The 285,834-nt window shown below is 38.5% G+C and overlaps 6 protein-coding genes across 9 annotated transcripts; 2 read left to right on the forward strand and 4 right to left on the reverse strand.

Annotated features, from left to right (window-relative positions):
• Window positions 1-3,535: 3,535 nt before the first annotated feature.
• On the reverse strand, window positions 3,536-23,652 carry wapla (WAPL cohesin release factor a). The gene is made up of 20 exons (XM_079248650.1): window positions 23,405-23,652; window positions 21,887-22,300; window positions 19,827-20,535; window positions 18,388-18,695; window positions 18,176-18,306; window positions 16,847-16,942; window positions 15,838-15,999; window positions 15,139-15,275; window positions 14,421-14,532; window positions 13,431-13,661; window positions 10,956-11,067; window positions 10,768-10,865; window positions 10,388-10,464; window positions 9,787-9,962; window positions 9,417-9,532; window positions 9,106-9,321; window positions 8,326-8,527; window positions 6,736-6,824; window positions 6,552-6,647; window positions 3,536-5,714 (listed from the first exon to the last, which is right to left on the reverse strand). The coding sequence occupies exons 2-20, from the start codon at window positions 22,272-22,274 to the stop codon at window positions 5,649-5,651; spliced, it is 3,522 nt and encodes a 1,173-aa protein (XP_079104776.1). The 5' UTR covers window positions 22,275-22,300; window positions 23,405-23,652; the 3' UTR covers window positions 3,536-5,648.
• Window positions 23,653-27,372: 3,720 nt separating this feature from the next.
• LOC306762169 (serine protease HTRA1A-like) lies at window positions 27,373-61,464 on the reverse strand. The gene is made up of 9 exons (XM_079248582.1): window positions 60,876-61,464; window positions 50,807-50,906; window positions 50,067-50,271; window positions 33,035-33,229; window positions 32,922-32,954; window positions 32,713-32,827; window positions 30,932-30,989; window positions 30,688-30,783; window positions 27,373-27,872 (listed from the first exon to the last, which is right to left on the reverse strand). Exons 1-9 carry the CDS (start codon window positions 61,336-61,338, stop codon window positions 27,704-27,706), a joined length of 1,434 nt encoding a protein of 477 aa, XP_079104708.1. The 5' UTR covers window positions 61,339-61,464; the 3' UTR covers window positions 27,373-27,703.
• Window positions 61,465-64,287: 2,823 nt separating this feature from the next.
• Window positions 64,288-86,218, reverse strand: LOC306762027 (pleckstrin homology domain-containing family A member 1-like). Of its 3 annotated transcripts, none has more exons than XM_079248383.1 (13): window positions 86,106-86,218; window positions 80,440-80,667; window positions 79,379-79,435; window positions 79,233-79,278; window positions 75,571-75,668; window positions 75,009-75,140; window positions 72,839-72,979; window positions 70,485-70,553; window positions 69,876-69,940; window positions 69,713-69,776; window positions 69,451-69,540; window positions 68,543-68,583; window positions 65,582-65,946 (listed from the first exon to the last, which is right to left on the reverse strand). In XM_079248383.1, the coding sequence occupies exons 2-13, from the start codon at window positions 80,578-80,580 to the stop codon at window positions 65,715-65,717; spliced, it is 1,176 nt and encodes a 391-aa protein (XP_079104509.1). In that variant the 5' UTR covers window positions 80,581-80,667; window positions 86,106-86,218; the 3' UTR covers window positions 65,582-65,714. The 3 variants fall into 3 exon arrangements, with proteins under 3 accessions (XP_079104507.1, XP_079104509.1, XP_079104508.1); XM_079248382.1 differs by having other exon boundaries at window positions 68,510-68,583; XM_079248381.1 differs by lacking the exon at window positions 68,543-68,583 and having other exon boundaries at window positions 64,288-65,946.
• A 1,823-nt stretch (window positions 86,219-88,041) lies between these two features.
• On the forward strand, window positions 88,042-150,903 carry phactr2 (phosphatase and actin regulator 2; the record flags this gene model as incomplete). Of its 2 annotated transcripts, XM_079249030.1 has the most annotated exons (13): window positions 88,042-88,180; window positions 123,385-123,567; window positions 125,734-125,808; window positions 126,602-126,745; window positions 129,173-129,439; window positions 138,385-138,898; window positions 139,165-139,346; window positions 140,495-140,651; window positions 140,999-141,054; window positions 142,431-142,492; window positions 142,825-142,962; window positions 145,213-145,289; window positions 147,575-150,903. In XM_079249030.1, 13 exons carry the CDS (start codon window positions 88,042-88,044, stop codon window positions 147,588-147,590), a joined length of 2,010 nt encoding a protein of 669 aa, XP_079105156.1. In that variant the 3' UTR covers window positions 147,591-150,903. The 2 variants fall into 2 exon arrangements, with proteins under 2 accessions (XP_079105156.1, XP_079105157.1); XM_079249031.1 differs by lacking the exons at window positions 88,042-88,180; window positions 129,173-129,439 and adding an exon at window positions 113,741-113,948.
• Window positions 150,904-161,466: 10,563 nt separating this feature from the next.
• Window positions 161,467-163,872, forward strand: sf3b5 (splicing factor 3b, subunit 5). Its single transcript, XM_079249033.1, has 2 exons — window positions 161,467-161,590; window positions 163,326-163,872. The coding sequence occupies exon 2, from the start codon at window positions 163,353-163,355 to the stop codon at window positions 163,611-163,613; it is 261 nt and encodes an 86-aa protein (XP_079105159.1). The 5' UTR covers window positions 161,467-161,590; window positions 163,326-163,352; the 3' UTR covers window positions 163,614-163,872.
• A 25,039-nt stretch (window positions 163,873-188,911) lies between these two features.
• Window positions 188,912-221,797, reverse strand: oprm1 (opioid receptor, mu 1; the record flags this gene model as incomplete). Its single annotated transcript, XM_079248822.1, has 6 exons — window positions 221,610-221,797; window positions 194,402-194,748; window positions 193,236-193,411; window positions 190,416-190,594; window positions 189,928-190,111; window positions 188,912-188,917 (listed from the first exon to the last, which is right to left on the reverse strand). The coding sequence occupies exons 1-6, from the start codon at window positions 221,624-221,626 to the stop codon at window positions 188,912-188,914; spliced, it is 909 nt and encodes a 302-aa protein (XP_079104948.1). The 5' UTR covers window positions 221,627-221,797.
• Between the last annotated feature and the right edge of the window lie 64,037 nt (window positions 221,798-285,834).

The raw sequence follows: 285,834 nt of genomic DNA on the forward strand, positions 1-285,834 counted from the left end.
TTTTTACCGGCTTTCTTCAGCTATCAGTATATCTTCTTACAACTTCACCACATATTACAACTTATATTTGTTGATTTTATTTATTTATTTTTTTTTAATTAAAAAGTCGCCTCAAAAGAAATGTATTAAGACTGGTTTAGACGCAGAATGCTTGCTGCATCCCACAACGTCACGCCGCACATTACATTCACTCGCTTCTGTGTTTACATTGAAGTGGACGTGCTTTGAATGAGAGGAAAGGTGGAGCAAAAAAAACTATCGCAGCTGTAATGTTACAAACTGGAGCAGAGTTGAGTGATGACAGTAGTACTACTTAACAGTCATTTATTACATCAGACAATGAAGGTCAGATGCTGCAAACTAAGTGTATGGCTGGTCAGTATTTTGAATTTTTGAAGATTATTTCTAGATTAAAGATAATATTGCTAAGTGGTATGGACCAGGTCTAATGCTGGGAAAAACATATTTCACAGAGGAGAAGTGTAACAGTAATACATTGTTAAATTAGTCTGGTGATAAGCTAAGTAAGTCTAAATGTAGAACTTTTTTTGTTTTTAACCCTTTCATGTATAGCGGCCTTTTCGTGGACACCTATTTACAAGCTTTTTTTTTCTTGCATATTCATGAATGAGGAGGGTATTTTTGTAAATAAACGACTTCAGAGGGTTTTTTTGGGTTTGGTTTTTTTTTTTTTTTTTTTTTTTTTTACAAAAATGTTGCATTGTTTTTATTATTTATTCATGCATGAAAGGGTTAATGACCTACTAGTTTATTAATTTACTTTTCAGTGTTATTTTTAATGTCCATGCAATGAGGCTTGAAGTTCATAAAAGTGTCTCCATGGATCTTTGAATTTGGCAAATGTGGTTTTGATTTAGAACTTGCTGTGTTTGTTTTTTGTCATTTCTGTTCTTTAAAACTACTAATCTATTAATCAATTTATAGATCTGCCCTGTTTCAAACGTAACGCTAAATAAACTTCACTGTTAGCTTGAATTAACTTACCTGTCCTCTTATTTTCTCCTTGTTACCATTTCTTTTACCTTCCTTGGCTATTTTCATCATAATGCAAAACAGTAAGTTGGAAAAATTCACGTAGTCTTCGCTTGTTGATTCCTCTCATACCTCCTTTGACAACACAGCTCAAACAAAACGCTTCAGGATAACATGTTTGTCCCTTTTCGGCTGCCCTATTCCAGAAAGGCTTTGTAACATGGCAGCCTTTTGTTGGGTCCACCACCACCAATCTATTTTATTTATCTTTATTCCAGACTCATGGTCCAGAAATTAAAGAGCAGACAGGACACACATTTATGAACGAAACTTTTTCATCATACGTATTTATAAACAAGTTATTCTAATCTACATGAACATTTTCTATGGATGTGATTGACTCTACTTTGGTAAAATATGTATTTACGAAATCAATACTTGAAATTTGCTAGTAAAAAAAAAAAAACTAATTACACTGTACATATAAGTAACAGAATAATTGTGAAAATGAATAAAGTGAGAATTGTGACACACCAGCTCACTAGAGCACCAAACCTGCACTATGATAGCTCCAACTAATGTTTTATCATATCTGAGCAACATCTGCAAGCAATTTCAGTGCCAAGATTGAGAAAATTACATTTTATAATCACAGAACGGAGAACTTACTTTTAAATCTTTATCTCCTCTGGAAGCAAATGGGCTTGTGGCTCATGCCAAATTCATGTTGTATTGACCTTTAGCATTGATTTTAAAAAGGGAAACTGAAACTTCAGTAACAAGCTTGTAAGTTTAAAAATCAGTCAGCCAAAGTGGTTGTAACTAATGATAATTTTTAAAAGAAAAAGGCTATTTTTTAGTTATTGCTCATATTTTATTCTGGAAGAAAAAGCTAGTCCTCTTTCCCATCTATTTGACTAAAGAAAAATCAAAATAGACACATTGTCAAACTTATCTACAGATTACTATTTGATGACAACAGAACCTTTCCTTCTGCAGGAAAACTGAATGCAGAACCAGTTTGTCCTCAATTTATCAATTAATAAAGATGAGTGGACATGCACTGGTGAAGATTTTAATCAATTTCAACATATCCCAAAGTACTGTCATACAAATTCAACATAACTGGCATGAAAAGTACTCAGAGCCACGAAAAGTCTGCGCATGTCCGTTGTGCCAATACACAGTAGGCTATGTTTTCTTTGTGCAATGGCATGATTTAACTACATAACAGTACTAATGGTCAGCAAAGAAGCTATTGAGTCTCTTCATAAATGTTTCACTACACTTCAGGCCATGTGCAACTGTGCATGCATATGACTGCATCAATGAGACAACAGCATTTATCTCTTTGAAGACATCAGAGTGCTTACAGCTTGGGGGGAAAGCAGTAGGCAACACCGCTGATAAGAACATATATGTGTGTGTAATGAGCTATTACACAAGAATATGTTGGAAGTGTTCATCCATTGCGGTCAGAGGCTTGAGTACTCACACCACCTAGTGGCATTAAAGGCCTTGTATTTTACCCGGATGACAGCACTATCAATTCATTCTCACCACAAACGGTGAAAGTGTGACAAAACAGTCACTTCAGGTCAAAAAGGTCATTTTTGCAGAGGTAATTCCTTTGCAGTAAGAAACGCTGCGGAACAAAAGAAAATGGTTAATGAAAAAGTAGAGCTTGTGTACAGAGGAGGTAAGGCTGAAAAGACAAGTGCCGGGCCATAAGAAAAGAAAATGTAGCCGGAGACGAAGGGAGATCAAAGGATGAATGCTGGGAAGCTGCAGAAATCTGTTGTAGTTCTCTGCCTTAGGACATGCAGCTTCAATAAGAGACTTCTGATTGGCAGGTGGGAACCGTTAATCCCCCCCTGCTCCTCATCCTCTTCTCTGCTTTTCCCTCCCCTCACATTCTCCAGCAGTGGATGACATCCTACCAATCTTGTTAAACTATTGGAAATGCTGTGCTTTTTCTTTTGCATTTACTCATCCACTTCCTTGCCACATTGATTTTCTCTGCCTTTGACGTCCCACAACCGAAGAACTGCCACATATAATATATTGAAGGCAGATGAAAGGCAGAGGTGCCAGTCATCTAAATTCAGGACTCCTGCTCTTTTGAATTTAAATCTGCTCCACCACCAGTCTCATCATGTATTTGCATGTTGGGCAGTAAGACATAAAGGCATATTTACATGCCATTTGTGCTATGTTTACTACACTAATATTCTACAATCTTGTCCATTACTGATGTGTTGGGTTCAAAGATGCCTGCTACTGGCATCACAGCTAACCAAGCCATCACTTGTTACTTCTTTCTTGCCAGACATTCCCTTCACTCCTCAAGATATTTGTAAATTTGACCCTCAGCTCAGAACTGCAACAAGTCTTTTGTTTCCATTATGTATCAGTCTGACTGGCTGAGGGGTTGTGTCCATAAGCTGCCACAGTTGAGCGCTGCTAAACACACAGGCCACTATCTGGACTCTTACTCAATCGTAGGCAGGCACTTTGTCTGGGATGAGAAGGAAGTCAGCGTTGCAGATATTCGCTGTCGAATACAAGCCGCAGTACAAGGTTGAATACTTCATAGCTTCCGCTCAAATACCAAAAGAGAACTACATTTTAGTGCTCATTAGCATTCACTTCCTAAAGATGAAATACTTTAAAAATCAAAGTCCAGCTTTAAATGAAATAGAGGGAAAATCATCTGAAGAAAGAAAAAAAAAGAAAAAAAAATAACACACAGCGGGTGTACTGAAAGTAGCAATTTTTTCTTCTTTTTTTTTTTTTCCAACTTGAGATACAACTATTTACATGTAACCAGAGACAATTTCCTTGAAACGGGTACAAACATTTTTTTTTCATCTTCCTGCAACTTTTGCATTTTGAAACAAACTCAGAAATATTGTATAAAATAAAAATATCAGCTTCAAGGGGGGGAAAAGCAGTCTAAGTATCTTAAATGTCCATTAACTGCTATTTACAGGAGTATTTACATCCTAAAATTCCATTTAGACCAAAATTTTGCAAAGAAATCAACAGTAAACACAGTTGCAGTTATGTTCACTGCAGCCCTACAAACCAGATAAAACTGACGTTTATACAGGTATGGCTGTCATTCAGTTCAGTTCAGTGATCGTACATGTGAGCAGTCGGCGACGGAGGCTTTTTGGAGGTTTTAGGTGCATAACCACAAGTAAAATGACACCACAGCAGAATAAATAAAAGGGAGCTTAATGCAGTCAGTCCAATGTGCACGTCATGATACAATGAGTGCAACAGGAAGCTGCAGGTGGCTGAACAGTCCCAACATCAATTTAAAATATAAGCATAAAATCGCTTTTTATTTTATATATTTTGAAGACATGTGCATTTTGAAGCCAAAACTATCATTTACATGATAAACCAAGTCCAGCCACTGAGCTCTGTCCAATGGGGCTGATTACATCATAACATGATATAATCAGCCCGAGATGAAGTTAAGATTTTGCTTTTACACAACAGAGGGAGAAAGCATTAAATTAAATTTGTTTCATTAAAAATACTATTTCATTACAGAGTAAAATTGAAGCACAACCATCATCTTGAGTAACTCATTACATGTGCTATACCTGTGAATTTAAAATACATATAGTAATAATTAAAACACACGCACACTTGAATTAATTGAATTTAAATTGCTGAAAACTGGTGGAAAAGACTAAATGAACCACAAGGAAATAGATCTTTCATATTAGTATGTAATTTCCAAGTGCCATTTCAGTCAAATAAAAAGACATGCTTTTTGAATAGCCGATGTGTTGCCGAGTCCTCACTTCTTTAATAGGAATTCATCATTTTTAAGGGGAAATGCCCTTTCGGAACAGACATCTAAAAAAAATTAATAAACAAAACCTAATAAAGAAAACAAATGGGTAAAGTTAAAAACATAAAACTCCATGTGTCAAAATCCACTTTCCCTTAAACAGTCAGTCTCAATTCAAACATGTAATAAATGGATGTATGCATTCAAAATCATTCCACGCGGGTTTACATATAAACATCATTCTAACATCCATGAAAATTATTGACTTTCCTGCTGATCAATGATTTCACCCTTGGCTTGGACGTGGAAAAGCAGAGATTAAAATGTAATGATCCATAAAATCTTATTCAGAGGTTCATACTCTAGCTACGCTAACAGAAATCAAGACCTGACATCAGACAGGACTCTCCTCGGTGGCCTGTTGTTTTGGGACGATGAATGAAGGGGGGGGGGGTGTCTGCTTTGAGTCCATCTTGAAGCTTGCAGTATTATTTAGCCTGGCCTCTGCAGAGTCCTATCTGAAGATGAATCTTGCTTTGACTGGAAATGTGATGCTAGTTCAGTGAAACTAGGAATTAAAAAAAGAAAGGATGTCATTTAGCTAGCAGGGCTTTGGTTCAGGCTGTGCTCCAGAAAAGGAGTGAAACATCTGTGTTTGTGTCTTTACATACACACATATATGTGTATGCATTTATCTGAGTGATCCCATCGTTGTGCGATCAAGTGATGTCAAAGGGAGTGGCAACTTCTATGGCCCCTGGTGGTCCCTGGTGGGTGGCTGGGCATCAGAGTCTCCTGGAATACCTAAAAAGTGTGCAGAGAATTTGCCGTTGTTCGCCGTGTGTTAACAATGCTCCAGGTAGTCGATGACCCGTGAGATGGACTTCTGTCCGGTGGTGCCCATTGCACACTGTGTATGGAGACAAGAGGAGAAAAATCTGTGTGAGAGTACTGACATACAGTTGTCCTTGGGCCTTCAGGCACACACAGCGGAGATGGTGAGGACATTAGCTCTTTGATTCACAGGATATTTATGAACCAGATGGTTCCAGTCATAAGTTCTACTACTGTAAAACAAAGATCTGCGCCTGTGAAACTCTTCAATTATTTGAAATCCTTGAATAATTCAGTCGTGATGTTTCCCCAATTCATTTCACCACTTGAAATATGCTGCTTAGACACAGAAAATATACGGATACATAATTGATTAGAATTTATTGATCTTGTAATGGCACTGTATTTTATAAAAGCCAATAGAATCTATGAAAGTGCCCTTAAATCAGGTGATAACATACCTGGAGACTCTATCACTTATTTATTTCGAGCCATTTGCAATATTTTTCTATCCTCAATTCTTTCAATGATGTAATAAAAAGAAATGGCGGCTTTCCTTATTTTTACAAAGAGATGCAATCATGTGAAATGTGGAATCATAAAGAATTACTGCCTCACAAACATGTTTATTTGATGCAAACTGCATCACTTGTGTTTTCTATTCAGTTTGTCTCAGATCTGAGACTGGATCAGCCCTTCAAGCTGTTTAACTAAAATACACCTTTTTGCACTTTTGAGTACTTTACTACTTAAAAGTATGGTCTTATGCTATTTAAAGGAGGAAAATCAGATTTATTTGTTATTTTATCATTGTAACATCCAGTAAGCTTCTCCCCATCTCTAAAGCTAATCTCAATAGTTTCATCATACAGTAGACTGATTACACAGGGGGTGATTGTGCTATTATACTCACAGTGAGGTTCATGAAACTCAAGAACTTCTTCAGCATTTCAGTCATGATAGAGAAATCCCCTTTAGGAAGATGCTCTCTCACAGTAGTCACATTTATCTGAAGAGAGCAGAAAGGAGGTAAAAACATCAGAATGAGAAAATATTCTACAGTCGTACTGTCTGTTTGTGTGTAGTGATATTCTCACCTGACTGCCCTGGCAGAGGCAGCCCAGTAACAGAGCGGTGTAGGAGGCGACAATGCTGTCCTCCATATGCTTGCCTGCATGCTGCAAAGCTACACCAAACACAAGAGAAAGACAGAGATTTACAAATACCATAAATCACACATGACAACACGTTACCTACAAATATATATCAAATCAGGCTGACTTAAAAAGCACCTTAAAGAGGTTAGCAAAAGCTGGACACAAACATAAGCACTGGAATAACCCATAAAAGAAAAGAAAGAAACTTGATCAAATTCATGACAATATTTTGATGGAAAAAAAGTTTAGAAGCAAAAATAAATAAATAAATATTTACAAAAGCTAAAATAATTTGAAGGCTGTCGTAGCCAATTAATAAGTGTGGCTAATATAAGTGGAAAATCTCAGGTATTGACCACTTTTAGCTGAGAAACACTCGACATATTTTCTAAATACATATTTCTACAACTAAGAAACACCTTTTTAAATGACTGTGTACATTTTCACTGATCAGTTACATAAATGTCTCAACTGTGGCCAAAACCTTCTGGTCCTGTTGGATAGTAAGGACCTGGAAATCAAACCATCGTACAGTCTGACTGATAATTCATCAACATATAAAGGCATTGTGAAAATGAATGGTGGAATTGTTAAATGGACAAACATGCTGCTGAACCTTTACAGCAGTTTATGGTCACTAAATATAACTCATCATGCTCCTGCCTCATTAGCATTACAGAAGTTACATGTAATACAAGTAATTAACCTCTAAAACACAATCTGTGCTACTGCTGGTTGCATGAGAATCTTCTGGTGACTGCACAACATAAAACAACTAAATTGTAGCATTCTGTTTCAGTCTAAATAAACTATCCAAATACTTTTAGAAAGGAGCCGCTAGATGGCATACGTACGCATCAATGTAACACAATAGGGAGTTACTTTTAAAGTTTATGAGGGAATCAAGTTTGAAAGACAACACACAGAGCTGAAGAGAAGACATACAGATACTCAGTGATGCAGAGTAGATTACAGAGACAACACGCAACTTTTCGACACAAGTTTTTAGTGTTAAGTTAATGCTTTCTAAGCGATTAGTCTTCTTTGACTCTGCAGGGGAAGATTTCCCTCCTGGGAATCACAACTGGTCATCTTGCAACAGTGAAAGTGATATGTACATTTAAATAATAGTTCATCAAGAGAGTTAATGGATCTAATATGGATGCCAACCTGTGATGCCACAATGTGAAATTAGACAAGTAAATTTTACTCCCATCAGAAACTCTCGTATGTTTTAACAATACATAACATATTCTTTCACAAAACTGTGGCGGCTAAAGGGGTTAACTCAGATTAATTTGTCTGTCACTTTTACTCAATGTTTGGTCAATAAAATACGCGAAGTTAAAGCATGCAGGAACAAGTCTGCCCAGAAAAGATCTTTATAAACATCCACCAGTCGAACCAGAATTCCTTAGCAAGCAAAGAAAGCAGATAAGTAGCAGCTCCACGGTGCTCTAGAATCGAAAATCAATGACTTGATTATGACGAAATAATAAAAAAGAAAAAGCTCCCCAAGCAGATAACTACCTTTATTTAGGTCCAACTCTTCATCCTCCTCCTCTTTCTTTTCAGTTTGGCTGTCGGTGTTTTCAGAGGCTACCCACTGGATCTCTCCCGACGTCTCCTGCCACTCTCCGCTTTGGTCCAGCGCCGGCTTGGGGGCCTCGCTGATGAGGTCATCGGTCTTCGCCTCCGCCAGGATGGCAGCACGCTCCCTCTCAAGGAACAGCTATTTAGTGAGAAACAACAGACCTGTCCTCAGAACAGAAAAAAAAAAACTGCAGCTATGCTACAAAAAAGTGAAATTGTCAACAATTTTAGAAAAATAAAACAACAGAGAAAATGGTTACGCATTTTTCTTTTCTTTTTTTTTTTCTTAAGTTGTAATTATCAACCTACTTTTCTAACAGCACAACATCTTTAACTGAAGAGAAAGTAAAATCGCATTTTCATTTGAAAAAAGCATTCACAGATCTACACAATCCAGGATTCAAGTAGTCAAAAGTACATTCTTGTTAAATCTACCTCACTAATAATTCAACATTTTAGCTTTTGAAAACTGAGGGCAAAATTTAAATAATGAATTACCTCCCTACCAAAAAACAGCTTATAAGGTAATGCATCTCTTCTGTTCACAGAATCATTAAAGCCACATAAAAACAAGACTCAATTTTTTTTTTTTTTGCACCACTCAAAATTTTCCATTTCTGTTTAAACTCACAACAAGAAATTAAGTAGTTCCTGTTTATTAAAGACTAAATGTGCAAACGCTGTAAAGGTAGTGATACGTTGTGGCTCAACTCCTACCTTCACCAGAGCAGCCAAAGCTCCAGACGATTTGGGCTTGTCGGCCTCGCCTCCCAGAGTCTCAGCTGACTCAGGCGCAGCCTCCGTTTGTGTTGGGTCAGCAGGCTGCATCAGGCTGTCTTCCAAACAGCTCTCTTCTACATTGTATTCCATGTCAACCAGACAGTGGCGGTTTCTGGAGCTGTACTCCACAAGGTTAATTAGTAGACCCAAACCCTGACAGACACAACAGAGCAAACAAATATGACACAGAAAATACAAGCGGGTCCACTATTGTGTCAACAGTGGTGTTGTGTTGAAGAAAACCTCACCAATACTCGCACATCAAAGCGCTGCTCCTGTGGGATGTAGCGTGGGACTCTCAGGACACAATTTAGAGCCGTCACTATTAGCTGCTCCTGCTCACCCGTCTTAGTACTTCCCCACTCTGTTTTAAAAACATAAAGGTAACATTTATTAGCAACTGCTAAAACGAGGCAACACTGGTTGCAGTGGAACATGATGTTTTATGAAATCTAAAATTAAGCTATATTGCATTTTCTGCTGGGTTTTTTTCCCCCCAAAAGGACAGATTTTTGGCTTGATGAGCTGGCACAATAAAGACCGATACAAGCAGCAAACCAAACCAAGAGCCAAATAAAAAATTAAAAAAGCAAAAATGGAAGTGTTAAATGAGAGTACCGTTGTCATGGGTGAGGTTGAGCAGCACTCCTATAACAGCCCTCATACAATCCTCCACAGCCTTGCCCACGTTGCTGAAGCTACAGTGGGGCTGCGTCGCACCCGATGATGAGAGAGCACTGTTATTTAATGCCCTGCTGTAACGCTGGATCATGTCCTCACAGTATCGCAAAGCTCTGACAACAGTAAGGAAAATGTATTGATGAGTAATCATAAAAAGCACAGTGAAACTGCAGAGATAGAAGAGATTATAAAAGACAGAAGTGGAGGAGATAAACACACAAATGAAAAGCCAAAGAGATTGAAAAAGACACCTTAGAGGAGCTTCAGCTCACTGAGATTGTGTTACAACAAATACTAATTTAAAGCCAGTCTTTCTCCAGATACAGCTTGCAATAATGGTTAACAGGGGCCTTGTTATTTGTAGGTTTTTTTTTTCTTCTACAGCTTATTGAAAAATGCGGCTAAGTATCTAAAATGTCCCTGAGGACACGGCTCATAATATACGTAAGTAGAGGAATTCCCGTGTGCGCTTCTGGCCTTTATTTGATGGGCGCAAACATTACAGCAAACTGAATGAAGTGCAGTGACTGGCGCTTACCTGGCAGACGAGACAATGAGTTGAGACTCTTTGTAGGCGATGAGGTAACCTTGATTTTCTGGGTTTTGCACTGTCACCTGTTGACAGCAGATGAAAGAAAAATTACATCAATTGAGAAAAGCTCACACTGAAGAGTTCAAGAAGAAGTCAAAGACAAGAAAATGAAGGGAGACACTTGACTCATCTGATCGCTGATATTTTAACAGACGGCTGATAAGACACATTAAGGTTTTTTTTTTTAGCAACCCTGTCATCAGTTGACAAAGTTACCAGCCATCTCACTGGGCAAAACCCAACTCATCTTGTCCTTTACTGCCACTCATACAAACTGCAAACTCAAGTTTGAAAGGTAAAACCCAATTTCACAAGATAATACTTACACTTTCAAGCACTCTCAGACATCTCTCAGCTCCCCATAAAGATGCAACAAGGTTCTCCTTGTCATCCTCTTGGCTCAGGTTCTGCACACACTCTTTCACTGCAAAGACATAACACACAGGGATATTTCACACTCTTAAAGACAGATTTTAAAAAGAAAAAGAAAAAAGTCAATCTTGCATCAATATACCTTTGTCTACAATATGGTCCAGGCCTCCCAATTGTCGCAGCTCTTCTTTGAACCAATCCCCAGCCCTCTTTGAGGTGAGAGAGAGCAAGGTCTCCATGGCAAGGTGGCCCGTCTACAATAACACATGTAAGAGGTTTACTTACTAACAGTATTCACATGATTTTAACACTGTCATCAGAAAATAACTAAATCTAATCATTATAATAACTACTTAGTTTTCTGAATCAGAAAACATGCATCACAAATATGTGTGCAATCTCAGTCATCTACAGTGTGGATGAAGATTTGAAACATGTTAACATTGACTCCTTTACAATGACTCAGCATGTTCCAAAAACAAAGTGTTTTAGAATAATTTAATGTCATTAGCGAAAGACGGGTTAAAAAACCATCAAGGTGTACTGAAACCCAATTCAACATTTGATTAATACTTAACATTTCTATGCATTTATGATTGATTGATAAACATAACTACAAGCATCAGGAAGGAGGCCATATGTTTTAAGAAAGCAAGACTTGGGACAGATCTGATCCAATGTCTTTTTTTGTGTGTGTGTGTGTGTGTGTGTGTGTGTCTTGTCCAGCATTTAAGCATGCAGAATGATGGTCTGGATGCTGTGTTTTGCTAAGCAAATTTACTTTGCCAAGGGGAGCGTTACTGGTATGATGACCCCTTGATTTTCTGGATTCTTATTTGATATCTTTATTTATTTTGTATAATTGTAATACAGAGTTTCTACTACAGGACCAGACTGAAGAAGATAGAAGAGAGACATAAAGACAAAGGGAAATCCAATATCTGTACTGGACTCTGATGTGACTGATTGACTGAATATCGAGCTTAATTTACTGATCCACTCAACAAATCACACAGGGACCTCTCTGTTCCCATCTTCACAAATTAAAAGTGTTGTGCGGATTTAAGCGAAACAAAATATTATAATGCAGATTAATTTATGGAATAATTCCCTTAGAGCACATTTACATAAATAAAGGTATATTATTTAGTAGGGGTGGGAAAATCAAATAAAAAAAACGAATATCTGGATTTTTTTGTTTCATGATTTAAAAAAAAAAAAAAATTTGTTAAAAAAAATAAAATAACAAAAAATTCAAAATAAATAAAAATCCGTTATAATTTTTTTTGTCATTTTTATTTTTTATTGATCTTTTTACTTGTCTTCTTAGGCATTATAGCAGCAGAACAATGGTCTGGCTACTGTGTTGTTTTTTCCCTCACTGAAATTAAGAAAAATGATGAGCAAAAAAAAGTTTTGTACATTTTTCTTTTTTTTTAAAGTCAACAAAAATCAGGAATATTGAAAAATTGTGACAATTGCAATTTAAATCTAATCAGCACCCAAAAAAAATCACAATGGAATCAAATCGGGACAAAAGCATATCGTCACAGCTCTATTATTTAGGTTGTTCTTGTTTTGTTCCTTTTTTTATCTTTAAACAAATGAGTTTCTAGTTTATACACTGTGTGACCATACAGGCACCTACAAGTCTGCTGGAGACCCAGCTGCCTTTGCAATTTTATAATATCACTAATTTGAATGTATTTTAGTCTGGGAACAAATTAAACATCTTAAAATGTGTTTAACAAGGGTTCCAGGGTAAAAAGTTCAGCTTAGAAGGGAATACAGAATACTGTTGAGCAACTTGCTAAAGAGATCCAGCAGAGCAGTAAACACAAAAATTGAAGCATACAGAAAAGATGCTCCAATTCATCATACTGGTAAATTAGCCTCCATCTGTCAGTGATATCAGCCTGCGAGTTAAAAAGCTGCAATCCTGCATGACAATGTGACCCACAGGAAGACGGTGAAAGAAGACATGGGAAAATCCAGTTGAGGTTGTTTTGCAGATAGGCTGCAGCTTAAAACAGGGCCACTTTAAACATTCACAACTAAAAACCAGTCCCATTTGGAGGATCTTCAAGCTGAAATCAAGATTTTTACCAATTGGCTACTTGAAGACATGCCAGCCAAATTCAACAGTTTTATGATCAGAAGTCCTTTTCAGCAGAAAGATGCTTTATGTGCAGATCCAGCAAACCACAATCTGCCTGCAACACTGTCAGACTAGCATTCCCAGATTATTTACATACATCCTGGTTAACCTTCAGGGACTTCAAATACATATAAAAAAAAAAAAAATTGTTGTTACTGCTAAATTATAATTACATGTCTTAATTAAGATTGTCAAGCAACTACAGTTGGATTTGCTTTGAAAAACATTGCAATTGCATTCACTTTCTCTGCTGCTCTCTAAGTGACATGAATTACTACAGCTAATGAAACTTAACATAACAGCAGCAATAATGAAGATAATCACAAGAATGTTCATTGAAACTGATTTGTTTCTGGAAAATATCTGACATCAGAAGTTCAAAAAAGCAAACCAGTGCACCTCTAAACAAAGCTAGAAGCAGAAGAGAATCCCCTTCACATTAATTGGTCGACATCCTACCGTGATGTTTTCCAAATCGAGGTGCCTGTTGTGCACAGTCTCACAGAGCTTCCTGATCTTCTCCTTCACTTTTGCCACTTCCTTTGCAGTGAGCTGGTCCTGGTGGCCCGAATAGTCCTGGTCTAGTTCCAGTAGTTTGATCATTAGCTCCAGACATGCTCTATCCAGATCCATGTTAAGACGATCCCGACTCAGAATGTACATCAGGGCAGCAGTGCACAGAGCAAGGTTCTGAAAAAAAATGATAAGAAATCCATTTTTACAGAGGGTCCGGGAAGTGAAATATGTGTGCAATCCAATAACTCCATTTTCCTCTCACTACTCAGGATGTAATCAAGTAGTCAGCTGACACGCAGATTTTTTTCTAACAAGCTCTACCTAAATTTGGAGTAGAAGGCTATTATGAATATTGAGAGGAAGCATTTTGTAGAAGGGTTATGCACAGAAACTCGCTGCAGTGTCAACAGATTTAATGTTATGGGGTTTTTTTTGTTTGTTTTGTTTTTTTTTTGCTGGGTGCCGACTTGCTAACAAGGTCTAAAATATTTTTCATTGTAGTTTGCAGCAATATAACCCAACAATGTTCCTCCTGCACAAGATATATTCAGCATCTGTGTTCATGAAAAGGTGACAGCCTGATGTGTATTTTTGGGCGTCCTATTTGAGCATCAATATTGTGTGGGAAGCCCAGAAATGATGATGTCTGTATATAAATCGAACTCTGGAGTGCACTTGGAATCATTTTGAGGTCTCCCTGTACTGCAGTGACATTTGGGTTATTTGGTTGTAGAGCACAGAATGACATTCATGATTCAAGACAGAAATAAGGAGAAAAAAAAAACAGACGTGTTTTTTTTTTTTTTTTTTTTTTGATGTGTGTGTAGAAATGTAGACAGATATAGGTGTGTGCATGTACATCTACCTATTATATATATATACACACACACACACACACACACACACAAAGATAGAGAAAGTAGTTTTACTGACCGGGTGTTGTGGGGCATCACTGAGCATTTTAAACACCTGCGCCACTTTCCCTCTGGCCCGCAGATGCATCCTAAAACTGGGCATGGCACATCGTGTTGCCAGGCTTATTATACTGGAAAATGGAGGGGGGGGAAGTCAGAAGATTTCAGTAAAGTTATAGAAATACACATCAGTCTTGTGTTAAATCAAAGACAAATGACAAAATTATAATGTGGCTCAGTTTACAACCAAATGGTCTCCACTATTTGTGGTTTTCATCAGCAACATGTTCAGCTTTGTTCAACTTTCACCCCTCAAGCCACAAGTGTTTCTCTAAAGTAGATTTTTGTTTTAGATCAGAACTGTTGTGTGTTTTATTTTGACATATGATCTAAAAGACAATGGAAATAAAAGGAAAATTTAAAAAATGAGAGGGAAAAGAACAAGCAAAAGAGAAAAATAGGCATGAATAAAAAAAACATGTTCTGAATTAGAAGTTCGGGGTTATTGTGGATTAAATTAAAAACATTTCATCTTTCTTTAATATTGCAAAACAATAATAATTACCATTAGTTTTTAAAATAAACTTAAATTAACGGGTATATATTCACCACTAAGTCAATCTGGGACATAAATGTTATTCAGTACTTTTAAAGTAACATTGAAAAGAGGAGAGAAAAAAAAGTCTATGTCAGACATCGCGGCTCTCTTTAGAAGCAGCAGCATTCATTAAACTTACCTAAGGCATCTTGTGTTAAGCGGCTGACTGCTCTTCAGTCCTGTCTCCAGGTACTCAAAGTCATCTGTGAACTCTTGATTCTCTCCAAACTCTACCACATCATTGAAGTGTTTCACATGCTGCACCACTGTGTACAGCTGTTAAAAATGAAAATGGGGTTAATTACAGCTAATTTGGAAGAAAAGCATCGTCCTAGAAACACAATCAGTTCAGGCAAACACAATTACACAAACATCGATAGAGCCACTTTGATTGGTAAATTCCTCTGCTGGTTCCATTAGTAGCAACAGCTGACTGTGCTAATATATGTCATCAAAAACAACTCAGCATGTGGAGTTAGAGCCTGATCAGCAGTTGATTCTGTATGTTTACCACTATCAAAAGTCATGTTTTGAATGAGCTCAGCATGACGCGTGGAGATGCAGCTGGGTTTAAGACAGCATCAGTATGTGGTGACAGCTAATTGTTGCTGACGCCACTGTCCCTCAGGGGATCGGTGGTGAACAGTATGATGTGAGGCCAAAGGCCCATCTTTAAATGACACAATCTGCAGGGGAGTTTAAATTATCAACAGCAGTCCTCAGTGATAGCTTCAACTCACAGTGGGGTTCAAATAAACAACAATGACTGACATGAATCCAATGAATGCCATGGCCTTACAGCACAGAAGTGCAGAAGAAGCTTGGCTTTATGACCAACCTCTTTGTCTTCCTTTCTGCATTTGAGTGCTGTGACAATATCCTGGTTGAGTCGTGTGGGGATGGTCTCTGACTTAATGACTTTGGGTGGTGGTGGAGGGGCTTTGAACAAGCCATCATCTTTATGGGAGTTGCTGTCCTTGCTGCTGCTTGATAACATGGCCTAAAAAAGAAAAGAAGCAGAAAAATGGGGCACATACCGGAGTAAGAAAATCAGCTTGACGGCATATCTGTAAGATTTAGCACAGCTGAACTGCTTATTAAGCAAAAAAGTCCTGTTAACAGATGCAATATGACACATAGTAGAGTTTACCACAACTTTTAAATCTCAGGTACCAGACTCAATTGTCTCTGAACACTTATTTTAATGGCTGATTTTCAGCACAAAATAAAGGATACCAAGTTCAATGTAGTGTAGGAATGTGGTGCATGGGACTAATAAGTAAGAAAACACAGACCAGTCACGCAACAAATACTAGTCTGATTATTAAACTAAAGACATCAAGGAATTCTATGAACATATGGCTCTAGCTATACATTTTATTTACCCATAAAAAATGATCAGCTCTTTATATTCATCCCATTCACAAAATGTAAAAAAGAAAAAAAAAAAAAACCAAAACATTTTTTAGGGATATTTATAATTTATTACAAAGTAATAGTTAAAAATCTTTCATTGTGTGATCTTCTGCTTTCTGTTGTCTATTAAGGGGCAAAAGACAAAAATTAAAGTGTGTTTTCCAGGGATTTGAGCAAAGTTTGTACCATAAATTGGTGCTAAATGTCTCAAAAACTGAATGTACTGTCAATGTCACAATGGGTTCTTATGAGTTAAATGGCACCCTGGGATACTGTCTGCCCTACGTACAATAAGAAAGCTAATCATAAATAAATTGTAAAAAAGCCATAAAGTAAAAAGAATACACTCCCCTCTCATGCTGACAGACCTGACAAGGTGACTTCTGATCTGTATAATCAGAAATGCAATAAAACAAAGTAGAATATCCTACCGGAGCAGTATGAGACCGAGCCAGTGGAGGTACAGGTATCTCCTCAGGCTCAGGTTGGTTCCAGTGGCGAGCATTGTACACAGCTTTAGAAGGGGACTGAAACAAAGTAAAAATAGAAGAATTTGTTAGCTTAAAAGATATGTCATTACTCAATGTTACTAGCATTTCAAAGCAAAACTGAAATGCATCTAAACTGCATCCAAATCTAAATCAACATACAAAATATTCAATGTAGACATTCAAACAAAACTCCAGCACATCACAGTTTGTTACTAAGTTACAGTGTGTTCAGCTGAGCTTGTGTTGATAGACTACGACAACTGCAGTCTGATTATAGAGCTTACAAGTCCTCAAGGATTACAAAACAATTCTTGTAAGTGACACATTGTGTGACTTGAGTACATATTACACAGGGAATGTAGAGTAGTGTTAGTGATGTTGAAACACTAAAAACACAAATAACCCAAAGCCACAGCAACACAGAAAAAAGGATAGAAAATGTGGGCAGAAAACAGCACAATTCTCACAAATCAGATGTGAGTTACACGATAAATGCAGGCCTAACCAAGAGTTAATATTAAAGTCCCTTCACATAATACCAATATTTGTGCATACTAATGAGTACTCCTTCAGTCGGCTCAGAGACTGGGGTCACAAGTTAATCCTTCAACATCAATTTTCAGCTCTCATGTCCTCAAATGTTGTTTTAACTCATATTAAAGCTGAATTCCAGAATTTTATTAGAAAAAACAGTCCTGCAAATGTAGTTTTCAGTTTAGCTTTTCTATCATCCACATTTTCAATTTTGCCTCAGATGCTATTCTCTCTCACACATTAAATGGTTATTTGATCAAAAGATGAAATAAGCTTACTAGATTTTTTTTTTTTTTTTTTTTTTTTTTTTTTTTAAATCAATAGATTATTTTTCCATCCTGATTGCACAGCCTGACTCACACATGAAAATCCCAGGTCTTCCCTAGGCTGAAAGTGTGAAAGACATTCAAAGAGAATCAGACATCATTTTCACACATGGATTGTCAACCACAGAGTTCAGATATCAGCCCTGTTGAGAACCTCTGAAACTTGTTGGAGAAGACTTAATGAGGTGGTCTGGCTCCTCCACCAAGTCAAGATCTTGGTAAAGTTAAATTAAACTTTGGACAGAATGTTAACTTCATAAAATGAAGAGTAATCTTTTCTGGTAATGCCATGCAAACATCCATAAGCCATACAATGTCAGACCTACATTTTGCACACACTCAGACTGATATTAAAACTCCAAAAACTACAACATCAAATGACACAGGTAGAGAACAAACATTCTGATACCTTTTTGGGTCCACTGAAAATCTTTTTGAATCCACTGCTAATGTCCTTGGATTTGTCACCTTGCTTCCCAGATCGCCCTCTTTGCCCCTCTGCACCACCAGGGCTGAAGTCATCAGAGAACTCAAATGCATCTGTTGACAAAGTTAAACAGGTTTAAATGTGGGGTACCATCACCAAACCAGTTTTTGTCCTGAAATTTTGCATCTTCTCACCTGTATTGCTACTGGCCTGACTGTCCTGAGAGTCACTTGTGTGGGGACTGTCCACACTGGAGCTCAGGGCAGCTAAAGCTGCAGCTGCCTTCTTGGCCTTCTTCTCTTTGGCCTGCGAGCTCTCATCATCGCTGTCACTCTCACTTAGGTCATCAAAACCAAAGTATTTTATCTTGTAATTACTCTTGCCTGCCATCCCACCCTCTGGGCCCTCCTCGTCTTCCTCGCCTTCTTTATCCTCAAAGCCAAAGAACTCCAACTTGGTCTCAGTCTTAGTCTTCTTTGTCTTAGTCTGGGTGGGTCTAAACCTTAAAAGAAAAAAAAACATGGATAAAAATGTAAAGCTTAGTTATTTTTTTTCTATTTGTATTAAAGCTGTGTGTTCTACTGGAAACAATGTAGAAACTGAAGCAGCATTAAAAGAACCTTACAGTCAATTAGAAAAGAAAATTGGAAAAAGAAAAAGTGGCAATTCCCAACATTTAATCTAATTCAGTTATTATGAGACTTTTTACTTTTAAGGATGGTGAAAAGAGCAAAAACTGTCTTACTGCTTTAAACTAATTAAAATTCAGAACAGAATATGATGGATCAGCTCCACGTGTGTGTGTGTGTGTGTGTGTGTGTGTGTGTGTGTGTGTGTGTGTGTGTGTGTGTGTGTATATATATATATATATATATATATATATATATATATAAACAACCTAACATAACATAACTAGAAAAGGAAAAGCTTGACTCTCTGCTGCCATTTCCAATTAGTTGGTCACACTGAAGTACAATCAAACCACACATAGACACAGAAATACAATAAGAAATATGAGCAGATTACACACTTTCAAACAATTCGGTTCAACTAGTAGCTCAAAAGAAGTTTGAGGCCAGATTTTGGAAGGCATTGTCTTCATACAACAGACCTACAAGTCTGGATATTGTGGATATTATCCTGTTAGGTTATTAACAGTGAAGGATGGAAAGAACATTGTTTGCTTTCGCACCTGGGTTCATGATGGGTTTTATTCAGAATTCACCACCAGGGTTTCATTTAATATGCAAGCATAAAGACCATTACATGTGGCTAGCCTATTATATTGAGTATAAGTGGTATTAACACTAGAACACTAATGTAGGATGAGTAGCCATTCAAAATCAATGTGGCATGGGTGAAAATCACCCAACCTCGTTGTTCTGGGAGAAAATAGCTTCTCACTATTGCAAAATCCTAAATGCCTATCACAAGAGTCCAAAACTATCAAAATGACTGCCTTAGTCTAAGATATTTTTTTTTTAAAAATTGCAGTGCATGTCAGAAATGCTCAGATAATTACAACTACCAATGAGATGTCATCTTTTAGGATATGAAAATTGACATTTCAAAAATTTTACCAATAGCAACCCTCTTTACACTGTGGCCACTGATTAAAAAAAACATAACTTACCTAGTAGGTTTGGGTGGCTGTGCATCAGACTTTTTCTTCATCTGCCCTGCTTCTCCAACATCAGCAGGGGTAGCTGGGGTTACTATTTCATCAACGCTTCGCTCCATTGAGTCCTGGATAGTGACATTACACACCGAAAGACAGGAAGGATGCAGAACTGTATAGTCTCGCACCCTTCCACGGCTTGCAGGTTTGGCTGCTGTTTTAGCACTGGCAGCAGTACTACTTGCACTAGCAGAAAGGACACTATTGGATTTATCTTGGGCACTCGCTGTGTCTGTGGGCTTTTCGCCATAGTCTTCAGCAGGTTCACACTGCGCCTTGCTAAGCCGGCTGGGCCGCTGGTATTTCTTGCAGTTTGAGGCCCTGAGGGTAAATGGTGAAGGGGGAATGTTGTCTACTGGTTCCAATGGTGGTTCTGTGGAAAGCTCCTGCTCAGCATGCTTTATCTTCTCTGTCAAAAGTTCATCATAAGATGAAGGATTTTGGAGATCTCTGCTCACTCCATGTACATCAGCTGACAGAATAAGTGAGGTGTCTGAAGCAGGAGAAAAGGAAAAAGGCTTCTGGGAAATTGTAAAGTTCTGATCATCAGAAGGGATTGTGTTCACGAGAGAGGTCACACATGCAGGTTTTTGGTTGCCAACTGATGCACTTTTGTACCAGGGCTGGTTGTTTTTAACATCTTTCTCCTCTGACACTTGCTTACCTAAGTATGGACAAGAAAATGATGAATGGTTATCAAAAAGCTGAGACAGCAACTCAACATGTAGTGGACAGTGCAGACTAAAAACATTGAAATTAAATTACTGAATCAGGCAAATGCCATTCTAAGAGTATGTATTGACATAAGACAACCATGGCATTATGTCCAAGGTAGTGTAGGAGAGCTTGGAAAAACAGTTTGAGCAAGCTATATAATGAGAATACACAATTCAAAAGTCCAAATGCCTTTCTTCAGACTAACCCCAAAGCCATGTCTCCAAAGAACAGAAATGTTCAATACTTTATCCTAAAGGTTTATCATATTTTTATGTAGTACACTAATGTAGCCAGCCAAGCTCTGGCTTCAAATGCCTCAAGCCTCTGGGAGAGGCAAAAGGGACAAATGGCAGTTGAGTTTGATAGACATACGACCAGTCCATTCAATCTCTTTGCACAAGTCTATTAAAATGATTGAATGATGGGGTTTTTTTGGTCCTGTCCATTCCACAGGTGACAATATTTATTTGTGTTAGAGTAGGGCTGGGCAATATGACCAAAATTTCAAATCACGATATAGCTCATTTGATATCCCCATAATGATATAAAATTTTTTGTGTCATTTTGTGTCAGTCATCAGTTATGTGTCAGATGTGCTTGGCAACAGCAGCAGTGATCTCCTTCCATCTGGGGAAATTATGGTCGTATGATGTTTAATGTATGATGTTGCAGCGTTTGTGGCTGGGGTTTAATATGAGCGCTTTTGCCACCATTTGACACTGCTTTTGCTCATTGGCTCTATTCTTTATTCTGTATTTTTTATCGTGGTTCTTGCGCAGGTGATAAAATGAGTTAGTTGTATTGAAGTCCTTTGTTGGGACTGTGAGCTAGTCTGTTGTCGGTTCCACGACAGTCTTTTTATATCCAAACCGCATCAATGCAACAGAAATTTCCTCTTTTTTTATGAACAAGCTCATCAGTTTTGTTTGGTTAGTCATCTTTTAGTGAATTATCCTGCTCTAAAACACCTTTGCTACTGTCTTTCTCCATGTTTGTTTCTGTATTGCAGTGTGCATGCTGTAAAGCGCATCTTGACATAAAATACTGCTGTAAAACACCTTATTGCGGTGTAAACAACAGAGCCTCATATGAAATGATAAACATTTTCTATCGTTCAATGCATATATGCAGTATATCATCATATCGCCCAGCCCTGTTAGAGCATTAAATTATTGACTGCAATTGGGTGTGAACTGTATTTTAAGCAATATAACTAAGAAGAAAAAAAACTCTTAGAAAACATGTACTATGTTACCTTTAAAGGCTCAGAAGGGTTAGTTTATATCATGATTACTCACTTGTGAGCGTAGTTGTTACTCTTGCAGAGATCTGTGGAGAGGTTACAGCAGGAGCTGCAGATCTACTCTGTACTGCAAGCGTCGTAGTCACATCCCTCTCTGTGATTTTTGTCTCGGGCAAACTGTGAGAGCTCACAGTCTTGGACTCCTCATCACTGTCAAACCCAAATGGATCTTCCTCGCTGTCACTGTCTTCAAGCCTGGGTCTCTTGGAAGCCTCAGATACATCAGGTTTCAGTAAGGGCCTTTTGGCTCCCAACTGAGCTTTGTAGGTGGTCTCTCCCCATTTGGTTGTCAAAGTGGGCTTTTTATTGGAGAAAACTTCTTCAAATTTTGAATTTGCCTCCCCTCCCTTGCGGTTGTATGTTTTACCAAATCTGGATGTCATGTTGGTTGCTGTTAGTTACATATTCCCTGTGAATGCAAGCAATAAAGATTTAAAATTTCACCACAACCCTATAAAAATTGTCATTAGGGAACATAATTAACATATATATGTCTAACAATAAAATTTAAGTGATGCTAACCCATTTTTTTTTTCATGTTTTGTCAGAGACACAGAGAGCATTTACACTTAAAAAGAAGAAGGTTAAACAATACTTGTGTTTATGCCAAATAGAATTGCATATGTAATGACAACCTCTCATTTCTATATCTAAACATAAAACATTTAGTTTTTTTTGTTGTTGTTTCTTGTTTTGTTTTTTTTTTACAAATAAGTTTTAATGGTGGAGACAACTTTTTTTCTTTCAGCTGATTATCTAATAGTAAGGACACCGATTTATAGAGAGATTAAAAAAATAATTCAAATGCTCTAAAAATTAATTATAAATGTGGGCACAATTAATTTAAATTTTTTTGTTAATGTAAACGAACATTTCTAAATACATACAGCTGAAAACATTTAATGCAAGTTATCTTACTGGACAACTTTCATGGTGATAAACCATTAATAAATACGTCTAAACCACCACTAATGTCGACTTAAAAAGAATTTCAAGTTACGAAAAAAAAAAATCCTAAGGGGCATTGGGGGAAAAAGCAAGTTATTGCCATAGTAAACAAGAACTTGTCCAGGGTTAGTTGAATTAACTCTTAAGTTGTGTGATGGTTGGTAGCACTTCAAGGTAGCATGGCTAGCTCAAGCTTTTAAAAAAAATCGGTCATGTCTGGGTTCCACGATGAGCGGAAAAAACAAGTTTAAAAAACTTTAATAAAACTTTAAGATAAATACGGGACATTCTGTCATGAACTGACAGCACCAGTAACTTAACTACGTCTGTAAACTCTAGCTTGGTCTGTATATAAAGTTAATAACTGAAGTTAGCCATTAGCTTTTAGCTTCAACACTGCTAACTATGCTAACATAAGTCTCTTGTTTACATTTCTAACCTGCTGACATTTTGTGTCGAAAATTTGGCTTTTTAAACATTACCTAGAATAAAAATACATGCTTTTAATAGCGTATATTCTAACTAATATCACAGGAAGTTTAAGCCAAAAGCAACACACTGTTACCTTTCAACTCCAGCGAATATAGCCGTCTGCTTGTCTGCTAGCCAGCCGGCTAGGCCTGATCACCCACTCACGCACAAATCAAGCGGGTAAAGTCCGTTCAGTGCAGGAGAAACTGTACTATTGACATACATCTACCATAAATGTGTATCCTAAGAAATGTTTGTTTTAAAGAAACGCCCCGTCAAACGCTTAATAGGCTACCCACTCTAAATTTTAAGGATAATCCGGAGTTTTAGCATTTTGAAGTGCAACTGACGGCCATTAAAATATCCCCTCCCTCCTCGATGCTTGGCAAAACCCCCTTGTAATGCGCTGGTAAAACGGAAATGACCAATCAGCAACAAGGACGCTTTCCTGTGCTTTAAGACTGTGTCAACAAACGCTGCCCTTATTGGTTTAAAATTAGGATTAAAACATACGACAGGGGGCGCTGGAGGATCGCGTTGGTTGGTTTAAACTTGCGGACGTGCCAATCGAGACAGTCATGAGGATGCTTTTATACAACAATGGGATTTACAAAAATAAGCATAGAAATAGCCCAGTAGTTTACAAATCTCGATGTTTAAAAGTATTTTTTAAAATACTTTTAAACATGTTAATTAGTAACTCATTTTTGCAGCTCATAGGCCTTTAACAAAACAACTATCCTCTATGTTAAGGCATTTAAAGTGCTGAAATGCCACAATTATTCTTTGAATATGTCTTTGCTTTATAATGAACTTATAAATAGATGGCTTTCCTGGTGATAACTGAAAACCATTTAAAGGGTCAGTTTACTCTATTTTCTAAGCATGCCATCAGCCATTTTCATTGTAACTGTTTATCTCAAATTTGTTTCAATGAGGAATAATTCCACACAGTTAACACTCGTTTTTTTGCATTGCTGGTGTGCACATCAGCCAACTGAATACTCCACAACTACCCCCAAAATACAGTGGCTATGCAAAATGCAAAAATCCTAATCTAAAATCAATGTGTGGTTTATTCCTTGTAAGGCTACTTCAACAATGTGGTGGTGCAACTTGCTAAAAGGGGCCAAAAAGACAACCAATAGTATTTTCAGATGTTTCTCAGATAACAAAAAAATAATCATACTTAGTATCATTATGAAAATGATCAGAATATTGAAGGTTTTAAAATAGCATGGGGTTGAAATCTAATCCTTTTATATTAAAAAAAAACCCAAACCAAATAAAACTTAACTTATTTATTTATTGTCTCAATAAAGCTGAATTCTTTAGAAAACAGAATGTATATAGTTGTGGGGGTATTTAGTGGACTGATTGTTGAAATGCTTCAAACGTTAAGTGTAACCAAAAAACTAAATTGTAACCAGAAAACTATATTCCATCAGTACCACTTTTAGTTTGTGGGTGTGGATGGGATGAAATGAATGAAAAGAGATTTCTGACTGCACGGTAAATTGCTCCCAACTGTATCAACATTGAAGTAACCATTACTCATCACACACATACACCCGCGTCATCACACTCAAACCAGGTTGAGGGGAGGCACTAATTTACTTCCAGAATCATATTGAATACTCTTTAGGCAATTTTAAGTTGTATTTTCTCCATCTTGCTCAAAGAAAATGAAATAACTTCCTTGTAGAAGGTCATCTTGGTATGACATCAGAGTTGTCATCCTGGGCTGCATTGTCTGCAGTACAGTTGCAACATGTTTGAAGTTATTTCTTCATATTTCAGATGGGTAATATATTAAATGTAGCCAAAAGTTTTCTGGGTTAATCGATTTCCAACATCATCATGCAACATGTGCACATAGATAACACTGCATTCAGTGAGTGTTTAACATATAAATATCTGCCATTTGCATCTGGTTGGACCTGGACAAAAATTTTCTGTCCATATGAAAGTCTCAAGGGTGATGATGTAATATGGCCATGTATGACTCCATGTTTGGAGCATAGGTCTTAGCAATCTGGCAGTCATGACTTCATTAATAAGTAAACTTAACAGATGAGTGCAATGTTCTGTTTATTTACTGTCATTTTTATATGTTTTGCAGGAATGCAATGCATGAGTAGGGAGTCTGTGATGTTAACAAGGGGAGTAACAACAAAAAATGTCTGCTTTTAAGATTTTTTTTTTAATATTGGCAACATGGTTTGATGCGTAAATTCCAACCTGCAACACTGACTAAAACCAGGAGATGGCAGCAACACTTACTGCCGTTCTCTTGTTTATTTATTTGTTTTTTTAAGCTGTGCTTCTGTCTATCAATGCTTCATTACATAAATAAATAATAGAAAACATATTAATTAATTGTATATCATGCCTGTGGGCTTCTTGCTACCATCAGAAAGCTCTCCCCTGTAATAAAGCTCCCATGTGGAATATGCAAACAGAAAACACAGTAAGAATAATCATTCAGTGGCTTGTACAGACCATATGTGTAAGTCAGTTGTGAAAACTGGAAAGCCAAATGCAAAAAAACTAAAAAGGTTTCTGTATTTTAACATATAAGGAAATCTATTGAGTTTTTTTTTCTCTCTACCATAAACAAAATACAAATAAATAAATGAATATGAGCAATACTTGGGTTATGATATAAGAATGAAAGACACATGTAAAGCTTTACCTTTGTAAATTCAACATTTGTTTAAAAAAAGTGCTGAGCTAGTTTGTGTTGCTTTCATGAGGTCTACTTTATTATGTTCATCCAAAATGAAATGTGGTCAACAAAAATCTCTCTCAAAACATTAAGAGTATTCATGTGAGGCCCACACTGGCGACCGCTGCATCATGGGTCCGGTCTCATTTTGGCTCACATTTCTGTCTCTGAGGTCAACCTCCACAGCCCCTGGCTCTACAATCACACCAGACCTCCATCAAACCCATATGAAGGCAATAAAACCAAACTCAAACCAGATCCAGATTGGCTTTATGTTGCCCTTCAGTGTATGTATTAGCAAAGGCAAAGGTTACATGAACTGTGCAATTACACAAAGAAAACAGTGACAAATCCCTGAGTGCAGTTTGAAAGCAGTATGTGTTCTTGTTCCCACTTTAGGACCTTTTCTGATATAAATCAGTCTTTAAGGAAGTTAAAATTGTTCAAATGAGGCAGAACTTAATTTCTGGGGAAAAATAAAGTTAGAACATGGTTAGAGGAAAGCATGAACTGATTGTGAGGAGGCACTAGCTCCTGAAGTTTTTAGGCACCGCTTGTGCATGTTTACCAAGCATTCTGTTTATGTTTATACTTTCAGTAATGTCAATCATTCCTTTTCAAAATGTCTCAAAATGTCCCTTTTGACATAGCTTTTCTTCACTGGCAGGGCCTGCCTACATTCACTGCTACTGCAGAGTGTGCATGGGCGGGTCTTGTTCTTTATTGAATAATTGATTGGAAGTGATTGTTGGTATAACGATGAGCATTGGGAAGTGTCATAAATGTTGAACCTGTGTGAATTATTAGTTCATGTTCTGGATTATTGAATGTGAGATTTTTTTCAATATAATCATGTTTGTGAATAATTGGTTGATTGGGTTCTTTTCACAAATCTGTGGTGATTGGCTTATTGAACTGAGAGGGTGGCGCCTCATAATAGATATAGGAGGTGCTGCCTAGCAGACTGGTTGGTCTGCCAAGGGGAAACTTAGCAGTTGTGGAGGGTTCTGTGTAAAAAAAATAAATGGATAAGTGATTTTCTACTACCCCATGGTTGCAAAAATGGTCTTATTATTCCTTACGGATACGTCGTCTTGCCAAACTGATAACGGGTAGGATTAATGTTTAGATTAGCCTGTAGGCATGAAGAAAATGTCAGTGCAGTGCCAAAATGAAAATAGCTGTGCACTCTTGTGTGAATAGAACTGAAAGAAAAGGGGTCAACAAAGAAAAAGTCAGCATACCGAATGTGAAAACACATGAAGGTAAAAAGTTTATTTTCTTCTCAGTATACATCACATAATTAGTCAAAACATTCTACAGTACTTGGGAAAACAGAGCTTTAAAAAAAAAAAAAAATGAAACAAAAAAAAAAAGTAGATAAAACAATAAAATCATTATGTTTGTGACCAAACAGTAGTAGTATTGATCAAACCATGGAAGATTAAAAGTGGAAACACACAGGATAAAGTACAGAGTTACTTTTAAAGCATCTGCACAGTCGTTTGTTTCAAGGCAAAGCCAGAATAATTCTGGGTCTGTGGTGCCACTGGGCCTTTGGCCGCAGGGGGGGAGGGCATGTCAGTCGAAGTCCTCTCCAGTATAAAAGTCCGCTGGTGATAAGTTAAACCTCACTCCAGCTCCTGCAGTGTGATTTATGGAGGGTCAAGGGTCAATCTCCATGGGAACAACATTGAGTATGGCGTCCTCGTTACTACGTCGCACAACTATTTTCAACGTGTCGTCCCTCTTGATGGCAGCGCTGACGTCTGTTGCTGACGAAATCCTCTGGCCGTTGATGGAGATGATGACATCATGTTCTTTAAGTCCACCACTGAACGATAGAAGAAAAGGAGATGACTTATGAGGGCTGCATAAATTACAAACACATGCTGCCTGGATCACAGTAAAATCTTTTCCAGGCCAGATTGTCTTGTAGCTGTGATATGATGTTTTGCCAGAGTTTTAGCCTATGATGAAGTCAGCTGGATGGTAATGTTGTAAACGTGTAGGGCATCGTCCTGACAAAACCGTTCATTAACTTCGGCTGTTTTATACCATCTTCCATTGATCCCTCTTAGCTAATTTTCTGTTATTTTATATTAATAAATACAAATATATAAATCTATATCTACACAGTATGCACAGGTGTTTTCATACACTTTGTTTTCCACATTTTAATCAGAATAATAACATTGAAAAAAAAACTTATTACACTTTTACTTTAATTATCTTCTTCTTAAGACCAGAGCTTTCACTTTTTTTTAATATGTTTACATGTTTTTCTGGTCATTTGGGACAAGTGGAATCTAATATATACAAATCTCATTACTTTTGGACAGGAAGTAATTTTTCCATTCGCATGTGAAGACAATGGGTATATGTTACTATGTTACTGCTAGGACGCTGTATCTCTGGAGGTTTAAAGCCCCTTTTGGCATCAATGTTAGCCTCAAATCTTTATGGGAATGATCCATAAAGCTTGGGATACCGTTTCCTTTTCCCAGCAGAAACGTTCCAGCTTACATTCTTTATTAGATCAGACACTTTCACATAGAGTCCTTGAAACAACTCCTGCACCTTCTTCCAAATCGGTTGCAGGGCTGCCACGTCTCTGAATGACTATGAAGTTTAATATGGTGCAATATGAACTGGCCTCTCAGAATGAGTTTAAAAAAAAAAAAATCCCCATAGAAAGATGTCCCCACCGTGTTTGACTCTGAGGATTGTACAGATCTCAATTTCATTTACTGGGTCAAATGATGTTTGTTTATATAATCATAAGAGTAATTTAGGTGCGCTGTAATGGACTGATGACCTGTTCAGGGTGTACCTGCCTATCGCCCAGTGGTTGCTGGGATAAGCTCCAGCCTCCCAGTGACCCTTAATTGGACGAAGCAGTTAAGAAAACTAATGAAGGAACGAATGAATTTAGGTGCAATCTTCTTTTTTGTGATGAATGTCATCTGGTCGTCCTCCCAGATCTGGGTTTTGTCATATATCTTAGCTACACAGACACAGTCATTATGACTTTCATGGTTTGTATCAACTGCAAGACCTTCTTCCGTCTTTCCATCAGAAGCAGAGAACAAGATACACTTAATAGAATTTGAAATGTTTCTGTTCACTAACATTTTATCCACAATACTGCTGTTCATTCCCCTGCAAAAGCACTCCATAGCCCTATTTGGGAAGAATGTTTTTAAATCTGTACTGAAGACCCATTTGTTTAAGCTGGCTTTCCGCACAATAAGTTGACTTTTTTGATCTGATTTTATTTTGATTGTTTTAATTTGATTGCTTTTATTTCTTTTATTTGATTGTTTTCAGATGTCTGAAATTTTTTAAGTTGTCCTAATGTATGTTATTTATTCTGTTTCTTTTTAACCCCACCACAATGTGGCACTTTGGTCAACATTGTTGTTTTTTAAAGTGCCATTATAAATAAAGTTGTATTGTATTTTAAGAATTAGGGACATAACTTTTTCAAGGGAAATTAAAGCTTACAAAAATCAACATTTAAAATAGGAAATGATGATATGATAGGAAATTTAATGTGATAACATACAGATGTGATAAAGCGCTTTACATGAATACGATCTAAAAATCAATTAACTCATTTTAAAACTATTTTAATGATGGCGTAATAATGATCATGTGATTATGTTAACAGGTTTTAGTGCTGTACAGATAAAATATGCATATATACACTTTGGCCAAATGTGCACACATGATCAGAAAAACAACCGAGTAAATCGCAGTCCAACGTGGAAACCAGCAGCAATATCAAAGGCAAATCACAAAAGCAGCTGCTTAATCACAGCCACATGTAAACACAGATCACCCTACCTCCACTTGCAGCAGCACCCATTAACACATCTGAATTCCTGTATTTCTGTCATTACTCTCAGCTGCTCTAACAACCCCAAAAGCACAGGAATAGAAGGTTTCTCTACAACACGGCTCCAAAAGCCGTAAACCAACGCAACCCGGATCGAGATCAAAAGCTCAAACATGCAGCCTAGAAAATAACACGGAATAATAAAAGGAACCACAGAAATGTTGTTATGCAGAGACCTTGCCATCTAAGCAATGAGTAAACTATGACGAGGGCCACTCCAGAGTGGGCTGGGTGAGCAGGCGCAGGAAAACCACAGTACAGCCAGTAATGTCTCTGCATTAGGTTTAAAGGAAATGCTGACCTCAGCGTCTCCTACATCCCCACTCTACTGGAGATGCGGTGGTGGCTGATTTGAGTGGGCTGTGACTGTGGGATTATGGGAGGAGGGGGGAGTATTTTAGAGGGTCAGGAACTTCTGGCATGCTTTCGAGAGCCATGAATTTACATCCTCATAACACAATTGTGAAGGAAGTTCTGTGTCTCTTGACAGTTGCACTAAAGTAATGAAATTAGGAGTGAAAATGAAATATAGAGTTTATTTGCGTTACAAGCAGCAGCTGCAGGGAGAGTGACGAGATTCTTGTGCAAATCAAGTCCACATGTGAGACGTTAAAGGCCAAAGAAAACGTCCCCTACCTCAGAGACAGTCAAACCTAAGTCTGCACCTCAGTAAAATATCATAAATTTACAGTTTAGTCTCTAATGAGTCATTTTTGCCCAAGTTATGCGAGCACTGTGTCTTTCTTACGTTGCAGCCGGTGTCTTTGCAATGACCTCCATAACATAAGCTCCTGAGGTGATGTCAGGGAAGTCACGGAGTCGAGCTTTCAGGTCTTTGGCCAACCTTGGGGTAAAAACCAAAGAAAGAATTTTGTTACTACGTACCATTTCTGTCTTTAAAAAAAAAAAATGATGCAGTTTCTTTATGTTTAAACATAATAAACCTGAATTAGCAACACTGATGGCAGTTTGTAATAAAGTAAACAACTTACGCTGGAGTAAGAGTCATCATCCTCACACCAATGTACTTTTTCTTCGCATCTGTTCGTCCTGAAGATGGGCATCACAGAGGGAAAGTGTCAGGATACTTCAGAAAAGACTGTTTCATCATTATCACGTCTCATTGCATCGTCTTGCATCTCATGCAAGAATCTGCACAGCTGCACATCCAGTTCAGCATCACAACAAAACTGTTTAACAGAATGAATAATAATAATAATAATAATAATAATAATAATAATAATAATAATAATAATAATAATAATAATAATAATAATAATAATAATAATAATAATAATAATATTAACTGATCAAGTCCTGGCTCTCTGATGGGGACTGAACTGCTGCTCAGTCTGCTGAATTCCCTATACCTAACCGCCTATGTACACAACACAGTGAGGAAAGAACAGTCCGTTCAGCCAGAGGCATGTTCAAGAAGCCAGATAAAGAAGATAAAAAAAAGTCCTTCCTCTCAATGACCACAAACTTATATAATAATTACAGAATAATGGACAATTAATTATTATTAAAAAAAAAACAAAAACAATAAATAAATAAATCTCAAAATTTTATTAAATGTAATAAAATAAAATAAAATAATTTGACTCAGCTTTTTTTAAAAATTTTTTTATTTTTTTAAATTTTAGGGTTAGTTTTGTTTTCCGTCTTTTTACATTCATGTGGCACAGCATTGAACCAAAAACAGCTTATGCCAACAGCAGTGTGGAGTTTAATTTCCTGTTCAACGATATTTTGACATATAGAATGGAAACTATGGGACAGAACCAGTAGTGTTGTGATTAAAAGAGAAGCACAACACCACCAGAGCTACAGCTTCCCCCAGTCACTGTTTCTCTTTGTTTGGTCTCACTCTTCGCTTAGGTTTACACAGAACATCTATTTAGTTAGGTAATGGAAAAGATCACAGCTTGCATTTAAATAAATCAATTTTCACAGTTGAAAGTGGGTTCCCTTTATTTATTTATGAGAATCTCGACTTGCGTTACTTATAAAAGAAAAAGTAACCAACTGCTGTTGCATTTTGCAGTCATGCTTTTGGTCTTTTCTGCACATAAATCCTTTACATTTAAGCAAATGATCCATAAAGTCGAGGTGTTCTCAGTTTAAATTCAGGATGATGATAAGAAATCCTTCACTGAACATTTAGTTTCTTTATAAAAATCAGTTTTAAACAACATAGACATTTTTTTTAAAAGAAATTAGATTTAGCTTAATAAATAATGTTTTCAAATTTATTAAGTAATTGTGTAAATGGAGTAGTTTTTAGCTTAATGAATGCGAGTTTTGTTCTGTGAACTGACCAAAGTATCTTCTTGTGGTTTAATGTGAGGCTGGACTGGCACATCCAAATCCTCCATTTTGATGTGTTTCATCATTTATTTTGGGCAGTTTGTTATTGTGTTAAATCATCATTTGGATAAATCAATTCAAGGAGTTGGCAGCTACATGCAGAACACATGTGGAGTATCTACAGGCCTAAGATATACTGTGAGGTAAGGGCTGAAAAGCAGTTAAAGAAAGAAATTTATTTGCCGCGTTGAATCTTGATTAAAGCTCGAAAAGGAGCGAATAAATCTCAAAGACAGCACGAAGAGAGGAAAAACAAAAATGGCCAGAAAGGTACACTGAATTATGGCTTCTTTACTCTGTGTCCAAATGGGACCTCAGCCCAACTTTTTACCTCAAACACTTTGTCTCATTGATTGAAAGAAGCAATGAAAATGTCATAAATTGCGTCTCGGAGTGCTCATACCTCTGGACTGCCTGTCGTATGACTCAGCCAAAAACTGTCGAATCTTGTCTGAGGGAATGGCAAAAGAGATGCCAGCTGTCACTTTCAGAGTGTTGATCCCGATCACCTCACCATCCTAACACAGTAAAGCTCAGTTAACATTTGGTAACAAACTGAATCACTAGATTTTAACAGGTCAGCATGTCACCGATATGAAACAGAGGACTTACCAGATTCACCAGAGGCCCTCCAGAGTTGCCATACTGTAAACCAAAAACATATCTCCTCTTATCATCTGTGTTTATTTAAAGAAAAGTATACATTCATTTTATCTATTATTTACATTAATGATGGCATCAGTCTGAATGTAGTCCATGTCAGAGTTGCGAAGGCCCAGCTCTCTGCCTCCTCGCTGAGTGGTGCTGACGATTCCTGTAGTAACTGTATTTTGGAGGGAAAACGGGCTGCCGATAGCAACCACAAATTCCCCCGGTCTCAGGTCTGATGAGCGGCCCAGCAACAGCACGGGGAGCTTGGTCTGCAAGAGGAAAACAGAGAGGGACAACACGGTCACGATGAAGAGATCTTGAGACATTTGAGATGTTTTAGCCAGCAGGTCATTGTGCAGTTGGTCCACAACGGTTGATGCACACCTCAGTGTCCTCTTTAGATAAAATGCTTGTATTTTACCTGGTTTTTCAAGCTTGTACACCTAATTTGAGATCAAATATGCGATAAAAGAAAGAACATTCCTGTCAATGCCTGTTTCTGCCTTGTAGATGCAGAGAAGTAATGATTAAAATGAGATGCAGATCCAGAGATGGAAAGTAATGAAGTACATCTACTCACGTTACTGAGAAGTTTTTGTGAGTATTTTGTAATTCTTCAAGTAGCTTTTGAAATGGGGAATTTTACTTTTACTCAAGTACATTTTGACCCAATTATTTTACTTCAGTACATTGGAAACCCTCCCTGTTACTGAATAAAAAATAAAATACAGGGCAGAAACAACAGCCTGAACAGGCGTTATGCGGAGCGGAATGATTGTCCATCTCTGCTGCCAATCTACTACAATCACGTTCGATGCCCACTGTAATAAAAATGCATAGACGTGTGTGCGTTTGCGCTCTATAATAAACTGTTGTAAACTTATTAAAAACAATGTTGAAATGGATTTATGACTCGTCTTTTGTTTACTTAAAGTAACTAAGTGACTTTTACTTAAAGTACATTTTAAATTTAGTATTTTTACTTACTTTTATTTGAGTAGATTTTTAAGATTTAAGCAAAGAAGGCCCTGTGTCATGTCCCCACAGTCAGCACAATGAAAGTGTTGTTTCAATCTGCATTGCTGCAGACTTGCCGGCTTCACTGTAGCTTTATTTATTTTTAGCTCAATATAATAAATGTTTCTGGAAGTTTTGACATTGTTCATATAAAATATATATGTAAGAAAAAGTGAAGACGAGACATTCTAAATATCTGATGACTGAATGAACCAATAAGGGCAAAAACAGCATCACTGTCTTGGTAAATGTTTGTTTTGTTCTTTGATTATGTCCAACATGATGTTGTTTCTGCTGATTTCTGAGGGTGTTGCAAACAACCTCACATATCAGCCGCTTCTCAAACCCTATGATGACACAAAACAACAAAAAACGGGAAACGCATGAGCTAAATATACACATTCTTAACCAAACTGATGCCTGCTGATGTGAGATTAGGTTTATTGCTGAGAATTATTAAATATATATTTTATTTATGTGACCACATTAAGTCACATTGTAGATGTGCAAGAAATGAAAGATTTTGTGTCTGTATGTGTCTGTGACTGTTCTTTGTTTGTCCTGGTAGCTGTTCATGTTTTGGGGATCAAAACAGGTGAGTTTTCAAGTTTAAATTTGTTCTGGTGAGTGTTTTTTTTTTTTTTAGAAACACTCTGTTAGGGGCCGAAGTGATTCACTAATATGGCAAAGACTTGTTGCAAAGATGCTGCAGTTCATCAAGCCTGAGTTCCAGTGCTTACAGTCTTTGATATTTAAGCAATTGAAAGAGAGACAACTATTTCCTCCTGTTAGTATAACGCACTGGTGATGTCTTATTACAGCAGAAAACCTGCACTGCCTCACCCCTCAGCTCAGAAGCTGTTTAATCTTTCTGTTCCCACCCAAGTATGTTATTATTACCCTTCAGATTACATTCTGTAAGTCATCATTTGTACTCTGCCTTTTGCTCTTTGATGGCTGGGATACGGTCCAAATGGGGCCAAAATTTCCAGAAAATCAGCACATTTTCAACAATAGATGTTGTGGAAAAGGAAATTGTAAATTAGTTAGCCAATAAGTCAGCAAAGCAAGTAAATAAGAGAACGAGTTTTGCAACTAAAAAAAGGATGTAAAGTTCGGTCTTGCTCTAAACGCAGTCCCTCTGCTGAGCATCAGACTTTGCCAGATGATGTGTTTTATGAGTGGACAGTATGAAGATAATTACAGCTGAACTGCAAGTCTTCTAAACAGAACCCCACACAAAGAAAATGACTCCCTCGGCACCACAGAGATGAGAGAGAGCCAAAAATGTCAACTGAAAAAAAGAAAAAAAAGAGCAAAAGTTTATTTGGTGGACTTAAAGCACTGCAAACCACAGATGAAGGAAAACTGACAAATAAACAGTAAATAATGAGAACATTCAGCTCAGTTTGGGCTTGTTTCAGCGGGTAGTGGAAACTCTACAGACATATCCGTCTGCAGTGACAGTTTGATTCCCTGAATCATCTCTGTTGGGCCGGCTAAAGTCAGAGCTCATGCAGGGCCATTTCTAGACAAGTCCGTACACAGGACATGAAAAAGCAAAGACACATTCAAACCATTCCTCCAATGTCTTCGTTTATTTACTCCGGTAAGAAAAAGGAGTCAGAGGAGCCCAAAAGTGGGTGCACGAAGACAAAATGATCACTGTTCATTATGCTCTCATTCATAATTATGCATATATTTGCTATTTTTTCTCTAATCACAGACATCTACATATTTACAATCTAAACAGACAGAATATACCTAATTCATAACCTAGTGTATTTTCATTTTAAAACTCTTTAACTCTGTGTCAGTGTGTGAAACCAAGAAGTAAATGATCCCTGAAGGTGAAGTTATTATTAGATGATGACAAAGTTAGCAAATGGCTGTAACTGAGGAAAAGAACCTTTCCACCTCACAAGCAAGTACAAACATACATGACCAAAAGAATCCCTTCACTTGAACACCAAACAATGCGTACAAACACTAAACTGAGAAGAGAAATCGTGCTTTTTGGGCACCTAAAACAGGAGTACCAGTGTGTATAATCACTGCTCTCCTTCTCCTGTCACACTTCATTCGAGATAAGAGTATAACCAGATGGAGAGAGGGAGGAGTGAAACACACTCACATACAGTTGAGAGAAAGTGGCCGTCAGGTGGATGCCAGTCCCTGCCAGTCCCTGCCAAGACATTTAGGACTCTGCTTTCATAACGGTGATTGTTAATGATACTGGTTGTGTCATGGTGACTGTTGCTACTTTGACTTTTGGTGACTCCTAACAACATCCGTGCTTAACAAATGGAGGCTGTTTGCTGCTTACAGAGGTCTTTACCAAACAGACGCCCACGCAAACTCACACTGCATTCAGAAAAATCATGAATATAACGCGTAAAATGCAGCAGCTGGCTGCCAGGCCAGCCAGAACCTAGGTGAGAAGGCAGAACAAACATGGAACATGCAGACTCTGTAGCTTACATATCACTTACTAATTTTTACTAGTCAGCAATCTGGCTAGTGGAAAATCACCTCGCCATGTGAGTCTGCCTGTCCTGACCACCCAAGTGACTCACCGTGCTATTTCAGATGCAGCCTTACTACACTATAGCTGCGGTTAAAATAAAGAGGCAAGGTAGGAGAAGGAAACAACAAAAACCACAGGAAGAGAGTTAAAATAATGTGAGACAAGTCACACACGCAGCTCATGTCGGCAAAATCCAGCTCATAACTGAAAAAGTAGGGTTTTAAGACCATAAAAGGCCGAGTCAGATGCATACTTTTCTTTAGTTCTGAAAAATGGAATGAAATCAGTACATCTCTGCAACCACAAAGGAACACTTGTGAGATTTGTCCAGATGTGTAAACATCAGTATGTGTTGCAGGTGAAAAATAAGTAAAGATGAACAAATGCACAAAAGAAAACTTTCTGGATGGATGTGAACATCGCTTTGCAAGCCTGCAGCTGCAGTTTTCTCCATCAAATCATAGAACAAAAAGTAAAAATGAACTAAACAAACAAAGACTAGGATTTTACAGGGATCGTTGCACATTCTGTATCCGGAGTTTGAGTAGCTCACCTCAGGACGTGGACTCTGCCGTCCATCCAAATGCACCATCTCAGACCTCAGAAAGCCAAAGGTACTTCCATACAAGCATATTTAAAGTGTTTAAATGACTGTATTTCTCAAGTGACTTGTGTTTTTTATGACTTTTTTAAAGTTTTTTTTTCAATCTGACTGCAACTGTGTGACTTGTTTTGTATTTTATTTAAAGTGGAACTATTACGTGCATTTCAGGCTAATTTATTTTTATTTCTGAGACCAGAAGGGCTGGGATTGTTATTGTCACAAATCACTTTATTTACTTCAGACCGACCCTCTCTGTAAGCTGTCAGATCAGCCTGTGGGCAAAACGAGTGGATTGAGACTCTTCCACATTAAGCCCCGCCTCCTGCCACCGCGCTACATCGGGAGCGCGCGCCGCACCTGCTTTCGCCGTCATTGTAACATCTCATAAACAGAAGGATTAGGCTAATATGAACTCAATAAAAAAAAAATATATATATATATATAATGTCAACACATAGCATACAGCCCTACATGTTGGAACCTGAATCAGACCCTGAAAACAAAGTGGAAAACAGCAACCCACAGCAACGAATGCAGCAGGATGTCTCTCTTTGGTAAACTCACCAGCCATCGTTGGAAATAACTTTATCCCACGTTTTCCACCCGCCTGATGTATTTGTACATGCCCTTGTTAACCAGTAGAAGGTAACCAATCACCGAACCTTATCCCCCGGGACGTCACAAGGATTTCGAAGTCGAAAAAACTCTCTAAAACGACACATTTTTCGTCGCCATGGAAACCGAACGGAGAGCGTGCTGGAACTCAAACTCAAACTCAAACATGCGTTTAGGTGACAAAAAACAGTGTCGTTCACATGTCTGATGAGGATTCAACACTGTAACACTGTAGAAAGCTCAGAAAATACCACAATAGCACCCTTGCTGTCATGTCCTCTTCAGTTGCCCCATGAAGGCAAATAAAGTATTTTGAACTGAACTGAACTGAGGCAGTTCAGACGCGGTCTTCAAACTAGCCATGTTGGCACAGTTTGACATCATCTATTCCCCAAAATCCCCAATTTTGGTGTCTGAGGTTTTTAAAAAGGTTAAAAAAAATGTGTGAATGAAATAAATAAACAACATGCCTATCATGAGACGTTTCAATCCGTTCAGATCTGAAGTGGCGCATGTAGATAGCAAAGGTTTTTGCTCTGTTGGGTATGTCATTGATGACACAGAAGATTATACTTTCACATTACAAAAGAGGCAATGTGTTCCACATTCTTAGGAGTTTAGATAAGAAAGAGAAGTGATGTAACAGATTGAAAAAAGGAGGGGGGGCGAAACAACTCTGTTTGCTTTAGATAAAGATTCAAAACAGATCCAGAGACTCAGGTCAACCAGTCCAGACTAAACATGGAGAAGCAGCATTTAGCTGTTATGCTACAAACTAGTGGAACCAAAAGTACACTTTTAAATTCAGGTTAAAAACATCCCTTTTCTCATGCACCTATGCATGAAATCCACACGCTAACTTTAAACTGATCTTACTTCAATCTGGTTTTATTTAATTGATGATTTTATTGTGATTTTTGCTGTTTGTTGTTGTCTCTTCTGCTTCTGCTTTGTTGCTGTTGTATGTAAAGCCCTTTGAGTTGTCTTGCACATGAAAGGTGCTCTACAAATAAACTTGCCATGCCTAAAGCAGGATGAGGATCCTGAGCTGAGACCAATTCCAGTTTCTCCCCCTACATATCTCTTGATGACTTTATGTCTTGTGCGCGCAGACCAATTTTCCAACATCCTTACAAAGGTACTAGAAGACTGGCAGACGCACAGGCTGCTGAGAAAAGACATGCAGAGTTTCTATGGAGATTTATCATTGTTTAATGTTACAGCCTTGGTCTTTTGGAGCCTCATTTCAAAGCCATTACACTAAGTACCATTTTATGGCTCGACCAGGTGCAAACTTTAACTCCATTTACGCTTAGATGGACTGTGGCTTGATGGTTTTCTGTGGCCCATGTGAGCACACAAAGAGGAAGAGGGGGAGAAAAAGGTCGCCTGGGCACGAACCCTTGCAAACAGAAGTCTATAAATTAAGACCCACACACCTGGCACTGCTTAGATATACAGCCAAACCACTTTAAAATACACACATTCACACAGAGAAGCATTTGTCGGGTCAGGAACTGTATATAAGTTCAACTGCAGTCACTTAAACGTTCCAGTTTTATTTTTTTGTTTGTTTTAAATTGAATCCAAAGCAAAGAGCCTTTAAGAAAAGTAAGTACTTGAAGGTAAAGGATTTATACAGCTGGGGCCTGAACTTGTGCCCTTGAGGTTGTGCTAATGCAGATAAAAATGAGGCAGGATTCGGCACGCTCGTGCAGCACATAACATCAAGTCAAAAGATCAGAAGATCACTTATGTGCCTGCTTCCACAAGCTTGGCATGAATACAAAAAATACTGATATGCAAGTGAACGTTGTAACTGATTTGAGACAACAATTCAGTGGTAAGTGTTCATCAGATTCACAGTCAAAGCTAAAAGTCAGTCTTTGCTTTACTGAGTAGTTCCTTGCTCTGTAGGTGTCCAAGTCAGACTGGGTAGAAGAACCATATCCTTGCTGACACCAGTACGGAAACCACTATGGGTTCCATATGCTGTGCGGAAGGTTTTTCGTCTTTTTAAGAGGAAACATATGTCTGAAAGTTTTTTAGTGATGTAGCTTTGCGTGAAAGCCCAAGAGGACTGCAAGGCGTCTCATTTCTGGTCAGACACCACAAAACTTTGAACTCCTGAGAGGAGATGATTTCTAATGTGTTTGTTTTCTTCTGGGAAATCTCAGCCAGCATAAGCAGTTCGTTTCTCTTTTACCTGCTTTCATTCACACGCAAACTGCTGACCTCCTCGGGAGTGACCAGGTCCACTCTGTAGGACAATATACATTTGGCACTAAGGCGACTCAAGTTTTTTTTTTTAAAAAACAATTCTCATATTAAATTGACAAAACCCTGCCTTTCACAACTTACTGGACAAAATCATTTGGTTGAATCACAAAACTGTTGAGTTTCATTACTTGTCAACTCTATGGTTAAGTTTTGCTTAGGCTTGAACACAAGGATAATGTCTTGGGGTTATGAAACACACTTTAATGAGGTTAAAGGGCTGCTGTTGTCATGGTTACCAAACTCCAAAAACAAACCTATCGCAGTCACTGAGAAGAAACTGAGTCTGGGGTGTTGTCTACAGTGATGCAGGCGCTGCAGAGCGAAGCTGAAAGGAAAGGCTGTAGATTTACCAGTTGATGTTAGTTACAACCCTTTATACACTCCTACGAGCTGTGGGCAGCCCAGAAAGATGAGATTGTGATTAAAAATGGCTGAAAACAACATCCTGTGAAGGACGGCTGGGTTCATTCTTAGACTGAGGGTATCCTCCTATTTGAGCTCATCTAGCTCTGTTGTTGGCAGATTGTTCTCATAACTGCTTGCACGTAAGTGTAGCATGTAGAAATTAAAAAAAAAAAAAAAAAAAAGAGATTAACACTTGGTTGATATTAAGATCACATAAGAAAAAGGGAAAGCTGGTACATCATAAATGGTATTTCATTATAAGTTTTTCACCCCACACTGCCTCTATTGGTAATTTTTAATATTGCGCCATTCTAAAAAATGTGCAATAGACACCCCAACAGATGTTTAAAACATGAGGTAGCCATCACAAACACACTAACGTGGACTTACAAGTAAATTTCCAGTCGTAAGGATAGGATGAGTTCCGTCTTTGGGAAGAGTTCTCTGTTATAAAAGCTGCTTCATCAGGATGGCTTCTGACCCATGAGACGTGTTTTAGACATGTGCCAATACTAGAAAGCATCAGAGCAGACAGAACTTGCAGGCGTGATCACATCTCACTGTGCTGTTCTCCTGGAAGAGGTGGTTCTGGGGGAGAGACTTCTCAGGGAACCCTTCAGATGCTGTGGTCAGGCACCAGATAAGCAGCAGAAAACAGATAAATAACTAAAAACTGCGTAAAACACGGGGTGAAATTTCCGTCTAAGTTTTGAGTGTCCTGTGTTTTCCATCCAATCCGACTTCCTCTCTATTAAAGTCACTGCAGCCATTAGAAGGCTTCATGACTTCAGTATAACGACGTTATGAGCCAGTGCCTGAGACCATAAATTTTGCTGGCCTCAAACCTAATTGGAAATTAATGACTGCTTGGACTTTTCTGGCAAAGATAATGAAGGCATGAAGTATATCTATTTCTAATACACATTTGTTTAAATATTAAAGGCCTGTCTGGACAATTTTCTGAAGCCACAGTTGTGGAGAATAAAGTTAGCAGATTGAGAGTATATTTAAACAATACAAAAGCAACATTGTTTTAGATAGATGTTGAATATACCTGAGTCTTTATAGAGAAAACTTTGCATTTTGCTGTGCAGTGCTATCTAAATGAGATTTTTTTTCTCCAATTTAGGTCAACTAACCTTCAACACAAATGGCTTCAGGAGGTTTCAATGTCACTGCGCAGAAAGTAATTATAAAGAAACATCCAAAGAAACATACCAGTCTTGTTCCAAGCCAAAAATAAAAGCAACATGTAGCCAATACTGCATCAATGAACAGTTGATTATCAGCTATTTGACCAAAGCCGTGATTATTTTGAAACTTTACTTTCATGACTCACACACATCTGAAGTGACATCATTGGCTGGTAAGCCAAACACTCTGTCTGTCCTGCAGGCCTGGAAATCAGTTCTGGAAAAGCCAGAAAGTAGGCCAAGACAAAGTGCATAAAAATCCAACAGGGCAAATTGGTGTGTGGGTGCATGTGTGTGTGTGTCCATTTTCCTTGGCTTTTTTCCCAACCAACTGCGTCGTTGAGCATGGGAACCATTGTGATTACAGGAATGAAGGAGAATAGATGGTTCAGGAGGGGAGGAGGATGTGTTTAATTTCCCCTCCATTTCTGTAAAGGATGACACGCCATCTCTTTCCATTGCTGAGCTGTCAAATGCACTCTCACTCACACACACACACACGTACACACATACACACACACACACACACACACACACACACACACACATTCTGAATTTAAAAAATTGATTATAAATTTGCTTTTGTTTGTAAATATGGATAATCATGCAATCAGTGCAAGAGCGCATGGTTGCATGGAGGCCTTTTATTTCTCTTTCCTCTCTGCAAATAAACACAGACACACATATTCCAATAATAGCCCAGTCCAAACCAGCACCAGGCAAATTTCCCAGAAAGAATGGTTTGAGACTCTTAATAGTAGCTGATGGGTAAAACAAATAGTGCCATTGTTTCTGTGGACCAAATGGGTCACATCAGGGAAGTTTTGCTACTATAAAATAAAATAATTGAGGATGACGAGAAAGGCAATCACTCATCCATTGGTATGACAACAGTTGAATGAAATGACAGATTTAAAGCCAGATGCAGCCACTTTTAAAGAAATATGTCCTCAATTTCTGATGGAAGTAGACAAAAGCGACCTCTGAATTAGACTGTAAATATCAATTTGCAAACAGGATTTATGAGCCAATTAACTTCAGGCTTTCAGCTTCATGGCTCCATTTATTATGTTATATTAATACATGTCTGATGCTAAATTCAGCTTAACATTTGAATGAGCACAACATACTGTTGCATTGTAGTGCCACATCATCTATGGAAACCAACAAACCTCTCCTCTCCTTGTCCTGTTTAGCAGAACTAGCAGGATTTCACATTAACCGGTGTTTCAACCAGTTGCTAGTCTAATTATAAATAAACTTTTTGAAGAGTTAGCTCACTGCAAACTCATTGGACACATTTACATTTGGTTGGAAAAGTCCAGCAACAGGTTGCATTAAAACCTCCACTGCAGCGGTTGTATATGAATGCTATGAGCAGCTCATGGTCCATTGGAAGAAGACACAATTTTAGCCCTTTGATCGTGTTAAAAAAAACTAGTTTTCAAAATTTGTGTAATTTGCATGTTGGGATTAATATCACATCATTGTTTAGCGACCATTAATCATGATTGTGATTAAGGCTAAACTAAGGAAACCCGTTAGCTAGCTTGGTCTGTTGAAGATCAAAGCTACAGTTTATTTTTTTAATCTTTTAACTTTGATATTTTTTGCTAAGAAAAGGCTACAAGAAAAAAAAATACTGTCTACTTACTTGATGGGTTTCAAGGTCCTTTTTTTAAATTGGACGTTTGTTTTTTTCTAGTCATATCTTATTTGATAGTCATTCTCTTCAGTTCGAGTTATTTCCTGTCCTTTCACATCGGATTCTCGTCCCTCAGGAATTATCCACACATAATCAGCCACATCCTCATAAAAATCCAGAAATATAGAGTAATCACATGATTTTAATAAATTGGACATGCTCTGTATGATCTGCCACAAGCTGCAGCTGTCCTTCATTTATAAACCACAGCTGGCTTTCATCTGGGAAGCATCTGCCATTGTTCTTGGTATGATAAGTCTTCTGACACCCACTTCTGTCTTCATGATTTATTTTTGTCCTTTTCTAAACACATGTAAAAGAATAAATAAATTATATATACAGGTTTACATGTGTGTGTAGAATATTGGAGGGAAATCTTGGTTTGCAAATCTGATGTCTAATTATCATTTAACTGTCAAGGTAAAATCCTGATCCAAGTCTAACTGAAACAGTTACAACTTTCACACATATACACACTCCTACTTGACTTGTATGAACAGAGATGGAATAAATATAACACACGGAAAGTGATTTTTGGAAATTTCATCACATCAAGAACCTGATCATCCATTGCAGTGGCCATATCTTTAAAAAGTGAATTCAGATTTTGGTGAAGCTAACGTCATCTGGGAAAATCCCAAAACTGCAGGATGAACGAAGCCAAGCTGCTTTCATCTGCATTTCTAAGCATCCAAACACAGTGTTAATAATGGCACAAGTCATGCCACTGATGAGAAACGATGCAGAAAATTCCTTGCTCTGCCCTTTTTGACTGTTGCAAAGTCATTCCAAGACTTCACTGTGGTGAGGGTCACAGTCCGTCAGCATGAAGATCCTTCCATGTCAGCTGTTTTTCACATCAGTTCCACGTTCCAGGTAAACATGAACGCACCCAAACTAAAAAAACGAGAAGACTGAGCATAAATTTGCAATGCCTTCTATCTTTCCTGAGCTACTGCAACATCACACACTGCTCTTGTTAGCTTATTAGCTAATACAGAACTCCTCCAGACATATGGATCCACTTTCCAGGCATTGACCGCATCACCATCTCTTTCTCTGTCTGGCTTACTTTCTCTTGCCCCCATCCCCCTCTTTACTTTCAGCACAGGAACAAGTGAGTGCAGCGCTTTTCTCCCCCCTTCCCGTTCCCTCTGAAGTTCCAGCTGCTGTAGACAGACTAATGCATTCCCCAGAGTTGAGGGGTAAACCACAGCCCAGGGAACGGACTGGGCTTTGCTACCAATAAACTCCAATTTCATGTAGAAAAAGAAAACAAAAGAAAAGAGATGCAAGTCTTTCCAGTCAGGGAAACGTAACTTTAAACTTTCTCACTCGTAAACAATTGTGCCATTGTATAATTTTATTGATTGTCTTTGGCTTCTTCTTGAGTGCTGACGTTGACTGCAATCAATTTTTTTCTGAGAGAACAGAGTGGGGACCAGAGCGGGGACTGGAAAGCGACAGCAAATGGGAAATGGGATGGAGGGGGAGAACGCAAGATGAAAGAGTGCCAGATATTCAGTGCCAGATATGGTAATTTTGACAGAAAATGGTCCAAGTCATGCTTGTGGACACGGTTTCCGATTAAAACTAAAGCTCTAATATGAAAAGACAAAAACAGAAACATGAATTAGATCCATTTGTCTCAGCGAACGCAGCTTTTATGGATAAACAACTTTGCAACACTTTCCTGGTTTCCATGAATCCTCTGGCATCTAACATCAGAATATTTACAGCACTCATCACAATTTCACTGACCACCGATCAAAAATCATAGAAAATTATATTTATAACCATGAGAAGTTTTAACTAAGAATGTTTTAACTAAAAAAAATTTTTTTTTTCTTTTAACTTAGATGAATGGATGTAATTTACAGCTTTTTGTCAGCAGCCTGTAATGCTAACATTAAAAACAAGATGCATTTTAAGCCAATTCTTAATCTTTGTTACAAAACTTAAAGCTAATTGACTTGGGAAGCGTGATTCAGAGCAGAAAAACAACAGAACTGACACAACCTAAAGGGTTTGTTTATGGTGGCATCAACAAACATTTGAAGACAATAGTGGAGGCAGCAGCTACTTTGACTAAAAAACCAAGCAAGAGTATTTGACACTCTTGGAATAAGAACTCGTTGCGCACTTTGTCACTGTGTTAGATGATCTTCTCCAGCAAATTACAATAGCTCTGTTGTCATTAAAATATATAATATACTTGACTGTCCTGGGAAACGTTATCTCTTGATCCGAACATTTAAGCTAGAACTGATGAGTTAACGGTTGCAGAAAGTTGTCTTGTTTCAATGGTCCGAGTACTGGACACATGATGATAACTAGTGCTCACAGATTTCATCAGACGATGTCTAACTTGACTTGAACTTGCTCTTGAAGACTCCAGCTGTTATGTTGAAATTGTTCTGTTACCTGCAGCATCTGTGCTTAAAGCTGGGGTACTGCGAGCTTTATGGAGAGAAATTCGTTTCTTTATTATCCAATCAAATAAGTTAGATTTGAAACCAAAAAGGATTTTTTTTTAAAGCAAATTTAAAAAAAGTGAGAAGCAAATTTTTTTTGTAGAGATAGAAACAAATTAGGTTCCAATTAAAAAAAATTTATATATTTGAGAAAGCATACTTCTCCAACTTCAATCAAAACTAATGTTTGTAAGTCAAAAATTAAAACCGTTGTGCATAAAAATAAGTCCTTTTCTCTTTACAGTTAAAAACATTACAAGTTATAAAGTTTTGTTTGCAAATCAGTCCTCTTTGCTGGCAAGTTCTAAATTTTTGGTTGCGAATTTAACTTCATTTGATGGGTGGGGCCTGCGCTGGTGAATGAGAGCAGAGTTTCTATTGGTTGGTTTCACCTGGCTCCGGCGCCAGCTACGCCTTCTGCGTTTCACCCATTTTTTTCTTGCTGTCCTGCTTGCAGGTAAGTTGATAGCCTGTTGGTCTTGAAATCTATCCTAAAAGTCATCAATTGCACTACATATCGTTGGCCACAACCAGTCATACATTTACAATAATAACAAAAGTAATGAATTATAACGCCTTGCTTGCTGCTCCAAGCACACAGCCATGACTAGCAGACAACCATGTCCCTGCTCATCAGTGTTCTTTGAGCCTAATTTGTTTCTATCTCTACAAAAAAAATTTGATTCTCACTTCTTTTTTTTTTTTTTTTTTTGCTCTCAAAAATCATTTTTGGTTTCAAATCTAACTTATTTGATTGGATAATAAAGAAACAAATTTCTCTCCATACTTTTCTCGGCTGTTTAGTGGGAGGAGGCCAATAAACCGAGCCGGGTCCCGGAAATCCTTCCTGCATTTTATCAGCCATGTTTGCCTTCCAAGTTTCTTCTTCACTACTTTGTATTTCCATCCTAACATGTTGTTTATTTGCAGGGTGTGGCTATCAGGTATGTGCTGCTGGAGGGGGAGGAGGGGAGCCGGGAGAAGAAGTTTACAAAATATAAGAAATGAACAACTTCATTTTGGTCCAAATGTTTGATTTTTTTTTTTTTTTTTTTTTTTTTTACACAGATTTACAGTACACTGAGGGGTTTAACTATATTTCTTATTGTTCATGATTACAAAATGTACAGACTACTATCAGGCCGAGGAACCACTTCACCCAGAATAAAAAAAAACAATGTCTCTGAACAAGATTACCTACCCCAGCTTAAGGGAATGAATACTTTAAAGTTTAAATGAATCATTTTTATTTTCAGGTGGTGAAATGAAACACTGTGGAAGCAGGTTTGTATCACTATATTTACCCTTTAAACACAAATGAAAACCTTGCCCTGCTCCCCTTTCATTATAAATCACTCATCCTATAATTTCCCCACATATTAAATCTCGCTAGTTCCAATTATCACACACATGCTCAACCCCCCACCCCCCTTCACCAGTGTTTGAAAAAATGCCACTGCCAACTAAATCATGTGGATTTTCCACAGTGACCACAGGTCGTCTGGGACTTCATCACTGTCTGGGTGACCAACTCAGACTTCCTACTGCTATGAACTCTCTTTTCTAAAATAAGAAAAACGTATGATGATGATTATGAATGAACTTCCTGTCAGCTTCGCACCCAAAATACATCTGGCTGACACGTGAGGAAAGCTGCTTCAGCGCTACAACCACCTCTTGTTAACCATATAAACTATGACGTGCAGAGAAATGCTTCAGATTAGTTTGACAAGAAGTGAATTAAACAAGGACATCTTCACAATAAAGTATAGATAACAACTATCCATTAAAAAGCAGCTGCCATATGATAAAGCCTCCGCTGCTCCTGAATCTGCAGGGGCCGAACATAATGTGCGCATGTGTTGCAAACAACCCGGAAAGCCTCGAGAGCAACGAGCGGACCGGTCATCAACGGATGGAAAAGATTTTTTTATCAAAGGATGAGCAAACACAAAGCATCTGTCACTGCTCATTTCTGTAACTCTGCTGGTCGAACAAAACCTGAATAGGATGGTCCCTTTCAGAGGTGGAGATCTCTGTCATCATCTTGTGTTGCAGTCACGAACATCTTTTCAGCTGTGTCGTCCAGCCATGAGAGTGAGCTCCACAATGCACTCAGCGGTCAGCAGGCCCTGGCCTCCTGCCAGGCATTTCCTCACATGACTGGCTGTGATTAACATGCAACGTGGATCCCTCTTGTCCAGCAGAGAGACAAATGAAATCAGACCGATACATGCGAAGAACCGGAGAGAAAATGTGGCAAGCAGATGTTCTGTGAAGAAAAGTGTTTTCCCTTTAAATACAAACAATTTTCCCCTGTCAACAATAAGTGATTGTCTCTGTCAGTTTTCTCCCTGAGAGGAATCGTGTCAATCTGTCTGATGGCTTTGCAGCTTGCGTCTGAACGTTGACAGGATCTGGACTTTCTGTCAGCCAGCTGTCTTTTAAAAACCCATCTGGTTGCACCTGCATTCTCACTTTACGTCTCTGTTTCACTCTGTTAGGTTTACAGCAGTTTCATGCCAAACTTCAGTCCCCCTGATCTTTAATGTACTGTTAGCGGATGCATCATCAGAAAATGTGCTCATCTTTCTACTTGCTTGCTTGTGAGAAAATAACAAATGTGCACCAAAAGAATCATCTGTAAATGTTGTGATAAAGGCTTTTGCATATAAAATTGTAGAACCTAAATTTTTAAGCACATTTTGCTCATTCTCTGGAGTCACAGGAAGTTATTAGCTTCCATAAATTAACAGAAAATACGTTTATGCCCAGTTGTAGCTCATCTTCTCCACTGATTGGGATCACTGTCCTTGTCCCAATATACATACACAAGAGTCCAAAGTCTACAGTATCTGCAACCACGAAAACATCAATTATCTGACTGTGGGAGAACATCGTACGTATAAGTATAGTCAAATTTTACTGCACAGATGTTGTCTTTTACTGCAGTTTAAAAAGATCAGGATTTTTTCTAAAGATGATCAGGAAATGATTTATGTCTCGGGGAGCTGGCATGTTGCTTCAATGAGCTGCTTGTCAGTCACAAAAGTCATCTTACCAAAATTATACATAAATGATAACAGCTTTTTGGGAATTTGACTGTTAATATAAACTCAGATGTTACTGCATTTACAAAAAGATGGAGCTGTAGAGCATTGTTGCATAGGCCAGTTTAAGGTGAGTATATGTGCCAGGAGTCAGTCTCCTGTCCCTCCAACTGCATGATCTGAGTTAGTCTGGTTTTCAGATCTTCAGTTTTGTAATATGTTGTCTAAATGAATATGTTTACATTTCCGGTTTAACTATCAATGCAACCTTAGTGTCAGGTAAATGTGCTGGGTTATTTCATCAGTGTAGGTCAAGTTCTGTCGTAATGTTGCTTTAAATTGCTGTGGATTTGATGAATAAACAAACCAAAATGTGATTATTTGGGTCTGAAATCTGAAAGAAATTCAGAGGTGACTAAAAGATTGTAGCATTCAGCTACAAGACTTCCATAAAATAGTTGATATTACTGTTGCTTTAACATTGTAGGGATGAAGAGGTGAACAACTATTCTTTTTACAGTTTACCTCTTTTTTAAATTTATTAAATAGTAATGTTTCGTTCAATTCTGTCAGAGGATCAATCCCATTCTTATCTGGATGTTAAGCCAGACTGAATGACTATTTTAACTACTTGTAAGCAGTATTCAGGTCTTATTTACAGATTGTTCAGGAGCATTTATAGTAGAATTATTTCTTTAGCTGCCATCTACAGTCTGTTGTGCGAAGTTTTCAGCACAAAAACCAGCAAAACAAAAAGAAGCAAATCGTGTCTGCAGAGAAATGGACCTTCGTACACTTCTAATGGGTCAAAAAATTATAATTAAAAAACTGTTTTCCTTAGCATGAGTCAGCGCATTTTGCTTAGTTGTTTTTTGTTTTCAGTAGGTTTCAGTTTAATAAACCTTCACCCAGCAGGATGACACCATAGGCTTGCACACAAAAAGGGGGATAACAAAGGCCAAAAAGAAAAGCTTATTTTGTTTGATGTTTACAGAAACAAAAATGATAAACTTGAAAAGAATCTCTGCTGGTTAGCGCTTAGATTAAAACTTTCAAACTATACTACAGAATTAGCACAGTTTTCAGTATCTCAAATGATTGCGTAGGGGAGGTCTATGTAAGAAAAGCAACTACAAAAATAAAAACAACTGTGCAATTCATGGGTCTTCAAGCTTGTACATCGTTTCACTCTGAAGACACGAAGCAGTACTGTATCTGTGTCGCGTTTTGACTGACCGGTGCGTCAATCTTGATGAGCGCGATGTCTGACTTCTCATCCACATCTTTGATTTTGGCATCGTAGGAGGCGCCGCTCTTTAGCTCCACTTTCACTCTGTGTTTATTGGCCACAACGTGGGCATTGGTCACAATCTGGCCGTCCTCTGACACAACAAACCCAGAGCCACTGGCCACAGCCACCTCCCGCTTGGAATAAGTCATCCTGTGTAGAAAGAGGAGGACAGTAGGAGGATGAAAGAAAGAGGGAATTACAACTTTTTCCTTCACTTTTAACACGATTTCTCCAAGTTGCTGTAAAGTTTTCAAAGTAACTTGTAAAGTTTTTAAAGTATGTGCATGTCTGAAGATGTTTTATGAGCACAAAATAAATATATTAACAGTGAGAAGGTAGGAAATGAAAGGTGATGCTGGATAAAGGAGAAGGATCTGAGGGAAGCAGTGATTGAAGAAGAAGGCTGGAATTCAGAAAGCTGCAGACTTTTTAAACAAGCACTTTAGAGGCAACGTTGACAGAGCGGTGATGACACAGATGAGGGAAGCGAGGCGCCGCCGAACGACAAGAAGCAGAGAGGAGAAAGCACGAGAGCTGGCGAGGTGATTAAAGCCGAGTTTAAAGCCTCTGGTGCAAAAGAAAGTGCTCTACCAACTGCTGAAGTCTGGCTCAGCACGCAGGTGGGCTGTAAATCCTTCCCCTGCACACAGACACACGGACAAACAGGTGCACGGCTCACACGTACTTGCGGAAAAGTTCAATGTGAACCACAGAAGGAGCAATTTTCTCCACCACGTCGGCGATGAAGTTGTACTTGTGCCTCGGACTGTCTGGGTCGTCCTGAGCTGGAAATACACCCCACACACACACACACACACACACACACACACAGAGATGTAAGATGTCAGACAAGTAAAAATAAACAGAAGTCACTCTGAAACGCTGCATGATGTAGGAAGTGTGTGAGAATAGAAAGATGACAAATAGGATGTGTCTTTATTATAACACATGAGGGACAGACAGTCTAGCTCAGCTCTGACACACATGCTCGTTTCCAAGCTCTGGGCTTCAACATAACAACGAAGACCTAACACAGACAAAGTCCCTAACACCACTTACACACACACCCACGACAAGAATAAGGAGTTCCAAGTTAAACTCAGTCATGCACCCTGCTTGGAGGAAGTGTTCTACCTGATAATCAAATCCCACTCAGATGAAAGTTTAAACAAAGCTTTGAATTATAACTCCGACCCTTTCCTCTGTGCTTTTCATTACTCCAGCTCAGGACCCTGCTGCAGCCATGCATCTTTACTCATTACTTTCTCCTCAAAGACGAGATTTGTCAAGAAAAACACTAAGTCAAAAGGCACCTGAGACGTCTTTGATTGCAGGGTTGAAGAACGAGGAGACTTTCTGCTTGAGGTGCAGTTAAGCTAACACAAGCATGGAATGAGAACCATCTTGCCAGAAGGAGAACCACTAAATTATACAGTATGATAACATTTGTCAACCCGCAGGGGGAGATTTTGCCGTCATATGATCACCAGATTGCTCTCAACTGTCTGAGAGCAGATTTAATGACAATCCACCCAACAGTTGTCGAGAGATTTCACTCAGAGACACAAATGCGAACCTCAATGTGCCACAAAAGGAAAAGTCAAGAGATCATTAAAGTGATTAAAAGGGCATCATCTGAGTGCCATGAACATCTCTGGAAATTTTAAATCCGCTCCATTTCATATCTGTTGAGGTATTTTTGATCCTAAAAGAGAAGCTGCTCTTAAACAAACAGAGATGCTTCTTTCCAAACCTCCACACGTGTTTTCCTTTTTATTTTATATGTAAAATATTACGTCTGATCAATGCCATGCATCAAGCTCACCACCATATGAAAGAAAGAGAATGGAAATGCTGGGTTCATTTTCCCCAAGCTACTTTCACACCCGGTGGTTCGTGGTCGGCTATCATAGGATTACTGCTCCGGAAAGCAGCAGGCCCAGAGGCCAGATCGCTGTTGTTTCTGGATCAGTCATACAGCCTTCCAGTCAATTCCACTTCGGCATGTTATGATTCAATTCAATTCAATTCAACTTTATTTATATAGCGTCAAATCACGGCAATGCCATCTCAAGACGCTTTACAGACAGAGGGGAAAACATAATGAAGGCCAATTCATAACAGCCTATATAAGGAAACCAACAGATTGAGTTGAGTCCAACTCAATCTCCCATCCTGAGCAAGCACACTGGCAACAGTGGGAAGGAAAAAACTCCCTTTTAACAGGAAGGAAACCTCCGGCAGAACCCGGCTCAGGACAGGCAGCCATCTGCCTCTGCTGTGTGGGGGGAAGAGGACAGAAAGACAACAGACAACAGGAACTGCTACTCCCGGCCAGGGAGACCTGCTGAGACAGGAGACATACATGTTAATGATGCAACACTGTTATGGGGGGGGGGGGGGTAAAAGAAAGAGATAAAGAGAAAAAGAAAGAAGCTCAGTGTATCAGGAAATGTCCCTCAGCAGTCTAAACCTATAGCAGCATAACTAAGGGATGCTAACCATCCTTAGCTATAGGACTTATCAAAAAGATAAGTCTTCAGCCTAGTCTTAAAGGTGGGGAGGGTGTCTGCTTCCCTAACACTAACTGGGAGCTTATTCCATAAGAGAGGGGCCTGATAACCAAAGGCTCTGCCTCCTGCTCGGCTCTTTGAGACTCTAGGAACCACAAGTAAGCCTGCAGTGAGGTGAGTGAGATGAGTGAGGCCTCCTCACACACATGCTTAAATTTACCACCAGAGACACACTCCTGTACCAATGCAAAGGCTGTAAACCCAGTGATGACAATATGGTGAGGATGGGAAATCAGGAAGCAGAAGTTTTCCACACCAGAGTTGCAACAAAGGACATAAGGCCACTGTGTGTGTGTGTGTGTGTGTGTGTGTGTGTGTGTGTGTGTGTGTGTGTGTGTTTGTATGAATATTTGTTACTCCTTAGTTTACTTTTTTGTTGTAGGTTTGAGATAATTTATAAGCTAGAACGAAAAACTCCTGCCTGCTTAAATTCCAAAGGATTATTGATGCACCTGAACTCTAAATCCCTGATCAGCACTTAATAAAGAGAAAGACATGGAGTTGAAGTCTTTGGATTTGTGTCTCAGTATTCCTTTCTTAAATAATTCACTCCGCTGAATTACCACAATGACAACCTGTTGATTCTGTTTCTGTGGACATTTCCCTACAGAATGCATTGGTTATAACTGCATGTGTGATGTTTATAACAATGCAGGAGATTCCTCAGAGAGAAAAGATGAGAGTTTCTACAGAAATGTTGAAATCAAAGTGGATTATTTACTTACTTCTTGCCAGTTTGACAAAACAAATGTTCCAACTTCACATGCTAACTTCATGTTTCAGAAGCGTGAAGCTTTCAGCTGGAATCTCACTTTTCATGGGACAGAATGTAATCAGCGATACTGAGGACTACTTCAGTCACCAAGGCAAGTTGTGTAGTTATTTATGGTTTGGAAAAGGTTTATAATAACATCTACACTACCAGTCAAAGGTTTGGACACACATATGCATTCATTATTCCATTATCTTAACCACTTAGTCCAATTAAGGATCTCGGGGAAGCTGGAGCCCATCCCAGCAATCACTCACGAGAGGCGGGGTCACGTTGGACAGGTCACCAGTCCATCGCAGACACACCTACTATACTATCCTATACTGATAATACTCAACTATACTTATCAAAAATGTCAGATAAAACTGATCAGTTTGATTACAAACAAACAAAAAAAAGCTTGAGGGTTTAATTCCCCTTTTCATCACTTTATAGCTACATAATGTCTGAAACTCTACATCTACATCTGCAGATGTTAATGTCACTAAAGGCTTCTATTTGTTTGGGATTCGACCAAGAAAAGGAGTCTTCCATCCAACTGGGTACTGCGAGAAAAATAAAAGACATCCATGCGATAGGTTTGTCTTATTGAAGTTTAAATGAAACAACAGTAGAATAAGGAAAACAAAACTAACGACAGTCTGAACTTACGAGACAATAAAGGACAAACAGCTAAATCTGAAGGGGGGCGGGATTCAGACAGATAAATCTCATTATCAGTGTGAAAAAAAAAACTCCTTTCATCACAGTGTTACTGGTGAGAGGATTTTATATGGTGAGAAGATAAGGAAAGAGCCGAGAAGATGCCATTTGGGGTTTTCTGAAATGTGCTTACACTTGAGCTGGACGGATAAAAGTTTGAAAAGAAAAAGTTCTACATGTATTATGCAGAAGGTGCATGTAGACCAGGGCTGTGCAAAGTTGGTCCAGTAGGTTTTTAATGTATCCCTGCTCCAACATACCTGGCTCACATTTAACGGATCCAACAGCCAATAAAGTTCTGCACAATGACTGATTCATTTATGTCAGGTGTGTTGGAGCAGGGATACATGGAAAACCTGCAGGACTGTGGCTCCAAGGACCAGAGCTGGCCTTCCCTGATTTAGGTCAAAAGATATGTGGACAACCAGGAAGCTGAAATACTTCTCCTATGGGAGGCGATTTAAATCTTCAGTAACTTTCAGACTGTGACGTCAGTCCGCCAAACGGACGGACGGCGTTTGGCAGAGTTTGCTCCACTCGCATTCAAAGACAAATGATTTGCTTTTGGTTGTTTTGACCTGATAAAATACGAGATTTTCCGCATGTGGAGGACACATGGAGAAGTTTAGTGGCTCCTAATAAAAGACCCAAATGAAGTTAAACATCCGTTAACAACAATCAGATGTCTGAAGGATTGTTTCTGGAGTCGGTTCAAGTATCAGATCCATGAAAGTTGTTCAAACAGTTTCAAGAAATGTTCATATAACAACAGTTTTTCTTGCCATGTCTTTCTAATGTACACACACATACTAAAGTCTCACTATACCATTAACCCCTCCCAACTCTACATACTACCACAAACGCCCCAGCTCCACATCTCAGCTTGTTTTCCTCTGCAGTTTTCCCATACGTACTGCACGCTTTATTGGCGCCCGCAGACTGAAGCAGCGTTTTTCCTCCTTAAAAACATCCAGAAGATTTAAGTGATAGTTAAATACACTAAGCTACTTTAGCTTAAGAAAAGCATAACTAAAAAGGCAAAGGACAAATTTTCTAAAAATCTTTTTTTTTTTTTTTTTTTAAATTTTGTTGAAACATCACTGTTTGGAGAATTTTGTACTTTTGATGATTCTTGTAAATATTCATTAAAACTTTATTTGATGTCTCCCATAATAAAGTGAATAATGCAACCAGAAAAGCTAGTGATCCGTGTAAAGGGATGTTTCTGCAGCATAGACGCCACAATATGCAATGTGAGATGAATGTGCATGAATTATTTATGTACAGAAACGCCTTGCCTGCAGCAGAAGGTTGTGTTTTTGTTCCTTTTTGACTCATTTGTAGCTGTCATTTCCTATGTTGTTTTGAACATGCTGATTTAAGATATCTTCATTTCCTGTCTGTGTAATTACCCCCCCACCCCCTCCCTGCCAACCCCTCCCACCCTAACTGGCTCCACCTGTGCCCCGTTACCCTCCCTCCATTTATATACAGATTATCCAAAAACATGTCAGTTGAACCACACTTTTCCTTGACCTAAATGGAAATTGTAATGAGCCAATTTTAAAAATAAAAAACAAAATCCAACCATTATCCACCTGCTTTTCGATGAGGATGGTTGCTAAAGAGCTGAAGCCTCCTCCGGCAGGCAACAAAGTGAGAAGTAGGGTACCAAACCAGACAGACAACCACTTATCTTTATGGCAAATTTAGAAAGTAAGGAAAATGTAAGTCTTTAGATTGCAAACAACACTTTAGCACAAGCAGAACATGGTGACTACACACAGGGAGGCTCCAGCTCAGCAGCAGGTGCAACTCACTCCACCACCCCGAAGAGAAACATGACGGAAAGATCATTAGGCCTTTGGCAATGCAGCAGAGGTGCAAAGTGAAGGTCAGCATATTTAAACTAGCTGATGCAATGACAGATGTTGACGCACATGAAGCGCCAACATAGACGACCTAAAGCAAAATATGACTTGATTGTCACTCATTACAGAAGTGACATTAAAAAAAAAAAAAGCTGCTTATGCTGATTTTCCTGTGCAATTATGTCCAGAAATCACTAGTATTGCATAAAAGCTCTAGTTCTACTTCTGCAGGGTTATACCTATTTTAATCATGTTGTATTAATAGTACAATCCGGTTCTACATCTCTTTCCTGGAAAATTCCTATAATATCAACTCTGAGCTGATCATAAGTCCATGAAGCTTCACTTAGAAAGTGGAAAGGCTTCATCTAGTCCACTTCCATTAGAATGGTACAGTGTTTCCCAGACTGCAACTTACATTAGAGACATCTAGGTCATTTCACTCAGTCGGGAACCTTCCTGACCCAAAGAAGCTATTCTACACTCTCCGTGCTCTTCTCCTTGTGATTTCTTCATGCCAGCGACAGACCTATCCCTCTTTTCTGTGTATTTTGATTCTAAGGAGCCAGACTTTCTGAAGGTATTTTAAAGTTTTCCTTTAGATTTTACTGCTTTTTTCACTCATTTTCAGTCCAGCCTCTCCAGTTCAGGCTGTTCTATGTTTTTTTAAAGCCATTTAACATTGACATATGAATCTTTCAGGCATAAAAAAGGAGCCAAACTCAAGTTGTGTCCAAGAAACAGAAAATCTAGCAAAGGACAGGTTTTGAGTTGTATATTTAGACTATTCTCTACCATCAGCCTGACACAAACACAACTGTAATTGCACTTATGACAAAGCAATGATAACATGTCAGGTATTCTCACAGAGCTGTCAGATAAAAATTTAAAGGCAAGCTGAGGAAGCAGAATGAATGAAGGACAAAGTAAGCAATAACAAGTGGTGGACCAGAGAGATTAGCTGTTTTTCCATTTCAATTTTTTAAAACATAAAAGCAATATTAGCAAGTTTTGACAAACATCAACAGTAAACTTGATTTATAGGTCTTTCCATTTAATGGTGTTTAGCACAAAACCCTCAGTTCTCTTCAAATTTAGTCCGAATGATGAGATTTTATAGGAATTCTGGCTTATACACTGCAGCCACGCAGCATTATTTTGTTGCGAATTAGCAGAGGTGGCAATTCCTGGTCCAGAAAGTAAAAGTCCTGTCCAGCAGCTGTTCCGACCAGTCACCAAACCAGCTGAATTTAATGAGCAGGTAAACAAGCCTGTTAGTGAAAAAACCTGTTCTAAATGTACAGGTAGATCCAAAAACATGGCAGGACTTTACTTTCTGGACCAGGAATTGCCACCTCTGGGAATTAGTCACCGCTTTTCTAAGCTTTTCTCTTTTATTTTCTTTTCTAATTCCTTATAAAATCCTGACATTTGTTGTTGTTTGTTCCACACCGTGCCATCTTTACTGGAAATGAAGTGGTCACATGACCCCCTACGTCACGCCCGGGGACACGTAAATGCAAAAATAAAAGTGATTTCATTATACTTTTGAAAAACGTCTGAAAAAACCACTTCATGGGAGCGTAAACTTTTTTTTTAGCAATATTTAAGAGCTTTTCTATTTGCATTTTTATTGTGATATTTAGGTTTTGCACAATTCTAAGTGTAATGGAAATGCAGCTGTAGTTTTTCTCAGGTCCTGGAAGGGTGGGCTTTATGAAGACATACTTATGGAAGGGAAATCAAGAGAAAAAGCAGACCTATTTCAAATAACACAAGAGCTGAATTGAAAATGATGATCTCACATTGCTTTAGTAATGCAGGATCAGAGAAGGAAACAAGATGCAGCCAACATCCAAAGTGTTCTAGAAAGTCCTTCATGAAATCTGGAGAAGTATTCCTGAAGACTAGTTTAATAAGTTACAAGAAAACTTCAGGCTGTGTTGAAGAACAAAGGTGATCAGACAAAATACCGAGTGCCAAACTCATTAAAATGCCTGTTATTTTTGCATTCCTCAAATTTTGCACACGTTTATTAAACTACAGCATCAATTGTCTCAAGATTGTTTCTGGTGCTGTAGATCTTTTCAGCTTTTCATGACTCTTAGCCAGACTTTAACGCCTCTGCAAGGCTAACTGAGCGATCACCTGTTCACACAAGCTGGTCTGCAGCAGTCGCACCAGCACAGTGCTGAATCATGCACTTAGGTTCTCCATCTGTGCTGCCTATAGTTCATTTAACAACCTTAAAACTGTCTCTAAAGCCACTAAGGCTCAAGTTCTCTCACACACAAGCAACATTTAGAGAGATTTATGGTGGCTAAGCAGGGACTATAATCAGAGGGGGAAAGGGACAGAGAGAACAAATAAATAATGTAGTCTTTGGAAGTAGCATCCCCTTTGAAAGAGGACATGAAAATATTATGTTTTCATATAACAAAGAGAAATCAAGGAGTTTAAGAGAACTGGGCTGCGTAGATAAGAATCTGTGACAAATGCAGTTTGAGGAGAGAGAGGAATGAAAAGAGCAGAAGAATTGCAGACATTGTGAACAGGAAAGCAAGCAGATGAGGAAAACAGACAAACAGACTGATGCAGGGAGGAAAAAAAAAAGGCAGACACATGCACGAGAAATGATGCTTTAATATTATGTGCGGCCGAGACAAGTTCAGGAAGAATGTGCACATTCAGCAAATCTCGGGAGTCAGAGTCACGGAGTGCATTCTGCAACATCAGCTCGTAATGAAACGTAAAGCGGTGCAGGCCCTGAGCAGCCCCAGTTTTTGCTCAGCAGCTCTCACGTGCAGCTCCGACATTAAACCAGAAGCAGTGTTAGTAGAATTCATCATAAACAAGACCCTTGATTCAGTTCTATGAATGTCAAAGACTCAAAACACATTAAAAAAAAAAAAAACCTGCTTCTTAAAAACTGGGTCACCTTTAGGAAATGAGACCTGAATGTCACAGAAATGCTGTTACCTAGTTTTATTGCCAAAATGAAACATTTTTCTAATTAATTTTGCAGTGCAGACATGAGATGAGATCATGCAACTGTAGGCGCATATGTTTTCTTTACATGGGGCCAGGTTGCAGGGTAACTGTGTGTCCTCAGAGGGGGTCGAGTTTCTCTAACTGTGATTCTTTAAGTGTGGCTGTGATCACAACTCATGCTGGAGTTAAAGTAAATACATAAATTTAAAAATAAAAAAAAAGCATGCTGCTGCAGATAGAATTGTTCAGAAGCAGTTTGGATAGAAAAACGCCTCCAAGTTGAAATATGACTCGCTTATAGCAGCTCAGGAAATTTTCACCGGGTGCCTTGGAAAATCAGTAGCACTCACCGCAGTCTGCTTCAGACATGCTCTGCTGGGAATGACTTAACCATTTAAGCTGCGAACATGACAGAGACACAAATGTGGCCACGCAGACTGCCCTAACACTGCGCCAACGCGTTGTTGTGTGTGTGTGTGTGTGTTTGTTTTTTTAAAAGTAAACTTCACCCAAAAATATGGACGGCTAATGTTGTGTTTTCCTCTGCGTCTCCTGCCTGTTTTAAACAGTCTTTAAGTGGAGGATGAAATGCGGCTTTGAGTCCGTGCCAAAAATTCCTGCATCAGACTGTAAAGTGTGATTTATGAGTGACAAGAGAAACACAGAGACAGAGTGAAAAAGAAAGGAGAGGAAGCAGTTGGGAGGGGGGAGGGAAGGCTGTTGTGGGGAAATACAGTAAGTTTCCAAGCCTTGAGCAAAGTTAAAGGTCTTTGAGGCAACAGGTGTGGAGTTTTTTTTCATTCAGGCACGCATGTGGTGCCCACTACTAGTCAACTACAACTAATCAACATGTGTAAACGACATGCACACCAAACTTTTAGATACAATATCTTTCCAACCTGTTGCCTCACATGTCCAAAAGTTTGATCGTTTGACATTCCAGCGTGTTTCATATCATGACTTGAGATACAGTACGTACACATACCACGTTCATGATGATGAATGACTCACATGAAACTGTACAGTGTATTCTCAGCTCGGCTTTGCTGCTTAAAAGGCAGCAAAGTAAAGAATTGTGTCGTTTTATAACAGAGCTGCTCTGATTGGGACTAAATGCTATCAAATAACACTGACAGAGCACAGGTCCACATTCTGACACTTAAATATACAAATAGCTATAAATATCACATCAGTATCATTTAAAAACCTTTATTATCTTCTTATCTGGCTGTAAAAAAAACTTTCTGATTAGAAAATGTAAACTGCATTTGCAGACAATCAAACAGTTTACAGCCATGTGACTACCAGTTGTGAGTGCCAGAACTAATCCCTAAGCACACATTAAATTTTACACACACACACACACAAAGAAAGAAAATTTACACAAGGGGACTCATGACTCATTCAGTCAGGAAAAAGTTATAAAAATAAAAAAAAAAAGTCCTCAGATCAGGCTCATTGTAATGCAAGAACGAGTGGGAAGCCCTTTTGAATAGCGACTCTTGTTGTCCAAGACACATGAGGACTGTGTCCCACTGAATGCAGCTTCAAGCTGCAACATCTGTGTCAACTTCAGGCCACAAATGTCCTGTGAGGACTGAGCAGTCAGGCACAGGATCCAGTTGAGATGATGGCATGCAGGACTTTCAAGTTAAACTCCATTCATTCACTTGCAGAATGTACAGAAATGATGCAAAATACTGGAAAAACTCTTGAAATCAACCAGCACTGATCATATTTCAACGATAACTTAACTTCCAACTAATTCGGGGGAAAAAATGTTTCAGTTTGTTTTTTTGGGGGTTATTATTAATCATGTGTTGATCAGAAGAAGCTGATAGTTACCTTTCCCGCAGGCTCCTCGCTGGATGAAAAGAACAGGTGGCTGCTGCAGCTTCTGCGCCCGGCGGCTCACCCTCTTCAGCTCGCAGATGTTCCGGTAGGACACCCCGTCGCTCCCGCAAACCGGCTCGGTGGATTTGCACAAGCACACCCCGCTCTTGCTTCTCCTCCTCACCGTGACAGTGTACGCCACCCCGCTGGAGACGGAGCACTCCAGCCCCTCTCCGCACACCGGGTCACCGAGCTTCCCGCTGCCGCCGCACGCTTCCCCCTCGCCGGAGGCGCAAACCGTACAGCAGCGGCAGGCATCGAGGCTTTGTCCCACCTGACAGTCCGCTGGTAACCGGGGACACATCGACTTGTCGCAACGAGCGGGACATCCGACAACATACCGGCTGGAAGTTTGCGCATCTCCCGGTTTTGACGCAACGGCCACGATTACGCACAGCAGCGGCGACCAAAACATTATTTTAAAAAAATTATTTCAACAGGGTTTTTTAAGGACAAAATTATCATAAAGTTGAAAAGACTTAGAAAAGTTCGCTGTCAGCTTGCGGGGTTGTGGGATGGGAGAGCTCGGAGCAGAGAGGAGGGGGGGAGAGTCCTTTCAGCTGGAGAGGCATTTAACAGAAGCTCTGCGCAACCAATTACGCGACTCTACGTTTCTGCTGGCACAGCATCAAACAGGCAACTTTCTTCTTTCTGGACCTCCGGAACGAGCCTGGCGATTGGCATGGTGCGTTCACGTGACCGTCAACGGAAGCGCTTGTTCGGATTGATGCCTCTTCATAAGCGCGTGGAAGAAATGAAAAGCAGAGGGTGGGGAAGTAGAGGAAAGTTAGATTTAAAAAAAAAAAAAAAAAAACTGCCTATTTTATTTATTTCAGCGTGCACATTCATCCCTCACAGTTGAGGAGGGTGTCAGAATGTCTCTTGGACCTCTGGAGCTTGTAGACTTTGTTTTTGTTTGTTTTTTGAAAAAGCGCAACATTTTTTCTCTTTTCAGAGGTTTGTTGGCTGAAAAAATGGTATTAATCTAAACACTTGAACTAAAAAGAGACAGAAGATTTAAAAAAAATAGACACCAATGGAAGGTTTGAGTTGTAATGGAGCCCATATGTTTCTCATCCTGGACTGCAGGCCCATTTCCTCACACTTTGTTTTCTTGTTTTACTATTCCCCCATAAATTAGTCACTCCTGGCATGAATACAAGCATTATGGCTAATTAGGAAAATTAGGGGTGGAAAAAGGTTGTGGGATTTGTTGGAGTTGATGCTGCACATTGGTGCCAGATATTTATTTATATTTTTTAAGATAATAAGGGGACATTATTTATCTTTTCATCATGATCTTCTTGAATGTCATTCAGCATGTTTGAACAAATCAATAGCAATTTTTACCACATTAAATTAGTTTATTTAACAGCTTATTCTAAGAAACAGATTTATTTGTTTGTTTGTTTTTTGGATGCAGGGGACAAGCATTTCAAATGCAAACATGACTGCTGGGGGACAACAGAGCTCTGTTGGATTTAGACGTCTGTGGTGAAGCTGTGAGAGTCTAATAAACTGCACTGTAATAAATCAGCGCCATAAAACGCCTCAACACAACATGATTGATTGTGGGCACAGGGTTGTTTAAATGGCCCCTGATGGATGAATGCAGGAGAGGGCGTCTGAACTGCTGCTTGCAAATGGAGGAACTTTAGGGATGAAACGCCCCGTGGCGCGCCAGAGGTCGGGGTAACACAAGCCTCTCTATCTAAAAGGCAATTACTTAAGAGGAATATCAAGGTGGAAGGCGGCACTGGAAACAGTGGGAGTGGATCTAATGGTGAACCAGAATCTAGGTTAAGCTTATTTTCTTTATTATTATTAAATGAAAGGGTATTTATTTAAGAAAAAAAAAGGGGGAACACTATTATTTTACTGCACAACAACATGCATTGTTGGCTCATGTAAAATGAATGAGTATCAACAGGCCCTTTCTGTGGCACTGGCGAGGAATGGTGGGAAAATCTGCAGATGAAAACAACCTCATCCATAAGGAACACCCAATCTCCAACCGAGGGCAGTAACGCCGCTGAGGTCTGTGTGATCTCTCCTCTCCAGTCTGCTATGATGTCTCAGCTGCGAGTGAAGACCTTGATGGACCAAAGTGGGACTTCAGTGTCTGAAACCACAAAAAAAAAAAAAAAAAGGAAAAAAAAAGTGTCTCCCAGCCTCCCGTTCTGAACAGCACGATGAAGAACATCCAGCTGTGTGTGTTATTTTTCCATCTTTAAGTGCAGAACTTCACATGATCTCTATCATGCTGTAAAATTCACAGTAAAACTGGAGACTGAAGCCAGAATATGTCGCAGCTTGTTCAGTCTGAGTGAAGAAGCTGTGAACACAGTGTGGCTCCAGACAACCATCGCTATATCTGAGGGGAATCTCATTTCTAGAGGATGAAAAGCACTTGTGCTATGAAAGCAGACTACTTGGACTTCGCTTCAACACCACAGTTCAAATGCAAGTTTTATCCTGTTTTTTTATGCTTTCTAACAGCCTTAGCTGCAGATTAAGAGTTTACTCTTCAGCTTGAACTGGTGAAACACGATGCAACAAACTAAAACTGTGAAACGGAACAGAAATGTAACATAAATGCAGCCCTGTGATGGACTGGTGACCTGTCCAGGATGTAACCTGCTTCCCGTCCAGTGAATGCTGGGATAGACTCCAGCTTCCATGCAACCCTTAATTGGACAAAGCGGTTAAGAAAGTGGATGGATGGATAAATGAATGCATTGGTATAAATAATAGCTGGGCACTGCTTTTAAATTATTAAACCTTTATTTTATAGTAACAAGCCTTTGTCATTATTAATTTGCTTTTATTAAATTGCAGAACTACTGACACATGGTCTGCCTTTAGATTTTAATCTTTTTTTTTACTCATTTTGAGTGACGTGATGCATTACAGTGATGTATATTTTTATTTTAAGGACAAGCAGCAGGACTGCTTTAACCTTGCATCATGTTCAGTCATGTTGAAGCTTTTTTCTTCCCCACGATACATTCCATTTACCCCGCTTCTTGTCTAAGTGTCCAGTGTTTCATCCTGCACAGGCTGTGTAGCTTTCAATAAATTTGCTGATTTTTTTTTAACCACTTTCTTTCTCATGAGAAAAACTGGAATTTCCATTTTGGAAACTAAAATCGCTTTATCTGTCAATAAAGAATCTAAAACTAAAATGGTATGTTAGTAAAAGAGAATCTGGGGGAAGATTTCTCTCCACAAGAGGGCAGAGGAGGATTTGATCAGTGACTGCACAGTCAAATCAAGCTGAATTTCTTCCTTTGAACTCCTTGGAAAGCTCTGAGGTTCCACCACAGTCAGGATAAACAACACTACAAACCTCATTTTTCAGTATTTATTTGTTTCAAGTCATCCACATAATAAATAGAGACAATTCAAACCAATTACACCAGACCAAAAAAGGGACTGAAATTACTTGACTTTATCAAACTGAAACAAGACAGGCACTTAAAAAAAACAAACAAAACAGATTAGTGTGTATTGTTTAGCAGGTTTACAGTGGGACATTTTGAAATAAGAACACAAGGCAGCTGCACAGATACAAGAGAACAAGAAAACTCTAAAAAGCATAAAAAAAGAAATCTTGTTCCTAGTCCGCAAACTCACAACAACCAGAGCATCTTTAGACAAGCAAAGACCACCTGAAAAATCAATAAAATGTCAGCATGCAACAGAAGAGGCAAATCTGTGTCTTCAGTCTGGGGACTGAAACGTAATCCACCCTGCCTTTAATGTTTTTAAATCATGACTTACAGAATACAGAAGCGCACCCGTCGTCGTCTTCTCGTCCTCCTAAAATCTAATTGCCACTTTATCAGGAGCGCACTACAAGTGAAACACTGAAACATAGTTTGTAAAGAGGCTTGTTGGAGTGTGAAGCGACGCACAAACTGTGACGTATCTGTAAATGTCTTGCTGTGTAACCAGAAACGGAATAACTGTAAAAACTATTCATAGAAGATCAACACACGAGTGCCTGTTAAGTTTACCAAGTGAGATAAAAATGAACTGAGGACACAAATGACTGATATTAAGCCTCAAAGAAACGTAAAAAGCGGCAGCTTTAAAAAAAGAAAAAAAAGGGAATAAATGTAGCTGCAAAACATTTAGTCTGTACATGTTCCTATTGTTTCATCCAGTGTTACATTAAGGAGTAAATAAACGGGCCACACAGTCCTTGTACTGGTTGGGTTTTCAGGTATTAAAACAGAATCTTAAAAGCTCCCATTTTTCTTGGCACAAAGTGGCTTACAAAACTCGTTGTGCCATTACAGGTTAAAATAAAGCTCTGCTATTTATTTCGAATCGAAACAAGTTAAGTAAAATGTGTAGTTTTGCTTTGACAACATCCAACATTTTGTTTAGTAACTGTGCCATTTTTTTTTTACTGCGACAGCGGGCAGGAAGGGGGCAGAGCGGGAAGACCGGGTTGTCTTTGGCACATGAGTGCAGTTCAGAGGAGACCCAACTTGTTTGTCTTGCATCCAAATGAAGGAGATCCGAGAGATGAGTTTGCGATCCGGCTTTGTTTAGAAATGCAAAGCCAGGAACGCAGTTTCCTCTTTATCCATCCATCTCCGTCAACATCCTTCCAGAGAAGATCGCTTTCAAGTCCTTTTAAAGTGGGTCAAACCTCGCTCACTGGCAGATCGGCATCATCTAGGTCCAGCGGGATTTCGGGCATTTGGGGCTCAAAGCTGCTCCGCCGTCGCCACGGCGACTCTTCAGACTTAGCGATGGTGGTCGCTGGCGGTTGGCAGGTCACTTTGCCAGGTGCGTCTCCTGCAGGGACAGGCGTGCTGGCGCGTGGTTGTGACTGGGGCGTGGCAGCAGGCTCATGAAGTGCTCGCTGTCCCACGCCAGGCTGCGAGCGTGAGCTGCACGTGACAGCAGCGGCCCGCTCTGGGTAGCATGGTGGCATGGCAGATATGGGCGAGCGAGGGAGGGGGGGACCCGCGGGGCTGCGGTAGAAAGAGGAGCGGCTGCTGTGTTCCTGCAGCAGAGACAGCGGGAGGACATAAGAGAGAAGAAGAATGAGGGGACACGGGCTTTCGTTAATGACAGACGTCTCATCCGGATGTGTGTAGGTTATGTTGAAAAGTGAGTTACAGACTTGGAATCAGCACCAGCATGTGGAGCCTGATGCAGCTGGAAGGTTGAAGAAGCTGAAGAATGTAGCATTGCTAGAGAGTGGAGATGGTTGTAGTAGTAGTAGTAGTAGTAGTAGTAGTAGTAGCAGTAGCAGAGGTAGCAGGAACAGTGGTGTCAACAGGTTTTAGTTTTGGTAATCACAAAAGGTTGCAGTGGAAGATCAGAGTGCCTTTGCAAGCAGTGCTTGGTTGTTGCTCATTATTTCACGGCTTTTCATTGTCAGATTTCAATCTCTGGAAAAAAAAAAAAACACGACAAAACAGAAGCACAGAGAAGGGAAAAAAAAACATAGCAGAGACAGTGAAAGCAAAAAGAGGGGGAGCCTCTGAGCAACTGGTGAAAACTTAACTAGACAAACGTAACGGCTGTGAAGCAGCAGCAGACGCTGCCGTGCAGACGTCTGTCGCCACAAAAGCTTCTACATGTTTAACACTTCTCCATCATGGTGCTACTGCAGCAGTGACACCATGCAACTTCTGATCACTTAAGCCTCAAACAATTTAGGACTATGACTCGCCTAAAAATCTCAATATGAGCCACGAGTGTTACCAAGAGATGCGTCACGTTGAATCCAAACAATCAGCTCAAACAACTTTTTAGGAAACATGGGGAAGACTGTCGCAGAGCAGACTTGGAACATTTCCTGCAGCTCTAATGAACAGATATGAGCACATAATACAAATGATGTCTCATTGGTCCTTTGTGCAATAGATAAGATCTTGGAAACCTAGTTGCATTCATGCAAATCAACACGGCCCACCAAAAGCAGAGTTTTTTTCTGGCTGGATGTGTGGATTCAACGTGGCTGAGCTCGTCACAAAGCTGTCAAAATGTTTAACATTTAGTACACAAAAGTATCGGAAGGCAACATGGAATCTCATCATCGTGTTTATGAGAAAGAGGAAAGAAAACATACAGGCAGCGAACAGGAGGGAAGAGAAGAGACAAGCAGGATGTCACACATCTAAGACAGGTACACAGCTGCAGCAGACTGCAGAGAAAACAGGGCATGAAAAGGAAGAGAAACAGAAGGTGTGAAAGACAATAATAATGACAAAGATAGAAACAGTAAAGTTGTGGCATCTGAGCTGGTTGGATGCTTCATGCAGTCATTTTGTCGTGTTTGTATCCTACATCATCGCTAATGGTGAAGAGAAATGAAAGCAGTGGAAGGATTGCAAGCTGAAATGGTCAAATTCTAACTGTTTATAGTCATATAGAGGCACACCGTCAAAGACTGCAGGATCTTATTCATCAAAAATGAAAAACGACATGATTTCTTGGACCTAAGTATATATATTTTGAACGAACCAATCACACAAGAGTGATCGAAGTGATAATGAAGGGGAGTGCAGCTGCACTGAAAATAGGAAATATTTAAAAAGCTGAGGATATTTCTCTCTTATTACCTTTAGGAACTCAAACCACTTTATTCTGAGCCTTCGTATCACGCAGAAAACACAAAACCAGTAGAGTGTTGTGGTGACTTTCTTAATTTATACTAGCTAAGCACTCTAACACAATGTTTTTCTCACAGGACAGCAAACATTTTGATCAATTCAGTCCAAAAAAAGTTACTTTTTCTCTCAGCTTATTAGGAAAACTTCAACAAAATACTCCTGGATTGTTGTATGATGTGGGTGACATCACCCTCAGTGTGGCTCTAACATATTTTAATTTTAGTTTGTTGACCATATCTTCTTTTTGTGCATTTTTGTCCGGTTGTTCCTTTTTCTTTTCAATCATTTTGTTCAGACAGAAGAGTCTGTCATTATTTACTGGTAACAAACAATGAACTTCAAACAATTTTGAGGAAAAAAAAAAAAGAACTACTATAAAAGAACTTTTCTTGTGGATTAATGTAGGAAAACTGGATTATTTCAAAGTTTCCTTTAGCATATATTTGCATGTAGTGTGGAGTGCTGTTTCACAACGCATGTCCTCTAACATACAACTTTGCATGCGCCCATCAGATGTGCAGAAATGCTGAAATGGGGGCCCCCCCAGATGTGGGGAAATGAGATTTGTTCCTGTTGAGAAGGAAATCTGAATGCAAAAGACTGAAATTTAAAGCTGCGCTTCATGTGGCAGTAGAGTGAAAGAAAAGCAAAAGAAGATGCCAGTTAAGAGAAAAGCAGCGAGGATGAGGGCATGAAGGGAGGGGGGGGGGGGCCGGTTGGGTTATCACAGCCAGACTTGGGGGGGTGTGGTTGGTACTTTGCAAAAAAAAAAAAAAAAAAAAAAAAAGAAAAAAAAAAAAAAGAAAGAGCATCAGATGAGAAGTCGGATCTGAACTGCTCTCATAATGTTTATAACCAAAAAGGGCCAGCCAGTGAGGGGGGGGAGGAAGTACTGAAAAGGTGAACTTATAGTTTATAAGGGGGGATTTAGACAAGCTGACATACGTGCTGCTGCACTCCCCGATTCGGGACGTATACCTCTGTATACAAGGGTTCGACAGCCGTCTGGCCTGCCGCATCTGCAACAACACAGTGCAAAGCAGGATTAGAGCAGATGGGCTGTTTTCCATCCGGAGAGGAAGACGAGGAGAGAAGGTGACAAAGTAAGAAAATGAAATCCGAGGACAGAAACAGCGACAGAAACAACAAGCAAGAGAGAAAGGAAGAGAAAGGAAGACACTGGAAGACACGGGAGGTAAGAGAGGGAAAACATGGAGACAGATGCTGTGTAGGGAATGATCCCAGTCTAACCAGTAGGGACCTGTATTCCTCTGCTGCCAGGATTGTGGAAGTGGGCGCCAAATTCAGGTTATGTCATACTGAAAACAGGAGGTGTGACCGAGTCTAAAGTGAAGTTCCATGGTTGTATTACTTTCCCATCATCTTCATCTCTTACTTCCATCAATCAAACTGTCTAAAAAACATGTAAAACACTGGAAATATTCTCAGTAGGTACTGAGGAGCTCTTAAAGCTAAAAATGATGCTTCTTTTTATTTGCTTTGCAGACGGAGGGCACATGTCCCACAATCCAGTACCAGTCCACTCATCAGTTTCCCTTGTCCTTCTGGCTGTAAAACCACTGTCTATTGTTGTTAATATAAAGAAAAAAGATCGTTAAACCCACATTAATCCAGAACAGACTGCCAAACGTCTGCTTGTGCTACTAAAAAGCACCTGCAAGAACAACAAAAAAAATCATCCCAGATAACCTGAGCAAAACAACACAAATCAGTTCTCTGCATGATCATGAGTTGACTCTTCCTACCACTAGATGTCACCCTGGAAATCTCAAATTATGCTCGTGTTAATCCGCATGCATTATCTGCCACTTGTTCTAGTCGGACTTGCATCTAATTGGTGCTGTAATGTCATGCATGATACCTACTGTAGCAGCTGACCTCCCAGGCCCCCGCTGGGCCACAATGGCTCCTGAAACAGCTTTGATCCAGCTGTGCATCTCCTCAGGACTGTCCGCCTGCAGGAAGCACGGGTTTAAAAAAAGAGGAAGAAAAAAATACACAAAGGTGATGCTAACATAAAAATAAGATGGAAAACCTGTTGTGAATTAAGAAATTAAAACACAGAGGAAGAATGCAGCAAAGGAGATTAATAAATGATTTACATTCCTTTCATTGCTGAAAATGTACCTGTATATAAAATGTTCTTGATGTGGTGACAACTTCAAACAGATTATCTCTCATCATGATGTCACTACAAGAAAGAAAACAAGTTGAATCACATTCATCCCATCTGTAATTTCTCTAAAACATTTTGACGTACAATGGGAAAATGTCTGGACATGTTAAATACCTCTGTTTGCACTCCTGGACTTTGTGAACCTCCTTTAGCGGGATCATTCTCAGAGGCTCTTTGTCCTAAAGGCAGGAAGAACAGCACTCATAATTATAACAATAACGTGTACATCACAAGACAGCTAAACAAAACAGAAAACAAAACAAAGTAAGAGTGATTTTGTTTCCTGTATTGCATACAGGACAAAAAAAAAAAAATGCAGATGTTCCTAGAAGTCGTCTTGCTCCAGACCCTCAACTAAAAACCCTCACAGCTGAAACCTTTCATGACTCAGCAGACAGTGTGTCTGTGTCTTTGTGGCCTGTTGACAGACAAATACACAGATAAAGTTGTCAAATAGGGGCCGACCCTGACAAGGACAGGGTTTGGGATGTGTAGTGTTGTGCTAAGGACAGTGTGTAAGTGTGTGTGCTTGGGGGAGTAAGGCATGACGGGACATGTGAAGCGAAGGCAGTGAATTCCTCAGACTGTGGATAAAACAAGCTGGAACTTGGACTGTGAGGGTTGTTACTCCGCCTTAAACTCTGTGTGTGCGTGTTTGTGTTGGAAGGATCGGGGGGAGGTAAAGTAAAGTCGCAATATTTATGTCTCAATCAAGTTCATTACCAAATCTGACTTGAAGTAACTCATGGAGTTTTCTTCCAGAAGGAAGTATCGTCTTTTCCAGTTCCTCATCTGTAGAAGAAAAGAACAAGGGTGTTCAGGCCTTTTGTGCATCTTCCAGAGCAAATAAAAGATGTCAGAGTTGCAAGAATAAAAGAGACTATCTTTATATTTCTATGTTTTACACTGTCCTTTGCCTCGGGACAAGCTCATTGTTCTTTGTCGCCTTCAAAGTACACACTTGCACACAACAGAGAGGTTACATTTCTTTGAAAAACTTTCTTTTTAACCACAATTTTCAAACAACTCAAAAGACATTGAATTCTCCTGTGCTTGACAGCGCTTCTGTTTATGTCAGTGAATGTCACCTTAGACTACAACGGATTCTAGCTAGTGACGCTCAAGCAGCAACTTCTGTTGGACAAAAGTGGAGCCTATGTGGAAGTGGCAAAACTTGCAGTTTTTTTGCAGGCTCCAAAACAGAGCAAAAGCCCACAGAGTCCCACGTTAAAAAGGCCAACTTCTCAGCAGACAGGAACATGTTTACCAAATAAAACATTTTAGGTTTAATAGATCAGGTTTAACTTCATGACAACTTTTCTTATAACTCATCTGTTCAGTAGTCATTTAATCTTGATATTCAGTATAATTGGAGGCGCATCCTTTTGATTGACAAATATCCTGCTGCAAGAAGGCAGAGTGCAGCACAACTGTGGTTTTTAGACAGCTAACAGCGTGGCTTAGCTTTAGCTTGCCTAGCTGTTAGCTGGTTAGCTCCTGGTTAGCAGTTAGCTCTTAGCTACAGGCAAGTCCGAGCTTGATAGATGTCCATCATCCACCCCGACCCCCACATCCCCCCTCTCAGCCCTTTGTCTTTGCCCATTTTTGTAATATCTTGAAGCGACGGCACGTGTGACACTGCCGAGATGACGACGGTTGGAACCGCCCAGTGAGCTTCACCTAAACTTTTCAGAAAAGTACGAGTGATGTCACAGAGGCGCCGTCCATCTTTTAAAGTCTATGGCAGAGGTCTCCGACACCTCGAGAGCTACCATCGTGCAGGTTTTAGTGTTTCCCTGCTGCAACACACCTGACGCAAATCAATGATTCATTGACAGGCAGGACCAAACAAGCCTTTCATTGGAATCAAGTGTGTTGTTCCGGGGACACACTAAAACCTGCACGATGGTAGTTCTGGACAACCGGAGCTGGAGACCCTGGTTGATGGCGATGCTGCAAGTTCAAAGCAAAGCTGCCCTGAAGTAACCCTTCTCAGCACGGTAGCAGATGACTAAGGCCTTGTCCACAAGTAGCCGGCCTTTTTTAAAACTGAAAATCTCTCCTCCGGCCAGTTAAAAAACAAAGTCCACACAACCTCGTTTTTCAACAACAAATCCATCCACACATATCCACGTTGTTAAGCACATTCATAAGCATATCAAACATTTAGGCGGCAGTAGCGCCTCTACTCTTATCCAATAAGAATCACCTATCGCAAGACGTCACTTCCACCACAGATATGCCTCTAATGTGATATGGTTAGGTGGTGGAAAACAATTTGTTCTTACCTGTTATAAGGCAGCCACGGTAAAACTGGCTGCGTGGCCTGAGTTCAAGCTTGGTTCTGTATTATTCTTTTGTCATTAATGTTACATGTCTGTATGTCAAACCTTGGACAAGCTGGCTTAAACTCTGAATTTCCCCTCGGGGATGAATAAAGTATCTTTGATTTGATTGATTTGTTTTTAATGCTGTCCTTTGCTGTTGGTAGTTCATGTGTAGCGGTATTTGAGCTTGTAAAAACAAACAGCGCATGGACAACAAATAACGCCATGACTGTTTCGAGGACGTCCATGCTGGTGTAAATGTAAAAGAGGTAATGTGTTCAGTAAGCAGCGTGCCTATGGTTTTATTTTGAAAAGGCCAGACTGGAAGTCTGCGCTGTGTTGTTGGTGAATGTTTGATGGTGCTGACTAATAATAAAAGATGGTGGCTGTGCCAGTTCCACAGAACTTCATGTTCTTGTTTTATATATTATAAAGGTATCAGAGCATGAACAAGAGCCCCGGTTACATAAACAAGGGTCGCACATGTGACGTCATGGCATTTTCTGTCGCAGATGGTCACGCTTAAAAACCGAAAACACCCGGTTAGAAATCTCCACATGCAAACAGATTCACAAATCTTCACTTTGGTCGGAGGTTTTTAAAACCATTGTTGTTAGTGCAGAAATCTGCGATGTGGTGTTGATGACAGACCAAATCAGTGAAGAATATCTTTTTTGTGAGATACCCTGCTACGTGTGGACAAGGCCTAAATGTAATCCACGTAGCCCGACACAAACTAAGGCTTCTCACCACAGCTCCTTGCTTGACGCAGTAGCCTGACTTGATGACGGTGTGCTCCTGAGTCGGCCTGCCCAGAAAGTACGGCAGCTGGCTGTGGGAACGCTGGATTGGCTCACGCTCTGATCTGTCTGCGTTGTCACCACCTTCGTGCTGAAGGGGAAAATAAATATTAATATCAAAAGTCAATTCTGGAAAACAGAAAACACAGAAAAAGGTAAAGCAGTTTGGTAAAGGTATACCAATAGTCACTGCGATAAGTAAAGAAGAAAACAGATGACATCAGGATGTTTTCCTGTTTGCATAAAGCCTACAGTCATAACTACATATGCCAAGGAGAGCACACTTGGTAAACTTTGACTCTACGCTGCAATAAAAGCTGAGAGAGGAATGAAACTGTCGCCTTTTTCTGGCAGAAACTACCAAGGTGAGTTTTATGACAAACAGTTTGAACATGAGCGAAAGAGAAACTTTGCTACATGTTGGAATCTATGTTAAAACTGTGATAAAGTAGACCAGGGTCTGTTTATCTCTGCACTTAGATGGTTTTTATTCTGCTGTAAATGCATATTTTTTCCCCAATAGAAGTTGAATCTTACTAATCTTACTAATTTTACAAAATCTTAACTATAAAATTGCAGTTTCCTAATAACTCTTAAACTGTTATTTATGAGTAACCAACAGTCCAAAACTAATGCAGATTTTTTTAATCGGGATGTTCCGACACCATTTTCTTTCTGTCTGATACTGATTGTGATACCTGGGGTTTAGTTATCTGTCGATTCAGAGTACTGATCCATTACCTGTACTATTTTCTTAAGAGGTATTTTAAATATAATTACATTTATCATAGACTATAATTTCTATCAAAACAAATCTTGAAATTGGATTTACAGTGAACCTTTTGTACAACGGATAGCGGATGGTGATCCAAAACAATGAATTCTAAAACATTGTCTTATTATAGTGACTTTCTGGCTTTCTTTTGCAAATTCCTCACGTTTTGTAAAAAAAAAAAAAAAAAAAAAAAAAAAAATAGCCAGTGTATGTTGTTGCTGCAGTTTGTTGCATTTTTCCACAAACTCCTCACACTCTTTCACACAACGCCAGCCCAAACGCCAGGTTGTTGATGGTAAATTTGGCAGCATTTTTGACGCCTCTGGAAACTTCAGCCCTGCATATTAGGTATGTCGGTGTTTTGCTCGTGGAATTTTCTAATGAGAAATGACACCAAATTGCTAAAATAACGCTAATGCTAAATGTTAGCACAACAGTAACTCATGTGCAGCTGGTTGTTCACCTGCCAACTCAAAACTTTCATGCAACATAGCGTAATTTCCTGTGTCTGTGTGGTGGGTTTGTGCAGGGAAAAAAAAAAGAACCATGATTCAGTTTCCGCAGTATTAGAAGGTGTTTAGACAGAAATACACACCGATCCTGACTCCTTTACTCGTGGCGAGTATTTCCAACGCTAATATCGGTGACGGTCCACCTCCTAATTTTTTCCAAACATGTACGAGACCAGTTTCCTTTTGAATAGTTTTGTTGGATAAAAGGAAAAAACTCTTGCCTTAAGCCCTTAATGTTTTTTCTCCAATAAACGAAAATCTACATGAAAATATATAATCACTACAGATAAATTTATAACTTTGTACAACAACGGAAATCTATGTTGACTCAGTATTATGTGATCCTTCTTGCTTTGCACCACCAACACAACAGTAAGAGGCCCAGATATGACAACATTTTCATTCCATTGGTCACTATTCTCCATGTTTTAGTGTTGACCCTTATCTGGAAAACAAAATAAAAATACGGAAAACTTGATCTTTTTAGGGTGTAATTTAATTTTGCATCCTATGTCAAAATTCACAGAAGTATAAAATTTTTGCAAAGCAGGATAATGAATGGTAGACAGCGCCTGCTTAGGCCTGCGGAGCTGACCAATCAGAGCAGAGCAGGTTTTTCTGGTGGGCGACTCCTGTTTTTACAGGATACATATGCAGAAGCAAATAGAACAGAACTTAATTCTTTCCTGGAAGCATCAAATTTTAAAATATTACTTTATATCCATATTTTTTATTTAGTCCCTAATTTGTTTTAAAAGGCATTTAAATATGATGCATTATTAAACCCGTTACTAAAGACTGCAAACAAATACATGATGGTATTTATTACATACCTGCGTCTGAGTGACTATGGGAACGCCTCCAATTATTTCTGTTTTGTAGGAGACTTGTTTTTTGGGTCCTACGACATCTGGTAAAGCCTTCTGGTTTTCTGAGTTCTGCTGGTTGTCAGACAATTTTGGCACCTTAAGAAGAGAAAAGCAAACACACAATAGATAAGATATAAAGCATGCAAATTTACAGAAAGATGCTTTGTGGTAACCCGTAGCAAGACAGACAAATATCCATTTTCTCAATAGTTTAAGTAGCATATGCAAATTTACTTATCCAGAAGCTGTCTGCCATGTAACAGGTTTTATATCCATTTCCTTTCCGCATAGCTAAGGCTTCATAGAGAACAATGGAAACAGTCCTTTATCCCACAACTCAGCACAACAATACAGCATCCTGTTAGTCATACTCTGACTCACTTCTATATAATTCCTTGACAGTCCTTTCATTCATTTTAAACAGAAAGGGATGAGGAAAAAGTTCTTCAACTCATCAGGTATAAGTCAAAATGATTGAATTAGTTTGTGTCAACAGAGGGATGAAATGTGTGTGTGCTTGTCTCACAGTGATCTTGGTCGCTTTATTGAGAGCGATGACCCAGTCCACAAGGTCCTGCTGATCATTGGCCTGCAGGAAGAACTTCCTCATCCCAGCATTGATGACTAACAGGTCGTAAAAGCAGGAGTGGGAACAACAGAAAGAGTGAAATTAAAATTAGACCACCTCTGACACAATCTCACTGATACGATCTGATCTCTTTTGTGCACAATATGAACCACATTTAAATAAAAACATACATGAATAAAAGATTTTGGTCTTTCTTGCATATAAAATATGAGTGCCTGAATACAGATGCTGTGCATTTCTTGGGAAGTGAAAGCCAGGGGAGCCAGGGGATTCTCCCACACACCACCGGCATCATGACCTAGCTACATTCAGCTGCCATCACTTCCCCCTCCTTAACCATGACGGGAGAAAAAAAACCACAAAAAAAAACCAAAAAAAAAAAAAAAACCCTCACAGCTAGAAACAACCAAATATGCTCACAAATGTTCACACTTTTATGAACATGTCAAAAACACATTTCTAAATTCCACAGAAATTTTTGGGTCAAACGCTGATTAGCTGCGGATCATGATTTCAGATCTGAGAGAGCTCCCGTCTCTCTCTCCTCGTTTTCTCCACCATAAATCCTTCAGTTCTGCTGTTCAAACTGTCCTTGTGTCTCCTGCTTCCTTTCCACACCATGCCAATAAATTACATTGAGGCTGGACTGGTATAACTGTTGTGGGTGCGCTGTAAAAGGCAGAAGGCAAACTCTGGGGCACAATGGAAACCATTCATCCTGGTTCTGTGTTTATTCCAGTTTTCAGACACATGTTCTGTCCTTTCCTTCCACATTCTGGTAAATAGGGCTTTCTCTTCTCATTTTGACGACTTATAGAAATATGGAAATGTTAACTTTTTACAAATATGTCCACTTTACGGGGAAGAGGTTAACTGTGCAGTGGTCTCTTGAGCACTGAGATGGTAAATCTGGGAGTCAAGAATATCAGATCGGACTCATAGTTACACATTGCAGAGCAATGAAAGCTGTTGGGAAATCCAGTCAGGCATCAAAGTTCACACAAATGCTTTTGATCGCTCCCATCAAGCTTCTGCTCTGTGTGACGGCCAGATGCTAACCTCTGCTAATATTTCCTTATGTCTCATCTTGAGAGGGAGGGAGAGAGGGATTCATAGATGTCTGCAGAACACGTGGCGCACAAATGGCATTTTAAAAATAACCTCATGCATCTCGAAATCAGGTTCCGATTAGGATGCCGGCATCCTGTCAAAACCTCAACAAGGCAACTGGTGTACACACAGTCAGACAATATGTACGCACACACACAGCAACAGTAGTTGACTTCTTGTCACACACCACTGTTTCCTGTGATTGAATTGGACGGGAGAGAAGGAAAGTGGTTAGTAAACAAAAGTAGAGGTGGAAGTTTATTTCTTAGTAAACAGATTTGGATTTGGAACAATTTTATACTTCCGTCCTGCCGAGAGAGGATGTGAAGACAAGCGCAGACTGTCATGTCGCAGTTATGTTGTTCCTTGTCATTGCTGCAGCCAAATCTATCACATCTACTTGATCCAACAACTTGCTCCAGAGTGAGCCTGAATTGTGATCAACGTAGTGCTGCATCGTTGGTGTGAAAGGCAATTTTTCTGCAACTATCAATGCAAACCAAAATCCCAACTCTTATTAATGCAAATTAATTTGGAGTATTTAATTTGTATGAATCTTTTTTTTTTTTTTTTTTTTTTTTTTAAAGGCTATTTTATTTAATCTGTCCAAGACGACTTGTGCTCCTCCTCAAGCATCAATACATTACTTATTTACTTCATCAAGGTTGCATACAAATGACTTATTTCCAGAGTGTCACCAGATATGGAGCAGAAAAGAAATCCAGCAAGTCATGTCTTCAGTGGAGCATTTAGAGTAACTTTAGGTTTTACTGTTTAACGTGTTTCAATGAAAAAGTAAGTGAAAGTGTCTCATTTAATATGAAATGTTATTGTATAACTTGTGCAGTATTGCTAAAATTCAGTCTCATATCATCTACCTAACACGGCTACAGGTGAAAGAAGAGGAGGAAGATAAAAATCCACTCGAAAAAGACAAAAGCCACATTTGCAAAGTTAACAAAATCTCTAAATCATGACAAGTGCAGCTGTGTTAAAGTTTATTGTTCCAGAAAAGCTCCCCCTTATCTTCAAAAAGTTACCAAAGTTAAAAACTTACATTTACTAATTTTATTTATCAATAATAATTCGATATTATTATTTCGATAATAACTTTTAAATTCACATGTTTAGTTGAATTGCTTCAGTTTTTTTTTTCTTGCACAAAATATACTTGGTTCATTTTAAATTCCCAGAGAGACAAATAAGATGTAACAGACTTGCTTAAAAAAAATACCAGCATAAAAAGTGCTCAAAAGATGGTAAAGACCAGGTCAGACATGGTCACCCAGAACCAGATAACTGCTGCAGCCTCCTGCATCTGTATATGTTGACTAAACACACCATGGCGGACAAGGTTGCCCAGTCAGGTGTTCGGAAAACTGCAGTTAAAGAACAAAGACTGTAAAAATGCCTCTTTAATGTTACACTGGCTACGGTTACATGATGTTTTTTAATTTGGAATTAATCATTCAGAATTAACGTATTCTTCTAAGAGTTTACATTAAAATAATAATCCTGAATGAACGTTTATATGAAACACGTCCTCACTTACGTCCTCTTTAAAGCGGCGGGTTGGGAAGGGTTCTGATTGGACAGAGGGTGCATGTGATGTATGACGTATACCGGAAATAAACAAAGTTCGCTCCCTGCTTCTAGTCTCTTCAGTCATAACTTATAAAAACTACAATAAGTTTTGCCACTATTTTTATCATAAATCTGAAGTACCAGCTCAACACAAGCATACTACTTCACTTTTTGCTGCAACTGAGAAGAAGAAGAAAGACAGACCACCGAACACGGGAAGCAAAATAGCGTGCGTCATCGGGACAGGACAAGGTAACGAGCATGTGCAGAACGCAGGAATTAACTTAGAGCAGAATGAAGGTTTACATGACAGAGGAATTAAATAGTTGGGAATTAAAATGTGAATAAACCAGCCACTTACATCAGGATTAAGTTTAATTCCGATCAGAAATTCGCATCAGGAATTGTTTACATGGTCATTTTTCATCAGTTTAAAGCAGAATTAACTTTTATTCAGAATTAAACAGGAATTAAAACTCCCATGTAAACGTAGCAACTGTTTTAAAAAGTCAGCAGCTAGGTCTTAATGTGATCATGTAAAACAAGGGTGTCCTAAAGGTGTCAAGGGCCAATGTCCTTCAGGTTTTTGATGTATACAGTTCAAATAGACATAAATCGGATCCAACAGCCAATGAAATTACTTCTTAGTTTGAGTTAGATGTGCTGGAACAGGGAAACATGGTATACCTGCAGGACATCGGCACTCGTGGACAGACTTTAGACACCCCTGATATAATGCATCTTAGACGTTTAAGTGAGTTTATCTGACAATTTATGATTCCTATCTAATATCATTAATATTATAAAGCATGTCGCTCAAAATCCATCATAAAAAAAAAACATGCCAGCACTGGAAAACACACTTAAATGACAATAAATACCAAGATAAAGATGTGTTCACTCACCAAAGCAGAATTCCGCTTTAGGTCTCAGCTTAGTAGCGTCACTGACCTGGAGATGGGCAAAACCCACAACTGTTAGCTTCCCAGTTCAAATAAATAACTCGATTTGTTTCCAACACAGTCTTATCATCTTATCTCTTTCTGCTTACCTTAGAGATGTAGGTGAGCTTGAGGGAGCCAACATGGTCTGCACCAATAGGCAGGTTCTGTGAGAGGATGGTAAAAAAGGAAAATATATGCTCTGAAATGGTGTAATTACACAGCAGTGATGATGTTACGGCCGTATCCCAGCAGAGGAAGACAGAATCCAGTGGGAGATACAAGTGGAGTAAGCTTCTGCACAGCAAGTCAATAATATTAAGTACAGTAGACTTTGGCTGCACTCCATGATAGTTAATATCAGTTCCCTGCTGCGTTTCTGAAACTAGGAGATCCAGATTTACCATCATTAAAATTGAACCTTTTTCATTCTATAAAAAGAAAGCAGCTTACTCAATTATTTAAAATTTCTCCTGCACTACATCACTTATGAATACTTTATGTAACAGAGCACTTACAAATACAGTGACTTAAACGCAGCGTGATGCACAAACTGGAGCGAGAGTGACACTGAATAAACTGAGAGGTCACCAAGCAGACACTGGTAAGTGTGGTAAGTGCAAACACAGCTGCTGGCTTCATGGACTCATCCAGACAACAAAAAGACTAAAAAAAATGAATAAAAATCAACTCAGGTTTTGCCTAAAAAATATGAATTCCTTCTGTCCTCATTTTAAATGACTTACAGCGATGTCTGCCAACAGCTAAAACACAGACACGCTGCTTGCCCTGAGACACTCCTGCTCCTAAAATATGTGCTTCCAGTTTCTGTCAGCTGGAATGATATAATTACAAGTTCTCCCGTCCTCATGAGGCTGCTTGGCCAGGGAAGCATTTAGAGTCGACTTAATTTTGTGCTCATGATGAATGGAAAAAGCTTAGCTATACGTGGCCCGCAGTTGCATGAAAGCTGATCATCTTTACAGCTCAGAAACACACACCAGTTTGCGTGTAGTGGCCTGTAGATTGTTCAGGTTTTTTTTTCCCCCACTGAGAAGTGAAATATTTGCCTTTGCAGTTTCATGGAGAATAAAAAACAAAAACAAAACAACATTCTTTCATTTTCTACAACTGAAGCTACGAGCTAAGCTAACAGTGCTGTGTAATTTACCTGTGGGTTGTCCATGAACCACACCAAGCTCCCCTGCTGTGTGTCCAGTATGAAGTAACGGCGAAGGAACTTCCCGCTGCTCTCATTCTCCTCAATGTCCAGAAAACCACAGATGCGGTTCTGTCGGTCCACGTAAGGCATGTCGTCGCCGGGACATTCCCTGGCCTGCTGCGGCCGGGAGCGGAGAAAGAGGAGCGTAGGGGGCCAAGCGGGACTGGGAAGGAATTCCTTAAGGACACGGAGAAAGGAGTGGAAAGAGAAACGTGTGAGGCGGGAGGGAGGAAGGATGAGGAATTTCAGTTGTCTTTGTGGTGAGCCTTGCTCCCTCTTTCTCTCTGTATCTACTGTGTCTGTGGTCTCCCTGCCACCTGGAGCTCACCAGGCTACAGCCAGTGAGCAGATCATGTGACACAAAACCACAACCCCGCCTTCATCCTTTTATATCAGCCTCACCCACTCTCTCCCAGTCCTCTACCCCCCCCCCCTTTTTTCCCCTGTAACACATACTCCACTCACTGTCACTCTCGCCTCTACCTCCTCCTTTGCGTACAGGGGGACTTTGCGTACAGTCCCCCCCCCCCTTCTTCCTTTGCAGTCATCTCCTTTTTCACTTTCTGAGCATTCTCCTCTCAAATGCTCACTCATCTGATTTGGCAAGCCTCTGTCCGGCCCCCTCTATCCCCTCCTTCCATCTACAGCTGAACTAGATAAAAAAAACAAAAAAAACAAAGAAAGAAAGAAAAAGACACTATGGAGCTCAGCCATGTTCAGTGCAGCGACACAACAACCCCAAGCATCTGTGCCGGAGAAAATGTGCAATATTTAACAAGCTCAGCTCCGACACATCCCTGAAACCCAAATAATAGCCAAGAAAGAGGTAAAAAAAAGTACCTCTGGGTAGTCCTACGTGTGTGTGTGTGTGTGTGAACTTCAACACTTGCGAGCGTGGGCTCAGAGTTACTGAAGGCATATTGTCACATTAGCCTGTTTAAGCTGTTGTCTTTTTGGACCGAGTCTCAAATATGGCAGTGAGAGGAGTCTGTGGAAGGCAAAGATAAAGACGTTCTTTTTCTGCAACATTATGGGCGCTGTGTGGGTGGAACGGAGGGCAAAGAAGGGACAAAAGGCCTGCTTGTTGTGCGTAGACTCAGAGGCCGTGAGCATCTACAGTTAGCCCCTGCATCTACCAGTCGTCCTGTTTGACACACAGGCACGAGAAAAGAGCAGCACTCGAAGGCAACGATCTCAGCACTGTGCAAACACTGGTTGTCACAAGAGAGACATCTCGGCGGAGGCTAGTAAATGAGGTACAGCGCACAAGTTCACAAGCATGCATTTTAGTTACAATCTCAGAGATAATGACAGAAAATACAGAAAAAAAAACTTAACAAGGTGGAAGGGGAACAATTTAAGCAACACTAACTTTGGCAAACTGGAGGCCTTACTTAAAAATAAAGTTTAATTTTTCGCGTAAACATAAAGCAAATTAAATTTCCTTAATAATTATGCTAAAAAAAAAGGACGTTTAAAGCAACTGTAATAGATTTCTATCTGCATTCTCAGACAGCCAGGTCATGCTTATCCTATGTGCTTCATGAAAAGGCAACTGGGCTTCTTTTCTTAGCCTTCACAATGTTTCATCTCTCGAAGAGACTTCATTAGTTTCAGTGTCTTCAAGACAAGAGAAAAAAGGGGCAGCTGCCCTCCTTTTAAGCGCTTTGGATGACTATAATTTATCCTTTCATAATGAGAGAGAGTACAATAAATGAAGGGGGGGGGGGGTGCTTACAGATGAGTCCTTATAACTATCAACTCTGCAGGACTCCTGCTTTCACAGACTTTCACTGACACGATGTGAGCACAGTGTTTAGCATCCATCCCATAGTTTCACAATGCTGGGTTTTTTTTCCTCATAATGGAATTTTTGGCCAGAAAAACTTGTTTCTTCACAGAATCAAACAGCAGCTGGACACAGTCAGCAGCAACTTGGTGAAAGCAGAGGCCAGACGAATTCCCCAGAGGAGTAAAAACAGAGAGAATGAACGGTGAGAAAAGACTCCAAACGGGCCAAGATTTCGGCTTGACCAGCATGTATTTTAAATTTAAATGTTGATAGTTCATTACTAAGCTGTGCAACAATTTAAATGCGATTTTGACGGCAGCTATGCTCACACCACCTCCAGAATTCCCCAGGAAACAACACAAATAAAGAAGTTGCCTTTCAACACTGAACCAGAAAAACAGCTTTGGAAACTAGGAATGCAAATGTGAAAGCATAAAAAAAAAAAGAAAAAAAAAAAGAGATCAACCCCAAAAAAATACTACAACCAGCTGATATGTCAAGGCGTGGAAGGTGTCCTTTAGTATCAGGCACCAAGAGGTCCAAGTAGTTTTTCCCCCCTTCAGTCCTAAGTACTATAAGTTGAAAGATCAAACTTGGGTCAGGTTAAGTTACAATATCTTCATCTCTTTCTCATGTTTCTCAAGATATTTCTGAACACATTTCTTAAGGGTGTAATGCACATAAAGCAGTCAACCGCTGAAAGAGGTCTCAACAGGTGTTCTTCCTTTAACCACTTGCAGTGGGTACTACCTCCAAACGCTGCACACTGGATGCACTCTGCAACATCTGCAGTTTTACATGGAACCTGTCCCAGCTGCTGTGCTGATCTCAGGTTTTAGTGTATCACAGGTCACTGGACAGGACCCATTTTGTACAAATATAGTACAAATTAAACTGCTTTGTAAAATATTCCGCTTAAGTAAAGGAGCTACAGCAGCAGATGCTGCTGCTCTTGGTTGAAAACGGCTCCGCTAGACTGGTCAGACAACCTGAAATGCGAACAGACCACATCATTTCAATGAAAATGAAGTTGCAGCGCATTGTTTACATTGCAGAAACTGGAGAGCAGTGTTGTTTGTGTCCTCGCAACCTTTTTTCTCCAAGTGTTTACCCTGGAAATTCAGTCACAAGGTTAGCGAAAAGGTCCAACTTTAGAACATGTAGAAAAAATACTTGGTTTCTGACGATGTCGGTACTTGTGACTGTGCGGCTACTGACTGGATTTCATAATTATTTGTTGTATTAAATGCCGTGATTAATGAATCACAAAGATCCCTCCATACTGCCTCTTTCCATGGAGCATTTTATCTAAACCGTATCGTAATGAAACGGAATGAAACTAAAGTTACACAACATCCATGAAATATTGTGTTGCTTTGTCTTTGTTGCAAGTGGCTGAAGAGGTGTGTTAGAAAGCTAAAGTATGGAAGAGGAAGAGTTGAACGGTCCAAACAAATGTATAAAGCTACCCTCATTGGACTTCTTTGCTTTTAGAAAAGGGGACCAGAAAAGGCGTCATTGTGGAAGGGCAGACTGGAAAACAATAACAGAGTAATATGGTGTTATTATTTACCAAACATAAATTGAAATTAAATCAATTTAAAAGATTGTTATTTAAAAGATTATTTTCAATCTTTTCATATTGTGTTTGACTCAAGCTGGCTAACAGCAGAGCAGTTTAATCATCTATTAACATGCATGTTTTTTTTTTAAAAAACGTATCGTGGATCTCCGACGGGAGATGTGCTGCTGAGCAGTGCTGCACGATGTGTGTCATAATCATGTTCAGGAACCAGCAAAAGACAAAGCACTTTGCAGTCTTTTTTCCCACCATCAAAGCATGTAAATTGAGTTGCATGCAGGTGATGTTTGCTACGTGACGACTAGTTAATATATGGATTTAAGCTGGTTAATGACAATACTAACGTTACATCCTTTGCTAGTTTATTTAGACTAAGAGTAAACCAAATCTTCTTTCATTTCTGTGCTGAACTTGTTCTCACTATTGCTTTCCACATATTTGAAAGAAATGTGTTTTGCCACATTCTTCTGGGGGGTGGGTACAAATCCCTCCCCCACAGTTAAAACAAATCCAAGAGGAAACACGGAAATTTGTAATTATTGGGACGTCCCCATTCCTGACATGGTCTGTATTCCTGTCATTTGACAAGGGCCGGAATGAAAATATACTTAATATTCATCACTTTGTTTCATTGGTTTTGACCTTTCAGGTTTAAAGTCTGTATAAAAAACAAACTACAATAAAAATGAGAAACAATCTTAAAGCTTAAAACATATGGTTTTCATTTTAAATGACTGAATTCACCCATAAAACCTTATATTTCCAATTTTTTAAATATTTATTTTGCTTATGAGAAGCAAAATGTTGTCATATTTTAATGTGCGGTTAAGCAAGAGTTATCTTGGCTTTTTTAACGTTTTTTTAAAAATTATTTTTATTTGGAGACTGATTGCTGATTCTGTCCAGTCCTTGTACCTGACCTACCTTTTCAGAGAATTTTTTTTAATGTTTGTTGAGCCAGTTAACAATGACCTATGAGCCTTTCAATCATAAAAAGAGTGACTTAACTCCAGGGTGAGTCAACAGATAACCTACCAGGTGTTTATAAAACAAAGCATCTCATTTTGTAGAAGTATTCTTAGTAGCATGTTTAAGTTTTTGGATGCAGAAACTGAGATTTATGTTGTCAAACACATCAAAAAGTTTCCTGTGTGATTAATGTTGCTGTAAAATGACTGAAAAAAAAAGAGAGAAACTAAGTATGAATTCTGACGAAATGGAATAAAATAAAATCCAAGTGAAAGCCAGTGGACAATATAAAGACAGTCAAATTAAAATATTAAACTCTGAAGGTAACAACACGGTCACAGACAGCTTTTCTGTGACACTCCTCGCATAAACTGGTCATACAAGTAATAAGTCAACGCTTAGGAGCGGGGAAGTTAACAACTCACTTTAACAATCTCAAACCAGCAATGCATCATCAAAACTTACACAACTGCTATAAAATGCAGCTGTAAAGCAAAAAGCTTCTGCTGTGTGAACAGCTGCCAGGGCTCACCATATAACAACCTACACAGCAAATCTCTAATACAGATATCAAGGAGACTGCAGTGGGTTGTGCATTAGTTTTGAGGACAAATGATGAGTTTTAAATGTGTGTGGGGGGGGGGGGGGGGGGGGGGGACGACGACGACGACGACGACGACGACAATCTAAGGGAATTGCCTAAATCAGGGGAGATGAACTGCAGATGAGACAGGTGATTCAAGATGAAAAACAGGCATTTCTCCTCATAATCTGGCTCAGTAGGTTTGACAGGCCTTTCCTTTTAGAGTATAAGGAACAGTGAGTTATATTTCCGTGTGATAAAATGAGGATACACTAAATTCTCCTATCATAACTAGCAAATGATTTTTCTAGTCCGCGTATCTAGTCCTGAAAGACGAAGAAAAAGGAGGAGAAGAAGAAGAGTCAGCACAACACGTTGACAACATTTGTGTTAGCTGCACTTGGTTAGCTTAGCACACTGCAAACGTATTAAACAACCCCAAAACATCAGATATAAACCATCACCTCAAACATCCACTGTCGTAAAGCAGAAGTCTTAATAAACAACTTACAGATACCCCACCGTGTCTGAAAATAAGTTTGGTCATCCACGTTAAGGCAGCTAACGCTGGAGTCTGTTGTTAGCCAGCTCGGTGAAAAATATTAAGAGGTCACTTCAACTGTACGGGGGGGGGGGGGGGGGGGAGTTAGCAACGTTAGTCGTTTTGTTAAGTTTAGTGGTTATCTTACCCTCCTGTAACTGCTTCTGTCAGCGGTAGTCTCGGTGTTGTTCAGTCCGTCCTCAATGTCTCAGCCCATCTCCGCAGATCCAGGACACACAGCTGTCCTACTGCTAAGTGCGGACCACAGATTGTCTGACTCGAAGATGAGCACTCTGACATAAAAACCTATCTATCTATCTATCTATCTATCTATCTATCTATCTATCTATCTATCTATCTATCTATCTATCTATCTATCTATCTATCTATTGGGGGTGAGAAAATTTAATCAAAAAATAAAAAATCGGGATTGTTTTGCTTCACAATTTTAAAATCGATTTTTTTTTTTGTAAAAAAAAAAAAAAAAAAAAAAAAAAATCCTTGCTTTTTTTTCCAAGTAAATAAAAATAATCCATTATAAAAATTCAGTCATTTTTATTGTTTTTATTGATCTTTTAACTTGTCTTCTTAGGCATTATAGCAGCAAAATGATGATCTGGCAACTGTGTGTGTGCATCTTCCTTATTGAAATCAAGAAAAATGAGCAAAAAAAAGAAAAAAATGTTTTATACATTTCTTTGTTTTTAATCTACAAAAAAAAGCAATATCAAAGAATTGTGAGAATTGCAATTTAAATCAAATTGGCACCCAAAATATCGGAATTGAATTGAATCGAATCGGGACAAAAACATATCGCCACAGCCCTACTATCTATCTATCTATCTATCTATCTATCTATCTATCTATCTATCTATCTATCTATCTATCTATCTATCTATCTATCTATCTATCTATCTATCTCATTTATAAAAGCAGGTTTTAGTTATTTATCATTTATATTCAGTGTGAGAGAAACAAAGTACTTTTACTGCTAACATATCCCATAAGAAAAGCATGGCCCTAGAATGGCTCTTTAGAAAAAGTTGCAAGAAGAAATATTCCATCTGAACTGGTTGTGCATGACTTCTGTGTGCTTGGGTCATTTTAAGCAATTCTCAACACTTATCGAACATGACTGATGTGTCTTCGAGACACCATAGGATGGATTGCAAGTCCAGACAATGCCAGCACAGTTATGCACACTCAAACTTCAGTGGTAAGTTTAAGACAACCTATATACCATATATGCTTTTGGTCAATGAGAAGAAGCTGAAACAACCAAAGAGAAGTTGTGCATGGGGAGAACATGTAAACTCCACACAAAGTTTTCATCAGGAACTTTCTTGCTGTGAGATGACAGTGTTAACAACCATATGTCAAAACCAAATATATCTTGCAGCATAACCTTTAATTTATTACAAAACCTCATATTGAGGACAGTTTAGGGCCAGACTTCCTATATTAAAAGAAAGAGTAAATGGTTGTAAATGCATGTTTTATATGGAGTGTAACCTGATCGAGAAAAGCGTGTTGGCCAAATATTTATCGGGCTCTGAAAATGGTCCAGAGTGAGATATCTTCTTTGTAGTCACCTCTTGGTGTAAAAGTACGGGTGCCAACATGGGACCAGCGTGTTTAAATACCAGCGCGATAATTTAGCGACATCTAACGTTTAAAAGCTGCAGCAACTTAAATATGTCTATTTTCCGTGTTACTTTTACATCTTCCATTTTCATTACATCTAGACAATTTTTCTTTTTAAAAATCTCGTCACATGACGCAAATGTACGAACCTAGTTTTTAATCAAAACAGTGAACATCAAGCCAAATGAGGGACATTTTTAAGAAATTATGCAACAAATATTTTATTTTTTTTCCATTTGGTTATAGTTTTGTAGCAGATTTTGTATGCTGTGTGGTTTATATTAAATTGTGAGGAGAGCGCGCGCGAATGTGTTGCGGGGGAAGAGGAAGAGGAGGAAGATGAGGAAGAGGTGATGGGGCGGGCAGGCTGCTGCTGATGTTAGTGTGAACTTTCAGTCGGCTTCTCCTCTCCTCCTGGCGGGCTGACGGAGGAGGCGAGCATGGAAGAAGAGGAAGGGAACACTTTCGGGCAGAGGAGGCGCTTTCCCCAGCTCTGGTCTTTCCCCAGGCTCCGCTCTTACAGCGACACCTCCGGATTTCGCTCCAGAGTTCTGTTCAGGCTCAGAGGAGCCCGCTCAGGTACGAGAACCAACTTTCTGACCCGGAACTATCCTGCACTGGAAATAGAAAACACCAAAAATGCGATTAAACTATGTGATACCTGAGTGTCCATAGTGATACATTCCTTCAGTGTGTGTTTATGTTACTCAGCTCATCGTCATGTGATGTGTGTGTCGTTGGTTTTGTAGTTTAAATTACATTTAAGTTTCATGTTTCTGAACATGCCTAAATAATAAAGCAGAACTTCCTCTTCACTTTTGCTCGTCTTGGGCTACTTTTAAAAAGCAAACTTGCTTTTATAAGAGGACACACTCAACGTAGAAATTAGTCGCACACAATCATTTATATATTAATATTTAAACGTGGCTTTATGATGCATCCAGTTTATCACTGATGTGTTCACTAGTTTCTGCAAGACTTTGCAAGGACACTGTTTTAATTAAACTGGGACTGAAACAGCCAACATCAGAACCAAGTCAGGAAAAGGGAATGAAAACACTTTTACTCTGACGTTTTAACATGTGTGTGTGTGAGTGATTGTGTGCAAACTTCTCAAAGAATGCAGCCAACACTTATTGGTGGTATAACTGTTAAAAAAAAGAAAAGAAGAAAAAACATTAAGTGTGCACTGACTGTAAACCAAGCCCTAAACCAAGGTGTCAACCAACCACATCTCAGCATCTCTTTAAATGTCAGCGCGACAGTTTTCCTGCCTGAAGGCCATGCATGCTGAACACTGACATGCTTTTACTGCCTGAGTGGTTCTAACCACTTCCTATCAGCCATCTTCAGAGCTTGAGCCTCAGCCTGCAGCAGTGCTCGCTGTCCAATTCACACGCTTTCACTTAGAGCTGCCATGAGGTTTAATAATACGCTGCTTTTACTGTGAGAGCTGTCTTTTTCTGCAGCCTGAATAATATATCAAAACTTGAACTTGAAGTTGGAGTTATTCTGCTTGTCTTACACAGGAAGTATTGTGTGTTTATGGTGAGACTGTAATTACAGGAAGAGATTACAGAGCAGCTGGGAAACTAGACGTCCAGTGTGATTTATATCTTCTACCAGTTTGGATTTTGAGTCTTATGGTTTGTTAACGCTGGGAAGTTAAACGCTGGGACAAACTTTTGATCATTATACTAATGTTCCCTGATTCCAGAGGAAATCCTCACTTTTTATGCAATGAAAAAAAGATTATATTGCATAATTTGAGACTGATTTACTTGTTTAGTCACTTAAAAAGTTGAATTTCATGTAACACTGCTGTTATTAGAAGAGAAGTGGACTATAGGGCTAATAAACAGCAGGGGGCGCTATTCTACCATTTTACATGAAAATGAAAGGGCATGCATGATGTTAACCCTTTTCAGATCTGTCAGGCAGTATTTTCCATTCCTTTTATCTAAATGCCCATTTTAAGATTTGATATGAACACACAGCACACTGACAGTTTTCCTTCCCCAGCAAACTGTGGTCTGAATAACACATATTATCTATAGAGATGATGGGATTATGCAAAATTTGATTTTCTGATGGAAAAAAAAAAAACAAGAACAAAGAAAGAAACAAAAAACTTCCTTGTTGGGTGTTATCACCAGAATTAAAGGCGGAAGGGAAAGGTGTCTTTTTATGTAAATATTTATTTTTCATTCTTTTTAAAAAAAACAACACAGTATAAAAAAAGTGAAGCTCACAAACATAAAACATGTAAGTCAAGAGGAATAAACACAAAGTAAGTCCTCTTAGTTGGGCGTGAAATCTTAGATGAATAGAAACCCATTCCCTTTACAATAATCTATTATTTCTCTAGATTAATTTTTATCACATATATGTAGAACTCAAACTACTGAATCCACCAACCTGAAGCAGCGGTTTCTATATCTTTAATCTAAGTTTGGTTTTCATGTCAGTGCAGTTGAACATGGATAATCTGTGGGCAGATATTCCCATCTCTCTGCTCTGTCTAAATAACGTGTTGTCATCCAGATGGATGCTGTAACACTCCTGTAATTACAGGGGGTAAAACGAGAAAGGAAAGAAAAATAACCAAGTACAAGAAGTGCCGACAAGCAAGACGTTAAAGACAAGAGATAGAAGCAATGGACAAAACGAAGACATTTAAACAAGCCAAAGAGAAGAAAGTAAACAATACAGAAATGATGAGAACAAGAAGAGGAATCAAGAAAGTATGCAGTGATTAAGGAGGAGGAGAGGACCGAAGAAAGAAACCAGAACAAAAGGACCTGAGAGTTCTGCGCTTTTCATGTACCCTCCTAAAAATAACACTGATTACAGACCCTTTTAACTACATGTTAAAACTCTTTTGTACAGAGAGCAGCTATTCCCCTTTCACGGCCCACACAGTTTATCCTTAGCTACTATGTCTGCTTCTTCCACAGCCACAGGAATAAAATCTCAAACTGAAGGTTTAATTACTACAGAACAATGTGTCATTCATTTTTTTCTGATGATCCAGTTTGAGAAAATATCATCAATCCTATGCAAGTAGGACATTAGAAAGTAAAATCCAGGAGTAGGTGAGAAAAACCGTTGCTTGGTTTGAAACCGCCGTCGAGCGAAGTCGGAGCGACTGATCTGTCATCATTTTGCAGGAATCTGCTGGGTTAAGTGTAAATTTCTGTGGCATCTTGAAGTGTTTTAATCAGGAAAACTAGGTTTAATGACATGGCTAACCATCTCTGTTGACCTGAAATTATTTTAAATTCAGACAGATTCATTGAGCTCTAATAACTGGTTAGACAAAATATTAGAAGTGGGAAATCAAATAGAAAAAATTGAAAATCAGACAGTAATTTAATCTCGAAATTTGGCGCATTTTGAGGCTTGTCATTTTGATTGACAGGTACCCGATCTCCTGCTTCAAGTAAGATGAACATAGAACAACCATGGTTTTTAAGCCAGTTAACAACATGACTTAGCTTTAGTCCGCTCACCTCTGTTAGCTGGTTAGTTCCTGTTATCTCTGGGTTAGCTCGGTTAGCTCTTAGCTACAGGCAACTTGGAGTTCGCTCGATGTCAATCATCCATCATGACGCTCACAGCCCCCCTCTCAGCTGAACCTCTTTGCCCATATTTGTATTTTCCGAGCGAGACGACATGCATGCCCGTGCCAAGGTGGCGATGGTAGGAACTGCCCACAGTGCTTCAGTTCAGCTCTTCAGAAACTGGTCACGGAGGCTCCGTCCATCATTTTATATAGTCTTTGAACGGCACCCAAGAAATTCGAATAGAATTGAATTGGAACAAAAGCATCTTGTCACAGCCCTGCAAAATATGCACTTTTCTTTCAAGAGGACACCTGTAGAAGAGCTGTTCACATCCTATTAATGCCCTTAAGGAGTGCCCCAAGAGTCAGTGCTGGGACATCTTCATCTTCTCGCTATGATATACAGAAACCTGGTCATTATTGCTATGCAGGTGATGTTGTTCCCATCAGCTGACCTTAAAAGTCACTAACGCTTGTCCATTGTGACTTTAGGGTTTGCAACCAGTTATTGAAACAGTCACATGGATCAAACTTATGCTCCTAGTCAACTACTGCTTTCTTCTCGGCAATGGTGCCTGGTATTTCTGTCCTTATGCACAAAGCGGTCTCAGTTCACACACTTGTGCTTTCACAGGGGTGGAATGAGTTGTCTATTTTTATCAAAACAGTCGTATCTATCTGTATTTCCAAGAATCTCTCGAAGACTTGTGTTCTCTAAACCTCAAACACACTCAGGTCATATTTACTTACAAGACTTGTATCTGTCCGTTAAATGATTTAGATATAATGTAAAGCACACACCTGTTTTTGCACTGACATTTAAATGTTTTTTCTTACGTGAGTAATTAAATGGAAATTAAAATCAGAGCCGAGATAATAGCAGTTGGAAGGTGAAAACAAGTTAACAAATCTGATTTCAGGAAATAAGGGATCAACAATGAGCTTGTGAGCTAAGTTTAAAGTTCAAATTTACATGCTTTTGTTGAGTTTTCTTATAACTGAGATGGATAAAATGCTCCCAGTACATCATCTATGCTCCCAATACATCATCAACTACAAATATTCAGAAATATTCATCACTGTAAATCCCAACCAAAGGTTTTTGAACCTTATAAAAGCACTTTAACAAGTCATTGCCAGACTGATAAGCAAATTTACAATTTGTTTGAAACTGCAAACTGAGCTTTAAATAACGTTATTACTCAGTATATTATTACTGAGTAAATTATTACGGTACTCTGTAAAGAGACTTAATAAACCTTCTGTACAGTTTGATTGTGTCACAGCAACACCACGTGTAATGAAAAGCTGTGATTGACCTAATGCTGACATGGCTTGATAGAAATATATTTAAATAAGAGGGGGATAGAAATTTTGGCAGAAGAAAATGAAAGTGTTTTAATTAATTTAAAAAGTTCAACACACAGGAAACTACTTCTTCAGGGGTAAAAGTAATATCCTGCGGTGGAAATGTACAGCCAAAGGTTTTTAGCCCCTGAGGAAATCTTCTGTTGTTAGAGAAGTGTATTTCTACAGTAGCAAGAATACTTTTTTTATTGACTGAGCAATAGAAAACTTTTTACTGCACGATAGCTTTATATGACCTGTGCCAACTAATCATTATTGCTGGTTTCTTATAAAAAAATCAGTCATGATGACTGATGTTCATAGAACAAATGGCCAAAGACTTTAAGGTATATATAAGTAAAGGTAATTAATGTTTTCTAAAAGCTGTGACAAGTGATTAATGTTTAATGCTGTATATTCACAAAATACCCCCATCTGTTATTATATAAGCAGTTATAAATATTTTATTTCATTTTTTTTATTTGAAGGTTTTGTTGCTTTATTTCAAATCTAAAAAGCTGCAAAAATGATGTAAATTTGGTCAGCTCCAATGTTCGATATTAATCTTTTTCCGACATCTAATATACTGATTTTCTACAACTCTTCATTTCAAACAAACAAAAATATCTAAAACTATACATGAAATCTCTTATATGTTATCATTTGAGCTGAAGAATTTGATATATAGTATGTACATATTGTGTAAAAGTTATATCATGACAAAAGTAAAAACCAATATGATTTCCGATATTGCATTTTAATGTCGATATTGGCCAATAATATTGGTATGCCTATAAAATTAGAGCTCTTTAGTCGTTTGAACTTAGTAAATTGCGAAACATGTAAACCCCTATTTTATTTTAAAAATATTGAATTTGTTAATCTGCCAAATGTAAAAAAAAAAAAAAAAAAAAAGGGCGATAGTGCGTATTATGTATCATTTTATCAACATATTCTGAACATAGAAACAAAGATCCATTAGTCTTGGAAGATGGAAAATGAAGTGTGTTTCATCACACTGTTAAGGACTTCATGATAAGATTTTGGAATACTTCATATAGTTTAAGAGAGTGAATAATAACACAGATGATAATTAAATTATTAGTGGGAGACATCTCTTTTGCAAAGCCAGAATTGAGTGAATGTGATCTTTTTTGTAACTTTCCTTTTTGTTATCTAGTTTTTTTCATGAATTAGCTTGTAGGAACACATGTTATAAATTAAACTAATTTGAACTCGGACCTTACTCCGAGTTTCTGACCGAATTCTCTGATCTCTTGTCTGAGTTAGTGCTGACTACTGATAAGGTCATTGTACTAGGTGATTTTAATATTCATGCTGACGTTGAAAATGATAGTTTAAACATTTCCTTTAGCTCTATTCTAAACTCAATTGGGTTTTCACAAAATGTCAATGGAGCCACTCACTCTCATGGTCACACTCTTGATCTTGTTCTAACATATGGTATTGAGACTGATAAGCTCAAAGTATTTCCTCAAAACCCTGTCTTGTCCGATCACTTCTTGTTAACCTTTGAATTCACTTTATTTGATTACTCACTGACCAAAAATAAATTCTACTATAGTAGATGTTTATCAGACAATAATATTACAAAATTTAAACAATCAATTTTTTCACATCTACCATGTATTAGCATGACTGAGAGTCCCCCTTTAAGCCTTACTCCTGCTCAGATTGATCAACATGCTGATACTATAACAGCTTCAATGCGTACAACCTTGGATAATGTTGCTCCCCTAAAGAAGAAGAAATTAGGTAAGATTATGAAGGCTCCCTGGTTTAATTCCCAGCTTCGAGCTCTAAAACAGGCATCAAGGCGTTTGGAAAACAGATGGCGTTCATCAGGACTAGAGGAGTCTCACTTAACCTGGAAAGAAAGTTTAATTGTATACAAAAAAGCCTTACGTACGGCAAGAACAGCTTATTATTCATCATTGATAGAGGAAAACAAAAACAACCCTCGGTTTCTTTTCAGCACTGTAGCTAGGCTTACTAGGAGCCGGAGCGCTGTGGAGCCATGTATTCCTTTCTCACTTAGCTGTGATGATTTCATGTATTTTTTCAGGAATAAAATTGACACTATTAGAGATCAAATTCACAATACTCTTCCTTCTACCTATAATGTTGAGCCTGTTGTGGTCTCCGAAGCATCCTTAGAACCAGGATCTGACTTGTGTCTAAATAGTTTCTGTCCTGTCCAACCCTCTGAATTAACTAAAATAATAGCTTCATCTAAACCATCCACCTGTATCTTAGACCCTCTCCCAACGAGCCTCTTTAAGGACATTTTCCCTTTAATTAATACATCACTACTAAATCTTATCAATATGTCTTTAGTGACAGGATATGTACCACAATCATTTAAAACTGCTGTAATCAAGCCTTTACTTAAAAAGCAATCTCTGGATCCAGAGGTGATAGCAAATTATAGACCTATATCTAACCTCCCGTTTATGTCCAAAATTCTGGAGAAAATAGTTTCAGCTCAGCTACATGCCCACCTGAGCAGAAATAATTTATGCGAGGAGTTTCAGTCAGGATTTAGAGCTCATCATAGTACTGAGACAGCATTGGTGAAAGTTACTAATGACCTTCTTATGGCCTCAGACAAAGGACTTGTGTCCGTACTTATCTTGCTTGATCTTAGTGCTGCATTTGATACAGTCGATCATAACATTCTGTTACAAAGACTAGAACAGGTGATTGGAATTACAGGTACAGCGTTAAGCTGGTTTAAATCATATTTATCTGATAGACTTCAGTTTGTTCATGTAAATGACAAGTCCTCCTCCCAAACTACAGTAAGTCATGGAGTTCCTCAAGGTTCTGTACTTGGACCAATACTCGTCACGCTATATATGCTCCCTTTAGGCAAAATTATTAGACAGCATGGAATAAACTTTCATTGTTATGCAGATGATACTCAAATATACTTATCCTTTAAACCAGATGAAACAAATCAGCCCAATAGGCTACAAAATTGTCTCATAGACATAAAGACTTGGATGTCTAGAAATTTTCTCCTCTTAAACTCAGATAAGACTGAAGTAATTCTCGTTGGATCTGAAAAACTCAGAGCTAAATTTTCCGGTTTTGTAATGAACCTGGATGGCATTACTTTAGCTTCCAGTGCTACAGTGAGAAACCTTGGAGTAATATTTGACCCTGACCTGTCCTTTGGCCCACATATTAAGCAGGTTACTAAAACAGCCTTCTTTCATTTACGTAATATAGCCAAAATTAGGGACATTCTGTCTCGGAGTGATGCAGAAAAACTGGTTCATGTTTTTGTTACTTCGAGACTAGATTACTGTAACTCTCTATTACTGGGCTGTCCTAAATATGCCCTGAAAAGCCTTCAGCTGATCCAGAATTCTGCAGCCAGAGTCCTGACCAGAACCAGCATGAGAGATCATATTTCTCCAGTTTTAGCCTCTCTTCATTGGCTGCCTGTTGAATCTAGAATAGAATTTAAAATCCTTCTCCTTACATACAAAGCCCTCCACAACCAGGCACCACTATATATCAAAGACCTCATTGTTCCTTATATACCAAGCAGAGTACTTCGTTCGCAGACTGCAGGCTTACTTATGGTTCCTAGAGTCTCAAAGAGCCGAGCAGGAGGCAGAGCCTTTGGTTATCAGGCCCCTCTCTTATGGAATAAGCTCCCAGTTAGTGTTAGGGAAGCAGACACCCTCCCCACCTTTAAGACTAGGCTGAAGACTTATCTTTTTGATAAGTCCTATAGCTAGGGATGGTTAGCATCCCTTAGTTATGCTGCTATAGGTTTAGACTGCTGAGGGACATTTCCTGATACACTGAGCTTCTTTCTTTTTCTCTTTATCTCTTTCTTTCCCCCCCCCCCCCCCCCCCCCCCCATAACAGTGTTGCATCATTAACATGTATGTCTCCTGTCTCAGCAGGTCTCCCTGGCCGGGAGTTGTCTGTTGTCTTTCTGTCCTCTTCCCCCCACACAGCAGAGGCAGATGGCTGCCTGTCCTGAGCCGGGTTCTGCCGGAGGTTTCCTTCCTGTTAAAAGGGAGTTTTTTCCTTCCCACTGTTGCCAGTGTGCTTGCTCAGGATGGGAGATTGAGTTGGACTCAACTCAATCTGTTGGTTTCCTTATATAGGCTGCTATGAATTGGCCTTCATTATGTTTTCCCCTCTGTCTGTAAAGCGTCTTGAGATGGCATTGCCGTGATTTGACGCTATATAAATAAAGTTGAATTGAATTGAATTGAATTGAATTTGTTTTAAGTGGATTAAATTGCCTTTAATTGCTTATTTGCCTTGTGAGGACTTTGTAGTGAACTAGCACTATAAACATAAACGCTGAACTAAAGTGCATTAAAAACACTGAATATTGTTTAAAAATCACTAAAAGGGCTAATTTCAAGACAAAATATTACATACAAGTGACTTACGCCAAAAAATTATTATGTTTAAACTCTATAAGCAAGAGCTTGAGGTCCAATCATGATGTGTCGAGGAGGAAGGACCTGAGAGCCGAACTATAAGGGAGGCTGATGCAGGAACTTTGATTTATTAAAACGAAAGAAGAAGCACAACAATGGCAGGATTAAAAAAGAATGAGAACTTAAACTACAACATAAACTCCTAATAGACTGACTTAGAATGTAAAACGAGGAAGGCAAAATGGAAAAACAGGAAAATAAAAGCAAACGGTACCAATGCAGCAGCGCTAACAACTAAATTAGAGCCAGGTACATACGCGAACAGAAAGTAAAAATAACTGAATACTCAATCTAAACCCTACAGACAATCCAATATATAAAAGCTGAAGTAAAGACTTAGGAAATAACCCAACAAACTGAACTAAAGCTAAAAGTACCAAAACTCACAGACAAAAGCCAGAATCTGTTATAGGACAGGCGTGCATGTCGCGTGGTTAGCTACACATCAGTAAGGGTTTTGTCCATTGTGCACCTGAAGCCATGACTGGACTGATTATTCTTCACTTGGAAGGGATCTGGGTTTGATCCACAACTTCCCCAATCTAAAGTACCAGTTATAAATGTTCTCATCTTCCCTTTTATTTTGAATGACTAAAATTGTCCTGAGTAATGTCAAATGTTTTGACTCATTTATTTAGTATTAGTATGGAAACTTAGAGTTTTCCCCAGTGGGTTTCTCACTTGTAAGCCATTTTACACAGACTTAATGCAGACTTGAGATTTTTTAAAAATTTGTAATTACATATCTGTATACATATATATATATATATATATATATATATATATATATATATATATATATATATATATATATATATATATATATATATATATATATATATATATATATATATATATATATGTATATATATATATATATATATATATATATATATATATATATATATATATATATATGTATATATATATATATATATATATATATATATATATATATATATATATATATATAATTTTTTTTATTTATTTTTTTTTTTAATGTAATAAAGCTCCAAATTCCTTCCATTGGTGAAGCATTTGAATTACACATTTATTCATTAGAGATTATGTAATTACCATTTAATTTAAAAAAAAAAGAAGTATATATATATATATATATATATATATATATATATATATATATATATATATATATATATATATATATATATATATATATATATATATATATATATGTGTATATGTATAAACAAAAAAAGAAAAAACATTGGGTAAGCCTGGCCCTCAGGGGCCGCAGTCCTGTAAGTGTTAGCTGTTTCCCTGATGCAACGTACCTTACACAAATCAGACTTAATTAGCAGACTTGTGCAGACATTAATCTAAACGCACAAGTCTGCTATTTACCTGTTGGTTTTAATCAGCCATGTTGCAGCTGGAAACTCCTAACACTTATAGGACTTGATGACCGGAGTTACCCAGCTCTGCATTATAGGAAGCCCTAAACTCATGTTGACTTTTGCAATTTTTTATTAAACTGAGGGTTGAATTGATTTGCAAATTACTGCATTGTTTTTCCATTTGTAATGCATCTTTTGGAGAACTCACAAAAACATGACTGTAATCCTGTAATTACACTGATTGCATAATGACACACAGGTGTGTTTCTTGCCTTGGCAGTTACTGAAATGTTGTTGACTGGAGGATCTTCTTTTTGTCCTATTTCTTATGATATAATCCCTCTGTCTGTTTTCAGGTGGGCTGTAATTGTTACTCTCACATCTAATCGTGAGAAAAGAAGAATAATAGCTAGTTGACCTTGTGAGATACTAATGCTGTCGAGATTTTTGTCAATTCGTTTCTTTTGCATGTATATGTGGGGGTGGGTGTTGCTGGAGTTGATGAGCCAGTCTTGCTTGTTCTGAGTCGCTGATTTGGGCTGCTTGAAAAGTCAAAGTCTCCCTCTCTGTGTTTCTCTTCTCCTCCTGTCTATAAGTAACTCAGCGGTTATTTACTAAACCTTTAACTCTATTAATATTTGTTAAAATGCCTTAGCAAGATGTAAACAGGATGTTAACACTCCTCTGCACAGCCTCTAATAATACTGTGCTCATAGAGTGAATTGAAGTTTGTGTGTAGCTGGAATTTAGAAATGTAATAACCATCCATTGTAAGAAAAGAAATGAGAAAATTAACAGCTTTAAGATGTGAAGGTAATCAGGGAAGGGATTAAATGAGCAACGAAAGGAACTGAAAAGAGAAGAAAACAAATGAAACTGGAAAATTCAACATATAGTGTAATAGCTTCTGCTGCTATTGCGTGATCAATAACTTCATAGCTGTGCGGACATTTTCAGACTCCTGATTACTTGGAGTGTTCACACAAGCTCACACAAACACATACGCTATTTTCCATCCATCGTGAGAAAGTGTCCTTTTCCACCTTTGCTTTCTATAGGTTGAATCTCTGTATCAGACAATATGTTTGTAATACATCCAAAGCCCCAAACAGACCTCATACTGGAATAACACAGTGAGTGTATCTATATGGGACATGTCATGTCGGTCAAAAGTCATCAGGTGTGATACAGTGAGCTGTGACTTCCAGCATCAAATCTACACAGGCGTGCAAATGACGCATTTCCTGCTGAAACAGAAAGAAGAAAAAAACAAAACATCGGTCTGCTACTTAGACTTTCATGATTTCTTTGTCTGCCTTTTTTATTCCACTCTGTCTCCTTTCCAGCCTGTGTCTCTGTGTGTATTGATTTATTTGGCGTTGCAATTATTACTGAGGTCCTGTTTATGATTCGTTTGTTCAATATCTGCTTTGGTTGTTTTGTCACTACGCAGTCACAGCGGTGCCATGGTTGTTAGATTAGTTCTTACGTATTACCAAGCAACAATCAATGTTGATATAAAACATAAAAGAGATACTGTTTAGCGAGTAAACAGCAAGCTAATATACTCCATCAAGACAGTGACTGAACAACCCACCTCCCGTTATTAGACTCAGGTGGTGCCGAATACTTACTGGTTTAAGATTGATCAAATATGCAAAGTTGCTTTTTTTTTTAAAGATAAATTTATACAATGGTAATGTTACAGTTGAAATCGAGACACATTAGAACAAGCGGCATTTGTCCAATTTTCCATCTATTGTCGAATTTCAAGGTGTAGTCCATCTGCTCCAAGGTTGGAGAGATGGTGTTCTGCATCTCATGGCTGTTACCAGTGGTTATATGAGTAAACGTTATTGTTCTATCATCTCCAACCAGTCTGCCTTTTCTCCTTTTGGTCCAGACAACTGCTGCTCATGCAGTATTTTCTTTTTTGGACAATTCTCTGTGAAGTCAAGAGATGTGTAAAAATCCTAGCAGATCAGCAGTTTTTTTTAAATACTCAAACCAACCCATCCATACCCAACAGCAGTCTATGCTTTATAGTCACGTAAATCCCCTTTCTTCCTCCATTCTGCTGGGTTTAACTTCAGCAAGTCAACTTGACCATGCCTACATGGCAACTTGCATTGAGCTGCCGCCATGTGGTTGGGTGATTAACCATTTGAATTTTTTTCATGTTGAGCTGTTGGAGTTTATTCATCCAGGTCATGGCAAACCAGAGGGTTTGAGTGGAGTGTAACTGGACTTTTTCTTGGTTCTTCAAGGGGTTTCACCTCCAGTCCTAAAGGCACCTTCAGCTCTAAATGACTGGTGGAGATTTTATGTTTCATAAGATGAAATGTTCTCACTTCAAACTGACAGTTGCTGAGGTCACATGTGTCACTGACTCACCCACCCATCCCGTGTGTTTTTTATAACCAGTTATACTTTCAATCTTATGGTCAAAGTTTCTCATGTTGGTCACATAGGTAAGCCGCTGACAGAAAAGCTAAGCAAACCAACAAAATGCCCGAGTAGGTGTTACATCTGACGTCACAGAAAATGTTCCCACTATAAACCCAAAACATATACAAGTTTTTTTTTTTTTTTAGATTAGAAATAAAACATCTCCATAACAAGGAAGAGAAATAAAGTTGGGATTAATACGGTCTGTCATTGTTATAACATCTGTAGTCCCTTCATATGTACATAATGTTTGAATGCTCCGGCAGAACCCTGAGCCGGGTTCTACTGGAGGTTTCCTGCACTTCCTGAATAAGTGCAGTTGTACATGATCTGTCTTTCCTGTCCTCTCCACCCCAACCAGTCGAGGCAGATGGCTGCCCTCCCTGAACCAGGTTCTGCTGGAGGTTTTTCTTCCTGTTTAAGGGGAGTTTTTTCCATCCCACTGTCGCCGTGTGCATGCTCAGGATCGGGGATTGCACCGAAGTCATGACTCGATGCAATCAGTTGGTTTCTATTATGGGATAAATATGAATTGGCTCGAAATGATGTGTATGTTGATTCGTGTATGTAAAGTGCCCTGTGACAACATTGTTGTGAAGTGGCGCTATACAAATAAAGTTGAATTGAATTGAATGGAATGCTCAGAAATGAGAATAAAAACATCAATTTTGATTAACACAATAAGAAAAAAGACATTAAGCACAGAGTACACCCTCCTATTATATCTTTCAATGGCTTCATCCCTAAAAGTAAGTCTCCTTATTATTTAAGTCACAGTGGGTGGATGGGACTGGAGCCAGAGGAAGTAGGAAAAATCTTTGACAGGCGGGGGAGATGGAGACAAATGCAGGCTGAGACTGGAAGGGAGGATGAGGACCTGAGATGGAAACAAACATTAACTTTTAATGCTCTGTTTTTTGAGCAAGTGGATGCAGGAGGCAGGGAGGGAGGAGGAGCCAGCAGAGAGTGGGTGAGACGACGAAAAGGGCAGGGAGGGGAAGAGGGAGGGAGTTCAGTGATGAATGAGGGAAGTATAGAGAGATAGAGGGAAGGGAGGGGAGAGAGGTCATATGCTGGAAATAGGAAAGGATCAGCTCACTGAGCTGATCGCATTCCCCGGGTCACATCATGGAACATGACGGTGAGTTTCTTATTCACATGAAAAGATGTACTTCCCTCTCTAATCTTTGCCTTCCTGCCTCCGATTCTGTGCTCGTATCAAGCTTTGCTGCTGGCAGAAAGACCGTCTCTCCGCACCTTCTTCTCATTCTTTCCTCACTTGCTGAGCTTTGCTTGTCACCTGTTTGTCAGTGATTGCTCTGCGTGTTAAGAGAAGTATGCAGAGGCTGTAAATCCTAATTCCTGAGTGATGAAGCAGTCTGAGTACAGTGGCCATGGTTACTTTGAAGATAGCTGTGTAAAGGACTGTTCAGTTTTAAAGGGGGGTCATAATGCATTTCAATTTGCACATGACTCAATATTGGTGCCTTTAACTGCTTTGTTTGCTTTGTTTTATGAGCTGCTGTATTACTGTCTTTCCCATTGTTGCACGATTAACAGTCATCTGCTTAAAGCTTGTTTGTCCCGTCCTGCTTTGTCTCATACATTAGAATAAACACTTAACATCTTTCATTCATACAGCAAGTACAAGGCAACTGCTGAAAAGATAAAAAGCAGCTACACTTTGTGTAGCATTAATTAGGTAATGATGTAAGAAGATCACTTCATAACATTTAAGTTGTCTTAAACAGCCTTCTGCTGCGCTGTGAAGAGGTCCAGATTTTCAGATGACACTTTTATTAACAGATTCTTTGGCAAAGCTTATGAAGCAATGACGACTGTGTGCATCGCTTCAAATGGAACTATTGGGTTTGTGAGTCTGCCCACACTTACATTACAGCATTAGTTTCTCACATGACTCAGACAAACCACTTCTAATGGCAACTACTTCTCTTATCAATATTCCTACTGAGGAAAGAGAAGTTATTACGACTAATATTTCCTGAGGGAATTGGCTGATTGCTGTTGGGTGTGTTGGATCACGTGACGATGGTACGTCAGCGCATTGGTTGGGGTATTGCTCAGCCAGAGGAGGCAGGTGGACTATATCGGGCCCATGTTATCTCATGTAGTTTAATTATTGTTGGCAGAGGTTGTCATAACATATCAGCGTGTTTAATAGGCAAAGCTTCTGCTTTCTTGTTCAAATAATGAAAGCCAGTAATTTGAGGCTAAAATGATCTTTAGATTCTTTGCAAGATGTGTTACTATGTCTGTGTTCACTAAGATGTGGGCTGAGTCACCACATATCAAATGTCTACTGCTGCAAATTTGTATATTTGCGTTTTGCAAGGCAAAGTAGCCTCTGTGGGACAACATGCATGCATTTGTATTTGGCATGTGTGAGTTAGCCATGATCTAAAGCTGCTGAGTGTGTTTTCTCTCCCTGCTGTTGAATGTGTGCTTAATATGTCATTTATTTGGTACAGGGTGACAGCTAGAGATGAATCTGAACATGCCTTTGTAACTAAATTAAGTGAAGTTTTTCACCGCTCGCTACAGTTGACCGACACAATCATCTGATGGATTTGTAAGAAAGCTGCACTGACGACTTCATCTGTGCCACAAATGCTGCTATTTTGTCAGATGTGTCGTCTTATTTCTGTCTGGCATTCATTTTTAATTAAAAAATGTGACCTGCTTAAGTACAACATCATTTCCGCAGACTGAGCCTTACTTGTTTGACAAGTAGACTTTGCAGACTAAATCACATGTTATCCACTTTGACCTGTCTCAAAGTTATCATCCCAGGAGGGAACATGAAGGCTGCAGCTTTAAAGCAGTTAGTATTGCAACCCTGGAATTAATATGTTAATTCCATAATATTAATCAAAACCTTGATCCAGACCTTTCAAGCCAAAAAACACAAACCTCAGTGCATCAGTAATAGCCATCTGAACAATGGCTAAAGCAACCATCATCTACTACTGGCAAGTTTACTTTAAAACTAAGCATTTTGAGCCTCTAGAAGAAGCCAAAGGCCTAAAAGCCACACAACACCACAGAGTAAACATGGCTGACATGCTTCGGACAGCTGTTTTTACAATTGACAGTGCCTCTCTAGTAAATCTGTGCAGCTATGGCCTTATATAGTTAGAATTTAAAGGTGCAGGGATGAATGCTTGTTGTTGAATATTTTACTCTCCAGATATGGTATTCTCATAGGGCTTCATATCACACACTTCTGTGTTTTCTTTATGTGCTGGTGCTATTATTGTACATTTTCCAGCATCCACAGCCTCTTTTTTTTCTATGGCTGCTGTTACTGTACCCAACAGTGTCTTTCCTGCAGCTCTTTTTGTCCCCGGCTACACGTCCGCCTTCCTTACTTTCTGTATCTCTTTTGAGCTTCTCTTAAGCTCTCTGAATGGCTGTTTGGCAGGATGTCAGCTATTGATTTATACAGGCAACATTTTAGCAATGATGGCAGCTTATGGGTTGTGCCGAACAGAATACAACAAACAGGAGATCATGTTTCAGATGAGCTGACTGGCAGATGAGAAAAGGAAGAAGAATGGAAGTAGCCACTACTGTATTGCTATAAGAAGTTACGATTCATATTATCAGGTACAAATGTTTATAATTGTCTGTGAACCTGAGAACTGTGTTTTTCCTTTGCTGCATTGTAATTATCCAAACAATGAGTAATGATTTATTATCAGTAAGAGCCAAAGCAAAGCTATAGAAAAGCAGTTTATAGCCAGAATTACACACTGATGAGTAACTGATGTCAATACATTGATGTCTTATTTGGTATTGCAACACAGACAAAATAGCGACTATTTAAATAATGATTTAGGTTAAAACTGCTGACACTTAAAGTGTATAATCCAGGTGCCATAAAGTAAAAGTCCTGCAGCTCATTCCAACCAGTCACTAAACCAGCTGAATTTAATTAGCTCAGCTCCACTCCAAAGTAGACGAGCCTGTTCTTGAAAATGCCTGTTTTAAATGCACAGGTAGATCCAAAAACATGGCAAGACTTCTACTTTATTTTTACTTCTACTTCTAACTTTATGCACCTCTGCACTTAGCTGAGGTGGAAAGGTTAAAGTCTATTCAACCTGCCCTGCAACTTTTTCTTAAAGAGGCAGGTTTCCTTTGAGCTTTCACTTCTTTATAGAAGTGAGATTATTCATTCATTTATTTTCTATACCGCCAAGTCCAGTTCAGGGTAGTGGGAAAGCTGGAGCCTATCCCAGCAATCATCAGGCAAGAGGCAGGGTACACCCTGGACAGATTTCCAGTCCATCGCAGGACCAACACAAACAGACAAACAACCATTCGTGCTCATATTCATTCCTAGTGAGAATTTAGAGTGATCAATTAACATAATGTCTTTGGATTATAGGAGGAAGCCGGAGCACCAGGAGAGAACTAACACATACTGTTCGTGGAGAGATGCAGTCACATGTTCAAACCTCCCCGCAGCGGAGGTTCGAACCAGTGATCTTCATGCTGTGAGACAGTGCTAAGCGCTATGCCACCTTGCAGCCAGAAGTGATATTATTAAAAACATTATTACAGTTACTGCAATGTTGTAGTGAGACCCATCTGGACAATGCCACCTTAATGTTATGGTCTTTTGCAGATTTTCTTAAAATTCCATTAAAAAATTGCATAAAAATCTATGCAACTACTTCTAAATAATCCCAAATCAAAGTCTGCTGATGACAGTGAATAATTCTGGTTGCATAAAGCACATTTATGAACTTCTCCAGGTCACAAAATATCAAAAACAAATGTCCATTTTGCTATCCAATCTAACTGGACATGATGGGATTTCAGTGAAACCAGTTATCTGCAGCTCCTCTAAGCTCAGCTCGCTCACTTGTGCAATGGAGCCTGTTCCTTGCTAGATCACACTTAGCTGTTATGACAGTTTCCAGTTTGAATCACAGTCCGCGTATGGAGATGTCCGAGCCCCGACTCTTGAAAAGGTCAGTCTAGACTGTAACACAGAAGATTAATGCTACTTCTGATACCCAAACCATTTATGCATAAAGGGGAAGTGTGGAAGATCACATAACTGCAAAGGCCAGTGAATCTTAAATGCACTTATTTCATTTTTAGACAGTCAGTGTTTTAAAAATACAGTCATGTTTGGTTGTAGCAGTACTCTGTGGCTGTACCAGGGCAAACACCAGGTTTAATGAATAAGTCAAGGAGAGTGGAAAAAAAGGCTCAGAAAAGTAGCACTTAAACAATTATTATCCCTTGTTTTGCTGAGGCTACTACTTAATATTTGATGACTCTCTTCCTTTCTTTTGGCCCCTCTCCTCCTTACCTTCTCTTGTGTCTACTTTTGCTGTTCTGGTGATTGAAAGGTCAGGCTGCCTCACTTGATCCCTGTTATTTAGTGCCAGGACAAACCAGACCTGCTTCCTGAAAAAAGTTGTAGAAATGTGCATCTCTCTCTTCCTTTGAATACAGTATATTTCCAGAAGTACCCTTTCTTGTTGCTGCATTCTTGTACGCATGCTGAGTAAAAGCTCTGCATTGATCCAAGTTAATCCAAGCTGATCAGTAACTGAACCCAAGGCAGAAAGCAGCAGGAAAGGTTTTAAAACAGGAGTAGATGAGAAGGAAGTGATGCATGGTGCAGAAAATGGTGCAGTGAGTGAAAGATGCCCAGCAGTGCATATGAAAATCTTTTATTGTCTTAAATATGAGGAGCTGTTTTAATTCTGTCAAACAAATTTGACAAGTGACATCAATTAACCTTATTTAATTACAGGGTCACCCTGTATGTCAAACATGGTCCACTTTTTGTACTGTGACATGTGTGGCTACTGGTGAAACTAGTAGATGTCAATCTGACCAATGTGTGTTACATATGTTACCCAATTAAACATCAGAAAATCAGTGTGTTGTAGGGCAGGTGGAGAACTAACTGTAAAGTGCATCGGTGAACATCAGTCACAGCTCATCAGTCACAAAATGGACGAGGATTCTGTTCTGCAGCCACCAAAACACAAAAAAAATGTTGCAACTTAAATATAAATCATGATGAAAAACACAAAAACATGCATTGATTATATGCAGGTATGTCAAACTTTATAATCAGTGTTTAAAATATTGCTCATCAGTATCAGCATGCTGGTAAGTTGATGCACCATCAACTGTATTTTTGTCATTTAACACATTTAGCTTCCAGGAAATTCAGTAGCCTCTGAGTTGCTAATGCAGAGTATATATTAATATCTCCCAGCCTGTGCTAACACAGTGATTTTCTTGTGTAAACTGTCTAAATATCCTCCTGTTGTGTCTTCATCCTCCCTCTTCTTCACCGACTTTACTGCATGTCCAATTATCCTCTCCATCATATACAAATACTGGGTCATCCTGAATCTGTATTAAATGGCAATACTTTAAATCTAAAAACCAAAGTAGATTTAAAAAAAAAAAAAAAAAAGCAGTCATGTGAGACTGTATTAGTAGATAATTACTGATTAATAAGGTGAAGTATAAGAGATGAAGACTGAGGCTCCATGAACATTTTGATAATGTGTGCATGAACCAACCATACTGCAACCAGACCAGTTTCTCTGTTGACTCTCATAAATCTCTCATAAGAATGTACTTTCTTCTCTAACTGCACATATGCTATGGTTGTTTAGAGTTCTTTATTCTTTGATGGCTTCAGAGAGAAAAAGAAGAGAGGGCAGCAGTGAAATGGGGAAAAATTTTGCATTACAAATGACGTGATGTTGTGGACGTTGTGACGAGTCGTCCTCTTGACGTCATTTAGCATATGGTGACACAAGATGGCAGTGTTGGTCAAAATGAAAAATGATTTCACTTCCACATCTGGAAAGCCTGAATTGTGCACAGAATGTAGTGTTTGTGTACGTATGTGTGTCTGTTTACATGTTTACACAATCCCACTGTGGGAATTAATCTTACTGGATGGTGGGGGAGCAAAATATCCATAGCTTTAATCAAGGAAACATATGTTTCAAGCTTACATTTAAGATTTGGTAGGACGTAGTCAAGTTGGAATATATAAAAGAAATCAATGTGATGTCTTCTGGAGTCATTTAAAGACAACCGTTTGTTTATGTGTGTGTAATGATAGCTCATTTCTGTCAGGCCATGCGCTGCAAGACCTCAGTTGTCACTCTGCTTATGGCAAAAGCTTCTCTCCCACCCACAAGCTGACTCCCATGCTGAGACTGAAGCACAGCAGCAGTACTATTATATCTCACATTAAGCAGATATTACTTGGGTGCCCTCCTACCAGGCTGACAAGTCTCGACACATTTCATACACATCTTGGTGTCAGGTTCATTGTCATTTCCTTGACTCATGATGAGTTTCCTCCAGGGCAGCGCTGACTGCACTGACCCTTCTCTCACTGGCATTGCATATACTGGTAGTTTACATTTCTGGTTCAGTATTTTTGTGTAAAACACTCATAAAATTTGACAAATGCCATCACTAGCTCACATATCTAAGCTGTTTAAAATCATAAGAGAATAAACCACTACAGGATTACCACAATCTTTCCACACATCTCTGCTCCAACACAACTGACTCAAATAATGAGTCACTTTGCAGACCTTCATAGACTTTTAGCTACATGTTATTTGAATATGGTTTGTTAAAAAAAAAAAAAAAAAAAGAAAAGAAAAGAAAAATACTTAATTTATATATATATATTAATCCCCAAAGGGAAATTCAATCTTGTGGTATATAATTAATTTGAGGAGGTCTTGTTCTGCAGGCTGCTGGCTGCTGGCAGGAATGATCTTCTGTATCTTTCAGTCTTACATCGGACCTGAAGAAGCCTCTCACTGAACACACTTTGTTGTTTCTTCACTGTGTTGTGGAGAGGGTGTGAAGAATCCTCCATCATCTTCATCAGCTTGTGCAGCATTCTCCTTTGGACAATCAGCTCCGGCGGCTCTTCAAAAATTAAATAAATAATGATTTAATTTAATTTAATTTAATTTAATTTAATAATGATAATTATTAGGAATAAAGGAATAATTTTGTGCAGAGTTCATTTTACAGTATGTAAATAACCACAAGTAATTTTCATTTTATTTTATTTTTTTATGGTAATATTTTATTTTAGCACTAGTACTTTTAACGTTCTGTCAACGCTTTTATTTTGAAGGTACTTCTACCCATCAGTTGTGGCGGTGCGAGTGCACTTAACGGCAACAAAAAAGACAGTAAAAAATGTTACAGTTTTACTGAAGAACATATCGTCTTCTTTTCTTTTGATGAATAGCATCCCCCTTGTTAGAGGAACGAGGTATGTTTAATAAGTATGTAACGGGACTATTTGGGTGTTTATATTGCCACATAAATCAATTTTATGAGTTTACTGCCAGTTTTAAATTTATTGTAGAGGATGTAAGAGTCGGGTTGTTATTTAAATGTCTTTTCTGTGTATTTCCCAGCTCTTTCGGTGAATTTGCGGGTTTACTGCCATTAAACCTAAAAAATCATCAGTAAAGTCTCATCCTTGAGTCGGGGGGTCCGCTACACAGTAATTTACTAGTTTATTTAATCTAAACACCCGTCCCAGCAATGTAGCTATCATAGCTCTATTAGTGAGGGTAACTTTGCTATCTTCTGTTAAAGAGATTTAAATAAATGAGGAGTTTAACAAAACAGCTTTTCAACGAGGAAAGTTTCTTCCAGCTTTCCAAAGAACCATGTTTTTTTGTTTTTTTGTTTTTTTTATTTAACTCATTTGTCATACTGTGTATGTTTGCTGGCTGACCAAATGACCCAAATGGAAATGTCAGTGCTGTTAGCAAAATGTCTGCTCCAGGCATTTAATTTCCGTTAGTCAGACTGGAAACAAACTAGTAAAATTATTCATGTAGTTCTTTAACGGAAGCTGCAGGGAGCAGCTTTCCATGAAAGCAATCGTCCTGCTGATTCATTCATCACTTCCACTGAGTTTAGGCAATAACCCTGCATATGCACATCACTTTTCTTGCTAGTAGAAACACTGATAAGGAATATGATCATATCTAGTAGATCTCGAGTGACTTCAGTGTATCCACCAATCTGGACAACTATCATTCTGCCATCTATGCAGACCCTCAGCAGACAGACACAAAGCAGCCTGTCTGTCCTTGAAAACAATTATAAATGTGTATAGTAGCAAAAGAGGTAGTCAGATCTGCAAAAAAGAACAATCTTCTGCTACAAACCAGTTAGGTAACTTGTTTAAGTATTGTTGCTTAAGTAAGTTGTTGAAGTTTAAGCATATAATACCATGCAAGACTCTATTGACATGTTGTCACATTACTTTCATCATCAAAGTTAGGCTGGCAACTGACATCTGGTCCACTTCCGGCAACACTTGTCAGAGTCCCAAGTGCAAAAAGTAGCCTGGATTTGGCCAAAACATGTCAGGTATCTGTGTAACATGGATCATTTTATATGCATTAAAAGTTGAATCATATTACTGAGACACTGATTGAGATCAGCTTGTGTCTTTCACACCTACTTTTACTTCTCTGTTCTTATTCACACTGCAAAAATAAGCTTTTTTTAATAAGGAAGGAAAGAAATAATTAAAAATGGCAAGAGGAAGGGTGGGGGTTCAACTCCTACTGGTGGCATTTAAGCAGGAAATGGTGAGATTGCTCATTTTCTCAGTGCAGACATGTGTGTTCCCTTTATTTTTTAATTGAGCAATAATATGAGAAGTTGTCACTAAAACCTCCCTTTGACTTTAAGATTCTTTTCATTTCTCAAGCCCAAATTACGTTCCTACAGACATTAAAAGATCTCTTTCATGAGAACAAAGGGTGCAGATGACTTTAAAGCATATTGTAAGGTCACATTGTCAGCGGTGTTGGTCTGTCTATATGCCTGTATATATGTCTGTTAGAAATGGAATAAGGTGATTGCATGTTGAAGGTGATCTGGATCATCTTCTGAATCCTGGAATGTTTGAAAGAATTTTTCATTATTGGGAGAAATGCGTAGTTTTTGCATCAGAGCTCTAACTCAACATATAATGCTCCAAATTAATGGCAAAAAGAAAATGATGTGATGACATCATGGTAGGTGTTACACAAAAACCTAACCAGATTGCCACCATTAGAGTAAATGCTAATTTCCTCTATAACTTGCAGACTGTTCTAGCCATTTGCTTCATCTCGGGGTATTTTTCCAGGGTCGAGGATTCTAAATAAGATGTGGCATCTGGCTTAATTATGCAAATAGATAGGGATATTGACTTGAAGTATGCATATGGCATGGGATTTTATTGTTTTTTTGGGATTCATGTTAGCTGCCCATTTAGTAGCCGCTAGTCTTCCTGGGCTCCCTGGAAAAGTTAGCAATACCATGAAAACCCAAAGAGGACTATATATATAAACATACAATAATGAAACTTTACATAAATAATAAAATTGAAAAGAAAAATAGGAAATTATAATAAAATTTAGTCTCATTTTGAAGCTAGAAGTTTATCTGGTCATCTGCAGTAAATATAGAGTCAGGATTTTTTTCAATTTGTTTTACTTCAGCTGTACTTGTGGAAACTGGGTGCTGAATCCAATGACATATGACTTTGTAGTGCACTGTGGACCGAAGAGAATTCATCCTCGGATGAGGAACTATATGAACCTTAGACAAATTCTATAACTGACCGTAAGCCATGACAGGTGTGCATGCATTAAAGTCACACTGTCTTGCATGAGCAGTGAAGGACTGCCCTGGCGACCCTCTTCTGAGCTACACGAAGTCTGTGAAGCTCTCTGGGATGCAGACAACCATGTGATGGGACAATACTCTAGGTGGCACAGGACAAGAGATTGTACCACTTGCTTAGTGTACAAAAATACACTGTTAGACAGGTAGCTGCCCATTCATGACAGCGCTGAAACTGAAACCATAACATAGTCATTTCTGAAATAATAAATCATGATCAATCAGGTCACATGCAGTACTGAAATCTAACATTGCTGCACCTGCAAATCTGCCTGTTTCCATTTCTGACAAGTGGACCATTTGGGGATTTTCTCAGGTAGAGGACCAATTGCTTAGTGGGGGTATGTGCTCTTTTAGATAGTCTAGTCTATTTTTATTATATGTATAAGAATATAAAGTGGATATACTAACCTGTCCAATATTGGTGAAGGTACTCAGATTTTTATACCAGCAAGACTGCAGTGTAGAACACTAAAAGGAACAATTACAAACTCATTGGAACCATTTTCAGCAGGACATACTCAAAATGTATATCATTCATTCACTGAACCGCTTAATCCAATTCAGGGTCGCGGGGAAGCTGGAGCCTATCCCAGCTGGCTTTGAGCGACAGGCAGGGTACACCCTGGACAGCTCGCCAGTCCATCGCAGGGCCACACAGAGACGAACAACCACTCACGCTCACACAGTAACCAATTAACCTAACATGCATGTGTTTGGATGGTGGGAGGAAGCCGGAGTACCCAGAGAGAACCCACGCATACACGGGGAGAACATGCAAACTCCATACAGAAAGGCCGCTGACTGAACCCCTCCCCAGCCAAGGATTGAACCAGTGACCTTCTTGCTGTGAGGCCACAGTGCTAACCATGTATAATGGTAAATGTAAAATGTAAAATGTATATGGTTATTACCAAATTTTAACTGTTGGACAATACAAACCTCAGATGTTCAACAAAAACTACAACAGATAGAAATGTCGACAAAACTAAGCATAAAAGTAGTGTATAAAAAAAACAAAAAATTCACCCTTTCTGCTGTGAAAGGAATTCAGAGGCTAAGTAGTAATCAAAATGCTAATAACATTCAAAACAGTTGCCAATTTTCCAGGAGTGAATGTTCCGGCGAATTCACCCCAAGTTCTGACTGTGCAATGCTCAGAGAAGCTGCAGGGGGAAAAAGGGCTAGATATCAGTCTCTACAGGCCTGAGTTAGCATGTTAAATGTCTAAGGTCATGACATTAATATCAGAAAATGATTAAAGAAAGCCAGCTTAAAGTTTCTTCTCAGAAAAGAACTTGGCAGTACAATACAATATGAGCAATCTACAAGAACAGCAGGAACAATGTGCTTTAGATAGATAAGACCAAATTGAAGATGTGTGACTATATTACAAAGCAGAATCCAAACACAGCACATCAGCACACCTTATATTATCTATTAAGCATTGTGGTTGATAATTTTAGTTTGTTTTGCAAACACAGTCAACCATGAATTTATCTGTGCAGTACTGTAGAGTCAAACGTAAGTCTGTTCAGCAGTTAAGCCTGGCCAAATCTGGGTCACAGTCCTAAGCACACCAATAAATCTGCAACAGAATGGCCAGAAAAGAATCAAATCAATGTGTTGCAATGGCCCATTCAAAGTCCAGACATCAAACCAATTTAAATGTTTTTCCAGGACCTTTAGAGAGCTGTGCATGAACCGGAGCCTAGAATCTGCAATGAACTAAAGCTGCTTTTAAAGGACCAAACTTCCTCATAACATAAGAGACAGATAACATCATGCTGAAGACGATTACTTAAAGTTATTAAGAATAAAATGTGGTTTTACACGTTCCTGAAATGTTCCTAAAATGCAACAAACTTTTGCTGCATTTTAGCTTAGTTCTTGTCAAAAATGCACATGTACTGTTGAATGTATGTAACTTACAGAAACCCTGGTCTCACATTCAGTGAGATACTTGACTAAATGTATTTAATCAGAATGTATTCAGGTATATTTCTCGGTTAGTGAGCCAGTATCCTCATTTGCTTGTCTTTGCATAGTGAAAATAATGGTTGGAGGTGTCGGAGCCCTCCACCCTCTGACCCCAGCAGCGCCTCTAATCTGCATGGCGGAATGAGAGGCATTTTTCAGCTGCTCGCAGGAGGAGGAGGAGGAGGGGAAGTAACGACGTAGTAGCGACCCAGTCAGTCAGTGTGTCAACCAAGTTTCCAGCCATCACCGTTAAAACTTTTCTGCCTTGTGATGAACTCACTCGGCGGCCGCAGACCGGACTTATGCGGGACTAAAAGGCCGTGATAGCGGGTTCGGAGGGCGGGCTCCGGTCCGGCTGAATATGGGTCAGACTGCCGTGTCTGCCGTGTCTCAGACCGGGAGCGGTGAGTGTGAATGTGTGTGTATATTTGTGCAACGTGAAGCCTCTCTTCCTCCTTGTCTCTCTCTCACCGCTAATCCGTTATCTTTATCCAGGAAGTCTGCTCGTTTTGCTGCTTTGTTTCTGGAACTTTTCTGTCGGGTAACTTCGACACATTTCAACGCGGACGAAGCGCTAAGCTACATGTTTTTATGCTAATGGGATGTTAGCTCACTAGGTGTGTGTTAAATTAATTCTTGAATCATTAAACGCGGTGTGTGTGTGTGTGTGTGTGTGTGTGTGTGTGTGTGTGTGTGTGTGTGTGTGTTTCTAAATTTGTCGCTGGCTGTGCTCCCCAGCTGCTGTAAAACTATTCAATAAAAAAAAAATCTGGAGACTGTTTTATAACCAAGTATCTTTTAGGAGGCTGAATTGTTGCTGCTGGTGTGATGAAGATTTTTATGTGTTTAGCAGCCAGTTTGACATGAGTCCAGATGAGTTGAGCTGATTAGTTAGTTAAAACCAGGTTGTTTTCCTGCAAGGGGCCCAAACAATCTGAGCTCAAGTGCACTGACTTAAAATCCAGTCAACAGCTGTGCATTAAAGTTATTTGATAAATATAAATATGTAACCTTTATTATAATTGAATTATGTCGATACTTAATCAATAAGAGCATGACAGTGCTCTTTAACAGCCATAAGGGAAGTTTGACAGTTTCAAAAGTCATTTTTTTACTTTAACCAAGCAGTTATTTTTATTCTTTCAGCCAATCACTTCAAGCCACGTCTGTCAGCCTGGGGACCCCAAAGGGTCAAAAGATCACTTCAGAGTGGCCTCAAATTATCCCATGAAAAATATAGACACATCCAAGGTGAAATTATAAAATTTAAAATGTCGTATACATTACATTGCTTGTATTAATGATGTAACTCAGCCTTACAATATATTTTTTGAGTTTATGTGGGTGTGAAACAAGTCTAATGGGGCTTTTGCAAACTCTCAGGGCATTAAATATGAAAGGTAAGAACGCTAATTTAAAGGATTTTTTATTATTTTATGACGCTCCCACTGAAAAACACTCCAAAACAGATAATGCGACAAGAAGCATGCATATCAACTCATGCAATGGTGGAAGACCAAGCTAAAAAGGAGGCATTTTTGTGGACTGATGATGAGGAGAAGAATTTGCTGCAAAAGTCGTATCACACTCAGTAGCTTCTGCAGCAAAAGCAAGATAATGTGATCTGCTGTTGTAGCTGGTGGCGGGTTTACGCCTACAACTTAACAGAGAGGTGGAGCTATGTGCTCATCAGTTCAGGAAAGATTTATCGGGGTTGGTAAACTCAAAAATGAAACACTAATATTTCAGATTTATTCACTTTGGGGTGTAATAAAAAAACAAAACATTTTGGTGCTCTGAAAATTCCTGTTCGCATTATTATAGGATTATAGGTCCACACTATAATAAACAAACTTGAACTTGTCTCCATGCAGACATGGTATATACAGGTAATATGTATATTTAACTTGCAAATGAATTTTAGGCAAACTATTAAAATGTCACAAAAAACAAAATGGCAGTAAATCTTTTTAACCAGTTTGTACGTAGATCTCTCCTGTTTGTGGTGTGGATCTTGGTACATATCTCCTCAGTGTGGTTGTTGCCAACAGACAACCTCACAAAAGATTAAACCAACAAAACCAGACACATTGATCATTTAGGAGACAATATTGGAGAGAGGCCTTCAGGACTATTTGTTGTGGTTATTCTTTGACGTTAGCCAATATTTGTTATGTTTCTTCTTCAGGACCAGAAACCGCTGATGATTAATTTGAGATCGTATTTTGCAGCTAAAAAACTTTTGCAAACTTTTTATTGAGTAATGTCTGCTGATGTGCATCAAAAAACCTTTTTGGAAACTTTATTGACTCTTATAATTTGGAATATTTGTAAATGTGCAAATACTAACAAACAGTACTGCAAACCTTTATTCAATCATAGATTAAGCTTTTTGGTGTGTATGTGTTTGTGTGTGTGCAATAGTTTAAACATTTTTTCACTAGGCTATTTAGCCGCTCAGCTCATTTTGACGCTCTCAGCTGCGGTTTCATCTGACTGTCGAGTGTGAAACATCCAATCCTAACTTTTCTTACTCTGGTTAAAATAAATGTTCTCACCATTTGGAGTCCTTTGTCCGGTTTTATGAGCCAGTAAAGTGAGAACGTCACATTCATTCACAGATTTTATTGGAACACTTTGAGGCAGTGAGGTTCAGGAAGGGACACATGACTGAGGATGAAAACAAAACCTAACCTTTTTATGGCGCTGTCAGCATTTAAAGCAACACCCAGATTGTTTTGTAAGCTTACTTAAGCCAACATGTTTAGTAACCTGAAGCCATTATAATGATCTTTATACTCCATTATGGATTTCATAACAATATTGTGGTGTACTTTAATTGTAGAATCTATTGTACTAAGAGCAGGAAGGGAAGTGTTTCTGACAGGGTCTTACTGAAAGATCATTACCTTAAAGCTGATATCCCCTGAGCCACTCTTCTGAAGTAAAGACTATACGCTAAAACACAGTCAAGCCACAGTTTCCTGTTTAATTTCTTTTAGGTCTGTTATTTCTTTGTTCGGTCTGAGCTACTTGGCTCTGTAAGTACTGTGAGTTAAACGACTCTATCCTTCTCTGGCCTCCACTGGAGAAAGATTCGGAAGAAATTACCCAAGTGTTAAAACTGCAGCTCATGCCGAGTTGTGCCCCTCCCTCCTGCCCCGTTGTTGTTTCTGTCCAGCACCTCCTGTTGCCTTGTCTTCCTTCATCTTTTCTTTCAGTTTCTTTCTGTCACCCTTTGCCACCAACACTCTTAAACCACCTCAATATCCAGCTCTCCTCTTTTTTTCTCTGGTTTTACTTATTTTTCCTCATCAAATTATCCCCCCCACCCCCCATCCTTCCTTCTTTGTTCATGATGTGTGCTTCTTGCCTCCCTGGTGACTTACAGTGAAGGAAGGAAGCCTCTCCCTTTCCCCCTCCTCCTCCTCAACTCATGTTCCTGCTATAACTTCAGAGAAAAACTTGCAGTCTTTGACAAAACACATATATTGTTGCAGACAATAGATACCATATTATACATACAGAAATAATACCCTGACGGTTTTTGACTCGGCACAGCAGTTTAATGAGGGATTACTTCACTGAGATTTGGGCTGTGTCAGAAGTTATGTTTCTGATTACTCTACCCATTGCTACATCTGCTGTGTATCCAAATCCTGACTCACCCTCCCAGCATTAGTGTTCAAAGCCTCACAGTATGTAATCATGGAACCCAGTTAAAAGTTGTTATATATGATATTAAGTTTGCGTGGATTTATGCCATACTAGTCCATTTAGAAAGTTCTTACTCATGCCGCAGCTGAGTATTATTTGCTTTAACATAAAAACTACCTGTGCTTATTGGCATATTTATAAAGCGAAGCCCCAAACTCTACTCAGTTTATAGTTGTCATATTTCGGCATCCACGATTATAGTTTTAACATCTTACATGGGACTTATTGATCCAAGAAATATTGACTTGTACAGTAGCTTCTCTTTTCTCTTTGCTTTATGTGTGCATTTATCCACAAACTTATCAAAAAGTAAAAATTATAATAGTAATAGCCGAATTTGTCCATTTTTAAAAAAATCCCTGTCTCAGACGTGCATTACATGAGGTACCCTGCAGTTCATGCATGTAAATTGGATTGGTATAAAGAATCAAGTTGGAATTGATTGATGCTGCTTTTTTTTTTTTCTTTTCTTTTTTTTTTTTTTTTTTTGTCTCATCCATGTTGCATCATGTTTCAGGTAGTGGAAAAAGGTGAAGCAATGCTGGGCCATTCTCATGGTTTCTTGTTAATAAAGCACTGGTGTATGGGGTATAATTACTGCCTTTCCTCTGAAGAAAAAGGTCATTTCTGCTGTAAAAATGAAGCCAGGATAATAAACTGACTGTGTATGTAATTTAGCTCAGAAAACCTCTCCAGGATCAGATTGTTCAGTTTGCATTGCATGTATGGCACGGTTTAATACATTTTCTGTATTGCTACACGATACTTGTGAGTCTCGCATGTTCCCTTTTTTCATGATAATGTTGCATCCAATTAAATAAGAGGAAATGAGAATAACTTTTGACATAAAATGAGCATATAGTCTTTTATTTCTGTATCTCTTTCTATTTCTATTTCCCTTTTCTTTATACTTGGTAAGTTTTTGCTTAAAACAGTTTCTTTTTTATTACTCTTGTCTTAACAAGTCCATTGGCTCTGTTTGGTTCCCAGAAGAGGTCTGATAGTTGCCCTAATGGCGATAATTGTTGATGGGGATTTTCTCATCATTAAGTAGCACAAAGCAGCTGCTGAAGTGCAGCTATTGTTGTGATTTGATATCAGCACAGGAACAGGAAGTGAGTTTGTGTATGTGTGCGTCTAGAGACAGCATGTTTGTAGCTCTGTGCTGCACTTCTTTATGTTTTTCTTTTTTTAATTGCCGTGTTATGCATGTTTTCTGCAGTATCCTCAAGCAGAAATGGTCAGAAAGTGGGCAAAATCCCGTGGGGAGCAGTAATGCTTAAATAGTTGTTCTGTCATACGGTGACTTTTACTGTGGATTCTTTAACAACAAGAATGTGATTGGGTAATTATTTCCCCTAGTTGTGTTTTTTTCTTTTTTTTTGTTTGTTATTATTGGAACCCTAATTTTCCAGTCATGGCTAATAAGACATCTGTTTCTAGTCACAGTAAACCTACTTCACCCAGTTAGACTTTTCTGCAGACAAATGAATGCTTTAGTGTCTATGAAGCCTGGCCATTAAACTTTAGGTGTTTTTATACATTTAGAGATGTCTATGACAAAATTAGCAATAGTCAGCTTGTAGTAGGGCTGGGTAATTAATCGATTTAATCAATTAATTCGAATTTGCTCTTTATGAAGATTTATTTTAATGAAAATCAAGATATTCCTTTTTTGTCCCACCAGCACCTTTTATGCTTCCGTAGATCATAGTAACGTCAGTGCACTCCAGCTTGTTTCCCACAGAACTGCATGAACACAACATGGCAGCTAGCAAAGAAGGGCTTGTCCCCCAAAAAAGTAAAACTTTCATTTTTATTACCTCAGTCCCAAAGTGAGAAATTGTTTTGGTTATTTATTGTCAAAATACTCTAAAAAGAGTAACTATTTTTCTTCCAAGAGGAGGCACTTTGATTTATGATTAATTTATTGTTTTTTTTATGTTGGAATGAAGTTACACAAATAAAGTGAAGCTTATTTTTAAATGTATGCTCAGAACCTAAAAACTAGCTCACTGTGGAGAAGCACCAAGTGGAAACATGTGTTTTATATGTTAATTGTTTACAGTGGCAACCATCTTTTTTACAAGCTTGTTTAGTTGCACCTTAAATTCAGAGAAACTCCTAGGTTGAGTGCAATAAAAGCATTTTTGAAACAGAATAATTTTTTATGCTCGTAATTTATTTTTTATTCTTTAACAGTGAATCAGTGGCTTTAACAAGGAATTGATTAAAATCAGAAATCGGATTTGTTTTTAAAGCAGCCAGCATCTACGTCGGTAATTTGTCAAAACTTTCAGAGCTGAATGGAGACTCTGTCTGTAAAATTACCTGTGTGAATCAAGGTTTAATCATAAATAAATATATAAACAATCCAAAAGTTATTTTTTCTTTATTTTGAGCTACAAAACACTATATATATTTATGTCACCAGAAAAACTCAGGAGGAAGTATTTTATTTTAAAATTATGTTGCTTCAAGATCGACTGTGTATTTAATACCTATGTATCTGGCTAACTCAGCTGAGTGGCATACAGTTTAAAACTGAGTCAAATGTGGCTCATTTCACTGTTGACTACAGTATGTTCAGCATTTGCAATAGAAAAACACTGAACTGTTGCCTTTTCAGCTAAAACATGTTAGTCATTGAGTATTGAGTGTGTCATTTTGTTAATTTAAAAAAAAGTCAAATTTCAAGTTATTGCCACCCAATGGGAATGTCTTAAATCATGCATGTCTGGCTGCTTTTGATAATTCCATAACTTCAAAATTAATAATCATCGTGCTTCTTTTCCTGACTCGTGTTTGATAGGATGATTTTAAATTCTTTATTTAGAGGAGAAGCGAGGAGGCCAGTGTAGTCTCAGAGTTTCACTTTGTTAATTTAAAAAAAAGTTTACTTTAAAAAAGTTTTTTTTATCTAAAGGACCAGTGTGTTTAAGGTTTTTGCTCATATTAAAGTGAATCTCTTAAGCTTTTTAAAAATAAGAACATAAGCACAAGTGTTTGGTTAGATTAGTATGTAACACAGAACATACCAGCATTAAATAGTGGATCATTTTTCTGCACAAATAAGACAATGTAGTAAATGAAAAACACATGAAAATAAATAGTAAACTAAGCTTCATGAAACCTAACAAATCAAAAATATACAGTACAACGCTGAAGCAGCTAATATCAGTTTTAGAGTTGGAAAACAGTGACAATCTGAAGATGTGGACTTAAAAAGCTAACATGGCTTTCACCAATGATTCCTTAGATATATCTTAAGTTTATGGCTAGAAGTTTTGATTTTTACTCCATAATTTGACCTTTTTTTTCCATTAAAGTTACTTTAGAATAAAATGAAAATGAGAACTGATGTTTTATTTAGATGTTGTGACTGGTTTTCTTTTACTAGCAGTTAGGGCTGGGCGATATGGCCAAAAAATAAAATCTCAGATTTTTTTAAAACAAATTTTCCGATTTGAATCGATTTTTTTTTTCCCCTTACTGTAAAGAAAAAAAAATTTACAGATGTCAAAAATTATTCTTTTTCAAAAATGCTTTTATTGCAGTCAGCCTAAAAGTTTACCTAAATTTAAAGTGCAACTAAACAAGCTGTTAAACAAGATTGTAAAAAGAGATGGCAGGCACTGCCACTGTAAACATTATTAGAAACAACATGTTTGTACTTAGAGCGTTTCCACTGTGAGATAGTTTTTATGTTTTGATCATACATGTAAGAATAGGCCTCATTTCACTTGTGTAACTTTATTCTAAAATAAAAACTGATAAATAAATAAAATAGCCTCCTCTTGGAAGAAAAATAGTGATTCATTTTAGAGTATTTTGACATTGAATAACCAAAACAATTTCCCACATTAACAATGAGGTAATAAAAATGAACGTTTCTTTACACTTAACATGTGTTTAGAGAAAATTGACCTATTTGATACAAAATACTATTCTTTTTAAAAAATCCCTGAATGTTTATTAAAGCTATATTTCTAATACACATGTATTATTACATTCTTGCTGTTTTTTTTTTGTTTTATTTACTCATTTTTGGCAAGAAAGACGAGCCTGTCAGCTGCATCTGGCTTCAGACCCCTGTGGCATGTGACAATGCCCCCCTCCCACACTGAAAACCCTGCATTTCCATTACACCTAGAACTGCGCAAATACTAAATATCGCCATAAAAACTCGCTGCTATAAAAGTTTTACGATCTCAAGAGGTGGTTTTTCCAGACATTTCGACATAGAAATATATTGCAAAAATGTAATGGAAACACTTTTTTTGCGTTTACGTGTCCCCAGAAGTGACGTGGGGGTCGTGACCAGTTCATTCCCAGTAAAGATGGCGAGGTGTGGAATAAACAACAGCAAATTTCAGAGTTTTAGAAAAGAAAGTGAGGGAGAAAAGCTTTGAAAATCCAAAGCAAATTCTCTGCAACAAGTAGAAAACCCTAAAATAACACTACGTGCCCACTTGGCATTAACCGCAATTACGAAACGTGATGCTAATGTGCTAAACGCTGTTCAGTGGAAACATCTGCAAATCACAACTGTTGTTTGTCAAAACATACAAATTTATTTTGCAAAAAAAAATGCAATGGAAGCACAGAGGGGGCACTTCTTTTACGTTTCTATCTGCCAAGTTGTGTTTATGCATTTCTGTGGGAAACCAGCGCAATACGTCGCAATAAGGTACAGAAGCCCAAAAGGTGCTGGCGGGGCAAAAAAAAAATCCAGATTCTCACAAAAATAAATCTTCATAAACAGAGAATATTAGCAGTAGGAATATTAAGATACAAGGGAATAGTAATAGAGTGATCCCATAATACTGAATGCAGGTGTAAACTGAAACTAAACAAATAAGATCCATATATAAGCAGTATTGAGCAGAGGAAAGTGTAATTACACATTTTATTTTATCATGTCATTTTTAGATTACAAAAACAAGCGCTTCTTGAAGAACCAATGACTTTGCATTGTTTTTAAGGCCACAAACACAAATAAGACTTAAATTACTGAAAGTCTGAACACAGAAATGAGACACATTTGATCCCTGCATGGCTCCACATAGTCAGAAGCTTCCTCAACTTGGGTATGAATGCTCACACATTACCTCTCTGCCCTCTGTGAGCCCTCCACACACACTCCACACACACTGTTTGCAGTATTCCAGAAGGTTCACAGCACTTCTAATCTTTCAACAGGAAGAGGAGGAGTTGTGGAAAGACAGGGATCTCCCCAAGAAACGCCCAGAAACGCACACTTACTGCGTTTACCATGGAATAAAAGATATTCTCACTTTGCTTTGAGTTTTATAAATTCACAGATACCTAAAGAAAACAACATAGCTCAAATCAAGCCTTTCTTTATTGCCTTTGTTTAAAAGTGAATCATGTTCTATCGCTTGTTATCTCATGGAAATCAGATGTGCACTCACAGTTAACAATGATCAGTAAATATTAATGGTCAAATTCATGAATCGAGACATGCACACAAAACAAAAAGAATGCAGACACAGCAGCACATTGAAAAACAAATTGCCACTGAAAAGCTGTGCCAAAACAGAAAAAAGCCAAATAAAATGCACTCTTACAGGAGGATTAGGTGCAGGTGCAGCCTCTGTTACGAGAAGAGAGACTTTCTGTAGCTATAGAAACTCTTAAGTGCTGTGACTCAGTTTTTTGCCTTCATTAGCAGTAACTTGAAAGGAGAGTAGGTCAAGCAGTTGTACATGTCTGATGGTGCAGAGCGGTTAAGCCAAAGCGGGATCTTCACCTGCAGTGTTGCAGCTGAGTGATGCTTTTTTGTGTGTGTGATATTGGAGTTAAATCTGCACTTTGTTTTACAAGTTGACAAAAGAACTAAGAAGGAAAAAAAGGAATTTCTGGTGTTGAATCCTGTAAGGAAATATTTCGTGTGCAAAACATTATAGACGTGCAGAGTGTGATGGTGTGAAGATTTTGTCATCCTTAGCATATCCTGATGCTTAAACAGACATGATTCATTAGCCATTGACCTTTGTCTGTTGCTTAAAAAAAACGGTATAGTTTTTGTTTCCATGGTGATACTGACGGTATTTTTATATTCTGTCTATGTTTACGTAACTGTGCACTTGTGTCTTTTAGTTGATGGCCTGGAGAAATCATCTGTGGCCAGCTGTGACGTGGTGGTGGACAATGGTGGAAATACCCATAATGCCCATGCATCAGGACAGCAAAGAAATAAGCTGTCCTCATTGGGAAAACTGTTCAAACCATGGAAGTGGAGGAAAAAGAAGACCAGCGACAAGTTCCAGGATCTCTCCAAAGGTAGGATGTGATGTATGCAGCTGTGCGGCTGACATTGTATGAATAAAATGATGAAGAGCTGCTGATCTTCTCCCCTCTAACAAGTGTCTGGACAGTGCCACAGCTTGCATTTTTTTGTATTTGTGTAGGACATTAAATATGAATAGGAGCTGTGAAGCCTCTAGAAAAGCTTTAAAAGGAAACTAGTGAACAGTTTGTTTGTAGCTGTTGCTGATTAATTTCCAAGTGGTCGGCTAGGAAGTAAAAAGGGACTAAAGTAAATACAAAAACCAGAAACTTTCCTGGTGGCTGGAAAGTGTTATCTTTTGCTTATTTAGCATCTCTGTTGTAAGTTTTATGCCTCCATCTTCCTCTGACTTGTTAAAGGTTAGTGCCTGGGACAGGATCACCATCTCCAGTCTCGTTGACCTTCTGGCCTGCAGGTTTAAGATGCATCGTGCTGTAACACACTAGACTCAAATGAGAGGCTCAGGAAAACTTTTTCATTTAAGTGAGGTCTATTGTTGGTAAACATCTAAAACCTGCGGAGCAGTAGCTCATAAGGACCAGAGTTGGACATCTCTGGAATAGGACAATTAAGAAAAAAATATAAGTTTCTGAAGCTGACAAATTTTGTGCTGCTGTATTGCAGATTATTTTTGTAATGTTAGTTCAGTATTTATTGCATTACTGATTTAAAACTTTAAAAACAAGGAATTTAAAGACAGAAGCAAAAGAGATTTACTGGCTGATATTCACTCTGTTGGAGGTTGTGATTTCAAGCAGCACATCATCCCTTATTCCAAGTTCAAAGGAAAAAGTTGTGATTTCGAAATCCGGTTTCACTCAACAGGGGGGATATGCTTCCATGCGGATCGAGATTATTTTCACACCGCACTTTGATCAAACCATTAGAATAATATATCCCCATTCCCACCAAAGGTGGTGCTGCACTAGTATTTACCAAAAGAGAGGACAAGACCAACGTAAAGAAGAAAACTTTGTTTCCTCTTGCGAGATACACATGGAGATTAAACTATCACTGTTTTGGGTTTTTTTTATTTTGTTTAATGCAAGTAAACTGCTGAAACACTGCAACAATGGACGCAGTGTGAACAACACAGACAGAAGATTGTTGACGTGATTGCTACGCATTTACCCACAATGTAATGCTACACCAAATGCTGGAAGTGACTTTTCTGCTAGCATTAGCTTCTGCTAGCATTAGCTTCTGCTAGCCATAGCTTCTGCTAGCCATAGCTTCTGCTATCCAGAGGCTGGGCTGCACTCAGTGTTGTTTAGGAAGCATGTGCAAGGCGGTTACTCTTTCGTTGTGGGAACTCGGTACACCACTGTTCTCTACGGAAAAATCTGAATATACATGTACTGTTACCCCCCTGATGACTAATTCATTAAAATCAGATGTGTTGGAGCAGGGTCATGTTGAAAAGCTGTAGGTGTGAGGCCCTTGTAGGACCAAATTAAGTAGCCTGGACTATAACGATTATCTATTGGATAATTCCGTGTTTATGTTGATAGATTCTTGTTAACAAAACTGTCATTTCATTTAAAAATGACACTTTGGACATTAATTTGACTTTAAACAGCTATTGTCAAAGTGAGGATGAATAAGTGTAATGAACTCTTAAGAAAGAGGTCTTTCTCCTTAATTGTGTATCAGAAATTATGTCTATGTTTTCTGTATTTTTTTTTTCCATGCATATGTGACTTCCTGCCTTCTTGTAAGGAGCAAGCAAGCGTTCTTTTAGATATTCCTATGCTAAATGACCCGTGTTATTCTAGGAAAGCGTATCTTCACAAAGAAAGCAATCAGACCAGAGTCCACATTGATTTAGTTGTCAAAATATGGAGATCTACAGGCTGTTTCCTCCTGTCTCTTAGCGTACAATCAGTGTGTTGGTGTAATGTCTGATTTAAAAGCATATTTAGTTTTTCCCTTGAGTTTTACTCCATCTTTTCTGAAAAGATGGGGAAAAAAATTCTTCAGAAAAAAGCAGAAGATTATTAGTTTAAAATGTATTTTCCGAATTAAATCAGGTTTGTTCGGTTTGAGGATTTTAGGTCTTGTTCAAATCAGTGCCTATGACTTAAGCTCTAAACAAAGAGGGACAAAATGATATTAACTCACTTATTCGTACATCCATCATGATCATGTTTATCTTTCAGTTCTAGAGAGAAAAATTTCCACAAGACAAACGAGGGAGGAGCTCATCAGGAAAAGAGTTCTCATCCCTGAGCAAGGTTTGTCCAACTCATTTAATTTGTCTTTTCATTTGTCAATTTTACAATTTCAGTCATTGATATGATTTTTGGGAAATAAAAAACAGGAAAAAATGCATTGTTCAGCATTCACATTAACCACCAAGTGATCAGTGCCTTTGCCCTTTTTACTGCTAACAGCATTTTACCTAAATCCAACTGGACACTTTTTTGTGGCCTGAATATTAGGAAAAAACATTTAGAAAAATTATTGTTTTCGACACAGAAAGAGACAAATTTGAAATGGGGGGAATTTTAACCTGCATTGAAAAGATAAAAATATAGGCATGGGGTGCACCAGCCAGGTATGCCTTGGATCCACACAATCATAGATGCAGCTTATTTAGACAAATGGAAGATAGTAGAGGCCACACACCAACACAAGGGTTCCACTTCAAGTCCAAAAAAAGTGCAAAGGGCCTTAACTTTTCATTTATAAAATGACATTTTAATTACTTCCTTAACATATCTTGTTAAAGTCTGCTACAACTAGGTTATTATTATTATTAATATTATTATTTATTATTATCATTATCATTATTATTATTATTATCATTGTTATGACTTCCTAAAAATAAATTTGAAGTACATAGAGGCCATACCTAGTGCATAAAAGTAATCTTCTATTAATTTTCCTTTTTTCTAAGATCATCTGCATTTATTTTAGAACGCTTCAAAAAGTGTTCAGCTTTGCTAAATGCAGTTTCCCCTTTGGCCTGATGTTATTCACGATAAGTCAGAACGTTTAAAATGTCAAATAATTTTTCTTTCATAGATGAACTGATCAGCAGTGAAAATCTGAATGGCCATGCAACATCCAGTGTAACACCGGGAGAGGTCAAAGTGGTTATTGAGTCTACAGAAACCTTGGTGGAGGAGGAAGCCTCTGGGATAGTCAGCACTGAGGACAAGCCAACAGGTACCTTTTTGCATCAGTTACTGTGAGACCTTTGTCGTATTGTGACCTGTGATCCATATCCAACGTTAGTCTTTAACATTTGGATTTGTCTGCTAGCTTAGGCTTTAGACCCGAGTCTTCCACTGGGATGCATTCAGAGTGAACTTTATCCCTGTGCTGCACTGAATGCCTTTAAAAAAGAAAAGAAAATGGGGTTAAAGATGACTGGAAATCAGTTTGTAAAAGAGGAAAAAATCTCACTCTTTATCTGCCGTTTTATCAACCTATCATAAAATTTCAGTACTGGCGTATTTAATGTAACAATGTAAAATGTGATTGGGTTGTAGAATTTCAGCTTTCATTCAAGAAGTTAAGCAACGTTGTTGCACATACAGTAAAAGACTGGCAGCCATTCTTCCCAAATTTGCTCCATTTTAAAAGCCTAGTCAGTAGTTGGCAGAGGTGTATAATCCAGGTGCCATGAAGTAACAATCCTGTCATGTTTTTAGATCTACCTGTGCATTTTGAACTGGTGTTTTCACGAACTGGCTCATCTACCTTTCAGTGGAACTGAGCTAATCAAATCCAGCTGGTTTAGTGACTGGTTGGAACAGCTTCCAGACAGGACTTTTATACACCTCTGGTAGTTGGATTGTTGACCGATTGGAGTTTCATATTGTTTCTTCATTATATGGGGACAGAATAAGGATATGAAAGTTCCTGACTAAGTAGGTTGTTGTGGAAACTCTCAGTATGTGACCCACAGGGGTCTTCATCCAAGTAAACAAAGGCTGAAAAAACAAGTCAGATCTTTTAAAGTGATAGCAGAGACATCACAAGTGAACAAAGTGACATTACAAGGAAAACGGTCATTTCCAAGCTCAGTAACACCAAATACACCAAACCAAAGTTTGTGATCACATAATTCTCTCTTTTGAGAGGTAAAAAAAAAAAAAAACGCTTGGTAAGATCTAGCTGAAACTCTCAGGGAAAAATATTAGATTTATGTTTGTCAAATTTTGGAAGAAGACGGTTTAATTTGGTGCTTCTTTGTTTGTATGACATCTAAAAGAGCCTTCCTTGTTATGGAAAATGATGACATACAGCATTGTGTGTAAAACATGGTGGAAGCAGAACCATGCTGATCCACGCTGCTTTTGTGTCAGTGGTGTTTAATGATGATTCCACCGCTGGTAGAAGAAACAGGGCTAGTTTTAGGTGCTATAATTTGTGCTCGGATTTAGTCAAGTGCTGCAAAGCTGATATGACTGCTGTCCTTTGTGGGAAAAAGAATTATTAATTGCACAGAAAATATCACAGAATCACAAAGGAGGCAAAGCGGTGGCGTGTTGTAAGATGCCAATGACCTCAGCTAATCTGTACGTACCCCTCTCTCAGCGGAGACCTAAGCTGTTTACGTAATATTCTTGTTAAACTGCTTAAATCGAAACTTGGTTGTTTGATTTCAGATGAGAAGTTATGTTGTACAAATTTAGAAAATAGATTCTTTCTCTGATTTCTCATTGACTGGTCTGTCTGCATAGTGTGCAAGAAATAACAGGTTGGCTGAATGACATTTTTCCTCTACTTTTACACTAGTGTTGGGTTTGTGCATTTTGATTTCAGCTTTTCTTTTGTCCATGTACGTGACCAACTGGGCCGTAACTGTAGAAATGTTTGCACTCTGGTGAGTAATTGTAGGATTTTTAATTGTTTGTCGATATCGCTCCACTTTTTGAAAACCACAGTCTAAAACTGTTGTTATTTATAAACATGGAGCTTTTACAGCACTTTAGTGGTTCCAGTTTTATATGATTGGACATTGAATTGCAGGTTTGTTTGTTTGTTTTTTTTTAGATGCTTTGAAGTCCTTTCCTCAATGCATTTGTATCTACTGCAGTTTTCTGGCTGACTTTGAACTCTCCGAACGATCTATGAGCCCGTCTAATGTGTTCCAATAGATATTCCCATTACATCAGCCTGCAGTCGGCTTCATCGCCCGAGCAGAGCAGTATCTCCTTCTCCTAATGCTTCCCCCTCCCTCAGGAGAGAAGCCACTGTTCTGTCTGATGCTGCTTAAGTGTTGTGTTGTTTTTCATCTCAATCCTGTTAGCATCGAATTTGTTGCAATTTGTTTGTCAATAGTCAGAAAGGCAAGGAGAGCAAACTCTGCTAATACAGCAACTCGCATACCATAACACTGGAGGTTAGGGATGTTAATGGCTGCATGTCATCTATCAAAGCCCTTCAAAAGGCAGTAGCCACCTTATTCTTATCATTACTCAACCTTTCCATCTCCTCCTTTATCTTTTATGAGCTCACTTCTGCTCGTCTGCATGTCTATTTGTGCATCTATTTACACAGATGAGCAGTTCTCATCTTGCTTTCTCTCTGTTTTAACCCTCTACACACTACACTTTTTCTTCCTGTTTGCTCTGATCTGCTCAGAGCGCCGTGATACTAAACCCCCTGCCCGGGCAAACCAGGCGCGACCTCGGGATATTCAAAGTAAAAAGCAGCAAAGTGCTACTCTGCCTACTGCTACCAAATCTTCTGGTGGCTCTGCTGCCACTGCAAAGCAGAAAGATGGTGCGTCTGGAGCTAAAAAGACAGCTAAAACCACAGCCAAGAGTGGCACATCCACAGTCAAGACTGGTCCACCCACACAGGGTAAAGCTAACCAACGACACACTAACACCACTAGTCGAGGGAATGGTAAGTTCATCTAGCTGAAACTGAAGCCTGTTGGCCTGTCTATGTTCTTGCCTGCTGCCCTGCATGGAAAATGTCCTTTATTGCTGTTTGTTGTGGGGCAGAACCTGCTGTAAAGCACTCTGCACCTGTAAAACATGGCTGCATGTATTTAAAGTGCAAGTTAAGTGGCAACAAAGGAGTCTTACTGTTTGCCTGCCTTGATAGTCATGTCTTACATTAGAGGGGACTACCAGTCCTGTAGCTGTGAAATGTCTAATTTATGATCAGGATCTGTTTTCTGAGAAAGCAGAAGTGAAGATTTGTGTCGCTCTGATATGTGTTTGTGTCTGTGTGGGAGAGCGTGTGAATATGAGTAAGGTGAATGTTGCATGTCTTTGACAAAATGAGCTTAAATAAACTAGTGTAAAATTTGATAATGTGATGCAAGTGCATGATCATCGCTTATCATGTGTGCTTCACATTTAGTGGTGCTTTACACAGCTCAGAGCACTGTGTGGGATATTTCAGTAGTGTTTTTGTATCCGAAGACATTTGGCTATTTTCCAATTGATTGACCAAAGAAATGGACCAAAATTGCTTCATTGGTGTTTGGATAACATATTTTATATAATTCCTTTCCTCAGGCTGCTTTTATCAGCACACAAAGATGCTAAATAGACACTTTAAAAGCTGCTTGAAATAGTATTTTAGATAATCTCATTTGTGATGGTGTCATAGTTTTGCATCACATTTTCCACCTAGCCGGTGACACTACTTCTTTTAAGCTGCTCTAGGTAAAAAAGACAAAAACAAAAACAACAATAAAAAATGTAACCTTGGAAAAAAGCAGCTGCGTATCATTGAAGGACCTGGAATAAACAACTTACATTAAAGAGCTCACATTGTGCATTTTGGGTTTTTTTTTTCTTGCCCACCAGGTTTTTAAAAACAAAGAAAACGCTTTCGGAGCTTTTTTAACTTGTAAACAAACTGTAAGGTTACAAAACCAAATTCACAACTGAATTGGCTCAACTTATTAAACACCATTTAAACAATTACACATTTACTTTTGTAAAGTGGTGGCGAGTTTGATACACCTTAAACAAAGGCAGAGGAGCTACCAGTTGGAGCCTTTCTAAGAGATGGGAACTGAAATATAACACTTCAGATTGAAGATGACAAGTGATTGGCAACTCAGTGGTGCAATAGCTAACACTGCCATTGCAAAACAAGAAGGCTCCTGGTTTTTAACATTTCAGTGTTTTTGTTGTGTGGGGTTTCTCTGTGATTTGGTTTCCTCATGTGGACTGTTGTGAAGGCATTCTCAGAGTCATGGGGTCAGGGAAGCTCCCTGAGGAGCAACATACCTGGATGTTTTTCACACAGCAGATTGCAGTGTTGGTGTTTTATCCCATTTCCCAGAGCTTTGTTTAGGTTTTTAAACAGTTGCTTACATGACTGATGCTTTATACCTTTCCATTAAAGAAAAGCCTAAATTCACAATAATCACTCAAATGACTGGAAACTGAAAAATGTAATACAAAATAAAAATTTGCAAAATGAATATTTAGTCAAACAAGATGTTGCTTTTGAATAAAATCGAGTTGAAAATTTTATTAAAATCAAACAAAACGGTCCCGAACAAAGTGGAGCCCCTTGCTGATGAGCAGTGGGGTAAAATACTTGTCAACAGGTGCAGAAGTCTGGTCAAGAAGTACAGAAATAACTTTCCTCAAGGGCTTGTTCAACAAAATATTAGTTTACAAATGATCTAAGCTGTATCAGTTTGTCATGTTTGTTTGCTTGTTTTTTTTTAAATATTACTATGTGGTTCAATACTACCAGAATTCAAAACCAATTTCATGATTTTCATCATTTTATATTTATAACTACTTTAGTCATTTAGTTATTTCAGTGATGCTGTTTTTTTCCTTCTTTAATGAGAGGGTATGAATAAATTTGAGGACTTGTTGGGGAAAATTGTTATGAGTTTGGTTTGAATTAAGTATTAGACATATATGCATTGATTTGCTGTGATCCTGCTGTGTTTTGTGTCTATGCACAAAGCTTTCTTTAAGTCATATGATCCTTGTCTGGAATGTGCAGACAAAGTCTGAGACAGGAAGAGTTTCCTGCAGGGCATCGGTTTTTGTCAACTGCTTGGTTGACCAGTTGTCTAAAGGTTAGAGGTTAAAGGTAATAAAGTAATATAGTGAGTGATTGATGCTTAGTGAGTTCAGTTTAGTCTTAAATAAGAGATAATGATTGTTTCATATGGTGTGCTCAGCAACTAGGAGGAGTTAAGCATGGTTTATAATCGGGTGTTACTTCAGCATCTGGAGAGAGAGTTCTCTCTCCAAGCTCCAGCGTGTGCTTGTATTAGTTTATAATAAAATGTTCATTGTAAGAAGACAGTTGACTCATAAATGTATTACAACTTCTCAAGACCAGAGTATTTTCCACCACAGTTTTTGGGGGCTCGTCTCGGGATCCTGCGTCAGTCCGCCCAGGTTGGGGATAGACGGGTTGGCCACCTGAATCCACAGATTCATCCTAAGAACCTCAATTAGAGAATTTCAGAGGACAGGACGTCTTTCTCCCACCCGTGGTCGACTACGCCAGGACTCCTTCTGAACCAGTGTGAAAAGACAATGGTGAGAAGTGTTATTCTAAATTTACATTAATTTTCAGACTCAAACTGGAGTCAAACATTACTAGAAATTTATCACAAATTAATAATCAATATTTTAATTAATAATCACAATATTTTTCTGTTTTGTGGTCAATTGTCTTCATTATTCTCATTGTGACAGGGATTCTCCTCCTCACCTCCTCATCGAAAGAATAACTCAAGGGATAAGAGAATAACTTAAGACGAGATCAGGTTGACGTCATAAATAAAATCCTGTGAGTTTAAGTTAAGTTTAGGTTAAAGTTTAAGTTAAAAATCGTGAGTAACAAGACCAAGTCGTAAGTGCTGTGAGCTAGACGTAGCAAGACCAGACCAGTAAATCTTGTGAGTTACAAGACCGAGACCAGTAAATTAGTCAGTAAGTCCTGTGAGCTCGAGAAGCAAGACCAGGCCAACCTTGAGTTAGAAGACTGAGAGGAAAGCCATCTTGAGTGAGGAGGAACAGAGAAGAGACTGTGTGGGCTGGTTTCTGGAGACATTGAGAATTTTGCCTGATAATTCTACAAAGGTGTGGGATTGACCCTCTGTGTACATCCGCTGCAAACAGAACTAGTTCCTTTGCAGTAGGAGGTTGATGTACAGCACCATTAAGAAGTTGAAATCTCTGTCTTCATGTGAGGGGAAACTGGGGTGGTTGTGTAAAATTTCCTGTGTTAAACTTGATTGGACTGATTGTGTGGAGAATTAAAACCACGTCTTGTGAAGCCACACCGGACTCTCGCAGGAGAGCCTAGAAGCTTGTGTGGGGGTAGACAAACGTGGGGGCACGACCCATTCACATGCATTCATCCAACTGTTGAAGTGAATTGTTTGTGTAAAATCTAATTTACTGCAGTAAGAAAAAAAAAAAGAAAAAAGAAAAAAAACAAACAACAAAAAATGTATGAGAGAAGGAAGTGAGGAAAAGAGTGTGTTCATTAAATGCCTTCTGCTCACTGAAGGAGATGATGTCATAGCATGTTAGGCAGAAACAAACATATAAATCCTGTGTAAAATAGCTGCTTGTGCTTTTCTTCCTAAAGCTTTTATAAGAGCATAAAAGCCACTCCCTGTATGAATGTGGAAACCTTTTCCTAAGGAAAAGCAATTCTTTATTATCACCTGAGAACATTTTAAAGAGCAACAACATATTAAGAATGAAAAATCAGAAATGTGAGAGATGTGATTTATAGTATTAGGAACTTATTCTGTTAAATTACTATACATTGTGTAGGCAATAAGCTTAGGTTTCTGTCTGTTCCCTTTCAGACATTCATAAGGTGATTTTTATTCCTTTACTACTGCTATTATAAATTTATGCCTAGCATGTCTAAATAAATTTAGATAAACTGGAAATAAATAATGCAGCTAAAGGATGCTGAAACTAAGCATAATGTTAGGAAAAAGAGAAAATTCTTGACCTTAAAATAGGAATGGTGAACCAACGTGCTAGAGTAAATTTCCCTTGCAATAAGTTCACTTTAGCTAAATGTGAGCTAACGACAAGAAGAGAAGTTCTCAGAACAAGTGTATCTTCTTAGCAAGATCATGTTCAGCTTTCCCAGGAGAGAACTGAGTTATGAATCCACTGATAATATAGTCTCACACACACAATTACAATGTAATGTTCAAGTTACATGATGTTCACAGCACAGAACATGGTCCACATAATATGTTTGCCACAGGATTCAGAAGAAAACTATTATAATTATGAGGCTATGATCTTTATTTTCCCCTTACTGGAGAAGAAAATACACCACATGACCAAATGGTTCAGTCTCAAAAGCTCGTCTGCTGTATGGTGTTGGACACATTGCAGCGTTCCCTTCTAAACCCTTGTCAGCATGCAGCTTGGTCCACAGGGACCTCAAATGTCTATCCTGCCTGAGGGGATTCAGAGGAGGGGCTGGGGGAGAGTGAGTTCTTGATCCGGGTCACCGTAGAGTTCTGGGTGTCATGCGTGGTCAGTCAGGAGACTGGAGCAGAAACGGTCCCTACAACCTAAAGCATCATTCCACCTCCCTTCTGTGTCAGCTCTGAGTCCTGGAGCAGAACCTGATATGCAGATGTGGCTGCATGGACCCGGCCGCTGCTGATGGCCTGGGGATCCCAGAACCAGAGGGTCTGGCAGAGCCCTGTTGGTTGTGACTGTGAACAGTGTGGATATGGCTCCTATGGTGGACATGTGAGCTGGATTTTCACCTTTGACCTCTGGAGGTGATGGATCCTCCTTGTCCTCAGACTGTGTTTCAGTTGTGGAATTTTCTGGAAGTAAAAGACTAACGGATGTGGCCGGCAGGCAGCACAAATCCCACCCCGACTACAGAATCAGATGATGTTTTCTGGAATAAGCTGCACCCTGATTCTGTCAGAAAGACTGTTCGGTTCACTCAGTTCTCTGTGGAAAACCTGGATCTCCTTCCTTGAACTTTTGCCTACTTTCTGATCCTTTACATGTTACTCTTAATTAATTACACATATGAATCTGATTTATCTACCAGGAAGCTTTGATGAACATGTGTCGGGCACTTCCTGGCATGAATTTCTGATTGTATGCTGATTGGAGGAGAGCATGGTGGCTGTGGCGCGTCTGACTCCTGAGCAGATCGAGTGATACGAGCTGAATGATTATCCACAAGACCAGGCCAAGGAATGAGGCCCTACAACCAAACATTTACTCACTGTTTCTGCTTAGCTTTATACCACATTTATGAGCATGCATAAAATTTTGCACTCCTGCAGACTTCTGCAACTGAACAATGACACAGACATCTCTGCTCTGCTGCAGGGAAGCTGAACAGTTTATACAGACAAGTCAACTTCTGGCACGCTGTGCCTTATAAAAAAAAAAAAAAAAAAGTGATGAATACTAAGTTTTTAATGTTTGAGACAGAATAGATGTCAAAAGAGAAAAAATAAGCCGCTATATGACATTAAATAAGAAGGTAGTTTTGTAATTTCCCGACTTCAGTGAATGCAACACAAGTACAACAATCTCCGTGTTTTATTTGCTGACAGCTGGTGTTTTATCCCTAATCTGAATTCATTATTTTGAATTAAAGCAGATATGCTCAGTGGTTAAAATACACATCAGATGATTTTTGTTTAAAGAGTAGAACCAACTCTTGCGATGGCTGCCAGTAAACAGACCAGTCTCTTAGTTAACACGCTTAATAAGTAAACAAACAAGTCATTTAAGCCCTGTATGTCCTCAAAATTAACATGAATATGAGGCAGATTATTTGAACAGTATTGATACTTCCAAAGTTAAGCTAACTATGCTAAACCGTTAGCCTTGGCCTTTTCTGTTACACACGTTTGCATTAAAATCATTAAGGAAGAAGTGCTGCTGTGAGTGTGTGCACGTACATGCGTGTGTCGTGTTGTTGTGGATGTGGACAGTTTTGCCATCAGTATTAGAAGTTTGTTTCTAAATGCTGCTTAAGTTCAAATGTAGATAGAAAACAAACAGCTTTATTATGACCTGAAGGTCTCTGGCTGTTCAGTACCTGAAGTCCAGCTGTTAAAGATGGGTTTACATCTTGTTGCTTTATGCTTATGCTTATGTTTACAATATATTTGGAATAGAAAGCCAGTCTTATTATGATCTCAGTTTTGTGTGTGTTGCTCCTGAATGGGTCTGTTGGAGTCTGAGAGAGATTAAATCAACAGTTCTGAATGAGCTTTATTTAATATATGCAGAGATTCTTCAGTGTGGTTCTGCTTCTGTCATTTAGCAGACATGACATAAACAACACGAGCAGTAAATCAGAAAGGAAATTCCAGCATGGATAAGTGTTGGTCAGACTGCTGGGAGTCCAGTTTGACACATGTTCTGCTATGCAGTACTAGAGGATTTTTTCTGGTTGTTGGTTAAGATGAGACGACCTGATAGGAACTTTGCAATAAGTAATTAAATGAATTTGGTTACTTTGAATGATTACCTACCAGATAAATGAGTGGCCCTAACTGTTGCTTTGTATTGTTCATGTTTTACTCCATGACTGTTTAGCTGAAACTGACTATCCTCTGCACCCCCCAGGCCTGGCCCCTGACCGACCTCTAGTTGACCCTGACTTGATTTTCCTTTTGATGCTGTTTGCTCTGACTGTGACGCGGTGGAGGCTGCAGCTCTCCCGTCTCAGTTCTCGTTACTTGAGCTTACTCTTTAGCTGAAAACAAGTCCATGTTTTGGCGCTCTCTTATGAATGACTTTCTGGATGCCATTTTCCTGAATGTTTTCCTCCCACAGGTTGCAGACGGGGAAATTTCCTTCTGGCTCTCTTTTCAGGTCTTCCTTGGACCAAAAGTACTTTTTCTGGTTCTGATGTACATGCGCATGCGTAACATGGAAACATGGGCTTTTTTGTGATTCTTTTTGCAGGACCCTCACCCAAGTGGGCATGGTTCCTTCCAAGACTGCCTGTTCAGACACAGCTCTGTGTGAAAGTAATGTTTTAACATATTGTCCTAACCTCATAAGAACCCTTTTCAGGCATTTGCACACAGGTGAAAGCTGCCCTTCATGAATCAGCATCTACGCAGCTCTATTCACTTCAGCCTGGAGATTTTGTCCTGATAAGAAGCTTTAAACATCAGCGCTGGAACCAACATCGATGGTTTAGGCCATTTCAGGTTTTCCTGACGACCCAGACAGCGGTAAAGGTCGCAGAGTGAGCTGCTTGGCACTACAGATTGCTTGAACCTCCTGAAGCTCTTCAGTCTGAAATTACAGAAGAATAACGCACCACCCAACAAAGGGCAGAATAATCCCTGTGGTTGCGTGGGTAAGTGAGATAGTCTACTCTCACACCTGAAGACCAGCCTTCGCTCTCAAGCAAGATCAGTGTGAAGCTGAAGTGAATGGCTCCTCACTATTGTAATTTCTGAAAGATTCTTTTAAAACCCGACAGGCATGAGGCTCCTGATGTTTTGAGAATGTTGTCTTCTGTATGTACTTTTGCGTTCTGATAACAATTTCTCTTCTTATTGTTGGTCCTGTAGGACCAAGAGGAGGGAGAGTGTTGGGGAAAATTGTTATGAGTTTGGTTTGAATTAAGTATTAGACATATATGCATTGATTTGCTGTGATCCTGCTGTGTTTTGTGTCTATGCACAAAGCTTTCTTTAAGTCATATGATCCTTGTCTGGAATGTGCAGACAAAGTCTGAGACAGGAAGAGTTTCCTGCAGGGCATCGGTTTTTGTCAACTGCTTGGTTGACCAGTTGTCTAAAGGTTAGAGGTTAAAGGTAATAAAGTAATATAGTGAGTGATTGATGCTTAGTGAGTTCAGTTTAGTCTTAAATAAGAGATAATGATTGTTTCATATGGTGTGCTCAGCAACTAGGAGGAGTTAAGCATGGTTTATAATCGGGTGTTACTTCAGCATCTGGAGAGAGAGTTCTCTCTCCAAGCTCCAGCGTGTGCTTGTATTAGTTTATAATAAAATGTTCATTGTAAGAAGACAGTTGACTCATAAATGTATTACAACTTCTCAAGACCAGAGTATTTTCCACCACAGACTACTGTACATACATGTTTTTTGTAAGAATGAATATTTTGATATCGTCCTGCCAAAATCCATCACAGTATTTCTTTTAATTATACATTGATGATTCTCCTGAATAAACCTTATTGACACCTTACTGACAATAGTCATTAGAACTATTTGAAGTTTGTCAGCGTAAGTGCTAGTGTGCATAGTTTTCTGTCAGTATTACCCTGGATCCTGTGGGGAAACTAGTAGCTTGTATACATCTTACCCCACTTAGATCACATGGATGGATACTGGCGTAAAGAAAAGTTTTTTGAACTCTATAAGGTTTTTTCTTTTTTAAACTTTCTTTGTTTTGCTAATTAAAAGTTGGTCTTTGCAAAATTGTTCAGCTGTAGTACTAGAAAACACAAAGTAATCTGCTGTTAAGCAACGAAATACACCACGCAGAAAGTTTACCACAGATATCAGTGGCAGGGTTATGTAACTAATTAGCTGGACAGCTGCATTAGAGCTCTACAGTGCAGCTGCTAAAAACAAATTTTATGCTAGTCTGTTTGCTCCACTGCACATTTAGTCTGTTATGTTCTTCTGTTGGGACTCAGCTTGCCAACTGCTGTCAGAGAAACAATATGTCCTCAAAGACTCGTTCCTTTTGAATATGCACAAATGGATTTTAACACGTTAACCTCAATCATACTGGTAGACTTTTAACTTTTTTCCAGTTTAACCTGCTCAGAAAATTGAGATGTTTTGTGCTATTCCAATACACATTTGCTTTTTCTACCATATCTCCTTAGCCAAATCCTCTCATCCAAAGAAGACTGGATGCACAACAAAAACCACCCTCAATTCCACCTCCACACCTCGTTCTCGAGTACCTAAGGATTCTGGCACTCCTGCAAAGTGTGATGGGGCCGATGCAAAGACCAGCCGTAAATCGGACACTCCAGCTTCTTCCACTGTACCTCAGAAAGCCTCCACAGAGACTTTTGATCAGCCTGGGGAGTTAAAATCCTCACCCCTTTCCTCAGATTCCAAGCCGATAACATCTAAAGCCTCAGGCAATGACACAGGGGAAACCCAGGCTGTTTCACAACCTCATCAAGAGCCTAAATCTGCTCTCAAAGGTTTGGCTGCAGGTGAAGAGACTGAAAAATCATTGGCTCCTGAAATTCCTGTTCAGTCTCCACATATCAACATGGCCACAGAGGATACATCTTTCACAAAAGGAGAGACTGACAGCTGTTCACAGCGGGAGAAACAGACAAGGCTGGATGGGGAGGGAGAAGTGTGTGGAGAAAACAGCCCAAGGTAAAAAAAAATCTCGGTGAATCTTGATATTGTATATCTCTATTTCTGTACCTCAGCTTGATGCTGCATCACAGTAAAGTTTCACTAATTATTTATTAGACCGCTGGTCATGTGAGGACTAAGTTTATTACAACAGTACATTTATTGTTTTCAGTCTGTGCCGTTTGATAAATATCAGCATTTGTTGGCTAAAATTGCACAAACCTCCGGATGTGTTATTGTATCAAAGTCTTGTGTTCCCACTGTCCCCTTGTTGTCTCCCGCAGGTCAGCAGAGGGTGAAGCAGAAAAGCTGCAGGGCATCAGTGTGAAAGTGGATCAGGCGGAGGTGACAGTGATCCCTGACAGGCCGAGAGACAGCCAGACAAGTGACTCTGATTCTGACGGGCCAATCCTGTACCGAGATGAGGATGAAGAGGAGGAGGAGGAGGAGGATGAATACACAAACAGTATGGCTTTGATTTTGTGACATATTGCTTAACAGTTTAGATCAACTTGGAGAAAGTGTACAGGCCTTGTAGAGCAGACTAAGTATAACTAATCCCTACGGGCAAATTAGCGTATCATTTTCAACAAATAGAATAAACGAGTGGCTTGAATTGGATTATTGAATAAAAAGAAGAAGAAATTGTCCTAAATTAAATTTTCATTGTCGACAGCCCTTGTATAAAAGCAGCAACACGCTGTGATTTGAGTCATTACATAAGTTTGCTGCAAGCTGTGCTGTGCAACAGGCATCTGATGACTCTGGCTGGGACACTGTCTGATAACTCTGCAATAATACCTGTGAAATCCAACAAGCAGCGATTCTGAGGAGCAACTCAGATTTGAAGTGTCACTAACATGTACTGTTAGTGTTTGCACGTCCATTAGTATGCAGAATATTCGAATTCATCCTCTATTTCCATCTGTGCTTTGTCTTTATTTGCAGGTACATGAAATTAGCTGTAGCAAGCATTCAGGAAATGTTACAACTACAACAGATTTGCTTCTTTAAATTGCTCAACTTGTGTTTACCACTTTTGGCTTCCATTTACTCTGTTGATTTTTTATTGTTTTAGTTTTTAGTTTTTTTTTTGTTTTCTTTGCAAGACAGGGTTTTCTGAAATTCTTTCATGTGCATCACAAGACTTGAGTTTTTAACCAAAATAAAAGATATCACCACTAGCTTTTATTTATTTTTTTAAGCTGAGAAGACAGAGATTTGCACAGTGCATACAGAGATTCAGGCTATTACTGTGGACAAGATTGATTGAAGAAGCCTCTCACTTGAAGGCACTCTGGTGTATAGCAGCTTGTGCACCAACATAATAAATCCGCTTTCATTATCTGTTCATCCAGTATTTTTTCCTTAGTTAACAAAGACTTCTTGTGACTAAACAACTCAACATGAAAACGTCATTTTAGGACATAAGGTTGAGATTGCAAGTGGTTTTAAATACTAGCTTTAAATTGCTATCTGTATCAAACCTTCTCTATAAACAATTCATTATATTAATGTTTTTTGTTTTTTTTGTTTTTTTAAAAAATCAATTTAGTTATTTTCACAGCACTAAGAACCCTGCTCCTAATTATTCCTGCTCACCTTCTGTTTTAGGTTCTCTTGCCAGCAAGATCCGTCGGCGAGACACGCTGAACATTAAACTGGGCAATCGGCCCAGTAAGAAAGAGCTGGAGGAGAAAAATATCCTACCACGGAGCTCAGAAACGGAGAGACATGAGCTCCGGCAGCAGATAGGCTGCAAACTGGTCAGGTACACACACACACACACACACACACACACACACACACACACACACACACAAAATGTGTGAAAATCCGGGTAGGTGTTACTTGTCATCATAAATATAACTTAGCTGTGGAGTAATAACAGGTCTTTTTTTGTTTTGCATTGTGGGTGGCATATTAGTATAAAACTGTGCTTAAGTATGGCTTTGCCTTCTGAGACCGAAAGGTTGATGGCAAACTGCCTTTGCACTTTTTTTTTATCTGTAACTAATGGTCTAAAACAAATCACAAATGTTTCTGTGTTTATGTTTATTCTCCTTTCTGAGGTCAGTGACATGTTTAGATTGTGTCATAACTCTGTCTTTGTTTTAGGCGCCTGAGCCAAAGACCCACCACAGAGGAGCTGGAGCAGAGAAACATCCTCAAGCGTAAGTTTCTCAAGTACAATCTTAAACTGAGAGGTCACATAAGGCATGATTTATCTTAATTATTAGTTTTTTCCTGTTATTTTAAGTCTTGGACAGAGTACCAAACCAGTTTGATGCAAAGCTTCAGCTGGATGTGCCAAAATAATACCAAGGAAAAGTCATGGATCAGAGAGCTAGACAGTTTGCCTCAAGACTGAGTTTTAACTTTTTTTTTTTTTCTAGAATTAATATTTTTGGCTTGCAGGTATTTTTGGTCACAAATACAAATGTGATGCTTTCCAAATTGGGAAGTTTGGTATCAATTGTTCCTTGATATGAACACAAAAACTGAATTAAAAAACAAAAACCTATTTTCATTAAAATTCCTCTAAGTCTTTCAGTTTGACCTGAAGGCTACTGTAAAAACTCCTGTGAACATGTTTAGCTGATGCAGAATGATGTCTGCGACTAGAAACGGACCATCGGCAAGTTCTTCATTTGTTTACATGGTACCACCGTGATAAGACTTGTCTCAGATAGATCTGCATACACTACACACTGTTCTGTTAACAAAATAAACAAGTTTATTGACATTTTAAGGCTTTTTAAAAGTAGATTTAATTAAAACTGAGGAATTATCCAAAATGGATTGTTTAGAAATAAAACTACAGCTAGTAAGGCATCATCACCAGGATGTGGGTCCAGCGCAGGAAATTACAGAAATCATTCATTACATGTTGTCAGTGCTAACTTCCTAATATATTTCATGATAAAACTAATTGTGCTGCAAAGAAGTTATTGCAACATTTAATATATCTGCAAAAACATGTATTTGTACTTTCTGGCAATAATGCATCCATAAGAAGGCACGTGTTTGGGCATATTAAAGGTTTTTAAGTGTATCAATCACATAAACATGTTATTATTATTATTATTATTATTATTATTATTATTATTATTTCTGTAATATGAACACTAAGACAACCTGCATTAATTGTGACACTTTTTTTCAAAAGAAAAGACATTTTGTTCTGACAGAAGGAAAGAAAAGTTGTGCGTCTGTATTATAAATTATAGAAATCCTCCATTTCATTATATAATGCACCACAGCCAGAACATTTTGTAAGCGGACTGTTCCAAGTTACCTTAAACTTGTTTACACACATTTATACGCTGCATATCCATGAGGACATTACAAGAATATTTACAGTACAGATTTAGCACTGATTATAATGTCATTTCCCTTTTTGCTTTTGTTTATGTAAAAGATAATCACACTGCACCCAGAGCCATCTGCATGCTTTCATGTAGCAATTCACATGTCTGTGTTAAATTAGAAGCAGAAACTTTGCAAATGTTGTAGGTGTGAAATGAATCTGTTGACTTTCTGCATGCAGAGAAGAATGAAGCTGAGGAGCAAGAAGCCAAACAAGAGATTAAAAGGAGACTCTCCAGAAAGGTAGTGTAAACCCCCTGCACACACACACACACACACACACACACACACACACACACACACAAACACATAAGGGAGAAGAGAAAGAACACAGTCTAAATTTAGTTTCGTTCCATCACATCAGTCATGGAAGGAGGCAGCAAAGACTTTCTGTGGAGAGATAAGTCCATCTAGTGGACACAGGAGGAAGTGAAACTTGTCATGAAGTTGCAACTTTTAATGTTTTACAATTTTTTTATTTATAGACTTTTTTATTTTCTCCATCCTGTGTGTGTGTGTGTGTGTGTGTGTGTGTGTGTGTGTGTGTGTGTGTGTGTGTGTTTCTGCATGTGTAGTTGAGCGTCAGGCCTACAGTAGCAGAGCTTGTCGCTCGGAGGATCTTGCGTTTTAATGAGTATGTGGAGGTAACAGATGCCAAGGATTATGACAGACGGGCAGACAAACCCTGGACACGACTTACTCCTGCTGACAAGGTATTTTTGTTTATTATACAGAACTGTATTATGTGTCTTGGTTTAGTTTATGAGCTTTTCTTTATTTTGTTAAGAACTCAGAATTGCATGTGCTGTGAATTTATGCTTTTAGAAATGAGAAGATTAAAATACATAAAAAGAAAAGAATAATCATGAATAGATGCCCTGACTATGGTCACCTAAGGAATACATTTAGTTTGATTATTGTAGACTGAAATGTTCATCTATGGAAAATAAGCAATGACGGCATCCGGCTCTCTCTGGAGGGTGTTTAAAACGTTTTGAAGTGTGACTGCATGAATTTGACCCTGTTCAGTCACAACACAACCCAAGTCAGCCACTGATTGTGCCTGGCTCCCAGTTTCCTGTTTCTGTTCATCCCAAAGGTGCTGAATGGGATTTAGGTCAGGGAATTATGCAGGCTTTTTAAGTTTCCCACACCAAACACTGGTGCTTCGCTCACTTTCAGGTTATGTCACACATTTTTACTTTCAGTATTGTGGATTGTAATATTGTTTCCTTGATTCTGGAGCTCACTGCTTTCACCATAAACTGAACTTTGAATAACAGACTTGGACAACTAATATATTTAATGCAGGAGAAACACTGAAAAGGCTCAAAAGTGACCAGTGCAGGTCGACAGGTCTATACGTGTAACTCTGCTCGTAGATTGAATGATGCTTGTTTTACACCAGCTTAAATCATGGTTTACATTAAAAGGTACCTCATAATACTGATTTCTAGCTATTAGTGTTTAATTGCATCCATTAATTCGACTGTTATTTGACTTATTTTAAACACATACGTACGAATTTAAATGTGTATTTTAATATTTAGTTTGTAGCGATGATGTTAGATGGCCGTAATCCTGAGTTAGCAGACCAGAGACACTCACTGAGAAAATGTTGACCAAGGCAAGTGCTGTCTATATTAAAATATTTAGTTTTTGTAGCATAGTTTAGTGAAAGGCTTTTACAGTCGGATGTTTTTGGGGTTTTTTTTGTAAATAAGAAGTTTATTCTACATAATTTCTTTACATGTAAACATAATGTGCTTATCAGGGCAGAGAACGTATTGGAAAAGCAGGAATATATGTGCAATATATGATTTGTTTTGCTTTGTTGCTATGAATCAGTGTTATAATGATCACTTCTTACTTCTGTACAGTTAATATCAAGCAGCTCATATTTTCTAACAGCAGCAGATGACTTCTGAAACTCTGTATGCTTTTATATTAGAAGTACCATAGTACACACATCAGCCATTCTTTGGTCTCGGAGTCCCTCTGCTTCAGTATAATTTTAGAAAAGAATTTGCATTATTTATCTTTCCAAATGTAAGTGCCCTAAAACTTCATATTTTTGAACCGCAGTTCAGACAAAGCCCTGAACAATCTCAGAATGAGTTTATAAACATACCTATAACCTCACTTAGCTCTGCTCTTCAACAATAGTCTGCTTTTATCATTTAAATACTATGTGAGTGGATTTATAACTGCAAAACGAACCCTAGACAACTGAAAAACTACAAGCTGCACAGTCAAAAAGTGTGTTTTTTACATACAGTCACTACAATGCCCTTTGTTTTTTTTTTTAAAACTTTACTAACTGGTCACTTATTTAACTTTTTGCTGCAGTGGATAATATGTGGAACTGGAAATGCATTTCATATTTATGTAATGATTAATAATGTAGAGACCGGCACCAAAAAGAGCCCATCTATCCTCCAGTATTCCAAAAGAATCATTTCAGGGCCAGAACTTTAACCTGTTTCCTTATCTTTTAATGTGTCCCCTGACACAGCAGGAATTTCTTTGCTTGTATTATTTCAGGCTAATTTGTCATGCATAAATAAAAAGAAAAACAAAAAACTAAACAGTTCTCTATCAGTTATGTAATTAAATTAAACTCTTAACTTTTCCTAACAAGCACAACACATCTCTGTCTCTTTGAGAGTCATTTTTACACGCTTGCACGATGAATTCATTTGTAGATCCCTGCAGCAAAATCTGCAGCTGTGCTGACTTACAAAAACAGACCAAAGTCCAAATGAGCTCCTTGAAGTGCTTTTTGATTTCACAGTGAAACAGCCTGGAGCCTTTTATAAGCAAAGCTGAGTACATCAGCAAGATGGATGCTAGCACTGTAACTGAGCCTTCGTGTTGTGTTTTATAGGGGAAACAGGTGCCCTTTCAGGTTTGAAGATATCATTATCACTGGGTATGTATGTGTGTGTCTGTTCTTCCCCCAGGCTGCTATCCGTAAGGAGCTGAATGAGTTTAAAAGCCGAGAGATGGAGGTTCATGAAGACAGCAAGCAGTTCACCAGGTACTCTCAGGGTCGATGGCCTCCACCATTTAACCCGGAGCTTCATTAGTAATTTATCACAGTAAATGCTGCTGTTCATAAGCTCACACTGATCAATATATAATCATTCCAGTCTTCTCAAGCTATTCCCACTGTCTCATTAAAGTCGTGATCTACACTTTGATAAACTTCAGTTCATCAGCCTCAGGCAGGGATTGCCAACAAAGTCCAGTTTGGTTTTTTTTCTTTCAAATGTTATTAAATTTGTTTGGTGTGAGGTTTCTGCGCAGATATGAGTCCTCAACTAAAAACAATTCACATTTTGTTAAAATCTATTTCCTTAGCAAATAATGCTTCTACAATGAAATGCTGTGATCTGAATATAGATATATTTTTATTATTTTATAAGCTTAGAAAAAGCAAGTCTTAACTTTGTGTGTTAAAAATGAGGCCATCCTTCTACTTGTCTCAGCTGAATTAATCTTTGAAATTATTGGCTACTGACAGTTTCATGGCTTGACGTCATAAAATCTTGGTCTCTTCAAACATTAACAACCCTGGGCTCCTCTGAGCACCTGACTGAAGATCTTGAAGTGAAGATAACAGAACAGAGTGAGGCTATAAAAAGGCCTTGAAGAGTTTCCAGCTTAGTTTCTTCTGTTTGAAATTCTGTTAAGGAAATGGACTAAAAGGAGCGCTGAAGGGAGATCTTAGGATAAAGCTTCTCATATGCTGAGCAGAGGGCCAAGCAGATATTTAACTGCAGCATTGATTCATAAAGTGGAAACAAAACTTGAACTGTGATCTGGTAAAAGAGTCAATATCAAGATCAGTGTTTCTCAATGTTGATCCTCAATTACCACTGCCCTGCATGTCTTAGACATGTTCCTGCTCAAACACGCCAGATTCACATTAATAAACCTCCTCACTGAGTTCTTTGCAAGCTCACTGACATCACTCATTTCATTCAGGTGTGTTAAACTAGGGTTACCTCTAAAACATGCAGGGCAGTGGTACCTAAGGATCAGGACTGAGTAACACTGGTGTAGATGACACTGGATGTTGGAAATGTATTCGGACACCTGAGCTCATTGTCTACAAAACAACACATTTAGTAAAAATGGTACATGGTTTAGTCTTTATGATTTTTCATATAAAAATTAGAAAATGTTTCCTAAAATGTATGTGGCAACAGATGTCCTTCATCTAAATTTAATGTAGTGTAACTGTAATAAGGATCGAAGGACTGAAAGACAACCAGTGTGAGAGTTATTTGGACCCGGCTCTTTTACGAGGTAAAGCGTTCCACAGCTCTAGCTAGAACAGGCTTCTCTGCTTAACGGGTGAAGAAGAGTTTTTGTGATCGTCTGCAGCCCTTTATCTCACTCCAGCATAACTTTATGTACAGCTGCTGTACTTTTGTGATGACGACATGTTGCTGCTAAACACTACTTGCATGCAGTTAAAATGCAGTCATCACTTTGACTTTAAATCACTACCCAGCTTCATTTGATTGCTTCCTATTGTGTTATATATATATATATATATATATATATATATATATATATATATATATATATCACTATTCCTTTGTCAGCTTCCTTCCATTGTCCAAAGACCTGGATCTTAGGTTAAATGATCACTCTAAATCCAGCTAGGAGTGAATGTGAGCATGAAGGTTGTTTGTTCCTGTGATGGACAGGTGGCCTGTCCAGTGTGCACCCTGACTCTTGCCAAATGATTGCTGGGATGGGCACCAGCTTCCCCACAACCTTTAATTGGACTATCCAGTATAGAGAATAAATTAATTATAATTAAAAAAAAAAAAAAAGAAAAAGGAAATTATGCTTCTTTTTTGCCAGCTTTTCCAGCGTTTTATTGATATAGTATACATAAATTAACAAAACCTGACACATTCATTGAATGAAATTATGCTAATATGATGCCTTTTGGTTTTTTCAGTTGGTAAACACAAAGACGACATCTCAGGGATAATATTTACTCATCTGTGTGATGATTGATATTTGACATCCATATTTTGAATCTGGATTATATAATCCTCATTTTTTGTTTCTAAAAGGTTTCTTTTCAGATTTACTACATATATTTGGAGTAAACTATCATTTGCAGTGGTCTCCTGACAGCCCAGCAGGGTACGCTCTGCAATGAATCAAACTACCACAGCATTTTATACGCTGACACTCACTGGCATTTAAATGCAGGCTCTATTCCTGAAAAAACACTCTGTTGTATGTTTCTCTCGTCAAGTCGATCTTACAAGTAACTCTAGGTTTTTGTGTTTTCAGGTTCCATCGGCCATAAGTGCTCTAAAAGCCACCACAAACTACGGTCCACTGCTCCTGCAGTTTGCCCACCCTCCAGACCCTCAATCAGCTCGCTCTGGATTCCAGTCGACCTTTTTTCCACAGCAGCCACTTTCGCCTGCGACTGTTAATGATAACATTAAATATGGCTGCATTTGATCTGAGTGGGGTGCTTCTGGGACCCTGATATAGTGCATGCTGGCTCTCTTTCAGAGGTTAATGGGACAGCTGGTAAAATTAAGCCATACTCTTAAAGTGTAGTTCAGCTGAACATTTCCTGCGCTGCCACTTCACAATGCCCCCCCCACGATAGCTATTTATGTCTACAATGACAGCTCCAGGTGTCTTAAGGCCTTAGCCATTTAGAGGCACCAGTGTATCATTTGCACATATCTATAGTGAGAACAGTGGCGTGTACAGCTTGCTTGTTAGAGCCTTTTATTTATTGTAGTCTATCAGAACCAGTTGTTGTTTTGTGTTGTTTTTAAGCTTGTGTTTTGGATTATTTCCAGTGTTGTGATGACAGATCACAAGGATGAGAAATAAACAAAGTTTCCTTTTGTAGGAGTGAATGTGGCTCAAGTCGGCTATGAGTTTATGTACTTGCCAAGTATGCCTTGTCACAACCTAAATAGTGGCCATATATGAGCATCCTCCTAAAACAGGAAATGGCGGGTGATTGGACGATTCTATGATGTCAGTGCCTGTCACAGATCAGTGGGGAGAGGAAGCAGTTCTGCTCAGCATGACTTTGTTCAGTAAAACTGCAGTTCATGCTGTAAATCATTTTGCCACTAGAGGGCATTATATCGTCAGCGTTCCAGAAGGGGATCAGGCTGCTTTTCATAAGCTGCATCTGCAGGTGTGATAACAGCTCTAGTGGTAACACCACTAGAGCTGAACAGGCCAATGAACACCACAGACTTAACCATTAAAATGCAGTGGAAGTCAGCCCCCCCACACCCCTCTTTTCCGTCCACCCCTCCAGCCAATCCTGATCTGCAGCACATCATCTGGTGATACATGATGTTAGGGTTCACTCTTCTGTTCTCAGTGCTGAGCTTTTTGGATCTGCTTTTATTTTTCTTTCTAACTGCTGATTTTCATGCCCGTCTTTTAGCAGGTGCTTTTCACACTAAGGATTTTGTGCCAGTGAAACCGACAGGAATTTAATGAAGTTGTTGATCTTAATTGAAACTTTACAGATTTGATTTTAGTTTTCATATAAAAGTTTTATGTGCGGAGAGAAGGCAGCCAGCTGGAAATGGAGGAGTACTTCATTTCCGTGAATGTGTTTTTGCAGTTTAGTGAGGTCAGTTAGAACAGCGGAAAATCAACAGTTGTTTACCAAAGGGCTGAAAACTTCAGCCTGTAATATTTATGTACAAACAGGCTTCCTGCTGTGTTTGCAAACCACCCTAACACGCAGAATGAAATTCACAATGTTTAATCTGTTTTTTATTAGCCAGTTCTCTTTTTGTTTGACTAAGTTAAAAAAAAAAAACAGAAATAGGAAATGAATCTGCACACGTTTTGATTAAACTTATCAATCCTGCTTTTTGTTTTTTCTTGCAAAGATGGTTGGACCTTCTGAAGTCGAAACTGATTTCCATTTTTAGGCAATAAACTTGGAAGATTGACACAAAATGAACACATATTCCATCTAAATATGAAGAACTTGACATTAGATGTGTTTAGATGTGGTTTGAGATCAGTGTGACTAAAGCGAGTCCCCCATTCATCGCTGGATTTGTAGATATTTTCTTCCTGTTATGTTGGGATAAAAATCAACAACTAAACTGAGGGTGCATGTTTCTGCAGTATGTAAAGAGGATGAATTAAACGTTTTTTCCTCCACAAAGGCAGTGGGATTAGGCCTTAGTTCTTAAGTAATCATTCACACCCCTGGTCCACTTGACTGAAGAAGAGATGTCTGCTGATAAGTGATCCACAGTTTGAGCCCTCAAACCTCCAAACGTTTGTGTTTCTCTTTAAAGATGCCTGACCTCAGCAACACTTGTCATTCTTACAAACATTAACTGCAAAGGACAGTTTGTTATTTCTGCCTCTAACTATGTGTGAGTATTGTAAAACAACTTGATGTACAGATATGGAAAAGAAAAACAGTATTCATTCATGTCTACAATGTTATATATTGATTTTTTTTTTTTGTACAGAATGTATATCAAGCATGTGCATACAATGAAATCAATTTTACTGCAAATGTGATATGTTTTAAGTTCTAATTTTAATTGTCCGCATTTCATTTATCTCCAAGTACAGATAACGAACCCAAATATAAATCCGATAGTCTTGGATTATCCTGTTGGTTCCTGCAGTGTCAGTCTCACCAAGTCTGAGGCAACATGAAAAGGTTCTTTTTATCACTTCGAGAAAACAGCGTACATTCATTCAGATAAAGCGCATCTGATCATTTTTGATCCCACTGAGCAGGATAAAGGCAGGATATTGTCTACTAAATAGTATTAGCAAGAACAGCTAAGTGAATAAAAAAGGATTAATCAAGTTTAAAAGAGCTGTGTGCACTCCTCTATAAAGCATCCACAACAGCTGTGTTTCTAAGTGCTCGGCTACATAACGTCATAAGAACAAACCGTTTCAAGCCTAATGTGAATTAAAGCTGTGTGGAACAGTGTGATCTATGACAATTACACTCAGGTTATTCATCATTCTTTATATCGATGCGTGGCTTAAGTTCTAACTGTTGGCTGAACGAATATTAAAATTTTAATTTTTCCTTATTTCCTTACAAATGTATGTTGTCTTCCTGTACTGATGATAAATGGAGGGGTTAAAAAAATGTGGCAAAAATGGAAACTTCAGTCAAACCTTGACAAACATTTGTCATCATATATCCTATTTAATATAATCTATGTGAAATGATGACTTAAACACAGTCGTCTGGCCCAAAGAAGCGCTTTGTCTACATTATTTCTAAAGTAGGGAATATCAGATTTTAGGATTGACTTAAATATTAGCTTTTGAGCTAAGTGTAAAACATACATGACCAATTTGAATAAGAAAAAATCCATAGTTTCAGACCAGAGCAATGATCAAACTGACACAGCTTTCATTTTGAACATGCTGATCACAGTCATTTTCAGTTGACGTGCCGTAAACACATCTGCTTTAAGTGTAGTGGCGGAAAAATGTAACGTTTAAAGCTCATAGCATCAAAGACTCAGAACTGGATATTTCCTATGGGCTCTAAACACCTCTACAAGCTCCAATATAATTCATCTTTGAAGTTGTATGATATTGTTGGACAGTATATGAAACAACTGTTACATCTTAACTGTGTATAGTGTTTTTGTATATAAAGAGCATTAAAAAATCTTCATGTTATAGTGGTTTTCTGTGTCATGTCAGTATTTTGTCATGCTGGGGTTGATTAAGAGGAATATATGAATGGAAATACGTGAATCTTAACAGGACAGACACTGTGCAGTAGCTTGAGTGTTATAAAACACGGGAAAACACCCGTCACACAACACTACCCTCTTTATCTTTTGATGTAATGGCTTGAGGAATGCTTCATAACAAGCTTATGAGGTAAATCTTCTGTTTTCTACCTCTGTGTTATTTTCAGGTGCATTATTTAAACATAGTTTTAGATCTCAGAGCCCTGGAGGGCAATGCTTCATGTTTAAGTGTTCAGAGAAGCAAAAATGGAGAAAAAACAAATTCCACTGGTTCATGTTTTTTTAAAAAAAAAATATTTTTATTAATATTTCTATTTGTTAAACCTGTCCTGTTCAGCATCATGGCAGCAAAATTATGCTCTGTCTTGTGCCATAAAAAAGGGCTTTGCCTAAAGAAGCTTTTTGGATACGAGGCTACCCTTGAATATTTTATTTTATTGTTTTATTTTATTGTAATGTTTTGTCCAGTTGTAATGGCTGCTGTACCATCAAATTCCTTCCATAAATTCTGCTAAACTTTTATTTTAAGTCGTGAACTACACCCGCCCAACCCCCTTTTCCAAACTACTACCAGTACTACCTCAGTATCAGCACAAGGCCAATCGGATCAGACGGTCTTTAAATGATATGTTACTATTGCAGTTTTTCATTTTATTTTAAGATTTAATGTTGATTGTCTGGTGTGAAGAATGCTTGCCTCTGAGCGGCTGGAATCAGTGACATCCACTCAAAAGACTCCAATTCAAGTCCAATTTAAGTCTTTACTTTTTGCAGGGGTAAGTATTAGACCAGGGGTTCACCAACGGTTTGTGGAGCAGCCTCGCCTCCACCAGCAGCCCTCACCAATGAGCCAAATTGCCCCGTTTTATACCTTCTGCTGCTGGTTGGGCCAAACCACCTTCCACCCAACTGAGATGCTTCCCATACAACAAACTATATTCTAATACACTGTAAAACAACTCCCGAAATGAATTTTATAAATATATAAAAATACCTACCCACAGATGGTATAAATTTACATATCTAAACCTAAAACCATTTCCCCAACCTAAAACCCAAGTGCCCTTGGCCTAAGCCCCACCCATCTGCTTCATGGCCTCTCCTGGAATCTTTAAAAAAGTACTCAGGCCCTTGTACTCAGGCTCCTCTCTTATGGAATCAGCTCCCACCGTGGGTTCGGGAGGCTGACTCCCTCCACACCTTTAAGATCGAGTTGAAAACCTTCTTTTTTCATGATTCTTATAGTTAGAATATGAGCATCTCCTGAGTTGGAGTCTGCATGTACAGGACCCAACCTTCCAGGTTATGCTCATTGCTCTTATAGTTATGGGTAGTCTAGCTAACCTTTACTTATGTAGCAATGGGGATGTTACCTGATGCACTGAGAAGTACCTCGCTCTATTTCTCTAATGTATTAATGGATAAATATATGCCACTATTGCCGTCTCTAACTTATTTCTCCTTTTTTCCGCAGGTCTTCCTGAAAAAGTGCAGTTGTACATGTTGTTCTGTCTTTCCTGTCGTCTCCACCCCAACCAGTCGAGGCAGATGGCTGCCCTCCCTGAGCCGGGTTCTGCTGGAGGTTTTTCTTCCTGTTTAAGGGGAGTTTTTTCCTTCCCACTGTCGCCGCGTGCAGCTCAGGATGGGGGATTGGATCGAAATCATGACTCAATCCAATCAGTTGGTTTCTATTATAAGCTATGTATAAATTGGCTTGAAATGATGTGTGATGTTGTGAAGTGGCGCTATACAAATAAAGATGAATTGAATTGAATTGGGGAAACATTTGCCTGACAACACAGGAAGAGGACACCAGCCTGGTGAGCTAGAGGCCATTACCATCTACCACATCTGCACATTTACACACATCGCTATTAATCATAAATTCTTTTCCTCCACAGCTATCTGCAAGACAAATGACATCAGTAAATATTGATAAACAAACATTTGCATGATTCCATGAATATTTACTGTAAAAATAATGTGAATAAAGTGCAAATGTGCCTAAACCACAAAACCCAAATGTGCCACCATTATTTACTTTCAATTTTTATTATTTTTCTTTTATTACTTAAAACACTTTAAGTAATGGGCAACTGCTTCGTTACATCTGGATTTATTTTTAGTCATTTATTGATTTGCTGTCATAGCAAGACTTGCCTCGTGCTACAGTAGTTGATTTGTTGGCGAAGGTCAAAGGAGCAGTTAAATTGGATGAAAATCTTAAATTTGTGACTCTATCCTTGGCTGGCTTGTGATGGAGCCCAAACCAAGAGATGATGTCACAATTCTTTCACTTTTATCATCCTTCCTCTCAGACAGTCCAAATCTCATTACAGTTACCTTTCGACTTTATAAATTGCAGCTAGTCTGATGTTTCACTTGATGACTAAACTATTCTTTCAGGGACGTTCAAGCCTTTCACTCTTATTGCCAAGGCAAGATTGATCCGTGCATTCAGTATTCTCAGAGAAAAGTCAACACTCATCATGTGAAGACAGGAATCCCATACTGATCTTTAAGAAGAATACATTTCTGCTGACACGACACCATCTCTTTAACCTTCATTACAGCAGAGATCTGGCTGTATGACAAATGAATCACTTTTTAGATTTATCATGTCCTCCTGACTACCAGGAAAAAAATGTGTAACTACAAATGTCCACTACAGAGGACATTGCTTAAACTTTTAAATGTTGTGGTAAAATATAGTTATATTTATCTAAGAAACTATTTAATGTGTTTATAAGATATTCAATGAAAATATAACTACAAAATTTCAAGTAAAAATCAGCACAAAGAAAAGTATTATGCACTTTTGCTCTTCCCATAAAACATGCTTGTTGCAATGGAGGCCATTTTTCCTGAAGAGAGAAAAAAAGTTCACAAAGCCCCAACCCCACAAACGAGGTACCATTTAAAAGCACTAAATGTCCTCTTTAAAGACCAAAAGGTGTTAGTTCAGTAGCATTCAAGGAGATGGAAATATGTAGGTTTACAAGGGTCCTCCACAGAGGACAAATTGAACTACTGGTAGTCAGGAGGATATGACGTCTTTGAATTTCACAAGTAAAATCTAAATATCAGGGCGTTCATCAGTCCCCACCGACAAACAGTAACGCCTAGAACCACGAACTCACAGTTGTAGGTGCAGCAGGGCTGACCCATTAGCTTTGGACCTCAGGGTTCTTTTGTACTCAACACAAGCTCTTCGGGAAGCAAAAGTCCAGAAACCAGTTCTTCTTTTGGTCGTTTTAATGATAAAAAACAAAACCAAAAAGTACACAAAGAAACTTGAATCCAGACCTTTCTACAAACAAAATTAAAAGCAGTGTAGGTCAAAAGACTGTGTTGCTCCAAGATCCAGTGGCTTCTGATCTTCTTTTCTTTTTGTTTATCATAGACCGAGTCTAACAGCCAATCAAAATTTAGCAACCTGCACGTCACCAGTCATTTTCCTGCAACACAGAACTTCAACATTTAAACATAAAATATCACAAAGCTGTGATAACTGAAGATTAAATTACAACAAAGAAAAATGGCTACAACATATGCCGGCCCCTAATTGACTAGGCCTTAACATATCAATTACCAACTTTCATTAAAACTTGGAGCCATTTACATCAATACTCTAACATGCAAATTTTTTCTAATTTTTAACTAGAGTTTTGTCCTTCTTCTACACAGGTATCTACATTTACATTTTTACAGACTGTTCAACAGGCAATGCCTAATCTATGTCCCTTCTTGAATCTTTATTCTTCTTCCAGAAGTAAACATAGTTTTGTTGTGGGTCTGTGAATGACGCTGGTCTTTGTCCGGACTTCGGCGCTTCTGACAACTCCTTTAGAATCTGGCACTACTTTGGTGATTCTGCCCAACATCCAGGTGTTTCTTGGCAAAGAGGGGTCAGCGATGAGGACAACATCTCTAACCTTGAAACCTCTCTTTAGACCAGAGGTGTGCAACTCCGGTCCTCGAGAGCCAGAATCCTGCAGGTTTTCTATGTATCCCTGCTCAGACACACCTGATTCAAATTAATTAGTAGTAGAGCTTAATCAGTTGTGCACGTCATTGGCTGTTTGATCCATTTAGTGGAAGCTAGATGTGTTGGAACAGGAATACATGGGAAACCTGCAGGACAGCGGCCCTCGAGGACCGACTTTGGACACCCCTGCTTTAGACCAAGCCATTTTTGATGCTCTTGCAAGAGAGGTAAATATTCTTGAGTCCACCTTCGCCAGAACAACTCTGCCAGATATTGGATTTGTCGCCAACGACGACAACTGTAAACATCTTTGTTGTCAAACACTCCAGGTGGAACATTAGACCTTGCTTTCAGTAGGAGCAAGTGGTTTCATGTCAGTGGCTCTAGATCACTGGGGTGGTCTGTGTTCATAGTTATGGGTCTTCCATTGATGTTACTCTCGACTTCACAAAGGAGCGTGTGAAGCCCTTCATCGTCCAACTGCTGTTGCCTCAAAACAGAGCTCAACACTTTTCTGACTGTGCGGATTTGACGCTCTCAAATACCACCGTGATGGGAAGCAGCTGGTGGGTTGAAAATCCACTGCACACCTTTCTTCATCATTTCTTCATTAATCCGAGACTGGTTCAGCTCTGCTAACGCCTCTCGTAGCTCTCGTTCAGCACCGACAAAGTTTGTGCCATTGTCGGATTGAATGATTGACACTTGACCTCTTCTGGCTTGAAAACAATAGTAAATACAACAAACGCCTCTGGAGCTTTTAAGGAGGCGTGTTTCGGTTTATAAAAGAGTTTTCTGTGTGAACAACTTTGAAGTCAATATATCTGCCACAACCAAAGAGCTTTCAGGATCTGGAAAAGGCAGCAGGTTTAATGGAGTTGGAGCTGAAGTGCAAAATGAAATGGAAGATGAAAGTGATAGTTGAGATGGTCACAGTCAAAGACATCAGTCACCAACGACACCTACAGGGCTCATTTGTCCTGCTGACTGTGGCGCTGATAAGGCATTGCTGATGTTCTGCCATTTGATCTCGATGAGAGTGTAAATTGATGCTTTGGATCAATATACATTCATACAATTCTGAAAGTGGTGATAATTGGTTTTATGACAGAAAAGGAGGACACAAGGATAACCACATCTGCTGGGTGTCCATGTTTCAAAGTTGCCCTTTAGGGAGCCATTGATCATTGATGTCACACATCTTTCACACGTCTGAACCGACATTTGCCCTTTAAATCCTCGTCTTTATCTTAATCTTTACTGTTCACTGCATCCATTGTTTTCTGACCTCAACTTAAAACCTTCAATCTAAAAGAAGGCTCTTTCAGAATATGATAATAAAGTAATGACAATAATAAGAAAAGATAATCTGAATATTTATGAAAGTCATCTTCTGCCTTTTGTCACTCCAGTTGTTGAACACACACATTTGGAAAGCGGTTTTGTTTCTGGTGAACTGCCTGCAGGCCTCGGCTGCAATACAAACCCACTACTTAACTGGAAACAAGTGGTCATTAGTCTTCAGTTTTAAATTCCTGGAGCTTGTCATAAGTGTGATTATTACATTTTTCTGCCTTGTCATACTCTTCATTCCACCACTCATACCACTTCTGAGTTTTAAAAATTCAGTGGAAGTCATTAAAGCTTAATAAAGCAATAAAGGAGAAAAACAGCAGGACAGTGTTTCATTTTACACACTTGAATTCTAACAAAGATGGTCTTGTAAGAAAAATGGGTTGCAGTATTAAGTTTTTAACAGAATGGTTTAGAAAAACAAAGTTATTTTTTATTGTAGCAAGCAACATCACACAGTCCAGACGTTGCTTCTTTTTATCCTCAGTACAATTATCATTCAGGGTTTCTGTCACATCTATGGAAAAATAGCTTGTCTTCATAGCAGTCACTTTGTCTTGTATCCTATTTTGGATTCTTCCCCTTCACTGCTTTCTCTGCAGCAGCAGTGGAAAAGTAAAGAGCAGAAAAGATGTGCGCAGGAGGCAGAGGTCTGTATAACGACACAGAAAAGTCTGAGTGAAAGTGAGTCATGATTATTGGCTTTGAGAACCTTTTCTTGTTATCATACCTGCAAACTTACAGGATGGGAGAAAGGTAATGCACTGAACTCCTTTAGGGGGGTCTTTTGCATTCTCCCCCAGACAGACTATTTGATTTTAACATGTTAATTAAACATCCTGATGTACCCTGACAGGAAATTAAAATGAAAAAGCACATTTATTCAAGAAAATTTCACTTTGTATATCGTATTAAGTCATCGTAACAGCAGGAAGCTGTGTTAATTTCCTTAAACTCATTAAACCAGACGTTGGTGTGAATTTTTGTGTCTTATTTTATAACATCAATTAAAATCAGATGACGATTCAGAAGCAGTGGAAATAAAATTTATTTGCTTTGAACTGAGTGAGAGTGAGGGCTAACAAAACCCTGCTGTTTTGTTCATTTCTGAAAAACAGCAACATTGCTCCTGACCAAGAACCTTTCTAGTTGTCCAAAAGGGCAACCCCCCCCCCCCCTTAAAAAAAAGTACATTCAATGCAGTTCAAATCTCATTGTTAACTCCATTACGAACCATTTTGTTCAACATTTAGTGTAGTGACACTCTCTATCTGTCTCGCATCAAGTCAGCTTGACATAACTTACATCATGGTAGAGCTCGGTGTTACATCAGAGTGTAACTTTGGCCAAAGTTTCACCCTGATGTAAGCCAATTACAAATAATGTGAATGCTTGGGGCCCCATAAAGGCTCAAGCTGGCCATGAGTTTGCAAAAATGTATAATGATGGAGACTGTGCACTTTCCAGGATGAGCATTCAGCTCATTGCACTGTTTGCCAGAGCAGGCGTGTCATCGGAGGAGAAGGAAGATGTGCTCAAGCAGCCAAACATTTGGCCTTTCTGTGTTCATCAGCGTGAACACAGAAAGGCCAAATGGACATTCACAAGCATTATTCACTGTGTTAGGTATAAATGCAAACACATGCTATTGCCATTGCAATTTCCAATCTAATTAAAGTCTCCAGAGGGTACGTGTGAGGAAATAAAATTAATTGCCTCGACTGTGAAGATGCGCCAGGGTCCTGAATGGGAACAGAAGTGAGGTGACAATGAGCTGCCATGCAGGATTAGGCTGATTCATATGAGGTATACAGGGGGCATCTGCTTACGGAACAAGGAGATAGATCCCTGCCATGTCAGGAGAGTTGTTACAGTTAATCTGCGTCAAATGGAGCTGAATTTGAAGCACAATTATCTGACATGGTGCGCACAAAGACGAAAGGTTATTGACAATGAAATGCAAGGCGTATGTGGGGATGAGACTCCATTGTTACATCAAAATAACATTTTTTAAATTGCTAGTGGTGGTGCTGGGCTGACAACAATGGCTCTGATAAATAATGGAGTGAATGGGGTCAGAGTTGCACTTATAGACTGAAATTCAAGCTGACAGCAGTGAAAGAAATGTTTGACAGGAGAGAAATGATCGGCTGGTTTATACATTTATTATAAGAATAAAGAATTAAATTGTTTTCCTGAGTTATGTCTGAATAAGCTCTTAGGCTGACCAACCAGATATAAAAATGTTTAAACACCTCTAGGTTTCCATGGTGAGGGTTTCCACTGTGATATAAAGGTCCATTGTAAATCTTGGTTTCAGAATTCAGTAGTTAACTGAATCATAAAAAAATGACATCTACTTGCAGCTCGAGTCCAAATTAAATGAGCACAGCCCAACAGGGCTTCTAGCTCCCTTTTTTTTTTTTAACAGGACTATAATTTGCTGTGACAATGCTGTATTAATTTGCATAACAAAATGTCTGTGAAGGTTCTTATTCATTTAGACCACAGTATCCAACATAGCATGAGTAAACCTCGCTTTACTTGGTTTTAATTTCTCAAAGACATTTCTGATGGATATAGAGAGGAGATTTCATTCAAGTAGCCTGTAAAACCACCAATGTTTTAGTCTATTGAGAGCATTGACCCTTTTTCATACGCAGTCAATGGTTGTGACTCACCTGAGGATTCAAGTGACCATTTTCCACATTTAAACTTGAAGCTAAGTGTGTGAACGTGTTGTCAGTCTCATCAGTAGAGCAGAAGAATGTTATTGTAGGTGGAGGAGAGTGTTGTATCACTCATCCTCCTCAATTAAGTGAAGGTTTCTCTGCTCTGAGATAAATTCCATCTTCTACTCTCTGCTAAAACGCCTGCAACACATAAAGAAGTATCCAATACATAAAAGATAATGGGCTGAATAAACACAGGAATAGAGTATACACACTCTGCAGCAGAACATCGATGGTGTACTATACTTTCTTTGAGCAACAAGCTAAGATATTGATGTTTAGCAAAGAAAAACTATTTGTTCGGTATGTTATAAGTAAACTAACACTAAATACAAACTACAGCAGAGGATAACAGGGAAGGATTTTTATGGTTTCAAACAAACTAGGAGTTTAATTTGCTGAACCAAATGTGGCTGTTGAGGTATTTAACTAAGAAACACGAGCCTGTTTACAGTGCTGGTTAAAACAAAATACAGGAAGCCTCGATAATATCTCGGTTACTTCAGGTGAGCCCAGGTCTCGATGCTACAAGCATCACTGATCTGTAATCTTGGTTCTGAAATGTTGAAAGCTGTTGAAATTGGACTGAAAACATGTAATCATAACTGACAACTGAAGCAAAAGATGTACACACAGGTGATAAATATTGTCAACACACAAATACAACCTGCTGCAGCAGCAGCCAGTTTCACACGTATTATTTGAGGTCTCAAAATATGGCAACTTTATGCTTTAAACAAAGGCACTGCAGGTTAATGACTGACTTTACTCCACTTTGCCAGTTTAAACTGGTGCAAATAGATGCATTAAATATCCGAACAGTTTTAGGAAAACTGCATCTACCGTGGTTTTGTTGTGTGATTTTAAATTACAGTATTGAATAAGAGCAAGGAGCCAACCTCTGTTTCACATTAGTTATGTTTTAAGGCAATGACAAAACTGCACAATCAAAAAAAGATATTTAACATAAAAGATTTGATACCAAAAGCAATCACACTTTCTAAATAATTGCAACAACTCTGTATATTTATTGTACTGTATATTGCAACAAAGAGCAAATTATTACAATAAGAAACAGAAAGCTGGATTTATGATGTAGTGTGTCATTTATTGGTAGCTTCTTCAGAGATGTTGTGTCATGAGGCAGAGGGGGAGAAAAACACTGAAATATCAACAGATCTTTCTTTAAAATAACTCTGGCAGTGTTGGTTTGACTGCTTAGCTGCTTTATGAGTGTAGGTTAAAGAACAGCATACGTCAGCTTGCATAGTGGGCCTAATTTACCCTGTAACTTCAACCACAGAGGAAAGAGAGGAAGAAGGCACATTTCTTATTTGTATAGACTTAAAGTGTTCAAACCACATTCACCTAAATTTCAAAAGTAACTAATAGGCCTATTTAGTTAATGGTTTAATGGAACCTTGAAACTAATGAATATAAACTCATTAGGAAGATGTTTACAGAAGTGTCCAATTAGGAAAAAACTAATTTATTATGACTATCAAGCTATAGCCTATAAGCATCTGACCATAGTCTCTTTTGGGGGAAATTAAAGGATCTGTACTATTTTAGCTATTAGACTGTCATTTTTAGTCTATGGCCGTTTGGCCAACGTACAATACATAGCAACATAGATTGCCTCATAAAATTAAGTCAGAAAGTTAGTAAGATCAACAATGCAATGTCTAATATTTATTTTATTTTATTTTTATTTGATATGGACAATGATTACACTTACAACAGCATTTTAGCCAAGGCTAATTGACAATGTTCTTATTTCGAACTGAATTTTATTGACAGCCGTGAATGTGTTTTACTTTATTTTAATTTTACATTTTGGTATATATATATATATATATGTATATATATATATATATATATATATATATATATATATATATATATATATATATATATATATATATATATATATATATATATATATACACCAAAATGTAAAATTAAAATAAAGTAAAACACATTCACGGCTGTCAATAAAATTCAGTTCGAAATAAGAACATTGTCAATGCATTCAATCTAAACTACTGTTTTGCCAAAGGTGAGTGCCGTTCTGATTTGTCTTTATCCAGTTCTTCGGTCCTGAAGAAAACCTTTTAAAATCCGGCATGGTCTTGTTTTAAAAAGATCAATACAGAATGTCATATTTGTTTTTTTTTTTCCACTGTGGGTTTCACCTTTACATTAATTCTGCTGCTACTTTAATTCTATTGTTGAAGTATTTCTGATTTATATTAGACTGTCTATCCCCTTACTCATCTTATTAAAACAGTAACACAAAAAAATATTTGAGAGACCGGAAATAAAAAAATAAAAAAAAATAGCACCCGCTGGTTTCAAGCCGGTCCACTTTGCAGGTGACACACAACGGAAGCGGATTTTGTACTTGGCGTGTATGTGAACTGCGTGAATCCTGACTACTACTTTCAAGTTTTGCCATTGTTCTGAACTCAATACATTTTAGGTAAGTACCTTTTGCTTTAAACATATAATAAAATACGCTAAAAGTAAGATTCTGCCACAACAGGAAGAAAAGCTTAATCAGCTAACGCAGGCTAGCTAAACGTTAGCATGCAATAAAAACGCCAGACAGAGCTGACCGGGTTCGTCCTCTTTTATTTCTAATGCTCAAAGTAAAGCTTCTTTATTTTTGTAACGAGTAAGCCTGGAGGAATTGTAAGATCCTGCAAATCGTACATGAAATTTTCTATCATAACCCGCCTAATATAAAGCAGGTTTGTAAAAGCTTTATTTAAATTTTGTAAAGTAAATAAGTTACAAATAAGGCCAAAGAAAATTACTTTAGAGATTCAAACAATAACACAGATCAACTCGTATATCAAACACTTTAATCTCTTTTTAATTCCAAAATGATTTGAACATCCTCGGAGTCCCAAGCAGAGCTCAGGGAGAAATAATGCCAAACCCTAAATAAATAACTTTGTCATCTTTAAAACAATTGTCATCAAACAGTATAAAAGGATGTGAAAAGAATGGATGTGACCCTGCCCATTCAGAGCATGTCATGCTGTCTCTTGAATGAGCATCCTGTTTATTTGGCTGGAAATTGTTTGGAAAGCTGTCTTTATATTTACTCACATTTTAAATAATGAATAAATATGAACTGCATGCAGACACGTTTATCCAATTTAGTAAATTATTTGTTGTTTGGAGCAGTCATTGCAGACTTTGCAAGAAACATTAAGATAACAAAATCATGTTGCCAGTTTTTCTTTTCGTTTTTAGGCCATAATTTTCCTTGTCATTATAAGATGCGATGCGTTTTGGTGTCTATGGGCATGTGTGTCAACTTTTAATCTGTCTGGAAATCACGTGAGTCTTATAACAGTGATACAAGATTAAGTTAAATATAACACTTTATATTAAAGTTAACACTTATTACAACATACGATTATAAAGCCAATAACCTTTTGTCATACCACTGGAATACAAGAAACTCAGAAAGTAACACATTTCTATCCCACCTGGTTCTTTCCCTGTACAGCCGCTTAACAACAAGCATTTCAGACATGCAAGAAGTATCATGGCAGCATGGCATGTTGCTGTAAGAAATCTCATGATATGTCTAATACAGCATGAATGACAAATATTGCATGCATACATTTTTGTCTGTCATATGGAAACTTCTCTATGAAGGAACATTAACTCAGTGACCAGAGTTCTTTCATGTTCATGAATCAATGTCTTTTTTTTCTCAGAAGATTGACTAAAACTGTTTTTATCCAACCAAAGACATTTGAGAGAGTTTTGGTCATCCATTCAATCATTTTTATACTGTTTAGTGTAATACATGGTCACTGACAGGCTGGAGCCAATGTCAGCAAAGTACATCTTGGACAGGTCACCAGTCAATTGCTGGGAGCCCTGGTGTGTGTTGTGTAACACTGTTTTTTTTTTTTTTTTTTAAATTATTATTATTATTATTATTATTATTATTATTATTATTATTATTGCTGCACTGCTCCAGGAAACAAACTAAATGAAAACCTTTGCATGTTTGCATACAACCAAGTGATTATACTTATAAATTAAAAGAAAACACAGACAAAACAAGGGTTAATAGTGGCTTCAAGCTTGTCAATTTAAGATTTGAGTTCATTTTGAGTCTTGTATGAGCTGAGTCCGACTCATTTCTGCTTCTGCATTAGATTTAACTTTAATTTCCTCTCTATGTCCAGAGCCGACAAAAACTCATCTCAGCAAGAATGACTGATCGCTACAACATCCACAGTCAGCTGGAACATCTTCAGTCCAAGTATATCGGCACAGGACATGCTGACACCAGCAAATGGGAATGGCTGGTCAACCAGCACCGGGACTCGTACTGCTCCTACATGGGGCACTTTGACCTGCTCAACTACTTCTCTGTCGCAGAGAATGAGAGCAAAGCTCGTGTCCGCTTCAACTTGATGGAGAAAATGCTTCAGCCATGTGGGCCACCTGCGGACAAACCTGACGATGCCTAGATTGCAACAGAACAAGATGTTTGTTTGTTTTTTCCTTATAACAGCTGATTAGACTTTCACATGTGTTCTTAAAAAAAATACGACCGTTTGATTGGATCTGCCTCCACATCCCAGCATGACCTTGCCAACATTGACTGGATCAACCATTTAGATGACAGAAAGCGGATATTGCTTTTTTAAAATTTTTTTATATAAGGATCAGTACAAGTACAGCATCACAAATAGTACACAATTATCTGTCAAGTATTTGTGTGATATGACTGAGTTGTATTTATGATGCAAAGTTCTGTTTTGATCTGATTAAACTTTTTTTTTCTAATTTGCTTGTTCGCTTCATGATTGCATTGACCTTGTTTTGTAAGTTCTAGTTATTTTACAGTCAGCAGGCATCTGCCTGGCCTTTCCCTTGTTGCTTTTGTTAAATTATTCATCAGCTCATCGTAGTCAGACTAACTTCAAATGAGTAAAAAACACAGAAGTGTAAGATAAAAAATGGAGCAGACAGCAGATTCGGTGTTCCCACGGTGGGGATGAGCACCTCTTTACTTTGATACGGTTTTGACTGTTGGATTTATCTTGTTAGCAACCTCATGAAGACATCTGTCATTTTGAATTCGTCAGTCATGAGTCAATCATTCCCATTAATGGAGAAAGAAGGTGTGTGTGTCATATGATTAATTCTTGTGTTGCCAGTCTTGCTGTGATAATGCAGTGCTTTCTCCAGGGGAATGTGAGGCTATTTTTGCTTCTTGTAAACCAGAATTTTGTGCAACTTATCGCCTCTTTAATTAGATAATCGACTTTTTTTGTTTTAAGTGCACACATGCCGTGTCTCATTCCTTACTTCCTGGTGACTTTGCTGGTGTTTCACACCAAGCCGTGTGGTCTTTCATGACCTTTATCACTTGAAGAAATTAACTTATATACATTATTAGTGGATATACAGACAAAGGCATTTTGTGAATAAAGGTTGAGAGGAAAAATATGCAGAAGTTTCAGGATTTTGCACATGCTTATAACTTTTTTTTTTTTCACACTTTTCTTGTTTTTATCATTTAAAGTACATTCCCAAGCTGAGTACAATCTTTCCACCATATGGGATGGAGATGATTGTTCATGCCTTCATCTCTTCTAGACTTGACTACTGCACCTCCACCTACACCTGCTTAAGCAAAAAATATATGGGCCGTCTCCAGGTTGTCCAGAATACTGCTGCAAACTAAGTCACCAAAATTTACTTCAGTCCCCCCGCTGCTGATCCAGCTGCACTAGCTCCCCATCAATCAGAGTGCATTTTAAAATTCTGGTTTTAACTTAAAAGAGAGTTGTGCACGACCAAGCTCCTGCTTATATCATAGACCTTTTACAGCCAGTGGTGTTGTCCAGGATATACGTGGGTATACGGAGTATAGCCACTTCTTTTTCAGTCTGCATTGAGTATACCCACTTCTGAACACCCTGTGATGCAGCTTTTACAATTACAAATGTCCCTACACGTGTACCTGCGTCACCCAGCAGCTCAGCTTAGGTTACCTATGCTGCACTGGTGCCGTTTAACCATCAGCTGCCTTAACTTCAGCCTTAACATAGACATAATAAAAATAAATGTATATATGTCTATGAGTGTCTCTTACTAATCTGTGTACCAGTACTGGTTTAGTCATTTCATAATTCTTCCTCCCTGAAACCAAAGAGCAGAAAATATGTGACAATGAGCAAATTAATTTTCGAGGTAAAGTAATTAGTAGTCTTACTTTTTCTGAAACAGCCTTTTTTTGGACTTTTTTTTTTTCTTTTCTTTTTTTTAAAAACAGGGCAAAAAATTATGCCCACTTTTTGAGGAACCACAACACCACTGTTTACAGCCAAATGTTCCCAGCAGGTGTCAGATCTGCTGACTGCTGGTTGTTAAACAAACATGGCTTAAACGAAAGGTGACAGAGCCTTGCAGTGATGGAACTCTCTTCTTCTCTCCCTGATATTGGCGGAGTCGGTCATCCTGTTAAAAAGCAGCTAAAAACACATCTCTTTAATCTTGCTTTTACTTAGTTTTATTTGTTTTTATATTTTGGGTTGTTTTAAGATTTTGTGTGTTTTATTGTAAAGCACTTAGTGATTTTTTATCTTGAAAGGTGCTGCATAAATGAACATTTACTGACTTAATGGGGCGATTTTGTAGACAAAACATCTTAACGGGTGTGGAGCACAGATGAGTAAGCCACTATTTGTTGGGTGATGTTTTTTTTTCCAGGTGTTCAAATAGTGAAAAAATAAATATTATAAATGTTGTATGAACACTTTTAAAAACGTAAATTACTATATATGTACATTGTAGATATTTCTACAGAAACTACTTCACGTGTTTCTGGTGAATGGATGACCGATCAAATTTTCTGATGGATATGCTGAAGAGTGTCTCAGAGCTCCAAGTTAAGTTTCACTCACACTAAATGCTTGAAATTGTAATTTTGAGTGCTCCAAAATATTCGCTGATACATACATGTTTGAAAATGTGGAATTTTTCACACACCGGACACGTAATGTACACCTTGTTATTATTATGGGGTCTGTCCTTGTTTCCCTGCAGAACTGATTTCTATAAATATTCCATAGTGATGTAAGTCTGTATAATATTAAAGTTTAGAGCTGTCACCAAAATAAAAACAAGTAACATTTTTTAGGTTATAATGCAATACTTTTTAAAAAAAAAAAACTTAAAACCTTTGTTTAATTGTTGAACTTAAACTACTGTATGCAGATTTTTATTTTTTTAAATTTACCTACAAATAATAAAGCAAAATGCATTTTAAGGAGATTATTCTCATCAAGCAGAACTATTTTAATTGTTTTTGTCAAGGATTAATTATTCTACACTTATTCACTGTTGCACACACCTAAATGTTATGAGTAACATGCCTGTGTGCAATGAGACAGTGCATGTGTGTGTGTCTGGTGGTGTGTGTTGCTTTTTGTTGAAACATAGCTTGTCAGTGGTTACAGCTATGGCCGAGGTGTCTTCGGAATATATTAAAAGGATATCAGCTACATGCACTGCTGGAAGACTTAAATTGCTGACATGCAGAAATTGTCCTGTCTGGTTTAAGGTGAAAAGGCAACATTAACAGCATCGTCTGGGTTTCCTCAATCTGTCCATGTCTCCGCCTGGTATGAAGTAAAGCCTGATTTAGTAAATTAAAAATTTTCCCTAATTATAGCAAGCACTATTTTCCCATTCAAAGACAAATAATTTTGTTGTTGTTTTTTTTTAACAACAAAGCAAATCACATAAATGTAAATTTGTAACTGTAGTAAAATATTGAAACTCCATTCATAAATTTCATGTTCATGTTTTCTAAAAGGATTGTTTTATTAAATGTAAACATTCTGAAAATTTAGTTCTTTGTACTAAAGGAGAAAATGTGTATTTTTAATTATTTATAGGTTATTATGTTGTTATTTAACTGTTCATCCACTGAAGATCAGACAGAAATGCAATCTAAAATGTAAATTAAAATTCCTGATTTATGGGGAATTTAGCAGATAATTATTTTACAGGAGGTACAATGTATAAAAAAAAAGGCGCAGATTGGTTAGCTGCTGAGATCTCCCGGTTCAGTGACCTCTTACATATTACATATTAAAATACATAATTTTATCCTTTCTTTTACTTAATTTTATTCATTTTTATGTCCCGTTTGTTGTTTTTACATTTTATTGGGATGTATTTTTCTTTTTTTTTTTTTATCTTGAAAGGTGTTGTATAAATAAGCATGTACTTACTTTTGTGACTGTGAAGGCCATTGGAGCACAATAAACTCATTGTCATTGTCAAAACCCTCTCTGAGGTGATTTGAACTTTGTGAAATGGCACAATATCCTGCTGCTCGTATCCATCAGAAGATGGTAGGCTGTGAAAATGGGATGGACACAATCAGCAGCCGTAGTCAGGTCGACTGTGGTGTTTAAACAAAGCTCAGGTGGCTCTAAGTGTTCAAAGAAAATATCCCCCTCGCTGTTACATCACTTCCAGCCTAAACCGTTGATACATGGCACGTTGGATCCACGATACATGTTGTTTACACCAAATCTTCACCCAACCATCTGAATGTCACAGCTGAAATTGAGAGTCATGAGACTAGCCAGCATCTTTCCATCTTCTATCCTCCAGTTTCAGTGAGTCTGTGTGAAGTGTTGCCTCAGTTTCCTGTTTTTAGCTGACAGGAGTGGCATATGGTGTGGTCATCTGCTGATGCATCTGCTTCAGGGTTGGATGCGTTGTGTGTTCAGAGGTGGTATTCTGTATACATTGACTGGTCACTGTTGCCTGTCTGTCATCTACAGACAGTCTGCTTATTCTCATCTGGCCTCTGACATCAACCAGACAGTTTCATCCAGGCATCCAGCTGCTCACTGGATATTTTCTCTATATTGGATCATTTGATGTAAACAGATGGTTGTGTGCAAAAATCCCAGTAGAGTCTCAGTTTCTGCAGTACTTAGACCAGTACACCTGACAGCAACAAGCCTGCCACATTCAAACTGACTAAACTGAACTAAAGCTGAAATTGAGTGAAACATTGTTAGCATGAATTATTTTTATTTCAAGCTTAGAAACAAACAAAACAACAACAAAAAAAAATAGGAAATTAAAGTTCCTATTATTAAATCTTGTTCAAATTCCACACTAACATTTGTTACTTTTGCCGTTCGGAATCTGCAGCCTCAAAATATGTCATGTTCACTTGTAAGCTATGTGTTTAATGTGTAATGCACAAATAGTATCGTTCAGCATTTGTGGCCTTGCAGATTCAACAAAATTGCGTCCACCTACACAATCTCTCACACATGCATTTGTACCTAATTGGCCACCCACACAATGAGTTCGCTGAGATCATCTGTGCATGACTCAATATCCTCATGCTGTGTCTAATTTCGAGCTGATGCCAGACTTTCTTTTTTTTTTTTTTTATCAGATGTTAATATTTGATAAATATTCACATTGCATGGTTCAGTTTCCAACAGCAATTATATTTAATTGTTATTATCTGTGGTAACAATTTAAAAAGTGCCATGAGTTGCAGCTCAGGGTTAGACTCCAGCGGAGAATTTAAATCAGTGTCTTTGATCAGAAGCATAGGTTTAAAAATTGCTCCCGCTCATGACATGTTTTTATAGTGCAAATTGCCTCAGGCTGGTAAATAGTTGTTTCTGAGTGAAGCTGCAGCTTCCACGGTGAGGTGTGCACATGAAAAGAGCAGCAGGACTTGTGGTCTGACTTGCTGATTCAAGGTGAAAACATGCTAAATTTTCACACGAGAGCAGACACTTTGTGGGAGAAGATGATATGGATGATGACTCATTGCTGGATCGAGAGACAAGCCAATGGGGGGCGAGGAAGTTCTTGTGTCTCTCTCTGAGTGTGTGTGTGAATCAGAGGCTTTCTTCGTGGGGTAAATCCTTGCCATCTGTCCTCACTGTGAGAGTCATGGAGATGGCGGTGCCAAGTCAGGCGTGAAACCAGCATGAGGTCTGTCATTGTGTCATCATACAAACACACACACACACACACTCATAGAAACATATACGCATATTATATATGTATGTGTATATATATATATATATATATATATATATATATATATATATATATATATATATATATATATGTATATATATATATATGTATATGTAAACAATATGTAAACAATCACATAACTGAGACACATGAGAAAAATCAGTCTGTAAGTAGAAATCTATGCCTCATTTTCAGCTCAATCAAAGGAGACTGACTACTATTTTGCAACCAGAAGTGACTGTCTCAGATTTTTATTTCCATTTATCTCTTTTCATACCAACCTCATGGCTGCTTATTACGGGTGCCAATGCTGTAAAGCATTGAGGCACACATATTACTATTGCTTTGCGTTTATTGCAGTATCTGATGGTTGTTTTTTTTTTTTTTTTGCATCTGAAGCTGACAGGTTTGTTTTTTTCTTGCAGATTATACCATGTATTATAACTTGTCTTTTTTTTTTTTTTTTTTTTAAACTCAAATTATCATCCAGTTTGTTATTTTAATATATATGTATATATATATATATATATATATATATATATATATATATATATATATATATATATAATATAATAATAGAGAGCGATTAACCCTTCACATAAAGGGGATCCTAATAGTTAACCCTTAAGAACCCAGCGTGACATCTATAGTACATACACTTTCTGAAGCATTTAGCATCACTTTATGGTGCAAGATTTGCTCATAATCCTGTGGAAAACAAGGTGATTTTTGTCTTCTGTCCCTTAACAAACACCAGAAAGCAGAAAAATTACACAATAAATTTTTTGACATATCACATGGTAATAAATTGTAAATATACCTAAAAATGGTACTTTTTATATTTTACATTTTGTTAAAGGGACAAATAAAGACCTCATATTCCAAAATTTGTACTTATATTGACTTATCTTGAATTAAGAAGTTTCATTACTCTGGGTAAAACAGGACACAAAAGAGATGAATTTGACTCCGAAAAGTAAAAAAAAATATTAAAAAGCCTCTCAGATGGATCGAACAGTCTTTATTTACATGAGTCAATGATGTACAACTGGAACACAATGAAAAGGAAGAATAAAGAAAATATGCAGTGACTCATTATTGACAAATGTCACCGTATCTCAGCACTGCAACCGATCAGGTGACTTTAAAGATTTATGTTAAAGTTTACAAGATGTAGCATCAAATCTGTGCCAATTTTTTGACATATTTTCCAAACATTTTACCGTGATGGAATGAGGGGGTCTTTATGGAGTAGTTGGATGAGCCGCCTGGCTTTCTTATAGGCACAGTGCCCCTACTTGAGTCTGACATCAGCACCATTAACTAAAATGTGACAAAGTGGGTGAGACTGTAATTGTTTACCACTTGTCCCTAACATTTACCTTTTCTCATTTATGTCCCTTTAACTTTATTCTGTTGTTTCTGTTGCCATGTTAGTGTTTGCATTGTGCTGCATTTTTCACTGTGTTACCATTCAACATCATTCTTTGTTTAACTCCACCTTGCAGGATAGGTGTTGGGGAATGGCCAACCCAGCACCTTCTCATTGCAGGCGTGAGGGACTTCCTAGATTAGTTGATTGGGAGAAACCAAGTGGAGGATTTCCTCTTCTGTAGTTTCTTTAAGTGTGGGCTTATTTGAAATAATGTATTAGAATTGGTATTCCTTTTGTGTAATTTTGTTTGTTTAGGAATTTGGTTTGTTTATTAATGTTGGTGTAGAATAAGGTTGCTGGAGAGAGTTATATGGGGAAATGGTTTAAGCTAAATCAAATCAGGTGTGTGTCTAATGGGGTATATAGGTAATCAGTTTTGGGAGCTAGCGTGGAGAGAGAGTGAGGAAAAGGATGTCAAACTGGTGACTAGTTGCCTCCTGATCTTTGAGACTGTATGATGGGCAACTTTTGGAAAATAAAACATTCATCTTTAAGGAAATCCAGGACTGCTGATTCTGTCTATGTCTGATCTTCTTCAACTTTGGACACACTACCTCACATAAAAAAAACTCTAATTCCAGAACTGCTCCCAGTTTCTGGAAGACACTTTTACTTTCTGTCAGTAGTATGGAAAGATGTCAGCAGCATGGAAACTAGGGTGTGGGTAATCATGCAACCGAGTAGTTCACTGCTTGGACAGCCAGCAGAGGTGTTTAATGTGATCAAATCCTGATTTTTTCCTTGAATAAGAGGTGTCCAACTTGCCTATGAATGCTGCGAGCAGATAAGGAAACTGGCAGCTTTCTGGTGAAAGGTGGATTGCAGATTTTGAAACTTAGTATTTTCACTGAATAATATTTAAATACCCAAAAGGCCATTTTCATACTTATTTTTAATTACTTTATATTTGTAATTTTTGCGTCTAAAAAGTAAACAGGTCATTTTTTATTATGACAAACAATGTTCGCTAGAGAAAGACAAAACTCACTTTCCTGCTGTGAGACTTTTAGGTTTGATGCAGAAAGGAATTTTATTTGTTTAAATAAATGTAGAGGAATGCAGTTTGCCTAATAACTGTACAGAACAGGCTCATTAAAACAATGTGAAACAATCATTTTACAGCTCCATCATTGAAGTAGAAACTGATTTAAGTCCTAAGAATCAAAATTTATTAGAATAATATTCTGAATACCAGTCCAAGCCTCCAGATGATGGGTGGACCCTGTTATTTCTGGGACAAATGAAATCTCTCTCAAGGCCTGTCAGACACTGCTCAATAAAATAAAGGGAACATTAAAGTAACACGTTGTAGATCAGATTGAATTAACTATTTTTTATTAAATACTTTGTTCTCTCCATAGTTGAATGTGCTGACAAAAAAAAACAAAACACAAAAATTATCAATGAAAATCAAATGTATCAACCCATGGAGGTCTGGATTTGGAGTTATACTCAAAATGAAAGTGGAAAAACACACTACAGGCTGATCCAACTTTGATGTAATGTCCTTAAAACAAGTCAAAATGAGGCTCAGTAGTGTGTGTGGCCTCCGCGTGCCTGTATGACCTCCCTACAACACCTGGGCATGCTCCTGATGAGGCGGTGGATGTTCTCCTGAGGGATCTCCTCCCAGACCTGGACTAAAGCATCCGCCAACTCCTGGACAGTCTGTGGTGCAACTTGGTGTTGGTGGATGGAGCGAGACATGATGTCCCAGATGTGCTCAGTTGGATTCAGGTCTGGGGAACGGGCAGGCCAGTCCATAACATCAATGCCTTCGTGTTGCAGGAACTGCTGACACACTCCAGCCACATGAGGTCTAGCATTGTCTTGCATTAGGAGGAACCCAGGGCCAACCGCACCAGCATATGGTCCCACAAGGGGTCTGAGGATCTCATCTTGGTACCTAATGGCTGTCAGGCTACCTCTGGCGAGCACATGGAGGGCTGTGCGGCCCTCTAAAGAAATGCCACCTCACACCATTACTGACCCACTGCCAAACCAGTCCTGCTGGAGGATGTTGCAGGCAGCAGAACGTTCTCCACGGCGTCTCCAGACTCATTCACGTCTGTCACATGTGTTCAGTGTGAACCTGCTTTCATCTATGAAGAGCACAGGGCGCCAGTGGCGAATTTGCCAATCTTGGTGTTCTCTGGCAAATGCCAAACACCCTGCAAGCCCAACCCCCACCTGGGACGTCGAGCCCTCATACCACCCTCATGGAGTCTGTTTCTGTTTGAGCAGACACATGCACATTCGTGGCCTGCTGGAGCTCATTTTGCAGGGCTCTGGCAGTGCTCCTCCTGTTCCTCCTTGCACAAAGAAGGAGGTAGCGGTCCTGCTGCTGGGTTGTTGCCCTCCCACAGCCTCCTCCACGTCTCCTGATGTACTGGCCTGTCTCCTGGTAGCGCCTCCATGCTCTGGACACTATGCTGACAGACACAGCAAACCTTCTTGCCACAGTTTGCATTGATGTTCCATCCTGGATGAGCTGCACTATCTGAGCCACTTGTGTGGGTTGTAGACTCCGTCTCATGCTACCACTAGAGTGAAAGCACCGCCAGCATTCAAAAGTGACCAAAACAGCCAGAAAGCATCGGAACTGAGAAGTGGTCTGTGGTCACCACCTGCAGAACCACTCCTTTATTGGGTGTGTCTTGCCAATTGCCTATAATTTCCACCTGTTTATTCCATTTGGACAACAGCATGTGGAGTTGATTGTCAATCAGTGTTGCTTCCTAAGTGGACAGTTTGATCTCACAGAAGTGTGGTTGACTTGGAGTTGCACTGTGTTGTTTAAGTGTGTGTTTAAGTATCATACCTATGCCATCATACCAAAACTTTCGACTTGTCCAGTTATTGGGGTTCTAATGCCAGGATTGGAGGAGATGTCGACCTAAATGCATAACAGAGGCAGGGGAAATACTAAGAATCGCATTTAATAAACTAAAAAATAAGTGAACCAACAAGTGAAAACTGAAATTAAGTGGTATAAATACACAGAAAACACAACAAGACACAGGTATAATGGATAAACTAAATGAACCCAGGTGAACTAACAAACAGGAAACAAGGCCAAACAGAAATCATGAAAAATAAAACAGAAAAGCAGAAAAATAAACTCCACACCTGGACATGTGAGGTGACTATAAAGCAGGAAAAACTCAAAGTTTAAGACAAAAGTGAAACAAGCAGAAATACAGTTCATGTCAACACACACCTGCAAGTGTTTACATGCTAGGAGAGACATCTGGTCATATTTACTCACTAATTGATTACTATCAGAATTTTGAACAAAAAACACATAAATGCTTTATTGCTTCTTTCACTTTGTTTACTATGACTTCATTTCTCTTATAAAGTGTTCAGGTCCTGCAATAAGATAAAAACGTTCAAGTAGGAACGCCCCCACAAGCTGGATGTTTGTGTGGGTTTTCCTTGCACTGTGGATTATTTCCTTAACTTTGCTAAGTTCTCTCTCTTTTTATTTTATTATAATTTATGAACTAAAATCAAAATTTACAACAGTATTTTTTCTTTTCATTGTTTTTATCTTATTCAGGACATTTTAAGGGAGAAAAAACAACTTCAGTTTTACAAGTAAGACAGGAACATTTCATTCCCAAAGCCTTTAAAGGTTGAAGTGGTAAAATTGACTTCTGGGACAATAGAAATTAGTAGAATATGAATATATTTCCCTTGGATTTCTAGAAGACCATATGTAGGATCGTCTGAAGAACATCTTCTCTGTAAGCAGATCCTTAATGAAAATATCTTAGTGTAAGATGTGGTGATATTAAAATAGCAAGAATTATTCATTTGGGCTTCATAAGGCTCCAGGATATTACAGGAGAGAGACAGTGATTCACATGGAACGTGTCCATTCATCTATGAAAGGACAAGGGGAGTACCTGGATCCCATCAGTCCAGATCTGTTTCCATTTCTTGTGCGTTAGAGCACGACTGGAAAGTATAAAAAAAGAAAACAGGGAAGGATCTGCGTCTCATTCTAACATCTAGTGAAGGTGAGCTTTCTTTTTGCGGCCATTTTAATGCTCTATATTATAAACGGTACACTCTATGATTTTATATGCAATTATTCATTAAGAAATCTCTACATTTGGGGTTAAAAAAAGATGGGCATGAAAAATATTGGCTAGTTTATGTGCAAAATTTACAGATGGCTGATAATTAAAAGTATTAATATGTAGGCTTATTTTTTATGTGCAAAAAAAAACTATAAATCTGTACATTTGTGCTATGCACACAGGTCAAGTCGTGTAACTACAGTTACGCACGTTGCACCTGCACTGTTTTGTTTTTGCCTCTTTATAAAATGAACTGAATGCACAAAGATGGCAGCTGACATTTGAAAAGATCTCATATTAGCACAAGATTTAGAACTAAGATGCATCATTTGTGTCGTCAGTCTCCTGAAGATGGTTTTAAACTGAAGAGAAGGATTAACAATGAGAGCTTTAAATACAACTACTTCATTATGTTGCTTCTTCTCCTTTTTATCATTAAAAGGGGAATAACCAACTCAATCTGTTGGTTTCATTATATAGACTGTTAGAAATTGGCTTTCATTATGTTTTTTCTTGTCTGCAAAGCTTCTTGAGATGGCATTGCTGTGATTTGATGCTATATAAATAAAATTGAATTGAATTGAATTGAACTGAATGAATGTATTTATCAGGGTTTAATTTACAACTTAGATTGCATGTGTGCTCTGAACAACTCTGAACTCTGCAAAAAAACATCCAGAATAGGCTTTAAGTGTTTATAAGACAACCAGATTCTGAATGTGACATCTATACATATAGATGGAAGTTAAGTTTTATGAAATCTCGCTGACTAGTTTGGAAACAAGATTCAAGGAAACATGCAATCTGACAACTACTTTTCTTGAATAAATAATACTTTAAACTCCTGCAGGACTTTTAAGCACCTATGAGTACAGATGCTGTCCACAAAAATACCCAACTTCAGTCAAGTGTAACTTTTTTTCCCTTTTTATGTGATTTTCGTGCAGGAATCATCATTACCATCAATGTGGTTGTGGATAAAATGAGTGTGTCAGCACTGCACACAGTTCTCTCACTGGATTTATTAGAGTAAGATGTAAAAGATATAAAGACTTACTTATTTTATACAATACACTTTCTGAAGATAAGAAAAGTGTGTAACAGGTGTGTATTCTGTGAAAGAAAAGGTAACAAGTTCAGAGTGTCAAAGATGTCACTCAGCTTAAAAACAGGAACATCTCTCTGCACACTCAGCCTGGAATGAAATAGATCAGGTTTTATCTCACTTTGGCAGAGTACCTGTAGTGAAATAGTACTCACAGAGGCACGATAATGAAACTTTGATAGACAATCTTTTAGTGGGAGCTGCAAAGCAAAGCACTCACAGGAGGAAGGAGTGATGCAATCGTACAGATTGATGGGAAAATTACCTGACAGGTTGGAGCCTCTGCCCTGCAGTCTTGCTGAGTGATCACCCAGCTAAAAAAAAAAAAAAAGAAAATCACACGGAGTCAGCGATACTTCCTGTGATTTAAACAAGCTGCTAAAGTTGGAGCCCATTTGCAAACACCAGGCAGTGGAAGAAAATGAAAACAAACTGCACCCTGTTGGGTTGTTATAGCATTGGTTGGTCAGCTGACAAACTGCGGCTGTTTGCAAGCTGGTTGGTTCATTGGCACTGACACAGATGAGGCTGTTTTGAGGCTGCTCAGGTGTGTGTCCCACTCATTTGCTTAATAATGCTACTTTAACCAGTTGATTGCTTCTTTGCTGCCTGTTTTCTTAATTCAGTACCCAAAGATCCCCTGAGATTCTGTTTGCACCCTTTCTGATGTTCTGAGAACATTGCCAGCAAAATGAAATGTTCCCATTGGTTAGATAAACAAGGGTCAGCTGGCCATTCATCAAGTGTGAAATAGCCTGAGGAGACCACTGCTCTACGACTGTACTGAGCCGTCGTGGTTGAAGCGCAGAAGAATGAAATTGGATTTGGCATGGCTCTGAGTCAGATATCAAACTCCCTCTTGCTCCAGATGTTTGGGCTTTCATAAAGGACTTGTGTTTATTTGTTTATTTAATCTCATTATTTCCTCCACTGCTTGCAAACCTCCAACAGAAAAAAAAAGCCTGTTAATGTGACGTTTCCGTACCTGCAGCAAGGATAAAAGTTTCAGCTTTTCCCCAAAACAGTCAGAAGAAATGGATGATAAGCAGGATAAAATATGAAAAAGATTTTTTATTAAGTGATTTAATTCATGATAGTTAACCCTGTGATGCATGAATTATTAAAAAAAACAATGGCACAATTTTTAAACATGCACTATTTTACTTCTGCAGACACATTCAGACACTTTTCTTTGCCGTTTATATTATTTGACTTTTCATTTAATTTATTTAGTCTATTGCATAGATATATTTATCAAATAATATACTCTCATATTTATGAAATCGATGTATTAAATAAAAAAATCTGTCACGAGGGGGGTGGTGGAGGTCTGGACCTAGAATGCAGAGACGGCAGCCAGAGATGAAGAAACTAGAGTTTTAATGTGAAAAACTGAAAGCAGTGAACAGAAAACAACACCAGGAGATTCATGTAACAATCCAGCAACATTGAACTGAAACAGAGGCTATAAATACAAAGACAGAAAAAGACACAGGTGAAATGAATCAGCTAACTGAGTCCAGGTGAAAACTATGAACGGGAACAAAGGCGACAGAGGAAACAAAACACAACACTACAAAATAAAAACAGGAAACTAGAACTAAAGACCCAAGAAGAACCCAAACCATGGCAGTATCATGTTCTTGTCCTGCTTATCACTGAGGTAAACTTGGTAATTACATGTATGTGTATATATGAATTTTTATAGCATTCATTCATTCATTTTCTAATTTTTTTTATAGCATATTAATTAATTATTCAGTGAGTGACAGTGTTTTGTGTGATTCTCCTATTATCCACTGAAGTGGTAAATATATTGCAAATATACCATCCTCAATCATGAATATACTAGAAAACAGTCTGGTAGTGGACACGGTGCATCGAAGGGTGAAATATTTACAGTATTCCACACATCACAGATCACAAACCCTTAAAAATATTATACGCTATCTGCTTAGTGCTAAATCACAAGACAAGCTGTTAGCTTTATGAAGCTATGGTACACATATTTGTACACATATTTTCATGAACTGTTAGAATTATATTGCATGTTTCCTGTTACGTGTCCAGTTATGGTACGTTTTTTTCCTCTGAAGATCCCATTCAGCCTTTCAAACATGAGCTCAGTTTACATATTTAGCAGATAAGCTTTGGGTCGGCTGAAAAACTTCTTCTATACACACAAAAGTAGCTTCACAAATGTTGTCTGAATGTGAGCTTTGTCTCAGAAGGATAAGATAAGCTTTTTGATGGTAATCGCTATGACAGGACTAATCGTGCTGCCAGCTTCAATAAGATGATGTCTGGCTCTTCATCAGACCCAAATATGACACAATAGTTATGCGCTTGTTCGCAGACATGCATGTGATTACAAGAGTCATACACTACTCATGACTCGCTGATCGGATTTGCACGTACAGACGCCAACTAATGGAATCAACCTGGAGTCGTGGTTGATTTGTTCAGATGCTTTTGGGATGAATTTCCCTTTCAGACTAACTCCAAAGCAATATTAAGCCACGTGTTTTTCGTGAAATTTATTTCACTGTAACTAAATCATGAAAAGTCCCAGTTTGATGAATATAAAATGCAGTGTGAACGGGTTTCTGTGCTCTCCAGTGTCCTCTTCACCCCCCTGTCAATGCTCTGTGATAACATTAGATGAGTGGCTCACTGCTTAATGACAGGCTAGACTGGACTGGAAATCAAACCCAATGGCCCCTGAGCCATCCTGATAATTAAGAAGAATGCATTATTTATGAATGCTTGAAACAGGTTGGAATAATGGCCTGTCCGGTTATTTATTTATTCATTATAATAAATCCTTTAACATTAGCGAGCTTTAAATTTAAAAGGATGAAATGGAGAACTGCTAAAGGAGGAAACACAGTTACCACAGTACTCCATATTCTACAAAACAGAAATTAATATAACAATAATGAATAATGCATTCTGTAACTCTATAACTTTACATAGTTCAGCTCAGATAAGTTATCAGATCAAACGTCATGAGGTTTCCAATGAAACAAATCAGCAAGGGCTTATCGAAACACGGCTGAAAGGCACAGGTGGGCTTTCAGGTTCTTTACTTCTTCCTCAGTAATAATCTCTGGAGCCTCACTTATAAAAATGTCAGATTTTACAGTAATTTAAAGCACATAAGTACATCCTCCTTCAATACTAATGGTTTAGGGACCAAGCACGACCACAATGTATAATAGTCTTAAGTAGGGATCCTCAATCTTGGTCCTCGAGGACCGGTGTCCTGCAGGTTCTCCAAGTGTCCCTACTGCAACATACCTGATTCAAATCAATGTGTACTTAGCAGACATGTGCAGAGATTGTTTGAGTCTGAGTCAGGTTTGCTGCAGCAGGGACACTTGGAAAACCTGCAGGACACGGGCCCTCAGGGACCAGGATTGAGGATCTATACTCTTAAAGGTAAAACTACAAAAGCATTAGCACCATTGTCACCATGACATAGTCCAGAGGCGTCGTGGAGCAGTGGTGGTGATGTGGAACCAGATGCAGGATTAAGATTCAGGGGAACTGTGTAAAGAATTGTCTTTAATGAACTAAGGGACACGGGGAAGAGCCACAAACAAACATCCAATGCTAACTGACACTGAGAGGCATGAAGACACAAAAACATAGGTGTAATGGATGAGCTAACTAAACCCAGGTGAACTAATGAACAGAAAACAAGGAAAACTACAAAACAAGAACTAAACCACCACACCATAACAAGAGGTGCCCCAGTTTAAACCTCCAGAGGAACTATCCTGCAACTTTTAGATGTCTCCCTTCTCCAAAACACCTGAATCAAATGGCTGAATTCTATCATCCACGTCATTCCGCTCGGGCTACATGGTGGGATAGTGGTTATCACCGTGGCCCCACAGTAAGAAGGTCGCTGGTTTGATCATCAGCTGGGGGGGGGAGACTCAAACGGTGGCCTTTCTGTGTGGAGTTTGCATGTTCTCCCTGTGTATAAGTGGGTTCTCTCTGGGTACTCCAGCGTCCTTCCACCGTCCAAAGACATGCATGTTAGGTTAAATGGATACTCTAAATTGCCCCTAGGAGTGAGTGTGAGCCTGTAAGGTTGTTTGGGTCCTTGTGTTAGCCCTGCGATCGCCTGGAGACCTGTCCAACTGCTGGGATAGACTCCAGCTCCCCGGCGAATGTTAATCAGACTGAGCTGTTAGGATAATGAATGAATGAATGAATGAATGTCGATCAGCTCTCCAGAGACGTGGTAATGAGCCATTAAATTCCGTTGTTTTATGTAATGTCCTGTTTTTCTATTCTGTTTTTACTCTTGTTTACCTGCCGATGCAAATCAGCTCTTAGCTAACCCTGCTATCGTGTGAAAACGAAACAATAAAACTAATTACACTATAAAAATTAAATTAAAAAAACAAAACGCGGCTGAAATCCAGTGCTCACTGAATGCTAGAGTGACAGTTCTGTCACATAGATCATTTTCACACAGTTCCTGGTGTGATGGTACATTGGAGCATCTAACATGAGATTGTTAACAGAATAAAAAGTTCTGGATTATAGTTGAAATTTGTCATCATATAAAAAACATAAAACTAAAACAAAAATTATCTTGGACTAAATGATACTGAAATGATCAGATTCTGTCAGAAACCTTTGCAACTAAATGCAGCAGTAAAAAATAAATATAATCAATGTGCGATTTATGAAAAAACCAGAGGGGGGGGGGGGGCATTTTAAAAAAACTTTTTTTTTTAATGAATAACTGGCAACACGTTATCTTTCGCGAAGGTTTCCTCATTCCAAACTGGAAGAAAAATCTGGAAAATGAAAATGAGAATCAGTATAATGTTCCCAAACTTTTGGCCTATTTACAAGATTATAATTATTTTTTAATGCCTTTACCTATAAACTTAGCAGAACAGTCTGGTATGGGGAAGGATCTCAGCTTTGTTTGACCTTTCCTCATGTATATAGCTTTTTATATAGTTTTCTGACTGCCTTGACCACAGACTGGAACATTAGTCTACCTGTTGCAGCTAACTGTCCAACGCCATTATCTACTTAGCCGCTGCAGGCTAAACACGGGAGATATTGATGACGCGCACCAAGATGTATGTTCTCCTTATTGCGTTTGTTTATTTTTATAGTTACTTTAAATAAATTACAAAGAACAAACAATACGCAGAGCAAAAACATCTAACTGTGGTCAACAAAAAGTTTACTCCCGAGCTCACCCCACTTCTGCATCCTTACAGCCAAAATGATGCGCTCAGGTGAGTGCAACTATTTGTAATGTGTGCGTTCACACCCAAAGTGACACACCCTCCACCCAAGTGCCAATCAAGCCTGCACACATCAGCATATTCGCAGACATTCATGTCTTATAATATGGCTCCTACACTACCCCCCCCCCCCCCCCCCCCACCCCCAAATGCTACTGTTAGGTCCATAGACCAGGACTAATAGAAAACAGACTAACTTACTTATCTTTTTTATGTAAGATGATCACTTCCTTTTCAGAGAACATTTTCATCCAATCTTATGACTTTATTCTACAAAAATCTCCACTATTTCCCTGAAAGTTAACTCTCTTCCCAGCTTGATAATTAATCATTTGTTTTAAACTAACAATACCTCCACAGTTGCTTTGCCCCAAGGCTCCAAATGAGTTATTTCTTCTATAATTCTTGCTCCTCATCTGTACATGCACAAGAGAAAGAAGCTGCTTTGTATGTTTAGCCGAGGGAAGGATGTATTTAATGGCGAGACCGCACAATGCAGATTAGTTTTTATTCATTTCCAAGAAAAAAAAGCATTCAGTGAGATTCAGACTTGCACTTTATTCAACGGACAATGCACTGATTAGATTTGTACTGTGTTTCAAAGTATCATTCACCCAAAAAAAGGATACATTTTTTTTTTATTTATACATTTGATTACAATAAATGTAATTACAAGACTGCAACACATGCTGGAATAAATCATGACTGAATCATATGAGACCATGTTTTTCTTTTGTGCAGAAGGACACATCTTGCAACATAAGTCTGACTCGATGGATGTCAGGAATTTTCTTTTAGGTAATCAAATGTGTACGAGTTTTATTTATATTAATTTTGATTAATACAAATGCAATACAATCATTAAAATGATCACATACTGATCTGCATTCTCTTCCCTAACAATGCATTTCAACATCTGTTGTTGCTTATTATATCTACTCCAACTGTTTCAGCTATAACACAAAATTAGTCCATTTATTCTTTTGATTTCCAACATTTTGAGATGAAAATCTTGTAAATGGTGTTTGAGGTGCGTGGCTAAATAAGCTAAACTCTGGGCTAAAACTGAAGGAAAAGCTCATGATAATCCATGTAACATAGAAGAAATAAAAGATTCCATAACTAATGAAAAAATATTTTCCCATATTCTAAGATTGTATTATTTTGTTTCAAACATTACCCTTTATTCAAACATTTTTATTTCACATTAACAGATACAATGTTTGTAAAATGTGGAATGAAAGATTTGATTTGCAGATGCAATGCTGTGTTAGGCAACACTGGCTTTTCTTTTCCATTTTTCCTATATTCAATCAGAACTATTTGGCATTACCATAAAAATATTAAATAGAAATAAATCATCTCATTTAGATATTGCACTTTATGAAGGCTTTAAGACAATCATCCTGTGCAGACACATTCGGCATGTGGAGAGGCTGACATTAAAGCCAGATTAAAGGCAGATATTCTGGAAAATGTTCATTTATTCAAGACACATTATGCAGTTCCATAAACCTTCTGTAAAATGTCTCGCTGTAACAATGTTGAGAGAAATGTCAATCCATGAAACAACCTACGCTGCAATAAGTCCAGTCCACCCTTACATACTGGAGGCTATGTGGACTTTCAACTGTGAGATGTCGACCAAGATATCAACCGTCTGCTGAACATAGTTTCACAGCAGGTGTGAAATTATCACTGTTGGGTCTCCAAGGACATGATTGTCACGTTTTCTTGCCAGTGGACAAAACAATAACTTCATCAACAAATAGTTATGAAAAAAAATTCACAGTTTTGTGAAAGTGTCAGAAAATAACAGTTTGAAGGTGAAAAACTGTGTTTAAAAGCATTTATCTGTCAAAACTCGAACTATGAGGTCACTTTGCTTTTTAAATGTCATTCTGGTGTAAAGTTCAGATTTACAGCTGAATGTTAGGACATAGTAGCAGCTAAAAGTTGAATTATTTACCTTTATCTCCGCCAACAGGATCAATATCAGGATGCATTCAGGATTATTTTGCTCTTTTCGCTCAAATCGAATGAATTTAAGCAAAAACACAGTTCACTTAGGAGTGATATCAGCTACTACTGGACTGGTGGCCTGTTTAAGGTGTCCCTGCCTCTTGTCTGATGGTTGCCCCAGCATCTCCACAACCTAAAATTCGACCAAACGGTTAAGAAAATGGATGGATGGATACTTTCATTAGAAAATAAAAAAAAGTCATTCATTTTAAAATGACCTGGTTAGTTTCTTTTCTATCCAGTCAAAAATTAGTCTGGGTCAATAGACTCAAAGTTTCCATCCAGGCAACCCAAATGATACTTCTTTAATCTTTATTTGTTGGAATTTGTAAATTCAAAATGTCCATTTTGTTATTAGACAGTCTCTGAAAGAACAGAAACTGAATGTTGGTAGCCTCCATGACAAAAATAAATACACAAAATGAATAAATAAATAAATGTAAACTTAGGTGAAACCTCACTTGTATAAGAGACAAACGAAAGAGCGAAGATGAAGATTTATTGAGCTGACATCCAACAGAAGAACTGCATTTTCACTGGTTTCACTGGTTTTTATTTTACTTTAGTCTTCTGCCTCCCTGTTTTCTTATCTTTTCTTATTTTTTAATCAGTTTAGCGTGAGCTCTGAGGCTCAGTACTCTCTTTTAAATATACATTTTTTGTAATTATAATTTGTGTTTAAGTATACATCTGAAAAGAGGCACATCCTCTGACAGAAAGGGATGGAGGGGATCGCGTCAGCCCTTTCAACCAGCGTGAAGACAGACTGGTAAAGGAATGCAGTGGTACTGGATCACAGTGGTATTTTGATGTAAGCAGGAGGTTCCATTAAGACCCCAGGAAATACGAGAGAAGAAAGAGAAAAGGACATGGTGCATCTCCTTTAATCATCCTGGGAGAAGGTTTAGCAGTAGAATAAGACAAGTATCATCTCCTGTCTGACACTAAACGTTTTATATTTATATTGTTTTAGACATCCCTTTTGTTTCTTGGAATTGTTGTGTTGTTTTCTCCTGGTGTGCATTTTCCCCTCGAGACTGGATTTTTCCTGTTGTAATGTTGTAATTACTCATATTCTTTCAACTGCCTGCATGAAAGTAAAGCCTTGTCCTTATCGTGTGAATCCCACCTACAAAGATCAAGACAAGAATAAAATAAAAAAGCTGTATGTGAACCAAGGCCGGCTCTAGGAATACATACTTGGGGGGGGCAGGCAGATATGTGAAGGGGGCATCATGCGTGTGCACATCACGCTTGTGCTCTTTTTGTTGTTATTGTTTTTTGTAAGTGTTTTCTTAATGGGACTGTTAGAGTCTGGCACTGTAAAGAAATAGATTGCACTTTGTCAGGCCTCTCAAAGACCTGTCCAGCTTGGGTGTCCCACCTGAAACTAAAGCTCCTACTGGTATAGCTCTTAGGGTCACTGAGGCACGCAAACCCTCTCAACACAATAAGGTTGCAATCCCTCAGAGGGGAAAGGAATAAAAAAATTGTAGATACATTAAAATAATAAAAAAAAAAGAGAAATATCAATGATCAAAGTTTTAACAACCAACAACAAAACAAATGTCTCATTAGACAGCCAAATAACAATAAACTAAACTATTAAACTAAGCTAAAATAGTTAGGCCTGTCACAAGCAACAAAAACAGGGCAGAACATCAAACTCCAAACCACAATAAGGTGGTATTCCCTGAGAGGGGAAACGAAATATACAAATATTAGATACATTACAGTAAGAAAAAAATTACAAATACCAATCATCAAAGTTTTAACAGCTAACAACATAACAAATGTCTCATTAGACAGCCAAATAACAATAAACTAAAATATAAAACTAAGCTGGCATACAGCAAACAACAAAAACAACGCAGAACATTACATTGTTTTCTTAATTTTATTCACTTTCTCCTCTTTCTTTTTTTTAACTCAGTCCCTACTTTACAATAACTAATAAACACTAATAAACTAACTAATAATTACATTGGGGGCTGAGCCCACAACTCAAGCGTCATTTATTGGGGATATAGGCTCAATAATCTAGTATATTTATGAAATATGCTACCCAACGGTTTAAATGCATTAAAATTATCCTTTCTGGATAGTTGGATATTATGCCCGCAGGAAAATATTTGTGTATATGATAAATCTAGAATACAAACATAATAAAAAAAAAAAATTATTTTCCAGAGTAAATCTTGGAATGCAAAGCGACAGGACATATGGTTATATGGTAGCTAGGCATTGAAAGTAAATCAAATTATTAAATTAAATGTTGAACATTTCTATCAGGAAGCCTCATCTTAACAAACAAAAAAAATCCTCTAACACTGCATGGCAGGACCTGTGTCCAACTGGACTCCCAGCTGTCTGACCAGCACTCATCCATGACCCTCCTGTTTGATTTACTGCTTGTGTTATTTATGTCATGTCTGCTATTTTATTCTATTCTATTGTCATATATCAGACGCTTTTATCTAAAGTGAGTTACTTTTGATACTGAGAACAACGCAAGCAGGAAATCAAACAGTAGAGGACATCGTAGGAAGGTGCTGGTGGACTGCTGACATGTAATGCAACAGGCTTTTTTCCCCCACCCCACAATATTACCTCTGTTAAAATACAAAGAATGCTAAATTGTAGGAGAGGTAATAATCATATTGACGAATCTCTACATGTATAACTGCAAACATCAAATACAGCTCAGTCTAGTGGCCTACTGTGTCCCTCCCAGTCTCTAACAGTCCATCCTGGAGCAACACACACATACAAGACCACCATCCTCATTAATACATAACCACCCAAAAAGCTGAGTTCATGATAAGACTGGTTTTCTATTCCAAATATATTGTAAAGCAACAGAAGATGTAAAACCGTCTTTAACAGCTGGACTATAACTGAACAGCCAGAGACCTGCAGGTAAACAAATGAGTAAATATTATTATAAAGCTGTTTGTTTTCTATCTACATCTGAACTGAAGTTGCACCTAGAAACAAAACTTCCACACTGATGTTAAAGCTTTTTATCTACTGCAACACGACGCACGCACGTGCACACACGCACATGCACTCTCCCAGCAGCACCTCCTCCTCCTTAGTGGTTTTGGGAAATTCGGGACGTTTTCCAGTCTCACACACACTTCCCCACTGGATTTAATGCAAATGTGTGTCACAGAAAAAGACGAGGCTAACGGTTTAGCATAACTAGCTTAACCTTGGAAGTATCAATACTGTCATGAATGATCTGCTTCATGTTCATGTCACTTTGAAGACACACTAATTAAAATGAGTAGTTTGTTTACCTACTTCATAAGTTGACCCAGTGGCTGTCCACTGGAAGCCTAGAGTTGCTTCTCCTCTTTAAAAAAAAAAAAAAATCTGATGTGTATTTTAACCGCTGATGATGTCCACCCTAATTCAAAATAAAAGCGGAGTTCAGATTAGGCCTAAAACTCCGGGCTATCAGCCAATAAAACACGGAGGTGTCCCCGCTTCTGGAAACTTCTTCTCTGATTGGTCACATTGTTGTACCTGTGTTGCATTCACTTAAGTCAGGAAATTAAAAAAAACTACCTTCTTATTTAATATTAAAAGGCGGCTGAGTTAATGTAAACTTAAATCTTCTGGGCTGAAAAATCCTTCGGGGCTTGATGAGAAATGTTCGGGGCTCGAGCCGGGAGTGCCCAGGCCAGACGTGTTCTGAGCAGGCACATCACGCATCTAGTATTCATGTGCGATGGAGTAATGCGCCCACTGACAGGCTTACACACTTAAAAAAGCAACAATAACCTGTTGACACCACATATAGATGGTATATACTACTGTATTTATTGTTAATTAGTTTTTAAGTAGCCTATCTCACGATGTAAATCGCTAAATACCTGCAGCGCCTCAGCGAGGGGAGAACACCCACCAATCAGGCTGCTTGTCAACTCATTTGCATACTAAATGCTGATTGGTTGTTCACTGGGGGAGAAGGAGGTTGTACCCAATGCAATGCTGTATAACCGGCACGCAGCTCTGTGCAGAGGGAGAGAGTTTAGGTAGTTTGTGCAGTTTGGGCGGATTTTATTTGAAGGGGCAGAGTATTTGTTTGAGGGGGCATTGCCCCCTCTTGCCCCTGCCTAAAGCCAGCCTCGATGTGAACATGTGTACATGTGAAAGAGCAAGTGAAAGCTCCCCACTCCCTCCCAGTAAAGTCTGTTCTTTCTCCCAGGCTCTTTATTTTTCTTCTTCACAGCCTGAAGGACTGAAAACAACAATATTATCTATATATTCTTTTAAAAACTGACCAAAAATGTGGCACCAACATCACTTTTTCACCGCAGATATAAAACAAACAAATTAAAATCACATTTTCCAAAAGCACAATTAAGATTAAGCACAATAATTCATATGATTTTGATATATTTCCTCTGTTAAAAAGGCAGAATCAGTAAGATGAAATCTATTAAACTATATAGGAGCACGGTGATCATCATGATTTTTAGAATATAAAAAGCAACAGAGTACTTACAATACTTCAAATGGCAGATTAATACAATCATTTTCATGTTTATAGAGCTTTTGAAAAAGACAACAAACTTGTTCACAGAGAAAAGGCATCTTGCACAATAAGTACACAACACAACATACAAGCATAAGCGATTTTAAAGATTACACACGATGTACAATCCTGCTTTTCTTCAGTGAGATGTGACGATTTGAACCCATACCTGCTTTAATGGCTGTAAGCTTCGGTTAATCATACATAGAAAGAGTTGAGTGTTTGCGCCGTATCCTGTAACAACATGCTTTGTGAGCCGTACAAACAAGCTAATGCGTTTTCTTTGCTGACTGCAGCATCCTCTCCGTACATTCAGGAGTCTGTCAGGCTTTGTGAAGAGAGAGCACAAATAGTCTTATATACCATAACCATCAGACTGATGGTAACGTCTTGAAATGAAAAATGAAAGAGCGGGGTTGTACAGCAACACGTTTCATGTTCCTGAAGTGGCCGAGGTGCAAGCTGATGAACGAATGTGGTCAAATGAAAAGGTCAGCTCTCGTTGAAGCCACATAAAAGCAGGTTCACAAGCACAGCTGGTGCAAGCGACTGCGTTCAGCTTTGCATCCAGTAAAGTCCTCATGTGGGCGGAAAGTCACAACCCCCGCTTGAGCAGAAACCACCATAAATCCACATTTCCTGCAACATACGGTGAGCTTTCGCAACTGCAAATAATTCATAAAGATGTCTTGGGGGGGAGGGAAAGTGGTCGAGGGGCATGAAGTCATATGAACAAAGACAATTAAGTGATTTGTTTTTACAACCTAAAGAATTAGCGATAAGCTGAGGGATCGGACAGGACGCTCAGCTCAATGAGGCTGAAAGGCTGAAACATCATCATATAACTGGCTTGTAAAAGTGGTGACGTAGATCTGTGTATTTCTTTCTCTCTACATGGCCTCAAAGTTTCTGATACAATTTAGAGGAACAGCATTTTTCTATTGCGAGGCCAAGATATTTAATGATCAGTATGGGTGGGGGTAAAAGCTTTGCCCAGCTGTTTAGTAAACGCTGGCTGGTCACAATGGCCTTACTGTAGCCTTTCGTTTAATCTGGCAACACATCACCAAAGTGGTCTGTCCCAGTCAGTCTGAGCCATGTTCTGGATTTCATGTTGTCATGTTTGCTTTTTTGTGTGCGTGATTAAAGCCCCGTGGTGACCTGTGTGACTTCCGAGTTGAGATCGTCGTTGGCAACGCCGCCACAGCAGTGAGAGTCCACCGACGACCCCTCCAAGGCTAGTCATACCTGCAGAGGAAAGAGGGGGCATGTCTGAGTCATGATGTTCCCACTAATGGGTCCCTGAATGTCCTCACAACAGATTTTCTGCTTGTCCATAACACAGAAAAGTCTCAAATCCTGGAGTTGAGCTGGAAATATTTAACTGGTTTTATTCATTTCTACTGCAGATGGAACAGATTTATGATTCTCACTTGAATTATTAAGTCAGGTGTTAAAAAAAAAAAAAAGAAAAAATGTGTATTATTTTAATCAATAGGGACAAATTTGCACTTTTTCTTCATGGTCATCTGGATTTTTGTCAGACATGGAATGGGAATTAGCACCAAGTATGCATTTTTTGGCTAATTAAAAAAATCCACTGCTAACAAAAGCTATTAAAAGATACAAAACATAAAAATAGCTATATCTGCCTTTTTGTAAATGATTGGTTGCGGATATCTGTGCTATTTCAAATCCACAGCTGGTCCAGTCTGGCACAAACTGGCCTGTAAATAAGCTTCAGAATATTTATGAAGCTTTTAACACGAGTGAAAACACATGCAGGTAAAATAAAAAATAAAAGAAACAGAAAAAAAAAAATCTAACATCAGGACCTCAGCAGACATGTAAGTATAATTATATTAATGTATATTATGGATATTTGATGATGTTTGAAATACCGATTTTGTCCAGTTCTTAATTTCTAATACTGATATCACCCAATACTGATATTTTTGGACCAAGTTTTGCCAAACAAACAAAAAATATCTGAAAAACTACACATGACATAACTTATATTTTGTCATTTTGAGTTAGAGGATGTAGCTGAAGACTTTGATACACGATATGTGGATATTTTGTAAAAGCTGTGTCATTAAAAAAGTAAAAACTCAAAGCAATAATTTCCTATACTCCATTTTAATGCCGATATCAGCCACTAGTATCGGTATCAGACATCTCTAATCCAACTGCTTGTCATGTGATTCCTTCAGACACATGCAGGGAGAAGTACGTGCACACACACAAATACCGACTACCTGCTGATTGGACTTGTCGACCGTGTTTGCACTGTTGTGTTCAAGCTGCGGGATCTTGCGGCTGGTGGCGCCGGTTCTGGATGAGTTCTTGATCTCTAACATTGAAGGGCTCGGGGTACAAAACTCACGGAAACAACGCTTGAAGTTCTCGTCCAGGTAGCCATAAAGAACCGGGTTCAGACTACTGTAGAGGGAAAATAAAAAATTAAAAGTTAAAAATACAGTTTTCTTTCAAAGTCATCACAATTTTTTTCTATTCTGTAAAATGTGGAGTGTAAAATTTGTAAACATGTAATTTAACAAAATTATTCCTTACAGATTATATAAAAAAAGGCATTAAATCTTAATGTTATCCTTAAATTGCACATTTTTTCTCTGAAATTAAGAAAATTATTCAAAGTAGTGAACTGAGAATTACATTTAATAAACAGCCTAAATTTTTCATCTTTAATCATATTTTTTGTAAATCATATGTGGTGGATTTGTACCTGTTGGTGTAGCCCAGAGCAATGCAGAAATGCCAGGTGATGGTCTGCAGCGTGGAGCTGGGGATGTTGATCAGAGCTGTGATGATGACAAAGACGTGGATGGGGGTCCAGCAGACGATGAAGACGGCGACCACCACCAGGACCATGCGGGTGATTCGGCGCAGGTTCCTGTCCTTCTCCTGTACGCGTAATTACAGTAAGAGTGTAGGTAAGTGGTGCAGTACTGAGGACAAGTAGGACCACATGATGGAAAAAAACTGATGAAAGTGTGGTTGACAAAAAAATCAGAGGAGAGGAGGATAATGGAAAGCACAAAGACCAGAAGAAGCTGCAATAGGAAAATAAATACTGTTTTTTATGCTTCATTTACACATTTTTATGTACACTAAATCTTGTAGGAACCCTGAAATGTGTCTAGTATGATGTTAGTTTAACTATAAAAATTGTATTATATTATATTATATAATTTTTATATTATAAACAGGTAAACATTCAGGCTTAATTAAACATACTTTAAACAGAATAACATTTTTGTAATTTTAAACATTATTGTTTTATATCACTTAAGAAAACAAGGCTGGAGCAGTCAAAAAAAATTGATGGACTGAAAAACATGAGTGTTTACAGTAGAGGTAATAAACATCTCCTCTGGTCCTTTTGTATCTTTTCATTCGGTCATCTGCAGCCCATGACCGCTTCTCTTTCACCGCCACAGTTTTCTCCTGTTCAGGTGTTTATGATTTTTAAAATTTGGCTTTTCTGGATGTAAATCCCATTTCCTTCGTCACAAACACACAGTTTTCTTTCTCATTTTGATAGTTGTTTCATTTTTTTTCTTGTATACTGTATATCTTATGTCAGTCATCAGTTTCTGATGCTTTGACGTTGCTAAGCGCACCATGGTCAGCTGTTTGATCTTACCGCCATCAGCGGTGTCGTTCCCATCTTTAGTCTCTGCAGTGATTGGCTGCCCAGACATGGCCCTGGGGGTTCACCGCCAACCATGGCACTTTGCTTTTTGCTATTGTTTGTGTTTGAGTCTGTGGTGGTGTTTTCGGTTTTAGTTCCTTGATTTGATCTTTTTGGTTCGTGGAGCAGCCCAGATCCTGTGGTCCATGGCGTGCCAGGTTTGGGACTGCTCCCCTCTGTTGTTTCATAAACCTACTTTCAAATTATGCTCTTTGGCGGTGGTCTCTTGTATGTTATGGCTCGTTCCTTCTGAACCTTTTGTTCCGGGGCCGTTACAGACGTCTAACTGTATGTTTCCGTTCTACTTTACCAAATATTTTGTCCTGGCTCCAAGCTTTACACCTAACAACCAACATCTTTTAATAACTTCTGAGCTGAATTTCCTTCTTGAAGGAGATTTATAATCCTCTCCATTGTGTTTTTTTTAAAACTTGTCTCTTCTTGGGGACACATTTCTTGTAATCAGACAGGTAACAGCTTGTTATAGTCTCCATGCTTTTTGTTTTACATTCAGGCTAATTTGCATTTTGTTTTAGAAATGCAAATGAATCTAGACTTATTTTCTCCTTTGATCTGATAAATAAAAAACTAAAGTGATGCAATTTTCATTAAGTTCTCATATGCTTTCAGTGTTTAGCTGTTACATGAAATAGTTTTGGGTTATATCTGAGATTAGTTTATTTGCTCATGTATTTTTTTTAACAAAACAAAGCTGTTTTAACAGCTTCTCTTGCAGAAATAAATGTACAAAAACATTTCAGAATATCATTTTTCTTCACAAAACCCTGACAGGCTCATGTCTGCCACTTCCACGAAGCAATTGTAACGATGTAGGAGGTGTGCAGCAGATGGGTTTGACGTCCATCAGAGCCGATATTTCTTAAAGTCCATTTGCCTTTTTTCCATTTCATTTAATTTATTTTACTGTTAGTAGGTTTAGTGGGTAAGCTGCCCAGTTAGGCTTTAGAATTAAAAATACATATGATTTGGATTTGCCATCATATCACCTGAACATAACTTCATATGTACATAGCCAACTCATAATATGAGCTTTTATTGCAATGCATTTAATATACATCAACAAATATAGATGCTTAACAATAAATAATTTGTACATTATTTGGATAAAATCAGAAGTAGACATTTATGGTTGGCTAACGTCACTTCTATAATGTTTAATTTCAAAAGCTTTGAAACTTTTTGGTCCCTGGATTTTTCTGGAAATAAAGTGCAGTCATTCAACAGGTGTGTGACCTTTTGATGGCGGAAGAAGAGGTCTTTCTATTGCAGCGTACAGAATATTGCTCCTGCTGTATTATTACTTTAAAATGGTTCAGATGACATTTTTAGTTTTTCAAGTTTTAATCTATATACAGCGATGCCTTTCAGATGAAGAGGTAACTTTGGTCATTTTGCTTAAATCCAAGCTGGTGAATGTTAAACATTTAATTAAACTGAAACACGACCTCAAGCTGAAGTTTACTTTCTGTTATTACTTTGTGTTGAGAAAGACAGCATTTCCAAGTGTATTCTGAGCAGTCCTGCATGGTACTTCATCAGTCTTAAAAATAGAATAAATCAACATTTCAACTAGTAATGTTAGTCACACACTGGGTGTAATCAAGATTTCTAAATTTCTCCTTTTAATTTTCCTAAAACTTTTGTCATCTGTATCTGATCAAGACACACACATATTATCCATATATATATATATATATATATATATATATATATATATATATATATATATATATATATATATATATATATATATATATATATATATATATATGTGTGTATATATATATATATGTGTATATATAGTTGCATATAATAGAAAATATTTTTAACCTGAGAGCCCGACAGCATTCGCACGCTTTTGAGCCGCAGGATCATGAGCCCGTAGCAGATGGTGATGATGAGGACAGGCATGATGAAGGCAAAAATGAATACGCAGATCTTCAGCAGGGTGTCCCAGTACCAGGAGGGGTGAGGGAAAATCAGCTTGCAATCAACAATGGTGGAATCTGTGCAGGGAGACACTCATACTTGTTTACAAATCAACATAAAAACAAATCATCTTTGTTTTATTCCAGTTTGTGAACGTGCTGATTGGTGTAAAACTAAATATGTAAACCGAAAGCAGCTTTTTTAAATTTATTCATCGTGCTTTATGACATCCTATGAATTGGTTTCTTTGTTCAACCCGTTGTAAAACAATCTTTAATGTTTGATTATTAACACATTTGTCCAATAAGTAATTGTTCAGTCACTTGGTGTTAGTTCCATGTTTATAGACATATCTAATTATCGATCCATAAAACGTGTTTACATATCAGGTGGACATGGAGCGTCATTAGTGGTGTTGACATTTTCATCGAACCTGTGTTTACTGTTCGGAGTGGTGTGTGTTTGAGTGCTATATTTCAAGATAAACGTGACATTAATGAGCCTGTTATGTGTAAATGTGCCGTATGTGTGATTTTTCCAGAGTGTTTTCATCAAGCAACAAGGCTGGTCTGTGTAGGTTGGTGTTTTTCTGATGTCGTCTCATTTTCCTCTCTAGAGTAAAAAATGCACTCTTGTAGGCTAATAGGCAGTTTTCTCCCTGTTGCCACTGCAGTTTCAGAGACACTTCTTCAGAGATGAGCAATGCAATCTTCGCAGCTCTGAATTAGACTCTGAGCAGCTGCAGTCGGCAGACTTACAGGTTTAAATCTTCATGCAGTTATTTGTACACTTCCAAAAAAGAATAAATGATTTCTATCAGCTTATTCTGAAGCTGCAGGAGGACCAAATTCCTGTTTCATGTTTAATTATTTTTATGTTTTGTTGATGTTCGGTTTTATGTAACAAAGCAGGTTTTCTCTCAAATGAAATGTTTCACATCTAGTTGTGTTGTGGGGGCTGGGGTGGTTTTTTCTTTTTCTACATTTCAGCTTTTACAAAGAAAATTTCTGCAGAAGATCTAATTTAATCTCCAACAGTTTCTGATTATTAGAAAGATTCAGGCTTACGAGTGAAAGTAGAGGCCATGAATATGACGGGCAGTCCGATGGCGGAGGAGAGGATCCAGTTGCAGACGTTGACAATCTTGGCATTGCGTGGCGTCCTGAAGTCCAGCGCTTTAACCGGGTGGCACACAGCGATGTAGCGGTCGATGCTCATGGTGGTGAGAGTGAAGATGGAGGTGAACATGTTGTAGTAGTCGATGGACATCACTACCTTGCACACTATGTCGCCGAACGGCCACGTGCCCATCAGGTAGTTGACGCTCTGGAACGGGAGCGTGCTGGTAACCAAGGCGTCTGCCAGAGCCAGGTTGAAGATGTAGATGTTGGTCGCTGTCTTCATTTTAGTGTACCTACACACACACACACACACACACACACACAAAAAACCTGGAGTCATTATAGACGGACCTCTCAGCACAGACAACATGGAGCAACATCTCCTAATGCTTCATCACAACAAGAAGACATCTTTGTAGATATTTTGCATATCAATATGCATATTTTATTCTTTAGCATTTTGTATTTGTTTTACATCACTGTTAGTCATGTTGAGTCTCTTAAAAATGCAGGAATAGTGATCGATTTCAGAGAACTGGTCATCACCAAATAAGCTACTACTGAACATTGTCATCTGCTAAACTGGTGTTGGCCATCATTGTTTTATTGACCCTAAACAGTTGAAAACTCAATAAAAAGTTTGACATGATTATTCCCTTTTGTATAGTGAATAATTTAAACCTCAGCTTGTAGCAATCTCATTTAATGTCAATGTAGTGACTCAGCCGAAGAAGTTGCTCCCTAAAGTCTTAAAACACAAAGAAATGACTCTCCTCATGCTGCTCAGAGAGAAGATTACTTGCAAATATCACTAGTACATTTATTTCCCCACATGCTTAAAGGTGGAGTATGTAAGATTTTCAATATTTTCAAACTAAATTAACTAATAAAATAACTACAATCATAATTAGATAGTTTTTTAAACATGTAGGTTCCAGTCTGTCCATATGTGATGCATTATTAAATTACAAGTTTAATTAATGACAAATGACAAAAAGCACTTTTTTTTTTTACTGGCAGGCAAACATTTAAGAAGGGTCTTTGTCATTAATTAAACTTGTAATTTAATAACACATCAAATATGGACAGACTGGAACCTACATGTTTAAAAAAAAACTAATTATGATTGTATTTATTTATTTAGTTAATTTAGTTTGAAAATATTGAAAATCTTACATACTCCACCTTTAAAATGCAAACCAGCACTAATTCATATCCCAGTTGCTGCTTCTAAAAGGAATTTATTCATGAAAATGACAGCGATGAATGAACATTTGACTTTTTTTTTTCTTCTTTAGGATGAGGGTTGGGCGGCCGAGAGGACTAAAAAGCTTCAATCAAAAGTGCATTTAAAGTTCAGGTCCATTCCCCACTCCTCTGTCTGAAAGTACTTTCTGCCCAGAACATTTCAAGGACGGGCCCTTCAGCTGCATTTCACCGTAACGTCCCTGCAGAGGAGAGTTCAAAGAGAACGAGCGTGGTGGAGTGTTTCTAGAAAACAGAGGAAACTGTACATCGATCAGCTCAGAGAAAAGAGGCAGGAACGCAGATGGCTGGAACGACTCAACGGTTTAGACCTGTTGTCAGGGAAGATGTATAACGTGTTTATATCATTTGCTGTTATTGCAGCGAGGCGATGGGATGAGGCTGGGACCCGTCACAACAATCTAAAATGATTTTTCATGTACGTCATAACCTACCCACGCGTGACTCCATGAAATGATGGCTTTAAGATTTCAAGGTTGTGTCCAGTTTAATTGGGGGAGTCTGATTATATAAACATGGCTGAAAATGGTGTTAAAAGTTCATCCTCAGCCTGCAGCTTGAGGCCACGTTCAAACGACTTAGCATTTAAAACAAGCATTTCATCTAGATGTATTTGTTTATAAGGTTAAATGTGAGAGCAATTTGCATTGCTGAGGCTCCCAGTTTGACCAGTTTGCCTTTGAACTTTGAAAACACACCAGAGAACCATTACACTGATTACTAAACAGCTGATCAGCTCAAATAATACAAGTTTTATCGAAACTGAATGACTTTGCCTCTGACAATCTGCTGCCACTACACCTTTCTGCTCTTAAGATGGATCCTTTCCTGATGGTTGCAGAACAGCTGATCTTCTTCTTCTTTAACCTCTTTATTTCTAATTTCTAATTAGTTTTTTTCTCTAAAAGTCGTGATAATGTTGTTATAAAGGAGTCTACATAAATACTGATCATAATAATTATATTACTCTCACCCCAATGAGTTTAAACATGTAGCTTTTCCCTAAAGAAGACTATCCAAAATGTTATGCAAAATAAAAACAACTTTTGTGAAATATTGAGAAAATATAATGAAAAATGACTGGAACATTTCACAAATAGCACAACGTCAACATCTTTAAAGTGGAACAATGATAAAGTGCTGGTTTTGTCCATAAAGCTCTAAAATTGTTTCTTTTTTCATAACTTTTACAAAAAGAATGAAGACGGTAGAAATCTCAGTGTTTCAACAAACCTGAAAGGGTTCAGTGGGAGAGACAACAGAAACGACATCAGCCGGCTGCAACAGCCTTTCGTCACGTCCAGTCATGAGTCATTTTCAGTTAAAATGAAATATTTTTTCCGACTATATTTGTTGCTTTTTCATGTTGCACTTCCTGCAACTCCTCATTTCCTTTCACTGTTTCCTTCTTGGGAAACATTTAGAAACCTGAACTGCTTGATTAGCTTGAGGGGAGACTTATAGTTTGGTTCAAACTTCTCATCCGTTTAGTATGGGAGTGTCCAGCTCCGGTTATTGAGGACCATAATCCTGCATTTATCCCTATTTCAACACATCTGACTTGAATTAATCAGTCATTATGCAGAACTTCATGTTGGATCCCTTTAATGGAAGTATATGTGTTGGAATAGATGAAAAATGTGTGGGACAGTGACCCTCAGGGACTGACTTTGGACACCACCAGTATTTTAGCACATTAAAAAATGACAGGGAAATACAGTTTTGCAAGATTTTCTGGATATTCTGTAAACTAATTCTGTAAACTAATCCCAAAAGGTCCTGACACCACAGCGACCTGCAATGCCTTTTGTGTTTTCATAAAAACATCTGCTCAGTTTAGCTCGGCATAAAACTGTAGAACAGAAACGCTGTCATGCTCTGAACACGGACAGTTTTCATTTTAAAACATTTCACCTCCCCAAAGTCACCAAGTATTTTTCATTATTGCACATAAAATGTACCCACCAGTTCTAAAATCAAGTCGATTATTCAAAGTGACAATAAAAGATTAGATCTACCAGCCCCCTCATCATTAAGCCCCCACGGTTACTCCACCAGCAAGGTAATTTACATCTGTTTTGTTCCAGCACTCTTCTAAATAATCCCAAATCCTCTTAACAAGCAGAGATGACAGGTAGTTTGTTAAATTCTGATTAAGTCTTAACTCTGACAGCTTAGTGCATTTGTTATTGCACACTTTATTTGCACAGGGACCAACCAGAAGCCTCGCAATGCAGCGGGAGCTGTCTCACTGAGCGCTGTGCCGGAGCTGGATGTAATTTCCAACAGACCATAATGACTTAAAGACCTGTGCGAACACAGCCGCAGATAATGTGTCATGTTTCTCCTGTGTGTTGCATGTCTGAGGCTTATACACATCATCTGAAGGTTAATGGATTTGTCACATGCAAATGACCGGCATGAAATGTTCATTATTAGTTTCAGCTTTAATTTGTTTATCAACCTTGACGCTCGTCATACTGATCAGAAATTTATTGGTAAATTTTTTTAATTTGATATTAAAGACACTGGAGGGTGTTTCTCATTTAGTCTGCAGCAACAATACACAAGTTGCGGACAGACGCAGCTGGTGGATGTTAATGACCTGGATTATTTATTAGTTTATTCATGTAGCACAAGACAGTTCTGCTGAAGCTGTTTTCAGTGGTGCTTGTTACTAAATAGATTAGGTCAGTTCTGTTTAATGCCAGCTGAAGCAAAATGGAGCATGAGAACATGATGAAAATCATCAAGCTGACTGGAACGCTGAAATGTGGCCACAGTAGAGTGAAAGTGATGTTTTTGCTATAAAGCACCTGAGATCTGAACACAGCAGTGAGACGCAAGAAGACTGATGCAGGTTTTCAGACATTTATTCCACTTCAGCCACTTCCCGCTTGCTGAAATCTGAAACAACCAAAGAGTTCTTGCTTCTGTCTTTCCCCTGGAAGGCATGTCCACCACCTGCAAGGACCCATCTCAAACCATTCACCATGGATGCTCAGCAACCTGCTAAATGCTGCTCACAAACCTGACTCCAGACTTTCATTGTCCCTGTTTTCAAGCAGAGAAACAATGTTTCCTCCATTCGAGTGTAATGGATTGCTTTTGTTTGGATCCACACCTGAGGCCTGTTTGTCTTCAGGGAAACCCTGCCAGGAGCATTTACCACAGCTCCACACAGCAGAGCCCCAAGGATCGTAAGTTTAGACAAGCCCTGCTGCCAGGAAAATAGTTTTCTCCAGGGTGTCTGAACTGACACTCCATGTTCGGGTAAGAAGTTTTGAAATGCGAGCATCAGGAGAAGCCCCACTGATATACTTAGAGGGGTCAGCTGACTTGGATTAGATGACTCCTTTTAGAGCTCTGCTGCTTTCATTTTCACTCTGTTTTGTTAGATGATGCAGGACTGAGCTACATCTTTCTTCTCATGGCTCAAAGTTTTTACAGTTTTTATTAATAACGTGATAGACGGTAAAATTAGGACTGTATTTAAATAAAAAAGCAAGCTTATCTATTTTTTTCTTATAGGTCTGTCAATGCTGGGTGAGTGTTTCCAGGAACCACAGTGTAGTACTACAGTCTCATTCATACACATAATATGCATGGATTCAGACTGCAGGCCCAGTGTCCGTGTGGTGAGGAAAGAATATGTACAGTTCCACCACTAAAACAGTCAGAGGGAATTCTGTATCACTCAAACTTAAATTAACATATGAAAATTTGCAGGTTTAAACAAAAATTATTATAACAGACTGATTGCTCACTTAGTCAGGCCAAACACTTTATAGTGTTTGAACAGACTCCAGGGGTTTCAGAAGGAAAATTACTAATTTGCAAGAAAGTAAATGGTCACACATCAAATGATGTAAAAGTGTGATTTCAGAAAATCTGAAATCTGATATGAATCTTGTCGTGGAATAAAAACCTAAACATGCTTTTAAATGATAAGAACCTTTTGGGATTTAACAAATCCCAGAAACTGAAGTTTTACTACATTTTTTTCAGTCCTAACATCACTGTTAAGTTAAATAACCATCTTATATAATTTGCCTGAGGACATGTTATTCCACACTTATTTGGCAGACGCTTTTATCTAAAACAGCTTACATGTAAGGAAGTGATTAATTAACCTAACATGCATGTCTTGTGGGTGGGTTGAAGCCAGAGCACCCATGGATACACACAGAAAACATGCAAACTCCACACAGAAAGGCCGCTGTCTGAACCCCACCCAGCTGAGGCTCAAACCAGCAGCCTTCATGCTATGAGGCTGCAGTGCTGACCACTATGCCACTGTGCTGCCCAGGGAATACATTATCTTCTGAATAGTTTAAATTAATTACACACATACATTACAATTATATATACACAAATTGTTTTCTGTTTGTACATAACTTAATTACAATTCTGACCTGGCTAATGCTGAGTTCCCTGGAAATAATCTGTGGAATAATCTAACAAATGTTTAATTAAACTGAACACTTTCAGGAGTTGAATATTTAAGAGTTAAAGCTTCTAGTCTAATAATAATAGCTCATGTTAAATCTTAATTGGCAACAGAGTTGAAAAATAGATATAACTCAGGAAATTAAACTGATGTTTCATTAAGTTTAAAATGAATATTTGAGCTGTGGCTACTAACTTTATAAATTTAGTTTCACATGACATGTCAGTAAAAAAAAAGCCATAAATAAAAAAGATTATATTAATTGTTGTAAATCAATATTTGACACAAAGAGAAGTGACAGTGATACCACAAGGACAGGACAGAAATAGTCTGGTAAATCATCATCGCGCTGCCTCTCTGCAGTACTCAGCAACATAAAACGTTCCCTCTGAATCTGAACTATGATAAAGTATTATCTCGAACCACAAAACTTCTGAGGAGGCAGACAGATGTTGGCTGATAGAGCTTTAAATCATCCGAAGCCGCTCTCACAGAGAAATATTATAATTCATGGTCCTCCATCAGACCCTCGTTTCCTCCTGGAGGCTTGAAACGCCCTCTCATTTCTCTTGTTCTTATCCATCTTCGTTCCACTTTTATATTAGGAGGACAAATATCAGTAATATGTGAGAAAACAAACATGTATGAGGAGATATTTCATAACCTCCCCACACCTGGTCCCATGTGAGAGAGAGATAAACAGACTGTCTTCTGACATCCATTATACAAACATTAAAATACTTTCCCACATATCTGGAAACCCAGCTGATACTAAAAACAGTTCCATTATTTGAGCGTTTTTTTCATGAATACACGTTTCTGAAAAATGAACCAATGAGGTGTTTCATGTTTAGTTAGTTTAAGATTGATTATAATAACATGCACTAACAAAAACGCAAGATATGAAACCATTAAAAAGAAAAAAAAAATTACTACGATGAAAGACTCTTTCTACTTTTGCCTCAAATAACTTTTCATTAATGCCAACTGCATGACTCATTATTAAACAATTAGATTATTAAGAAAGAAACTTCTCACACGTGTCAAATGTCTTGCTGAGATTATGTTGTAACACAGAAACTGGTGCATTTAATTACTATAAAGAATTAAACCCCCCCCATCTTTAACTTTTTAATTAAAGATGTATTAAGACTTGGAAACATTTCTGGCATGATTTACTTGAGTAAATGTTGGTCTGACCTGCCAGTGCTGCCATTTCAGCACTCTGCCAGAAGATTAATGAATGGGGACATTTTTATCCATCATGGGAAGCTGGAGTCTATCCCTGGACAGGTCAGCAGTCCATCACAGAGAGACAAACAACCATTTACACTCCTAGAAACAACCAACATGCATGTATTTGGAAGGAAGCCAGAGTACCCAGAGAAAACCCACACATACACAGGGAGAACATGCAGACTCCACACATGAAGGCCATGAACCTGCCCTCAGCTGAGGCTCAAACCAGTGACCTTCTTGCTGAGATACCACATTGCTAACCACTATGCTACCATGCAGCTTGGAACATTTTCATACTTCAACAATATTCTGTCAAAACTAAATGGACTTGGACTAGAATGGACATGCTTTTAAGACCCATGACCTTATTCAGGCTGTGTTTTGTGAAAGTCTGAAGAATCTCAGAGTGAAAATTGCTTTGCGTTGGTTAAGATGACTAAATCAAGCACTCCTGAGCTTCATCTGGAGACTCAAGAACAAAAAGAGTAATGTCTGGGCCCTTTTGGCTTCTCCCAAGTGATAAAACAGCCACAGACCTTAACAAATGTGGGATGACAGGCAGGCAAGTGAGAGAATAAATCCTGCCTTTGTGGAATCCACTTCAGGAAAGTTGTAGACAGCACGGTGCCATTCAGATCTTCTTGTATCTTAATCAGTTTACGTCTCTGTGTTTTCTCATGTGAGAGTTCTGGTTGACAGTGGCAACAGCTGAGGACACTATTACAGCAGTAATCTTCCTCTTTTTGATGCTTCTCTGTGGATTAAAAATGAAAAATACAAAAGAAAAACAGCGGAAGGTCTAAAACTGCATTATGTTCAAGAGGGAACACACATGTGGCCCTTCTTTGTTTGAGCTCTGCTTGCAGTTTTGGTCATTTTTACTGTTTATACAGGAAATACTTTGTCTCATTCCCATTTATTAGCTGATGTTGTTTGGTGGTTTCACCATCAGCTAAATGAATAAAACTTATGCTCTTGTATGAATCACTTATTTTTAGATGATAGCAAAGTAATGAAAAATAAATTCTTCGGCGTTTCAGTTTTGAGACAGGAAAAAGAACACAGGGTTTTATTTTACACTGAGTTGATGCTAGCTACGCTGGAGCTAAATTTGTCAGCATCTACCGTAACAGCCTTATTAAATAGTGAGATTAAGATAATAATCTCTATTTTGGATTATTTCAACATACGGCTTCCCCTTTTTTTTCCAGACAAGAAAGGTAAATTTATTTTATCATCTATTTTCTAAAAATGCTCCTTATTAACCGTATCCTTATGAAGCAACCTGACAGAAATTAATAAGTCAAAATGATGTGTAACGCTGGCAAATATGACATTTGCAGATATTACGGTTCCCCCCATACTGACCAGAATGTAATCAGATTTAGAACAAACCTGAACCGGCTCAAAAGTCTTGTCTTCATATTTCCGCAAATGTCCAAATAACATCCCACACACTTGCAGTCAACAGCTGGGAACAGAAGCACTTTTTACTTTTTACACCATTTGTAACAGCAACCTAAACATAATTTATCATTAACCACTGAAGCTGGCCTGTGTTTGCAGCCGTGTGTGTGATTCATGGGCTGCTGCTGGGTGCAGATAAACCATTAAATCCCGGTTGCAGAAATAGAGGCTGCTCATGCGGACAGACATCTGTATGCCTCTGGCTCTGAACCATAACACTGTCCTCACTGTGAGGAGCATGATGGATGAGGGCACATAGGCTGCAAGTATGTGGATGTAAATGTGCTCCTGTGATGAGAAGGAAGAAATTTCTCTTTTGTTTACACTGACTCTGTCTATTACTGTATATGGAAATTCCTATCAAGGCATCAGTAAAGATACACACACAACCATATTGAATGCTTGCATAAGTTTTATACATTATATAAAACATTTCGACTATTTCTTTTAAAGGTTTTAACTTGTCAACATTTGATCGACAGGAGAGCAATATGAAAATCCAACAGCTGCTACTTTCTTTCCTCTGCTTTTGTTTTCTGACTTTCTCAACTAATTCAATTTTAACCTGTAAAAATATTAAAAACAAAGCTAAAGAGTGGGCAGAATTCTTGTTCCAAGTGAAGGATTTCTCCATTTACTGTTAGTCGGGCTCATAAAATAAAGTTGTGATATGAGTACATAACAAGTTACATGCAGTGAAGGATAAATGCAAGTCAGGTAGAAATATGCCATCGACATTTATGAAATGATTGATCTTTATCTTATTGATCTTGGAGAAATTGTGCAAGAGAACTGAAGAATCTCAGCTGAACTGATGCAGTCCGAATAACCCAGCAATCACCAGAAAGCAATTGTTTGCTGATGCAACTCCATTCTGAGTCATAATATTTTTTGTATACTGCAGTAAAATTGCAGCTTTCTTGCCTTTTTTTTTTGTTTTGGTAGATTTTTTATGACCTTGCACCACATTCATCAACACACAAACATTTTTCCCTTTTTTTCTGGCTTCTCTTCAATCCTCTATGAAACATAGTGCAGCCATTTTGAGTACTTCACAAATTCCATGTCTTGGCTACGGTTTGCTGTAACAGCAGTGGTTTATTATAACGTGATGAAATGGACAATGATTAGAACAGTAAAGGGAACCTGAACTTCATCCGAGTTGGATGTAGCTTCACACACTTAAATGTTAAAAAGGTGTTTCTGGCTTTAATCAGGTTTGTTGCACTGATTACGTGTATCTGTGGCGAATGAAGCTGATTAAAACACTTTGACCTCTTTGAAACTACAGACTTTGCAGAACTAACTTTTCTTCAGGTCAGACTTGAAATGTTCCACCAGATGTAATCATACAAGTTTGATTTATTGCAACCATATAAAGTTGAAGATATAAAGTCAAAGGTGCATCATTAAAAAGGTAGTCATTTCTATTTTAGATGGAACTTCATAAATAAGAGAAAAAAAAGGAAATACTTGTGTCAGACCTTTTCCACATAATTCATTGTGATCTGCTGAGTTTTAACTTAAGATCTGAGTAGTAAAGGACAAAAAGTTAGACTTGTGCCAAAAGAACAAATGGCAGCAAGTGAGTCGGGAGCACTGAAATGTGCTCCTGTTCTCCAACACACCTCAATCAAATGAATGACTCGTTACCAGGCTTCTGCAGAGCTCGATGAATTCAGCCATTTGATTCAGGTGTGTTGAAGAAAAGAGCCATCTAAAAGTTGCAGGATGGTAGATCTAACCAACATAAACCACTTACAATTGCTAGATTTGGCTTAAACAGAAGCTCAAAGTGGTTTTAAATGAACCATTTGGTAAGTGGATGTGATGAATGAAGCAAATAATTTCCTAACAACATTATTCCATGAACTGAGTGCAGCTGAATGAGGGGAGAGTTTTAACTGAAGAACATTAAAAGGGTTAGATGGGTATAAACAACTAGTCCGGTTAGTAACTGGTTGGTCAGTTACTTTGGTTCTTGCTGGAAAAGAGAATATTTGTCCGATTTTGTTGTTAGTTTAGCATTTTAAAAATAATGCTAAAACGATATAAAGAAAAATATCCAGTTAATGAGCGCCATGGCTTCAATAAACAAGATTATTTTATATGTATAAATATTTGGCTAGTGGAAATTCTGATTGGCTGTTAACTATAGGAGTCAATAACCTCATTGGTCTCTGATAAAACAAGTTTATTTTGAACTCTAGAAACATTTATTGTTACATGCATTATGATCTGGCTTATATTCCCAGAATAACATTTGGCTGCTGAAATTCTGGCTTATGATTTATGGTTGTTGATCCAAAAACATTCACTAAGAGACCTATCATCAATACTTTGCTTGCCTATTTATTATCATATCCATTTTAAAATTACTATTATATTTTGATATTTCTCTTTTTGCCACTGGCTTCTGTATACTAACTTGTGGTTGCCCCATAAAAGGGTAAAAAACAAACAAATGTGACTTTCATTTCAAAATCATAAAAATAAACACATTTTTTCACACCAGCAATGAAGCCAATATCAAACCTAAGCGTCCTTGAATTAGAGGTGTTATCTTCACAAACATTTCGTTTGCAGTGAACTAATCCCTGACAGGAAGCACTCTCTTAATTTACTTAAATCCCTGTGGATTCAGCTTCGTGTCTCATCATCTCACTGTAAACTGCTTCTTTACTTGACAACCATCACTTGAGATGCAGCGAAGCATGTAAACCTGGAAGCAGATCGTGTATCAACCGTCTCCATGGCAACCACCATACATCATTCCAAATCCAATCACAACTCCTGTGAAAATATTTTATTTTCCTTTATTGTGTTTTATTATTTTTTGTTGCATATATATTCAACTAATAAGGATATAAAGGAATGACTTATATTTTTTTAACCTGCTCATGTCACTTGCCCCATTTGAGCTCCTGCCCACAATGCATTGTGGTCTATATCAACCTGTCAAGTGACCATCGGTGCTCACTACTTTTCTAAATGCCTTATGGGTCATTTTCAGAGCACTACTGTTTTTTTCTCTGGACGTTTGGACACACATAGAAATATATAGGGCACTTTGTAGGGAATAGCGTGGACATTTGGACACAGCCATTCACTTAGGGGTGCCAGAACTGAGGATTGCAGGTCTGAGGTGGCGACTCAGTTAACACACAACTAAACGAGACATGTAACATGAACACCAGACTTTTTAGTTATATCTTCTTTTCACTGCTTATGCAAGCTGGTAACAAGTTGGTGACCAAGTCCGAAAATCTATTCGAAAAGAAAAGACATTGAAAATGATTTAAAAGCAGATATTTTTTTCATTACTTGTGTTTGGATCAGCTCCCACAGCTTAAGGCAGGAAAAAGACAGCTTTCTCTCTTCTTTAGTTCATGAGTGGTAGGAAAGGTGACCATGACATTTATGTATTGTTTATGTACGTGTTGAACCTTAAATTGTTAAAAAAAAAAAAAAACTGAGTGTAAGGTATTCACTTATCTCTAGTAATAAAAATTGGATTAATTTAAGGATAAGATCATAACTACAAGCCACTGCAATGAGTTTACTCCCAAAATTGACCGTATTTACTGAAAAGGGATGAAAACGAGGGAGTTCCTTGTTGAAGAAAGTGACATGTTTCCAGTGGTGGTGGCCTTTGCGATTTTGGGGTCGGCCGGTTTCTGGGATGAACCGATCACCAAGATAATGTTTCCTCACAGCAGAGTTGAACCAGATGTTCAATAACAAATATGAAGTGAAAAACACCAAAAGGATGGTGGTGTGAATGCACATTATGTTTGTGTGTCTGTGAATGTGAGACAGATTATGAGCAAGTGTGCTCTTAAAATTGTTAGTTGTGTGTTTTTATCCAAAGCACTTTCTACATTTCTACATTTTGTATGACAAGAGCTTTACGAATAAAACTGGATTGAATTTGACCTGTAGTGAGCTTTGAGCTTGGATCTATTGTATCTTCCATTTTTCCAGCTGGAACATTTGCTGCAGACAACAGAACCAAACTCAACAAAACACTCTAACAGCTGACTATAGAAAGGTCTGTACAAAAATAACATAAGAAAGCAAAGGCCATGACATCAATTTCTTTTCTGTTCACATCTGCTCCTTGCTTCCCTCCCTCATGTAGCTCTTGGTAAAAAAATATAAATAACTCAGCTGTGTGAATTATTCCTTTTTATTAAACACATCTACCAAATAGACGTCTGAAAAGCCTTTTTATATCCAGTCTGGGTAAAAATGGCATAAAATCAAATGTTTCATACATCTCTTCTCTATTCACATTTTCACCAATGGAGGCTGTAAAAGTAGACGCAATGGCTGGTTTGAGTGCAGCCTTAACTACTGGCTCTGTCAACGCAGGTCTTCAGGCAAGTGCCTGGAACACACAACGGGTTTTGCATATGAGACCTGAGCGAGCACATGATGGTGCGGATGAGGTGAGATATGCAGGTGCTTGACTGTGTAGGGCCTTGAATGTGATGATGAGCATCTGTTTGACCTTTTAAGTTGCCGAGCAGAAGGCGTTCTAAGTGGATTGTGAGTGGTGGAGGGTGGTTTATTGAGTGACGAAAACAAAGCGTTGCAGAGGTCAATGCAGGATGAAATGGAAGCCTGAATGAGCATCTCCATATCTGCATAGGAGGCTGAAACCAGTTTACTGAGGCCACGCCGGAGGAAAAAAAAAATCCTCCAGTGGAAACACAAGCAATATTTCTTTCCGTTTGTTTAGTCAACAGATCTTGGTCTCATAAAAGAGGTGAAGCTCATGCTTATATTTTCCTCACAGTGGCAACCAAAATACTATTTATTCTAACTTCTGAAAAAACAGTTAAATTTGCCTTTATTTATCATTAACCCTCTCAAATAGTAATAAAAACATGAATAAATCTGATAAAAGCTTTGATAATTCAGCCAAATAACATAAAAGTGATTTATATTTCTTAAAGTAAACCTTTTGTGTCAATAAAAATGTATATAAAAATTATTTACATATCTTAACTAGTGTTTTCCTTGAAAACATGTTTTGTGAATATGGGTGTATAATTCAGGGGCCATAAAGAAGAAGTCCTGCCTGGCAGTCACTGCAGCTGAATTTAATCAGCTCAGCTTCACTGCAGGTAGACGAGCTTAGTGAAAATACCTGTTCTAAATGCATCGGTAGATCCAATGGCAGGACTTCTACTTTATTTTTACTTCTACTTCTATGTTACACACCGCTGACAGTCAATGTTAACATTGCTGGAGAACAGAGAACGTGAAGTCCATTTCACTCCTGTAGGTTTATGTGTGTTTCGCCCAAAGACTGCTGGGATAGGCTCCAGCTTCTCCGCGACCCTTGATTGGATTAAGCGGTTAGGATAATGAATGAATGATTGAATGAAGGTTTATGTGTGCTATGTACAAATTGTAAGATGAATCTCTAGAAAATCATCTTTGTTCATTTCTGCTTGTTACAACAAAGGACAAGAATATTTGTCTATTGCAAGTAAAAAGAAAAACCAAATAAACTAAAACTAAACTAAACAATTAAAAAGTTGAAAGGTTTTAGCAATTCATCAGGGGATCAGATTTAAATACACTAGTTTGCAAATTAGCAGATTTTCCAGACAATCGCTGCAGAACTGTTAACAAGTTTCTCACATTTGCAGTGTAGTTCAAAAACAGTGTGTGAAATGTGAAGGGATCTGAGATTTGCACCAGAATTATTAAAAACAATCTATTTTATGTATCTGTGTTTTTTATGTTGCTCAGTATGGTCCATTTCCTTCCCCTTTGTCTGCACCTGGCTGTGCACATGTCCTTGTATCAACGTGCGGATCACAAGCGACTTCATTTGGATTCTAGAAAATAAACTCTGTTTTCTGAGTGGCTGTTGGGTTGGTAGCATCTTTACAGAGCCAGAAAGCCTTGAGCTGGGTGGAAAAACCTGTTCTGTATGTGTGTGTGTTAGGAGACACTCTTTTTTTGCCATTATTGTCATGCATTAACATTCTCATCAGTGCTGCATATGTATATGTGCCATCTCTCCCAGAAAATACAAAAATGGACAAAGAGGTAGAGATCAGAGGGGGGCTGTGTGTGGGGGTGGATGATTGACGTCTATCAAACTCCAACCTGTCTGCAGCTAAGAGCTAACCGAGCTAACCTGCAGCTAACGAGAGCTAACCAGCTAATGGAGGTGGGCATGCTAAAGCTAAATCATGCTGTTAACCAACTAAAAATCGGGGTTGTGCTACAGTTTGGCTTTATACCAGTCAATCAAAAGGAAACGCCCCTAATTATGAAGAGTTTCAACATGAACTTGGTTATAAACGAATGACGTATAAAAGCAAATTCACTCCCCCCACAGTTGTCATAAAAGTAAACCAGACCTATTAAAGCTAAAATGTTTTTCTTTTGTTTCCAAGCTGTAAACATGTTTATTTCTGCTGTGAAGTCTGTCTTTTCAACATGGGAGTCTATGGAGATTTGCTCTGTTTTGGAGCCCCTAGTGCTTTACTTTTAACAGCTGCTTGGTCAGTGCACGTGTGCAGTATGCCACTAGTGAGATGGCCAGTTTTTATGTTCTGAAATTTTTTACATTATATTCAGTTTTTGTGCGAAAAAGAACCATGTATGTTTTGCCAGGGATGATTAAGTGTCTCTTGTACTAGTTGGCATCTTCACTACATTACCTTTTATTAAAAAAAAAAAAAAAAAAACATATAAAAAACAACATTTACAAACGGTAGAAGGAGGCGTTTCGGCTCTGTGGTGAAAAACTGATATAAAATTCTCATCACAGTCTGAAACATTGAATTCAACCCAAACATGCAGAGACCGATTTAATTTATCTTTAAAAACACTGCGTTGTCATAGAAACTCCCAATGGGTGATAGCATTCTGATTATAATCATGCCTAATAATTTTGCTGAGGGTTTTGTATATATCTGCAGGACATAAAAGTCAACATTAAATATAATTTTATCCTGCTGAGCTGTGTTCTAGCAGGGAAATCACAAAGATAAGCACAAAGCAAGATCTCAGCATGGAGATGTGCAAAAAGGTTTGGTGAAGAGGAACGAAAATAAGAGGCCGTAGTGATTCATTCTTCTTTCCCTTGGTTAGAAAAATTAAAGCATCACAGAAAAACTAAAACCCAAAATTTTAACAGTCTGAAATCCAACATGCAGAATAATTTGGAATAAAATGTATGAGAACTGAGAGGTGGCATGTTGAGATGTTCCTAATTGGCCCGACTGAAGGCAGTTCAGGAGATCAATATCCGTTAAAATCAAGAAACTATAGTGAGAGTAGAAACAACTGCTAAAACATTGACGCCTCAAGTCCAAGAAAGCTGATGGTTGTTTCTTTTCTTTCTTTTTAAACAAAAACAATGGAAAAAAAACCATCTGATATTCCCTCAACCTGATGAAAGTAAAATTGGATGTTTATTTCTTTGCTGTTTATTCTTAGGAATATATTTCCCAAGCAAATAATGACAAAAATACACTAGAAAGCTGCAAGCAGCTGTGAAGGCCCTCTCACCTGCAGTGCAGGCACTGCCTTTCTTGGTGACCTCACCCCATGCTTCTACCCCATGCTTCCACTTACCTGCAGCCAGACTGCACATGAGGTCATTTTGGCTTTAAAGCGGGGGACTTCCTGTCTCCAGGGGGCAGGGCTATGGTGGCAATACCATATGGGCACGTGTTTGTAGTCAGCATTGTACTAGACTGATCCAAGATTAGTTTGGTGCAGATAATGTGTTGTGTGTCAAAGATAAATAGTGACTTTGTTGATTTAATGGGACATGTCTTGTTTCTAGGGGGCGGGACTAATTTGAAATCCAATTATAGATATGAAGTTGTGTTCAGAATGGGATTAGTATCATATCTAGTAAGTTTGGTGTGAATTCATAGTTTTCTGTGGGCGTGACATCAATTTGTTTCTCATAGCGAGACATCAAACTTTGAGGCCCCGCCCCAGAGCTGAATTAAAAGTGCACAGGGCCTTGGGCCCAGAGCGTTCCAGGGACACCTTTCCCCACCCCAACATTGTGACAATTGTAAAAGATACACAGTTAAAAAAAACGATATTTCTAACGTCTCTCAGCCAGTGGTACCAATAGCAATACACTATGCGTCACTATGTGGCTTTTATGTACATTTTGTTTCATGTCCAAGCTGCTTTTGTTTACACTATGTGGGCCCCACATGGGCTCCAGGTGGGCGTGGGGCCCTGGGTCCGTGCCCACAATGCCCAATGGATAACCCGGCCTTGCCCCGCCCTTCCTACACACCCTGGATTCTGTAAATGAATAAGAACTTATGCTTCATGAGCATGTTGACCAATTTTGGTCTCAGTTGGATAAAAGGCCAAGGAAGAGTTTGTTAAAATGTGTGGCAAAGAAAGTGGCCAAAATGACCCCAAAAAAATGGCCCGTTTTTCATCCTCAGCATGCTTCTTAAAGAGATGCTACAATTAAAGCTTGTTTCTCCATGAGAAGCAAAACGTTTGTGCCTGCTTTCTAGGCTGCAAGATCAAGAAAGAAATTCTTGTTTTGTCTGATAAATTCATACTCCATGAGAAAACTTCGTCTGCGATGTGGTGGGGATCAATGCGGGGGGCTGCCTGTACTAATATGCAATTAACCCGATTATTTCATATGTAACGAGGGCGGGTTTTGCACTCAGCTGGGTCTGTGTGTTTAAATGCCCCGTGTTGAAAAATGTTTATGCTCTCTCACCACATTGATCAGCTGTTTTAGTAAAAGAGTCTGTTTAACCTGCATCAGCAAAAATGCGGAAGCGGCAACTTTTTCAATGTTATCCACGCCCACATCAAATGTCCGACCAATCGCACGATACTTCTCGGAGCCCCCGCCCCTAAAAGAAAAAGTTGTGCCAACCCGATGTGTCGAGAACAAAATGAAGCCATTTTCTTCTCGTAGCCTCGAGAACAAAGAAAAAGTTCTTGCTTCTCGCAGAGCATCAAACACATAGTTGCACACATCTTCTGTTCTGATCCAGGCTTGACAAAGTCCTTTCACTTCATTGTTTGTCACTACTACCGTAATGGTAACTGAGGAAATAAGAGAACCATTTGGAGTACGATCCAGATCCTCAGTTCGTTGCCTAGGAACACTGCTTTTAATGGATGGAAAGCCTTTGGCTAAAAATCTGTTTGTGTCCTTCACCGCTGTCAGGAACTACAGCAGTGGAGAGAACCGCAGCTACAAAAGAAAAGTGTATTTCACAACAGATGAGATCGTTTCTGGATTGTTATGTTTGGTCATTTTTGTACCTTGCAAAGATTAAGGGAAAAAATAAAACTTTTCTTAATGACAATCATACTTCGTATCAAAAGATGAAGAGATCCACAGAACAACAAACATCCAGTCCTGTTGGTACTTTCAAATGTCAGTCTTGCTGATGACAGGCATGTTTAACAGTACCTATCATTGAGTATGAAGAGCAGAATCAGGATGAATGAATGAGTCATTGTCAATGACAGCTGAACAAAAGGACCAAGTGCTTCCATCAGTCATTATCTATGGAAAACAACCAAATCAGTCTGTTCTACCCTCCTGTTTTATTAATCATCGCTCCTTCGCCCTCTCCAACCTCCTCGGCTCGCGCAGCGAAGCCGACTGTCACCAGAAAAATTACCTTCTTTTATTTTCCCTGACAGCTCTTCAGCCTCCACAGCCTGTATTCTTGGCCTGTTTTATTTAGCAGAACAGCTCCTGCTGAAACTGACTGACAGAACTCTTAATTCTCCAGCAGTGTCCGGTGGAGGTGCTTAAGAATCTCATTACTTATAAACACACACAGGAGGCACAGTTTGATTAGCTCTCTGCTCTCAATACTTATAACTGTCTCCTCTGCAAGCGTAAAGACTCACACTATGTTTGTTACAAAAACGCAAATCTAGAAAGACCAGCGATCAAAATTCACACTGCTGTTCATCAGCAACTTGTTGCTTTACTGTCGCCACAAGATTAACCACCGAATAGATTTGTCTTGACTCCTTAATGGCAGATGAGTTTGTTCGTACAGCAAAGCAAACAAGGTAATTGCAGCATAAAATCTGCATGCGAGGCGCAGATATTGAGCTAAGCACTCATGACATAACAACTACAGTACACAATGACTGCATGCTGATTATAGTGCAGGTGTTACAAAACAGAGGTCAGAGAAGGTCATAGAAGTTGGCTGTGAAGATACAAATCAGATTTATTAGCTACAAATAAAAAAAAATGGAATATAATTCTGAATAAAATGTCAAAGCTTCTTGGCTACTGAAACAGAATTACGCTAACGCTTCTGTCAGTTTGCTTTGTTCTCTTCAGCGGGACTTATACCCACAGAAACGTTCACACATTTACATGATCAAAGCTCTGGAACAAAATAAACAGTCCTGAAGAGTTTTTTAACTACTTCATGCATCATCGTTGGCGGCTAATTTGCATTAAATAAGTGTCAGTGATTCATTTTTATCTCTTACAAGTTCCTAATTACTGCAGTTGCATGTAAAGCAATTTACATGATTTAGGAGTAATTCAGAAATATCAGTAGAATATTTAAAAAAAAACTGGAAATACTTTATTCTGCATGTGGTTTAGCAGTTTTAAAGAATTTCATGTCCATCTGAAATCTGAAATGCTTATGGGTGCATTGAAAATCGATTATTAGCTGTAATTGTTCCATTTCTTCATGCTTAAATTCCTCAGTTCAATAAGTCACTTGAGCATTAGGAGGATAAAAATCTCAGCCCTTGTTTGGTGCATGCAGTCTGAATTACACAGACTGAGCCTCTCCTCTTTCAGTAAACAGCACCATGGGTCGTTTGCACAAGCTGTTGGTTTGACTTTTAGTTGTGCCTGAAAATTAATGGACTGAATAGCTGCCTGTAAACTCTTCCATGTATTTATTAGCTGGTAAACCGATGAAGCCGTCCAGCATGAGGTTACTTTAACTTGTGCACTCAAACCAAAAGTCATGCTTTTAGCTACAACTTACATTGTCCTTTTTAGATGGGGAGCAATCTTTTATGCTATTTAAGTAACACACATTTATGTCATATCAGACACATTAAGTGACCGTTGTGAAGATTTATTCTGGAACCCAAGTTCTGTCTTTGAGATCTACCATCCTGAAACTTTTAGACGTAAACCTTTTCCAACACACCTAAATCAAATCAAATCAAATTCCCTCCTGCATGTCATCAAGCTCTGGTAATGAGACATTCACTTGAATCAGGTGTGTTGGACAAGCGTCGCATCTAAACAATGCAGGATGGTTCGAGGACTGAACTTGGGCATCCCTGTACTGAAGTTTCACAAAGTGATAAAGATGATTCATTAGTAACTATATCTTTTTTAACCTTTTGAACCATTGTTTACATTTTTGTCGAAGGAACATATAGACTAAATGAAAAATCAAACAAGGTTTTGTTAAAGGACACAAGATTAGTTCACAGAGTTTATGTAGGGAACATTTTTTAAGCAAAGCAGTCTTGTCATTGATATGAGCCGGCCTCAGTGAGACCCAGCATTTGAAACCTATACTCATAAATAAATAACATAACAACAACGTAACACCATGAAGCATTGACTATGGAAGAACAGATGCATTAACAGAATAGACTGCAGCCTTTTCTGACATAATCAAGCAGGCACAAATCAAAACAATTTTTCAGTAAAATGACAATTGAAAGCAAAACAACCTGTCACATCTGAATTTCTAATTAAGAATGAATCAATTATTAAGACACACGACAGAAATTTTGCCATATTTCCCATCACATGCCGCTATCGAGGCCATTCCACATCCATCTTGCATCCTACCTGACCTGTTAGCTCTCTCCAGCCAGCAGAAGACGATCTTATGATGACTCTTGTTTTCTCCCTTTACCTCTTTTAATCTTTTGCTGAATCACTGACGTTGCATGTTAAAAACAGCCAGTGTGTTTTCTATCATCCTGAATGATGAAGCTGCATTTATGCAACACTGCTGGGCAGCAGCGACTCCACAAATGCACATAATAGATTTAACTGTGTCCTCGAACAAGTCCAGGATGTGGAGTTTTAAGGTCAGAAAGTTACGTAATGCGCCTTTAAGGTGAAATTCTCAAAAACCATGACTGCTGAACGTGATGCTTGCAACTGCTGTATTGCAGAAATACTCTGCAATACTGGATGTGTCGGTGAGGCATGATATGCAGAGTGCAGGGTACTGCTGGACTGGTTTGAGGCATGTTGTGGAAAATATCCCCCCATCTGGAATATAAACAAATAAAGTGACTTTAAGTTTTAGCAGGAATAAGAATAAAGAATACAATCTGTATCCTGAAGCAGCTGAAACTGAAGTGGCATTCACCTGGACAGGAAACTGGACTGGAAATGCAAAACTGAGGCCTCATACAAGGACCAGAGTGGATTCTACAGCTTGAGGTAGTGTAAATCAATAAACATTTGCAGCAAGATGTTGCGTGTTTTCAGTAAGTCTGTGATGAAGAGTCATTCACTCTGGGACCAACTGGGGCAGCAGCAACACACTTAATGACTCAACAACCTGAACAAACTGCAGCGGATTACTATGTGGAGCCTACATATTGTGGACAGACAAGTGTTGCACAAGCTGCTAAACATTATTAACAACACAACACTCCCTCAGCACAACGGAGGGGTATCTTCAGTCAGAGGGTTCTTCAGCTACTGTACAAAAAAGCTCTCTTTGTTTTGTATTACACTTTTATAAATAATGAAATGATGGTGGGAAAAATCCAATAACTTTCCTTTCGAGATTAACCCTTTATGATATATATATATATTATATATATATATATATATATATACACACATATATATACATATATATATATATATATATATATATATATATATATATATATATATATATATATATATATATATATATATATATATATATATATATATATATATATATATATATATATATATATATATATATATATATATATATGTTGTGGTTTGGATCCACTTGTCTGGTTTTCACAGTCCAGTTGTTCTGGGTGAGCACCTTTAGTTCATGTTGAAACATTTCTGTACTGATGGGAGTGACGTCTTTCAGCATGACATTGATTACAAGCATCAGAAGTCATTTTATAAACCCCATTAGAGTGTCAGGATTCTTGCTGCCATTAACTTGGCTAATAAGAATCTGCATGCTGGTTATTTTAAATTTAAAATCAATAGAAAGTAATAGACTGAATAAGAGAAACCCGTTCTGGTGGATTTCAAGCATGAGGTCCATAAATCAGACTAATTTCATGTTTACTGTGAAACGTGTGTTACACTGTCATAGATTCACTGAAATATTATCTTAATATCAGCAACAGAATTGTACAAAATGGTATTTTCTTTTTTGTGCTTCACGCAGCACGAAGTAGCATCCATGTACGTCCAGACCAGCAGGTACAGATGTTTGTTATTGGCTTCCAGAAATGCTGCAGCTGCTGAATGTGACCAACTAGCTGCAGCTGCACATCTAGCTGGATGGGGTTTGGAGAAGCGGTGGACTCATTTTACAGTCATCAGGCTCAGAACACCTCCCAGTGTTTCCATGGCAACAAGAAGCAATCTGCTCCGGCGCCGTATTCCTCGTGGAACCCAGCACTTTCTGAACAAACCGCAATTGATTCCTATCAATTGGCTGTGCAGCTCTGCAGTCATGTTTGCTCACTATAAGTTTGCGGATGTTTGCAAAAGATCAAGCAGGAGGCTTTAAATGGACAGAGAGGTTAAAGGGTGAAGGAGCAAATACTTTATGGCTTTGAGGTTGTCATTACTCAGACTGGAAGGGAAAAAAAAAAAAACATCGTCCTCATCTGTTTAAACTGGCCATGACTGTATAACAGGGATGAAGAGTTCAGGGCAAGTAAATATCCATTCATGCTGCGTCATTACCCAAATGCCAGTTCACTCTCAGTCTGCCAGGAGAGAGTAAAAAGCATGCAGAAACACATAAAAGGCCATCGATAGATAAATGTTAATGACTTTCTTGATGCCCTTTGCCTTTTATGCAATTTTCCTAAAACCCCTTTACATCAAATAGTTGCCGAAAAGTTTTTCTTTGTCACATTTCTTTGACATAAACAGACTCAAAAAGAAAAAAAAGTTCTTCTGCAAAATAAATGCACTTCAGGGAGCAATCAGACTGGAATTATTTTAGCAGGGTTTAGCAGCATTCATCTCCCTGGAAACAATGGAGAAGTAAGGGAAATGATAAACGGATCTGTAGATCTGTATAGAGAACTCTCCTCCAAATTTACACTCATTGAAGAGGTGGAGTGAAGCTCTTTCAGCCGAATTCAGCACAGCAGATCTTCTGCGTAGTCACTCTTCATTGACTGTATCAGACCAAAGTGGATAACTGCTAGTGAGACACATGAAGGTAAACCCCCTCGCCTTTATCTTCCTTCTCACATCTACACCTTCTTATTTATCGCTATCCACCTTCCCTTCAGCACCTCTCTCATATCCAGGTCCTCTTCAAGTACACTTGTCTGCATTTTCTTCATTATCATCGACAACCAATCGAGTGCATATTTTTCTACCTGAAAACTTCTCATCTGGAGTGACACGTCTTGAGCCAAGAGGCACCTAACCAGCAGAAAGGCCTGCGTTTTGTATGCAGTTAAAGATGATGATGAAGCCCACTCCTGTACGCATTTTATACATTAACACAGGATGATTTGCTTTTAACATAACACACTGTGTTCTGATTCTCATTAGTAATAGGCTATTATGAATTGGCTTTCATTACGTTTTCTTCTCTGTCTGTAAAGCGTCTTGAGATGGCATTGCCGTGATTTGACGCTATATAAATAAAGTTGAACTGAATTAATATTTTATATCAAAAAATGGTTAAAATCTGAATGTAAGAAGAAACAGCCAGTGCTCCTTTATAATGTCCGTTCACACATAACCCCTCCTGTGTTTTTGCTCTTAACGAAGACAGAAAAAAAAGCTCCTTGAACAATGACATCTCATATTTTTGAAAAATGTAGGCAGAAATAAGGAAAAATGAAATGTTGCAACACCAAGTTTGTCTTTTCTTTATAAGAAACCGCACAGTTTCAAATATCCTCATCACATGTGTGAAATCAGAAGTGACGGAGCCGAGTGGAGAGGAACACATGTGCTTAACTCTCAGCACATATCAGCTGTGGGCCTGTTGCTTGTTTTAACGTCATTTCCAACTATTTCTTGGCGCTCCGTAATTTGTATGAACAGAAAACACTGAGGCCACAGACAGTGGAATCTGACAGGCTCCATGGTGCATAATGTTGTTGTTGAGCACTCACATGGGAGTAATGTGCTGTATCTTGTCACACCAACGCCATTTCTCCCCTCTTTAGTTTTGAAATGGCAGATCAAAGCGATGCAGGGGCACATATACCTTTTTCTATATGAGCGTATGAGCTTTTTCTTTTTACTCAGAAGAATTTTACAAACCAGTGGCAGCTACATACACAGAAGCTCATTTGTTGGGCTTCATTGTCACACACACATTATCATGCTGTTACACCCGCACTAGGCTCTGCTACAGACACACCCACTCCGGCCAGCTTCCCACAAAGTCAGTCTCCTGATTACTGATCTTTCTCACCTGTCATCCATTCAATCCTCCAGCCACATAAACAGCAGCTCTCCAGCCATTCATTGTCGGACCTCGTAACTCCTCGCGGCTTTTCCCTCTGTCCCTTCCCCAACTCTCTCACCAACCAAGAAGATCGCTTTTGGCTTGACTTCCTGGTTCTGATCCCTTGCATGTTTCTCGTATCACCCCTTTAAGCTGCTTCCCCATCAGCTTGGTGAGATCAGTATTTTCCTGTTGGTGAATAAACTTGTTGCTGATCTTATCTGTCTCGAGGAGTCCTTCGTTACACCTGCCTTTTGAGTTCAACATCCTGAAAACAGCAACAGGCTACACAAGTTTGTGCAAAACATTTTAAAATACCAATAAGAGCAGCAGATGCTGAGAACACACATCTGTTCGGGCACATGCTTCCTGTGGCTTTTCACGAGAACGTTTATTGTTATTAATAATTTACAATAAATGACCCGCCACCAACCTTTCCATCACATACAGCTTCAGGGAGAGGAGTACTCAACTCTGTCCTGAAAGGACCCAAACTAAATGGATCCAACAGTCTATGAAGTTCTGCACGATGATTAGAGTCAGGTGTGTTGGAGCAGGGATAAACTGAAAACCTGCAGCACAGCGGATCAGAAAGCAGGTTTCACAACAGCAAAAGGTCAATAAATTGTTAAGCTAGGGAAAAAAGATAAAGGTAGCCAACATTTATTCATGTGTTTTGGAAGATCAAAGCATGAGGCTCCCAAACGAGAGCAGAAACTGGGTGTTTTTCTTACTCTGACTTGGTGCACCAGCTATTAGCTACTGGAGGTGATGTGTCATGTAGCCTAAGCAGCACACGCTCTTCAGTGCATCAATTAAATGACATTCATCTTCTTTTAACTGTTATAGGGACTAATAGGGCATGGGTGAGGATGGTTGTGGGTGGGTGAAAGGGGACTATGGGTGTATGTGTGTGTGTGTTTTATCTATTTTAATGTAAATTGTTTTATTATGTGAAGCACTTTGTATTGTTTTTAAGAACGAAAAGTGCTATCCAAATAAAGTTTGATTTGATTTGATTTGATTTGATGTGCCATGCAATGTGTGTGTTCGTCAGTGATGGGAATAAAGGCGTTAAAATAAACTTCATTACAAACAGCGTTACTTCTGATTTGTACTTTAAAAACCCTGCAAACCAAAGTGCCGCACAAAGCAAAGGTCAAACATAAAATAAAGCTATATTTCTTTTCTAATCCGCCTATGCATGACATCTGCACAGTAACTTCTAATCAATTCTGCTTTTATTATTTTAATATAATTTATGATTTTATTGTAAATTTGCTATTTGTATTTTCTTGTATGCTTTTTTTTCTGTAATGCTTTTAATGTTTCATTTAAAGCATTCTGAATTGTCTTGTACATGAAAGGTGCTATACTAATAAACTTGCCTTGCCCATAACTCTATAAGACACAACAATCAGCGATAACAATAAAAAGTCAGCATCTCAGGCTGAGTTAAAAGCCAATCATTTGTTTCCAGAAAAGACTGAAGTGAATATCCATCATTGCAACACCGTTACATTACATTGCATTACTGATAAAAGTAACAGCGTTACTATAACTCAGCACCATGATGCTGTCATCTGACCGGGGATTTTACTGACAGAAATAACCAGAGTGATGGTGACTGACTGATGAAGAGTAAAATGTCATGCCAGAACACATGTACACATACACACACACACACACACACACATAAATAAGACACAGCAGGATAAAAGACAAGAACGTTGTGAGAAATGCTCATTATGAGCAGATACAAAGAGTTTCTTCATGTTGACTGCAAGCATGTTAGAATCACGTGAAACTCCCCTGAGGAGGACAAGAAGCCTCGACATCCAGCAGATTGAGATTCGGGATGATTATTATTCTCTTATTAATTTATTCCAATAAGTTTCCATTTCATTCATTAGTCCGATTCAGTTTCAATACATATAAATGATCATGCAGATAAATTATTAAGTTGCTTTTTTTTAAATGATGCTGTAGCTCCATTACTAACTCTGTTACTACTACTACTACTGTTATTACTACTGAGTCAGTTTAATAGTTACTAGTTAGTAGCCTAACTAGTAACTATAATGAATTTCTTTCTTGAAAGCATTGTGCCCACCACTGGTGTTTATTACATATTGTTCATTAATGTTCAATTATTAGTCATAACATAATGCTTTCTTATTTAGTGCAAAGAGACACCACCACCATCACACACACACACACACACACACACACACACACACACACAAACACACACACACACACACACACACACACACACAAACACACACCGCAAAAAAAGCTGCATGAAGCAAATAGTTTAATACCAGAAGCACACTTACACACACACACACACACACACACACACACACACACACACACACACACACACACACACACACACAAGAACAAGAACAAGAGGGCGAACCCTATAGTGTGATCATCATCTCCAGTACGCAGCAGAGTGAACAGACTTTGCATCATGTGAACATGTAAAACTAAGCTCATTTCTCTCCTCTGTCCTTCTTCATGTCTGTAGTTTCATGTCAGAATTTGCTGCTACGGTGATGTTCTGGATGGGCTGTGAACATCTTCATCTCTGCAGTCTGAACTGGAAACACAGCAAACCAGAGTGGCTTTATTTCTCACCAGGGGTTTTTATTAACTTACACTAAAAACAGTTCGATATTTGTCTCCTCTGTTAATGTTTTTTAATTAAGATTTTTCTTTCCCTCTTCCCTGCAGTGGCTATTCTCATTCCTTCCCCTCCTCAGTTTGCATCTGGTGCGTCATGGTGAGGCCAATGTCCAAATGAAATCTAATGATCAGAATGACAGATATATCATTATAACATTGTGTTACATGCATGTAACTGTAACAGCTCAGATCAGGTTTGACCTGCTCTCTTTTCTTTTCTTTCTTTCTTTTTTCTGTTTTACTTTGAACACCTGCAGGTCTCTGCGCGCGCCTGGATCTGTTCGTGTTATGAGTTTAGTTTGTTTGTTTTTGTGGGTTTTTTTTTTGTTTTGTTTTGTTTTTTTTGTCTTACCTGACAATGATGTACATGACCAGCACGTTCCCCACCAGCCCCACCGTGCACACGATGGAGTAAAGAGCGGTGATGACAATGGCAATGATGGCCGGGTTGGCGTCGTCGTCCACGGAGCCGCTCAGTCCGCCGTCGCTGCATCGCGTCTCCGCGAAGCTGCTGTTGTCAGTGAAGTTCCGACACAAGCTGCTGTTGTAAAGCAACTGGATGTGGCTGTGCTGAGCTGGGTCCGAGCTGTTGCCGGCGCTCTCCATGGTCCTCTCCCGGTGCCGCTGCGCGTGTCGTCCGGCTCGGTGCCCTGTGGTGCCCCGCTGGGTGACTGTGCGCCGTTTGCCCGGCGAAGCGCGGCGGTTCAGGCGCGCGGCGTTCCTGCAGAGATATTCAACCTGGACGTGTTGAAGAATATGTTGTTGTTGTTGTTGTTGTTGTTGGCGACCCTCGTGCAGCGCTTTCAGCCTGCGTGGGACAGTAGCGACGGTGTGAAAATGAAGGTAATCTGCACTTCCTTCCTCACCCAAGCCCTGCCTCTCTTTTCCTTCCTTTCCTTCACTCCCCTCCCTTCTCAGCTCTTTCCTTCCCAATTTTTGCACACATTTATTTACTCATTTCTTCCCTCTCCCCAATGTTCTTCCTTTGCTCCAGTTTTAATCATTTTTCTCCAAACTTCTCACTTCCTTCTCCTCTCACCTTTCCTTCTCCACTTCCCCCATTTACTTCTTCATTTCTTCTATTTCATTCCCCACGTTTGGTCTCATTTTTACTCTTTTTTATTTTTCTTTCTTGTTTATTGTCTGTTTTTCTGGATTAGATTCAAGAAATCCTGATTATTTTCTTCACCACACTCTTTCCTTCCTCACATCTTTCCTCAGCTTTTAGATCTTACACCTGTCCTGAGGGATCACATCACAAGTGGACAGCACTAAAAATGAGATTTGATCAGTCATCCCACATTCAGTGGTGGTCCAGGACACTTCTGTCCACTTCTGTCTTCATTTTGAAGATGCGCTGAAAGCACCATTGACTCTTTCAGTGCATAAACAGAGCTGTTAATGTGCCAAGATGTTGCGTGCAGCCTTCTGTGCAGCAAGGAAAGAAGTTGTAGTGAAGGAAAAGAGCAAAGCAAACAGGGTCCAGAGCAAACAGGAGGACTCCTACAACCACACAAAGGCATCACAAAGAAGATGGAGGACTGTGACAAAGGAAATTTGTGAAAATCTGATTCAACATCTTTGTTTTTAATCTTGCATTTACATTAACAACTGTATAAAACTGTTCTGACTGAGTAACATGTGAACACACACACACACACACACACACACACACACACACACACACACACACTCTATGATAAGTTATATAACCTTCAGCTTCTCCAAGAAGGAACAGTGTGCTGTGGTAGCTACGACCGTACCCATGACTACCATCCTGCAACATCACCAACCCACATAAATCCATCTGAGTGACATCTGAGCACAGTAATGGAGGAGTCCTGGGATTATCTGTTAAGTCGTCCATGAAGCGCCTTGATAAGCATTCTTTGTTTTTGTGTTCTGTCTTCTGCTCTGTTTTCTAATGAGTGGAGCCAAGCGAGGGAATGTTACGCAGCATAATCCAATAGGGATTGATTTTAATCAAGATAATGTCCCTGCTTGTCTCATTACTGTTCCAGACTGGCATGAAATGGGCAAAGAGCCTTTACTAAACGTGCTGGAGAGAAACATTTCATGAGTATTAGCATTTTTCAAAGTCATTGATGCACATTTGTTTTTATGAGTTGCTTTGATTGAGAAAAAAATGTCATTATGATAAAAAAAAAAAAAAAAAAGATGATGCAACTGTGTGTAAACACAATGAAATAAGGGATGGTTTCAATTCACTTCAGTCAAACTTCACTGATCTCCCTGACAAACTCAGCCTGGCTTCATGCAGTTCAAACCTCCATGTGATAAAAACTTTTTCCAAACTGCATTGTGAGCAGTCACAAAACTCCAGTGTATATAATTAAAGAAAAAGCCTTTATAGCACAGTTTGATGAAGTTTTGGCTTCAGATCCTGATACTTGTTTGTTTTGCATCTTAAACAACAAAAGCTCTTTAGATAAGGGCGGGATGTCCATGGACTGCCCCCCTCCACTCCCCCCCCCCCCCATCCCAACACATCCATTACATGTGTTAAAAACTCCATAATAATGATGGGAAACATGCAAGCTGAACCATTTACTATTAATATTTTTGTCATGTCAGATATGTTAATTGAGACCTTCTGCTTCTGTGATAATGTCCTGCTGGAAGTTGTTGTTGTGCAAAAAGACCTGCTAGGGGTTAGAGCTCATGGATTTCTTGTCCATTTGCGTAGTGTTTTACTAGTCTAGTCCAGTTCAACACATGACTAGTAATATACCAAAAAGAGAAACCAGTATCAACTGGTGAATAAAGCTGAGTGACTTAGTTAATAACTGAAAGTGTTTGTGTTGTCTGTTCTGGTGGTAATGCTCAAGTTACTTCCTCTTCAAATGCTCAGTTCAAAAATTGGCTTGCTAACCAAGTCTTACAAAATTATTTCCAGACAAAAGGTCCTTTAATCTTGTTGTAAGAGTACTACACTCAGCAAGAGCTGAATGTGTAAGATTAATAACCATGTTTTTATAGTAAATGTCTTTTATTTCTACCTATGTACTGAATCCTAAAGTTTTGTTTGCATCAAGTCAAATCAAATCACTGAAAAACTGTTTCAGATCACATTGTACGTTTCACTGGCAATTTTAGCTGGTAAATCCTTCCAGTACCAGAACACGCACTGCAAAATTTAGCTGTTTTCATGTGCATAAAAAGCAGCTAAACAATATTAAAGTGATGTGTAAAATCTTTGTAAAGACTTTGTCTCATTTTTAAAAAATAAATATTAAAAGAAGTTGTTGCATTCAGAAGAATGATATTTATATTATCTCTTTTCCCAAAGGGAGAAAGAACCTGTTGCACCGACAGGTCCGTTTTAAGTGTTTTAATTTGTTTTTAACGTTATAAGGGACTTGACATGAAACCTTCACTAGCTGTTTTAGAATATTTCTCATTTGTTTAAAGTGTAAAAACTTTTCTAATTTCAGAAAATCTGACCAAATTAACCAAATGTAATTATCCTACTGCACTGGTGGATTATTTCAAGTCTGAATCTCCTTCACTGTTTTTTTTCCCACTCATATTAAATAGCTAATTCTTTGTTTTTACAGTAAATAAAATGCTTCAAGATTTTAGATTATTTATAAATGATATTTGCATTGTAGCTTAAATGCCATGATTTGGAGTTTTTGGGTTGTCGTTTGCTCTCTTTTCTTGTTTTGTTTTATAGTTTTTTTTTCTGCTTAACCTCCTGTGTCTGGTCTTTTAGTCCACCTGGTTTCATTGCGCTCATTCATTCCACCTATGTCTTGTTGTGTTCTCTGTGTATACAAACTGCATGGTCAGTTTGCCTTTAACAGTTTATTCTGATTTTTCCAGACTCTTTCCTGCAGCGGTCTACCTACTGCGTCATCCGTCTGTGTTTGGATCCAGCACCACGTGACATTAAAGCTGTACGACAGACTCAAAAGGCTGAATAACGTCACAGTTATCTAGGCATGACCTCTCAAAATTATCTCAACTTTAGTTCACTTTCCAGTGGAAATTTGACTGCTGGCAAATAAATGACAACGTACAGTCATAAAATATACTATATTTAAACCTGTACGTCTGACTTCATCTTAAAGAACATATGTTCCGCTGTGATTACTCTACAATCAACATGGACGTTAGGCAGATACAGAACTAAGACTGAAGGCAGCAGAAAACAGTCCTGTGTGACCTCATTAGACAGCTGCCAAAACCATCATTAAGTCTTTGTTGACTGAATAAATCCAAACCCAAAGAAATATCTCATCACTCTTTGGAAATGTTATTTTTTTCTGAAGCAAACAGTGAAAAAAAACCCTCTAAAACTGATAAAAAAAATGATCACTTCCAAGATGCCTGAAGTACAGCAGCTTTTCTATCTGTGGCAGACAGCTGTACAGATACATTTTAGTTTCTTTGGGAAGCATGCATGTAAAGTTTACAACATTTTAAGCTGTTATTTCAGAGAAATGCTGCTGTACTGTGGCTGATATATTTTACCAAAAACAGAAACAGACGCATGCTTCATCAGTTTGCCAGACGTACGCTCCAAAGACCCTCCAGTGTTTTGTCAGGGATCCTCTCAGGATATTCAAACTCATATTTATTTATACAGGACAAATATATATTCTTTACAGCACCAATTTGTCATGTTGCATTTGATTAAATAGCTTTCATCTGGAGAAGTTTATGTAACCCTACTGAACCACGTATACTGTAAATTTAAAGTAACCATTTAACAGCACTCAAACTGGTGTGTGTTTGTTTAAAGGGGGGCTGCATGGTGGGCTCATGTCGTTTGTCAACATCTGAAATGGACTGATTGCAGCCACAGATACAGAGAAATAAAGTTTCCATGGAAAATGAAATAAGCTCTTGATTTCTGGCAGAAAGCCCTGGCTTGAAATCTGAAAGAAAAGATCTCTCATGTGCGTCCAAACTGGCTGGAAAAGAGCTCACTTATTCAGCAGGTTACAGTAAACGGAGCTAAATCATCTCTGTCTCACAAACAGACACACAGAGCACTGGTTGAGCAAGCTAGAAGGTAACTAAAACTAAAACTTAGGATATGCAGTGCATGTGAGGAAGCATGTGCGTCATTATCATGCTGTCGCATAATGCATTAATATGAAGCATCACATGAGGATGAGTTTTTGCCTTGTGCCGCCGCTTGTTTTTTTTTTTTCCCCTTTTATGATTAACTTTCTGACAAAGTAGCTGTAAAACAGAGGAAAACCTGTCTATCTTAATATACTTAATTCATATTTCTTAAATGCGGTGGATTAAAAGACAACTGGTTACCAGCACAGCTCTTGTCACAGGAAGGTCCATCTTTTGTCAAAAATATTTTAAATATGATCATGAATCCATTAATCCAAACTGTAAATGATGCATCAGCTCTGTTGGAAAGAGAATTAAAAAAAAAACATCCAAGCAAATTATCTTCCCTAAACTAGCATTTTGGGGAGATACTCTCACAAATATTGACGTAAACATCACTGCAGATTAAACTGGATCACAACTGCACAAACTTTCCTGCTTCAGCCTAAAATATACTCAACAAATGAGTTTGTCACAGCGGTCCCTTTGCATGCTGGGATTGCTCTTTGTACAGTTTTTAAAAAATGCATCAAACATCAAGGGTAAAGAACGAAGAATGTTCAGGTAACGTCACCGAGTATTTCTCTTCCAATTTTGGAGGAACCCGGCTCCTGTTTCCATTTCACAGGTTTCTTCCTGTTAACCTATGTTATATAAGATGTCTAAAACATGCTGAAAAGAACCTTCTCTTCCATAAGCAAGAGAGGTGAAAAGTTGTTAAGATACAGAAACAGTAAGTATTAATAACTTAGAATCTTCTGAAAAACATACACTTCAGGTGTACCTGTGTTGCTACTTATTTTAGCCTCAGAAGTCAGTGTTTACCTTGCATTTGGTGTAAGTTCCCCCATCTGTCACGATTTTAAAAGCTAACAATTATTAAATGCTCATGCAACCACTTTACAATAGATGCATGAAGACCTGCAAGTCAGTTGCAACAACACCGTCATAATGATAATTTATTTGTTAAATAAATATTTATTATTCTGATATTTCTAATTCAGATATGGATTCTAATATCAGATATGTTATCTGTTCATCTGTGTGGATTCATTAATGATAAATGAATCTATTGTGGGCATTTTAAAAGGAAAAGACGTGTGTGTTCATATACATGAAGGTTAAAGCATCTTGTTTGAGTAAATTAAGTAAAAAATTATGAAAGCACATTGGAAACATAAATTTTCTACAATAACAATAAAGTATACAAAAAAACACCTGGTTATGATTTACTGTGAAATGTCTGGAAAGACTGAACAGCAGGGAATGTTGTGACTGAATGTTTAACACAACAACACTGGGACTCGTGTTAATGAGAGAACAACAAATACAATCCTGTCAAAGAAGGTGAAGTTCTCACCTGCACATGGGAGTGTCATCCACACCAGTACGCTTTCATTTAAAATCATCTATTTATTGCATCTGTAGCCAGTGACCCTTATACATAAATACTCAGGTGAACCGCTCCACCTTTTCTCTCATCATCCCATTCATAGCTGACACATTGCAAATCAGCCATCTTTACTTCTGTGTGCACGAAGCCCAAACTGTTTATATGCAAACCACAGTCAGCCAGAACCTCATCACACGGAGAGGCTTCTGCACAAGCGCTCTCTGGTACGTGCTTATCCAACGTTTTGCTGCATTGCCTCCAAGATGATATGTTGGATGAAAATCTGCTGTTTGATTTTCTTTTTCTGCACGGATCATGAAGTTGCTGCCACAGCCGAGGACATACCTGATAAGATAAAAGCCAATAAGATGAAATACTCGTAAGAAAATATGAACAAGATGGAGATTAAAAAGATGAGAACCGCTGCTGAACTAATGTGAACAGGTTCCCCAAAAATGGCAAGTCAATCCCACAGATCTGTGCAGTGTCGAGATATAAGAAAGTAATCAGTTACTTCTTATATCTGTAAATTGTAATCAGACTTCTGTACTAGTTACTGCATTTGAAAATGACCTTCTCTACTTTTTACTCTACTTTACTTTCTTGTTTCTTAATTTACCATGTAGGTACATGGACAAACGTCACACCATCTCATCCCCGTAGTGTTTCTTGGATAAATGTATATAAAATAGCATTTTAAACTGTATAAAGGAACAATATTCCTGTTTCAAGGAAGAAGAAACCTCATTGTAAAATATTAACCAACCAACCAACCAACCAATCTTCATCTTTTATTTATACAATGAAAATGTAGCTAAAAGCAAAAAGGGATAGAAAAAAAAAACTACTTGTCGTATCCCCTTAAATTAAGAGTCTGTAAAACCGGCATTTATACAGGATGGCAAACACATTAAATTATGTCTCAAGAAGCGCTGTCCCAACTCTTTAACTGTGTCGTGAAGCTAAAACACTGGAAAAATAAAGAAGACAGTTAGACTAAATAAAAAAATTAAGAGAATAAAAAAAAAAAACATAAAACATAAAAAATAAAGATATAGTAAGAAGCAATAAAAGACTAATAAAAAGATTAAGATGAGATTAAACAAACAAATACATAAACAACAGGATACAGGAAGCTTTGTTTACGTCATGCTGTGCTGACTAATGCTTACACAGGTTGCCCATTAGCTTGACATCTGTCGCCTGCACGTTGACTACTTTTCACACAAGCTTGTTTGTCCTTTTGAGCAATAAAATAAAAGAAATTAGAATATCGCCATTGGCTGAAAGCCCTTGTCTCCGTCTCCATTTCTATATCCTGCTCTCCTTCCTTCACACGAACAGATACCATCGCTCAAATTAAGCTCTGTGGCAACGTGCCCTGGCAAGACACACACACACACACACAAGCCACACACACACACACACACAAGCCACACACATGCACACACCACTTCAATATATCAGAACTTTACAGACAAACAAACACAGCTTGGATCACGCAGGAAACAGCATCGTAAAGCAGTTTTGTTACCAAGATGTTAAGTGCACTTTGTTGCTTTATTTTATTACCCCCCAAAAAGTTATACCATTACTGTACCTAGTTACGTTATAAGTCATCACCCCCATCGCTGGTTCTGCGTGTAGTTATGTTGACGTGCATTTTCAATGTGCAGCTTTGATCCAAAAAGTTAACAGCAGTTTGTTGCTTTTAATGTTTTGTTTTTGCATCACATCTCTCACCAGAAGGGTTTTCATCATATTCCTGCACTGCCACTGTTTCCTGTGATCGTAGCTCCTCTGTAATCCTTCCAACAAGTCAAACAGGTACTTATTTGTTCCCCCAGAGGAAGCTACTTCAGCCCCTGTACCGTCTTCGTCTTTATGTGGTACAAATATTGTCAAACAAAGCAAGGCTTGCCGGAGGAGCAGCCCTGGGTTAAACATTAGTCTTCCTCTTCTTGTCGTCATTGTTGTGCTTCCAGGAAAAAGACGCAGTGCGGCCTCCTTTGCTTTTTTTCCCTCTCCTTTTGAGCTTTGTTCAGAGCAGTGTGGTTCAGTTTAATTGGACTTTATTCACTTTAATTTAGGTCCATTCATTTGCAGTCAAACTTCAGTTCACTCTGTTTGAAGAGAGTTAATGAGTTCTTCTTCATCCTCCATGTAAAAGGTCTGCAGTGAAGAGAATTTCTAACTTCTAACTTTAAAAAAAAAAGGCCTAGCTGAACCCAGATGGTGTGTCTTTGGACAGTAATAATAAGAGTGGTCCTGGGCAACATGAATATTGAAATAGTAGGCTTTTATTCAGCTTATTTTAAGCAAAACTATTTTGTTTTTGCATCCTCTGCCAACTTAAAGATATGAAAATGACAGCATTCATTCAGTCATTTCCAAACGACGTAGTTCAGGACAGCTGGAAAGCAGGAGTCCATCCCAACAATCAGCAGGCGAGAGGCAGGGTACACCCTGGACAGGTCGTCAGTCCATCGCACAAAATTACAGCAATAGAACTAATTTTACAAACCTATTTTTCTTTAATAAATCTTCATTATGGTTACTCGAGTAACAGCACCGGTTGGGCCCCAGTACGATTAGCACTGGTATAATAAATTATAATGATTGTAATTCAAACTAAATGATAAGTTTGTTTTCCTGATAAAGAGATAAGTGGTAAATACTTGTGTTTTCATTCTCTTTCTCTGTTACAAGGGTACTTTTTGTTCAAATAACAGATTCCTCCCCTCACTTATCAGCTGTTTTTTCTCTGTGACATTGCTTTAAAGAATGAACCCTTCGGTTTCTTTGTGCTTTTTCCTCTGCAGGGAAACTCGGAACCAAATGGAGAGGTAATTACTCATTTCTGCCAGTAAAATGTCGTCATTCAGACTAATGGGTTTGTATTTTCACTCCACTTTTCCTTTTTCCACTGTTGCTCGGTTTGGGTACGTAACTGTGCCACCTAAGTTTAACTGATATGAAAAATGCGAGCTTTTTGCTGATTAAAAAGAAATGTTGGCAAGAAAAATGTAGAGTCTTTGTATGAGATTAGACTTGTCTACTTGCCATTGTGCCAAGAAAAGTGAAAGGATTAATGACAGTTTGACTATTAATTCACATTACCGTCTTTTATGACCTGCACTGTTTCATCAAGGTGAAGATGCACTGCAAATCAAAAAGATTATCAGCACACAGGTATACTAAATGTGTCTTCATGTGTGATGAAAAGCACATGTTCAATCAGTTCTATGTTAGTTCTGAAGTTTACCTGTGGTTCCATCTCTTCAGCCAGGACACTGTTCATTCAAAGAAGTTTTTTATGTTGATGATGGGTTGATGAGCGTAATGAAAAGTCATTCGACTGATTAAAGAAGCCATAGAACTTCGCGGCACAGGCCATCTGAGGTTACAAGTTCATTCCCATTAGCAAGCGGTTACTAGAATGCATCATGACAAACTACATCAGCTGTTTATTGCCCTTAAATTGCTTTGTTCTTGTGTGTTTGGGCTGAAGTGTGTTTGCAGCTTGGCCTCTGAGGATATGTCTACTCCATTAGTGGCACCAGTATCTGTTGCTGTATCTTGATGACGTCAGTGTGTTGTCACCTTCAGTCTCCCAGCACATACACTGGCTGGAGGAAGATCTTGATGGTCTCCAAAGGGAGGGTGTGAAGGTAAAACTGGAGAAGTGTCTGATTTTTTGACAGGAAGTGAGCTATTTGGTACATGTAAAGGAGTCTCCACAGACCCTGTAAACACTGAATCAGCAGCCAAATGGCCGAGCACCCTTCATGTGTCTGAGCTGCACTTATTTTATGAGCTTTACCAGTCATTCTGAAATGTTGGCCCACATCTGAATGTGAAAAGAGCTTTCAGGCTCTACACTCTAGGATTATTACTGGGCTTGTACTGGCCTGTACAAACAGCAGCTCTGGGCTATTACAGAGACATTCAGTACCCCACAGGTTTTAGATATGTCCCTGCTGCAACCTGAATTGGGTTAAATGGTTCTCCAACAACTTTAGACAGTTCTGTTGCAGGAAGGTGACATCTAAAACCTCAGGAAGACTGGCCCAAGTGGTTCAGAGTTGCTGATCTGCATAGATAACCCACTGCATCATCTTCATCCAGCTAAGCCAGGTGCCAATCGAGGATTTCTATGGTTGCAGGAAGAACACAGACTCTCTCTCTAAGGAGGACATGTCAGGCAGCAGTTAAACAGAGGAAGTTTTGCCTGATCCTGAGTCCCATTGAGGTAAATGTTTCTGTCTCTGTGATCATTCAAAGTGCTTTGCTGAACAAGCCACATTTATGTAATGGCTTTTTATTTTACGAGGTACACAGCTACGATCAACAGTTGTCTCTTTGTGACTCATTCATTCATTCATTCATTATCCTAACCGCTTAGTCCGAATAAGGGTCGCGGGGAAGCTGGAGCCTATCCCAGCAGCCTTTGGATGAAAGGCAGCGTACACCCTGAAGAGCTCACCAGTCCATCGCAGGGCCTCTTTGTGACTCATATCTGAAATTTAAGAGTCTTGAACCCAGTTTGTATTGATATACACTACTCACAAAAAGTTAGGGATATCTGGCTTTCAGGTGAAATTTATGGAAAATGCAATATGTTCATGCTACAGTGATATAATATCATAAAAGTAAGACATTTAAGTAGAAGGATGCACTACTGATTTCCTCATCTCAAAAAATTCATTCAACACAAAAGGTAACAACAATGGTAGTTACACCACAACAAAAAATTTGAACGTCTCAATATCTCGTCATGTGCCCTTGAGCATCAATTACAGCTTGACAACGACGTCTCATGCTGTTCACAAGGCAACTTATTGCCTGCTGAGACATGGCATCACACTCTTCTTGAAGGGCAGCCCTCAGGTCATTGAGGTTCTGGGGTGCAGGGTTTTGAGCCTCTACACGACGGCTCAGCTGATCCCACAGGTTTTCAATGGGATTCAGGTCTGGAGAGAGTGCAGGCCGTTCCATTTGAGGTACACCAGTCTCCAACAGCCGTTCCCTGATGATGCGGCCTCGATGAGCAGGAGCATTGTCGTCCATGAAGATGAAATTAGGCCTGTGCTGTTCATGTAGGGGCACAATCACTGGATTAATGATGTTATTCAGGTAGGGCAAAGTGTAGGGCAGTTCTGTACCAAGTGGACACCCCTGCCCACACTGTAACACCGCCACCACCAAAAGCTCGCCTGGTGACAACAGTGGCTGATGCATAGCGCTCTCCCTGACGTCTCCAACATCGTTGCCGGCCATCATTTCTTGCTCAGTGTGAATCGACTTTCATCAGAGAACAGCACTGAGGCCCACTGGTTCCTCGTCCAGCGTAAATGCTCCCTGGCCCATGCAAGACGATGATGCCTGCGCCTGGTGGTGTGGTCAGGTACCCGTGCAGGTCGTCTAGCACGCAGACCACGCTGATGTAAACGGTTTCGAATGGTCTGACGTGACACTTGGGTGCCTCTCACCTCTCTTAAACGTGCCTGGAGTTGAGTGGCATTCATCATCCGGTTTCTCAGGGCAGTGTTCACAATGTAGCGGTCATCAGCACGGGATGTGGCCAAAGGACGTCCACTTCTAGGCCTTTCTGTGACTCTTCCAGTCTCTCCATATCTCTGTTGCAACCTGCTGATGACACTCTGTGACACTCCAAGCTCAGTGGCCACTTCTGTCTGAGAACGTCCTGTTTGAAGCATCACAATGGCAAGGGACTGTTGTTCCATTGTTAGGTGTCGTCTTGGTCTCATGATGTCAAAATGTGAACAGCATGATGAGGACAACTGTTTAAACACCAGCTCTAATTGAACCAGGACATTTATTGGTCAATTCAAGGATCACACACCTGCCGTGATTTTTGCCGTTAAGCTCCTTGTTAGAGAACAGCAACTTGTGCAAAATTTATTGAAACATTTAGCAGTTGGACATGTGCATTTAAAAGCTTAGAGAAGATCACATTAAGTTCACCTGTACAGGTTTGAATGCATTTTAGGCTTGTTGTGAAATTTCACCCAAAAGCTGAATATCCCTAACTTTTTGTGAATAGTATATGATCCAATATCAGGTGTACATCTGATGTTTTTAACACACTGTGAAGAGCCATGTTGAATTTCATCCAACTTTAACATAAATGAGGACAGATGTTACCCTATTTTACATTCTGAAAGTGTAAAATACGGCCATTCTGTCACAGCTCCTGCATCTTTCAGAACCTTCGGCGAAGTCTGTAACTTAATCATTCATTAATTTTCTTAACAGCTTTGTCCAACTATGGGTCACGGGAAGCTAGAGCCTATCCCAGAAATCATTGGGCGGATCGACTTATATGTAGCAAAATGTTTGAGTATTTAACATGAATTTAAGTGATATATAGACCGCAATTAGAAAAAAAGACAATTTATGTCTGGAGAACCGACTCTTCAGCGTTATTTTGATGGGCCCATCAGGTGTGGCGGAGGTAGTGAGACAAGTCAGCTACAGAAAGTGACAGAAAGATGTGGAGTCAGATGTAAAGACTGAATAAATGAACTAGAATTGAAAAATAATCAGCATTAGGCTCTATTTAAAATGTACTTGAGATGGCAGAATTGAGTGCAGTATTTGTAAAATGAAAATCAGAACAAGATTTGATTTACACTATATTTTTATTCATAAAACTAAGGCTTTTATCAAAACATTAAATAGAATATTGCTTACCAACACGAAAATAATTCATAATTTCTAAAAAAAAAAATAAAAAATAAAAAACCGGCTAAAAGAAAACGCTTTATATGGTAGAAAATAAAGTGACATTACATAACTGTGAAAGTTGACTTTTCTAAGCAGCCAAGCCAAAAGCAGACAGACAGAACTTTCATCACTTTTGCTTTTATAAAACTCCTTGTTTGTTTTCAGGTCTTTTCAGACTTTTTTTCACAGGAACAGTAATTACAGGATGGATTACAGACCTGCTTGTATGAGAAAAATCCAAATGATCCAAACAGGCTCTGTACAGAGCAACTGCTCAGGAAAACAAACCGTGCACATTGACTGATGGATAAAAAGGGCCAGAAATCAATGAACAGTAGCTTAAACTATGTGCAAAAAGCAAACAAGAGCTTGTTTCCCTTTTTCAGAATGCAGTTTCAAACTGTCAGTCCGTCTGTCAGTCAATAACACTTCCGTCTTCATGCAACCAGAATCATCAAGTGTTTCGTCTTTCACCTCCTCTGAACTCATAGCACTGTTGATGCTTTCAGTATTCTCTACATCACTTTAGTCCTCCATCTTTCACCATTAAACACTCAGATTATTTTAAAAAATCTGAGGCTTATTAATATTTATCAGTAACTTTGTCTTAAAAAGAGCTCAGACTAGTGTTGATAAACGTCACTCTTTGTCTCCAATGAATCTCTGGCAGCAGAATTATCAGCTGAAGGAGATCTTTTCCAATTAAAAAGCTTATCACATAAACTTATTAGCATCCGAATATGATTTTAATGCTGACATGGAGACTGCTTGACTGAATTGATTAGATTTCAGCGCATTAGGGTGACAAGATGAGGTTGTTTTTAGGCATATTAATCAAATAGTCCTTTTGGTACTCCTCCTGTGGCTGAGTTGTTTCCACACATGAACAGCCTGAATGAGCATATTTACACAAGCATCAAAATCCCATAACTGGGTATTATTAGATCTGACATGTCTACATGCACTTCTGAAATGCAATAACCAAAAACACCCTGCTTTACATCTTCCAGGCCATCATTGGATTTTCTTTAGAAGTATATGCCTACATGATTATTTACAAAACATCCGTTCCTTTTGTTGAACATGATATTTGTAAGATGCAAACTGACCCGTCTCAGCTGCAAACATAAGATAAAATATATATCTTCATATTTCCTTGAAACATTCTGTGATTATTTCATTGGAAAACCTCCAGAAATTTGTTAGTTTACTAGCATCTCTAATAAACAAACATCTCCATTAAACTCCATTAAACCCCACACTCGAGTTCCCACACATGTAAATCCAAACACATCCAAACTGCACACATCTGCTGTCCTTGTTCAGTTCAAATTTCCAAACTTGACAGATTTCTAAATCCCAAAGCACTTTCCTTCGACTCCCCAGACACATCCACACAACCTTGTCTCCACATGGTTGTTGTAATTAATAGTTTTTTGCACTTTAATGACACTTATTGGGTATAATTGATAACCTTTAAGATTGTTTGTGTTGTCCTTATGAACTCTGTCTACATAGCAGGAAGGACACTGTTAGTCAGCACCAGATAATCATAAGCTAATTATGTCATTCTGTTCAACATTGTTGTCTGGCATCGGCAGATACACTGACATAGTTCAGTGGGAAATTAGCAGACTTATGCAGTCTGATGTGAAGCTCTGCACATGCTAATTAAATCTGATGTTGTGACATGCGTTACAGCAGGGAAACCTTTATTACTTGCAGGACTGTGTCCCTCCCTGATGTAAAATGTGCTCTTCCTGCACGAGGTTGCAACATTTCCATTCAATTGAATAACCAGCATGTTCAGCTCTTCCATTACTTCACATTGTATCATTTGTCACTGGCAGGAAATATTTTCTATTTTCTCACATTCCATCCAACCTGTAAATAGGGGCGGGACACACACACCCACACACACACTCACTAAATATAACTTTTCACTACTGATCAAGGTGGCTGATCCTTTGTTCAGAGGTCCTTTCTCCTGATATTTAAAAAGAGCAAAGCTGTGGATGAAGAATAAATGCAAACCGATTAAATTCAGTAAACAGCAATAAGGGTGATAAACAACATCCTCCGCTTCACGCCTCCACGTCGTCCATTAATTTCTGATAATGGACTCCTTGTCGGGCATCATCCCTTACTTAAACTAACATCTAGGTTTTTCAAAATCTCGCATAAAATCTCACTAGAAAAGTTTTATTATGAATAAAAGGTCAGAATAAGCACTTTTTAAAATTTTTTTTGGTTCAATAAGTTTTGAAACAATTATTTAAAAACACTTAGAGGACAGTGGAGACATGAAAAGACCAGGTTGTGACTCCTTTAACAGACTGTGTATTTTCACTATATGTCAATCCTGAAAGTAAACCTTGAATTTCTTCCATGTTCATTGTTTAAAAGTAAGCTGAAAAACCTTGTTCTTTGTTTGTTCAGCATCACATCATTGTTCTGTTTCTTTTGGCAAAGCAAACATGTAACTTTCAGCTATTCTTGGTGTTTTTGTCTGTTAAAATGAACTGAGTTTGATTAAAATGAAATCCTTTCAGCTAACATATTGAAAAGCTCTTTTGTTAATCTGAAACACAGCGACATCTATCAAGAGAGTGGTATAAGGAGAAATCTCTTGTGAGGTGGAATCAAACAGTGGATGAAGGTCTGACCTTTTGATTCTCCTCTCACTTCTTGCACTGCTTCACTAAATCTATGTGAAGCAGTGCAACTTCTCAGACACAGCACACAACCAGAGTTGTTTAACCTTTGAAACTTTAGTTGAGAATCAGCAACTTACATCGGTTGTGACTTTAATCAGAAAATCATTCAGTCAATAATGGGAAACATTGTTTTCCCTCTGCACACTGTTACGGCTTACAGTGATGGGGCAAATGAAAAAAGTGATGTGAGTGTGGTGGAGTGGGATTCCTCCCTCCCATTGCACCTCCAAGCTGTGACTCATTGGCAATCATTGCCGGGCGGAGCTGGGTGCCTTTATATCCAGTCTCCCTTACCTGGTCTGATACGGGCTGACAGTTGGTGTGGCTTGTGTCCTGAATTTTAATCTTACCACGCCACCATCTTTTTTGTTTCTTGCCAACTGGGGCTATAATGGTGTCTGGGTGTCTCGCCTGCGGTTTTCTACAGTGTGACGTTACACTGGCCGCTCATCTGTGTCAGTGGAGTTGGGCATCTTCACCTTTTGTTTAGGTGTACTGATCAGCTGATTCAGAATCTGGGGCAATGGACTTCCTGTTGCAGTACTCCTTGCTCGTCCCCTTCTCCTCCTGGTGGGAGAGGCAACGTTGGGCAAGATCATATTTTCCCTTTTAAGCAACTAAATTATTAACCCATGTAGAAGATCTGTGTGCTTCCTCAGGCATGAGGAGTAGCTGCTGTTTGGCTCCCCTGCCCATTCTTCCAGACTGGTCCTGATTGTGTATACACCCCCATAAACCATTTTTTTAATTTAAACTGAAGTCTTTATTTGATCCTTAAACCAAAATCTGATATATTTACTTTTTGGTATAACCATGTGATTGAACATCATTGTAGTGTAATCCTGCTTTTTGGTATCCACCAGGGTGCAGGAGACCAGTATTTTATGGTCTTCAAAGTTTTAGTTTCTACCATAAAATTATGTCTAAGCAAATGTGTTCATCAAAAGTGCTTCATCTGGCTTTATAGGGTTAAATGGCTGCCAGACAAAAAACCACCTTGCATTGGATTTTCCATGCAGTTAAACAATGTTGCTGATAACTGCATATGCATTGATAAGCAGGTATATTCATTTTTACCAACTTGTGACTTTATTACTTTCAAAGAGGTAAACGGCTGCAGAGAAAAATGTCCAGCAGATGGTGTAGCCCTTTGAGAGCAGCCTTGTCCTTCTGGTGAACTAAACTCCTTTTGTTGTTGTTGTTTTGCCTTTGTTTTACTGTCCTTGTACTACATCATTGTAAATGACAATTTCTGTTTTACCCGGTAAAATAAAAAAAAAAAACAAAAGCTCTGAAACTTTGCATGTTATTTCTCATACCTAACACAGATTAAAAATGAGCATAAAGAACATCACGGTGAACATTTCAAGTCTCCACATTTACTATATAGCGACATATCACATTTTTAGTGTGATATGTAAAAAAAAAGTGTGATATGTCAAAAAAAGGTAATGGACCTTTTCCCATTCCCCTCTGGTAAAAAGCTGAAAAGTACGGAAGCGTAGAGCTGTCATCGTCGTAAAAGAAAAGTTTGGGCCTTATTACGTTATAACGTGATAAGTTTATTGTAAAAACGTATAACCACTTGAACGCTGGAGGGATTATACCTCGCGGCTGGCCCGGGAACGCCCTTGGGATCCCCCCGCAGAGTTGGCAAATGTGGCTGGGGAGAGGGAAGTCTTGGCTTCCCTGCTTAGGCTGCTGCCCCCGCGATCAGAACCCCGATAAGCGGTAGAGGAGGGATGGATAGATGGCAATAGGATGCACCTAAGATAATATAGTTTGCATTCATAGCGATTCTCGTGCCGATCAAGTTTCAATTAGAAATTATGCCACGTCATGGGGATCGGACTCGTACAGACCCATACCTTTTAAAACTGTCTTTAAACTACGCATATTTATTACAATGTGATCCAAAGTGTTCCAAAGCACCATAATTTCACAATGTTTCAACCCAAGTATGAAGACAAACTCTATCAAGTCCTGTAAATGAGCCATTTGTGATCTATCCACCCCGCACTCAATTTCCTCGTCTAAAGTCGAAAATGACCAAGTTCACGTTTTCAGATACATGAGATGTTTCACGTTTTTACAATAAACTTATCATGTTATAACGTGATAGTTTCACGTTTTTACAATAAAACTATCATGTTATAACATAGTAAGGCCCAAACTTTTTGTTTTATGAGGATGACAGCTCTACGCTTCCGTAGAAAAGTCCTACTTGATGAACAGATTTAAATACCACTCAGAACTCCACAACCCTGCTGCTTTAATAATTTGCTGCAGCTAAAAGAGGATCGACTCAATGTAAAATAATCAGACTCTTATTCAACCAGCTGTGGTTTTCTCTAATCCCTGTGCATTTTAAATGTTCATTGGCCTCATCAAATGAATGGAAAAAGTTTGTGGTTGTAGATTGGGTTAGGTTTTCATTTATTATGACATTTGAAAACTTTTTTTTTTTTTTTTTGGTGTTTGTTTTTGAGCCCATTCCTCTCCACAGATCTACAGGTGAACTAATTAGTTACCTTCTGGGATAAAGCTGCTTATTTCTTTTCCAGGAGAGCAGTTTCCTCTGCTCTCTCTGTTTTAGACTTTTATTTTTGTCTAGAGATGATAAAATGAGGGTACTGTTTCCTCATTCACTTCATAATTATGAAATATGACCAATTATCCTGGGATAACCCAGACAGGAATCCCACATGAATTTAATTTCTGTTGCCAGTGCAGGATGGACTGTGCTGTGGTGCACACAAATGACTTCATGAGAACAAAAATAAATGCTTCCCCTCGGCTTTATCTCTGTTTAGGAGGAAAACAAAACAGCAAGGAAGACTGCTGTGAAAAAAAACTTGGGAGTAATTTCAATGTCCATATTGCCATGTATATCTAAGATTAAGTATGTGGAGGTTTGAACGATGGCCTTTCTGTGTGAAGCTTGTATGTTCTCCCCGTGTATGTGTGGGTTCTCTCACTCCCAGCATCCAAAAACATGCATGTTAGGTTAACTGGTTACTTTAAAATATCTCTAGTAGTGAATGTTTGTCTCTGTTAGCCCTGTGATGGACTGGTGACCAGTGTGTACCCTGCCTCTCTCCCAGTGATAGCTGGGATAGAGTCCACCTTCCTGCAACCTTATAGGACTAAGCAGTTAAGAAAAATGAATGAATGATTATGTTTCAGTAGATTGTAGTAAAAGTAGCATGCAAAGAACACCAGAACATCTGCAGCATCCAGTTGGAATCCAGACAAGCATATTGTGCTCAGTGAGGGATACGTCATATGCATCAGTCTGGCATGAGAAATAACAAAATATTTGGGAAAGATACTTAATTCAGACAATTAAAAAAAAAATAAATAAATAAATAAATCTTATGACATTTTAAATGCAACTCAGTCTGCTTTCAGATGTTGCTGAAGCAGACTGAAGGCTGTCACAACATAAACAGTGTGGACTACAACATTGTGCTGCTTTAGTTTCCGATACATTATTTATTTTATTTACCTTTATTTAACAAGGAAGTCCCATTGAGATCCGAAATCTCTTTTACAAGGGAGACCTGGCCAAGGTAGCAGCCATACAAAATTGGTAACACACCTGACCCAAGTCGATGGCTCCTTAACAGGCCGGTGCAGAAGATGTTGGAGAACCTTTTCAGTTGAATCAAGTGTGTTGTAGCAGGGAAACACCAAAACCTGCAGGATTGTAGCGCATGAGGACAGTAGTTGGAGACCCTTATGCTACACTATCTAGCATCTCATTAAATCCAAGGCACTGTGGTTGAAAACACAGATGGATATTTGCAAGGAGGTTATTTTTTATTTATTTATTATTTGATTAACTTTCCACCCACCTGTGCCTTAGTGTCAAAGACTGCCATATTATTCTGGGTGCCTCCCTTAATAACTACAACAGGAGTGTAAAGAACAAAGTTCAGGGTCATTCTGCACATGCCCACATCAGCCTGTACAGAGCAAAGCATTTGTGTAGGTGTAACAGTTGTACTCAGCCTTCATTTAACCCAAGTGTCAAGGAAATAACGACTCTGGTATAAAAATAAGGATGTAAATAAAACTCTGTGAGTGGAGGTGTAACTTTGTGCTGAAAAGATGAAACTGTGAAGATAAATCTTTTTGTCCTTCTCTAAATGCACTTTGAGTGACGTACGGTACTGCATGAAAGACACACTAATAACTTGTGTCATTTGATCTCTACATCTAAGACACAAAAAGTTATGACTGTTGAGGGAAAAAAATCTGTCGATGATGAGTCTGGTTCAGAAGTGAAAAAGATTACAAAGTTAGTTGAACAGAAAATAAGAAGGAACACAGTATTGCACACTGGAATTTGGAGAGACCAGTTCAGAAATCTGACAACGCAGAAGTCCAATGTGACTCAATATGAGTCCAAGACTAAACCCCCCTTTAAAGCTTTCACCTAAAGGATGTCAATTGTATGTCATAATCTGTTATTCTAAACAAAGAATAGTCAGTTGTTACTCTAAAAGTTGGGTTGAACTGACCACTAAGCTATAATCTCACCAATGGCTCCATGGCCTCTGACCCCCTAGTTGTAAAACCCTGTTCAAGGGAAGAGAGTGTGCTATATCACATTCCAGATGTCTGGATGCAGACATCTCAGGGCCTCTACACATCAAGGGTGAACAAGCAGATGCTGTGTACTAAGCTTAGGTTCATGACCTCTTCTCTGAAGAAGCCTACAAAGCAATCATCGGAAATGAATAAATGCTGAGGATTATGAATTAAATGAGTACCTAAAGCTAGAAAAATGAAATTTCCACAACATGAATCACACTGACAGAAGTCAGTGGAAGCAGGTTTCATAGCTTATCTCTGAGTTTTTTATCGTGTACAGAAATTTTAAAGAGATGAGATGTTTATATCAAGGTTTTATGATGTACAGTTGGCTTTAAGCTGAGTATTATTGAGTAGGAAAAATGCTGAGTTAATGAAGAATCATCAGAAAGTTGGAAGCTATCCAGTACCCAGCAAATATCTTCATTGCAGGAAGAGGTCTTGCTGAATCAGTTGTGTGCTGCACAGCAATACATGTACATATACACTGCTCAAAAAAATACAATAAGGAACACAAAAGTAATACGTTGATCTGAATGAATGAAATATTTTTTTAAAATACTTTGTTCTTTCCATAGTTGAATGTGCTGACAACAAAATCAGGTCTGGATTTGGAGTTATACTCAAAATGAAAGTGGAAAAACACACAACAGGCTGATCCAACTTTGATGTAATGTCCTTAAAACAAGTCAAAATGAGGCTCAGTAGTGTGTGTGGCCTCCGCGTGCCTGTATGACCTACAACTGGGCATGCTCCTGATGAGACGGTGGATGTTCTCCTGAGGGATCTCCTCCCAGACCTGGACTAAAGCATCCGCCAACTCCTGGACAGTCTGTGGTGCAACTTGGTGTTGGTGGATGGAGCGAGACATGATGTCCCAGATGTGCTCAGTTGGATTCAGGTCTGGGGAACGGGCGGGCCAGTCCATAACATCAATGCCTTCATGTTGCAGGAACTGCTGACACTCCAGCCACATGAGGTCTAGCATTGTCTTGCATTAGGAGGAACCCAGGGCCAACCGCACCAGCATATGGTCCCACAAGGGGTCTGAGGATCTCATCTTGGTACCTAATGGCAGTCAGGCTACCTCTGGCGAGCACATGGAGGGCTGTGCGGCCCTCTAAAGAAATGCCACTCCACACCATTACTGACCCACTGCCAAACCAGTCCTGCTGGAGGATGTTGCAGGCAGCAGAACGTTCTCCACGGCGTCTCCAGACTCATTCACGTCTGTCACATGTGTTCAGTGTGAACCTGCTTTCATCTGTGAAGAGCACAGGGTGCCAATAGCGAATTTGCCAATCTTGGTGTTCTCTGGCAAATGCCAAACATCCTGCACGGTGTTGGGCTGTAAATATAATGTATCAACTGCACACTGGGTGTACCCTCATTTAGCTTCAAGAATAATTGGAAGACCTTTTTTCTTTTATGATGCCATATATATAAAAATTGCAAGTTGGGCTACTAACTAACTATATATATATACTTTTATGATCTAATTGTGTTTGCAGAGTACTTTTTGAAAAGCTCAGTTTGCTTTTCCTTGAGGGATAAAAATGTTTGGGTTTTTTTTGTCAATGACCTTTTAAGGAAAGTCATGCTGACAATGACCTCTTCAGCTGTGCTAGACTGTTTGTTTATTTAGCTCAACTGAAGTACTTTATTTATGCCAAAGAAGCATTTCTGCATAATGAGCATCCACATGCAGAGATCAATACTGTAGCAGCGATCTGGTACCCAAACCAACAGCAGAATGCAGCCTCTTACTAAAGAAAACCCCTTGTTTTGTGCACCTTTCTGCTGTTCTCATGTGTCACAGAGCCAAAAAGCACGTTTTCATGGGTTTTTAAATTGATAGCATGATAATAGGAGAAACACGGCTTGTTTTCTACCTCACTTGTCAGAGGAATAAATATTTTCTTCTGCTGTCGTTTGTGTGACACTGTTACATTGTTGTTGTTTTAACATAATCCATATATCTGTTGAGCCAAAAACATGTGGACACACTTGAATATAGCAGTTCTGAGACAAATTAAATTACATTTTTTGACAATAAAGTACAACAATAGAAGACACAGATGTTTATTTATCTGAAATTCAGTGAGGAAAAGGTGAAAGTCAGAGTAAGAACTCAGATGTTGGACCACGATGCAACAAAGCAGGCAGATGTCGGTGTTGGGTGTTTATTCACATCAAGCAAAAGCACTGCAAGGCAAGATTTTCCAGAAACTAACGTGAAACAAACAAACCAACTCAAGCCTAGCCAAAAAATACATGTCAGCTCAATGCATGAGCCTCCATGTAACATGTTTGTTTATGGATTTTCCATTCATTTGGTTAAACATAAGATTTTGACAGAGTGATTTACATACAGGACGAGGGAATACTCAGATCAAGCAATGACAGGCATTGCTCTGTCAAAAGGTGCTAACTAAATTAAACTGCAAGCTAACAGCTCAATGAACATCAGATGTTTTAACTGTATAAATTACCCCATCAAAGTATGCTGCAGCGACTGACAAAAGTATCACAAGAAGAAACTCCAGGTAGCACAGATTAATGTGTGTGTTCTAAACCCACATAGCTAAGACGTTTTCATGTTGTGCACATGTGCAGAAGGAATAGATGGCGGGTCTTGATGGATAAGATGAAATGTTCGAACACCTAACGTGCATACGAGTACATCTCATTTGAGAGCACTTAAGTTGATTAGGATTATTGTTTTAACCACTGAGGACGCTGCACAGAAAGATTATATCCATTCTAGAGTGAAGACAGAACCTTGATCCCATCAAGCAAGCCTGCTTGATGGGGTCCTTTATCTGTGGTTGTTGCTGGTTGTATGGCGCGGAAACGGGCAACAGTAACCATTAGTGATTAATAAAGCCGATGTTTACGGAACAAGCTTTCATCTAGTCATCTGCAATACTGGTGTCACAGTTAAACTTGGCAGCAACAGAGAATATCTGAGCAATATTAATATTTCTGTTATTTTAGTCAGTGTCCACATCATATTGAAGTAATGGTTTAGTCATGTTTAAGATCTTAAAATGGACATTCTGCTTTTATTTAAAGCTTAAGAATAAAAAAAAATTAAAAATGATTTTCTAAATGATGTCCTGTCTTCTTAATGGCCAATGCAATAGCATTCATTAAACAACTTGCAAGACGCTTAATACTGTTCAACGGAAAAAAAGCCGCGTCTCTGTCTCATAAGCAATGGATAAGAGGACGTTACGTCACACTTGAAGCTTGAGCATTTGAAACACACTGTCAATGCCTATTCAGAAATACATTCAGATGTGGCAGCCATTTCTATTGTATTTTGAGACTGAATTTAACAGAGAGAAAAGCCCAGACCCCTTACCCCTTCCCCACCCCAATTTTCCTTATTATTGTTTATTTGTGACTTATTTGCCCCTTTGTTGACATTGTTTTGTGCCATATTGTTGTTACATCTTCAAAATTCAATAAAAAGATTTGAATAATGTCTTCTTAATGGCCCAGATGTGCACATATAAATTTAAAACAACGCAACTGAACAACTATCACCACGAAAAACAATCAAATCTCAGTAAAAACTTGGAACTGATCATGAAATACATGATCATTAAGTTAACTGCAGATGTTTTTGGTGATCAAATGATGAAGAAACACCAACGAATAGCCTGCATGTGTAAATAAGATTTTAAACCAATTGCCAAACTACTTCTGAAAAAGTGGGACCGAAATAATCCACAAACCCTTTTCTTTTTTCATTAAACTGAAGCAGATAATCCGCTCTTTAAATCCATGTTCATTATGTTACTGCAATGCAAATAAGTTTAGCTAAGGAGTTTTCATAAAAAGAGCCTCTGTGTCGTATTATTCCCAGACCCAGCTGGACTTGACATTGTGACATAATATGCATAATTACTTATACCTTTGCTTCAGTTCAAATCTGCAGGATTTGCCGCGTACAATGCAGACTTTCCAGTCAGTGGAAGAGCTTTTTTCTCTGCATTGGCTCATTTTACAGGCTGATGTCATCAATTATGGCCATTAGGTGAAGAGTCGTGACAGACATCCATTACAGCATGCCTCTTGGGTAAGAATGAAGAGAAACAACAAGGAAGAAAATACAGTAATGGAAAAATGCTTCTAATACACTTCACCTGACTCACACAAAAAAATCTTGTATTTTCAGGGCCAAAAACCTTCAACAATGGAAAAAATCCTGATGCACATACACAAAAATCTTCATGCAGACTCATGGTGCTGGTAAAAAGCTTACGGCAGTCTCAGCCAAGTGAGAAAGCTGATAAACCCAAAGGGCTGCTTGCTGATTTTAATGACAAACAAACACTGTGAACACCCGTCTCTGTGATCAGTGCTGCTCATCTTTATTCATACAGCCAAAGCAGTTTAGCTTACGATGTGTGAAGGGATCTTTTTTTTTATCATGCCTCTTAACAATTACCTGTTAATATGCATTCAAACTCTTTTCTTAAAAGAAATAGCAGCAATAATATCCTGGCTACACTCTTTATTCCTGTCTGGATAAAAGAATATTCAGCTTCAGCTTTGAGCTTTAGACTGTCGTGGTTAATGTAGTGAAAAGAAAAGGAGTAATCAGAACCACACCGCTGATAAATGTCATGTTTGTTTTTCTACTACACAGGAAATAACAGAGTTTGCATAAAGGGAAACATAAGTGTACAAAGGTTTTTGCTGTATTTCCTTTGAAGATTAAAGCTGTCTCAGTTTGTTTATTCTTTTCTTTAAACCCAAGTTTGACCTTCAGGTTGAGAGTCTGTGATACCATCTGAAGAACCACAGAGATGTACTTCAGATGATCAGATACCTCCTTGAATGGATTACATTTATTCTGTTTTTAGTCCTAAAACATATAATGGGAATTTCATATATACATGTGTGTCCTTAAATATTTCTTTGTTTTCCGTATAGCCAATGTGTATTCATGTATGATTTACTAACCTTAATAATTTCTGCACATCCTCATTTATACTCTAGACATCTATCGATTAATCTAATGATAAATCTCTTATATGATGGTCACAAGTTAGTGTTGGAAGATGAGAAGTAAATGGTCTTTGTAGTTGCCACTGTGAGGAAAACCACACTTCTGTTGGAATTTGCCAAACCTTGGCTCCCATGTAATTGTATGACTGCTAAATGAACCCTGTTCCAGATTACCAGATAAGGCCTCACCAAAGGATCCAGGATCAGGCTGTGAATTAAGTTGCACTAATTGGACTAAGTTTCGACACACTGTTTGATCTGACATACTGTGTTTCTTGTCAAACTGAATGTTTTGAAGTATTCCTGTTAGGGGGTTGGGGTATAAGGATTGAAATGCAGACGATTGCAGCAAGGAAAGAGTTCTTTAAAGGGGTGCTATGATGGTATTTGGAGTTTTCTGAGCTTTCTACAGTGTTAGTGTTGAATCCTCATCAGATATGTGAACGGCACTGTTTTTTATCACCTAAACGCATGTTTGAGATGGAGTTTGAGTTCCAGCACACTCTCCTTCGGTTTCCATGGCGTCGAAAAACATGTCATTTTAGAGAGTTTTTTCTACTTCAAAATCCTTGTGACGTCCCGGGGTATAAGGTTCGGTGATTGGTTACCTTCTACTGGTTAACAAGGGCATGTACAAATACATCAGGCGGGTGGAAAACGTGGGATAAAGTTCTTTCCAACGATGGCTGGTGAGTTTACCAAAGAGAGACATCCTGCTGCATTCGTTGCTGTGGGTTGCTGTTTTCCACTTCGTTTTCAGGGTCTGATTCAGGTTCCAACATGTAGGGCTGTATGCTATGTGTTGACATTGTATTTTGTTTTTTTTTATTGAGTTCATATTAGCCTAATCCTTCTGTTTATGAGATGTTACAATGACGCCGAAAGCAGCTGCGGTGCGCGCTCCCAATGTAGTGCAGTGGTGGGAGGCGGGGCTTAATGCGGAAGAGTCTCAATCCACTCGTTTTGCCCACAGGCTGATCTGACAGCCTACGGAGAGGGTCGGTCTGAAGTAAATAAAGCGATTTGTGACAATAACTCGATCAATCCCAAACCTTCTGGTCTCAGAAATAAAAATAAATTAGCCTGAAATGCACATAATAGTTCCACTTTAATGCGATTTTCCTGGGTAAATAGACTGGAGGGCAAGCGGACAAGCGGGCAGGTTGGCAGAGCAGGCAGACGGGCAGACAGACTGACGGGCAGGCAGGATCCACACTTGGCGAAACAACAATCTGGAAGGCTGAGCTGTCCTTAAATACACCACTGCTGATTGTCAGATGTAGATCAGGTGTAGAATCCGTTGCCATGGCAGTAGGCACACCCACTACTGTCACACACCGGGGAGCGCACCATAACAATTCCCCCCTCCTTCAAGGAGAACTATTGAAAAGTAAGTTATCTGAAGTCTTTTTTAGACAGTGGGCTCAATCTTGCATTGTGAACATCTTCTCCCAGCTGCAGATGTTTTAATAAAGCCCTTATAGACAAAGATCTCTTTTTCCGATGATTATTTCAAGTCAGATTTCCACTGCAAACACCCCGCCACATAGTATGGTTAACTTTAAGAAGAAAAGGAACCACCAACAAAGCTGTTTCCTCACAACTTTCACAGAAAGTGGAAAAACACTTTTGGAACTGTTCAGCATTGAGGAGTAGTGGCATTTTCTGCTTCGGTCTGTCAGTCACACCTTCACTGGTTCCATTAGGTCACCGGCAGGGTCATCATTTGGAAGCTGCTTCTTTCCACCCCTGCAGGTCCCAGCTGATGTCTCCTCTCTGTTGCCACAGCCAATACCTTCCTCTCTCAGCCTCCTCTCCATGTGTCTTTGTGGATTTAGTCAACTGGAACCTGCCTCGCCTGCACCTTCCAGTTGGCCGTACCGTACCTCACCCAGGCCATGACGTGGATGAGGGAATTCAGCCATTTGTTTCTTGTTTGTTGCATCTAAAAGCTGCAGGATAGTAGATCTCGAGGAACGGATTTAGAGAAGAGACGGGAGAAACAACACATGTAAAATCTTCCACAGAAAAAAAGTGAAATGCAGATGTTTAATTAACTGAAATCTTGCATGTAGAATAATTTGGAAAACAGGACAGTAACCGTTTAGCAACCTGTTCACATGATTCAGTAAAAACAGAATTCTGTGAGGAATCACAGTTTCTGGAACGAAAAGTAAACATAATGCAGTTATGTTTCTGGAACACACAAAAGTTCATTTCAGGATGTTGACATGTTATTTTTTATTTTGTAAAGCCGTTATGGGTGTACCAAGCCAGAAGTTTGTTTATTTCTTCCTTTATTTGTTTGTCAAGGAGACAAAAGATGCTTTCAGAGTTGTGCTATGCAACATGGGATTGGGATGTGTCTGAATGTGTGTACGAATGATCAGGTGTGTCCATATATTTGTATTCTTTGTTGTTTTTAATATATGTAAAGCACTTTGCACCGCCTTAGGTATGAATGGTGCCGTATGAGTAAAATTTGATTAATTTGATTTGATTTAGAAAATTATTCTGTTAAATGTATGCAAAAAATTAAATTAAATTAAATACTTTATCAGCCCCAGAGAGGAAAATGTAAATATAGTAATAACTGTGTTCTTTGTAACAATACATGTTGTATCATTCTTTTAAAAGAGCCATCCCTATTCAAGTGTTCTTGCAGAAGTCATTTCACTTGTTTATTTCAATATTTTTGTTCTGAAATGAAAGAAACTAAGTTCTTTCAACATTAGCAACACTTTTAATCAGATATGAAAATATTGGAGGATATTTTAGGAAAATCTTTGGGGAGGGTATTAGTAGCAGATAATAACCACCAAACAATGATGTACGTGGGCACTAGAGTATGTTTTTTTTTTTTTTGTGCATCTAAGCTAATGTTTTTGAATAATTTACTGGATTCAGACCACATTTCTGACCTCATTCCATTAAGCAGTTTTATCACTAAAAGTGGTCATTTCAGGAATCTGGATGAAAAGGTGGGAGCTTTCCTGCTGGGCATGCAGAACACACACAGTATGATTCTGAAAAGATTGTTGATGCATCTCATCCATAAAATCTTTTAGTCAGTGTGTTTTGTTTCACAGTTTTAATTTTTGGGGTTTTAATTTACTGCGTTCCTAGAATAAAATAAATTGTTTTGAGACAATGTATTAAAAATCTAAGCAGGGGTCTCTTCCCACACCTTCACTAACTGTGGATCATTTCACTGTCCTGACATAGTTACACATTCTACATGTATAAATGCAGAGCCGTCATGTCCCAGTGTTGTGTTTCTGTGTGAGTTAACATCATGTTGTTATGGAAACTAACTCAAAGCTACAGATAGTAGATTTATTGATGGAAACTGGTAAAACTTCATTCCTTCCCCCTTCTTTCCTGCGCTTCGTGCTTTTCATCATGTGCTGCTCAGTCTATTTGATCATTTTTTCAATGTTTCTTTAATATGGTGCCATTCTGTTTTAGTTTATGTAGCTTCTCTGCCATAACATTCAAAGTTAGTCTTTTACATATAAAGATTAAAAAGGTATTCATGGTTTAATATGTGCATGTTTGTGAAATATCTCATCAACTATAAGGACACTGCTTTTGTTTGTTTGTTTCCTCGTCTAGAGAGAGAATTTCATTTTGTGTTATCTAAAAGTGTGTGTTCTTGTGATTTATGGCTGTTTGAATGATTAATGTTGCACAACAAACTAAAACTTTGTGTATCAGCTTGGATTTATAGTAGAGGTTTCCAGAATAGAAAAGCATGTTTAAAGTATGGATTTATGACTAGTCAACACAATTTATATTCAGAGAACATTTAGATTATAAGGTGTAAATTCAACTGAAAAACAATGTTTTATCAAATAGAGTGAAAACAAATCAACTGGTATCAGCTTTTTCTGTATCAGCACATCTCTCAGTATGTGGTAGAAAATTAATGAGTAGTAATATTCACACACAGATTCAGTGTTTTACTTGAGGGTGAACATTTATAGTGAAAGTAGTAGGGATGAAAAGTAAGGATTTCAATTGATGTTTTACAATTAAGTAAAAGCTTGTGTGTTCTGATTAGAAAGTACGCTTGCTGTGTATACTTTGGCTGCACTGGTGTAATGATTTGCATTGTCACTAATTCCACATGTTCACAAGATCTTGTTTCAAAACACTAAAAAAAGAGATATTGCTCACATTCTTTTCAAAATCTATATTTACATTGCGAAAATTTTAGTATACAGATATAGAAATGTGAAAAATGATCAATAAACCAATTATGATTAATGATTATGGAAATATATACAAATACTTTCAAAACCCAGTGGATGAGAAAAATACTGATTTAAAACAGATTTTTTTTGCAGTTCTGGCACGCCTTAGGTGGATGGGATTTTTTTTTAAAAAGGATTGTTAAATATGTGAGGATTTAACTCGCTCTATTAACTTTGTGTGACTTAATAATCTACATTTTCTTTTTAAGAAATAAAAATTGTAAAACAGTTTGTGAGCATTTGTCTCTTTTTCTGTTTGGGCTGTAAGGAATTTTCTTTGCACCTTGTCACCTCACAGCAAGGATGTTCCTGGTTCCTATCAGTGAATATAAGCTTATTGGAATTAAAGGTTAAAATGCATCGATGCTATGTTTTTTGTTATCTCATGACTTGTTGTGTACTTTAAAAATAAGTGCTTTTAGGGTTGTTCATATTCTACATGATGGTCTGGACTTGAATGTTCACTTTGTTAGATTTCTCAGTTAATTATAGAGGATTTTAGTTTCACAATTACCCACACCTCCAGCTTCAAAACATCTCAGCAAAAAAAAAAGTATGAAAAGGTTTTCTTTTCTTTGTAAGTTTCCTTACAAAAGGTAAGATATTGCACCTTTCTTTGCTTCTTATAATTTGTATAATTTTTTAAACAGGATGTAGGTGTGTATGTGTGTGTGTGTTTATAAATGTTAACATTATTAAAACTGTTCATTTCTTTTTACATGACATTTTTCTTTTAACCGTGCTTCCAGATTTCATGCTGAGATATGCAAGTGATGTTGCAGACAAAGAGAAACACAAAAGAGGGATGGAGAATTTTATCTTCGTCCTGCAAAGATAATAGATACTTTCACAGATTGCCTTCGCGTCACTCTTTGTTGATTTTTATCCTCCTGTTGCAAGTGATTTAAATTCTCTGCAGCTGTCATGCCGAGGCTGAGCGATAACACTGTGGGAAGATCTCCTAGATCAATCACAGAACACACCAAAACAATGTGTTGCAGAGAAAGAATAGAAAAGAGCCAAAAAAAATATTCACAGATTACAAAAAGTTTTTTCTATACATATAAATCACCCAATATGACAAAGCTTTCTAAAAACTACTCCTAATATTACAGTTTTAGACACAAGTTGACATTTATCTGCACTGGTTTTACCAAAGTTACTGATGTTTTTGACTGATTGTGTTACATTTTGTTGCAGATGCATCATGTCAACTGATTGTGTTACATGTTTTGTGTCTTACCCAGATGCATCATGTCAGAGTGACATGAAGCAGATTATGAGTTGGGATGAAGACGCCACAAACACAGCAAATCATTTTGATGCTGTTTTGACTGACTGGGTCCGTCGGGGTTGTGTTGAAGAGCTGCAGCTGACTATTCGCCATGAGGGATTTGTTTCCCACACGAAGAGGCTGATTAGTTTGTTGCACTTTAATAGGATGTTACAGTGAATGATCAGACTCCCAGTTTGTCACGCTGCCGACAGCCTCGCCATGAAACGTCCCTAAGGCTGTGTCCCGCTGCCTCTTTCCACCTCCCCTCCGCTCTGAGTGGGAAGATGGGATTAAGACAAAATCCATGCCTCTGGTTTTAATTAGGGTTTGTAATTATAGTGTAGCAATGCTTTTCACAGAGACTGGGGTTGACAAAGCACTTGAGCCGAGAAGATAATGAAGAGGGAAATCATGTTACTGCCAAAGTGTTTAAGATATGAAGACCTGTCCTTCCATGCCTCCATCCACATTTTGCTACTTATGGTGAGGTTGTAGGCTAAAGCTGCCTCTGCAGGGAAGCCCAGACTTCTCTCTCTGGGTCACTTCTTCCAGCTCATCCATGGTGGGTTTCCAAATGAAGCTGGCATTGAGGCTTGTATCGATTCTCTGAAATCACACGAGTGAAGAAGCTGTGGAAAATACAAGAAATGCTCCATAAAAAGCTGACGTTATATCAAGAATTTTTTCTTTTGTGCTAAAGTATTGACTGACAACACTGCCTCAAAGAGAGCCACCAAAAAACTGAAGGATATTGGCAATTTGGGAGCCTTTTGGTTTGACCAGACAGCTGATACAAGAGGATCTGGTTTGCAGGAGTGACCCCTCTATGGACTCCCCAAGGGACATGGCCAAATACTTTCTCCAGGTCCACCAAGCACAGGTTGGGAGACGTCCCATGCCTCCTCCAACAGCCTGCAGTTGTCCCACTATTCCATGGCTGTGACAAAAACACACTACTCCTCCTCAATCCAACAAACCCTCCACTCCAGGACCCCTGAATATAGATTACCAGGGATGCTGAGGAGTCCTGTCGGGCCCAAAACTCCTTCTACTGCTTGACAGTTGGTGTCTACCAATAAATTCAGGGATTACAGTCTAATATGTCTAGTTTCTGATCAATATTTTGTCTGAAGAACATAGTTGTGCATTAGTGTATGTCATATAGTTGCTATAGTAATACACCATTTACTCTTTTTATTATTTCCCCTATTATAAAAGGAGACTAGAAATAACAAAAGTTGCCAACTGGTAAGGAAGCCATCAATTTGTCTTAGCAATTGCAGAAAATACAGAAATGTTCTATCATGGAAAGAGAATGGATGTTTTCTGAAATGTATCATGCCTGAGAAAAAATATTTTTTTCTTGTATGTAGAGACAATATTTGAACAAGTGGTGAGTCACTCCAAATGATAACTTTATGAAAACATCATTGGTCACTGCAGTGGGTTTTCCTGGTATGAAATTACATAGTGATGTGCACATGAGGTGGAAATGTAAAATCTAATATGTCAATGGGTCAATTTACTTGCATGTTTATTTTAAATGATTCAATACCTCAAAACATATCTGTGAGCATACGCATAAGAAGTTCTCAGATCATAATTTGATGCTGAAATTAGATCTTTTTTTTCTTCAGCGAGGGTGACATGAAGATGCTGCTTGTTTAAAAAAGAAAAGACCAGAAAGGAAGTGCTTCTTTTAACATTTAAACTTTCACAAAACACAGTTTTGTAAGTGTATCATGTCTCAAACAAAAGGGATTTCTGAGGAAGCATCAGTTTGTTTGCACACTTCTGCAAAGTTCGCTTTTCTCAGGCTGAAACATCTGATTCATTTATCATCTGATTCATTTCAGGATGTGCAGCTGCTTCGATGTGATTTTAGAGGACTTTAAAAAAAAAAAAGCATTTACACCTCTCAGGAAGTTGGAAAGATAAAAAAAAAAAAAAAAAAAAAAGAAGAAGAATTCACTAATCCAGTTTTGGATGGGACTTTAAATTACTGTAAATGATCATCATAATAATTAATTCATTGGTTACTCTAAATTGCCCATAGTAGTGAGTGTGAGCATGAGTGGTTGTTTGTCTCTGTGTGGCCCTGGGATGGACTGGCGAGCTGTCCAGGGTGTACCCTGCCTGTCGCCCAAAGCTAGCTGGGATAGGCTCCAGCTTCCCCGCGACCCTGAATTGGATTAAGCGGTTCCGAAAATGAATGAATGAATACAGTGCAGGGCTGCAAGGAGAAAAATCACAGCTCTTTGTGAGGAATATTCCTGCCTCCATGACAGGGATCTATTTTCTTTACAACTGGTCTGCATGTTGCTCTCGACTCACACTATTCTACTGCCATGTACAAATATATGTGCCATCAATGTAAACATAAACTTTCTTAAAAAGGGCTCAATTACCGATCTTTGCAAAGCATTTTGTTATTTTAAACTAAAATACAACAAGATGACATTGCAGACCATCACTACAATCACCTTAAGGGTACAACTAAGCTATTTTTCATGCAATTTCTTCTGCTGCTGGTTTTTCTAACACCATCTGTGTAATGGACATGTGTACATTAAACATGCATAACTTTTGCACTTTGAAATTCTTTATTTGTTACTGGCTGGATGACAAAGCAACATTTATTTTGTACACTTCTCGAGTTGTCTCTGCCCATCTGCTGAGAAACTGCACTTTACACCTTTTTCTTCTGGGATGCCGCATGACGTTGCAGTTTCGCTTTACACACCATGTCATTAGCAAGATAGCACACCGGCCGTTATGAAGGCACACTGTGGCTGATTCAGCAAAGAAGCGAAAGAAGACATTATTGGAAGAACAGGGGAAAAGAGAGAGAGGCAGGATAGTGAGGCGTATTCTGAAGAGGTTGAGGTAAAGAAAGTACCTTGGATGCAGAAAGGTCTCTGGATGCCAGCTTGATGAATAGGAAAAAGGTTTATTGAAAAAATGTAGGCATTAAAAACAAATCTGCAGCATCTGTGAGGACTCCAAAGCCAAGTTAAATCCCACTGATCTACTGTATCAGCTCCCTTATACAGACCATTGGCAAGGCCATTCCTAAGTTCACATCTAGACCAATCCCAAGACGTCCACATCCAAGCCATTTGGGGCATAGATACTTTGTATAGTTAAGGTTAATTAGTAATGGTGTTTATGCTGAGTGTCAGATACTACAACAGATAGAGTTAAGAGATAAGAAAAGAGTCAAGAAATAGTCTTTTGTTTGTGTGAGAGAAAGATGCTGAATTAGCACTCAAAATGGGGCGTGTCATTTAGAAAATCTGCTAAAGTTCGTCTCTCAAGCACATGCAGCAGATTTGTTTTTTCAACCATAATACTCAACTACGATACACCGCGAACGTCCAGGTCACTTGTGACTTCTCGTCCACCTGCTGACTGTAATATTTAATAACTAAAATGTAATACAACTGCTTTTTTTTTTTTTATTATTATTATACTGTTAAGTTTTATGAGGAAATGAATGCTGTGCCCTGGAAATAACACCACCAATCAATTATCAGACTCACCTGGAGGTTTTATCAGATCCATCCATTGCTCCATTGGTGCAGCACATCTTAAAAGCCACCTGCTTGCTTTACAAACAGAAGAAGATTGCACTTTCCTCTGGATTTCCACAAGATGAGGAGGAACATGGGAGTTCAGGAGCAATTTGTTGCACATAAAGTTGCTTTTATATGATTTGAATGTCATTGTTTATAACTAAGTGTGTTACTTTAAAAAAAAAAAAAGAGGACAATCAGGTTACAGTGCAGATCTTTATTATCTTTTTATTCATTCCTGTGAGTCTCATGTTTTTTCTCGTTTGTCTCTCAGCTGTCTCCGTTTGTTTACACTAAGTCCGTAGATCTTAAGCTTTTATGGGAATTTTGGGGTGTTTTCCTTTGCAAAGCAAAGCAAGATGTCTTCTCAATATACAAGAGATTAAAATTCTCCAGTTTAAGATAAAAGATACGAACAATTTTGTAATTCTGATTAAGGCTTTTCATTAAAAAAAAATAAATAAATAAAGTAACAGCAACATTAGAGCAAGTTTAAGTTTCATATGATGGTATTGGTGCATGTGGCCCAATGCCCTTTGGATTAAGTCTCAGACAGATGTTTGCTTTTCATGAAGCAGTTCTTCATGCAAACTTCATGCAGAATCCCTCTGCCTGCAGGAGGTCGGGGGTTGGGGCCCCTGGGCTGCCGGTACCCGGTGAGGTTGGGCTTTGCTTGGACCAGGCATGCTTGGACCTGTTCCCCCTGACTATGGGGGATTCTGGCTGGGTCCCCCCCGTCTCCGCCACCTCCTGGCTGGATGCATGGCTGGCTCTGGAGCAGGGTGGTTGAGGTCTGTGCTTGGGGGTAGCTGCCGGCTCCTAGGTTTCAGCCCTTTGCCTTGTGTGGGCGGAGTCATATTGGCATGACCACTCCTCTCTGAACACGTTCCACTCTGTATGTTCTGCATGTGACACAGTCACTGAGTCGTCCTGCAGCCAGTTTTCTTTCTATGTGTCGGATTTAGCTTGTTCAGTTCTGTTCATTTCTCCTGACAGTTGATGGTTTCGTCCTCCTGCAAGGGAAACATGACTCCAATGTGTATATGTGTACACGTGTATGTATACATGTATATATAGGCTGGTGTGTATGCAGGCGTATGTATGTAGGTTGTTCTCTCTCTCATTCTTTCTTTCTCTCTCTCTCTCTTTCTCTCTACGAGGTGTTTTTTGTTTTCTCTTCTTTTCTATTCTCTTTCTGTCCCTCTTCTATCCTCTCCAGTCCAGTCGAGCAGCACAAACTTTTTAATACAAACAATCATGCAAAATAAATAGAAAATTAAAATAAGAATCAAGAATATTAAGGGAAGCATTATATATTATATATTATAGATATATTGCTCCCCTTCTCAAAGTAAATTTGCTCAGCAGAATACGGCATCCAGATAATCATTCTACTTGCTTAAATTCTGGACGGGAGACAAAAAGAAAAAAAAAATTTTAGAAATTCAAGGTATGCGGATTAAGTCATCATTTTCAGGTTCCTGTATAAATGCCGACATAAAACACTTTATCTGGGAAAAGCTTTACAAAATAGAGAATTAAATCGTGAGGTTAACGATGCCTTTTTTCATCTGCAAATGAACATTACCAGAGATTGCTTCAGTAGCCATTAATATATTTTAGATTTAGCTGCAACGGTTAATTGGCTCACCCAGACATGCTGCTGCAGGTTACAAGCAGCACTTTTGTTTATTATTTCCATGTTAACGTCTCAGGTAATGGGGTTGTCACCTGCGGCCCAACATTTTCATTTTGTTCATGTTCAATCTCAGCTAAGCCTGGCAGAGATTCAGAGGCTTTGTAAGAGGCTACATTTCAGCAATTCCGTTTGTCACATTTTTTGCACATCTTATTTTGCAACCTTGAGGCTTCTCTGTTTCTCTGTGACAACAGAATCACTTCATATGGCAGATGTGTTAACCCACATGGCCATTTATCTTTTATCTTTGTGGGTTGTGTCTTACTAATGATATTCTTGCCTGTAACTATTTCACCGTTTTGTTTTTTTTGTTGTTGTTGTTTTGTATGGGATATTTGTAATATGGGATATTTGTCAGTAAGTTTTGTAACTATCCAGACCATAATCTGCTGAAATGGCTGCATCCAACCCTTATTAGAGTTTATTCTGTGATCCAGCAGAATGCAGTCAATTCAGCTTTGCCTAATGATGACCAGGGCTGGAACCATGCACTCAGTAAGGCTACCACAACTAACTTAAAGCTGGAGTAGATAATGTTGGGGAGCTAGCAAGATTTGAAAGCGGCACCCTGTCCTCCCCCTCTGGTTTTGCTCCTTGCAGGATCCAAGGCATGATCCGTTTTTTATTTGCAGCTATCTCCACCAACAAATTTTTCTTTCTCGGCTGTTTAGCGGGAGGAGGCAGATAAACCGAACCGGGTTGGGAAATCCTTTCTGCATGTTCTCAGCCATGTTTTCCTTCTGAGTTTCTTCTTCACTACTTTGTATTTTCATCCTAACACGCTATTTATATTAGGGTATGGCGATTAGGCATGCGCTGTGGGAGGGGGAGGAGGAGAGCCGGGAGAAGAAACTTAAAAAATATAAGAAATGAACAACCCCATTTCGGTCAGAACGTTTGGATTCCTCGAAGTTTTTACAGATTTACAGTAAACTATATATCTTATTGTTCGTGATTGCAAAATGTAAAGAGTATCAGGACGAGGAACCACAAGGAACCAGAGTAAAAAAGTCTCTGAGCAAGATTACCAACTTTAGCTTCAATGCATACACACACATGATCATACACACAAGTGCACACTTCCATGCATGCACAGAACAGGCTAACCAAGGCTCATTACTCTCTTTAGATGTATAGACATAGTGTTTGCAGAACTCACTCCTTTTCACCCATCTGTATCTGACATTAGCATGAGCCTGATGATTCGGGCACAATCTTGTGTTTTCCTGGTTTGCCGCCGCCTTCGCGGTCCACTGTGGGATCTGTGACTCCATTGTCCACTGGAAGATGTGGGGTTTCCCCAGCCTCTGTTTTCCACCAGAGGATCTGAAGTTTGGTGTAGCTTCCACCGTAAACTGGAGGGATTTTTGTAATACAGAAGCAATACAGGATTTTCTGCGTCCTTCATTGTCAGCTGGGCTGTCTTTGTGTCCTTCATGTCCTCTAACAACTACCAGATCCATTAATTAATTAATTTTTATTCATTAGATTTAAATAAATATAAATAACAGATTCCTAAAAATATAAAGTGACTGTATTAACTAAACTAATTATTCATTAAACTATAAGTAAACCATCAAGTTCATGTGACCTAGCACACATAGTGCATCATCAAGCAGCAAAATGTCCTCTCTGCATGCACTCCTGCAATCAGCATTTTCAGTTGACTGGTTTTCCTTACCTTTTTTTTTATTTCTAAAGGAAAAAAAATTAGAAAGTGACATATAGTAATAATATAACTATAGAGGGCAGAGCCAACTAAATTGAAAATGTCAGAGCCCACCTCATCATTACAGGGAGATCAGTGTCAGAATGGGATCCAAAAGGATCCAAAAACTGCTGAATAGGAGGGATAACCTGGCTCTGGGCCCTACTGATGGTATTAGATATACTCTGCCAAAAGGAGGTCATTACCAAACATATGAGACCACAGGAATGATTGCATCTGATACAGGTAGAACTAACTATGGAGTAAATTATGGCAAATTTAACATTCGTATAATGGGTTCTATGGGGGCATGATCGGTACAGATTGAGAGAGTGGACTGAGTTTAAACCAGAGGTCTGATCCGCCAACTTTGACATTTTGACATTATGAATTGGCTTTCATTGTGTTTTTTTTCTGTCTGTAATGCATCTTGAGATGGAATTGCCGTGATTTGACGCTATATAAATAAAGTTGAATTGAATTATTTCCAGTGTGTGTGTTTTTTTTACAGCTTTCCTCTGATGGGAGAACCTTAGTGGAGGAGGATTGAGAAAGGAGGAAATGAAGACCAGCATGGGATAGGAGCTGAATGGGGTCCATGCATGGACTGGAGGACAAGATTGAGAGAATAAAAGAGATGCAATTATTTATTATTGTGCTGTACACTTGCTGAAACAGATGAGAGTAACCATGGAAACCAAACAAGGAATGACTCATGGGAAGCAAAATTAGTTTGAGGGGAGGGCCAACTGAATAAGGTTTCAGTTGTTATCACAGGCAACATAAAATAGTGCAGAGGGAAATTATTATTTGAATCACCAGCACAGGATTTATTCAGGTGTTTTGAATGTCTTTTCACTTAGACTATCATCACAATAAAGGACATTATCGTAGCTAGTCTATCCCTGTTGTAGTCAGTGCTTGTGCTGTATTTAATTAAAATTGAAAACACTTGACCTGTATTTACTTTATGGCAACACAAACTAGGTTTATTTGGAACAACTCAAAGTGTTTTACATAAACATTCAAAGCAGGATGCAGAAGAAACAATAAAACATGCAAAAAAAAAATATATATATATATATATTTATGTATCAGATATCAGATGAGAAATTAAATAGAAGACAGAACAAGCTAAAACTGAAAGAAACAGAACAGAATATAATGAGTTCCAAATCAAATCAAACTTTATTTGTAAAGCACTTTTCTTACATTATTTGTAAAAAAAAAAAAAAAAAAAATTAAAAAAAATAAATGAAATGTCCACTCTTAGAAAATAAATACCAAGTAACCCAAATTAAAAAAGTTAAATTTTGAGCCTGCTTGCAAAAAACACGAATGTTCTCTGCAGAACAATGAGGAATACATATCTGCATCATCATGGTCATCACCTAAATAAACAAGCTCACTATTATTATTGATCTTTTCTGAACAAAACTTCTTTCAGACTGAGAATTTGTGTTATTAGTACAGCTCTTGAACATATGTGAATCATGAATCAACAACCTGGTATTCAGCAACCAAGTATTTTATTCAACACTTACTTGGAAGCCTGAAGACTTCTCTGCAAAATTTCATAAATGATAATTTCAGTGTGTTTAAGGGTCATGAATCAAGAAGAGTTACAATCCCTTCAGTGGCCTTGGGCCGCATAACAAATCTGTTGTCATGTATCTGTTCACTGTGCACAAAAAAACTGAAAGAAGAACATAAGTTTCGACAAACAAATCTGTGTGAAAATTGATGATCCAGTATCGTCACAAAATGGAAGCAAACAACCTGCAAATAGCTTTTGATCTCTGCAGGAATCAGCCTTTGATATCAGTTTTATGTCATTTAGTTTCACAAAGTATTTTTTCTTGCAATTTGCAACTTTAAAGAACAAACACACACACACACAGAGTTTATGATTTTAATTTTAAGATTCAAGATTTGACATTGCTGAAAAGAGATGCTAATTAGTTTGTTTCAGGATAAGAGTTAAAGGGGGGCTGTCATCATCTCTTAATATATATCATCAACTGCAAGTCAAAATGACAGAAACGCATTTTAATAATACAGATATAATTAGGCATGAGCAACAATGCCTTTTTATGAGAACATGTCGGCGTCCAGTTACTTCCTGTTTCAGAATATGGCTCCATATTATATTAATTTTAACATGTTTGGTTAAGAAGCCAAATTGTTGATTGCAAATGATGCTGTGCTTTATCACAGTGGTGTGAAACTCTTGTCTTGGAGAGTCGCTATCCTACAGGTTTTTGTTGTTTGCTTGCTCCAACAGACCTGATTCAAATCAATAACCAACCGTTTCATGTCAACTTCTTCACAATAACTACAGATGCCCAGTATTATCAATGTCAATTTTACGATTTACCAAACCTTTTTCCAAAACACAAGAAATGATAGTTTTAGTCTTTAGCAGTGCACACAAAGCAGTGGAGCCCAGTAGGTAGATCTGGCTTTCCACTGGCCTAAAGGTCAGCGGTTTGATTCCCCCACAATGAAGCCCAGAGGGGGGGCACTGAGGTTCTCTGAGGACCAGTTCTGAGCCTTGATAAATGCAGAAATTGCGTCAGAAAGATCATCAGGAGTAAAATATGTGCCACCAAAAATGTGCATACCGGATTGATGGGTGAGAGGCTGCGATTCGCTGTGGCGACCGCTTGAGAAGAGGATCAAACCGAAAGGCAAGGAGGAGGAGCAACATACACTTACACTCAATTTTAAAAAAGGAATTATAATATGCATGTTTTTACACTGTTTTTCATCTACATGTGTGTGTGTGTGTGTGTGTGTGTTTGTGTGTGCATGTCTTGAGCAGAATATATCAAATACCATTGAGTTTCATAAAGTATTGAAATGTATTCATATATTCATTGTATTTCCTCCCTACATTGGCAATGATCTGACAAAAGAGCTTCGGCCTGAAGAACAAGCTGTGTTTTAGCATATTATATCTACTCTACTTTCCAACATTTTATTATTTAAATGTCAATTGTCTTCATTTGTTAAGATTTTAATTAAGTCAGATTTAACCACATTCCTTGTTTGAGGTAACAGTGCTTTTTTAAGCTCATTTAGATCTTGTTTTTACCTCTTTATTCCAGTGTTTTCCTCTTGGGGATCCTCCACATCAGGAGCTATGCCTACTGGGTCTGCAGGGTTGATGGCGTGAAGATTGTCCTGATGGGAATGATTGGTAGGATTCCTCACTGCAGCCTTGGCTGTGGTGTGGACTCCTAACTGCATGGTTTTGTGCAGTTTCCATGGTGATGCCCTCAGGGGTCCTTGGTGGGGCTCCTTCTGGTATGGATGGGTCCTCACTTCAGTGTAAAGCCAGATGTTTTTCCTCAGCTCTTTACCATCTATCACATTTTTTACACTGATGTTTCGACATAAGAGACAAAGACAAGAAGCTAGGGCCGATGTTTAGGCAGAGAGCGGGGTTGGGGGTGGGGGAGGGGGGTATGTTTACTACGCAGGTGTTCTGAAACTGTGTGATGGCTATGTAATTATATATATATATATATATATATATATATATATATATATATATATATATATATATATATATATATATATATATATATATATATATATAGATAGATAGATAGATAGATAGATAGATAGATAGATGTATTCATAATTTGTAAATTTTTGTTGAAAAGTGCTGTATAGCTAAAGTTGGATTTGATTTGACAAAACCCATGCGGCCCTTTGCAAGCCTTCTCCTTCATAGTCCTTCAATGTGATATTTTAGACTTATGCTTTTGCCATCACAGACCCCTGGACTCTAATTAAATTTCCTGACCAGCTTCAGCCTGAATCATCTATAGTGTATCCCTGAAATGTGACAGAAATACTTGAAAGCTCATCTGTATTTCTTTCATGTGGTCCCCTTTGTATCTCTTCCCTGCAGTAGAGATTCCCACTGAATATATGTTGAATTAAATCAGGAGGAAGTATTGCAGGGCAGAACAGGGTAAAAGACCTATACACATTTCCAATAATAACTATGACTATAATATAATTGTTATAAAAATAACTAAAATGTCTGTTTTTACTAACCTGTCAACTCTGAGCCCTCCCATCCCTTAAAAATGTTCACATCCAATTTTTAAGATGCAGCACTATGAAGTAACTCAGAGGACCCTCAGTTTGAGGAAAAGCTCACATTGTGTTCAAATGTACTTTTTTCCCCCCTTTTTTTTCTGCTCACAAGTCTCTCTAATCTTTTCCTGTGACCATTATATATAGCTTAACCTATGGTGTCAAGGCTGCAGCTTCATGCAGTATTTAATGCCCACACTACTGCATTAAACTCTCCTCTGGAAGAGTGCCTCGAAATACAAAACATGTCATGAGGAGACAAGAAAAAGACCAGATGTGGAAAAAAAATGCAGACAGGGAAATGTGTTTATTTACAATGATGACAAAATGCAGAAAGTAAAAAAAAAAAAAAGAAAGGTCAGAAAGGCCATCTTATCATTTTTCACCAGTGGAAACATTTAAAGAGGTGCTATTATGGTATTTCAAGTTTTCTGAGCTTTCTACAGTGTTACAGTGTTGAATCCTCATCAGACATGTGAACAACACTTTTTTTTTTATCACCTAAACGCATGTTTGAGTTTGAGTTTGAGTTCCAGCACTCTATCCGTTCGGTTTCCATGGCAATGAAAAACACGTCGTTCTAGAGAGTTTTTTCTACTTGGAAATCCTTGTGACGTCCCGGGGTATAAGGTTCGGTGATTGGTTACCTTCTACTGGTTAACAAGGGCATGTACAAATACATCAGGCGGGTGGAAAATGTCGGATAAAGTTATTTCCAACGATGGCTGGTGAGTTTACCAAAGAGAGACATCCTGCTGCATTCGTTGCTGTGGGTTGCTGTTTTCCACTTTGTTTTCAGGGTCTGATTCAGGTTCCAACATGTAGGGCTGTATGCTATGTGTTGACATTGTATTTTGTTTTTTTATTGAGTTCATATTAGCCTAATCCTTCTGTTTATGAGACGTTACAATGACGGAGAAAGCAGTTGCGGTGCACGCTCCCGATGTAGTGCAGTGGCGGGAGGCGGGGCTTAATGCGGAAGAGTCTCAATCCACTCGTTTTGCCTGCAGGCTGATCTGACAGCCTATGGAGAGGGTCGGTCTGAAGTAAATAAAGTGATTTATGACAATAACTCGATCAATCCCAGCCCTTCTGGTCTCAGAAATAAAAATAAGTTAGCCTGAAATGCACATAATAGTTCCACTTTAAATGCGGTCTTTCACATTTGGTCGTCATGAGAACTAAATCTGAATATTTCCAAGAATCAATCTGAAGATTCAGCAGATGATGAATTAAAATTGTTTTCTGTCAGATGATTACAGAAATTGTGACTGAAAAGCAGCCCGTTGGGCCCACATGACCCATTTGGGGCATTATAAGCATTTGCTGACAGTTGCATGGCTTTAATAAAATCCTGATTTTTTTTAACTGAAGAAAATCCCCATTTAAGTACCTTAATAATGAATTCAGCCACACATGCATGTGATCACTACTCTGTATCTGTGAGAGGATGGCCCACAGCCATCCCTTTTGCCTGCCTGAACATTTCGCCTACAAGTCACGTAGCAAATTATCCAAACTAAAGGCAGCATTTAATTTTGGGCCGACTGGCAAAAACAACAGTCTCTTTTAAAAGCGATGGTGACTGAGAGCATGAACCTCAGGAGAAATGTGTCAAGTCCTATAAGGAATGCTGCATGCGCTGAGACAAATAATTATTACTTAATATATGAGCCGTATAATTAAAACAGTTGAATTTGACATTCACAAAATCTCCTTTAAAATTCTAGCGTTGTCTTTTGTTGTATGTTTGTTTTTTTGGGGGGGTTTACTCTCTATTTCAGTCACAAAGTTAGTTGAAAGTGCTGCAACAGTTCTCGTCCATGAGGCAATGAGGCTGTGAAAGTTAAAGATGGACAGATACGGGCAGTACGTAGAAGTAGTAAATGGTTGAGCAGCTGCCCCATTAGAGAGGTTCAAGCCCCAACCTGGGATCCTTTGCTGCTTGTTACTCCTTCTGCTCACTAATCACTAACCATCCTTTTTGTGATGAGTTACTTTTGCACAAAGGCCACTAGAACCCAAGAATCCTAAAAAAAAAAAAAAAAAAAAAAAAAAAGATGAACAGCTCTGAATAGAATAAACTGTCCCCCTTCCCTTTCAGCTTTGTCCCTTTCCAAGGGGTCCGCAAGGGGGACTCAAACCACCAACTGGATCATGAATGCAACTTAAACTTGGCCATCTGAAGATGGTAATGATGGGCAAAGAGAGCTGGTTAAAGCAGAAGTTAGATTACATCAGTGTTTGTGGTGATTGTAGATCAGGAGGAAGAGCAGTTGTCTGGTTTACCAACCAGCAGGTTGGTGGATTGGTTCCAGGCTTCCCCAGACTACATGCCTACTTGTCATTGGACAAGACGGTGTGATTGGGTGATGTGCAGAGTAAAGAGATTTAGCTCCTGTACCAACATTTGACAAACAAATGTTATCATATTACCAGTGGTGATGGTATGCAGTAGTGATACTAGAAACTCCACAATCAAATGTCAGCGGTATTATAACAAAGCTGAGAAGAACAGCAGCTCTACCATGAAGTGGTGACCGTGTAAAATGACACCACAGGGTCAGTGGATCCTGAGGTGCATAGTGTGAAGAGTTTGCAAACTTTCTATCGCTACAGACCTCCAAATTTCATGTGGTCTTCAGATTAGCTCCACAACTGTGTCCAGAGAGCTTAATGGTTGGGTTTCCACGGTGAGCTGCTGCATCTGAGCCAAACATCGCCAAGTTTAATGCAAAGCGTCAGATGTAGTGTAAAACCCACCACCATTGGACTCTAGAGCAGCGGAAACATGTTCTTTGGAGTGGCAAATCACAAGTAAGGGTTTGGTGGTTGCCAGGACAACAGAACCTGTTTGACTGCATTATTTTAAGTGTGAAGTTTGGTGGAGGGGTATTATGGTTGTTCTCCAGGAGCTGCGTTTTCCCCCCTAGTACCAGGGAAAGAACCTCAACTCAACTCATCTTTATTTTTAGAGCACTTCAAAAAACAATCCAAATTGACCAAAGTGCTGCACACGCAAGCAAAACCATGCAACATAATTAAAACACAGGATGATTTGAAATACGTAGAATGAGTGAATTAAAAAATGAAATATAAAACAATAAGAGCAGAAAACAACAAATCAACCAGCCTCTCAAACTGATTTAAAAGCCAAAAAGAAATAAAATTTTTTAGTGAATCAAAAGCTGGAAATGAAGTGGTCCGTCTGATGTACGAAGGCGGTCACCTCTCAACTTCTTCTTTGTCTTTGTGACAGTTAACAACAGTTGATCTGCTGACCTAAGAGAACGGGAAGGAACGTACTGATGGAGCAGGTCAGACAGATTGCGGGGGTGCCAGGCCATGAAGACATTTAAACACATAAAGAAGGATTTTGATCAATTCTAAAACAAACCGGGAGCCAATGAAGTCAAGATAAAACCTGAATGATGTGGTCTTGTTTTTTTTAGTAGCAGTAAAGAGTCAATCAGCAGCGTTTTGAACCAGCTGAAGTTTAGTTAGTAACAACTGGCTGAGACCAACGTGAAGTATGTTGCAGTAGTCTAAATGAGACTGATTGCTTCAGACACTTCCATCTTCCTAACTTGATGGTAAGAGTTTGGGGATGGTTGCTTCCTCTTCCATGACACATGTGCACCAAGACACAAAGCGAGGTCCATGAAGACATGGATCAGCAAGTTTGGTGTGGAAGAACCTGACTGACCTGCACAGGGTCCTGACCTCAACAGGCAAAAACATCCTTGAGGTGAACTATGACGCTCAGGAGGAAGAACAGTTGCCTTTCAATTGGAAAGTTGGGCGATTGATTCCATGCTTCCCCTGACAATGTGTTGAAGTGTCCTTTGGCAAGTCGCTGAACCCCAAGTTGCCGTCCATGTGCCTATCGGGTCTATGTGTATGTGTTCTCACTCATATGTAAGTGGCTCTTGATAAAAGTGTCTGCTAAATAACTGTTGAATAGAATTAGAGTAGAGACCGCAAGCCAGGTCTTCTTTAACATCCGTGTCTGAATTCCCTGATGTGCTTCTGGAAAAATGGTCTAAAATTTCCATGAACACATACACTTACCAGTCAAAAGTTTGGGTCCAATTGGACACACTTTCCTATTGGATTTAATGGAAAGGTGTGTCCAAACTTTTGTCTGGTAGTGTATTTACAAATATAATATAAATTATTTGCTCATTTAACTGCAAAATCTTTACTTAGCTCATACTTTCTTGGCAACTGATTTGTGAAAGCCTGTCATGCCCTTTAAAATCCACATTCAGCACCCATCATTTCACTGTGTTTAGATGACCTGGCAGGTCTTACATGACTGCAGGCTCCTGCTACCACCGCAATTCACTATATGTCACTTTTTCCTTTTTTCTATCTCTCTCTTTATTTCACTGACCCTCACACACACATACACATGTGCAGCTTTCAAACAAATTAACTCCAAAAAAGCCTCAGGAAGCTGTCTAGGCTTAGACCAATAAATTGCATAAACACAATGACCGCAGGGTGCAAGATAACTGCAGACATGTCTGGGAGTGGAGATAATACTCAGGTCTTTCGGTTATTATCCTTGGTATTATTATTTTACTTTACTGGTGGCACAGGTCTACAGTAAAATGTTGGTTTTAGTGGTTGGTCAACCATTTAGACTGACTTCAAAATGGGTAAACTACATTTTTATTGGCCATTTTTCATATCACTGGGACAACCAAATGCAGCAGTCATGTGGGAACCAAACAAGCAGAAGAAGCACATGTTTTAAACTGAATATTATAGTGAAGATAAAGTCAGAGACTAGAATATATCTAATAGGGTGATATACAGAGTTGTAAATGGTTATATGTGGATTTATTATGTAAAGAGCTCTTTAAACCAGAGGTGTGTAAAGTCGGTTCGTGAGGGCCGAAGTCCTGCAGGTTTTCGATGTATCTCTGTTTCAATACAGATGGTTCTCATTAAATAGAACCAACATCTATGAAGTCTATTAATTTCTGACTACACTCCATTTACCGCCAAAATAGCTCCAACCATAAACTGACTTGAATGTCTCGAGACAGCTCTGGAAGTGATGGTCAGTAAGCTGGATCTACTGGTTTACCAGAACAGGAAGATGATCACTTAAGTCTCTGACAAAGCCATTCCTGCTCCTTATTGGTCAGGAAGTGAATTGGTCTTTTTCTGTTTGCTGGTTGGGAAGAGGTCCTAAAGAATATGCAGGTCCTGATGCTGAAGTCCTCTACTTTGGCAGCTGCATGTTATATATATTGCCTTATATCCTCCTGATATTCCCAAGCAAAGTAAATCTTTGACACATGCTCATTCTATTATTGCTCTGATATTGCAGTGATACAGAAAATTATATTTGTGATGTATCCCCTTTAGGTTGCACGGTGCCGTGGTGGTTTGTACTGTGGTCTTACAGCAAGACAGTTGCAAGTTTGAGCCTCAGCTTGGGGAGAAGTTTGAAAAATAACCTTTCTGTGCTGATTTCTGGGAGTCTGCAGCTTCCCTGTGACCCAAAACTGGGCTAACCACTTAAGAAAATGAATGTGTCCCTTTAAAGCATGTACCAAGCTACAAAATTCTCACTTTTAGGAAGATTCTTCATTTATTTATACACTGTACTTGTTAAATAGACAAAGATAAATGAGAAATGATCACTGTCTAATTTAATAAGAATTTCTGTGGATGTGGAATTATGTAGTCGGCAACTTGTTTCTTACAGGTTGTATGATTTTAACATTTATTTCTCTAGGCAGAGCTAGCAGTCATATATAACATAATTTACATTAGAAATAATAAACTAATAATATATCAAAAACTGAAATCAGCTGTAGTAATGGAGGAAATGTTCAAACTAGAAAACTTTATTGTTGCAATAGATATTCTAATAAATATGACAAAGAGCTAGACACAATGATCTGCCAGCACGAACACTCAGAAGAATAATTTACTGCCACAACAGTCCAAAACTATCAACAACAGCCTAATATTTAGTCTTCTATTAATTACAGTTATCTATGAAGCTGTGGCACACTAGTTAGAGGACTATGAAATGCACAGTAAACGTGATTAATTGATTATAAGTAATCCTACAGTGAAATTAAAATTCACAAAGTGTTATGATGAAGCTGAAGTTGAATTATCATTTGTATTTTCTGATTCACGCAATATATAAAGAGCAATTTCATTACTCATATGGAAGCATTGAGTAGTTTATGTTTTGATTGAGACCTGGTCTCAAGTAAGGAACCAGACTGGGTCTGCTCAGGTTGCCTTGGATGTCCAGTTTCCTGTCCAAGTCGCTGGTTTTATGCAGCACTGTGCTTATTTCACTGTGAAGAGTTTCCTTCGAACTTGCTGGGCAAAGACCTTTACATGTCCACAGCAGTGATGACAAGCATGAGGGTACAGAAGAAGCTCCTCATACTCGAGGAAGACAAGTATATTCTTCATCCTCAATTAAGCTTAGGCTACACAGCCCAACCCTGCTTTTGCATCATGGGGAGATCACGAGGGCATGCCAGCTTCTCCGAATTGAAGCATATGGACAAACAGGCAGTGTGCACATGTGTCGCATTCAAGCTGTTGTAATGGAGACCACCCAGTCATGTTATGAGGGGAAAAAATTGCACAAGGTTACAAAGGCAGCAAAACAGCTCCTCCCTGTTTTCCAAGAACAGCTGAAAGGGTGGCAATGCTCATGGAAATGCCACCAGTTTAGTAGCAAGAGTATCATTCAGGGGCTTCCTTCCTGCATTTTGGGAATATTCAAAAACACGTCATCGTCCGAATGACACAGATGAAACTGCTACTTACAGCAGACCTGCATCCACAGCTGTTGCAGCATCTTCCAGGAAATCACACTGATTTTCAACGTTGGCCTTTTTCAGCCTGTTATGATTGAAAGAGCCTGCAAGGTATCAATTTTAGCTGTCAGAGCGCTGAATGTCACCTACCTGCTCTCGACTTACCAAGCGAGGGTATGACAACAAAACCTGTGTGGGAAGATATGGCCGTCTAAAATAGATGTCTGTGTGGGAAAAGATTACTGAGATGTCTGACGTTTACTTCCGTGTGCAGAGATGTGCGGTCAAGGCCGCGAGTAAAGCAATGAGGACGACGGTGTTGCAGGAACAAGACAGATGGCTCAACCTGACATGTGTGGGAAAGCAGAGTCTCATCCTCAGCAGGCCTCTGGTTGCTACATGGCCTCCTCCACAGTTATAGCCCAAACGACAAAACCCCCTGCCCACCTCTGTCATTCTGCTGAGGCAGCATTGTCCCTACAATGCCTGAGCATCCTCCTGATGAGATGGCAGATGTTCTCCTGAAGGATCTCCTCCAAGACCTGGATCAGAGCACCAGTTAAACCCTGGACAGTGTGTGGACCCTGCAGAAGTATAAGGTCTTCCAGTTGGTCTGAGGATGTCAGTCGGGGTTCCCCTCACTAGCACTTTGCAGCCCTACATGATATACCTCCCCAGACCATCACTGACTCACCACCAAACTAGTCATGCTGGGGAGTACAGCAGGGAGCAGAATTTTCTCCAAAGCATCTCCAAACTCTCTCATGTGTCTTCTTGTGAACCTGCAGAGTGCCAGTGTCAAATCTACCAATCCTGGTATCTCTGGCAAATGCCAGTCAAGCTGTACCATGTTGGGCTGCAAACAGGGGACCTGCTTGTGGATGTTGGGGCATTATACCACCTAATGAAGTGTGTTTCTGACACTTTAAGCAGAAACATGGACATCTGGAGGTCTTTTTGTGGGGCTCTTGCAGTGATCCCGCTGTTCAGATAGGAGCGATCCTGCTGTTGGGTTGTCCTTAGTTTGTTCAACTGCAAGTGGATTTGGTTTAGCTATTGAATACAAAAGAGTGAGATCAATCAAACCAATATAGTGTCAAAATTTGAATGGATCCCAAAACACTTTGCACTGAACCCCAGAGTCATAAAGATCAAGAGATCCCTCTGTGTTGTATTCTAGTGTGTGAACTAAGTACCTTAGTTATTTTAATTGGATGACTTGTGAGAAATATTCCACATCTGTTTTACTGTTTTACCAACTAATCTGTTTATACTGGGTTCTATAACCTTCTTTCCTTTATGCTGCATGCACAAGTAAGGATTTCCAGTCAAATGTAGATGCTTGCCCACTCTGATTTTCCATAATCCCAATCCACTGCACAAAGAGAATATGAGTTAAATGGCACGGCACGTTGTTTTTCTTTTTAATTTTATGTGTTAGTCTAGGAAACACACACTCAGATCCTCCAAAATATTCACCACTGTGTGTTTGAGAGCTGCAGAATCCTCTTTTTGCACATAGTTACATTTTCACACATAGGCTAAGCAGATGCAGCGTACCTCAGTGAGTAAAGAAGACATTAAATTACTTTTTGATGCTGTTACTGAAACCACCATTTCACATCTTAGCTCACCTCAGTTCATTACCTTTTCATAATTCTTTAGTTAGAGACCCCAACTTCTTCACATTTAAACGAAAAGTTCATCTGATGCATTAAGATGAGTAAATGGATAAAATGAAAACATCCACTTCAACTGTTTTTCTGTGAATGCATGTTTGCTAACCAGATATTTATTGCCATTCAAAGTGCATACAACACCAGTTGACACTTTGCAGTGAGATCCTGCATTTGTCTCCCTTCCTTCACATTAGAGAAAACTTCAAATAAAACAACTGAGTTAGATTACAACAGTAGAAAGCAAATATGTAGAACAACTAAAAAAAAAAAAAAAGCTTAAAAATGAAAGTGCTTTGTGAAAAGAAAAGGAGTCTGTGTGCATAAGGTGCACCAACAGAAGAGTATTGATTGCACAGATCTGTTAATGGTTCATTAAGCTGTTCAGAGGTTTTATGCTCTGTGGATAAAAGCTGTTTGTAAAGCTTGTTGTGCTTGATTTTCCAATCCTTTGAAATGAATAATACTTTAATTATCCCAGAGGGAAATTGCAAACCTTTAGAGCTCCGCAGAAGTGGAAAGAGACTGTGTTGTGGATGTGTGTAATTATATTGCAGTGATGGGAAGGTTCTTTCAGTGATGAATCTGTGCCTTCCTGAGCAGTGCAGCCTCCATCCCACACTGTGATCGAGTTGGTGGGGGCACTCCCTACTATACATCTATAGAAATGGATGAGGACTATAGCTAATGTCAGATATGTTATGCATGTTTAAGTATAGTACATAATCTGATAGGATTTTATTTAAAGAGTTTATATGTGTGGTGAGATTATCACTGATGTGGATTCAAGGAATTTGAAAGTTTACACCCCAATTTCTACTCCCTCATCCTCCTCCCCAGATTTCCCATCATCTCCTAGTTGTCTGCATTTAAGGAGGCTTATATTGCTGACACCAGGCTACCAGCCCTGACTTTTTTTTACTGTATTTGGCCTCCTTCCTAAAAGTAATTGCGGTGTCACACACAAATTTTACAATACTGAGAAACTATGCAGTCACTACACAACCCTTTGGAGAGGTCTCTGTGCTCTAAGTTGTCAAAACAGTTTCTAAGTCTAAGTGACTGTGGTCTGTGTGTTGAGAAGCTATTTAAAGAGGAAAGAAAATAGTTGTATCCCTGCCTTCTTAAGTGTGTGAGGCCTTCATGAATGGCAGCATTAACAGTGTGATCAGTGGGCAGGTTCTTTGAAACTATAAAGATTTTTTGGTCTTTTGGTAGCTACTGACTAGCATCTCAAAACAATATATTCCAGTTGGGATAAGTGCAGATTGATCATTGTCATTTAAGGTGCTTGTGATGGCTGTGTCTTCAGCCACACATGGGTGATATCAAAATGTATCACACATACACTTAGATTCATTTTGTTCAACCAGGATTTAATTTGCAGACCAATATATTTGTTAGACATTAGTTTCATGTAGCATCACAACATTTCTGAAAGAATGCGCGTTTTAGTGTATGTTGTGATGGTATAACTGTTTTCATTTGTGTTCTTTTTCCTTTGTGTTTCAGTGGCTCAAGGCCCTTGGCTGTGAACCAGCAGGTGGCCATGGGGTGGAGCCAGTTAACTGGACCAAACCAGTGGTAGAAATGGGAGGGGGAATTTAGGGTTTTCTTTAGTTCTGTTGTTTGTTTTTGTGTGTCATCCCCTTTGTCTGTTTTTTGTTTGGGCTGATCAGCCACTATTTAAGTTTGCCCTTTTGTGTCATTTGTTAGGTCAGTTTGTTTCATTTTGTTGCTTGAGTTACTTCTGCTACAAATTCTTTGATTTTAGTTTTGTTAAGTTGACCTCTTTTATAGGCCTGATTTATTCATTTATGTTAAAACAACTCTTAATTTTTTGGGGGGGCATAATAAAAACCCTATTTTTGAACTTTAAACCTGTGCTCGGCCCATCACAGTGCTCCACAGGGATTTCTTCTACTAAAGCAGTTCCAATGCTGGTCTCAGCATTAGTACTTTCTGTTTCAGCTCCCAAAGATCTGACCAAGCCTCTAATAACTGCTGCTACATGGGCATCATCTCTTTTCTTTTCCTACATATGTCAAAGGATGACGGCATGGTTATATCCATTCCACATGAGATAAGTGTGATTAGCGCATTTAAAAATCCAGAGTCAGCATCTAGTCTTTTCTATCCAACAGCATCAACATGGCTGTGAAGATGAACCAGCAGTGTAAGAACATGAGCTCAGTGTTTAGATCTTTTATATCTACAAAGATGGACCTGTCTGCAGTCCTAACCTCGGCTACAGGTGGGTCAAAAATGCTAACAGCAAAGACTCAGGAGATATGCTCGATGTTAATCAAGTGCTGACTGAGGGTTACAGCAAACGAGTGGACAAATATAACTAATTTTACAACATTAAAAGTGAAGAAAAAGAAATACATAAGACGTTCTGGTGGAAAGCAAAGAGAAAATCTGTCCAGGACAACCTTTAGGATTAAAATGTTGATTAACTGCACCACAAAGCAGATCTCTGTCTATTTTGATGTGTTTTTCCAAAGATAAAATGCTGACAAAATAGCAAATCAACCAAGAGCAACGTAACCTCTGAGCTAGCAGTGAAACCATTTGGATCAGAAAAGGGGTAAAAGTGTCTTTGTCTTTGTGAAGGGTGAAATGGTGGAAAGCTGCACAGTCCCTTCCCAGCAGGAGGTCTCTGGTCCGAACCTTTGCTGGGGTCTTCCTGTGTGGAGTTTGAATCTTTCTGTGTTTGTGTGGGTTCTTTTCTGGCTATTTTCCCACCGTCCAACAACATGACTTCTAGGTAACTTGATGTTTCTCCGTAGGAGTGAATGTGAGTGTTTGAGTGGTTGTTTGTCTCTCAGCATTAACCCCACGATAAACCGGCCACCTGGATGCACCTTGGCTCCTGCCTGCTAGCAGCTGGGATTGGCTCCAGCCACCCCTCCACATCTCTCCAGGTTCAATCTCTTTTCTTTTTTAGCTTGTCTTATTGCTTCACACATGTTACATTTGGTCTTTTTGATTAGCATGTCAATCAATCAATCAATCACTTTATTTATAAAGCACATTTCACAACAAAGCATTTCCAAAGTGCTGCACGACGTCAGTGTTCCATAATAAGTTACATAAAACCATGTCCGAGATTAAATAAATAAATAGAAATAAATAACTAAATAACTTAACTTAAATTAAATTAAATTAAATTAAATTAAATTACAGAGGGCCACACAATTCACCCAGTGTTGAAAGGCAAGGTATAAAAGTGTGACATAATACGAGACCCAAAACTCTCCACAGTGGAGGGTGTGCTGACATGCATGTAGCATGGATCACACCTCAAAACTAATCCAGGACTTATCATTGGGATTGATCCTGCAGCATTTTTAGAATAATGCTTTCACTGCATGATCTCATCCTGCCAATTACAGCTGCCGCATTCTCCTCGGTGTATACAGTAGAGTCCTGGTTTCTATTCTTTAAAGGAGTCCTGAAGCACATGTTGAGACTACATTTTACTCTCTGGGAGTTTGTCTAAAGGACATGTCAGTTTGATGGATTGAGAAACAGTTTGATGTGTTCTGATTAAAGTGTTATTCCCTCTCATCAATGCATATTAGATCAAGAATATTTTCTCCCTTTTGGTGAAGTTAACTTGTTTATAGTACTTGGGGAGGACAGTCCTCTGGCCGCAGGAGTTAAAGTCACCTGCACAAACGAACACAGTCTCTGGGTGTAAAATCCTCTGTTCGGTGATATCATGCTGCAGCTCCAGCTTTGTATTTTAGGGGAAATTTTTTTTTTTGTTTGATTTGACCCTTTGTCATTCCTGCAGCAGATGTCACTGAGAGAGAGAGAGAGAGAGAGAGAGAGAGAGAGAGAGAGGAAGAACAGTTTTAGTGCCCCCATGTGTTAACAGTGGAAAATTGGTTAGATAGCTTCTATCAATGTTACTGAGTGGATGCAGATGCACTTTTACTTAGTGCAACATTTACTGTCATATTCACAAAATCCAGAGACAGTAATTGTTTTTCTGAACTACAATTTATTCTGTAACTGTTCAGCGGACATATAAAAAGATGATTTTCAATGGATGGTTGGAAACCACTCAGAAGTAATGAGTTGGAAGTGATAAAAAAAACTATAATTAATTCTGTCTCGCTTTCACGTTTCCAAAACACCAGCCACTGCTCTTGCTCTTTAACTTCAAACAACACAATTTCCAGCTGAAATCACACTGCAGATGTCATGTTACTCATCTGGGTAGAGTTTGAATATTACATGATGTAATGTGGCATGACACAGTGGTGTCAGCTGAGCGGGGGTTCCTGTCTCACATCTCATCAGACCTTCAGCAGCTGGACTCATATGATCTCTTTCACGCTACAAGTACATGTAAGTAATTCCTCACAAACACAGAGCCTCTTGCACACCAACATTTTGACCGGTTCAAGTCTGTTGCACAGAGAGCATAAAAATTAAGAAAAATAATTACATTGGAACATTTGAACCATACACTTGTAGATCTTTTGAGGTGTTCCCTCCGTCAGATGATTCCTCTGCTGTATGTTTTAGAGCTGCAGTAAAGTCTTTTTTTTAACACTTGACCTTTTCAAGTGAAGACTAATTCGGCACAATCTTCTTTCATGAGTGAAGCAGAGAAGAGATGGGCCACTTCTGATCCTGTTAATGAATCACCAGTATCCAGGAACATGCACCTGTTCCCTCTCAACTTCACTTTTATGACCTTTTCACACTTCACTGGGTAAAAACTTCCACTTCCCCTTATTGCATGAACATGAATAATAAAGAATTAATTGATCAGCTTAACAAACGAATTAGATAGATCCAGTAAACTAATACTTCTTTCTGCGTGTTTGTTTGGTATAACGCTTCAATGATCCCTTTTAGCCGCAAAGATGCTTTTTTAAAATAGTTTCCCATCATTAAATTAATGGGCATACTGCAGCATCTAAAAAGGTGTGCTTCTGCATGTGTGTGTGTGTGTGTGTGTGTGTGTGTGTGTGTGTGTGTGTGTGAGAGTGAGAGAGTGAGAGAGCGAGAGAGAGAGCGAGACAGAGTGTTTTGATGCCCCCTTGTGTTAACAGTGGGGAAATCTTGTTAAAGCGGTCCCATCGTTCAGTATGTGATTCTGTGTTTTACAGTGGAAATAAGCTCTAAGTCAGAGGAACACTGGATATAATAAGAATAACAATCGAAACACTGATACAATAATGCACTAATAATGTTTTTTCGTTTTTAAAATGTCATTCAGTTTACTAGATGAGAAAAGGAAACCAGGAAAACCAAGCTGTTGAATGCAAAGAGTGTCGTCATCCACGGGGGCTCGACAAACATGGAGACAAAAAACAAACAAACAAACAAAAAAAAGCCAGCTGTTACTACTTATATACAAAATATTAAATGAATCTGTAACATCATAACTTCATAGTAATAGTCTCTTTTAAATCATGAAGATGCCTTTTTTTTCTGAGTTCATGGCTGCATCGCTGTTCTCTGTGAGGGTCAAGAGGAAAGTCATCTGAATGACTCCAACACCAACAGATTGATTGATACTCAAAAGCATAAACCAGTTTGGCAACCAGGGAAGGAAAAGAAAGAAAGAAGAGGAAGAAAATGGGTAAAAGACAGAGGTACAGTAACATCAATGTGATGAAGAGAATGAGATCCTATTCTGTCAGAGCAGCTTTAACTTGACAGCTTACTTCAGACTACAGTAGCTTTTTATTTGTAAAATCTGGCTGGGGAGAGGGAAGTCTGTGTTTCCTTGCTTAAGCTGCTGCCCCCATGAAGTGTACATGGGGGCAGCAGAAGACACACAAATATATATATATATATATATATATATATATATATATATATATATATATATATATATATATATATATATATATATATATATAGAATGAAGTTACTGCTGTTGTTTAACACGTGGAATTAGTAAGCAAATAATTTAAAATGTGATACTAAATGCAGTTAAATGCATCTAATTATTTAACTTGATCATCTATTAGTTTCTATACGAGCCTAACATAAATATAAATGTGAATATGTAACACTACTGAACTATTTCTTCGTTTGAAATTGCTTTGATATCACAAACAGGAAGCTCTGTGTGTCTGTTTATAGAAGCATTTTCATTTAATTTATGACCTGAGGATACATTTCCTCCAGTATGAATGGTGGCCTTCTGACTTTAGTACCCACTGACTGTGACTGTCTTCTGCGCCCATTTGTGTGTCGGAAATAGACCAAACTCAATGCGGCATTGTTTTTTAAATCATGTTGTGTGTTTGGGCGGGTAGTAGTGCGGTTGTTGGGGCTGCAGAGATGTAATGATCCTCTGTGTGTTACCGACGATGTGTGGAGCCTCAGCAGCGGTGCATCTTCTCACCGACTGCAGCCACAGAGCAGCGGCGGCAGCGCGCCTGCGCAGTGCATCCAGGGACTCGGCGGCGATCGGTGCTGAAGTGGGGCGGATGGCAGAAAAATAGCGGCGATGGACATTACACCGCAGGATTCCCATTTACGATGTCGTTAGATAAGGATCGGGACATCGCTTTGTCATACCTATGACTCTAGGACACTGACAGCCTAACATAAAGGGGTAAGATCCTGGTTATTGAGTGCTAATGCTCCATAGAAACTGGCTAGCTGACGTTAGCACGGGGCTAGCTGCTGCTGCTCCGCTGCCACCGCCTCCTCTCCCTGCGAAAGATAGCGGCTCTCGGGCTTTTGGCTAAAGCTAGCGAGAATAAAGTGAGGGGTTTGATTTCAGGGAGGGGAATTAATGTCTGTGCCACAGCCAGCTCGGCGGTGTCAGCTGAGCGGGGATCCCCTCCTCTGGTCAGACCTGCAGCGGCTGCAGCACGCAAAACACCCAGCCGTGCAGCTAGCCAGCAGAGCTAGTTATACAGAGGGTGAGAAGTTGTCTTCTGGTTGTCTGAAGATCTGAAGATCCACACAGGCCTTTACTGGCAGATTTCCTGTAATGTAATGCACTGGAGAAAGGGATCTTGCACAGCTGAAGGGACACCCACACTGCACTTTCTCATGGGTGTGATGAGTCAGAGGAACACAGGTTATGTTGCAACTAAATCCTGATGAATCTCTTCATTCAGAAATGGTTAACAGGGGATCATTTGCCTTATCAGTATATTTTAGACCACTCTTACTTGGGTGGAAATATTTTTCTTGATGTTGTGTACATTCAGCAGTGAAAGTAGTTAGTTTTTGATTATCCCTACGATATTAAGTAATGTTGTTTAGTAGGGCTGTGATGATATGCTTTTGTCACAATTCGATTTGATTAGGATTTTTTGGGTGCTGATTCGATTTAAATTGCGATTCTCACAATTCTTTGAGATTGATGATTTTTCTAGATTAAAAATAAAATAAATGCATAAAACTTTTTTTATTTATTTATTTATTTACCTGTCATTTTCCTTAATTTCAATTAGGAAAAAACAACACAAAAAGCCAAACCATTACTCTGCTGCTATAACGCCCAAGAAGACAAGTTAAAGGTTAAAGAAAAAAAAAAAAACAATAAAAATGACAAACATTTTGTAATGGATTGTTTTCATTTATTTGAAAAAAAAAAAAAGATTTTAAAATTGTGAAGCAAAAAAAATCCAGATTTTCGATTTTTCAATTTGATTTTCCCACCCCTGCTGTTTACACTCCTAGATGTCATAAATAACATAATGTGTCTATTTAAATGAAAAGTTAAACCAATTTGTGGTGCATTTTAGGCCTCCCTATTAATGTCTTAGCCAACTCTAGGTATTATACCAGTGTAGTATTTGGGAAAATGATATCATGTTGTGTGATCAGCCATTTGAAATATACATATTTTCTATTGCACATTAGTGTAAAGCAGCATATCTTCTCACTTAATCAATGATAGTTTCTTTGCCAAATCTGTGTTTTATGTTACCTTCCTGCCCTTTCTGCATTTGGAGCTCTCAGTTTCCCTTACTTTCATAATTGTCCTCTTCTTTAAATAAGCATGCTTCTAAAGTTGCTTTGTGGCCGTCTTCCTCCTGGGAAGAGTGCAGCACAAAAATCTTATCTTTGCACACGGCTATTCCGAATAATTTTTCACAGACTTCTAAAATACAGGAGAAACCTTTGTTTTCGGCCCAGTTTTAACAGCCATGAGCAAATATTGATGCTTCTTTTCATTAAGAAACTGGTTTTCACTGTACAGCAGTATTCACAGCATGTAGTCACAGATGCATGTCAGCTTAGCTTTGTGCGACCAGTTAAGAAACAATTACACAAAATTAAGATAAGTTATTAAATGTAACTGGCTGAAGACCTTCTAGAATAATCATGTTAACACAGAAAGTCCCAACCCATGAAAAACAGGATCAGATAAGTCAGTTTTTTTTATGAGATTTTTATTAGTCTTCTTTACAAAATGTAAAACAAAAAAGGACTACATTTTTTAGGGATATTTACCATTTATTATAAGAAGATAGTTCTAAATTTTTTATGCATAATCTTCACCTCCTGGGTGTCCATTAAGGGGCAGAGGAAGACAAAAATCAGATTGTGTTCCACATGTCTCAGAAACTGTATGTTTTATATATGTAACGCTGGGTTCTAATGGGTTAAATGTGTTTTCCTTTTCATCTAAACTTGCGCATGCCTCATCTTTGACTCTTTCAAATATTTTAGTGATAGCTCTTTGCAGAACAAGTCTCCATTGCTGAGGTCAACATTTGAATCACCTGCTCGTTGTTGGAACAATAATTCCTGGATTAAAAATATGTGATATCAAGGAAGACTTGGGGGCTTTTTAGCTTTAAGGTTCCCCTCAGTGACTAACTCAAACATCACTAGGGTTTCCCGCAGTAATACAGGTTTATGTAAATTAATTTGATCTTATTTGGACTGTATTACTTGGCTTCTGACAGATATGTCAATTTATTTTTATAATAATGTTTTTCAAAAAAAGTCCCTAAACTGTAATATGTAGAAAAAGGCAACAAAATCCATTAGAACAGACAATTACAGTATGGCCTTGCAGACATGCTTAAAAATGCTTTGGTCAGATTGATGAAAATGAAAACTATTTTGAAAGCAGTGCCACAATGCAAAACTCAGTGACAACTAGCTCAGTTTTAATAAGTGCAGAACATTTTTCTGTTCACATGTCCAATTATTTTTCATCGAAGAGAAAACTCTCCTCACATACCCAGTAGGGGGCTTCATGGAGAGGGAAAAGACACTTAATATATTAAAGATGCTAAGAAAAATAGTTTCACTATATTTTAGAAGTTGAAAGACTGGTCTTGTGCGCTGTAATTTTTATTAAGCAAAAAGAAAAAGAAAGTTATATGTGGCTACTTTCATTGAAGTAGCTTTAATGATCACTATAGTCCTGTCTGAGGCAGTAGGGGAGCTGGAATTTTATACATGGGGTGGCCTGAGGGTGGGCAAGAAGACCAGGGAGGTCATATTCTAAGAAAGGACATTATTGTGTTCCTCTCTGAAACAACATACACCTCTGTGGTCAAATTAGAGACATGAGAAATAAAACATCTTAACATTAATAATCTCCAAGTGGAAATATTTGCATTCATTCATTCATTATCCTAACCACTTAGTCCAATGAAGGGTCGCGGGGAAGCTGGAGCCTATCCCATCAGTCTTTGTGCGAAAAGCAGGGTACACCCTGGACAGCTTGCCAGTCCATCTTAGGGTCACACAGAGCAAAACTACCACTCACGCTCAAAGTCATTCCTCAGGGCAATTTAGAGCAATTTAGAATTAACCTAACATGCACGTCTTTGGACGATGGAAGGAAGCTGGAGTACCTGGAGAGAAGCCACACATACACGGGGAGAATATTTGCAACAAGTAGAAATGAGTCCCTGCAGAGGGAAGTTGGTTCTTTCCAGGTGCCGCGTGTGGCGATTGACATGGTTGCAGGAGGAATAAATGACTTCTCCCCTAGCAGTTCTGCTGTACGGTCTGGTTGTGGTGGCAGCAAGCGGCAACCTCCGGCGGTTAAAAATAAAGCCTATGCGGAAGTGCATAAAACTGCAGTTCACCGTTCATCCACTAGGGGCTGGCTGCAAAACAGCGCAAATCCCCATAGACTCCCATGTTAAAAAGACCAACTTCACAGCAGAAATAAACATGTTTACAGCCTGGTTCAAAAATCCATTTTAGATTTAACAGGTCAGGTTTACCTTCATGACAACTGTGGGGCGGGAGTTAATTTTTTTGTAACTCACCCATTTAAAAGTAATTTATTTTTAAATTGGGCATATTTAGGGGCGTGTCCTTTTAATTGACAGGTACCCGATCTCCAAGAATTGTGGTTTTTTTAACTGGTTTACAACATGACTTCGCTTTAGCCCGCTTAACTCCGTGAGCTGGTTAACTCCTGTTATCTCCGGGTTAGCTCAGTTAGCTTATAGCTACAGAAAGCTCGGAGTTCTCCCAATATCAATCATCCACCATGACGCTCACAGCCCCCCTCTCAGCTCCACCTCTTTGCCCATATTTGTATATACCGGGCGAGACGACACGCATGCCCCTGCCAAGATGGCGATGGTAGGAACTGCCTTAGCTCTTCAGAAACCTATGGGTGACGACACGGAGTCTCCGTCCATCTCTTTTTATACAGTCAGTGGGTGGCAGACTGGATTCATTGGTCTGGCCACATTGAAGGCTAGCGCCACGTTGGAGCTGTCAAGGCTGCTGTTACTGGGGCCGGGTTGTCAGTCTGACCTCTCTTTCCTCTTTGCATGAAAAGTCAGAAATATCTTCTGTTATCTTCACTCATATCTTCCAATACAAAATAAAAGTGGCTACAGGTTATATTTCTCTACCTTTTCATGCCAAAGTGTACTTTAGAATAAACTAGCATCCTTGCTAGCCTCTTGTTTAAATTAAACTAATTCATGTAACTCTGGCCTAGATACAAAGTCACATGGATACACTCTTTGAGTATTCTTTAGACTTTATTTTAACTGAGCTGATGCATGGTCCTTTAATACACTCAGTGAAAAGTAAATATAACATGGTCTACCCACATTATCTTTAAAATAATCAAGAGTTGTACTTGCAAAGTGACAATATATTTTTCAGAAATGCGCAGACAAACGTCAATCTGTTTAAGTTATAACATGATAAGGAAACCAGTTTAATATTTATTTCAAACTGGCGTAGTGACACAGGTGATCCATGTGTGCCTGTAAAGGCCTCCTCCATTGACTTGTCGGTTGCCTGAGGTGACACCTGGGGTGTCCTGTCAGATTTTAAAGGTGGTCAGTGCCACCCAGGACAGCCTGCTAGCTCCGCTGCTTGCTGAGGTAACCTTAACATCATTTCCATTCTCCCAGTGGTATGTAATTGATGTTTTTTCATCTTCTCAACCGGCAGACATAATTTTTAATGATTTCCTCCTGCTGTTCGCTTGGTGATATCATAAACTACCATACATTTGCACTGATTGTAGCTTGCAACAATTTGGGACAGTAGAGGCATCCCATTCATTCATGATGGATAAAAACAGAGCCATATCGTATCCCCGGTCAGTCCAGCTCCTGCTCAGTAGAGTCAACCAGTGTGAATATATGTCAGCCGTGTTTTGACTGCATACCCTGTCATGGACTTCATGTGTTTCTGCAACGGCAATCAGGGAGATAATTTTTTGTTCCCTGACACAGTTCGATTTAAAAATTAGTACATTATGAATTCCCTGTACTTGTTGTACTTCCTGCAGTTTAACATTATGAAGTCCCTGTACTTGTTGTACTTCTTGCAGCTTATTGTTTGGATACACTCAGCGCCCCAGTTTTAGCACAGCTCTGCAGGATGGAGCTACATTGACAGTTTTTTTTTATGAGAAAACCCATTAGCCTGTGTGCAGTGACTCGGTACTGGTAATTAGACCTACAAAAGGTATTGTTTCTTTTATTAGTTCATTTGACTGATGTTTGCATGACTTAGACTCCAGTAAAACAGTACAACAAAGGTCAGGATACACCTGTTTTGTTTTTTGTGAAAAATAGCTAAAAAGCAATAATTAGCCAATGCATTTCATTGCAATCTTGTTTGCATTTCAATTTGTAAACTTTGATGATCAAAATGAACTGATTATCGTGCACACTGTCCTTAAACACAAGAAACTGCATAATAGAATCATAGTTCATAACAAGATAAAAAAAAAAAAAACAACATATTTATCTTTGCATCAGGTTTGAAGCAGCTATACTGAGCTCTCTCTGTTTTGTCACCATGTTTCTGTGTCCTGAGGCTGCACATTATTTGCATGTGGCCAAAAGAAAATCATCTGCCCACGTTATTAATCTATAACCACTTTTTTTGCAATGTCACCAGCGACGCGCACTCAGGAAACCCACTGACCTCACCATGAGTAAATGAGATTAGACTATGATTTGTGACTTTAGCTTTAAGCATGTTAATGTGAAAGAGGGCACAAGTTGCAAACACGGACAAGTTAATAATCACAAACTATAATCCCAAAGAAATATTCAGAATTTGAAAATGTGATGCACAAACTGTTTGTGGTGGCCAATAGAATTTTTATGTTGTTTTTTTGTGCCTATGTGAATTTTTTGTTCACGACAAAACTGCAAGTTTTCAGACTTTGCTTTAATCCAGAAAATCAGGGAAGGTGTTCCTTTTTCCTACCTCATGTTAAAATTTGCTGATACATTGGCAAGGAATTAAGACTAGTTGTTGACAGTGAGCTACTAACATGTTGATCTGTTGTGCTGTGAAAATTTGCTCTGGCGCAGCGTTATCTGTGCATGGTAATGTATACCTAGAAGAAGTGAAGCCCAATCACAAACAAACCTAAATAGCTTTACTCATCCTTAGTGTTGTGGAAAAGAAACATTAAATAGGAAGCCTGATGCTGCAACTGATTGTGCTTCTTTTTTAGCTGATGCTTTTTTTGCACCTTGTTCAGTTTTAGTAATTACAAATACATGTTCTGTAATACTAGACAGACAACTGTTAGCATTAGCTTCTACCAGAGCTAAAGTGAAGTTAATCTTTAATTAGAAGTTAATCATGTTTTTAACATGTTATCAAAGCTGCTCATAAGTAGGAACTAAACAAGACCACAGACAAGGACAACTATGGTCTGTAATCAAATATAGTGTAGAATCAAAGAAATGGGAAACTTAAGGCCTCTATATTCCATAAGAATAAAGAAATTTAATTGTTTCTCGAGGAAACAACAAGAAGATAGTTCTGGCTTGGGCGTTTCATACTTCACTAGAAACCTCAGCTATGTCAGGTTGGGGGTTTGTGCAGGGCAAAGGCCATATCTTTATCCAACATACATTTCATGTGTATATTTTTGCACTTTCTCACCACTTTGGCCAACGGTTCCTCAAAACTTTGTATTACAAACCTGTAAAATCTTCCACAGAAAAGCAGAAATGGTCACTTCCGCTTTCTGCTTTTCCAAAGTAACCGCACCTTCTTCACATTTAGTTGCTACACACCACATGAGACAAGGTCTTGACCAGATGAAGTCTTGATCGGGCTGCAAGATAAAAATAAATGCAATCTTTTGTGACAGCTCTGAGCAAGAGAATAAATTTCTCTGTTCTTATTGAGGGTTTAAACATATAGTACAAAAGTTAAGAATTATGAAAAATATCCCCCAAAAAATTCCTGTCATTTATTATTGCGCCGGTTGCTTTTATGAATTGATAATCCTTTATAGATTTAGAAGAAAAACAGTTTTTCAGGGAACAAAATAACATGGTGTAGTTCATTTAAAGTCAAAAGGTGTTCAATTCTTTTCTTTACTTGAATGTTTTACAAGGACAATTCAAGCTTTTGTTTTCTGTCCCTGTTTTTCAGGTGCTGTACATTCTCTGCTCCCTCTACTCCAAA

The sequence above is a fragment of the Telmatherina bonti genome (genome assembly GCF_933228915.1).
Source record: "Telmatherina bonti genome assembly, chromosome: 11".
In the NCBI taxonomy this organism is placed as follows: domain Eukaryota; kingdom Metazoa; phylum Chordata; class Actinopteri; order Atheriniformes; family Telmatherinidae; genus Telmatherina; species Telmatherina bonti.

Excerpts from the sequence above, each read along its gene's own strand:
- sf3b5 (XM_079249033.1), top strand. The coding sequence starts at position 163,353 with ATGACTGATCGCTACAACATCCACAGTCAGCTGGAACATCTTCAGTCC.
- wapla (XM_079248650.1), bottom strand. The coding sequence starts at position 22,274 with ATGACATCCAGATTTGGTAAAACATACAACCGCAAGGGAGGGGAGGCA. Across the intron at positions 16,000-16,846 it reads CTCGGTCTCATACTGCTCCG|GCCATGTTATCAAGCAGCAG; the intron begins GTAGGATATTCT and ends TTTCTTTTTTAG. Across the intron at positions 11,068-13,430 it reads TCGATTTGGAAAACATCACG|ACGGGCCACCTTGCCATGGA; the intron begins GTAGGATGTCGA and ends GTGTTATTGTAG.
- LOC306762027 (XM_079248381.1), bottom strand. The coding sequence starts at position 80,580 with ATGCCTTACGTGGACCGACAGAACCGCATCTGTGGTTTTCTGGACATT. Across the intron at positions 79,436-80,439 it reads GGTTCATGGACAACCCACAG|AACCTGCCTATTGGTGCAGA; the intron begins GTAAATTACACA and ends ATCCTCTCACAG. Across the intron at positions 75,141-75,570 it reads ATAAAGCGACCAAGATCACT|GTGCCAAAATTGTCTGACAA; the intron begins GTGAGACAAGCA and ends TCTCTTCTTAAG.
- LOC306762169 (XM_079248582.1), bottom strand. The coding sequence starts at position 61,338 with ATGTTTTGGTCGCCGCTGCTGTGCGTAATCGTGGCCGTTGCGTCAAAA. Across the intron at positions 50,907-60,875 it reads GCGAGGAGCCTGCGGGAAAG|CTCAGGACGACCCAGACAGT; the intron begins GTAACTATCAGC and ends GTGTATTTCCAG. Across the intron at positions 32,955-33,034 it reads AGACTGATGCCATCATTAAT|TATGGCAACTCTGGAGGGCC; the intron begins GTAAATAATAGA and ends TTTGGTTTACAG.